This window comes from Chanodichthys erythropterus, chromosome 6 (assembly GCF_024489055.1).
Source record: "Chanodichthys erythropterus isolate Z2021 chromosome 6, ASM2448905v1, whole genome shotgun sequence".
In the NCBI taxonomy this organism is placed as follows: Eukaryota; Metazoa; Chordata; class Actinopteri; order Cypriniformes; family Xenocyprididae; genus Chanodichthys; species Chanodichthys erythropterus.
The window spans coordinates 5,288,761-5,498,525 of record NC_090226.1 but is presented as its reverse complement, the minus strand read 5'-3'; the positions used below and the strand labels follow the sequence as shown (position 1 = coordinate 5,498,525).

The window sequence follows — 209,765 nt, the reverse complement described above, 5'->3', positions numbered from 1 at the left end:
TGTTGCCATATGGCAACACTATGCGGTAGAGGGTTAAATACATAAAACTTCCATTATTATTTGAGTGAAACAAACTAATTTCATTTAATTAATTTCACCGTTTGGTTTTACAGTGCACAAATAATTGTAATTGTTACTTTTATTTTAATTTAAACTGCAAACTACCTATTTCTTCTCAGCAGCAACAGTAACAACCACAAATGATGCTGATGGCTTGGCCAGCAGAATTGAGGTCCTGGTAGCGAGTATCAAGAGACGTTCCCAGCGTCTCTATAAAGATACTGATGGGAACAAAGGTCGTGCCAGAATCCGCCGCAAGATCAGGGAGGAGAAGGGGATCCTGACATCTGTTGTGGAGAAATACAAGCACAGAAAGTCTTTGCATGGAAACCATTCTGTCTGGTGAAACAGCTTGGCCATGGCAGCTACCACACAGTGGTGTGTACACTAGTCTGTTGACTGCTTCTGACTATAAATCTGATACATATATTATGGCACATAACCCTCAATGCTTCAAATGTCATTCTGTGACTTTTTCTGTGATTCTTTAAAGATTGATGTTTGATACAAATGACTTAAGTCTTTCTCATAAATGCATTCCAGACTCCGTCGATCTAAGGACAAAAAGAAGACATCATCATGTCAGTAAGAAGACTTGAGGAAGAGCTGAAGATTCTTGTGGCAGAGATGGACCACCACTGGAAATCTCTTTCAACTCGTGCTGATAACCTCAGAGAGCTGTCCCGCATGTTTGCCAGTGAGACAATGAGAAGTATGTATTTGTAAGAAATGGCATAAACATTAGGGTTGCTCTGACCTCCATCACAACTGTTGGAATATTTTTATTATACAGTTAGTAAGAGTGATCTGTTAACTAAAATCTACTAAAGTACATATTCCCATAACTACACATAGGACATGTCCTCTCTAATCATTGAAGTAAGTAATGAAAACATTTTATTTAACGATAAGTGGCTTTTAGCTCTATAAGTCATTACACTTGGCCTGAATCTCACTCCAACTGGTAGCTGAAAGCAAAGAATGTTGCTTTCTTGTCCTTGATGCCCTCGCAATGCTGAAACTTTGAATTTCCTTCATGACATTTACTATCTAGTGAACATGAGGACCAGCCATGTAATCCATAATATCTGTTCGTGACTGTCCGATTGTTACCAAGTCCTGTGGCTTTGTTTGGTTGTGTTGTTTGCAGGAAAAAACTATGGTTATTCTGACTGACTAACATTTCGTTGACTGTTTGGGGGCAGCCCTAATAAATATACACAACAATGATGTCTGTTTATAAAGTTTCTAAGGCATGCTTAATGTTATTTTGTTCCTCTTTTAAGATTCACCATGTGGCCTAAGTGAAGAGGGTTTGAAAGGTCTGCAGAGCATCATCCTCAGAAAGCAACATAAAGTCAGAGAAATGAAGGTGCAAGCAAGAGACTGTTACCTGCAAGTTTTGTCTGGAGAAGGCAACATCAACTTTTCGTACAGTGCTTCAGCTGATGAGTACGACAGTGACTGTGAAATGTCTGATGACGGACTGTAATCCACAAGACTGTGACACCTTTCATCCTTCTGGACAATGACCTTAACTCTGGATATTAAGAATGTAATAAAATCTGCTTTTCATCACCTTTATAAATGGAACCAAAAGTGTTGCCTCTTCTTTCACATACATAGAAATGTGTGCTTGCATGCCTAGAACCAGTCTGTGGTGGAAATTAAGTGCATTAATTAAAGAGATTTGAGGTATGAGAAGTGATGCAAAGTTTCAGAGAAAATAATGGTGAATTAAACTTGTTACTTCCACCAAAGAGGACAGCGTGTTTTAGCCCTGCATTGCTAGGCTAGGGCTAATGGATACATTTGAATTGGTGGACATTTGGAGGAAAAGATACCCTAACAATTTAGAATTTACCTGGGCCAACAAAAATGGGTCAAGACAATCTCGAATTGATTATTGGCTCATATCAAAATGTATGTCCAAATTTGATCTACATTGGCATTCATTGTACTCCTTTGACTGACCACAAAACTATCTTTATTAATACCCCTTTAACGGCAGATTATGCACCAGGCCATAGCAAAGCCTCTTTGTGGAAACTTAACAGTTCACTCTTAGAATTACCAGATGTAAAGGATGAAATTAGAGAATTAATTGCTCACTACTGGAAAGTAGCCACAATTCAAAATTCTTTTTGTATCAATTGGGAGCGTCTAAAATTTGAGATTGGAGTTTATTTAAGGAAAGTTGGAGCCGTCTTAGCAAAAAAGAGAAGGGTTCTTGAGGAAATTATCTCAAACCTGTAGTTTTAGTTGTATGTCTTCGGAGGAAAAATATGAAGTTGCAGATTCACAAAGTATATTAGATGATTTTTACTTATCGAAGGCTAGGGGTGCTTATATAAGATCCAGGAAAAGATGGCTTGAAGAAGGAGAACTTAATTCTGCATATTTCTTTAAGCTTGAAAAACGTAATTTTACCCTATCAACAATTGAGCAGTTATGCATTGATGGCAAAATAGTAAAAGATCCAAAGGTATAGCTAATTTTAGTGCTAATTTTTTATAAAAATCTTTATACTTCAAAATGTTCAGAGCAGAAAACAACTTTGTTTCTGGATTCAGTTAATGTTAAAGTTATCTCTGAAAATGATAAAATGTGTTGTGATGACATTGTTACTCATGAGGAAGTACTAAGTGCAATTAAGAGTTTGAAAAACAATAAATCCCCAGGATGTGATGGGCTTACAGCCGAGCTGTACAAATTATTTGCTGATGAACTTTCACCTTTTTTAACTAATGTTCTTAAAGAAAGTATTGATAAAGAAGCTTTACCTCCTACATTAACGCAGGGTATCATCACGCTAATTCCTAAACCAAAGAAAGATCATACCAATTTGGACAATTGGAGACCCATCACACTCCTTAACAACGATTATAAAATTTTTGCCATAGTATTTGCTAAAAGACTAAAAGAATTTTTGAATAACATTATAGATGAGACTCAGTCTGGCTTTATGAAGGACCGGCATATAATGAATAACAGATTAGTTTTAGATTTATTTGATTATAGCAGTTTGGTGGAGCATAATAGTTTTATTCTTTTCCTGGATTTTTATAAAGCCTTTGATTCAGTAGAACATTTTATTTTTAAATCATTGCAAAAGTTTGGTTTTGGTGAATATTTTTGTGAGGCAGTAAGAACTCTTTATTACAACTGTGATAGTACAATCAAATTAAAATATGCTACTTCTCCTAGGTTTTACTTGTCACGTGGTATTAGACAAGGGTGTCCAATATCTCCTTATTTGTTTTTATTAGTTTCCCAGATATTTGCATCTTACATTTCTAATAGTAGTCTTCGTGGTATCTCTATTGCTAACAAACAGATACTCATCAGTCAGTTGGCTGATGATACCACACTTTTTTTGCATGATGCTAACCAAGTCCCATTAGCGCTAGAAAATATCCAGCAATTTTCCAAAGCTTCAGGCTTATCCTTGAACCTTTCTAAATGTGAATTGATGTCCATCAAAGAGTGTAGTTTGTCAGAGATTTGTAATATTCAAGTTAAAGATCAGGTATCATATTTAGGTATTATTATAACAAAGAATGAATTAGGAAGATGCTCCATACATTTTAATCCACTGATTGAGAGTACACAGAAAAAACTTTGTATATGGCTCCAAAGAGATCTGTCGTTAAAGGGCAGAATTTTACTAGCCAAAGCTGAGGACTTATCGAGATTAACATACGCTGCTCTTTCTTTGAGTGTCGATAGCGCCATTCTCAAAAAAAATTGATACAATGCTCCTCAACTTTGTTTGGAAGAATAAAACTCATTTTGTCAGGAAATCTGTACTTATGAACACCATTGAGAAGGGGGGATGAAATTTTCTTTAAATTTTACCACTTTAAACAACACCTTTAAAATAAATTGGAACTTTATTAATAAGCCTGCATCTATCTGGAATTTGATCCCTAATGTTATTTTTTCAAAACTAGGTGGTCTTAAATTACTATTAATCTGTAATTATAACATAATGAAAATCCCAATCAAATTATCCCTGTTTCATAGGCAAATGTTATTAGCTTGGTCCCTCATTTTTAAACACAATTTTACACCTCACTCATATATAATTTGGAATAATTGGTTTAAAAATTGAATTATTTTTGTATCTCAGCTTTTCAATGAGAATGGTTTAATTTGTAATTATTCTGAGTTCTTAGTAAAGCATGGAATTCCTGTTACTCCAAAAGAATTTGCGATTGTGGCAGATGCAGTGCCACAAGGAGTTCTTATGCTTTTTAAAGGGTTTTCTTTTTCATCCTTTTGTGACTCGGTGGATCTATGTAATACACTTGTAGGTAAACAGTGCCTTTCTTTATCTAAATCAAAAAGCAATAAGAAAATTAGAGTCTTGTTTCAGGAGGAATGTGTTTCTGTGCCATATATAATTTCTTACTGGAATGGACTTGTGAGCAACATTCCCTGGACATTACCTCACAAGTATCTGATAACTAACAAAATAAGAGAAATAACCTTTAAGTTAATTCATAGGTTTTACCCAGATAAGTGTTCTCTCAGAAGACTTAAGAATGATATTAATACCCTCTGTTCTTTTTGTTTGGAGAAACCTGAAACTACCTTACATTTATTTTGGAATTGCTCTTACACACTAACATTCTGGTGTGACATTTGTGACTTTATTAAATGTTATGTGAATCCAAATTTCAAATTTACCTATAGAAATGTAATTTTTGGCTTTCATGAATGTGAAAAGAAAAATTATATTTATTTTATAAACCTTATTTTTCCAAGTATCACATTCATAAATGTAAATTCTCAGTGCAAACCTCTTTTTTTAAGATTTAAACATGAGATGAAAATGTATTTTGACTCTATTGAATTTTTCTTAAAACCTGAAGGCTTTGAGAACAATGGATGTGTTTAAGGACTTGGCACTTAATCTGGACTGAAAGACTGGACTCTGGCGTATTGTTTTATTGTTATATGACGATGACAATTGTTGTTATTGTTTTTTCTTCTGTTAAACATTTAATTAAAAAAAAAAAAAAAAAAAACTTGTTACTTATCAAATTGTGTTTTATTAACACTTACCCTACCCCAACCCTAAAAATACCCTTACAATACTGCAAATACAGTTATTAAATTAAATAAATAAATATTAAATGACGCAATATTGATGTGCGCATGTCCAGTTGCCGTAGCTGTATTCCTTCTAGTCTTTCCCATTGAGTTGACTTGCGGGCATCATGGATTTAGATGTGATTGGCAGGTCTACAGGGCCCTTTTGTTTCTTTACTACGTAGTAGAATATTAAAAATAGTTTTATTTTATATTCAATTCACTGAAACATTTTTTCAAAGGCCAATTGGTTTCCATGGCATGAAGCAGAGGATAATTAATATTAAATCATTGTTGCAGCTGTGCACTGTATGTGATATAAATAATACAATATATCAAAATATTTCATTTTTTATTACAAAAAGAAAATTACTGTGATAGTTATTCTAGCATGCAGTAATTTTTAACAGAGATAAATTAATCTATTAAACATAAAATACTTATGTAACATTTGCAGGTATGTGACCCAACAGGCTTTAAATAAAAAACTTTTTAAAGCCTTTCTCTCTCTCTCTCTCTTTAAACAAACCAGGAGGTGCAAGTCTGCCATCAGGAAACATGTTATTTTCTTCCCTTTAAAGAAGCCAATTCATATCTAATATATGACTACAACATTTGAGTGACATTTTAGTAGCTTTTGGAGTATTTTTTTGGCATTTATGAGCTAATGCTCACAGACAACAAACTTATGATCCCGCAAGGTACACTGTTAACTGTTAAGCAGTTCATGACAAAAGCAAAACGTTTTTAAAAAGACAACTGCAAGAAAATAAACGCTAAAAGAGACTGGGTACTGTGCAAAAACTTTACTGAAGAACAGCAAAAACACTCAAAAATAAACTGCATTGAAGGGTGCTTGATGAGTCCAGGTGTTCATGGTGATGTTGTCATGCTGAAAGCTGGTTGGGATGTGGGGACTTTGGCACAATGTTTTGGAATTCACTCGCAGGCTCCCATGTGTCATCCCAGGTTTTGCCACTGTAAAACATCATAAGTGCTAATATAGCTGCGAGCAGCGATGGCGGGCCCAAGCCCGGTGGCACCGCCACCCCGGTGGCTGCAGGGCAACTGTGCACAGCGGGCAATAGGCACTTAAAACGGTTAAACATCAAAGGACTATGTCAAATTCACTCCACATTTACTGCACTACAAGGTGCCGCTATAGAGCCCCTCCTCCCTGCCCATTTTCAAAGGATTACATGTGCCAAGTTTTAACATTATTCTGATGAATTTTGAAGCAAATCAGGTAAAAATAAGAGGGTGATCTCAATGTATGCTGAAAGTGACACATTTTCTGCTTCCAGTTGGTGGCGCTATGACTTTGAATCACAATAGTCAAATCCATGTGATCAGCCTTGTACAACGAAGACTAAGCCAAAGTTTCATCAAAATCAATTAATGTATGCAGAAGTTATAGCACTTTGTTTCCCTTTTCTTGCCATAAATTCGTTGCCTCGCCACGGCCAAACCGTTTGAGATATCCAAAATCCGTTTGCAATTAAACAACTTCAATGTGTTAGCAACAAGTTAAAAAAAAGCTTGGTGTAAATTGGATAAACCCTGTAGGAGTAGTAGTATAAAATTCATAGCCTGTTTTTTCAAAAAATTAACATTCAAACCAAAATAGCTGACTTCCTGTTGGTCGGAGCTAATGAATGTAAATTAGAAAATTGTCCGGCTTGATGAGAATAATGTGTGTACCGAGTTTGGTGACTATAGGAAAAACTAACCCCCCCACTTTTGTCAAAAGGTGGCGCTACTGAGCCCCTCCACCACGCCCATTTCTATGGCTTTGTCCATGTCTACTGGTTGACAATATTGATGTGTGTGTCGAGTTTCATGCAATTTGAAGCATGTTAAGAGCCTCAAAAACACTCAAGAATATTATTACAGTTTGACCTGTTGCCATGGCAACAATATTTCAAATATCAAAAATCCTGTCATAGGTCTACATCTGCTGTGTATTGACATTACACTGATGAAGTTTGAAGCAAATCAGGTAAAAATAAGAGGGTGATCTCAAAGCATTTTAAAAGTGATACACGTCTTGCTGCCATTTGGTGGCGCTATAACTTTGACTCACAATAGTTACATCCATGTGATCAGACTACTACAACCAACACACTCCTGAAGTTTCATAAACATCAATCAATGTATGCAGAAGTTATAACACATTTCCTGTTTCCCTTTTCTCGCCATAAATTCGGCATTGCTCGCCACGGCCAAACCGTTTGAGATATCCAAAATCCGTTTGCAATTAAACAACTTCAATGTGTTCGCAACAAGTTAAAAAAGCTTGGTGTAAATTGGATAAACCCTGTAGGAGTAGTAGTATAAAATTCATAGCCTGTTTTTTCAAAAAATTAACATTCAAACCAAAATAGCTGACTTCCTGTTGGTCGGAGCTAATGAATGTAAATTAGAAAATTGTCCGGCTTGATGAGAATAATATGTGTACCGAGTTTGGTGACTGTAGGAAAAACTAACCCCCCCACTTTTGTCAAAAGGTGGCGCTACTGAGCCCCTCCACCACGCCCATTTCTATGGCTTTGTCCATGTCTACTGGTTGACAATATTGATGTGTGTGTCGAGTTTCATGCAATTTGAAGCATGTTAAGAGCCTCAAAAACACTCAAGAATATTATTACAGTTTGACCTGTTGCCATGGCAACAATATTTCAAATATCAAAAATCCTGTCATAGGTCTACATCTGCTGTGTATTAACATTACACTGATGAAGTTTGAAGCAAATCAGGTAAAAATAAGAGGGTGATCTCAAAACATTTCAAAAAGTGATACACTTCCTGCTGCCAGTTGGTGGCGCTATAACTTTGACTCACAATAGTCACATCCATGTGATCAGACTCCTATAACGAACACACTCGTGAAGTTTCATAAAGATCAATATATGTATTAAGACGTTATAACACATTTCCTGTTTCCTTTTTCTCGCCATAAATTCGTTGCCTCGCCACGGCCAAACCGTTCGAGATATCAAAAATCCCCTGGCAATTTTTAATCATCAGTGTCTTGACTTCATGCTGACCGAGTTTGGTGGCGATCGGATTAATCGTCTAGGAGGAGTATATCAAATTCCAGAGCATGCGTTTTTCAAACAACCCTTAATAGCTGACTTCCTGTTGGCGTGGCGATTAACTTAGAGCGCGAAAGTTGTTCGGCCCGATGAGGTCTATATGTGTACCGAGTTTCATACTAATACGTGCAAGCATGTTTAATATATGGACCAAATTTTCAGACTTTTTTCAAGGGGGCGCTGTCGAGCCCCCCTGCCACGCCCGGGTACCAGCCTCTCCGGCGTCCTAATGGCCGCGGATTCCAATGTGTGTGCCAATTTTCAAGAGTTTTTGAGCATGTTAAGGCCCCCAAAAAGCCCCGGAAGACGGAAAAAAAAAAAAAAAAAAAAAAAAAAAAAATAATCCTTAGAAGAACAAGAGGGCCCTGCGCGAATTTTCGCTTGGGCCCTAATTATTTGTTGCACGCACGCTTCAGCAGCTTTTTAGGCGAGTAATAGGATTATATAGACACCCAAAATGATGCACAAGATGTGTGTTTGTTGTATTAAGAGTTTGCATAGTTGTTATTATCACTGCATTGTTTGATCATCATCATGGAGCCAGCTAGGAAGAGAACCTGTTCTCCAATGTGGGAATATTTTTATCTGATCAGTCCTAATAAGGTGCTTTATTATATCCTACTGCACCTGGTTTATTTATTTGTGGCTGGTTTATTTACATCATTCACACAAACCCTAGTTACACTCATACAGACATTATATTGCTATCTACAATTTCACCACTAGATGTCACTGAAACGAAGCTTGAATGAATGAACACATTTTACAAAACAATTGATGAAGTGGTTCAATACTGATTCATTGCTTCATTTGGACATCACTAGTTAAAAACATAGCGCACTGATTTAATAAAGCAAGGCTTTTTGAACACAAAACAAGGTTAGCATCCGCTTAGCCTACCTGCTCATTCAGACCATCATATCTGTGACACCACTACTACGAGGCAACACGCTTCCACACAAAAAGATCAGACCCCATCTCTAGGTACCCTTCTAGGTGCCTGCTTAAAACCCCAATAATTACCTACCTGGCCACGCCTTCAATAGTTGTAATCCTCCTACCGGCTACATAAGCACAGTCCAGTACATTATAGTCAGACTCATTTTTATGTTGAAATTATGAATATTTCGGTGCCACCCTGGACTGGTTGCTGGCCCCTGTCTGGCCACCCCAATGAAAAAATCCTGGCTCCACCAGGTATGTTCACTATGGTTCACATGCAAACAATCGTAATGGATTGGGGAGGAGCGACGAACGCGAGATTGTGATATGGATGGGAGAGAGATTGGCGAGCTGTTGACGGAGTGAGATGGGTAAATCTGTAAAGTTTACTTAGTGACAGTATTTGTGTCCTATATCCGATACAGATAACCTATATGTAGGCTATATAATTTGACAACGGGAAGGTTTTCCGAGTGTTCAAAAACTAAAGCATTAGGTGTGCTCCTCTGTCCATCGAAGCAGCTGCCAAATCTATTGGAACAGACTGCTCATTGTTTCTTCTGGAATCGAGGACCGCATCGCCGTGTTTTTCTGCGGGGATATGCGAACGTGAACTGTTTGTGCCGAAGGAGATCACAGGCCTTCGTGAGTTGGACTCAGGTGTGTCACGCATCAGTTATTTCAGTGGTGCACCGTTTTCCCCGTGCATCTGGAGGAGAAGAGGATCAAAGCTTCGAGTCATCGCTTCTTGGCGCGACTTGGAGTGTTTCTCTGTAACACAACTGAGTGAGTAGCTGAGACTGCTAAGGGCGCCAACAAAATCCAAGCTCTGGGTTTACGAACAGTTGAGCACGTGTAAGTGTGAATGTGTCATTTAAGTTTCAGTTTCAGTTTTACAGCTACAATTAGGGCCGGGTTCGGGTTTCTCTTGTGCCCCTCCAACATATCCCCAGGATACTCGTTTTTTTTTTTGTGATAGCACACAAAATGTAAAAAATATATAAACACTAAATTAGTTACATACGCGAATTACTAGAAACATCGTGCGGTTGTATTTTTCTGGCGCGCCTCACGGCCCGGATCCTTTTACAGTTCTCCCTCACAGACACACCATGTTAGAATTGCTATAGTTACAAGATTAAGTTGTAAAAAGCATTCATGTCCTCATCCGCATCCTTTTTCTAAGCAGTTTTCCAGGACTTTTGCACACCTTATCTGATAACTTCTCAAGACGGCCATTGACGATCACGTGAGCAGATATGAAGCTCCTTCAAATGCGCTCTATTCTCTATTTAAACGTGCAACCACCGTTAATACATTGCTACACGATCATGGAACACTTGGGAATTTTAAAAAATCTTAAAAAAATGAATAAATTGAAAACTAAAAAAAAAAAAAAAATATATATATATATATATATATATCTATATATATATATATATATATATATATATATATATATGTAACTATTCTAGTAAAATATAAAATAGTTTTGCTCAGTTATGTTCAGGTCTAAAATATTCTATCAGCTATTTGTCGAATAGTACCCTATTATTTGATGTGATAACACCTTTCAGAATCTGCAAAATATCAATAATTTAAAAAAATAAATAAGTGAGATCAAAAAAAAAAAAAAAATTTTTGGCACTGCAACAAAAAATTATTAGATGTTTACATATAGTCCACAATATATAATATCTGCCTTTACACAAATTAAGCAGTTCAAAAGTTTACATACACTTAAATTATTCTCAGTACTGTGTGTCATTAATTTACAGCTATTTTTATGATTTTCTTTATGATAAGTCCCATGTTTGGGACTCTTCTCATACCCAACTGTTACAAATGGTGAAAACATTTACTGATACTCCAGAAGGAAACAATGCATTCAAATTCAGGGGGTATAAACATTTTCACAGGATGGTTGGGGGGTAAATTGTTTTTATTTTGTCTTCTGGAAAGTGTTTTATGATTCTTTTGTAGGACAGAACTAAAAAAAAAAGTATATCTTACTTTTTATAAAATAAAATAAGAACTTCCAGTCTTATTCCAGTCAGAATTCCCAGTCATCCTGTTCATAGGTTTACAACCCACTGGCTCTCTTATTGTGTTGTGTTGTCTTGCGAATCATTGAATGTTTGCAGCTTTTGATCATCCAGGTAACAACACACACTATTAAGAATCAAGCATATAAACTTTTGAACTGGTTCTTTTGTGTAAATTCAGTTATTATGTCTTTTGGTTTTTATTTTTGTATTGCCAAAATAACTGAGCACAACTCTATAGAAATGAACCAAAATACATTCCATAATTTTAAGGAACTTACAGTAAATTAATATAACATGAATATAACATTTTCCCAAAATGAAAATATTGTTCAGTAGAAATTGAATGTGTACATCTTCCAGTATTATACCAAAAGTTATGTAATATTTAGAAAATGAAGGAATCAAATTAATTGTAATTTTAAGCCATTCGTATGTTAGATCAAAAGTCTCTAAACAGTCCAATTAAACAGTTGTACTAACTAAACAGTCAAAAAACAAATGTACTGTTGTTTCACTTTCAGAATCACAGAAAGTACTTTTGTGATTAATATTTGATTAATTTGAAGCTGTTATTAATCTGAAAAAATCTGAAAAATGGAGGAAACTGTTTAGTAGTTAAAAGGGGGGATCATAAACCTATGAATCATAAATCACATTATGCTGCCCCACCAAGTTTTCGAAATGCCCCCCGGTCACGCTATCCTAGAACTGTGCCTGGCTGCAATGTATAACTGATCTGCAGTTTATTTTGCTCTGTCAATCCTATATAATTTAAATTATATAACGAGGGGGTTTTATTTGATTTCTTCTAAAAAAGAAAGCAAATATTTTATTTCGGTTTTAAGTTTTAGAGCGTTTGTTTGGTAAAATTAATAATTTTCTTTGTTACTACTTTGTTTCACTGTATATTTGCATTTAATAATTTGATTACAGTGTAGTTTATAAAGAAAACAGCCCATAACAAATAGAGATATTCATGTTATTTAATCAGGAGAACAGTGTAGATTTTCTTAGTGGATAGTTGACACACATTTTTGGAGGCACCGCCATCAGAGATTATAATTTCTATAAGACATAACTTTCCAGAGATAACCCAACTAATTCACCATCAATTTCTGAAACTCAGGTCTTGCTGATTTACAGTAGTGTTACATTATGTATAGGTAGCAACCCTTTGATTTGTGCCTTTCTAAGTATTGAATGCAATTATTTCTGTAAAGTATGTATTTTTTGAGGTCATGTCTGATAATAAAATAAAAACGGCAGCAAACTTCTACAGAATCTGAAGTATTTACAAGTTATATATATATATAATTTCTAAAAAAAAAAAAAAAGTATGCCTCAATATTGACTTTTGAGGGGTTCAAGAGATTCTGATTACAAATAAAGGGGGTTGTTTTTGATTCCTGAATCCGGTCAATAATAACCAATCGCATGATGTGGTCAGGAGTTTAAAGGAGTGTGAGTTTGAGGTCTGTTTTCTGAGCAGGTCATGATGGATCGAGCAGCTCTCAGACTGATTCTCTTGAGTGTCTTTCTCATCTCAGCCAGTTCACATCCTGTGAAGAAGGTGAGGGTCAAATCTCAGATTAAGATGAAGATGATGTGTCAAAATTCTAAAAACAGATTAATTATTTGTATTTGAGATGAAGATCCAGACAAACTAGATCTGTTTCATACATATTGAATATACATTGTTCAAAAGTTTGAGAAATTAATACTTTTAATCATTAAATTGATCAAACGGGACAGTCATTTATAATGTTACAAAAGATTTCTGTTTCATATAAAAGCTGTTGTTTAAAACTTTATTTATCAGTGATTCCTAAAAAAAAGTATCACGGTTTCCACTAAATTAATATTAGCGTTTTTAACACTAATAACAAATGTTTCTTAAGCAGGAAATCAGCATATTAGAATGATTTCTGAAGGATCATGTGACACTGAAGACTGGAGTAATGATGCTGAAAATTCAGCTTTGCATCACAGGAATAAATTATATTCTAAAATGTAATATCTTAGTTTAAACTGTAAAAATATTTCACAAAATTACTGATTTAAAAGGTTTATTTAGATCAAATAAAAGCAGCATTGGTGAGCCTAAGAAACTTCTTTCAGAAATTAAGATTGTACTGATTTTTGAACAGCAGAGTATCATTTAAAATGCAGTTTGAGTAAAGAGAACTATCTATTGCTCAATAGTTTACACTAAGATGTAGTCATCGACAAGTATTTGTTGTTTAGACCTTTTCTTCATGCCATTTTCATGCAGTAAATATTTGAACAATCCCACAGAAAAAGGAGTAAATGTGCACCATCCAATGTGACTGAACTGTTTGATGTCTCAACAGAAACAAGATGTGGATATTTACAGCTTCTACATTAACTCCACGGTCACCAGTCGCTACGCCACAACGGTCATCACAAGCCGCGTGGCAAACACACTGAATGAATCTCAAGAGATCCAGTTTGAGGTCAAGATACCCAAGACTGCCTTCATCAGCAAATTCAGAATGTAGGGAACATGAGTTGTGTTTATATAAGTAGAGATAAAGTGGTAAAGAAGCCATTTATATGTTGGTCTCAGGTCATGTCCATTATAATGCAGCTAAACAACAACAAAATAAAGATTTATTAATTTTATGCATGATGTTTGAGAGACACATATTACGAGGATGTCATTGTCATTTTCTCCATAGGACCATAGAGGGGAAGACATATGATGGTGTTGTGAAGGAAAAACAGGAAGCTCAGCAGCAGTACAGTGAAGCAGTATCTCGAGGACAAAGTGCTGGACTGATCAAGTACTGGACATTAAAAAAATAGGTCCATAAAATGTGTTTTTATAATATGTTTAATAATATTTTGAGATTACTTTCTATTTCAGATCTGTTGGAAGGACTTTAGAAGACTTTAAAACTTCAGTGACGGTGGCTGCTTTTAGTAAAGTGACCTTTGAGTTGACCTACGAAGAACTGCTAAAGCGTCGCCTCGGCAAATATGAGTTACTCATCAATGCCCAACCGATGCAGCCGGTGGCAGATTTCAAGGTAGAAGAAGAAACAAAGAGGGAAATAAATAATCAATTTAGATGGGTAGAAAGATCATGTTTCTTTTACTCACATTAGATGGATGTACACATTCAAGAGAAACCAGGAATTTCCTTCTTGGAGGTGAAAGGAGATTTGAGCACCGGTGATCTGGGCAATGCCATTAAAACCACCAGAGCAGACAAAGACGTAAGAGCTTAAAATGAGGGTAAAACCCTTAGCTTAGATGTTCTCATTATGCTCCTACACTTCAAACAAAGTGACCAGATGACCAAACTGATCATTTCAGGCATGGGTGACCTTCTACCCCACTCGAGATCAACAGACCAAGTGTCAGAGCTGTGGAGAAAATGGGCTGAATGGTGACCTGCTTATAACATACGATGTTGAGAGATTAAATCCTAAAGGAGAAGTCATGGTACATTTATCAATAACGTGCTTTACGAGAGTAAAATAAATATGGCATATGATTTTGAAAGACTGGCTATGTAAAAAGACATGAATGATATTCAGAATGTTCTTTTGTTTCTCTCAGGTATCAAATGGCTATTTTGTCCACTACTTTGCACCCTCTGATGTTCCACGTATTCCCAAAAATGTGGTGTTTATCATTGACCGGAGCGGTTCTATGCACGGCAGAAAAATAGTTCAGGTAAATGTCAATGTTTCAGCCAAATCAACCAAAAGGATAACAAGCTATGAAAATTTTGATGGTAAAACCACTGAAGGACATTTTTTGATGGATGTTGCAGCATTCTGCATTTATATGTTAAAGGTGCCCTAGAACCCTTTTTCACAAGATGTAATATAAGTCTAAGGTGTCCCCTGAATGTGTCTGTGAAGTTTCAGCTCAAAATACCCCATAGATTTTTTTCAGATGTCTTTTGCAAAAATCAAATTTACATAAGGAGGAAACAATGGTGTTTGAGACTCACTGTATGTCATTTCCATGTACAGAACTTTAATTATTTAACTATGCCGAGGTAAATTCAATTTTCAATTCTAGGGCACCTTTAAAAGAACATATTTCAGTATTAAAATCACTGTGGATTTGCTTAGTTTAAATTAAAAAAAAAAAAGCCCATATCTGGTAAATTAGTATACTGTCGTAATGGAGAAAGAATAACTTTCAGGTTTTCTGACAGAAGTGTTTTTCTTTAGACTCGTTTGGCACTGCTAAGGATTTTAAGTGATCTTGATGAGGATGACCACTTTGGATTGATCACCTTCAACAGTGACATTGACACATGGAAGCGTGAACTCCTGAAAGCTACCAAGCAAAACCTGGAGAATGCAAAATCCTTTGTGAAGGATATCAGAGAGAGAGGAAGTGAGTTCCCAATCAGGGCTCAACTCTAAGGATTTTTTCTACTGGCCCGGTCGGGCCAGTGGTTAAAATTTTTACTTGCCCCGCCTAAATTTTCACTTGGCCCTTAACAAAAAATTAATAAAGTAAAAAAAAAAAAAAAAAAATGGGCCTATAAAATAAGCCTAGTTGTTTTTGTTTTTGATACATGTAACCTTAATAATAAGGTTATGACACCAAAAGCTACTAGATTAACTCATTTACATTTTAAATATTGTTAGACAAATAAACAGTAAGTAATAAAATAGTAACAAATAATTAAATTATGAGTAATAGCAAAAAATAAATACAACAGAATAAACATATAGATGAAATAAATGGTGCTTTTCAAGTTTTTCCTGTAGGTTTAAACAGGAGATTTTCAGGTACAGAAATTGTAATGTAGGCTGTAGTTAACTATAACTATAGATTAAATATTAAATAAAGATTTATTAAAGTTAATCAGTCAAGAGCAGTTACAGATGCATAAATAATGTTTTGAAATGTTGAAAATATAAAACTGTTATTTGAAATTATTTAAAAAATGAAAGACACTTTAAATGTGAAACTAATCCCGCCAATAGGTGGCAGCAAGACCCTGCTAATGAGCGAGTCATTGAGATTCAACCAGAATCAACTGATTCATTCAAATGGCTGATTCATTCAGGAAGTGTTGCTCAGAGATGCAAAACAATTCTGTGTGGACTTTGGAACTGTGAAATCGTGCACTCAAAATATGCACACGCACTAGTCTAACCTACTAGACTACCTCACGTGGTGCATGCGTGCACTCCAATGGGTGTGTTTTTGTTTAGTTTTTGTAAAGTGAGGGATATACTCGATCATTTCAGATCGTTAAATCAACAATTACGATATTATAGACGATATATATATCGCACACCCTACAGCACTGGCCCGATCGGGCAAGTGACAGATCTGTCTACTGTCCCGAGCGTCATTTACACTGGCCCCGGGCCATCGGGCAGTCCTTATTGTCGAGCCCTGCTAATGCTAAATGGGAAATAAGAAAGTTGTTCCTCAAAGTGACACAACTGTGTTTGTTCTTCTTTTAGACACAAACATAAACGCTGCAGTTCTAGCAGGAGTGGACATGATCAGTCGACATCCACGAGAGGGAACCGCCTCCATCCTGATCCTGCTGACTGATGGAGATCCCACTTCAGGCACAGATTCACACTGACAAACACGAGCTAATGGTGTTTTATCGTAGCACTAGTTCACTCAGTCTCATTAGAAGACCTGTTAATAAAAGGTTTTAGACCTAATTAAAATGCCTGCAGGACCAGAAGATGATTATCATGAATTATTTGGTTCTCGTTTTTGTCAGTAAAAGAAAAGAATAAGAAATATGAAATCGTCCAATGCATCCATTGTTTTCTGATCACTCAAAAAATGTCATAATTATGATTTTCAAGCATGTACTATTGGTAGTCTAACTTATTTTTCTCTCTCTCAGGTGAAACTAACATAGAGAGAATAATGGCCAATGTGAAAAAGGCCATTGGGCTGAAGTTTCCTCTCTATTGTCTTGGTTTTGGACATGATGTTAACTTTGACTTCCTGACAAAGATGTCACTGGAAAATGGTGGAGTTGCTCGCAGGATTTATGAAGATTCGGACGCTGATCTACAGCTGCAGGTGGACTACAGAGAATCAGCTGTGAATTCATCCTCAGTTCTTATCTGTTCTGTGTTTGAATGCATTTAAACCCTTTATTTTGGTTTGTTATATTGTAGGGCTTCTATGATGAAGTTGCCGTCCCTCTCCTCACTGATATTCAACTTAAATACACAGGAGGGACAAACCTTACCAAGACCAGCTTTAACCTGTACTTCAACGGCTCTGAGATTGTGGTTTCAGGACAAATCACAGACAACAGTGTGGAGAGTTTCAGCACTGAAGTCATTGCAGTATCAGTAAGATCATCATGGAGCTTTACAAACTGTATCAAATTGATAGGGAATGAGTGGGCTGTTGTTGGTTTTTTTTTTTTTTTCTCAGCAGTCTCACCTGAGGTCATTATATTGGATATTAGCATCATTGATGGTCAATTGTTTATGAGTTTGAAATAATGGTCACTTTATTTTCAGAGAAAGGTTTTGGTGAAAGTGGTAATGACAACATTCCTGATGAAAATGTTCATTAGTATTATTATTTCTGAGCAGAAAGGCAGTAATGTGACGTATCAGGACACTGTAATGATAAAAGACCCCAGTGATGTCCCACCTGGGAATAAAGATTTCATGCAGAGACTGTGGGCCTACCTGACAGTGAAGCAACTTCTGGAAAGGCAGTAAGTTTATGGAGTGATACGACATTTTGCGTTTTAAATTGGACATTGAGGACATCTTTTTGTCTCAGGGTGCTTCTTAAAGGACAAGAGAAAGAGGATGAAGAGAAAGAAGCTCTCAAACTCTCTCTAAAATACCAGTTTGTCACCCCCCTCACCTCTATGGTCGTCACTAAGCCAAAGGGAGATGAAGTAGAAGTTGCCGACAAACCCAAAGAGGGAGAAGAGGATCCCAGACCTCCAGGTGAGAACTGGGTTATTTTAGTATCTTACAAACCTTGTAAATGAAAGTGTGCAAACATTTGACCTTTGACAAAAGAGCAAGGTCCTTTTTATGCAGTAAAATAAACACAGTGACGGTGACGGCAGCTATATGAAAAGTTGACAATGTATTAATCAAGTTTTGCATAAGCTGCATCGTAGGTAAATCAAAAGATCTAATAAAATACATGAAACAACTTTATTTGCGTGTCAGTTTAGTTTGTGTATCCTACAGTATATGTATCTGATTGTGTATCTGAACTACCATTTAGGTCAAGTTTAGGCTTACAACTTGGGTTAGGTGCTTCCACAACAGTGTTATTCAGTTATCATTTTCCTCTGATTTTAGGTACAAGTTATGGGTAGGTTTAGGGGTTGGGAAAAGGTTAGGACTAAATTTTCGGATAGGAATGTTGTTCCAGGATCAACAAAATGGGTTGATCCAGGAACATGTCTTACTTGGCAAAATCACGGTAAACGTATGCCAACGTATGTCCTGCCGGGTAGATCAGCACGTTCAAATGTGCAAATCTACTGCATCCCAATTCAGAAGCTGCATCCTTCGAAGGATGTGGACTTCAAAGGCCATGCCTTCAAAGACCAAAAAGGTCAGAACGAGCGTTGTTAAATTGATCTAGTGTACGGAGAATTTTTCTTGTCGCCTAGCAACTATGGCCCTGTTTACACCTGGTATCAAGATGCATTTGGTCGATCAGATCACGTCAGATCACATCAAGTGGACAATGCTAAATACAGGTGTAAACGGGGTCTAGGAAACTGTAGGGGGAGCTTCGCAAATCTTACTGAGTTCTGCTTTAACCCACGGACTAAAAAAATCCCCCCCATCTTAACATTTTGGTCTAATTTTTATTTGTTGATGAAAAGGTCAATAGATTTTTGTCATTTTTGTCATTCAGAACTGCTTTTTATTTATAGTTATCATCTCGTTTTCGTCAATGAAAGAATGTTAAGGAAAATTATGATAAAAATTATTTTTACGAATTTAATATGTGATGTTCACTGAGATTATGAATTCATCTATGAGAACAAAATTGTTCTTTGTTGCATGTATTAAATGTGTTCTCTGTATAATTACACAGCTGATGGACAGACCTATGGCGATCTGTTGGCATATCCCAAAGGTCAGTAAGAAATAAAGGGTTTCACTCATGATTTTTAACTGCTGCTTAACTAATTTCAGATTTTTCCATGAAATCAAAGCAAATTCTGCACAGCTGTTGAAAAGTTGTTTCTCTGTGTGTTTTGATGGAACTCCAGAGCATCATTCGTTTGTTAAATTTTATATTTTTGCTGCCTCATTATGAATGTTTGCACCATGATAAAATAAATGAGGATTTATGAATCTAAGGCCCTGTATACACCTTTTATAAAGATGCATTTTGGTACCTCTGGAAGTGGTCGAAAGTGGACAAGCATAAAAGTTTCAGACCCATTTTACCTGTATTTAGTGTTGTCCACTTGTGATCCGATCGACCAAAATGCATCTTAATACCAGTAAACGGCCTAAAATGGTTACTGGAAAATAATAGCCTATTACTCAACCGTCTCAAATGAAAAACAAAAAGAGAAAACCTGCTTTGTAAATAGAAATTTGTGCCGTCCTAGGACCGGTGTCACAACATAGTGTTCTTAGTTGTTATTTTGTTTTTATGGTCTAATTTAAAAAAATTTATGAATACACTGTATTACTGTATTTTGTGCTTCATATTAATTCATTTTTAAAGGGTTAGTTCACCCAAAAATGAAAAATAAGTCATTAATTAATCAACCTCATGTCGTTCCACACCCGTAAGACCCGCAAAGCACTGTTGAATATCAAATGTCAAGTGTCCCCAACTAAGCAAGCCAACTAAGCAACATTCAAAGTATTTATTCCAGTTCAATCCAGTTGAGGATTGTATACATCACGCCGGTATGGACGGTTTGTTGAGGAGCTGTGCCACTGGTTGTCGTGTCGATGAGGCCTTCACAATGGGTGAAATAGTTGACTCGATCTCTGCTGATACTTCAGGGCTGCGTTGTGGTCGTGTCAAGGCGCAGGTCCTTGATCTCACCTGGATACGGCCCGGATAAACAGTAAACCTTGGGTAAGCAGAAAGACTAATATTAGCGTAGATGCCATCCTTCTTCTGATGTAACAAGTACATCTGGTGTTATAGGAAGTGTTCCCGGTTCCGGCTGACCTAATTTATGCAGCCTAATAATCCTTTAACAGATTTGAAAATATAAATTATGTGTTATGTGTATGCCAGGTTAAAGAGAGAAGTTTTTAGTCTAGATTTAAACTGACAAGAGTGTGTCTGCTTCCCGAACAATGCTAGGAAGATTGCTCCAGAGTTTAGGTGCCAAACAGGAGAAGGATCAGTCGTCGTTATCACGGCGGCGGCGTTTCTACAAAATCCGCGCCACTCATGTGGACACAGATTCAGCGACTGTATTCATGCATTTATTTTTATCTATGCAGAAGGGGGTTGAAATGTCATAATCACTTATGAAATAGTTTTAATTTATTACTGTACAGTTTATTTCATTACTAAATATATTATCAACATAACAGTTTGAGTAAATTTGGATTGATGTGAATTTCAGTGTGTCTCCTTTTGTCCAAATTGAGTGCAGAATCTTAAATATTCCTTCTTCATTTTCTGTCATATCATTACTTTGTTTTAGAATGTTCAAAATTCTAAACTTTTTTTCCCAGGTTTAAATAAAAGAAATTCACAGTTTTGCTCTTGGACTTGCTGCCCACTATATACTGTGAATAACACTTATTTCTTTTTTTATCAGGAATGGGTTTCCAACCTTCATCTTCTGCATGTAGGTATAACATGTTGAACTAACAGTTAATTTACTCAAACTATTGCAGAGAATTTAAAGTTGTGATGAAATGGAAGTACTGATAGATATTTTCTTCTGTATTGTGATGCACATCTGAGTGAAACTGCTATAGTACATTCACTTTAAATTCATTCAGGTTCAATTACCAAACATACAATCTTAATTTAATTTAAGTTAAACAATGATTGGCAACACCATTCAAGACATCCTATAATCGTTCGCAATTTAGCATCTTTAGTCATGATCTTGTCATCATGTTCAGAAACTTTGATGGCAATTGCATGAATTTCCTGAGAGGAGTAGTTAAAATTTCAGAGCTTGATTTGTCAAATAAATCCACATTCAAACCAACAGGAAGTCAGATGTTTTGGTCGAAGCTAATGACTGTAAATTAGAAAGTTGTCCGGCTTATTTATATTTATCAGTTATCAGGCTTATTTATAGTCATCATCTCGTTTTCGTCAATGAAAGAATGTTAAGGAAAATTATGATAAAAATTATTTTTACGAATTTAATATGTGATGTTCTCTGAGATTATGAATTAATATATGAGAACAAAATTGTTCTTTGTTGCATGTATTAAATGTGTTTTCTGTATAATTTACACAGTTGTTGGACAGACCTATGACATTCTGTTGGCATATCCCAAAGGTCAGTAAGAAATAAAGGGTTTCACTCATGATTTTTTAACTGCTGCTTAACTAATTTCAGATTTTTCCATGAAATCAAAGCAAATTCTGCACAGCTGTTGAAAAGTTGTTTCTCTGTGTGTTTTGATGGAACTCAAGAGCATCATTCATTTGTTAAATTATATTTTTGCTGCCTCATTATGAATGTTTGCACCGTGATAAAATAAATGAGGATTTATGAATCTAAGGCCCTGTATACACCTGTTATAAAGATGCATTTTGGTACCTCTGGAAGTGGTCGAAAGTGGACAAGCACAAAAGTTTCAGACCCATTTTACCTGTATTTAGTGTTGTCCACTTGTGATCCGATCAACCAAAATGCATCTTAATACCAGTAAACGGCCTAAAATGGTTACTGGAAAATAATAGCCTATTACTCAACCGTCTCAAATGAAAAACAAAAAGAGAAAACCTGCTTTGTTAATAGAAATTTGTGCCGTCCTAGGACCGGTGTCACAACATAGTGTTCTTAGTTGTTGTTTTGTTTTTATGGTCCAATTTAAAAAATTTAGGAATACACTGTATTACTGTATTTAGTGCTTCATATTAATTCATTTTTAAAGGGTTAGTTCACCCAAAAATGAAAATTAAGTCATTAATTAATCAACCTCATGTCGTTCCACACCCCTAAGACCTTCGTTCATCTTCAGAACACAAATTAATTAATTATTGTTGAGGAAATCCGATGGCTCAGTGAGGCATGCATTGCCAGCAAGATCATTTCCAATTTCAATGCCCAGAAAGATATTACAAACATATTTAAAAGTCAAGTCACCTTTATTTATATAGCGCTTTTTACAGTGCAGATTGTCAAAGGAGCTTTACAGTGATAACTGGTAAATAATTTTGGCTTCACAGCAGCTCGTAAAGAAAATGGTGTCAATGCAGGCAGATGCAAAGCACTGTTGAATATCAAATGTCAAGGGTCCCCAACTAAGCAAGCCAAAGGCGACAGCTGCAAGGAACCCAAACTCCAACAGGTGACATCAGGTGGCAAGTAGGTGTTAAATGGAGAAAAAAAACCTTGGGAGAAACCAGGCTTGGTCGGGGGGCCAGTTCTCCTCTGGCGAACAATGCTTTTTTACAATTCAGGTAGCTATCATAAGTCCGATAGGATCGCAACATTCAAAGTATTTATTCCAGTTCAATCCAGTTGAGGATTGTATACATCACGCCGGTATGGACTGTTTGTTGAGGAGCTGTGCCACTGGTTGTCGTGTCGATGAGGCCTTCACAATGGGTGAACTAGTTGACTCGATCTCTGCTGATACTTCAGGGCTGCGTTGTGGTCGTGTCAAGGCGCAGGTCCTTGATCTCACCTGGATACGGCCCGGATAAACGGTAAACCTTGGGTAAGCAGAAAGACTAATATTAGCGTAGATGCCATCCTTCTTCTGATGTAACAAGTACGTCTGGTGTTATAGGAAGTGTTCCTGGTTCCGGCTGACCTAATTTATGCAGCCTAATAATCCTTTAACAGATTTGAAAATATAAATTGTGTTATGTGTATGCCAGGTTAAAGAGAGAAATTTTTAGTCTAGATTTAAACTGACAAGAGTGTGTCTGCTTCCCGAACAATGCTAGGAAGATTGCTCCAGAGTTTAGGTGCCAAACAGGAGAAGGATCAATCGCCGTTATCACGGCGGCGGCGTTTCTACAAATGCCGCGTCACTCATGTGGACACAGATTCAGCGACTGTATTCATGCATTTATTTTTATCTATACAGAAGGGGGTTGAAATGTCATAATCACTTATGAAATAGTTTTAATTTATTACTGTACAGTTTATTTCATTACTAAATATATTATCAACATAACAGTTTGAGTAAATTTGGATTGATGTGAATTTCAGTATGTCTCCTTTTGTCCAAATTGAGTGCAGAATCTTAAATATTCCTTCTTCATTTTCTGTCATATCATTACTTTGTTTTAGAATGTTCAAAATTCTAAACTTTTTTTCCCAGGTTTAAATAAAAGAAATTCACAGTTTTGCTCTTGGACTTGCTGCCCACTATATACTGTGAATAACACTTGTGTTTTTTTTTTTTTATCAGGAAGGAGTTTCCAACCTTCATCTTCTGCATGTAGGTATAACATGTTGAACTAACAGTAAATTCTCTCCAATAGTTTGAGTAAATGAAAAGTTGTGATGAAATGGAAGTACTGATAGATATTTTCTTCTGTATTGTGATGCACATCTGAGTAAAACTGCTGTAGTACATTCACTTTAAATTCATTCAGGTTCAATTACCAAACATACAATCTTAATTTAATTTAAGTTAAACAATGATTGGCAACACCATTCGAGACATCCTATAATCGTTCGCAATTTAGCATCTTTAGTCATGATCTTGTCATCATGTTCAGAAACTTTGATGGCAATTGCATGAATTCCCTGAGAGGAGTAGTTAAAATTTCAGAGCTTGATTTGTCAAATAAATCCACATTCAAACCAACAGGAAGTCAGATGTTTTGGTCGAAGCTAATGACTGTAAATTAGAAAGTTGTCCGGCTTAATGAGAACAATATGTGTAGTGAGTTTGGTGACCCATAACAACAATTATTTGGTGTGAATAATCACCAAAACTGACATTTTGATAGTTTTGTGTGCATTTGTCTGTTCAGGTGCTAAAAGACATGAAAGAGCGCTCAATTCAGTACTCTGGCCCTGTCTGAGAGGTGGCTTTCTGTGTGCACACAGAAAAGCGGACTGAATTAAGCTGTCTTTAGCGTTGTCACACTTTTTCAGATTTATCCATATGTCTGCTCTTCTTTTTCTCCCAGATGTTTGTATTTTTGACCATTTTATGAAACAGTGTATGCCAACGGTGAACGTGATTTCACCAAGTACAACATGTTCTTGGATCAACATCTTTGTTTATCCTGGAACAACATTCCAATCAACCAATCAGATTTGAGGGACAAGTTTACCATTTAGGTCAAGTTTAGGCTTACAACTTGGGTTAGGTGCTTCCACAACAGTGTTATTCAATTTTCATTTTCCTCTAATTTTAGGTACAAGTTATGGGTAGGTTTAGGGGTTGGGAAAAGGTTAGGACAACATTTTCGGATAGGAATGTTGTTTCAGGATCAACAAAATGTGTTGATCCAGGAACATGTCTTACTTGGCAAAATCACAGTAAACGTACGCCAATGTATGTCCTGCCGGGTAGATCAGCACGTTCAAATGTGCAAATCTACTGCATCCCAATTCAGAAGCTGCATCCTTCGAAGGATGTGGACTTCAAAGGCCATGCCTTCAAAGACCAAAAAGGTCAGAACAAGCGTTGTTAGATTGATCTAGTGTACGGAGAATTTTTCTTGTCGCCTAGCAACTATGGCCCTGTTTACACCTGGTATCAAGATGCATTTGGTCGATCAGATCACGTCAGATCACATCAAGTGGACAATGCTAAATACAGGTGTAAACGGGGTCTAGGAAACTGTAGGGGGAGCTTCGAAAATCTTACTGAGTTCTGCTTTAACCCACGGACTAAAAAAATCCCCCCATCTTAACATTTTGGTCTAATTTTTATTTGTTGATGAAAAGGTCAATAGATTTTTGTCATTCAGAACTGCTTTTTATTTATAGTTATCTCGTTTTCGTCAATGAAAGAATGTTAAGGAAAATTATGATACAATTTTTTACGAATTTAATATGTGATGTTCACTGAGATTATGAATTAATCTATGAGAACAAAATTGTTCTTTGTTGCATGTATTAAATGTGTTCTCTGTATAATTTACACAGCTGATGGACAGACCTATGGCGATCTGTTGGCATATCCCAAAGGTCAGTAAGAAATAAAGGGTTTCACTCATGATTTTTAACTGCTGCTTAACTAATTTCAGATTTTTCCATGAAATCAAAGCAAATTCTGCACAGCTGTTGAAAAGTTGTTTCTCTGTGTGTTTTGATGGAACTCAAGAGCATCATTCATTTGTTAAATTATATTTTTGCTGCCTCATTATGAATGTTTGCACCGTGATAAAATAAATGAGGATTTATGAATCTAAGGCCCTGTATACACCTGTTATAAAGATGCATTTTGGTACCTCTGGAAGTGGTCGAAAGTGGACAAGCATAAAAGTTTCAGACCCATTTTACCTGTATTTAGTGTTGTCCACTTGTGATCTGATCGACCAAAATGCATCTTAATACCAGTAAACGGCCTAAAATGGTTACTGGAAAATAATAGCCTATTACTCAACTGTCTCAAATGAAAAACAAAAAGAGAAAACCTGCTTTGTAAATAGAAATTTGTGCCGTCCTAGGACCGGTGTCACAACATAGTGTTCTTAGTAGTTATTTTGTTTTTATGGTCTAATTTAAAAAAATGTTATGAATACACTGTATTACTGTATTTTGTGCTTCGTATTAATTCATTTTTAAAGGGTTAGTTCACCCAAAAATGAAAATTAAGTCATTAATTAATCAACCTCATGTCGTTCCACACCCCTAAGACCTTCGTTCATCTTCAGAACACAAATTAATTAATTATTGTTGAGGAAATCCGATGGCTCAGTGAGGCATGCATTGCCAGCAAGATCATTTCCAATTTCAATGCCCAGAAAGATATTACAAACATATTTAAAAGTCAAGTCACCTTTATTTATATAGCGCTTTTTACAGTGCAGATTGTCAAAGGAGCTTTACAGTGATAACTGGTAAATAATTTTGGCTGCAGAGCAGCTCGTAAAGAAAATGGTGTCAATGCAGGCAGATGCAAAGCACTGTTGAATATCAAATGTCAAGTGTCCCCAACTAAGCAAGCCAAAGGCGACAGCTGCAAGGAACCCAAACTCCAACAGGTGACATCAGGTGGCAAGTAGGTGTTAAATGGAGAAAAAAAACCTTGGGAGAAACCAGGCTTGGTCGGGGGGGCCAGTTCTCCTCTGGCGAACAATGCTTTTTTACGATTCAGGTAGCTATCATAAGTCCGATAGGATCGCAAAATTCAAAGGATTTATTCCACTTCAATCCAGTTGAGGATTGTATACATCACGCCGGTATGGACGGTTTGTTGAGGAGCTGTGCCACTGGTTGTCGTGTCGATGAGGCCTTCACAATGGGTGAACTAGTTGACTCGATCTCTGCTGATACTTCAGGGCTGCGTTGTGGTCGTGTCAAGGCGCAGGTCCTTGATCTCACCTGGATACGGCCCGGATAAACAGTAAACCTTGGGTAAGCAGAAAGACTAATATTAGCGTAGATGCCATCCTTCTTCTGATGTAACAAGTACATCTGGTGTTATAGGAAGTGTTCACGGTTCCGGCTGACCTAATTTATGCAGCCTAATAATCCTTTAACAGATTTGAAAATATAAATTATGTGTTATGTGTATGCCAGGTTAAAGGCATACACATAACTTTTTAGTCTAGATTTAAACTGACAAGAGTGTGTCTGCTTCCCAAACAATGCTAGGAAGATTGCTCCAGAGTTTAGGTGCCAAACAGGAGAAGGATCAATCGCCGTTATCACGGCGGTGGCGTTTCTACAAATGCCGTGCCACTCATGTGGGCTCTGCACGACGAGGATGGACACAGCGAGTGCGTCGCTTGCCTGGGCATGTCCCACGCTGACGGCGCGCTTGCTGGAGCCTCATGCCCGCACTGCGAGAGCATGAGTCTCGGTTCCCTGCGCTCGCGGGTCGCCTTCTTCACGGAGGGCGATCTCGCCGCTCGTGCCCTCCCGTCTCCTTCCTTCCGTGAGCCGGCCAGGAAGAGAGCGAGGGTAGAGCGATTCAGCGCCCGGAGTTGAGCGAGCTCACGCCGGCTCAGCCGCAGCGTCCCTCTGCTGATGCAAGTGACCTCGTCTCGTTTGGAGGATCGGACGACGAAGTGGACGACTCCATGTCCCAAAGCGCCCCAGGGACCCCGGCCCAAGATTGTGCTGGACCCGGCGATTCCAAAGGCGTCCTGATTCATCAGGAAGGAAGAGGATAGGGGATTGTCTCGTTGCGACCGGACCACCCCAAAAGCTCCTGCGTGCAGTTTCCCCTCCGCCTCGTCTAATTCCGGGCATGGGAGACATGCTACATGTTGTAACTGGGCCCACACCTGTTGTGCCCACACAACCCACCGTTTTCACAGCGAACACTATTTTACTTCATCACAAAGAGAGCAAATTTCCTCTTCCACCTCTCTCGGTGTATGGCCCCCTCACCGGCGGCCTGTCATCCGACGTTATACAACCCCTTGTCACTCGGGCCGAGGCTTGGCAAGCCATCCCCGATGTGTCAGGCTGGATCCTGGGGATCGTAACTCAGGGCTACTCGCTCCAATTTGCACGGCGGCCCCCTCGCTTCGGCGGTGTGCTGCAAACCTCGGTGAACCCGGACGACGCTCACGTCCTCCGGGCCGAAGTTATGACGATGCTAAGAAAAGGAGCAGTGGAAATAGTTTCCCCTGCGGAGAGAGAGTCACTTTCTGGTTCCCAAGAAGGATGGCGGTCTCAGACCCATCCGAGATCTCAGACTTTTGAATCACTCCCTCATGAGACGGAAGTTCAAGATGCTGATGCTGAAGCAGATCCTCGGCAGCCTTCTTCGGATGCGGCCTCTTCAGTACTGGTTGGAGTTCCGGGTTCCTCCAAGCGCCTGGCGGCACGGCTGCCTATGTCTCAAGGTCAATCAGGCCTGTCTTCTGGCAGTGAAACCTTGGTTGAACCCTGCTTGGTTCAGTCTTGGGGTACCCCTGCAGGCGGTCTCACGACAGACTGTGCTCACAACGGACGCCTCCAACTCGGGTTGGGGCGATGTTTGCGAGGGCAGACCGGCCTTCGGCTCACGGGGAAAGCCGTCTACACATCAACTGCCTCGAGATGCTAGCAGTGATGAAAGCCCTTCAATCCTTTCAGTCTCACTTGACAGGACACCATGTCTTAGTCCAATCAGACAGCATGACAGTGGTGTCGTACATAAACCACCAGGGCGGTCTTTCGTCCAGCCGCTTATGCGCTCTGGCAAAACGCCTTCTGGAATGGGCTCTGCCGAGACTTCAGTCGCTCAGAGCGACTCATATTCCTGGCAAGACCAATCTGGGCGCGGACATGTTGTCGCGGAGCAACATCCCCCTCAGACGAGTGGATGCTCCACCCCCAGACGGTTCTCATGATTTGGGAGCTTTTCGGGAGAGCAGAGGTAGACCTCTTTGCCTCAGGAGACAACTCTCACTGCCCAACATTTTTCTCGAAGGAAGTCGATGCTCTGGCCCACACATGGCCCAGCACACTCCTTTATGCATTTCCCCCAATCGCACTGATCCCCCAGGTCATCAGGCGCATCAGGGAAGACCAACACAGAGTCCTTCTAGTGGCCCCACTCTGGCTCTCTACGAGAGCCCCGTGGCCAATTCCCCTGAGATGGAATCTCCTTTCTCAGGTGTAAGAACTGTGGACGAACCAGACAAATGAATCATTTAGATGATTCTTTCAAAACATAATTCTAATTCAGAATTGAGGTTCCGGCTCCGGACCGTCTGCAGATAAAGCCAGGCTGATTACTTTTACGACCCATGCTTCCTGATAGCAGAAGCGACATACCAAAGGGTCACCCAAGAAGACAGAGAGACAATCCAGACCCTTTTGTTTCCTTACTTCACAGGAGAGCCAAAGAGACTGTTGAACAAATAAATCTGCTTCAAAATTGTTCCAACAATTTTAACGGACTTATCAAACATCTTTTAACTACATACATTTTGCATTATGTGTCCACAAGTACTACCTGTAAACAGTTAGGCTTTAGAAACACTCACAATTCATGTAAATGTGTTAACTCTTGACTGAATGACTGAAAGTATGCCTTATTTGGACTTAATTTGATTCTTTCCCCCTTTCCTATATCCTGACTTGAATGAAATCTGTTTAAAATGTATTGTATCCCATTTAACAGCAATTATGTTAAAATGGCAATCTGCTAAAGCAGAGACAGACCGGGATGTGACACTTATGTTTTATTGGGGGCAGAGGAAGGCCCTCTTGAAAACAGGACAATGTCTGATTGGCCAAGACTCCTCAGAGGTGTGACAAACAACTAAGTTTAAATGATCATATTGCAAGATAGTGAATGGAGAGAAGTTGGTTAGTAAACGAACTGGAGTTGGTTAGTTCTGGTAAGAGAAACCATGACCAGAGTACCAAGAACAATGGAGTAACAAGAAGAACAGACCAGCCGCCCATCCAAGCCATCCAACCTTCACTCACTTTTCTTTTCTTTACTTATTTTTCCTTTACCGCTGAAAGTCTCGTGTCCTACGTTTCGCCGCAAAGTTCAACCAACGACTTTTGCCGCTTCAACTCCAGCGACAAAGAGACTTCCTTCATTGTTCCACACGGACCTGATCTGGACCAATCATCGACTTGGGAAACCCCTCTCTGCACGACGAGGGAAATTCACCTTTAAGTCAACGCAAGCAAGTACCTCCAGACCAAAACTGAACTGGTGCATAATTGAATGATTCATGGTTCGTTCTGGTCCTTGAAATGCATTGATAGGAATTCGGTTAATCAGATCACTCTCTCTCTCTCTCTCTCTCTCTCTCTCTCTCTCTCTCTCTCTCTCTCTTTCAAAACTCTTTCTCATTTCCTTCTTACTGCAACGCGTATGAATGTGTGTGTGTGTGTATGTGCGTGCCTTTGTGTTAGATTAGTTTGTGTTAGAATAAATAAAATCTCTTGTAGATTTTAAAAGGAAAGTGTATTGTATTATGTGCTTTATGATTTAATGTCTTAAACTGTGATCAAGTTACCTTGCTCTAATCAGTGTTTTCACGATTGTTGGATATTTATATCCGTTGCAAGAGCTTATTACGGCTCGAGCAAATGAACGCTGGACGAATCAGTTGCTCGGTCGTAATCTTAACAACTCTTTATAATTCCCTAAATATTTCATTTGAGCTAATTTTACTTCCTAGGGTGTTTTCCCTACAGTAATGGTGGAGAATAATTCGGGCAGTTTAATCTAAATTTGGAGCACATATCAAGTCATTTTTCTTTTTATCAACGCAAATTATTAAACCCCTCAGTGTTTGTGTGACGTATGCAGCGCGCACGGCGCGGTCCGTTTGAACGAGTGCTTGAATGAGTGAGAGCTGTAACCCCAGTCTGCTGTCTTGTCTCTAAGCTCCAGTCTGCAGTAAATTTCAGATCTGTATCACACATACTATAAGGTAAGAATTAAGCGTGTTCCTTAAATTCTAGAATGCCTTGTTTATAGCTATCCTGATGTCTGCGTGTTCCAGCGTCATTCAAATAGCTATAATAACGTTATTGTGTATCAGAGAGCTGAATTGAAACTAAACTGCATTTAGTTAAAATAGTCTGTGCAGGACGAATACTCTCCTCACAGAACGGCAAGATCGAGCGTGTTCCTCGATCTGTTTCTAAAACCATATATTTATAGCTAAAGTGTCAGTGCGTGTTCCACTGTACTAAATCTGCTATATTCTCCCTTTGTAAAACAGTAACGCTATACGCTTGCTTGTTTTATATTTATAGCTAAACTGGTTATAGTGCGTGTTCCACTGTACTCAATCTGCTATTTTCCCCTTTGTAAAACAGTAACGCTATACGCTTGCTTGTTTTATATTTATAGCTAAACTGATTATAGTGCGTGTTCCACTGTACTCAATCTGCTATATTCTCCCGTTTGCTAAACGCTACATGCTTGCTTGTTTGAGCTCCCGAGTGCAATTTAAGTGATTTGAAACTGATCAAGTGAAGCTTTTGAACCTGTTATATTTTGCACGCAAAGAGACCCGCCGAGGTCGCAATTTTTCCATCTATTACAGCAAAAAGCTATCACTTAAAGTTTAAGCCCCACGTCGTAAAACAGCTACGAGTGGTGTCTCTTATTTATAGAGTTGAAATGCGCCGACATTTCACGTAACGCTTGATTGTACGTGCATGTGTCTTTCATTTGTATAATTACATGTATTTGATGTAATTCACATGTTCGCCACTATCATTTTGTTTGGTCGCCATAGTTACAGTCGTGGCACGGAAGTCTTAACCAACGCTTCCGGAAGAACGTCATTGTAAACAAACCGCACGGTGTTGCTAAAGCTAACCTCTGCAGTTGTTTACATTGAAGTTCATATGCTAAAGCCTTTAGCCTCGAAGCTAAGCTAGTTAACATCATTGTGTGAACGCAGTGTCTGTTTTTAGCAACTAAGTGATTTAACCATTTAAAACACTTCAATTTTATGTAACGTTACACTTGTTGGTCTGTCCTTCTTATTTTCCCCTTGACTTTCTCACTGATTACTTTACCTATATTTTACTTGAAAAGAAAAATATTGGTTTACAATTATTAATCGTTTTACCTGCATTTGACTTGAAAAAGAAATACTGGCTTACAATTTTAATTGTCAAATTTGAATTTAATAAAACTAATTAAATTTAAATTGAAATCCTATTTTTCTAGAAAGTAATTTTAAATGATTTCTACATTTCCAAATTTCCATTATTTCTAATTTCATAATTTTCATAACTAAAATTATATTTTAGATCTAATTACTTCAGGTATGAATAAGCCTTGAACTTTAAAAGTTTAAGCAAACTTATTCCACCAAAGTTTTTCCTAATTTTGACTCACATTTGTTCATTATTTTATTGCGTTACATCTTTATTTTCCTTTTCTTGGTTATACACTTAGCCACTCTATTTTATTTATTCATTTACCTCTTTGTTTAATTCCCTTTTTCTTATCTCATCCCATTATTTTCATTTTTTTCCTTTCTTACCTTTTTCCTTTCCTCTTTGTATTCTAGCTTAGGAACGACACACCTGAGCCTTTTTAGGAGACACTGATAACTTATTACGAGTTTCAAACCAATCAGAGACAACAGTCTCTTACTAACATTTTTATTCTCATGGGTTAGTTGTCCATCAACTACCAATTATATCCTCGTAATTAGACAAAGGCTTCAGAGCCATTTGTGGATCTGGTCTCCTTTCTTCTCCTTTCCTTTTCCTCACGTCTTTCCTGTGCTCTCCTGCTTTCTTCCATCCTATTCTTCACTTTTGTAGGGATCAAGCTTGGACGAACCATCAATCAATTCTAAAGAAAGAGAAACACAATCTTTCCAAAGAAACAATTCATTAGGTATTTGATTTTAATCAAACCCTTTTGGGTTCTCCATACTCCCTGCATTTGTAAACGCAATTTAAATTTTGACATTTCCTCCAACAACATTTAACAGAGACAAGTGTTGAGCAACCGTTGCCTTCACAGCATCCCTGGTAAGCAGTTCAACTGAAGGTGTGTGGTGTCAATCCTGTCAAACTAAGAAAAGAGGTATCAGCATTATTATTGTCTTATTGTCCTTGCGAACATAAACAATAATATATATATATTCTTTTCTTTTAGTTTTAGAAACAGTTGTTCATTAATAGAAAATATTTATTTGAAATAAATATTTCTCTAAATTAAAAAAAAAAAACTTACTATTTGTTTTAACATTTTCTCTTTTCCCTTTCTCAGTTGAGTGACAAAGTCCTCACATCACGAGTTGAAAACAGTTTTTCATTAATAGAAAATATTTCATCTATTGAAATTTGTTTTAACTTTTTCTCTCTCTTACTCAGTTGAGTGACAAAGCCTTCTCATCACTAGCCTACCTGTCTACACTCTGAAACCAACACGTAGCCATCACACTTCACGATTGGTGTACATTCACTGAACGACACTTAGCTGTTCCACCACATATAGGCTTGCACCCCACACAGATCTGTGTCAGTCTCTTCTCCCCAGCGTGCCAACATGTCGCAGACGGAAAACCCCACTGCCCAAGATGTGGACGCCTGGCTCAGCGGCATTACAAACTGCCTCATGCCAAAGACAATTGAACTGTTATTATTTTTAATAATAATCATAATTCTGAGAAGATTCCCGACGCATGATTCAAGCCAGAACCAAGACCACACTGAACTAGGCAAGATAACCAATTCTCTAAGCATTGCCTTCACAGCCCAGCTGAAACTAAGCGACAAGCAAATCACCCACCTACAGGAGGAGCTGACACGTGCCCAGAGCCGCATAGACAAGCTGGAAGTGAAAGTCCAAGACGACTTCAAACGTCAGACCACTGAGTTCCTGAGAGAGCTGATGCACATCCAACGCTGCGCAGACCAGCACAAGGTGAAAGCTCAAGACAAACTTGTGGAGCAAGAAACAAAGGAACAAGTTGACAAGCTCCAAGAAGCCCTTGCAGTTGCGGAACGTGACAAGCAAGAATTAAAGACTATCCAATGTCACCTGGTAAACCAACTAGAAAATGCCAATTCTGACATTAAAGATAAGAACTTTAAAATCAATGCTCTGGAAGACCATTTGAAATGGTACAGCACTGAAATGGACCATCTAAACCAACAATTAGACGATGCCAACGGCAAGCTCTACATGGTTAGAAATGAACTTAAACATGTTCACACCCAGAAACCAGAGTTAAGAAGGGAGGGGCCTCCCTCAGCATCACCACAGCTGAGCACAACAGAGTCCCCCATCCAAGAACTGCCATGCAAAGGAAGAAGTGAGTGGCCACAACCCAAAACATCACCGGCCTTCACTACAGAATTCTTCCCTGTCAACCAAAGAGAGCTCATCCATGCAGACCCCAAAGTTGCACACGAGATGACCCTTAAAGACCTTAACAAGCTGGCTAAGAACATCACACAGTTCAACCCGAACTCCATGGAGAACCACAACATCCAGACTTACCTCCGAGATATTGACTTCTACCTAGAGGTGAGACCCAATGTGACTGACAGAGACCGGTTGTATCTCCTCAGGTCCACATCCAGCCCAGAGGTACGAAGCTTCTTAGATCGACAACCTGTTCACTACCAGCTATTACGTGAGTCACTGATCAAAGAATTTACAGGCCCAGAGTCTGAACATGGACTATTAGTCGCCTTGGAAACCAAACAAGGTCGACAAGAGACTCCCCAAGCTTACTACAACCGTTTCCGACAAGCCTACTTAGGTGCACATCACGAACCTGAACTTGAAGAGGATGTGAACTTCAAAACCCTCTTCCTGAGAAACCTGCACCCTGGACTAAGTCACCATCTTGGCGTCATGGCCTGCCCAAGCACAATGTCAATCCAACAGCTACGTGACTTGACACACAAGGCCTACATCAAACAGAAGATGAACTCAAAGGTTTGAAAACAGCCACAATTTCAAACTCCGGCAGCCAAGACTCAAGCCGTGCACTGCAAGACAGCCAGTGGCATGACAATGCCACAGCCTGTCATAAAGGACACGGAGAACGTGATCCCCATGCCACTGACAGCTTCCACACCAACAGCTGGAAAATGCCATGGGACCAGCCACACTTCTCAAGAAACCCACCAGAAAGAAACATCTGGGATCCAAACTGGACAGCCAAAGTCCACCAACCAACACATTCAAATGCATCCACTGTGGGTAAGCGACGGCGGAACCCACCTCTGCATCACTCAGTTAAACACAGCACTGAGAACAAGAACGCCCAAGAACAAGACAGTTCCACCTCAGAAGACATGGAACAACTGATGAGGCAAATTACAGCGTTCTTTGCAAACAAAATAAACAGCGACGATCACAAGGATCAGTCACCCTCGTTATGACTAGAGACGGAACGGAAGGTCAGTGATCACCTGATCCACCTTCCAAATGGAGATGACTGCCACCTGTTCTACAACAGCACAGAACGAAGCGGTCTCTTGCAGCCAAACACCGCTGGAAACTCAATAGTACCAGAGAACACATTTCTGGTTACTCATCACCCACCAATAAACCCAACGAGTTCCCATCTCAAGAACCATGCTTGTGCAACAGTAACAACAGTAAGCACAGAAGGTCAGACAGTCTGTCACAACCAGAAGGCATTACAAAAGGAATGCGACGTAGGAGACAAAGTTTTGCACCACAGCTCAACAGCCATGTCAAACTTCCTCCTACCTTCTGCCAAAGAACTTCCTGCCTCACTGGACTGACTGCATCTTGGACTTGGGACGAGAGATCATCCCTTATTTGATGGGAAAGAGCCAATCTTCATCTAAGCCCTTCAAGAAAAGGGGGGAGCAAGACAGACTGAACCAGATCTGACCATACCTACACTGCACTACATTACATTTTACACTACATTACATTTTACACTACACTACATTAACATACTCACCAACATGCTCTTCCTACAGACAGATATTAGTTTCAGAACCTAGCTCAACATCGACTTCGCTACATTCACCATAAGAAACATGCAACCATCTGCCCAACAAGTAGAACACCTTTCATTAAGCTGGTACATGACATCTTAGATGCACGCAGTAGTGTTAGCCATACCAGGAAACACTTAAGTGTTTTATTTTGTTTTGTTTTCCTCTTCCTCTCTTTCCCTTCTTCTTTATAAGGTAAAATACCTGTCTGCCCCATAAGGGTCAAGGTCATGACATTAGGATTGACGCACCACGCCTAAGGTCTGAAAGCCATTTGAAAATTCGAATGTGAGCCCGAGAGAGCTCCATGATGGGTCACATCATTTTTACCACAAATGATGTCACCAGACAACCTAGAAGTTAGAAGAGATGGAAACTAACAATTTAATCACACAATGTAGAATAACACTCCCAAAATTGAACTTAATCCATCAGTACTCAGATAATCTAATGCCCTGCACCAGTATAGTGGTCAATCATGGAGGTGTTGTTTTGTTGTTGCTTTGTGTGTGTCTGCTTATTGTCCATTTTTCTACAGTGTCCGCCGATGTCTTCATCTCAACACATCGCCGAACCAAGGGGGGATATGTAAGAACTGTGGACGAACCAGACAAATGAATCATTTAGATGATTCTTTCAAAACATAATTCTAATTCAGAATTGAGGTTCCGGCTCCGGACCGTCTGCAGATAAAGCCAGGCTGATTACTTTTACGACACATGCTTCCTGATAGCAGAAGCGACATACCAAAGGGTCACCCAAGAAGACAGAGAGACAATCCAGACCCTTTTGTTTCCTTACTTCACAGGAGAGCCAAAGAGACTGTTGAACAAATAAATCTGCTTCAAAATTGTTCCAACAATTTTAACGGACTTATCAAACATCTTTTAACTACATACATTTTGCATTATGTGTCCACAAGTACTACCTGTAAACAGTTAGGCTTTAGAAACACTCACAATTCATGTAAATATGTTAACTCTTGACTGAATGACTGAAAGTATGCCTTATTTGGACTTAATTTGATTCTTTCCCCCTTTCCTATATCCTGACTTGAATGAAATCTGTTTAAAATGTATTGTATCCCATTTAACAGCAATTATGTTAAAATGGCAATCTGCTAAAGCAGAGACAGACCGGGATGTGACACTTATGTTTTATTGGGGGCAGAGGAAGGCCCTCTTGAAAACAGGACAATGTCTGATTGGCCAAGACTCCTCAGAGGTGTGACAAACAACTAAGTTTAAATGATCATATTGCAAGATAGTGAATGGAGAGAAGTTGGTTAGTAAACGAACTGGAGTTGGTTAGTTCTGGTAAGAGAAACCATGACCAGAGTACCAAGAACAATGGAGTAACAAGAAGAACAGACCAGCCGCCCATCCAACCTTCACTCACTTTTCTTTTCTTTACTTAATTTTCCTTTACCGCTGAAAGTCTCGTGTCCTACGTTTCGCCGCAAAGTTCAACCAACGACTTTTGCCGCTTCAACTCCAGCGACAAAGAGACTTCCTTCATTGTTCCACACGGACCTGATCTGGACCAATCATCGACTTGGGAAACCCCTCTCTGCACGACGAGGGAAATTCACCTTTAAGTCAACGCAAGCAAGTACCTCCAGACCAAAACTGAACTGGTGCATAATTGAATGATTCATGGTTCGTTCTGGTCCTTGAAATGCATTGATAGGAATTCGGTTAATCAGATCACTCTCTCTCTCTCTCTCTCTCTCTCTCTCTCTCTCTCTCTCTCTCTCTCTCTCTCTCTCTCTCAAAACTCTTTCTCATTTCCTTCTTACTGCAACGCGTATGAATGTGTGTGTGTGTATGTGCGTGCCTTTGTGTTAGATTAGTTTGTGTTAGAATAAATAAAATCTCTTGTAGATTTTAAAAGGAAAGTGTCTTGTATTATGTGCTTTATGATTTAATGTCTTAAACTGTGATCAAGTTACCTTGCTCTAATCAGTGTTTTCACGATTGTTGGATATTTATATCCGTTGCAAGAGCTTATTACGGCTCGAGCAAATGAACGCTGGACGAATCAGTTGCTCGGTCGTAATCTTAACTCTTTATAATTCCCTAAATATTTCATTTGAGCTAATTTTACTTCCTAGGGTGTTTTCCCTACACAGGCAAACAGAATGATCTGGCACCCACAGCCAGAAATCTGGGCTCTACACCTCTGGTCCCTCAATGGGAGCCGGTTAACCTCCCCGGGGACGTTCTAAATACCATATCTCAGGCGAGAGCCCCGTCCACAAGACACCTCTACGCCCAGAAATGGTCGGTCTTTGTTGATTGGTGCTCTTCATGCAACATAAACCCTGTGGAGAGTGACGTATCTTTCATACTGTCTTTTCTCCAAGAGCGTTTAGATATGGGGCGCACCCCTTCTACGCTCAAGGTGTATGTATCAGCCATTGCAGTGTTTCATGCTCCTATTGCTGGCCTATCAGTGGGTCGAAACGGCCTTGTGGTCCGTTTTTTAAGGGGTTCTAGGCGTTCTCCACCTCGTCCCCTCACTGTTCCCACTTGGGACCTTTCCCTGGTCCTTAGGGCCCTAAAGGGTAATCCCTTTGAGCTGCTGCGTTCAGCTGACCTCAGGCCCCTGACGCTGAAAACCGCTCTGCTGCTTGCTTTAGCATCGGCCAAGCGTGTTGGCGATTTGCAGGCCCTCTCTGTGAGCCCTGCATGCCTTGAATTCGGGCCTAATGATTCTAAGGTCATTCTGAAACCCAGGCATGGCTACGTTCCCAAGGTGCTCTCAACCCCGTTTAGAGCACAGGTCATTTCGCTTTCTGCTCTTCCTCCCTCTACGGATGAACAAGAGCTAGAGTTACTCTGCCCTGTCAGGGCATTGAGGACCTATGTGGAGCGATCGCAGCCTTTCAGGCAGTCAGATCAGCTCTTTGTTTGTTTTGGTGGCCGCACCAAGGGGTCTCCGGTCTCAAAACAGCGTCTCTCATGTTGGATAGTCGACGCCATTTAATCTGGGCTCTGACTCCTATGGGGCATTCAGCACCCAGGGAGGAGTAACACATTCTACTAGAGGAATGGCTTCCTCATGGGCTTGGTCCAACTGAGTTTCCATTTAAAGACATCTGTGAGGCGGCCGGCTGGTCTTCGCTGTCCACTTTTGACAGGTTTTATCATCTTGATGTCCCGACCTTGCAAGCTCGGGTTCTTTCAGTGTGATTAGGCGGCCTCTTACGAGTTCCACCTCACGCTATTACAGGAATTAGTTCCTTGTAGTTTAACGAGGGATACGTCGGCTTTGCCTTCTTACTTGTTTTCCTGGTCCCCTTCCGGCATCCAAAACAAGTTATGTCGTTCCCTGCCGTGGCACGGCGCAGTTGAATTCGTTCCCCATACGCAGTACGAGTGAAGTATCGAAAGGGAACGTACTCTGTTACTAACGTAACCGCGGTTCCCTGAGATACGGAACGAGTACTGCGTTACTTGCCGTGCCACGAGGCTGTGGCTCAGAGTCGTCGCTTCAGTCCATTGACCTGAATCCTATGGCGAGACGCCTGCTTATATAGCCCTTTACCCCGCGCGCTTTCTCGCCATAGGCCGCACAGCTATGCTGCACCGTCATTGGTTCAACAACTTGTCTATGAGTGAACCAATGAAGGTGCAGTTACACTGCGTTATTGAAAAAGGCTTCAGTGACAGAGAAAAAGGGAGACTTTTCCCCATACGCAGTACTCGTTCCGTATCTCAGGGAAACGAGGTTACGTTATTAATTTTTGGTCCAAAAATTCGAATCTGTTTTTTTCTGAATTTAGTAGTAGAAAATTACTGGTCATCCAATTTTTTTTATATCAGCTATGCATTCCATTAATTTTGTGAATTGGTAAGTTTCGTCAGGGCGCGAAGAAATATAGAGCTGAGTATCATCAGTGGAACAGTGAAAACTAATTCCGTGCTTCCTAATGATATCTCCCAAGGGTGGCATGTACAGAGTGAAAAGCAACGCTCCTAGTACTGAGCCTTGCGGTACTCCATGTTGAACTTCTGAACGATTTGACATCTCTTTGTTTACTACTACAAACTGATAATGGTCAGATAAGTATGATTTGTGATTAGTGGACAGTGCAATTCCACTAATGCCAACATAATTTTCGAGTCTTTTTAAAAGAATATTGTAATCAATAGTGTCAAATGCAGCACTAAGATCCAGTAAAACTAATAGAGAGATACAACCACGATCTGAAGATAAGAGCAAATCATTAGTAACTCTAATGAGAGCAGTCTCAGTACTATGGTAAGGTCTAAATTGTGACTGGAAATCCTCACAGATACTTTTTCTTTCTAAAAAGTAACATAGTTGTGATGATACTGCCTTTGCTAGTATTTTTGACAGAATCAGATCAAGTGATATTTGCGATCGGCCTGTAATTGACTAATTCTCTAGGATCAAGTTGTGTTTTTTTTTAATAAGAGGTTTAATAATAGCCAGCTTAAAAGTTTGCGGTATGTATCCTAGTGATAAAGATGAATTAACAATATTAAGAAGAGGATCTATGACTTCTGGAAGCATCTCTTTAAATAGCTTAGTTGGTATAGAGTCTAACATACATGTTGTTGATTTTGATGATTTAACAAGTTTAGACAATACCTCTCCTAAAGCAGTAAATTAATTGAATTTTTCCTCAGGGACACTACAATGCACTGTCTGATGCGATACTGTAGTAGACGGTTACATGGTTATAATTTTCTCTCTAATATTGTCAATCTTGCAAGTAAAGAAGTTCATAAAGTCATTACTGCTGTGCTCTTTGGAAACATCAGAAGTTGAAGCTTGGTTTCTTGTTAATATAGCCACTGTATCAAATAAATACCTAGGTTTGCACTTATTTTCTTCTAAAAGTTTTGAAAAATAGGCAGAACTAGCAGTTTTTAAGGCCTTTCTGTACTCAATCATTCTCTCTCTATGAAATGCGAAAAACTTCTAGTTTTGTTTTCTTCCAGCTGCGCTCCATTTTTCTGGCTGCTACCTTTAGGGCCCGATGTGAGTAGTGGTTCAACCTTAATATTATAAAGCGAAAAGAATATATTTGGTGCGGCAAAAAAACAAAATAAAGACTTGTTTAGTGATTTCTAAACACTGCTTCAGGAAGCTTCGGAGCATAATGAATCAGCGTATCGAATCATGATTCAGATTGCATGTCAAACCGCCAAACTGCTGAAATCACGTGACTTTGGCGCTCCAAATAGCTGATTCGACACGCTGATTCATAATGCTATGAAGCTTCCTGAAGCAGTGTTTTGAAATCGGCATCACTAAATAAGACGTTTTTTTTTTTTTTTGGCGCACCAAAAATATTCTCGTTTCTTTACAATAATATTGAACTGTACTCGCATGAACTGATTTAAATATGTTTTTAGTACCTTTATGGATCTTGAGAGAAGAAATGGCATTGCTGGCTTTGGAGGCCTCAAGGCCCCGGTATACTTCAAACGAAATCAAAGAATGAATTGATGTGACATAATTTCGAACAAAATCAGGCCAAAACGAAGGTCGTTTTGTGATATTTTTGGAAGTTCGAAACGGCTTGCCAAAGTGAACTTTCAGGAAAAGTTCGCTTCAGCTGCAAAACACCTTTGTACTACCATTGGTCAGTGACGAACGTAATAGGAGGTGTGCACTTAGGTTCCGCCTTCACTCGCGTGGAGCGCGCCTTTGACTCATTTTGTGTGTTTGAGTTCATCGAGGTAAGAGCTCCAGGTGAAAACATGAACACACTGGATAGCCGCTTCATAGTACAAAATGAAGTTGTGCTTCTGATGAAATCAGGCACTAACACAGTTTTTCATGTTTGCTACTGTAAAGCTGCTTGATTTTAAGCAATCTATTGAATATAGTGCTATATGAAGACGTGACGTGACTGGAGTGCTACTTTGCAGAGCTCGTGTTAACATACCCATGTTGTTATGATCAGACGCTTTTCTTATGCTGTCTATAATAAATGCTTGCTGTTTTCTCATTTGTTGTTTATTTTATTACTGAGAAGAATAGTGTACAGCATATATTTACATATTCATCTAACCGTCGCTCTCAGCAGTGTGGGCGGCGTCAGATGTTCGTTTAGAGTATATCGCTGGTCATGCATTTCGAACTTCGTATTACCCCTAAACGAAGAACGAAAAAGAACTTCGTTTGAAGTATACTGGGGCCTTCACTGAGTCATCGGATTTCAACAAAAATATCTCAATTTGGATTCCAAAGTTTAACGAAGGTCAAAAGGTGTAATAAATTACAGACATTTTTGGGTGAACTAACCCTTTAAGAATGTTTTTGAACAGATGCATTTAGGAGCAGTCTTAGGCCTACATAAAATTGATTCACTGACTATTCACTGATGAAAAAAGTAAGGTTGTGTAGGCTGGAATATCTCCTATGGTGAGAATGACATTTAAATTGTTTTTCATCTTCAGCTGCTGCCTATGCGAATGTGATGTGGCAGGGGTGGGTGTTCGGCGGTGTTGGACTGGCAGCTCTCTTGATTCTCTTTGCTACTGCAGCTGCAGTGAAAGCTTACTGTTCTTACAAAGCAAAGCAAAGAGCTCACACTACAGACCACGTTCAGACATCGGAGACTGATTGCATTAACCTGAGAGAACACCAATGAAACTGATTTAAGTCTTTATTAAGAAAGCTTTTGACAAATAAATTGTTTACTTTTTGCTATGAAAAATCATCACTGTTGCTATTGTTCATACTTGGTAGTGTTAGATGTTTGATTAAACCCATAATAATATAAAACTTTTACACCATTTGTGCTATGGACATGAATGATACCTTATTATCATGCAGCTTGAGGAGAGTGTGGAACAATAAAGTTGGAAATGTGCATAAAATGGCAAAGACTTACATTAAAGGACTCATTCATCTAAAAGAAAAGATAATCATACTTTCATATGTGGGATTACTCAACTGAATGTTTCAACATATTGTGATAACATAAAATGCAGAAATGATTCTTTTTTTTAGGACTTTTTTTCTCTCCCCATTTCATGCTATATTTCACAAGACAAATCAGTGGCAAACAAGAAGCATTGCAAAAGAATATAAACAAATTCTATAAACAAGAAGTTTACACTGAGTCAATGACATTTTAGACCCTTTGTGGCATCTTCATTCTTGGTTGCTTCCTCTTGGTTACATCACTGATCTCATGACACAAAATTTTATATCAGCTCCATACTCACTGTCTTCTCCTCACAAGCTCTTTAAATGCCTGTATGAATCACATCAAAATTACCAGTATTCTCAAGGGAAACAGAACAAAAATGTATTACTAATTGATTCCAAAAATCATACTACAGTATTTCTCATTCTGATTTGTCTGTTGACATCATTGGCATTCTGATCAGACCCTTTTCTACAGTTCGTAACTGCTCTCATATCTCTAAAATGTTTGACTAGACTGTGCCAAATCCTCAAAATTAAACATGCTGAGACACTGGATGCTATTAAAAACAAAACAAAAAAACCCTTCCGATCATTAAGGTCATCTGACTCAGGTTTACTGATTGTGCACCATTAGATTGTGAAACCTAATATCACTACTATAACATTGTGAAAACTCTCACAATCTCTGTGTGACCTCACCACCACTAATTCATCTCTTTTCAAACCATGATGCTCTCATTTCTTGTCTCCTGTTGTGTTTTGGCTTCTGTTTTCTGCTCCCCCTGATGTTTGTCTCATGTTTCTGGATGTGGACAATGACCTTGAATTTGTAATATGGCATTATATTAAATAAATATATAAGTATTATTTCCTGAAATGCCACTTGTCCAGAATGAACTGTTGTGTAACTGTGCATCCAGTAAATATGATATGAATACTGAAGTGGTCGCATTTTTTAACTGGGTACTGACTGATCAGTATCAATGCAGCCTAAATAATTATATAAAAGTGTAAAAGCATTTGTACACCTAAATGAAAATGCAGATAATTTTACTATCATTTAAAAAAGCAACAACAAATTTTTAGTTCTTAGGTATATGTGGTTATCGCATGTACACTAAGTTTTTAAAACAAGATGATTGTGGAAAGTTACAAACATAATTAAAGCTGCAAGCAGCGATGAAAGAGCCCTCGCACCAGGGCTCACTGCCACCCGTTGGCTTTAGGAAATCAGTGAACAGTGGGTGACATGCAAGTAAGTGAGAAAATACAGGAGAATTATGGCAGTCATTTCAAAGCGGCACACTTCCTGCTGCCAACAGGTGGCGCTTTAACCATTGAATATTGCCATGTAGATGCGTTCAGGTCAGGACTATTATCAATAGACTTTGCTGCGGCCGCTACGGACACACCCTTGAGCGAAAACTCTGGATCTTAGCAATTTAACATCACAAAGGCCTTTACATTAGACTGACCAAATATGACCTTGATCTGATTAAAGCTGTAGAAGGAGTTTGTTTAAATACAACGTCTGAAATGGCAAAAATTGCACAAATTTTCCAAAGTTAATTCAAATTATCTGACTTCCTGTTGTTTTTCTGATTTAGCTCCAAGTGATTTTGTTGTAGGTATGGGACTGTTTGATGTGTGTACTGAATTTCATACTTGTATGCCCAACGTAGCATCAGGGGCACTTCGTTGAAATTTTGTAGGTGGTGTTATCGAGCCATTTTGCCACACCTAATTCTGAAACACATATCAGACGTAAATTTTCACCACTTCTGACGCGTTTGCAAAAGTTTCATGGGTTTTCAAGCATGTTTAGGCCCTCAAAAATGTGACTCATTTCGGAGAAGAAGGAAGAAGAATTGGCCGAGCAATTACAATAGGGTCCTCACACCATCGGTGCTCGGGCCCTAAATATAGCTGCAAGCAGCGACGATGGGCCCAAGCCCGGTGGCTTCAGGGCAACTGTGGATGGCAGGCAATAGGCATTTAAAATGGGTAAACATAAAAGGACTATGTCAAAGTTATTTGAATACACCACATTTACTGCAGCAGCTGGTGACTATATGATCACAAACCACAACAGCCACATCCATGAGATTGTTTAAATTTCGATGAATTTCATGTCATAGAATGTCACAGGTCAATTCCAAATAAGTGCAGAATATCTTCTTTATCTTCTATTTTTCTCAGACAACCTCTATAAAAATTCCAGAACAAATTATATAATATTATTTGCTCAAACTCCACAATTCTCTGAGAAATCTAATCCATTCTTAATACTAATGTCTGTGATTGCTGATGTTGTATTATTCTAACACTTCTCTTCATGTGTTTTTTTACCTTCCTGAACTATCTTTGTTCACCAATGTTATGCACCAAAAGCATGCTTTCATTTCATTTCAATGTGTGGTATATGACTGAAAAAATAAAATAAAATTAATAAATAGAGCCAAATCACAGAACCTGTGAGGACGATTTTGATATCAGTCTCAGGTAAGAGTAAGATATGTGTTTAGATTTTTCTGCTCACTTATGCAAGTTTATTTTAAACAGCCACTTCTATAAAATCAAGTGAAATTTACTTGAATAGTGATTGTTAATAAATTTGAATTATATCAATAAATAATTCATTTAAAGACACGGGTTGTACATGATGTTTGCAAACACAGCACATGATTTTCTATAACACCCATGTCTAGAAAACACACAAACTCCTCTGTAAAAACAAAACAAGACAAAGATTTAAGTCTCGTATATGAATCAGAACATGAAATCACAGGTGTTGGTAATAATAATTGTAACTCAAATGACATTTGAAAAGTAGTCCTGTCCAAATAGTGATAAAATGACGGTTCATGGTATACAATAAAAAAATTTAATTTATAAAATTAATTAATTGAGTTAAATCACAGAACCTGCAATTTTAATTTCAGTATCAGGTAATAGTAAGGCACATATCTAGATTTTCGGCTCGCTTGTGCAAGTTTATTGTAAAAAAAAAAAAAAAACTGGATATTTTAAATTTTGTAGAAAACATGCAGAAATAAAACTTTCATAACTTAAGGAACATTAGCAAAACTATCCTAGAACATATTTCTGTTAGCTGGGTGAGCAATTAAATGGTAAATTCTGATTTGTAACTTGCTTTATTAAACACTCACAGGATAAAATCTCAATATCTGTGGATAATGTTGAAGGAAAAGCTTCATATGAGGCTTCATATGAGGAGATTCAAGGATCACAAACACCAACTCTAAAGATAATGAACCAGGAAGTGAAGGCGAGCTGGTAAGTGATCAAAAGATACAAACACAGCTGATTTTTTCTTTTATTGTATATCTGTTTTAATCTATGAATGTATCTGTAGGGAGCATGTCACAGACTACACACTTCCTTCAACTCCAGTTATCAGATGTTGGCTTGTCCCGTTCCAGGCTGTGATGCAGGGAGACATTTCTGATTTCACTGTCACTCAGCTGTAGAGTTCAATAATATAAACTAGGATAGAGCATGTTTCTGTGTAAAACACTTGCTGATGTTTGTTTTAAGTGTTTTTTTTTTTTTGTTTTTTTTCAGTCATTGACAATAGACTGTCTGTGTACTGTATCTATCTATAAACTTTATGTATAGCAACCCTTTGATTGGTGTCTTTCTAAGTATTGATTGTAATTATTTCTGTAAAGTAAGTATTTTTTGAGGTCATGTCTGATAATAAAATAAAAACAGCAACAAAAAAAAAACAACAAAAAATACAGAATCTGAAGTATTTACACGTTATATAGATAAAATATTTTCTTAAAAAAAAAAAAAACAAAGCCTCAGTATTGACTTTTGAGGAGTTCAAGAGACTTTGATTACAAATAAAGGGGGTGGTTCCTGAATCTGGTCAAAAATAACCAATCGCATGATGTGGTCAGGAGTTTAAAGGAGTGTGTGTTTCGAGGTCTGTTTTCTGAGCAGGTCATGATGGATCGAGCAGCTCTTAGACTGATTCTCTTGAGCGTCTTTCTCATCTCAGCCAGTTCACAACCTTTTAAGAAGGTGAGGGTCAAATCTCAGATTAAGATGAAGCTGTGTCAAAATTATAAAATTAATTATTTGTATATGAGATGAAGATCCAGACAAACTAGATCTGTTTCATACATGTTGAATATACAGTGTTCAAAAGTTTTTTAATAGTTAAATTGATCAAACATGATAGTCTAGACATTTGTAATGTTACAAAAGATTTCTATTTCATATAAAAGCTTTATTCATCAAAGAATCCTAAAAATATATATATATCAAGGTTTCCACTAAATTAATATTAGTGTTTTTAACACTAATAACAAAGTTTCTTTAGCAGGAAATCAGCATATTACAATGATTTCCGAAGGATCATGTGACACTGAAGACTGGAGTAATGATGTGGAAAATTTAGTTTGCATCACAGGAATAAACTATATTTCAAAATGTAATATCTTATTTTAAACTGCAGAAATATTTCACAAAATTACTGATTTAAGAGGTTTATTTAGATCAAATAAAAGCAGCATTGGTGAGCCTAAGAAAATTCTTTCAGAAATTAAGATTGCACTGATTTTTGAACAGCAGTGTATCATTTAAAATGCAGTTTGAGTAAAGAGAACTATCTATTGCTCAGTAGTTTACACTGAGATGTTGTCATCAAAATGTATTTGTTTTTTAGTCCAAAGGCCTTTTCTTCATGCCATTTTCGTGCAGTAAATATTTGAACAATCCCACAGAAAAAGGAGTAAATGTGCACCATCCAATGTGACTGAACTGTTTGATGTCTCAACAGAAACAAGATGTGGATATTTACAGCTTCCACATCAACTCCACGGTCACCAGTCGCTACGCCACAACGGTCATCACAAGCCGTGTGGCGAACACACTGAATGAATCTCAAGAGATCCAGTTTGAGGTCAAGATACCCAAGACTGCCTTCATCAGCAAATTCAGAATGTAGGGAACATGAATATAAATGCACATTTGAAAAAGAAAAAAAAAAACCATTACTGGTGTGCATCTTGAGACAAAACAATGGCACTGACATATTTTAAGATCTGTCAGTACAAGTTGCTTTTAGTTAAAACAGCTCTAACATGCATTTTAGTCTAGGACTAGCTTAGGCCTTGTCTGTGAAACCGGGGGAAAGATTTATAAATTATTTTATGCATGATGTTTGAGAGACACATATTAAGAGGATGTCATTGTCATTTTCTCCATAGGACCATAGAGGGGAAGACATATGATGGTGTTGTGAAGGAAAAGCAGGAAGCTCAGCAGCAGTACAGTGAAGCAGTATCTCGAGGACAAAGTGCTGGACTGATCAAGTACTGGACATTAAAAAAATAGGTCCATAAAATGTGTTTTTATATCATGTTTAGTAATATTCTGTGATTACTTTCTATTTCAGATCTGTTGGAAGGACTTTAGAAGACTTTAAAACTTCAGTGACGGTGGCTGCTTTTAGTAAAGTGACCTTTGAGTTGACCTACGAAGAACTGCTAAAGCGTCGCCTCGGCAAATATGAGTTACTCATCAATGCCCAACCGATGCAGCCGGTGGCAGATTTCAAGGTAGAAGAAGAAACAAAGAGGGAAATAGATCATCAATTTAGATGGATAGAAAGATCATTTTTTCTTTTACTCACATTAGATGGATGTACACATCCAAGAGAAACCAGGAATTTCCTTCTTGGAGGTGAAAGGAGATTTGAGCACCGGTGATCTGGCCAATGCCATCAAAACCACCAGAGCAGACAAAGACGTAAGAGCTTAAAATGAGGGTAAAACCCTTAGCTTAGATGTTCTCATTATGCTACTACACTTCAAACAAAGTGACCAGATGACCAAACTGATCATTTCAGGCATGGGTGACCTTCTACCCCACTCGAGATCAACAGACCAAGTGTCAAAGCTGTGGAGAAAATGGGCTGAATGGTGACCTGCTTATAACATACGATGTTGAGAGACAAAATCCTAAAGGAGAAGTCATGGTACATTTATCAATAACGTGCTTTATGAGAGTAAAATAAATATGACAAAGGATTTTGAAAGACTGACTATGTAAAAAGACATGAATGATATTCAGAATGTTCTTTTGTTTCTCTCAGGTATCAAATGGCTATTTTGTCCACTACTTTGCACCCTCTGATGTTCCACGTATTCCCAAAAATGTGGTGTTTATCATTGACCGAAGCGGTTCTATGCACGGCAGAAAAATAGATCAGGTAAATGTCAACGTTTCAGCCAAATCAACCAAAAGGATAAGAAGCTATGAAAATTTTGATGGTAAAACCACTGAAGGACATTTTTTTTTGACGGATCTTGCAGCATTCTGCATTTATATGTTAAAAGAACAGGTTTTCAGGTTTTCTGACAGAAGGGTTTTTCTTTAGACTCGTTTGGCACTGCTAAGGATTTTAAGTGATCTTGATGAGGATGACCACTTTGGATTGATCACCTTCGATCATTCAGTTGACAAATGGAACCGTGAACTCCTGAAAGCTACAAAGCAAAATCTGGAGAATGCAAAATCTTTTGTGAAGGAGATCAGAGATGGAGGAGGTGAGTTCCTAACACTAAATGAGGAGTAAGAAAGTTGTTCCTCAAAGTGACACAACTGTGTTTGTTCTTCCTTCAGCCACAGACATAAACGCTGCAGTTCTAGCAGGAGTGGACATGATCAATCGACATCCACGAGAGGGAACCGCCTCCATCCTGATCCTGCTGACTGATGGAGATCCCACTTCAGGCACAGATTCACACTGACAAACACGAGCTAATGGTGTTTTATCGTAGCACTAGTTCACTCAGTCTCATTAGAAGACCTGTTAATAAAAGGTTTTAGACCTAATTAAAATTCCTGCAGGACCAGAAGATTATTATCATGAATTATTTGGTTCTTGTCTTTGTCAGTAAAAGAAAAGAATAAGAAATATGAAATCGTCCAATACATCCATGCTTTCTGATCATTTAAAAAATGTCATAATTCTGATTTTCAAGCATGTACTGTTGGTAGTCTAACTTATTTTTTCTTTCTATCAGGTGAAACTAACATAGAGAGAATAATGGCCAATGTGAAAAAGGCCATTGGGCTGAAGTTTCCCCTCTATTGTCTTGGTTTTGGACATGATGTTAACTTTGACTTCCTGACAAAGATGTCACTGGAAAATGGTGGAGTCGCTCGCAGGATTTATGAAGATTCGGACGCTGATCTACAGCTGCAGGTGGACTACAGAGAATCAGCTGTGAATTAATCCTCAGTTCTTATCTGTTCTGTGTTTGAATGCATTTAAACCGTTTATTTTGGTTTGTTATATTGTAGGGCTTCTATGATGAAGTTGCCGTCCCTCTCCTCACTGATATTCAACTTCAATACACAGGAGGGACAAACCTTACCAAGACCAGCTTTAACCTGTACTTCAACGGCTCTGAGATTGTGGTTTCAGGACAAATCACAGACAACAGTGTGGAGAGTTTCAGCACTGAAGTCATTGCAGTATCAGTAAGATCATCATGGTGCTTTATAATTTGTATCCAAGTAGTATTGAGTGGGCTGTTTTTATCTCAGCAGGTCATTATATTGGATATCATAATTATTGATGGTCAATTTAAGAGTTTGGAATAATGGTCACTTTGTTTTCAGATAAAGTTATTGGTGAAAGTGGTAATGACAATATTCCTGATGAAAATGTTCATTAGTATTTTTATTTCTGAACAGAAAGGCAGTAGTGTGACGTATCAGGACACTGTAATGATAAAAGACCCCAGTGATGTCCCACCTGAGAATGAAGATTTCATGCAGAGACTGTGGGCCTACCTGACAGTGAAGCAACTTCTGGAAAGGCAGTAAGTTTATGGAGTGATACGACATTCTGCATTTTAAGTTGGACATTGAGGACATCTTTCTGTCTCAGGGTGCTTCTTAAAGGACAAGAGAAAGAGGATGAAGAGAAAGAAGCTCTCAAACTCTCTCTGAAATACCAGTTTGTCACCCCCCTCACCTCTATGGTCGTCACTAAGCCACAGGAAGATGAAGTGGAAGTTGCCGACAAACCCAAAGAGGGAGGAGAGGATCCCAGACCTCCAGGTGAGAACTGAGTTGTTTTCCAAACCTTGTAAATGAAAGTGTGCAAATATTTGACCTTTGACAAAAGAGTAAGGTCCATTTTTTGCAGCAAAATAAACACAGTGACGGTGACGGCAGATATATGAAAAGTTATGTATGAATGTATTATTCAAGCTTTGCATCAACTACATCGTAGGTTAACCAAAAAATCTGATAAAATACATGATACTACTTTATTCGTGACCCTGTATATATCTGATTCTGTATCTGAACTTGAATAGATTCAGCGACTGTATTCACGCACTTATTTTTATTTACACAAGGGGGTTGAAATGTCAATCACTTGTAAAATAGTTTTAATTAATTACTGTACAGTTTATTTCATTATAAAATATATTATTGGTATAACAGTTTCAATTAACATGAACTTCAGTATGTCTCTTTTGTCAAAAATGAATCTCAAATATTCTTCTTCATTTTCTGTCATAACATTGCTTTGTTTTAGAATTCTAAAATTCTATCCCCCCCCCACCCACAATTTTTCTCTTTCTTTTTTAATCAGTAATGGGTTTCCGTCCTTCATCTCCTACATGTAAGTATAAAACTAACAGTTCATTTACTCAAACTATTGCAGATAATTTAAAGTTGTGATGAAATTGAAGTACAAACAGATATTTTCTTCTGTATTGTGAAGCACATCTGAGTGAAACAGGAATAGGATTCTGGGATGAAATACACCTTTTTACCATCTAGGCAACACAAACTTTATTTGAAATTGTGCATTCACCACCAGAGAGAAGTCTGTCGATTTCACAGGAAGATTCAGTTATGATATTTTGATTAAAAACTAAAGTAAAAAAACTAAGGTCAAATAAAGAAAAGAAACATATACATGAATAGATGATTCACAATAAGCATTTAGAAAATAGATGAATTTTCATTTTAAGCCAAATTCAGTACCCTGCATCTGCCTTTAAGTTTTTCCCACTTGTTTTATATCCCAGCACCAAGATTGCATTACCATTTAAGTCACCGTCAGCCCAGTCGGCCCCGTCTTTCCAGGAAGCGTGCTCGGATTGGTGGACATGTTCTGCTCGGTCACAATGTTTTGTCTGCTGCTCATCCAGGGTTGAGTGGTATGCCTTTTTTTCTTCTGAAAGTTGACAATAGTATAGTCTACTTTCTCAAGAATGTGTTGTTGCATGCTTTGTTTTTGTTTTTACAAATAATTACTGCAAATTTGCTTTATTAAAAGCAAAATCAAGAGTAAATCCACATAAAAAAATTTGTAGAGAATTAAATGCAGATAAATGAAATAATGCTTTAGGTGGGATTTAGAAATGAAGCCTCTTAAATAGTTCACCCTATCATTTTCTCACCCTAATGTTCCAGTATGCCCATCTTTCTTTTTTTGTGGACCACAAAAGGAGAATAAAAAAAAATGTCCCACTCACACTCATCAATATAATGGCAATGAATTGCATCCAGCTTCAAGCTTCATAAAAAAGATGCAAAAGCATCTTAGAACGATCCCATACAACACGTATTGTATATTTCAAGTTCCCTTTCAGTCAGTCACGTTCGACGTACGTCAGTAGTGACCGACGAATTGGGATATCGCTACAGAGCCCTATCAGCTTCGAGTGAATTAAAACAAGTCAATTGAATCGGTGTGCGATATTTGCATAATGCGCACCGCCTCCGACAGGTGTATATAAATCGGAAGCAGATGCAATCGCACTCTGTCTTTCGCTTTGGAGCCAACCAGTTGGTCTCTTCAGCTTTCAAGACTGAACAAGTCAGAGTGTTCTTCAGCCTTTGAAGTGGTGCAGCACTTTCTGTTGGCGTTACAGAACAGGAGCCTGAGCATTGAGCTCTAAACTGCTGTTTTCACAGCAACCTTTTGTCCCATTTAAAGCGCGCTGTACGGTTGCGATTTGGGCATGTTCCTGCGTTGTGTTCAGGGAGTGGTGTACCCGAACACATCGTGACACTCCCTGCGTGCTTCAGCACGAGATAGCTGTAATTTCCCCTTCTGAAAGAGCTTCAGCCTCAGCCTGCTCGTCACCGAGGGCGCCCGCCTGCACCGTCCTCCGCCTCTGCTAAGTCGGCGAAGCAGCAGCCTACACCCGCCAAACAGCAGAGTGCAGGTCGCGGTCGTGGTGCCCAGGAAGTCACGATCCTGAGACGGGCGACCTGGAGGGGAAGGATCCTGCTCTTTGGGAGAGAGTTCCATCATCTCTCCCACCCCCAGAGGAGGGCTGGGGGGAATTTGTGAATGTTGTCTGTCCACCGCCGCTGGCTCTCCGGAGACCAGCGGTACCCACTTTTTCACAAAAAGAGCAGTTTCCCCAACCTCCAGGTCACAAGAGGGCGTGCCTGTCAGTGTGCGATGCCCCACAAAGGCCTTGCCACTCGCAGCCCCCTCTTACTTAGCCAGCAGGTGGCAGTGTGATGGTGCAGGCTGCGCCCCATGCGTCATCTCCCATACGCACTGCTGCCTCCCAGAGTCCGACCACACTCCGGGCCGCTCCCATGCCGTCCGAGTCGGGTCCCCGTACTCTGCCTCGCTGCCCCACCCCCGGTCTGTGGTGCCTTTAGTCCCGCTGGCTTGGTGTCTGGAAACGTGGAAGGCGCTCCCCAGCCCGTGCAGCTGGGTCATTCGCACCATCAGACTCGGCTATGCGATTCAGTTCGCCCGGCGTCCCCCGGTTTTCAGGGGTGTCCACTACACTCAGGTGTCACTGGACAACGCACCTGTTCTCCGGGCCGAGATTGCTGTCCTCTTGGCGAAGGATACAATCAAGTCGGTCCCTCCAGCCGATATGAAGTCGGGGTTCTACAGCCCCTACTTCATTGTACCAAAGAAGGGCGGTGGGCTACGGCCAATCCTGGATCTGCGCGTCTTGAACCGGTACCTTCACAAGTTGCCGTTCAAGCTGCTCACGCAGAAGCGCATTTTCGAATGCATCCGTCCCCAGGATTGGTTTGCAGCGATCGACCTGAAGGACGCATACTTTCATGTCTCGATTCTGCCTCGCCACAGACCCTTCCTACGGTTTGCATTCAAGGGTCGAGCATATCAGTACAAAGTCCTACCTTTGGGGCTGGCCCTGTCACCCCGCGTCTTCACGAAGGTTGCGGAGGCGGCCATTTTTCCCCTCAAGGATCAAGGCGTTCGTATTCTCAACTACCTCGACGACTGGTTGATCCTGGCCAGCTCGCGAGCGCAGTTGTGCGAACACAGGGATATGGTTTTAGCTCACCTCAGCCGGTTGGGGCTTCGGGTCAACTGGGACAAGAGCAAACTCTCCCCCGGGCAGAGGATCTCTTATCTTGGTCTCGAGCTAGACTCGGTAGCCCGGACTGCGCCTCACAGAGGAACGCGTCCAGTCAGTGTTGACCTGCCTGAGCACGCTCAAGCGCAGGACAGCGGCCCCACTGAAACTATTTCAGAGGCTCCTGGGGCATATGGCATCTGCAGCCGCGGTAACGGTGCTCGGATTGCTCCATATGAGGCCGCTTAACAGTCTAGGGTCGGCGGTCACGCCGCCGTGATCACTGCGTTTTTTTTTTCTAACCAGTGTGAAAGAGACTCAAAATACTCTGTCAATTTTGCACATACAATTAAGAGTTATAAACCATTTTAATCTGTGGAATATCTTCTTTTATTTGTGTACACTCAGAGTAAAAACAAAATGTTGTGCTTTTTGTAAAATAAAGAAAACTAACATGATGCGTGATCTCTCGTCTCCCTCTGAACGAAGTCCAATCTGATATTTCTCAGAAAATGAACTGTAACTTAGTGAATACTAATGACAAAAAAATTAAACTCATGTCTAAAAAAACGATGAAATGTCAGGTTTTAAATCATGTAAGTCAAATTGAAAACAAACATTGTGTTTATGTAATCTGTATGAAAAGAGAGCCATGTCAGAAATCCGTGATTCAGCTCATTATCCGCTAATGCGGCCACGCCCACGGAGCCATCGCTATTCAGACGCAAATTCTGAGTCAATGCATGCATTCATCGTCTCAATCGTGTATTTATTGTCTTGAAAAGTGTTTTGAATAGCCATAGTTAGCGATCTCTGGCCTCTGTTAGTTCAGTTATTTCCTGGATGGCCTATTCTTCTGTAGTGCTCAGGCATTTGTGGACTAAAGGGGCAGAGCGCCCTCCGGCTGCAAGTATGAATGATGAAAACACAGTATCCAGCACTCATAGTAATGAGAATAAATCCTGAATAAATATTACTCCTCTGTATAGAAAATTGACAAACATATGAGAATCCATCAGTATTTCTCCAAATGTGCATGCTTTTAAGCTAAAAGCCTATATGAAATGCCATAGAGGTAACACAATTGTTCAGACACTTTGCATCACAGAAATACATTATATTTTAAAGAATATAATAGAATACCATTATTTTAAATTGTAATGATATTTCACAGTATTGCTGTTTTTTCTGTATGTTTGATTTACATTATGATGAGCTTGAGACATGATCAACAGAGGGTTTTTTCACAGCCTACTTGACTGAAAGAGCTCATTATTTATGCAGCTCATTAGAACTCTTTATGCAATTCTTTTGTCTTCTCAGGTGAGAATCGTCCATTATTCATGATTATTCACGCCTCCACGCATACTGTGTTTCTTGACCAAAGATGTTTCAGAAAATTTTAATCTCTCTATTGTTTTATATGAACAAGCAGGCAGCATAATTTTTACCTCATTTTGAAGCAAAAACTCTAGTCTACAACCTCAAATACCCAGAAGTCTTGTGAACAAAGATTTAATATATTTTTTTTTGGCTTTATTTCAGTGACTTTTTGTTTTTTCAATAACCATGCATAAACGTTATTCCTTCAAAAACACAAACATGTACATACATGATCCTCACATATTATTGTAGCCTAGTTTGTGCTGAATACAGTGTAATGACACTTGTGTCATTAATATGTTTATGAACAACTGAAAAAAGCACAAATGTCAGGGCATGTCAAAACTTCTCCAAGGCCCCAAAAATCCTCAGACCCCTGAGGGTTAAACACTGGCTCCGCGGCCGGGTCCCGAGATGGGCGTGGCAGTGTGGTACGCTCCGTGTCCCCGTGACACAGAGCTGCCGACGCACCCTCATCCGGTGGTCGGACCCCTCGTTCCTGCGGGCAGGAGTGCCCCTGGAACAGGTTTCCAGGCACGCTGTGGTCTCCACAGATGCCTCCGCCACCGGATGGGGGGGCCACGTACAACGGGCATGCAACATCGGGTCTGTGGACGGGGCCTCAACTGCATTGGCATATCAATTGCCTGGAGTTGCTAGCAGTACGTCTTGCACTGGGCCGCTTCAAGGAGCTGCTGTCAGACAAGCACGTACTGGTCCGCTCGGTCAGCACTGTGGCCGTTGCGTACATCAACCGTCAAGGTGGTCTACGCTCCCGTCGCATGTCGCAACTCGCCCGCCATCTCTTGCTGTGGAGTAAGAAGCATCTGAGGTCCCTTCGGGCCACTCATGTCCCAGGTGTGCTCAACCATATGTCGTGACTCCTCTACGTGAGCGGTCCCATATGTGTAATCATCCACGGTTTAAAACTCCCTACGGGCGAGTCCGTTTCTTTCCCTTAGCAGAGCCAGCTCTGCTGTCACCTGTCAGATGAGTCTCCCCCTACCCAGGTGGAGCCATCCCAGGGACTCCATATGCGTACTGCCCCTCGGGCCAGTCCATATGTGTATTCGCCATGTAAATTCCACCCCCGTGGGCAGGTAGTGGCCTCCGCAGCGCCCCCTACGGGTTCGCTTTCCCAGTGTAGTATAATTTACTTAGTGGGTATTCGGTAACAGCAGTAGACTCTCTCAGCGTAAGCTCGCCCCCTTCACCGTCCCAGCTAGTGCCATGGGCGGCCGAGCTTGCGCTGGGCACTGGAAGGGGTTTCGTAACTGTGAGTATACTGCATTAAAACAACACCAGGGTAAGTGAATGATGACTAGTTTCATTTTCACTATCCCTTCAGTATTAAAAGAAACATTTGGAAATACATTTAAATTGTGAAAGAAAATCATTTAAATGTAGCATATGTTTTGTAATTATTATGAAATGTTTTATTAGTAGTTGTTTTATTTGATAAATATTTGACAAAATTATTTGGTACAATTTAATTACTTTTATTTAATTATTTCAAAATGCATTGTTACATTAAAGGCAGGGTAGGTAAAAATGTATAAAAAAACTTTTTTTCAAAATTTGTTTAAACTTTATTTATATATCAATACATAATTAAAATGTAAGTACTCTGAAAAAGAAAGTATAAAAATCGAGTGTCTGTAGACCTCTCACGACTGTTTTAAAGACAGCTCATTATTTCCATTCACTCCACCCCCTCCCTTCTGGGCTCCTTCCAAAGCCACGCCCCCAAAATGCATGAACGCGCGACTCCGACCACTGAGCTGGAAGACGCATTATTTACCTGAGACGAGCGGAGAGGAGGGAGCACAGTGCATGTAGTGACATCATGTCAGAATCACATGTAATAAAAATAACTTTATAATTATGAGGATAAACAAACAAGATGTATTTTAGTACTCACTATCAAGCTAGCATATTGATATTGGTAAAGTTTAAAATATATATTTTTTGATTTGCTAACGAGCTAGTTATCTATAAGGCAAAGCTAAAAACAGGTTGCATGATACACGTTTTTCCATTACCATCATTTACACTGTGATGAAGATGAATTTCGTGTAAGATTCATAACATATACGTTGTTCTACAGATAAACAGAGTAACATACACTCAAATATCAACTCACAACTGCATTGCAGACACAAAATAATAACACACATACAACAAAGTGTGTACGACACACACAGATACAAGATAAAGACATCAGTAAACATAGGTAGAGAATATAAAAACAAAACAAAGGCGAAAAAAAAACGTGCAGGTAAACATGGTAAAAGAGTTATACAGAGGGTAAATATAGTTCTAAGAAAAGTTCCTAGATGCAGAGTAACGTTAGGCCTACTATCTGTTAAACATGTATTTAGTTATCTAAAGAAAAATTATGCACAATTCAACACTATAGCTATCATCTTGAGCTAGGCCTATAGATTATTTATAGTCTCTACAACGGCTCGCTGAGTAATGTTATGTTAGCTATATTATGCAGCTACGTGTGCTAATGACACATGCTTCATGAAAAAATAAACAAAAAAATATGTATGATCAAAATACAAAAATAAAGATTTACCTGTCCAGCAGAAATAAAGCCATCAAGGAGTCACTTTTCAGCCCCTTGAGTTCCCTCAGTTGAGAGGGAGTAAAATCTTTGCTTGGCAGGGGGAGCTGCCACTGGACCTGCCACGGTTATGCGCGCCTGCCTCGGGACCTTCCGTGGTTATATGCGCCTGCCTCGGGACCTACCACTGTTATATGATGCATATATGATAAATGCCGATTGATGCATGCGTGCAAACTGTGCACAATCCTGCTCTCAGTTCTCGCCATCACTGGAAAGCCACGCCGATATTAACTCGCGTTTTATTACTTTGTTTATCCAAAGACTTTTTGTTCATTGCCTTTTCGTGTACTGTTACTGTCTTCCTTTTTTTTGCCTTGTTTGCCTTTACTAACTGCATAGGCCGGTACTGTGAATTTTGCTTGCTGTTTCTCTGCCATTGTTTTGGTATTCCTAGGATCCATGCCTCTTGAATTCCCCAAATCAAACGTGCGCACGCAAGTGGGCAGGTCATGTGTGTCAAAAGGGTGGTTGCCATGGTTGCGAGAGAGTGACAGTCGCCTCAGCCAATCCTATGTTTCGTCCCGGATGGAAATAATGAGCTGTGTTTAATACAGATTAAACGGTCTAGAGTCACTCGATTTTTATACTCTTTTTATCAGAGTTCTTACATTTTAAAAAATGCATGGATATTAGGGTTGTAACGGTACACAAAACTCACGGTTCGGTACGTACCTCGGTTTTGAAGTCACGGTTCGGTACAGTTTTCGGTAAAGCAGGTGGAGAGAAAACTAAACATAAAATTGCTTTTTTTTTATTATTAAACAGAGGTTTACTGAACAAATTGTGTTTTTGTCTTTAAATATATTAAATTAAATTAAAACTAAAAGTTTCTTAAGGATAAAAAAAATGATCTCTGCTAATGCTATAAACTATGTAGGGAGCCCTAACTTGAAAGAAGCCCAAACTATTAGCCTAAATTCAATTAATCAACACTCAAATAACAAATTGTATGCAAACCTGTAAGCTGCACCTAAGGCAGTTTTTGAATTAACTTCTAAATGTTTTTACTCCAATTCGTTGTTGAAATATAATCATTTCTACACAGTGGCTGTTATTTTAACATCAGATTTATTTAAACATACATTAAATAGCCTAATCAGGATATCACTAAAAGATTAAGTAAAATAATGAATATATTGGCTAATACAGTGCATATATTAAGCGAAAGAGTTCATTTCTCTAGCGAACTAACAAGCTGTGAACACTGAATGGCTTTTCTGAGGTAAATGCATCATGACATATTGTTGAATACGGACGCTTTCATTGATGTCTTTTTTTACCGTTGAAACACTGAATGAGCGATTACATGAGATATGACCGTTTCAGTAAGTTGTACTGAATCTTGCAACATACCTTCAGATGTTCTTTCATGTTTATTCTGTAACTAGTATTAAGGAGGAAAAGATGAACACATTCACTTGCGCTCCGTGCTCGCGCTGCCGGTTGAACTGAGGCGCCTGTACAGTGATCTGTCACCCCACATCAAAGCACGTCAAAATGGCATTTTCTGTTTAAACTTCATGATTTCGTGGACAGAATTTGAAGGATGACACTTTGTTTCTTATCGAAAGTAACAAAACGCAGAGCTTATTGCGGTTATTGGTGGTGAATATTGGTTGCAATGTAATGCTTCGGTACACACGTGCACCGTACCGAAAGCCCTGTACCGAAACGGTTCGGTACAAATACATGTACCGTTACACCCCTAATGGATATATATAGAAAGTTTAAACAAATTTGGAACAAAATTTTTTGCCTACCCTGCCTTTAAATGTCATTATTTATTGATTTCATTGAGTGCTGTGGTCAGTAACTTATTGATAAACTGACTTAGCATGAAAAGATGTGTCTGCTTTTTAATGACTACCCCCTCCCCCATTTTTTTATTTTTTAGATTTAAGTGACAAGCTGTGCGCTTATGGTACATATGAATACACTAACTTTGATTTAAGGAATAAAACTTTGAAGTAAGTCTAATTTGATCAATTGCACCGTCTCTTGCCCTCAGATGAAATACCATTGATTACACAGATAAGTCAAAAACCAGTTCTCTCTACGATGTCAGGTAGATAAACATCTCTCAAACTTACAAACCTACTGTATTATGTTGGACAATTTTATATAATAATTATGATACAGCATTTGGTTGTGTTCTCTCTTAGTTCCAATAGTTCGTAGCAATCGGTTCTTGTTGTCTGCTGCTGGTCAGTCTAAGCCTCTTTGTTTTGACGTTCCTCTTCCTCACAAACTCAAACTGCTACAGGATTCTGCTTCAGGTAACTATTACACATTTTAGGCCCGTTCACACCAAGAATGATAACTTGTAAAGATAACGATAAAGATATAGTTCTAAAAAATCGTTCTAAATATAAAAGAATAGCACTGTCAACAGCACAGCTATAACGATAACAATATAGAGAAACTATATCAATTGGTTTATTTTCAGAACGATTTTTTTCCAGCTGTTGAACGATAAAACACGACAGCCAATCAGAATCCATTCTAATTTAAGGGCTTGCGCATTTAAAATGGCAGATGACATTGCGGAGAATTAAATGCCGAGATAAAAAACAAAAAAACAAACAAAAAAAAAACAACGGCCACCGCTGTTTGACAATTCAAACCCCCTTTTCAAGGCTACTTAAAAAAAAAATGGATATACAGCAGGTCAAATAAGTATTGAACATGCTACCCATGCAATCCACATATGCAAAGAAATCAAACCATATATATCCATAAATTAAATTTTGAGAAAAAAGTTGAGATAAAATGTTGAGAGTAAACTCATTAAATTACGAGAAAAAATTCATTACATTGGCTAACAGCCAATCAGAATCCATTCTAATTTAAGGGCTTGCACCCTTAATGCAATCCACACATGCAAAGAAATCAAACCATAGATATCCATAAATTAAATTATGTGTAATAATGTTAAATGACACAGGGAAAAAGAAGAAAGGTCCAAAAAGGCATGTGAGGTTTCCGGTGATAAAGGACCCAAAAGCAGAGATGTGCTCAATAAACTTTATTAATTTAGCTCAAATAACTGACAATGAGCGCAAACTCAGGGCCAGAATCAACTCAATAGAGCAGCAAATAATCACAGTCCAGGCAATCTTCGAAAACCAGATAATCAGTCTTCGAAGCATCTAATCCACGGGAAATGCAAGGAGGAGAATCAAACAGGCAAGAGGTCAAAGTTCAGGCAAACAGCAGACCAACACAGAATTAATCCTGGTCCATGATAACTGTCAAGTAGCAGTTGATTTGGTTTCAGACTGTCCAAGGACCAACAGAACAACTGTGCAGTTAACACAGAGAAACAACAAAAAACACACTGGCAAAGAAAATAAAGAAAACAGCTGAGAAATCAGAGAGAAAATAACAAACAGCTGCGATATAGCACAAGTGGCCACACAGACTGCAGAACGCGATCAGCTGAGAGCGACCGACACTTGCAGAAAGAAAACAAAAGCAAAAGTTATGCAAGAAGAGACAAGGGACAGATCCCAAATCCTGACATGGAAAGCCAAGACAATCAGTAATTAGAAAGCAATCATGCCCCTTCTCAGTGCAAACTAATATTAGCTGTTCAGTCCCAACTGATGACCTGTAAAATCTGTGTCATTATCAAGGTGTCACACAAGAAACATATCATGATGGGTAAAAGCAAAGAGCTCTCTCAAGACCTTCACAGCCTTATTGTTACAACAAATACTGATGGCATTGGTTACAGAAGGATTTCAAAACTTCTGAATGTTTCAGTGAGCAGTGTTAGAGCCATAATCCGGAAGTGGAAAGAACATCATTTCACCATAAACTAGCCATGACCAGGTGCTCCTCGCAAGATTTCTGACAGAGGAGTGAAAAGAATTATCTGAAGAGTTGTCCAAGAGCCAAGGACCAGCTTCACAAAGACCTGGAATTAGCAGGTACAATTGTTTCAAAGAACCGCCATGGCCTGTATGCATGCTCGCCACACTAGACTCCATTGCTGAAGAAAAGGCACGTTGAAACTTGTTTAAAGTTTGCTGCACAGCATTTGGACAAGCCTGTGAAATACTGGGAGAAAATTGTCTGGTCAGATGAGACCAAAACTGAATGCTTTGGATGCCATAATACACACCATGTTTGGAGGAGAAATGGCACTGCACATCACCCCAAAAACACCATACCAACAGTGAAGTTTGGAGGTGGGAACATCATGCTACATGGTGGGGCTGTTTTTCAGCATACGGTACTGGCAAACGTATGTATTGAAGGATGAATGGAAAAATGTACAGAGACATTCTTGATAAAAATCTGCTGCCATCTACCAGGATTATGAAGATGAACGAGGGTGGACATTTCAGCAAGACAATGATCCCAAACACACAGCCAAGGAAACCCTCAATTGGTTTCAGAGAAAGAAAATAAAGCTGCTAGAACCACCTGACTTGAATCCAAGTGAAAATCTATGGAAAGAACTAAAGATCAGAGTTCATAGAAGAGGCCCACGAAACCTTCAAGATTTGAAGAAGAATGGGCCAAAATCACTGCAATGCCTGCAGCTAATTTCTCCATAGAGGAGGTGTCTTGAAGCTGTCATTACCAACAAAGGCTTTTGTATGTTGTATTAAATAAATTAATACAAAGTAATGTGTCACAGACACGTCAGGTTCCACCTCACTCCCTTACCCACGCACTCAATCACCAGCTTACTGATCACCGCCACCTGAAGCTCATCAGCACTGCAATCAGCACCAGCATAAAGACACCACACTCACACACACTCACTGTCTGGTCTCGTTTGCACTACCTCAAATGTATGCTTACCTTAAGGACTCCCAACGCCATATCTACCTGCTCCAGACGTCTCCTCCAGGTCCCTTGTCTCCTGCTCCTCGTGTGTACTTACCTGCTTGTGTGTGTGAGTGTCTCCGCCTGCTCCTTCCATCATCTGCATCTACAAGACATAATCAGGACAGTATTATATTCTCTTCATCTCTCATCTTCCCATTGTCTGCTTGCCATCACCCAGTGCTCTGCTTATTGTTAATAAACTTACCTGGATTGCTATTATCTCTGCCTCCGTGTCTCTGTACCGTAACATAATGTTAAATACTTTTTCCCTGTGTCATTTAACATTGTTACACATAACTTAATTTAAATTTATGGACATCTATGGTTTGATTTCTTGAAAATTTCATGTTAATAGCCCCTTTAGAAATGTGTTTACTGAGAAAAATGGTGATGTGTTCAATACTTATTTTACCCGCTGTATAGAAAACAACCAGACATACCCTCAGGATAAATGGTAAGATGCGATCATTTTGCCAGGCTAGCAAACAGTGTAAATATCTAGCCTTAGTTTTGACAACATTGTCTTGCTTACTTTAAAGTTGCAGTGAAAAAGACGAGATTAGATCAATTACACTAGCTATTAATTCGAAACATAGCATGCTGAGGACATCTGCTGGTTAAAGCTGTGTAAATGCAACAAGAACAGCAAAAACTGGTACACAATTTGAAATCGCAGCACATGAGCTCAGAACAAACAGACTGTTATCGCTCGTTGATGTGGATGCAAAAATAGTTATCGTTATCTTTATAGTTATCGATCTTGGTGTGAACGGGCCTTTATTCTACATGCCCATCCTTTTGAATGTCTTTTTTAAATGAATGTTTTGTACATACACTTCTATGACTTTCTGTGTGTCTTAGAGTTCTCTATGAATGGAAAATCCAAGAATCGACTAAATGGATTCGGTCAAATTGCCTTTCATTACAAAACAAACCATCGCCTGACAATAAACACAAGGTCTATCATATACCACGATGGCCAGAATGATGTTGAGTTTTTGTGGGGCCAGGAACCCACTCAACACAGTACAGAGGGGTATATAGTGCTCAATCTATATGTTTTACTACATTTGTGTAAAGGAGTTATAGCCACATTCTGTGAATTAGAATTATCAGTTTCTCTGTTTCAACAGCGTGTCTCTGATTCTACGGAGCAATGAAATGGACGTTACAATGGGAAACATACGCGTTGTTGTTCTTCTTCACAAGAAAAATGGTGATGTGTTTCTGTGGCCTGCCATTCGACAAAAGCCAAAAGATGTCAGTTTGATGGGTATTTTAGGTAAGAGTGCTTCACTGATTAAACATTTAATCATGTATTAACACAACTGTCCCAGCTAACAGGGAATGTTCTCAGAGCTTTAAGTGTTTTTGCAAGGTTCTCTCAAGATATGAACAAACTTTCTTCCAGTAACATTAGCAGAATGTTCCACCTCCTCCAGCTCCACCTGCCTAGATCTGCTACTGGATTTATGTATGTCTATTAATGCAGCAGCAGCATATCTTACATGCTCTCAGCAGTGTGTCTGTTAGCAGTAGCAAGTCCATAATTGTTCTGCAGCAATCAACAGCGGCGTAGCAGAGAACATATTTCTGTTAGCTGGGTGAGCAAACAAATGGTAAATTCTGATTTGTAACTTGCTTTATTAAACCATCACGGGATAAAATCTCAATAACTGAATAATGTTGAAGGAAAAGCTGAGGCTTCATATGAGGAGATTCAAGGATCTCAAACACCAACTCTAAAGATAATGGACCAGGAAGTGAAGGCGAGCTGGTAAGTGATCAAAAGATAGAAACACAGCTGATTTTTTCTTTTATTATATATCTGTTTTAATCTATGAATGTATCTGTAGGGAGGATGTCACAGACTACACACTTCCTTCAACTCCAGTTATCAGATGTTGGCTTGTCCCGTTGCAGGCTGTGATGCAGGGAGACATTTCTGATTTCACTGTTACTCAGCTGTAGAGTTCAAAGTGGACAAATTATAAACTGGGATAGAGCATGTTTCTTTGTAAAACACTTGCTGATGTTTGTTTTAAGTGTTTTTTCAGTCATTGACAATAGACTGTCTATATTTCTATAAACTTGATGTATACATAGCAACCCTTTGATTGGTGTCTTTCTAAGTATTGATTGTAATTATTTCTGTAAAGTATGAATTTGAGGTCATGTCTGATAATAAAATAAAAACAGCAACAAACTTCTACAGAATCTGAAGTATTTACAAGTATATTTTCTAAAAAAAACTTGCCTCAATATTGACTTTTGAGGAGTTCAAGAGACTGATTACTAATAAAGGGGGTGGTTCCTGAATCCGGTCAGTAATAGCCAATCGCATGATGTGGTCAGGAGTTTAAAGGAGTGTTTCGAGGTCTGTTTTCTAAACAGGTCATGATGAATCGAGCAGCTCTCAGACTGATTCTCTTCAGCATCTTTCTCATCTCAGCCAGTTCACAAGCTGTTAAGAAGGTGAGGGTCAAATCTCAGTTTAAGATGAAGATGATGTCAAAATTCTAAAAACAGATTACTTATTTGTATTTGAGATGAAGATCCAGACAAACTAGATCTGTTGAATACATGTTGAATATACATTGTTCAAAAGTTTGAGAAATTAATACTTTTAATTATTAAATTGATCAAAAGTGACAGTCATTTATAATGTTACAAAAGATTTCTGTTTCATATAAAAGCTGTTGTTTTAAACTTTATTTATCATTGAATCCTAAAATAAAGTATCACGGTTTCCACTAAATTAATATTAGCGTTTTTAACACTAATAACAAGTGTTTTTTAAGCAGAAAATCAGCATATTACAATGATTTCTGAAGGATCATGTGACACTGAAGACTGGAGTAATGATGCTGAAAATTCAGCTTTGCATCACAGGAATAAATTATATTCTAAAATGTAATATCTTATTTTAAACTGCAAAAATATTTCACAAAATTACTGATTCAAGAGGTTTTTTCTTATTTCAGAAATTAAAGAGCGTACTGATTTTTGAACCGCAGAGTATCATTTAAAATGCAGTTTGAGTAAAGAGATATCTATTGCTCAATAGTTTACACTGAGATGTTGTCATCAAAATGTATTTGTTGTTTAGTCCAAAGGCCTTTTCTTCATGCCATTTTCGTGCAGTAAATATTTTAACAATCCCACAGAAAAAGGAGTAAATGTGCACCATCCAATTTGACTGAACTGTTTGATGTCTCAACAGAAACAAGATGTGGATATATACAGCTTCCACATCAACTCCACGGTCACCAGTCGCTACGCCACAACGGTCATCACAAGCCGTGTGGCGAACACACTGAATGAATCTCAAGAGATCCAGTTTGAGGTCAAGATACCCAAGACTGCCTTCATCAGCAAATTCAGAATGTAGGGAACATGAATTGTGTTATATAAGTAGAGATAAAGTGGTAAAGAAGCCATTTATATGTTGGTCTCAGGTCATGTCCATTCTAATGCAGATAAACAACAACAAAATAAAGGCTCGGTTTCACATACAGGTTCAATAGGATATTTAAGTAATTTTTTATAAATGTACACTTGAAAAAAAAAACATTACTGGTGTGCATCTTGAGACAAAACAATGGCACTGACATATTTTAAGATTTGTCAGTACAAGTTGCTTTTAGTTAAAACAGCTCTAACATGCATTTTAGTCTAGGACTAGCTTAAGCCTTGTCTGTGAAATGGGGGGGAAAGATTTATAAATTATTTTATGAAATGCTGTATGTATGAAATACACATATTAAGAGGGGATCATTGTCATTTTCTCCATAGGACCATAGAGGGGAAGACATATGATGGTGTTGTGAAGGAAAAACAGGAAGCTCAGCAGCAGTACAGTGAAGCAGTATCTCGAGGACAAAGTGCTGGACTGATCAAGTACAGGACATTAAAAAAATAGGTCCATAAAATGTGTTTTTATTGCATGTTTAGTAATATTCTGGGATAATTACTATTTCAGATCTGTTGGAAGGACTTTAGAAGACTTTAAAACTTCAGTGACGGTGGCTGCTTTTAGTAAAGTGACCTTTGAGTTGACCTACGAAGAACTGCTAAAGCGTCGCCTCGGCAAATATGAGTTACTCATCAATGCCCAACCGATGCAGCCGGTGGCAGATTTCAAGGTAGAAGAAGAAACAAAGTGGGAAACAGATCATCAATTTAGATGGATAGAAAGATCATGATTCTTTTACTCACATTAGATGGATGTACACATCCAAGAGAAACCAGGAATTTCCTTCTTGGAGGTGAAAGGAGATTTGAGCACCGGTGATCTGGTCAATGCCATTAAAACCACCAGAGCAGACAAAGACGTAAGAGCTTAAAATGAGGGTAAAACCCTTAGCTTAGATGTTCTCATTATGCTACTACACTTCAAACAAAGTGACCAGATGACCAAACTGATCATTTCAGGCATGGGTGACCTTCTACCCCACTCGAGATCAACAGACCAAGTGTAAAAGCTGTGGAGAAAATGGGCTGAATGGTGACCTGCTTATAACATACGATGTTGAAAGACAAAATCCCAAAGGAGAAGTCATGGTACATTTATCAATAACATGCTTTATGAGAGTAATAAATATGGCATATGATTTTGAAAGACTGACTATGTAAAAAGACATGAATGATATTCAGAATGTTCTTTTGTTTCTCTCAGGTATCAAATGGCTATTTTGTCCACTACTTTGCACCCTCTGATGTTCCACGTATTCCCAAAAATGTGGTGTTTATCATTGACCGGAGCGGTTCTATGCACGGCAGAAAAATAGATCAGGTGAATGTCAACGTTTGAGCCAAATCAACCAAAAGGATATGAAGCTATGAAAATGTTTATGGTAAAACCAATGAAGGACTTTTTTTGATGGATGTTGCATCATTCTGCATTTATATGTTAAAAGAACATGGATTTCGGTATTGAAATCACTGTGGATTTGCTTAGTTTAAATTTGTAAAAAAAATAAATAAATAAAAAATAAAAAAATCTGGTTAATTAGTATGCGGTCATAATGGAGAAAGAATAACTTTCAGGTTTTCTGACAGAAGTGTTTTTCTTTAGACTCGTTTGGCACTGCTAAGGATTTTAAGTGATCTTGATGAGGATGACCACTTTGGATTGATCACCTTTGATCATTTCGTTGACACGTGGAAGCGTGAACTCCTGAAAGCTACAAAGCAAAACCTGGAGAATGCAAAATCATTTGTGAAGGAGATCAGAGATGGAGGATGTGAGTTCCTAACACTAAATGAGGAGTAAGAAAGTTTTTCCTCAAAGTGACACAACTGTGTTTGTTCTTCTTTTAGACACAAACATAAACGCTGCAGTTCTAGCAGGAGTGGACATGATCAATCGACATCCACGAGAGGGAACCGCCTCCATCCTGATCCTGCTGACTGATGGAGATCCCACTTCAGGCACAGATTCACACTGACAAACACGAGCTAATGGTGTTTTATCGTAGCACTAGTTCACTCAGTCTCATTAGAAGACCTGTTAATAAAAGGTTTTAGACCTAATTAAAATGCCTGCAGGACCAGAAGATTATTATCATGAATTATTTGGTTCTCGTTTTTGTCAGTAGGAGAAAAGAATAAGAAATATGAAATCGTCCAATGCATCTATTGTTTTCTGATCATTCAAAAAATGTCATAATTCTGATTTTCAAGCATGTACTGTTGGTAGTCTAACTTATTTTTTCTTTCTATCAGGTGAAACTAACATAGAGAGGATAATGGCCAATGTGAAAAAGGCCATTGGGCTGAAGTTTCCCCTCTATTGTCTTGGTTTTGGACATGATGTTAACTTTGACTTCCTGACAAAGATGTCACTGGAAAATGGTGGAGTCGCTCGCAGGATTTATGAAGATTCGGACGCTGATCTACAGCTGCAGGTGGACTACAGAGAATCAGCTGTGAATTCATCCTCAGTTCTTATCTGTTCTGTGTTTGAATGCATTTAAACCCTTTATTTTGGTTTGTTATATTGTAGGGCTTCTATGATGAAGTTGCCGTCCCTCTCCTCACTGATATTCAACTTAAATACACAGGAGGGACAAACCTTACCAAGACCAGCTTTAACCTGTACTTCAACGGCTCTGAGATTGTGGTTTCAGGACAAATCACAGACAACAGTGTGGAGAGTTTCAGCACTGAAGTCATTGCAGTATCAGTAAGATCATCATGGTGCTTTACAAATTGTATCAAATTGGTACTGAGTGGGCTGTTTTTTTCTCGGCAGGTCATTATATTGGATATAAGGATGATTGATGGTCAGTTGTTTAGTTTGGGATGGGGAGTAACAGTACACAAAAACTGACGGTTCAGTACGTACCTCGGTTTGAAGTCATGGTTTGGTACAGCAGGGGGAGAAAACAAAACAAAATTGCTTTAAATTTACTGAAGTTATGTCTCTGTCTTTAAATGAATTCAGTTATAATTAAAAGTTTCTTAAGGATAAAAAAATGTATCTCTGCTAATGCTGTAAACTAAAAGGAGACCTTATTTGTACATTACTATAATATTGAAGGTTCAGAGCCCAAAAGATTAGCCTAAATTCAGCTATTTATTTTTAGATATAATAATCAACACTCAGCACATAAGGCAGTTTTTTTCATTAACTTTTAAATCTAATTATAAAATTGTTTTTATTCCAATTCTTTAAAATATAATCATTTACACAGCGGCTGCATTTTCATGACAGATTTATTTACACATACATTAAATAATCAAGACATCACTCTCAAGTTCATTAAAATATAATGAATAGGCTAATAGTTCATTTCTCTGGCGGACTAACAAGCTGTGGACTCACCTGAGGTAAATGCTGTGTGTTTACAAGCTGATTTATTGACGTCTTTCCACCGATGAAACACTGTTTGAGCGATTACACAAGATATTATACGTTTTAGTAATCTGTACTGTATATTTAAACATTGGATGTTCATTCATGTTTCTGTAACTAGTATTGAAGATGAAGAGATGATCGCGTTCACTCGTGCTCCTTGCTGTCGCTTGAAATGAGGCGCCTGTACATACGTGCCGTGCCTTGCCTTGATCTGTCACGACACATTAAAGAGCGTCAAAACGGCATTATTTGTTTTGTTTGAATTTCGTGAAAAAATTGTAAGAATTTGAAAGATGGCACTTTGTTCTTTATCGAAAGTAACAAACTTGCAGCTTATTGTGATTATTGGTGTTTAGGCTATTCACCTTATTCCGCCACGCCCATTTTTAATTCTCCGCTCTTCCGCATTTTGTCATCCGACTTCCGCTAAACTGACTCGGCACATCCGGTAGCTAGATCAGTAATTAAAAGATTGTTTATAGCGAGCTATAACTTTAGAGAAATTACAAATAACGTTAATGCAGTAAATGTTTCAAATTGGGAGCACGGAGAAAACTTTATACAACGATCAGATAGTCTCATATCGTCACTGTTAACGGCCGTAACTGGTAGACGATATGAAGAAGTGGCCAGAGTATGGGACTGTCAGGAGTTGATGGAGCAGCATGTAGAGGGTGTAGGTGAAGACGACTGGAATTATTTAAATCAGTTTTGTTAAAGATAACTTTGTGATTTGTATTTTAGAAAATGTGTAATTTAATAAGTTGTGATAAAATCAGTCGTAAGAGTGTTTGTTTGTTATCAGGAAGCTAGACACCTTTTACTGACCTTCATGTTTCACCATTTAATTTTCATATGCAATAAACCAAGATAGAATTAATTTGCAAACTTGACATGACTTATTCTATTTAAATCAGAATACTTCATCCCTTTAAATTGTAAGAGCTCACATAATATGGTTTTATTAAAAAGATACTGACAGCTAACATCTGGCCACATTGTAAAGATAAAAAGAAACCCCATCACATATGATCATATTGTAAAGGTTTATAGAAATAATTTAAAGATAGACAACATTTGGTCATATTGTAAAGGTTCATAAAAATATCTACATACACTATTTACACTGATTAGTTAAAGTAAAACCACAGCACAGACAAACATACCTAAAATCAACATTTATTCATTCATCCTCATCCATCAGAAATTATGTTGCTCAGAAGGGTAAAATGGTCAAATTCTCTAAATGATCAATTTTAGGGGTGAGGTTAATTTGAACTGTTGTAAGAAAGGATTTTGAAGATCTTCAGTCATATGACCCATGTACATTAGTGATGCGCCCGGTGTTGGTGGTGTCTTCAGAGAGTTGTGTGTGTCTCTTGGTGAATGCTGGAATGACAAGTTTCACCTTCCTTTGATATTCAACAGTGTTTTGATCTGTCTGCATTGACAACATTGTATGCAAACTGAACTTAGCTGGGTGATGACATCACTGTTTACTCCAGTGCTAATATAGATAAATTATCATCCTGATATGACCACCCTAATGATCACCCTGCAATAAATTACCACGCAGCTCCATCAGAGTCATCAGGACCTGATCCCAAGTGTGTAGCTGGAAACTGTTGGTGTATATATTGGTAAGGTGCTCGGCAGCTGAATGAATGGTGGTTGTTTCTCAGCAGAGTTGTGTACAATGGCGCCAGCTCAACTTCAGATTGAGATGTGATTTTTGAAGTGTAGTTGTGGTCAGAGACAGATGGATCCACCCAGTGTGTTTCTGCATCACAGTTCAGGGTATGTGGATGTGATCATCCTCACAGTTGATCACTGACGCTCATTGATGCATCTGTGGAAATAATATAACCATACACATTTTTTTTACATTAGTAATTATTGATCATGAGAATTAATATAAGATTGCACTCATACTTTAACAGAACAGTGTGAGAGAGAAATGCATTAAAAACGAGACAGTATATACACAATCTCTAACTCTAGTGTTAATAGTTAGGTCAATATCAATATGAGAGATGTAGCTAGCTGGCCTGCTATCACCTGCAATCTCTATGAATTACAGGAATAATGTAAGTAGCTAACTTAAGCTATTATTAAACTATAATGTACCACAATCCTATCTTAAATATGTACCATTGTACTATCTTACATATGAAATATATAGGTGGCAATTGTAATAATGCAAGATTCGTTGTATTTTGCGAACTGCTTTTCTTAACTGTATTGATAGAAGGGACTTCACAAATCTAATGTTAGGTTAACATGTACATGGCTAGCTAAGTTAGCTTACCTGAATCTGACAACCTGTTCAGCATCCGCCGTGACTTATTTACCGGAACATCGTTGCCGAGCCATTTCTCGGGGAAAGGGTGTTTGTCAGTCGGCCTCCCGTCCATGAAATGGTACGAACACACATAAGGGCGCTTGGGTGGTCACTTCAAGTTTAGCGCCTTCAGCCATTGCCTCAGGTGTTCCTCGTCTTAAGGTGGTGTAAATTGTAAAGTGCACCACAAACCTCGGACCGCTTCACATTGTATTCGTAACATCGTTGATGCCGTTTCAACTGTTCTCCTTAATCTAATTGTTATGACAGCCCCTAACTGATTATATAATACTCATCTACCGTTACAGCCTATGGTTACAGCTATAGGATTACCGCTAGCGACTACTAGCTTAGGTCCCTCAACCGGAAGTAAGATGACAAAACGAACGTAATGGCGCCACCCTTGTTGTCGAGGAAAATACAATAATAACCAACTGCAGAACCGCAGAACCATACGTCATGACAGTCTGAGGACGACAGCGCCAGACTAACAGCCTGAGGGCGGAAGTGGGCGGAGTAATAGTCTCACGTTGGATGTGGGCGGAGTTGACGACAAACAAGCAAACAATCATGGCGGAAGAAGCGAACACGGTAAAAAGTTTCTTTGTGTTGTGCTTTTAATCGATCACGTTTATGTGTTGTGTATTTATTCGATCGTTAACACTTAACATGACTCAGATATTTTGTAAATGGGCTTCAAGGTCACTTTATCACGTCTTTTGATATTTTACAAATCGTCTCACGTTGCTTGCGCCCAGGTGAATAAATACTATAGTCATTTATAGTAAATACTATAGTGTTTTTGAACCATACTATAGTACTATAAATACTTGAATTAATTTATTGTGGTAATTCTATAGTTGCTGTGATAATATGGCAGCTATAATAATATAAACAAATTACTTTACCCAATATTGTACTAAGTTTTCTACAATTTTAGGGTATATTATACTACAATATACACTACAGTTTACTGTAGTAAAAACTAAAGTATACTATTTATACTAGTTTATCAGTTCACTATAGTTAATATTATAGTATTATGTAGCATTCATTAGTGTTGTAAATACAGTATGGTTCAAAAACACTATAGTATTTACTATAGTATTTTTTCACCTGGGTGTTTACATATTCATGGTTTGTTATTTTACTTGTTGTTGGTACTGTATTTTATTTAATTGGTTACATTTTACAATACTGATCAGTGTTTTTGTGGATTTTAGAGGCATATTAGTATCGGGAGATGCTCCGCTTTACTTCATTTACAGCGATGCAAAACGTGCTGCAACAACTTCCACTGCCCAGTGCTCTTAAACCGACCAGACGGCACAGGTTGAATGCACAGCTTCAAATTCACTTAAAAAAAACTGTCGTTCATGGAGGTATGAACGTTTCTTTTGTATTCTGAATTTAAAATGTTGTTTTTGCAATGAAGTAAGTAGTAATTTTGACTTTAGAAGAATGAAACTTGTTTCTTTTATGCAATTTTTATGGTTATATATCTAAGTTTTTCTTTGATTTTGCAATGCAGTAAATTGACAAGCAGAATCACCCCAGAACAAGAGAAGCTGATCAAAAACAAGGTTAGTTTTATAAGACTTTCATAAACACATAAGCTACTTATACAGATGGTGTGTTATATCTGTCACATCTTTTCAGGAATAACTTAATAATATTCTATTGTTTTAGAAACAGTTGACCGGCTGTGTGGGATCTTCATGTTAATGGTAAGCAAAAAAAAGGAAAAGTTAAAAGTTTTTAAAAATGTATGAACTTCTCTTTTCATTAGAATGAAAAACATATATGAGGGCTTTTCATACTTTAAATAGTTAACCCTGGTGATTGTTAACCCCAGGTAAACAGAATCCTGGGTTATCTTGATTCACGTTTCACACTGATCATCATTTACCTGAGGTTAACAATTAATCCTGAGTATTCATATGCACTGTACATTACTAAACCCTGGTTAACATCCTTATTTGCAGTGTCAGTGTCACTGATTGGATGAACAAAGCACACAATATGTTTTCATAAATGCTTAGGCATTGCACATCCTCATTACATATAGTCAACTTCCTCATTACATATAGATCAAGTTTATCCTGAATGAACATTTCAGACTATAAAAGAATTAAACAGTATTTTCTGCTCTGCAATTGTTGCATTTTCTGTCAGCATTTTTTTTTTTTTCTTTCCAATGCTGAATTTTCTATTTATATACAATGCACAGTGTTTCTGTGACTGTCAAAAGCATGTAAATATACAAGCAATATGTGGAGCGTTACTTTACCCACGGTTAAAAGTGGTGTTTAGGACGACGATAACCCGGGGTTAAATGTAGCGTGAAAAGCCATGTGAATTGCTTGCCTTTAAAAAAAAAAAAAAAAAAAAAAAATTATACTGAACATAACTGATTAATTTCATTGGTGACAGAGTATGATTTAAGTCTTCAATATATAAACATGAGAAAAACAGAATGTCAAAACTTTATTATACATGCTGTGCTGCATCCTGACTACAACACAAAGTGTTGTTAAATACACTTTTAACATCTCATCCCATTTGTTTATACCCTTCTCTCATGAAGGAACCAAGGATCACAGAAGACTTCTGCGCTGCACAACAATCAAAGGTCTTTACGGGTTTAGTGGAAGAGCTGTGCTTTCTGATATTGAAAGAAAAAGACCAGGAACAAGAACTTTCACAGGCTGAAACAGATGATGACAGACAACTGGCCAAAGAGCCTTTAGTGTTTTGCTTTCAAATTAAGGATGATATGGACATTTTACAAAAAAGTTTATTTTTTTAGATTTAATTTGTCATCATGTACCTGCTGTTCAATCTACACTCAATTTAGTTTGATTTTGTATTTTTTAGAGCAAAGCACAGCTAGTGGCTATATAATGCTTTTGCTCTTACATTTTAGTACATTTTATTAAAATTAAATAAATATCTTTTGTTTTTGGGTTTGATGGATCTGAATGTGTTTAATTCATGCATTCTAGTGTACAACCGTGTAATGCGTATTATATATTATGAAAAACAATGATTCATTCTGAAATGCTTAAGTAAAATATTTTATGACAAATTAATAAATGTTTATCGATTTTAGTGTTTAAGCTTTGTTGTGTTCAATTTATATTCAGTTAATCATTTAAGACATAAAACAAATTTATGAACTTTTAAAATATTAAAAGGTTACAAGGGGATTTTAATACACACATAGGCTATATATATATATCTTAACGTGATTGTGTATATGATTAAGCTATTAACACAATGTGAATCTATATCTATAATTTCAGTTAGATCGTTTTAATACAATATTTCACATTAACATGGTTTTAAACTTTAAAATGCTCCAAATGGAGCGATGCCTACGGAGATAAATTGGCTCCGCCCACTTCCGCCCTCAGGCTGTTAGTCTGGCACTGTCGTCCTCAGACTGTCATGACGTATGGTTCTGTGGTTCTGCAGTTAGTCCTATCTCGGAAAATAAGGTGAATAACGCTGTATTCTTCAAGTAGCCTAGATCCAGTGGGCTGGGCGGGGCGCGTTCGGTACGCCATGAGAGTATCGCGGTATGTACCGTGGGTGGTGTATCGTGGTTTTTCAGTTTGAATATTACACCACTAGTTTGGAATAATGGTCACTTTGTTTTCAGATAAAGTTATTGGTGTAAGCGGTAACAATATTCCTGATGAAAATGTTCACAAATATTTTTATTTCTGAGCAGAAAGGCAGTAGTGTGACGTATCAGGACACTGTAATGATAAAAGACCCCAGTGATGTCCCACCTGAGAATGAAGATTTCATGCAGAGACTGTGGGCCTACCTGACAGTGAAGCAACTTCTGGAAAGACAGTAAGTTTTTGGAGTGATACGACATTCTGCATTTTAAATTGGACATTGAGGACATCTTTCTGTCTCAGGGTGCTTCTTAAAGGACAAGAGAAAGAGGATGAAGAGAAAGAAGCTCTCAAACTCTCTCTGAAATACCAGTTTGTCACCCCCCTCACCTCTATGGTCGTCACTAAGCCACAGAAGGATGAAGTGGAAGTTGCCGACAAACCCAAAGAGGGAAAAGAGGATCCCAGACCTCCAGGTGAGAACTGAGTTGTTTTAGTATCTTGCAAACCTTGTAAATGAAAGTGTGCAAATATTTGACCTTTAACAAAACAGCAAGATCCATTTTATGCAGCAAAATAAACACAGTGATAGCAGCAATAAGTTACGTACGAATGTATTAATCAAGCTTTGCATCAACTCCATTGTAGCTTAACCAAAACATCTAATAAAATATGTTTATTTATTTGTGCATCAATTTAGCTTGTGCATCCTATATGTATCTGATTCTGTATAAGAACTTGAATAGATTCAGATACTGAATTTATGCATTTGTTTTTATTTATACACAAGGGGTGTGAAATGTCATAATCACTTGTGAAATATTTTGAATTAATTACTATAGTTTATTTCATTATATAGCATATTTCATTTATATTAACATAACAGTTTGAGTACATTTGAATTAACATGAACTTCAGTGTGTCTCCTTTTGTCAAAAATTGAGTGCAGAATCTTAAATATTCCTTCTTCATTTTCTGTCATAACATTGATTTAATTATTTTTTTAGGTTTCCAGGTTTAAATAAAAGAAAATCACAGATTTTCACAGTTTTGGTCTTGGTCTTGTTGCCCACTGTATACTGTTAATAACACTTTTCTCTTTCTTTTTTAATCAGTAATGGGTTTCCGTCCTTCATCCTATAATCCTATTGCATGTAAGTATAAAATGTTGAACTAACAGTTCATTTACTCAAACTATTGCAGAGAATTTGAAGTTGTGATGAAATTGAAGTACAAACAGATATTTTCTTCTGTATTGTGATGCACATCTGAGTGAAACTGCTTATTGAAAAATTAAGATTTTGGGATGAAATACACCTTTTTACCATCTAGGCCACACAAACTTTATTTGAACAAAGTGTTGAAGATCCAGTTATGATATTTTGATTAAAAACTGTGAGGTCAAAAAAGGAAAAAAGAAAATGAACATACACATTAATAGATGATTCACAATAAGTTTTATAACAAGTATTTAGAAAATAGATTGGGTGAATTTTCATTTTAAGTCGAATTCAGTATACTGCATCTTTACATTTTTCCCACTTGTTTTATATCCCAGCGCCAGGATTTAGTCAGTACCATTTCAGTCCCGGTCAGCCTGGTCAGCCCGGTCTGCCTGGTCCACCTGGTCAGCCTGGTCGACACGGTCTGGGTGGTGCTTGGATTCTACCGCCTGCTTCTCATCCAGGGATCCATGGTATGTTTTTTTCCTTCTAAAAGTTGACAAATACTCCTATATTTTCTCGATAATGTGTTTATCATTGGCTACTTTGTTTTTACAAATAATTATTGCAAATTTGCTTTGTTAAAAGCAAAATTAAGAGTAAATCCACATAAAAATGTGTAGGCAATTAAATGAAAATAATGCATTTGGTGCGATTTAGAAATGAAGCCTCTTAAAGGGATAGTTCACCCTATCATTTTATCACCCTAATGTTCTAATGCAGTATGCCCGACAAAGACTGAGGGAGAACACAGGGAATATATACATGTCAGACAAAGGGGCAAACAAGGCTAATTAACAAGGGACAAACTGGGACTAATTGAACTCAATCAGGGTAACCAAAGGAACTAACAAGTGTCGGGAAAACTGAACAAAAGAACATGTGACACATGGGAAACCTACACCGAATACTGACAACTTGTTTCATTTTCCCTATCCCTTCAATATTAAATTGGAAATACATTTAAATCATAGAAAGAAAATAATTTGAATGTAGCATATGTTTTGTGAAAGTAATTATTGTGAAATGTTTTATTAGAAATTGTTTTATAGTTGTGTTATTTGATTAATATTTGAGAAAGATTATTTGGTACAATTTAAGTACTGATAAATGTAATTATTGTTCTATTGAGTTATTTCAAAATGCAGTTACATTAAACTTTTTTCATTATTTATTGATTTTACTGAGTGCTTTGGTCAGTAACTTATTGATAAAATGACTACCCCCCCCCTTTTTTTTTCGTACGTATGAATACACTGTAACATTGATTTTGCCTTGTGTCAAGTAAGCCTAATTTGATCAATTACACCTTCTCTTGCCCTTAGATCAAATGCCCATGATTCCATGGGAGAGTGAAGAAAGTGTTCTCCCTACTATGTTAGGTACATAAAGATCTTTGAAACATTGAAACCTACCATATTATGTTGGACAATTTTATATAATAATAGGTTGTTTGCACATGATGTCATGCTGTGGGACAAAATGCAGCTGGAAGGCAGGAAGTGATTTTTCTATATAGGAATCGCTGTCACATGTTTTGCATCATTTATGGTTGCTCAAATCAGTTATACTGAGAAACTACTAGGATCTTTTTTGTTTTTGACTTGGTTAAATTTTCACATTCTTCATGGAAGAGAAGCTATTTCATCCCATTGATGGTGTTTTCACTTAAATTTTGCAGAATTCCGTTCACAATGTTGATCTGGTTACTTTGAAAACAGTGACACACGCTGCTGCTTCAGCCATCATGTGGTAGTTTATGACGCTTCACAGACTTAATATGACAAAACCCTACACATGTTACAGTAGACGGACAGCAGACACAGGTATTACTTTTCACAGTCTTTATTTTGACCACAGGAGAGCAGGGAGAATGAAACAGGTGAGATAACTTGCAATAGAATAACTTTGAACGGATGATACTGGGAATAGTTACTGTCCTTATCCTTGCAGGGAGTGAACACTGGAGAACTGGAGATCGCTGGAGCACTTGGAAGCAGACGGGAAACACACTCACGAGGCAGACGAGGAACACACTGGGAATCGACACAATGGAGACAGGTAGGTATTCGAAGAGGAGTCCTTGAGGTAAGCATAGACTTGTAAGGGTATGCAAACGAGACCGGACGTGGAGTGCTGTGAGTGTGAGTGTTTTGTAGTGCTGCTGATGAGGGGAGTGATGAGGTGCAGGTGGCGGTGATTAGTATTCTGGAGATGGTGCGTTCTGTGATTGGGTGACGTTGGAACCTGACGTGTCTGTGACAGTACCCCCCCCTCAACGGCCCGCTCCAGAGGGCCGAGAACCCCCGACGCCGTGGTGGTCGTCCTCTTCCCCGCGGTGCCGGTTTCTCAGGGTGACTGTCATGGAAGGTTTGGAGTAAACTGGGGTCTAAGATGTCATCCCTTGGGAACCAAGAGCGTTCTTCGGGACCATATCCTTCCCAATCCACCAGGTATTCAAGCTGACCACCACGACGCCGGGAGTTCAAGATCTCTCGCACCTCGTACACAGCTCCGTCCTCCACGATGAGTGGAAGGGGGGGTTCGGCGGGAGCCACGTCAGGTCCTGTGGGAAGAACAGAGGGATGGTGAGCTTTGAGGAGTGACACATGGAAAGTTGGATGTAAACGGTACCCTTGTGGAAGCCGAAGTTGATAAGTGACCGGGTTGACCTGCTTGACGATGGGGAATGGGCCAATGAACCTGGGACTCAGCTTTCTGCAGGGCAGACGCAGTCTGATGTCACGGGTGGATAGCCAGACCATCTGACCAGGCTGGAATACTGGGGTGTTAGAGTGTCGGAGGTCGGCTACCATTCTGCGTCTGCGCAGGGCTCGTTGCAACTGGTGGTGTGCTGAGTCCCAGACCCTCTCGCTCTCTCGGAACCAGTAATCCACTGCAGGAACGTTGGAGGGTTCCCCATCCCAGGGGAACAGTGGGGGTTGGTAACCGAGTACGCATTGAAACGGTGTAAGCCCAGTAGTTGACTGTCGGAGAGAGTTTTGAGCGTACTCGGCCCAACCCAGGAACTGGTTCCAAGAGTCCTGGTGGTCATGACAGAAGGTACGGAGGAAGCGGCCAATCTCCTGAACCTTCCTTTCCGTCTGCCCGTTCGACTGGGGATGATATCCAGATGTGAGGCTGACGGCCACACCTAGGAGAGAGTAGAAGGACTTCCATACACGGGATATGAATTGAGGCCCACGGTCGGAGACGATATCTTCTGGAATTCCGAAGTATCTGAAGACTTGGTTGAAGAGTATTTCGGCGGTTTCCATTGCAGTAGGTAATCCAGGAAGTGGAATCAAACGACATGACTTTGAGAACCGGTCCACAACAACTAGGATGGTGGTGTATCCGTCTGAGACAGGGAGATCAGATATGAAGTCCACTCCTAGGTGTGACCAGGTGCGATCTGGAACGGGCAGCGCGGCGGAGGGTTAGTGGAGGCATTGGAGGAGGGAATGGTCTCTTCTGACCATGTTATGGGACTCACGATGAGGGAGCTAGGAATGATGGGTTCTGGTTCCTCAGTTCTTTCTTCAGGGGCATGCAGACGGGAGAGAGCATCCGCTTTCACATTTTTCGCACCAGGACAGAAGGAGATGGTGTAGTTAAAGCGGGAGAAAAACATGGCCCAGCGGGCTTGTCTAGGGTTCAATCTTTTCGCAGAGCGAAGGTACTCCAAGTTCTTGTGATCTGTTAACACTAAGAAAGCGTGCTTGGCTCCCTCCAGCCAATGCCTCCACTCTTCCAAAGCAAGCTTGATCGCTAGAAGTTCCCTGTCTCCGATGGAATAGTTTACTTCCGCCGGGCTGAGCTTGCGGGAGAAGAAGGCGCATGGATGGAGTCTACTTGGGGTCCCCTGCTGCTGCGATAATACCGCTCCCACTCCGGTGGTAGATGCGTCCACTTCAACAATGAATTGCTTCTCTGGATCAGGGTGTACGAGTAAGGGAGCGGTAGTAAAGGCTTCTTTGAACTGGTTGAAGGCGTTGGTGGCTGCCGGGGTCCAGGACAGAGACTTGGGCTGGTTGCAGAGTAAGCTGGTGAGTGGATGGGCGATAGAGCTGTAACCTTTAATGAATCTTCTGTAGAAATTGGAGAAGCCGAGGAATCGCTGGAGTTCTTTAATGGTGGTGGGTTCTGGCCAGTTGGTAATGGATTCCACCTTCCTCTCGTCCATCCATATGCCACTGTGGTCGATGTTATATCCTAGGAATGAGACGGAGGGTTGATGGAATGTGCATTTCTCAGCCTTGAGGAACAGATGGTATTGGCGAAGGCGGGTGAGGACCTCTGCAACGTGTTGGCGATGTTCGGCCTGGCTCCGGGAGTAGATGAGAATGTAGTCTATGTAGACCAGGACAAACTGATGGAGAAACTCCCGGAGCACCTCATGAATGAAGTCCTGGAATACGGAGGGGGCGTTGACCAGTCCATACGGCATGACCAAGTACTCGTAGTGGCCAGTAGGGGTCATGAAGGCGGTCTTCCACTCGTCCCCCTCACGTATCCGGATGAGGTTATACGCGCTGCGGAGGTCCAGCTTCGTGAACACAGTGGCACCACGGAGATGTTCTAGGGCAGCTGGGACGAGAGGAAGGGGATAACGGAACTTTACTGTTATCTTGTTGAGTGCACGGTAGTCAATACAGGGCCGCAAGCCTCCGTCCTTTTTAGCCACAAAGAAGAAGCTGGAAGCAGCAGGGGAAGTAGACGGCCTGATGTAACCTTGGGCGAGGGCTTCCTTGATGTAATCCTCCATGGCCTTCTCCTCCGGGATGGAAAGCGGGTAGATCTTTCCTTTGGGCACTGGTTCACCCGGAAGCAGGTCAATGGCACAGTCCCATGGCCGGTGTGGAGGCAGCTTGGAAGCCCGCTGAGGGCAACAGGACTTTCGATAGACGTAGCGCAGAGAGAGAGATCAGGTGAGGAGTTGGTTGGAACTGGTAGATCCATCAATCAGTGCTTGAAGCAAGTGTCGCCCCACTTCAGGACTTCGCCCGTTTTCCACGAGATGGTCGGATTGTGCTGCTCCAATCAGGGGCGCCCCAGAACCACATCAGCGGTGGAGTCCTCCAGAACCAGCAGATGCGCCTCTTCTTGATGTAGAAGTCCGACTTGAATATGAACGGGTCCTGCCATGGAGCGGACGCACTTACGGCTCAGGGGTTGGCCGGTTATGGAGCGGATCTTGTAGATAGTCGTAGTCGGGGAGGTCTTGATGCGGAGTTGACGACAGAGGGCATCAGAGATGAAGTTGCCGGCGGACCCCGAGTCGATGAGCACGACCACTGTAAGTGAAACATTGGCGCCAGTAAGATTGACGGCAGTAGTGAGTGGTTTCATCTTATGATTAGCAGGAATAATGGCACTCACCAGGGGTCGCGGCGGTCATGTGGGGCATGCAGCAATCACATGCCGCGGTTCACCACTATAGAGGCAGAGACGAAGGGTGAGGCGACGGCGGCGTTCTTCATAGGATAGACGAGAGTTTTCAACCTCCATGGATTCGTGAGCTGGTTCTGGGGTGCTGACGGGTTCCGATCGGCAGAGCGGCACGGTGGAGAAGAACTGGTCCTGGTGCTCTTGGAGGCACGCCTGAATGCGAGTGGTGCAGCGGATGGAGAGCTGGATGAACTTTTCTAGGCCGATGTTGTCCTCGCATGCAGCGAGTTGCAGCCGCACCCGAGGTTCCAATCCTTGCCGGTATTTCGTTATCAGGGCTTGTTCGTTCCATCCGCTGAGGGCTGCAAGCGTTCTGAACTGCAAAGCATACTCATAAACTGACAGGGAGCCTTGTCTCAAATTATAGAGTTTCTCACCAGCTGAAGAGTCTGTGATGGGTTTTCCGAACACTTCCCGGAAGTGGGAAACAAACGACGAGTAGGACTGGGTTACAGCGCCCTGCTGGGACCAGATGGAATCGGCCCATTTTAATGCTTTGCCGCTGAGCTGAGAGATAATGAATGCTATTTTGGCGGTGTCACTCGGGTACAGGTGCGGCTGCATCTCCAGGACCAGTGTGCACTGCAGCAGGAATCCGCTGCAATCCTCCGCCGATCCTGAGTAGGGCGCCGGCTTGGCCATGGGACTGGCGTACGGCGGCAGTGAAGGAGGTATGTTGACGTGCTCAGTGGGGCTAGCTGGTGCTGGTGCAGGTGAAGATGGAGGAACTGGAGATGGTGGCGACGGATGAATGGTGAGTGTGCGCCGAAGCGCGTCCACCAAATCCTGAAAGGGGTCGGGTTGTCTCATCCTGGGTCAGCGGTGTTGGTCCGGTCTTCTGTTACAGTAGACGGACAGCAGACACAGGTATTACTTTTCACAGTCTTTATTTTGACCACAGGAGAGCAGGGAGAATGAAACAGGTGAGATAACTTGCAATAGAATAACTTTGAACGGATGATACTGGGAATAGTTACTGTCCTTATCCTTGCAGGGAGTGAACACTGGAGAACTGGAGATCGCTGGAGCACTTGGAAGCAGATGAGAAACACACTCACGAGGCAGACGAGGAACACACTGGGAATCGACACAATGGAGACAGGTAGGTATTCGAAGAGGAGTCCTTGAGGTAAGCATAGACTTGTAAGGGTATGCAAATGAGACCGGACGTGGAGTGCTGTGAGTGTGAGTGTTTTGTAGTGCTGCTGATGAGGGGAGTGATGAGGTGCAGGTGGCGGTGATCAGTATTCTGGAGATGGTGCGCGCTGTGATTGGGTGACGTTGGAACCTGACGTGTCTGTGACAACACACTGTCATTTAGAAATTGACACTGAAACTGGTTTGACACTGAACATGCAGAAATGTACATTCAACCAAACGTTCCTCAAATTCCTGTGTCATGTGATCTCAAAAGAAGGAATCTTACCAGATACTGCTCATTTCGAAGCTATAGTCGATGCTCCTACTCCACAGGACTTATCTTCTCTTCATTCGTTCCTTGGTTTGATCTAAGGCTGCAACAACTATTCGATAATAATCGATAATAATCAATAATGAAAATCATCAACAACGATTCTCGATTAGTCGGGTCTGCGAACCGTGCACAGAAATCTACTGCCAGTTGCGTCAAATTACAGCACTGAATTACACATTTCTATTGACAAAAATGCATCTAAAAATAGTGGAGGAAACAGAGTGAGCTACTGTACTTCAGGAAAGATTTGTGATCCAAGCTGCTCAAAACATGAGAATTCGTTATTTTAAGATTTAAGCTTATAATCTACCAAAGAATTACAAATAAAACAAAATTACGGCTTATGTCTGCATTATTTCTGAATTATCCCCCCATCCCATGCTACGCAGCCTAGAGTGAGATCAGACATCTTCGTGTTGGATGAAGAAGTATGACCAAATACTGATATCTAGGGGTCAAAAGCAATAGCAAAAGTAATAGATCAGTATTATTAAATTGCAGACAAAGATTTTGGATAACTAAATTGTCTTGTATGTTTGGTGCAGAATGGGTGCAGTAGGGGGCCTAACCTCATATTTTTCATAGGGCCCAAAATTGCTAGCGGTGCCCCTGACAGCATTTGGTTATGTTCTCTCTTTATTTCCAACAGTTCGTAGCAATCGGTTCCTGCTGTCTGCTGCCGGTCAGTCTAAGCCACTTTGTTTTGATGTTCCTCTTCCTCACAAACTCAAACTGCTACAGGATTCTGCTTCAGGTAACTATTACACATTTACTCTACATGCCCATCCTTTGAATGTCATCTTTTGTAAATGAATGCTTTGTACATACACTTATATGAATTTCTGTGTGTCTTAGAGTTCTCTATGAATGGAGAATCCATGACTAGACGAAAGGGATTCAGTCAAATTGTCTTTCATTACAAAACAAACCATCGCCTGACAATAAACACAAGGTCTATCAGATACCACGATGGTCAGAATTATGTTGAGTTTTTGTGGCGCCAGGAACCCACTCAACACAGTACAGAGGGGTATATAGTGCTCAATCTATATGTTTTACTACATTTGTGTATGTTATAGCCACATTCTGTGAATTAGAATTCATTTATTCATTTTTCTGTTTCAACAGCGTGTCTCTGATTCTACGGAGCAATGAAATGGACGTTACAATGGGAAACATACGCGTTGTTATTCTTCTTCACAAGGAAATTCGTAATGTGTTTCTGTGGCCTGCCGTTCGGCAACAGCCAAAAGATGTCAGTTTGATGGGTATTTTAGGTAAGAGTGCTTCACTGATTAAACATTTAAACATTTATTATCACAACTGACCCAGCTAACAAGAAAAGGCAACAAAGTGACAAATTGAACATGCTATAAAAATTATCTGTGGGTGTTTTTGAGCTAAAACTTCACATACACACTTAAAAAAATGGCATCATACCACCCCTTTAACCGAATGTTTGTTTAAAATCATTTGGTCTTTATTAATGTTCTAAAAACATTAGCATGAAAATGTTATTTATATATCTAGTTCAGTCATGAAACTCTAACTATAGAGATTTGGTCCTTTACATGCAATCTGCAAGCAATCACATAATTTCCACATGGCACAAGCTGATTGGCCTCTGCTGATCCTGGATCCAATGAGATAGTAGTCTCTAGCTCCACCTGCCTAGATCTGCTACTGGATTTATCAGACTGTCCTCCAAAAAAAAAAAAAAAAAACAAAAAAAAACGACCCTATAAGTTGTTTTTCAATTACCTTATTATTACCTATATTTATGTTTTAAAGTCATGCACCCTCTAGCTGGCATAAAAATAATGTTACGTCTGTTTTCATGACATAACGTATGACTGTCGTTACAAAATGCGTGTTCATTTAAAAGCAATATGTGGACTTTTTACACCATTTCTCCTATTTCCATTTAACAAAAGTCTTTTTTTTTTATTAACGACTACACCCACCCCCATCCCTAAACCTACCCTTAGTAATTTATAGTGCAAATACACTTTATAAGCAAATGCGTTCCCTGGGATCAAATTCACGATTGCATGATCACATGATTGCATATCGTTGTATATTGCAATGCTCTGCCAAATGAGCTATGCAAAACCCAAAATATGACGCAGATAAAAGGGAACAATGCATTAAAATGAAAATGTCCTGTTGTTAATAGGGGCACAACTTTAGTAAACGCTCCTATGGGTCATATTTCAGGGAAGTGACAAATGACCTATATAGGCGTATTGGTTGGAGAACATGTTGAGATTTATGTATGTCTATTTATGCAGCAGCATATCTTACATGCTCACAGCAGCATGTCTGTGTATCTATTAGCAATAACAAATCCATAGTTGCTCTGCAGCAGTAGCATAGCAGAGAACATATTTCTGTTAGCTGGGTGAGCAATTAAATGGTAATTTCTGTTTTGTAATTTGCTTTATTAAACCCTCACGGGATAAAAATCTTAATAACTGTGGATAATGTTAAAGGAAAAGCTGAGGCTTCATATGAGGAGATTCAAGGATCTCAAACACCAACTCTAAAGATAATGGACCAGGAAGTGAAGGCGAGCTTGTAAGTGACCAAAAGATACAAACACAGCTGATTTTTTCTTTTATTATATATCTGTTTTAATCTATGAATGTATCTGTAGGGAGGATGTCACAGACTACACTCTTCCTTCAACTCCAGTTATCAGATGTTGGCTTGTCCCGTTGCAGGCTGTGATGCAGGGAGACATTTCTGATTTCACTGTCACTCAGCTGTAGAGTTCAAAGTGGACAAATTATAAACTGGGATAGAGCATGTTTCTGTGTAAAACACTTGCTGATGTTTGTTTTAAGTGTTTTTTCAGTCATTGACAATAAACTGTCTATGTATCTATACATTTTATGTATACATAGCAACCCTTTGATTGGTGCCTTTCTAAGTATTAATTGTAATTATTTCTGTAAAGTATGTATTTTTTGAGGTCATGTCTGATAATAAAATTAAAACAGCAACAAACTTCTACAGAATCTGAAGTATTTACAAGTTATATAGATAAAATATTTTCTAAAGAAGCATGTCTCAATATTGACTTTTGAGGAGTTCAAGAGACTTTGATTACAAATAAAGGGGGTGGTTCCTGAATCCGGTCAGTAATAGCCAATCGCATGATGTGGTCAGGAGTTTAAAGCAGTGTGTGTTTCGAGGTCTGTTTTCTGAGCAGGTCATGATGGATCGAGCAGCTCTCAGACTGATTCTCTTCAGCGTCTTTCTCATCTCAGCCAGTTCACATCCTGTGAAGAAAGTAAGGGTCAAATCTCAGATTAAGATGAAGATGATGTGTCAAAATTCTACAAACAGTTAATTATTTGTATTTGAGATGAAGATCCAGACAAACTAGATCTGTTGAATACATGTTGAATATACAGTGTTCAAAAGTTTGAGAAATGAATACTGTTAATCATTAAATTGATCAAACGTGACAGTCTAGACATTTATAATAATACAAAAGATTTATGTTTCATATGTTTTAAACTTTATTCATCAAAGAATCCTAAAAAAATGTATCACGGTTTCCGCTAAATTAATATTAGTGTTTTTAAAACTAATAACAAATGTTTCTTTAGCAGAAAATCAGCATATTAGAATGATTTCTGAAGGATCATGTGACACTGAAGACTGGAGTAATGATGTGGAAAATTCAGCTTTGCATCACAGGAATAAATTATATTCTAAAATGTAATATCTTATTTTAAACTGCAAAAATATTTCACAAAATTACTGATTCAAGAGGTTTCTTCTTCTTTCAGAAATTAAAGATCGTACTGATATTTGAACAGCAGTGTATCATTTAAAATGCAGTTTGAGTAAAGAGAACTATCTATTGCTCAATAGTTTACACTGAGATGTTGTCATCAAAATGTATTTGTTGTTTAGTCCAAAGGCCTTTTCTTCATACCATTTTTGTGCAGTAAATATTTGAACAATCCCACAGAAAAAGGAGGAGTAAATGTGCACCATCTGACTGAACTGTTTGATGTCTCAACAGAAACAAGATGTGGATATTTACAGCTTCTACATCAACTCCACGGTCACCAGTCGCTACGCCACGACGGTCATCACAAGCCGTGTGGCGAACACACTGAATGAATCTCAAGAGATCCAGTTTGAGGTCAAGATACCCAAGACTGCCTTCATCAGCAAATTCAGAATGTAGGGAACATGAGTTGTTATATAAGTAGAGATAAAGTGGTAAAGAAGCCATTTATATGTTGGTCTCAGGTCATGTCCATTATAATGCAGATAAACAACAACAAAATAAAGGCTTGGTTTCACAGACAGGTTCAATAGGATATTTAAGTAATTTTTATAAATGTACACTTGAAAAAAAAATACTGGTGTGCATCTTGAGACAAAACAATGGCACTGATATATTTTAAGATCTGTCAGTACAAGTTGCTTTTAGTTAAAACAGCTCTAACATGCATTTTAGTCTATGACTAACTTAAGCCTTGTCTGTGAAACCGGGGGAAAGATTTATAAATTATTTTATGAAGTACTGTATGTATGAAATACACATATTATGAGGGGATCATTGTCATTTTCTCTTAGGACCATAGAGGGGAAGACATATGATGGTGTTGTGAAGGAAAAACAGGAAGCTCAGCAGCAGTACAGTGAAGCAGTATCTCGAGGACAAAGTGCTGGACTGATCAAGTACAGGACATTAAAAAAATAGGTCCATAAAATGTGTTTTTATATCATGTTTAGTAATAATCTGGGATTAATTACTATTTCAGATCTGTTGGAAGGACTTTAGAAGACTTTAAAACTTCAGTGACGGTGGCTGCTTTTAGTAAAGTGACCTTTGAGTTGACCTACGAAGAACTGCTAAAGCGCCGCCTCGGCAAATATGAGTTACTCATCAATGCCCAACCGATGCAGCCGGTGGCAGATTTCAAGGTAGAAGAAGAAACAAAGAGGGAAATAGATAATCAATTTAGATGGATAGAAAGATCATGTTTCTTTTACTCACATTAGATGGATGTACACATCCAAGAGAAACCAGGAATTTCCTTCTTGGAGGTGAAAGGAGATTTGAGCACCGGTGATCTGGCCAAAGCCATCAAAACCACCAGAGCAGACAAAGACGTAAGAGCTTAAAATGAGGGTAAAACCCTTAGCTTAGATGTTCTCATTATGCTCCTACACTTCAAACAAAGTGACCAGATGACCAAACTGATCATTTCAGGCATGGGTGACCTTCTACCCCACTCGAGATCAACAGACCAAGTGTCAAAGCTGTGGAGAAAATGGGCTGAATGGTGACCTGCTTATAACATACGATGTTGAGAGACAAAATCCCAAAGGAGAAGTCATGGTACATTTATCAATAACGTGCTTTATGAGAGTAAAATAAATATGACAAAGGATTTTGAAAGACTGGCTATGTAAAAAGACATGAATGATATTCAGAATGTTCTTTTGTTTCTCTCAGGTATCAAATGGCTATTTTGTCCACTACTTTGCACCCTCTGATGTTCCACGTATTCCCAAAAATGTGGTGTTTATCATTGACCGGAGCGGTTCTATGCACGGCAGAAAAATAGATCAGGTAAATGTCAACGTTTCAGCCAAATCAACCAAAAGGATATGAAGCTATGAAAATGTTTATGGTAAAACCACTGAAGGACATTTTTGATGGATGTTGCAGCATTCTGCATTTATATGTTAAAAGAACATGGATTTCGGTATTGAAATCACTGTGGATTTGCTTAGTTTAAATTTGTAAAAAAAAAAAAAAAAAATCTGGTTAATTAGTATGCGGTCATAATGGAGAAAGAATAACTTTCAGGTTTTCTGACAGAAGTGTTTTTCTTTAGACTCGTTTGGCACTGCTAAGGATTTTAAGTGATCTTGATGAGGATGACCACTTTGGATTGATCACCTTCGATCATTCAGTTGACAAATGGAAGCGTGAACTCCTGAAAGCTACAAAGCAAAACCTGGAGAATGCAAAATCATTTGTGAAGGAGATCAGAGATGGAGGAGGTGAGTTCCTAACACTAAATGAGGAGTAAGAAAGTTGTTCCTCAAAGTGACACAACTGTGTTTGTTCTTCCTTCAGCCACAAACATAAACGCTGCAGTTCTAGCAGGAGTGGACATGATCAATCGACATCCACGAGAGGGAACCGCCTCCATCCTGATCCTGCTGACTGATGGAGATCCCACTTCAGGCACAGATTCACACTGACAAACACGAGCTAATGGTGTTTCATCGTAGCACTAGTTCACTCAGTCTAATTAGAAGACCTGTTAATAAAAGGTTTTAGACCTAATTAAAATGCCTGCAGGACCAGAAGATTATTATCATGAATTATTTGGTTCTCGTTTTTGTCAGTAGGAGAAAAGAATAAGAAATATGAAATCGTCCAATGCATCCATTGTTTTCTGATCATTCAAAAAATGTCATAATTCTGATTTTCAAGCATGTACTGTAGGTAGTCTAACTTATTTTCTCTTTAACAGGTGAAACTAACATAGAGAGGATAATGGCCAATGTGAAAAAGGCCATTGGGCTGAAGTTTCCCCTCTATTGTCTTGGTTTTGGACATGATGTTAACTTTGACTTCCTGACAAAGATGTCACTGGAAAATGGTGGAGTCGCTCGCAGGATTTATGAAGATTCGGACGCTGATCTACAGCTGCAGGTGGACTACAGAGAATCAGCTGTGAATTCATCCTCAGTTCTTATCTGTTCTGTGTTTGAATGCATTTAAACCCTTTATTTTGGTTTGTTATATTGTAGGGCTTCTATGATGAAGTTGCCGTCCCTCTCCTCACTGATATTCAACTTAAATACACAGGAGGGACAAACCTTACCAAGACCAGCTTTAACCTGTACTTCAACGGCTCTGAGATTGTGGTTTCAGGACAAATCACAGACAACAGTGTGGAGAGTTTCAGCACTGAAGTCATTGCAGTATCAGTAAGATCATCATGGTGCTTTACAAATTGTATCAAATTGGTACTGAGTGGGCTGTTTTTTTCTCGGCAGGTCATTATATTGGATATAAGGATGATTGATGGTCAGTTGTTTAGTTTGGGATAGGGGAGTAACAGTACACAAAAACTGACGGTTCAGTACGTACCTCGGTTTGAAGTCATGGTTTGGTACAGCAGGGGGAGAAAACAAAACAAAATTTAAATTTACTGAAGTTATGTCTCTGTCTTTAAATGAATTCAGTTATAATTAAAAGTTTCTCAAGGATAAAAAAATGTATCTCTGCTAATGCTGTAAACTAAAAGGAGACCTTATTTGTACATTACTATAATATTGAAGGTTCAGAGCCCAAAAGATTAGCCTAAATTCAGCTATTTATTTTAGATATAATAATCAACACTCAGCACATAAGGCAGTTTTTTCATTAACTTCTAAATCATAAAATTATGTTTTTATTCCAATTCTTTAAACAGCGGGTGTGTTTTCATGACAGATTTATTTACACATACATTAAATAATCAAGACATCACTCTCAAGTTCATTAAAATATAATGAATAGGCTAATAGTTCATTTCTCTGGCAGACTAACAAGCTGTGGACTCACCTGAGGTAAATGCTGTGTGTTTACAAGCTGATTTATTGACGTCTTTCCACCGATAAAACACTGTTTGATTGATTACACGAGATATTATACGTTTTAGTAAGCTGTACTGTATATTTAAACATTGGATGTTCATTCATGTTTCTGTAACTAGTATTGAAGAGGAAGATATGATCGCGTTCACTCGTGCTCCTTGCTGTCGCTTGAAATGAGGCGCCTGTACTGTACGTGCCGTGCCTTGCCTTGATCTGTCACGACACATTAAAGAGCGTCAAAACGGCATTATTTGTTTTCTTTGAATTTCGTGATAAAATGGCACTTTGTTCTTTATCGAAAGTAACAAACTTGCAGCTTATTGTGATTATTGGTGTTTAGACTATAACGCTGTATTCTTCAAGTAGCCTAGATCCAGTGGGCTGGGCGGGGCGCGTTCGGTACGCCATGAGAGTATCGCGGTATGTACCGTGGGTGGTGTATCGTGGTTTTTTGGTTTGAATATTACACCACTAGTTTGGAATAATGGTCACTTTGTTTTCAGATAAAGTTATTGGTGTAAGCGGTAACAACATTCCTGATGAAAATGTTCACACATATTGTTATTTCTGAGCAGAAAGGCAGTAGTGTGACGTATCAGGACACTGTAATGATAAAAGACCCCAGTGATGTCCCACCTGAGAATGAAGATTTCATGCAGAGACTGTGGGCCTACCTGACAGTGAAGCAACTTCTGGAAAGACAGTAAGTTTTTGGAGTGATACGACATTCTGCATTTTAAATTGGACATTGAGGACATCCTTCTGTCTCAGGGTGCTTCTTAAAGGACAAGAGAAAGAGGATGAAGAGAAAGAAGCTCTCAAACTCTCTCTGAAATACCAGTTTGTCACCCCCCTCACCTCTATGGTCGTCACTAAGCCACAGAAGGATGAAGTGGAAGTTGCCGACAAACCCAAAGAGGGAGGAGAGGATCCCAGACCTCCAGGTGAGAACTGAGTTGTTTTAGTATCTTACAAACCTTGTAAATGAAAGTGTGCAAATATTTGACCTTTAACAAGAGAGCAAGGTCCATTTTATGCAGCAAAATTAAACACAGTGATAGCAGCAATAAGTTATGTACGAATGTATTAATCAAGTTTTGCATCAACTCCATTGTAGCTTAACCAAAACATCTAATAAAACATATGTTTATTTATTTGTGCATCAATTTAGTTTGTGCATCCTATATGTATCTGATTCTGTATAAGAACTTGAATAGATTCAGATACTGAATTTATGCATTTGTTTTTATTTATACACAAGGGGTGTGAAATGTCATAATCACTTGTGAAATATTTTGAATTAATTAATTACTATAGTTTATTTCATTATATAGCATATTTCATTTACATTAACATAACAGTTTGAGTACATTTGAATTAACATGAACTTCAGTGTGTCTCATTGATTTATTTATTTTTTTAGGTTTCCAGGTTTAAATAAAAGAAAATCACAGATTTTCACAGTTTTGGTCTTGGTCTTGTTGCCCACTCTATACAGTAAATAACACTTTTCTCTTTCTTTTTTAATCAGTAATGGGTTTCCGTCCTTCATCCTATAATCCTATTGCATGTAAGTATAAAATGTTGAACTAACAGTTCATTTACTCAAACTATTGCAGAGAATTTGAAGTTGTGATGAAATTGAAGTACAAACAGATATTTTCTTCTGTATTGTGATGCACATCTGAGTGAAACTGCTTATTGAAAAATTAAGATTTTGGGATGAAAAACACCTTTTTACCATCTAGGCCACACAAACTTTATTTGAACAAAGTGTTGAAGATCCAGTTATGATTTTGATTAAAAACTATGAGGTCAAAAAAGGAAAAAAAGAAAATGAACATACACATTAATAGATGATTCACAATAAGTTTTATAACAAGTATTTAGAAAATAGATTGGGTGAATTTTCATTTTAAGTCGAATCCAGTATACTGCATCTTTACATTTTTCCCACTTGTTTTATATCCCAGCACCAGGATTTAGTAAGTACCATTTCAGTCCCGGTCAGCCTGGTCAGCCCGGTCTGCCTGGTCCACCTGGTCAGCCCGGTCTGCCTGGTCCACCTGGTCCACCTGGTCGACACGGTCTGGGTGGTGGTTTCCTTCTACAGTCTGCTCCTCATCCAGGGATCCATGGTATGTTTTTTTCCTTCTAAAAGTTGACAAATACTCCTATATTTTCTCGATAATGTTTATCATTGGCTACTTTGTTTTTACAAATAATTATTGCAAATTTGCTTTGTTAAAAGCAAAATCAAGAGTAAATCCACATAAAAATGTGTAGGCAATTAAATGAAAATAATGCATTTGGTGCGATTTAGAAATGAAGCCTCTTAAAGGGATAGTTCACCCTATCATTTTATCACCCTAATGTTCTAATGCAGTATGCCCGACAAAGACTGAGGGAGAACACAGGGAATATATACATGTCAGACAAAGGGGCAAACAAGGCTAATTAACAAGGGACAAACTGGGACTAATTGAACTCAATCAGGGTAACCAAAGGAACTAACAAGTGTCGGGAAAACTGAACAAAAGAACATGTGACACATGGGAAACCTACACCGAATACTGACAACTTGTTTCATTTTCCCTATCCCTTCAATATTAAATTGGAAATACATTTAAATCATAGAAAGAAAATAATTTGAATGTAGCATATGTTTTGTGAAAGTAATTATTGTGAAATGTTTTATTAGAAATTGTTTTATAGTTGTGTTATTTGATTAATATTTGAGAAAGATTATTTGGTACAATTTAAGTACTGATAAATGTAATTATTGTTCTATTGAGTTATTTCAAAATGCAGTTACATTAAACTTTTTTCATTATTTATTGATTTTACTGAGTGCTTTGGTCAGTAACTTATTGATAAAATGACTACCCCCCCCCCCTTTTTTTTTTTTGATTGTTTTTGTTTGTTTTTTTAGGTTTTGATGGTATGCTGATGTCCAGATTTACGTATGAATACACTGTAACGTTGATTTTGCCTTGTGTCAAGTAAGCCTAATTTGATCAATTACACCTTCTCTTGCCCTTAGATCAAATGCCCATGATTCCATGGGAGAGTGAAGAAAGTGTTCTCCCTACTATATTAGGTACATAAAGATCTTTCAAACATTGAAACCTACCATATTATGTTGGACAATTTGATATAATAATAGGTTGTTTGCACATGATGTCATGCTGTGGGGCAAAATGCAGCTGGAGGGCAGGAAGTGATTTTTCTATATGGGAATCGCTATCACAAACTCAAAATTCTAGGATCTTTTTTGTTTTTGACTTGGTTAAATTTTCACATTCTTCATGGAAGAGAAGATATTTCATCCCATTGATGGTGTTTTCACTTAAATTTTGCAGAATTCCGTTCACAATGTTGATCTGGTTACTTTGAAAACAGTGACACACGCTGCTGCTTCAGCCATCATGTGGTAGTTTATGACGCTTCACAGACTTAATATGACAAAACCCTACACACTGTCATTTAGAAATTGACACTGAAACTGGTTTGACACTGAACATGCAGAAATGTACATTCAACCAAACGTTCCTCAAATTCCTGTGTCATGTGATCTCAAAAGAAGGAATCTTACCAGATACTGCTCATTTCGAAGCTATAGTCGATGCTCCTACTCCACAGGACTTATCTTCTCTTCATTCGTTCCTCGGTTTGATCTAAGGCTGCAACAACTATTCGATAATAATCGATAATAATCAATAATGAAAATCATCGACAACGATTCTCGATTAGTCGGGTCTGCGAACCGTGCACAGAAATCTACTGCCAGTTGCGTCAAATTACAGCACTGAATTACACATTTCTATTGACAAAACTGCATCTAAAAATAGTGGAGGAAACAGAGTGAGCTACTGTACTTCAGGAAAGATACGTGATCCAAGCTGCTCAAAACATGAGAATTCGTTATTTTAAGATTTAAGCTTATAATCTAGCAAAGAATTACAAATAAAACAAAATTACGGCTTATGTCTGCATTATTTCTGAATTATCCCCCCACCCCCCATCCCATGCTACGCAGCCTAGAGTGAGATCAGACATCTTCGTGTTGGATGAAGAAGTATGACCAAATACTGATATCTAGGGGTCAAAAGCAATAGCAAAAGTAATAGATCAGTATTATTAAATTGCAGACAAAGATTTTGGATAGCTAAGTTGTCTTGTATGTTTGGTGCAGAACCTCATATTTTTCATAGGGCCCAAAATTGCTAGCGGTGCCCCTGACAGCATTTGGTTATGTTCTCTCTTAGTTCCAACAGTTCGTAGCAATCGGTTCCTGCTGTCTGCTGCCGGTCAGTCTAAGCCACTTTGTTTTGATGTTCCTCTTCCTCACAAACTCAAACTGCTACAGGATTCTGCTTCAGGTAACTATTACACATTTACTCTACATGCCCATCCTTTGAATGTCATCTTTTGTAAATGAATGCTTTGTACATACACTTATATGAATTTCTGTGTGTCTTAGAGTTCTCTATGAATGGAGAATCCATGACTAGACGAAAGGGATTCAGTCAAATTGTCTTTCATTACAAAACAAACCATCGCCTGACAATAAACACAAGGTCTATCAGATACCACGATGGTCAGAATGATGTTGAGTTTTTGTGGGGCCAGGAACCCACTCAACACAGTACAGAGGGGTATATAGTGCTCAATCTATATGTTTTATTACATTTGTGTATGTTTCACAGCCACTTTCTTTGAAGTAGAATTCATTTAAACGTTTCTCTGTTTCAACAGAGTGTCACTGATTCTACGGAGCAATGAAATGGACGTTACAATGGGAAACATACGCGTTGTTGTTCTTCTTCACAAGAAAAATCGTAATGTGTTTCTGTGGCCTGTCATTCGGCAGCAGCCAAAAGATGTCAGTTTGATGGGTATTTTAGGTAAGAGTGCTTCACTGATTAAACATTTAAACATTTATTAACATTCTACACAACTGACCCAGTTTACAGGGAATGTTCTCAGAGCTTTAGCAAGTGTTTGAACAAATATGAACAAACATTCTTCCAGTAACATTAATAGAATGTTTGTTTTAAATGATTTGGTCTTTAATATGTTCTGAAAACTTTAGCATGAAAATGTTATTTATATATCTAGTTCAGTCATGAAACTCTAGAGGGCGCAATCTGCAAGCATCATTACCAGCACAAGCTGATTGGCCTCTTCTGATCCTGTAGCCAATGAGATTGCTTGCTCAACATTTAAATAGTCTAGTTCAGTGTTCTCTGTAATCTGGTCCTGCAGTGCGCTATCAGAGTTCCTCTGAACCTCTCCACCTCCCCCAGCTCCACCTGCCTAGATCTGCTACTGGATTTATGTATGTCTATTAATGCAGCAGCAGCATATCTTACATGCTCTCAGCAGTGTGTCTGTTAGCAGTAGCAAGTCCATAGTTGTTCAGCAGCAATAAGCAACAGCGGCGTAGCAGAGAACATATTTTTGTTAGCTGGGTGAGCAATTAAATGGTAAAATCTGATTTGTAACTTGCTTTATTAAACCATCACGGGATAAAATCTAAATAACTGAATAATGTTGAAGGAAAAGCTGAGGCTTCATATGAGGAGATTCAAGGATCTCAAACACCAACTCTAAAGATAATGGACCAGGAAGTGAAGGCGAGCTGGTAAGTGATCAAAAGATGTAAACACAGCTGATTATTTTCTTTTATTATATATCTGTTTTAATCTATGAATGTATCTGTAGGGAGGATGTCACAGACTACACACTTCCTTCAACTCCAGTTATCAGATGTTGGCTTGTCCCGTTCCAGGCTGTGATGCAGGGAGACATTTCTGATTTCACTGTTACTCAGCTGTAGAAAGTCATTTGATGGAAAATATACCTTTTCATGAATTCATCAACATAAATATGTGTTAGAATATGAACCATAATATGCTTTTTTGGGATAAACATTTCTTTCCATTAAACACTGTCTCAAGTCAAGCTGCTCCTTCTTGTGAATAAACAAACATTTGACCAAATATGAGTAAATATAGTTATACCAGCATGTATTATAGCCTAAATTATAGCCTATCTATCTATCTATCTATCTATCTATCTATCTATCTATCTATCTATCTATCTATCTATCTATCTATCTATCTATCTATCTATCTATCTATCTATCTATCTATCTATCTATCTATCTATCTAGTGTCTAATCATGATACACTAGCATGTAAAGGCTGCATTCTTGTTTGCATTAGTAAATTACCTATTTAATGTCAATTATAGAATGTAATTTTAGATTTTTTTTTATTTTTTATTTGGAACTACAATAAATCCAGAAACAGAAAAATCATCTTTATGAATACACAAAATTATGGTTTATTCTGCTATATTTTCTAGTTAGAAGTCCCAAAGAAAAATAACTTGAAATGGATGTTGCATGTGCTAACTTGAAGAGGCAAATAGACACATTTTAACACAGACTGTCCAAAGTTTATGTCATTAACCAAGTCATGGCGATTCATTAGCTTAAACTAAGACAATATACTAATGAGGGTATTTATGAGTCAGCAGTTACACAGACAGATCTAAATGATGTGCGGGACACTGTATGCTTTAACCTTTGCCCTTGTGCTTTAAACTTGTCTGATCATGTAACTTGAGTTTATGACTTGCTGTAACTCTCGCACCAAAGGAACTTGAAGGAAATTCAATATAGGTAACGTCAGTATTAATTAAAGGGGCAGTTCACCCAAAAATTTAAATTCTGTCATTTACTCAACTTAATGTCATTCCAAACCATTTCAAAATCTGCAGAACACAAAAGAAGCTTTTTTGAAAAATGACAGTCAATGAGGTCCAATTGTGTTTTGAACCCATTAACCTTTTTATGGCCAAAATCATTTAAAAACATTATTTTAAATATCTTCTTTTGTGTTCCAAAGATTCTGAATAACATTGCTGGAATAGATATGCAAACTGATTGTCAGTTCCCAAGCTGAAACATAGAATGAATAACATGGGATAGAAAGAAACTACAGATAGAAGTTGAAGGTTTTATCTATTGACTAAACTTGACAATTCACAGAATGAGTAGTTAAACAAAGCTCCGTGTTTATAGGCGTTGCGTCACTGCTGTTAGGTTAAAGGCCATTTGACTTGCCTCTCTCCGGCTGTTGAAGTCTCCGTTGAAGCACGGCTTGCCACTCCAGATCTTTTGAATAATACCTTGGGAGTTCCGGAATATTGATACTCTGGACTTTTGAGCTCATACAGACAATGAATTTGTCACACTGAACTTCAAGTTAGAAGAAGAATCCAGCAATCCTTTGAATGCATCTGCAGGCAAGTACAACTGCCATCATTTTGGATCTGACATATCTTTAAAGGAATACAGGAAATATATCTGTGAAAAGACAATTAAACAATGATTTCAGCTTTTGATTTCCTTGGAGAGAACTAAACCAATAGCAGTATTTCTGCTCTTTGAGTCCTGCTGCAATCATTAACTATTGATGCATTCCAGAGCGTTTTATCAAGATTACTGTACGGTATGATCAATGCTGGACGTCACTGCGTTCTCAGGCAAAACTACAAGAATGCATTGTACGCCGTTTAACCGAAAATGGTTTTGAAATGTTTGAACACTGGTCTGAGAAAAGCTTTGAAAGGGGCAACAGTCGTAAAACGTCCAGTTGCTTTTAGGCTGAAACTTTTAAGTGAGTAAAATTTTTAAAGATGCATAAAAATAAAGATTGTATTTAAGAACCAATTACAGTCAAAATTAGATTGTTGTTAATTCTTGGACGCTCCATTATGGTTAACGGGACTACTGAGTCAAACAGTTCCAGTCTTGGACCAAGTGATGTTGAGCGAGTGTTGGTACCCATATTTGACAGCTTTATCCTGGTGACCGGGGTAGTAGGACACATCCTGGTTCTGATCATCATCTGTCGAACGATGCGGCGAGGATGTGGACAGCCCAGTGGAGGAAGGACAGGAGGACTCCAACAGACAAATGCAAACGGCACAGATGTTTTTCTTCTGTCATTAAGTGTGGCGGACCTTCTCCTACTTTCCTGTCTTCCATATCACACAGTTGCCATTGCAACCCATCACTGGCCGTTTGGAAGCTTTATGTGCAAGTCCGTCAGCTTCCTGAGTGCAATGTGTACAGCCGCCAGTGCCTTTACACTCGCCGCTTTGGCTTTTGCTCGGTACATCATCGTGGTTCATCAGTCCAAAGCGTATCGATGGCGCAGAGAGGGGCGTTTAAAGGTGACTGCAGGCGTACTGTGGATACCAGCTGTTGTGTTGGCATCGCCTCAGTTCGCTTGGAGGACGCTGATTTCAGGGCTGGACAACCATGAAGCTCGTGAGGACCTGGCATGTTTTAATTTCCTTTCTGACAAGAGCCAGTTGGCATATGGAGTGTGCCACTTCCTACTGGCTTTTGCATTTCCACTTTTGATCATTGTAATAGCCTATGCCAAGATATACCATTTCCTCAAAATCACCAGGCGGGATCGCTCAACTCAGACTGACCGTTTGGAGCACTACCATGTTCACGTCACCCAGATGTCTGCTCTGTTAGTGCTGGCGTTTGCATTGTGCTGGCTGCCTTCCTATGGCTTGATGTTTGTTCAAATAGTTGAGGGTGACAATGCGGTTGGAACTTTACCTCACTTTGGACCCTTTGCTACGTTTGCTCGCATCATGGCAACCTCTTCTACAGTGGTCAACCCCATTCTCTATGTTTTCATGTCAGAGAAATTCAGGAAGGAACTAATGGATCTGGTTCAAGGAGGCTGCGGAAACAGACCCTCCTAAAGCCATATGGGATGCTGGAATGACCTTTTAAGAGTTACCAAATAACATGATTTATTCCATAAAAAATGTTTACATACTTAAATGACTGTGTACAGATGCTAACAATTAGTGTTTTAAACAAATATGTAGAACACTTCCATGAGTGATGCCACAATGACTAATGGACACTGGAACTTTAAATTACCTCTTGAGTTTGCAATGGTGTTCTGGTATTTCAATGTTACCATTTTTTTGCATGTTCTCAGAAAATGTTGAGGAACCAAACAACAGTCTAGAATTCATTGTACATTGTTTTGTACATTTTGTATCAGTTAATGTGACTTGTCAAGGTTTTGCTCATTAAAAGATGGTGTAGTTTCACTTGAGTTTAATTGAGAATTCTTAAAAATAAAGGGTTATTTATTGGCGTCCATGAAGAACTTTTAACATCCATGGAGCCAAAAGGTTCTTTACAATGGAAAAAACGTTAGCGATTTTCGTACCAAGGCTGCATCCGAAAGCTTAGGCAGATGACTTTTTGCCTCGCTGCCCTATCAGACATTGAATTTGCAGGCAGCGTTTGCACGCGTTGGTACCTTAAAGGGTTAGTTCACCCAAAAATAGAAATTCTGTCATTTATTACTCACCCTCATGCCGTTCCACACCCGTAAGACCTTCGTTCATCTTCGGGACACAAATTAAGATATTTTAGTTGAAATCCGATGGCTCCGTGAGGCCTCCATAGGAAGCAATGACACTTCCTCTCTCAAGATCCATAAAGGTACTAAAAACATATTTCGAATCTGCTGTTCAGAGCGCCAAAGTCACGTGATTTCAGCCATTGGCAGTTTGACACGCGATCTGAATCATGATTCGATACACTGATTCATTTGTGCTCCAATGCTTTCTGAAGCAGTGTTTTGAAATCGGCCATCCCTAAATAAGTCGTTATTTTGTTATTTTTGCCGCTCCAAAAATATTCTTGTCGCTTTATAATATTAATATTGAAGCACTGTGCTCACATGAACTGATTTAAATTTTTAGTACCTTTATGGATCTTGAGAGAGGAAGTGTCATTGCTCCCTATGCAGGCCTCACGGAGCAATCGGATTTTAACTAAAATATCTTAATTTGTGTTCTGAAGATTAACGAAGGTCTTAAGGGTGTAGAACGGCATGAGGGTAAGTAATAAATGACAGAATTTTCATTTTTGGGTGAACAAACCCTTTAAAAAAACTGATTTCGAACAGACTTCTGAGGCAGTGTAACAGTTTAATGATCTATAGCAAATTAGAGGTTTGGTGATAACTAAGGGAATATTTAATTACTACAATACTAATTTATCGCTAGAATTGACACCAAAAGTGGAAAACAATGGTCAATAGCATACATTATTTACACAAAATTGACAACCCAACTTCCAGATTTGATCTTTATTTTTTAGCTCAATTGTCACAGAATGGAACGCACAAGATTGTGGGATATCAAAGGAAGTAAAGGATGCATCTATGCTCTGTCTAACATTTGGAACTGCCTTTGTGCCTTCCTAACTTGGAATGCATCCTCAGAAGGCAGCATTTTTAAACTTTCAGAAGAACTCTACACTGTACACAAAATGGCTCTTATATGCAAAACTCCCATTTGGAACCCTTATTTTTAATAGTGGACTTTGATTAAAAACTGGATTAATCCAAGGAAAGGCTGAAGTGGATGTTACAAAAGATAAAGCAAAAACATATAGAGGACACAATTATAAGCAAGTCTTAAATGGAAACCTTATGTTATTTAATTGCTTTTTTATTTGTTAACATAAAATCTTGAGAAAGCAGTGCCAAAGACAATGTCATACTCCCTTTGGTCAGATTTAACAACACAGTTTCTAGGTCAGATGGGATTGAACTATTGAAACGCTTACTGTGCTTAAAACAGACCATCAAAATATATTGGGAAACGTTGTTTGTTAACTCTACAGCTGAGTGACAGTGAAATCAGAAATCTCGCCCCCCATCACAGCCTGGAATGGTACATGCCAGCATTCTCGAAAAGGAGTTGAATGCAGTCTGTAATCGCTGACAGTCTCCCTATAGACACAAGTTTCATTAAATACATTCATAAATTAAACATATACGTTTGTATGTATTTATTAATTTAATCACTTACAAATATGTCTCCACATCCTTGTTCATTATCTTTAGAGTTGGTGTTTGCGATCCTTCAATCCCCTCATATGAAATATTGGGTTTTCCTTAAAGATTGTTCACACATATTGTGACTTGTCACCAGTGTTGGTTCAATGACAGAAATGTATTCACAATAATGCATTTAATAATAAATAGTTGTTAGCTAACCAATCTACGTAAAAGACCCATTAACATCACTGACATTCTGGTTGTATTCATATTATTCACAGATTTTTGCCCATGGATAATCACATGCTCTGTTCAGAATGGATAACTACTTACTGAACAATGTGGTGCATTAAAAAGCAAGTAAAACTGCCATTATTTCATATTTTCAAACAATAGCATACTAAATTTTTGTCACATGACCTCAAAACTTTTATACCAAGTGGTGCCCAGTTGTCAGCTGCGTCCATTTTTTTGAACCCACTTCAAAATGGTGGCGGGGATTCCCCTGGGGGGAAGCACTTAGGGAAGTTTGCGAGTGTATGTCTAAAAGTGTAGTTAAATGTAACCTCAGAAATAAGGTTGCATTAATACATTTTACAAAGCTCAGGGCTGCGTACTGATCGTAGATCCATTGCCACCAATCGAGCTATGATCAACTTAGGCTTACAGTGTGCTCACTTGTATGCTGTGCATATTATACATACTATATACTGAAGACTTTGTAAGAGTAATAAGTTAGCATGCTATTCTGAACATAGTCACATTGCTCTTCTGAAATGGTTGACAGATTAAAGGTTATTAATATGCGCCATGATCTACTGTTGCAGCCTACTTCAGTATCTCTAAGAAGCAAGTGATGAAAAATAATGTCCAAATGTTTAGACAGTGAATTGCTCTCTTACCTAAAATCCCTGTCAAATTGACATCTTTTGGATATTCCCAAATGGCAGGCCACAAAAACAGGACCTGATCTTTCTTTTGAAGAAGAATAACAACACGAATATTTCCCATGGTGACGTTCATTTGACCTTCATGTACAACCAGAGACACGCTGTTGAAACAAAGTAACTCATGAGTGAATTCTGCCTCTATTGTATTACAACAAAATCTCTAGTAAAATACTTGTATAACCCTTTACAAAAAAAAATAAGTATACTTCAAGTTCATTTTATTAAGTATACTAAACTAAAGTTTAAGTATATTTTATGTAGTAAGTATACTAATATCAATGTACTAGTAGTACACTTACTATTTCTATACTACTAAATTTGCCCTCTTTTAATGTATAAAAGTATACTTCTAAGTATACTTTAAGTGTAACAGTAGTAAACGGAGTACACACCATCTTCCACTTACTGCAACTAAGTGAACATATACTCATAGTTTACTAAATACTTAGTTTATGAAAGTACACTTTGAAGCATACTCTCAGTATACTACTAGTTATACTGCAAGAACTTAAATTTTCTTTAAGTGAACTTATCATAGTTTACTATTTATATATTATTTTTGCACCTTAAATATACTACTATGTTCCTACTTGAAATAAACCTTTAACTGTACTGTAAAACTTTCCCTGCCAGTGTTTTTTTTTTTTTTTATAACACACAACATTTTGAACAAAAAGTTGAGAAAATCATGTTTTTGTCCAAGACTACATCCAGATTGGATTCAGAATGATGATCAAAACACAGATGGAGTAGACTGAGTCCATCAACACCCCCAAAGCTTCACAGTACTATACCATATCCTGGGTCGACATTTTATTAGGCATTTTTGAATTATATGCTGTGTAATGTGATGATCGCGTTATTTTACATGTGCATAAAAGCAATGTTTTTATTGCTTATTTCTGCTTCTTATTCATCTGTGTTTTGATTTGGAGGTTCTGTACTCTTTTAGAAGATGCGTAATAGCGCCCCCTACCATATGACAGTGAAAACACGGATTGCCGTGAAATTCTGTCAATGGCTGGGAAGCATCATGTTTTTGGGAAAGAGTTATATTTCCTATGTACACTTAGAATTAGGAACATATCTGTTTTCTGTAGAAGCTTGTTTCCGCCTCAGTATAAAAAAACGGCGACTTTTTATCTCATCAATTGTGAGAAAATAAACCAGAATTGTGAGATATAGTATAAGTATAGACCAAATATACTTAGACTTTTCTGTCAGTATATAAGCCAAGCCATAAGCGTAATTTTAAGTACATTTCTGATGAGTACATAAAAAGTTGACTGAAAGTATACTTTCTTGTTTTTTAGATTAAAAGAAGTACACTATAGCACACGAGTAAACTTCTTTTTAGTAAGGGTAATTTTTGTCTTTGACAATGCATGCTAGGAACTCCAATAGTTTTTACCCCTCTGTATCACGTTGAGTTGCCGTCTGGCCCCACAAGATCTGCACATCATCCTGTCCATTTCGGTAACTGATAGACTGCTTGCTTATTATCAAGTGATGGTTGGTTTTGTAATGAAAAGCAATTTGATTGAATCCATTCTGTCCACTCAAAGACTCTCCATTCATAACAAACTCTAGGACACACAGAAAATATCACTATAAGGCCTGAAGGCCTGTTAAACAGATTCATATGCAGAACAAACAGCTCTTAATGTCTGACCTGAAGCAGAATCTTGTAGCAGTTTGAGTTTGTGAGGAACAGGAACGTCAAAACAAAGCGGCTTAGACTGACCAGCAGCAGGCAGCAAGAAACAATTGCTACAAACTTTTGGAGAGGGAAAATCATGTTTATTCTGTAAAATAGGTGCTCCCAAATCAAATAATTGACTTTGAAAAATGAAAAATGTTTATGTACCTTGCACAATAGGGTTCTCAGTTGTATGCAATTGTTCAGTTACAGAGGAATCTAAGGCCCAAAAAAGTGTAAATGATAAATCAACATTCTGAATGCATTACTGTATGTTTAGTCTTTGGCTGTGTCCAAAATCGCCCCCTCTACCATTAAATAGAGCACTATTTGAGGGGACAGCCATTTGTAGGACCAACCATAGTGAACGATGTTGAGTGTACTCATTCAATCCCATAATACACCACAATAACAAGTGTACATGCTAGTTTCCATGGCAGAGTTTAACATAAATATTCATTACTACTTGAGCTGCCAGTTTGCTATGTTTCAAATTTTTAATAAAAAGCAAGCACAAACTATGCAAAATCGGCAGCACTTCCGGCGCACTTAGTGTTCGAATTCACTCACTCGTTTAATTGACTCCTTCAAATGAACTATATTAGTGGAGTAATGTAGTAGGGAATAGTGAATGAGGATATAGGGGGTGATTTCAAACACAAAGGTGTGGTGTGTAATAGAGTACCTCAGAGATGTTGTGTTTTTGTAAGCAAAACCCGGAAGCGAATTAGCATTTTTGGACTTCTGGTTCCATCGCCCTAAAGTCAATGGGTTTTTTGAATGGGTTTTGCTAAATCGCCTGAAATAAGGTCTGTGGTTAAGAAAGCCTCTAAATATACACGTTTTGATCTATGACATAAAACACACCAGTTATAACCTGCTTGCGATTTTTTTAAACCTTATTTTTGTTTCTTAAAAACGGTGGTTGCTAACAAGTTGCTAAAAGGGACTACTTGTAAAGATTATCTTGATAGACAAAACGTGTAAGTGTCATAACGCTTTGTTAAACACAGAGCTTATTTTTTTGCAGTTTTCCAAAAGTCTATGGGAAAAATGAATTGGCTTTCCATTGAGGGAAAACCGTGCGCCGCTAACTTCCGGGTTGGCCTACAAAAAACATGTCATCTCTGAGGTAACAGAAAATATTGTAAATTGAAAAACTTACAAGTTGGCATCACAGAATGTAAATAAAAATCAGGAACAGGATCAGAATCAAAGAAACCTGAAAAGAAGGAACATTTTTACACTGTAGGCATGACTCAAAGATGTTCAACTTTTAATGCACTCCCACAATTAGTCTCCCAGAAAACCAAGAGCTGTCAAATCATCATCTGATTGGTCAATCCAGTCCTGCTAATAGCACCTGTACAATGTCAACTGCAATGCAATGCATTGTTATGCCAAGAGCTGTATCTTCTAGAAGTAATATGCCACTTAAATAAAATATTTTTAAATGAATATTTGAGTCCTTAATAATAACCTTTTTTAATAAGGTCACAGCTAAAGGGGTTTTGCTGTGCATTGTGCCTGCCAATGACCTTTAGTATTTAAAATTTATTTTTACATACTAAAACACACAAATAAATGAAATAAAAACTATTTCACTTCAGAAAAGAAGAAAATTATTTTCACGTACCATAATCAGTGTCATCTGCAACTGTTTGACATATGAAATAAAGAACATTAAATAAATGAAATAAGGATTATTAAATTTATCAACCTAAATGAGAAAATAAGCTGCCTTACATGTGGGCGACGGACCAGCTACAGCTGGAATATAAAAAACAAATTCAAGAGGCAAGATATAGTTATATTTAGGACATAGGGATATTTAGGGAAAACATATTCTGGTGTGTCGATACAGTTCTGACCACTTTACACATCATTTTAAAACTTACCCAGAAGAGAAGGATGAGACAGGATAAGTCCTAAAATAACAATGAAGAAGGTGTCACTTTTTTTATCTCCAACCATATTTTGATGGAATATCAAATGCTTAAATTAATGTTATTTAAAACATTTTAACATGTTTCTACACCAGCAGAGGAGATTGCAATATTTACTGTTGTTAGTATTCATTATTTTTAGGTTATCATTACCTAAACGATGACCGTGTTGTTTCACATAACTGAACTGGGTAACTGATGAAAAAAGGAAAGAGTTGTGGTCATGTGGTCAACTAAAACAATTGTTGGGGTGGGGGTGGGGGATTCACATTATTGTTTATCTCCCACACATATTAGCACCCCGTAGACATTCTAGAAATATCTCTGAAATACATTCCCACTCATGTTTACCACACCAGGGTGACTAGGAACATGAAATTGTTCAGCCATGACTTCCTGTTTCACAGGAGTACAAATATGAGGAAACATAAAGGCCAAATTCCCTTAATCGTTCATCACAATGAGTAAAACCAAAGAATATAGTTCTGATGTGCAGCAAAAGATTGTTGAGCTTTACAAAATAGAAAGTGGCTGTAAGAAACGTTGATTTTTAAAGATAACTCGTAAACCTGTAAAGACAGCCTTACTGTGAGTGTCGAGGTTATTATTCGATAGTATTTGCTTCTGTCGAAGGTGTAAGCATGCATTATTTCAACTTTGAAAATAACCACGTTTTAAAGCAGGATTTGTGGTAAAAAACTACATTACCCATGATGCTGCACAGAAAATTCCAGGACAATGACTCAGTAGTTACAATAACTCACAACTGTGTACATACAACAGACAGTTGGATTCATTGGTCAAAAGGTCTGAGTTAACATAGTTAATTTGTTGGTTCTTACATTCAGGTTCCTCTTTTCCCTCTTTGGGTTTGTCGGCAACTTCCACTTCATCTTCCTGTGGCTTAGTGACAACCATAGAGGTGAGGGGGGTGACAAATTGGTATTTCAGAGAGAGTTTGAGAGCTTCTTTCTCTTCATCCTCTTTCTCTTGTCCTTTAAGAAGCACCCTGAGACAGAAGGATGTCCTCAATGTCCAATTTAAAACGCAAAATGTCATATCACTCCATAAACTTACTGCCTTTCCAGAAGTTGCTTCACTGTCAGGTGGGCCCACAGTCTCTGCATGAAATCTTCATTCTCAGGTGGGACATCACTGGGGTCTTTTATCATTACAGTGTCCTGATACGTCACATTACTGCCTTTCTGCTCAGAAATAATAATACTAATGAACATTTTCATCAGGAATGTTGTCATTACCACCTTCACCAATAACTTTATCTGAAAACAAAGTGACCATTATTCCAAACTCTTAAATTGACCATCAATGATAATAATATCCAATATAATGAACTAAAGATAAAAACAGCACACTCAATCCATAGCAATTTCAATAAACAGAAGACATGGTTGTAAAGCTCCATGATGATTTTACTGATACTGCAATGACTTCAGTGCTGAAACTCTCCACACTGTTGTCTGTGATTTGTCCTGAAACCACAATCTCAGAGCCGTTGAAGTACAGGTTAAAGCTGGTCTTGGTAAGGTTTGTCCCTCCTGTGTATTTAAGTTGAATATCAGTGAGGAGAGGGACGGCAACTTCATCATAGAAGCCCTACAATATAACAAACCAAAATAAAGGGTTTAAATGCATTCAAACACAGAACAGATAAGAACTGAGGATGAATTCACAGCTGATTCTCTGTAGTCCACCTGCAGCTGTAGATCAGCGTCCGAATCTTCATAAATCCTGCGAGCAACTCCACCATTTTCCAGTGACATCTTTGTCAGGAAGTCAAAGTTAACATCATGTCCAAAACCAAGACAATAGAGGGGAAACTTCAGCCCAATGGCCTTTTTCACATTGGCCATTATCCTCTCTATGTTAGTTTCACCTGAGAGAGAGAAAAAATAAGTTAGACTACCAATAGTACATGCTTGAAAATCACAGCTGACTGAGTGAACTAGTGCTACGATAAAACACCATTAGCTCGTGTTTGTCAGTGTGAATCTGTGCCTGAAGTGGGATCTCCATCAGTCAGCAGGATCAGGATGGAGGCGGTTCCCTCTCGTGGATGTCGATTGATCATGTCCACTCCTGCTAGAACTGCAGCGTTTATGTCTGTGGCTGAAGGAAGAACAAACACAGTTGTGTCACTTTGAGGAACAACTTTCTTACTCCTCATTTTAGCATTAGGAACGCACTTCCTCCTTCTCTGATCTTCTTCACAAAAGATTTTGCAATCTCCAGGTTTTGCTTTGTAGCTTTCAGGAGTTCACGCTTCCACGTGTCAACGAAATGATCAAAGGTGATCAATCCAAAGTGGTCATCCTCATCAAGATCACTTAAAATCCTTAGCAGTGCCAAACGAGTCTAAAGAAAAACAGAAATCCCTGTTCTTTTAACATAAAATAACATAATTCTGCAAGATCATTCAAAAATGTCCTTCAAAGGTATTAACATAAAAAACTCATAGCTTCATATCCTTTTGGTTGATTTGGCTCAAACGTTGACATTCACCTGATCTATTTTTCTGCCGTGCATAGAACCGCTCCGGTCAATGATAAACACCACATTTTTGGGAATACGTGGAACATCAGAGGGTGCAAAGTAGTGGACAAAATAGCCATTTGATACCTGAGAGAAAAAAGCACATTCTGAATATCATTCATGTCTTTTTACATAGCCAGTCTTTCAAAATCATGTGCCATATTTATTTTACTCTCATAAAGCATGTTATTGATAAATGTACCATGACTTCTCCTTTGGGATTTTGTCTCTCAACATCGTATGTTATAAGCAGGTCACCATTCAGCCCATTTTCTCCACAGCTTTTACACTTGGTCTGTTGATCTCGAGTGGGGTAGAAGGTCACCCATGCCTGAAATGATCAGTTTGGTCATCTGGTCACTTTGTTTGAAGTGTAGGAGCATAATGAGAACATCTAAGCTAAGGGTTTTACCCTCATTTTAAGCTCTTACGTCTTTGTCTGCTCTGGTGGTTTTAATGGCATTGACCAGATCACCGGTGCTCAAATCTCCTTTCACCTCCAAGAAGGAAATTCCTGGTTTCTCTTGGATGTGTACATCCATCTAATGTGAGTAAAAGAAACATGATCTTTCTATCCATCTAAATTGATGATCTATTTCCCTCTTTGTTTCTTCTTCTACCTTGAAATCTGCCACCGGCTGCATCGGTTGGGCATTGATGAGTAACTCATATTTGCCGAGGCGACGCTTTAGCAGTTCTTCGTAGGTCAACTCAAAGGTCACTTTACTAAAAGCAGCCACTGTCACTGAAGTTTTAAAGTCTTCTAAAGTCCTTCCAACAGATCTGAAATAGTAATTATCCCAGAATATTACTAAACATGCTATAAATGCATATTTTATGGACCTAATTTAATAATAAAAAATGTCCAGTACTTGATCAGTCCAGCACTTTGTCCTCGAGATACTGCTTTACTGTACTGCTGCTGAGCTTCCTGTTTTTCCTTCACCACGCCATCATATGTCTTCTCCTCTATAGTCCTATGGAGACAAGAAAATGCCGACACATATTAAACATACTTGAAAATTAGCTTGTTAGGTTTGTCTTCATATAATTTCTGGATTTCAGAAATTTTTATGTATAAGGGTATTGAAATTCCCTACATTCTGAATTTGCTGATGAAGGCAGTCTTGGGTATCTTGACCTCAAACTGGATCTCTTGAGATTCATTCAGTGTGTTCGCCACACGGCTTGTGATGACCGTTGTGGCGTAGCGACTGGTGACTGTGGAGTTGATGTAGAAGCTGTATATATCCACATCTTGTTTCTGTTGAAACAGCAGAAGGTACTCTTAAAATATGATTATTTATTATGTGGTTTTCTGGAACAATTCATGGGACAGGTATTTCCTCATATTCGCTGTTGCCCACGACAATGCTGTATTATCACTCCTGCAGTAACTGAAAATGGTGCCCAAAAACTTGTGCGTGAGAGACGCAATGGTCAAAGACTTAGTATAGCGCAATATTTACGTAGAAGACGATTAAAAAGCAGCCTAGGGGAATACAAAACCGCATTATGTGTAGGCTAAACAGATGTGTGGTTAACTTTGGCACTCCTTTTCGCGTGGGATTGCTCTGCTCGTAAATTACGTGAAGAGAAGGCCTTTGGACTGAAAGACAAATATGGTTTGACTACACTACTGTTTGGCTACATCTCAGTGTATACTATTGAGCAATAGAGAGTTGAGTCAAATACCTTTCAGTTAAAAAAAAAAAAAAAAGTGGCATTACAAACATAATCAAAATTAAATGGCTTGACTTTTTTTACCTGAACAAGGAAATAGGTAGGTCAGTCACATATCTTTCCACAAACGAAACATACAAAATCAAGCTAACAAATATGAGGTTCACCTAGTCTCAAAGGTAGGTATTTAACCCTTTAAAGCCTAACATAAAAATCTATTTTTTTTTAAATAACCATTTACTGAACCTAGACAAAACAAAAAAGAAAGCATTAAAAAGCTTGAAAATGTGTTTTATGTTTTGAATCATATTAATACACCAGGGTTTTTAATGGCCCATATATAGAAATGGAATGTGGAAAAAACACACTTCTTTATTATTATTATTATTATAAACACATCTTTATTCAGAGGCCCAAACTGAGGAAAAAATATGCAATTTTGTGCAGATGTTATTATTTATATAGCCAAAAAGATAAGGTTCTGATAGCTTTTAATGTAAATCAATGAGATCTTTGTAACAGTATAGCAAACTACCAACATAAAGCATATAAATATTGCATATATCTCCCAATAATCTATCTCAGATAATATTCAAATGCTTAGCTTTATGATTTTTGGGGCAACATATATAATGAAGTGCAATGCAATGCAATGATAGAGATGTACAAATAAACATTCCTAAAAAGTCTGTTGTATTTGAATAAGTCTACGTTCATTAAAGATTTCACAGCTAAAATACATGTGTACCATGATTTTTTAATTAAATTAAAAGGTCTTTTACTTGCTAAAAATGTATAAACTATCAATCAGTGCAGAAGGCATGTCAGATTGCAGGTTTTGTTGATAATTTAGATGCCTTAGAGATTTATAGGCTTTAGGGTTAACTTTGCCTTCATCTGATTTTGTACCCTAAATGTACAGTGCCTTATCATCTTACAGTGCCTGAACATCTTGACATTTGAACCTCACCTTCTTAACAGGATGTGAACTGGCTGAGATAAGAGAGACGCTCAAGAGAATCAGTCTGAGAGCTGCTCGATCCATCATGACCTGCTCAGAAAACAGACCTCGAAACACACACAACTCCTGACCACATCATGCAATTGGCTATTATTGACCAGATGAAGAAACCTCCCCCTCTATTTGTAATCTGAGACTCTTGAACTCCTCATTAGAGCAGAACTTGGATGTTAGTGTGCACTTAAAAGTCCTACTAATATGAATTCACAAGCTTGAAATATATATATATATATATATATATATATATATATATATATATATATATATATATATCTAAAATACTTGGAAATTCTGAAACTGGGAAATACATACATATATATATATATATATATATATATATATATATATATATATATGTATGTATTTCCCAGTTTCAGAATTTCCAAGTATTTTAGATTTTCCCATAATAAATGGACCTCAATTATTGTGAATACAGAGGCTATGTTTACAGAGGAATTGGTAACCATGAAGTTATATTGCTAGCTAGTGTTTCACTCTGTACTGGTATTCTCTATTGCAGAGCATTTTCTGACATAGGCCCAGTTTCACAGACAGGGCTTAGATCAAGCCAGGATTAGGCCTTAGTTCAGTTAGGATATTTAAGTAGCTTTTATAAATGTGCCTTAGAAAAAAAAAGAAAAGAAAAAACATTACTAGTGTGCATCTTGAGACAAATCAATGACACTGACATATTTTAAGATAATATGTCAGTGAAAGTTGCTTTCAGCTCAAACATGCATTTTATTCTGGGACTATGCGTAAGCCTTGTCTGTGGAACCAGGGGATAGTTTCTCTATTTATACAAGCAGTGATATTGTGCAATCTATGCAAGATGGTTGAGTTGTACCCAAAGCAGTATTTATTGGCAGTTGGTGAGACATAAGGCATATTATTCTGAGATATAAAGTGAAACAAGTATTCTGCTGTTATAATGGTCTCAATGATTTACATTACGAGCTATTGGAATTTTAAATTACGTTTTGAGCCATATACATATCAGAATCTGCACCAAATTGCATATTTTTGCTCATTTTGGGCCTCTTATTATAATTGAGATGTTTATCCTCCTTGAGTATGAGCTCCATATTTTCATAGGTTGAATAACTGTTCCATTTATTATTTCCATATATTATTTTAAATGTCAGGCTCATATAAAAGTGCCTGAAGGGGGCGCTTTGTGACTTCACTACTGTACTGTATGCCTACTCAAGGTGAAATGACTCCTGACTGCACAAAAATTTGACTATTTCCATTCCAATCTATTTCCATTCTTATGCTCTAAATGTTAAGTTGCAGAGTTATGGTAGCCGAATAATGTTGATTTCTTTGCTTAAAAATAAAAAAGTGCCCCCTCAATACAATAACCCAATGAACCTACTGTAAATATTCACCAATATTTACTTCTTACACAAGAGGAAATGAAAAAAGCAAATTCTTTTACTCATGTACATGATTTCACACAAGAACACATAAGCTGTGTATTATAAACTCTGAGGAACCATTGTTGCGTTAAAAGGATTAAATGACCTCGTTGAAAGAGACAAAAGCATTTAATGAATGTGACGGGGGCAGGTCTGAGAAATGCCACCTTTTTTCCCAGGTAGAGCAAAAAGTAGAGAGAGAATGCTAACTAACTTGTTTATTCAGATTTTTTTGAGCTTAAAGACTCATCAATCCATAAAACAGCACACAGAACATAATGTCCACCAAATATTCAACAACTATGTTTTTATAGGTGTAACCAAATGCAGTCAGGTTGATTTATTCAAATTAAATCATATAATCTGACTTCAACAGTTAGATGTGTCGAAAGCAAAGGCAGAAGATACGAAAAAGTTTTGCTGAAGAATATACTTAATTTCTCTCTCTTAAAGTCTTGACTTTAAAAAAGCTATTGCACATTTCCAACATTATTGTCCAGGTAATAAGATAGACTCCATTTAATAGTGGGGCATGTGAACTTGCCATTAAACAGCCAATTATAGGATTTTTAACAAAATGTATACACATAAAAGATACTGCATGTGACAACTTGCCCCAACCTGTCAGTTGCTCTTGCACTCTAAAAAATGCTGGGTTAAAAACAACCCAAGTTGGGTTGAAAATGGTCAAACCCAGCGATTGGGTTGTTTTAACCCAGCGGTAGGGTTAAATGTTTGCCCAACCTGCTGGGTAGTTTTACTTAACTCAACTATTGTTTAAAAATTACAGTATTGCTTACTTAAAATGAACCCAAAATATCTTGAAAATTAACATTTATTAATATGTTTAATAAATGAACATTTTAATTTCATTTTAGATTCATTTTAAGTCAGCCATATAGTCATTTTCAAACAATAGTTGGGTTAAATAAAACTACCCAGCAGGTTGGGCAAACATTTAACCCAACTGCTGGGTTAAAACAACCCAGTCACTGGGTTTGTCCATTTTCAACCCAACTTGGGTTGTTTTTAACCCAGCATTTTTAGAGTGTATATTGAGGTATATATAAGATATAACCCATGTGACAACTAGCCGCAGTCTACCTAAAGCAATTCAGCTTCAGGTTTGGGTGTTTTGGGGGTGTTGCTTCATAAACATTGAGCCTTATTATCCCTGAATAAAGCATCTGGATGAACTCACTATGTTGCAGCCTGTTTTGGGTGTTTGCCGTCAGTTATTAACTGAGACTCTTAAATCCAGGTGCATAATTCTAACCAGTTGCCAAGATACGTGAAACAGAGCTGCTAAACAAATTCACTTGGTTACAGAGAATGCGCCAGACAGAACTTTGCACCTGGCAGTTTCCTGGTTATAGTTTTACAAACCTGCAAATAACCAAGATCATATTTCTTATCTAGTACATCAGTCCTGTTTATTATGAGCACCACAACATCTTTTTACTATGGACGTTTTCTTCCACAAAGCCAATTTGCATCTGTGTATGTGTGTGTATGTGTATGTATGTGTATGTGTGTCTCAGCTGGGAGGGGTGAGTTTCTCATGTACACTCAGAGTACACTCACACATTCTCATTTAATGAATGTGTGTCAATGGAAGCGAAGTCATATGATGAGGCTTTACACTCAAAACACCTTATTCTAATTAGGACCTCTGGGCAGTAAGTAACTTTTTGCATTGTTTTGTGTTTTGTTTGTTTGTTTTGCTTGATACATTTTTTTATCTTTTATTATCATTTGTATTACCATAAGCAACCAATATTAGCCTAGTATCAACATAGCATAACCAAAAAATCTCATGTATTTTAAAATTCAGCAATATAATTATATACTAGTGACATTAATAGTATTTAAACAATTAAAAATATTTGATAAATATGATTAAAAACTACATGAGACTCAGGTCAATGAAAAATAGGAGATGATAAAAAATGGAAATCATTTTAAAATCTAGTTTAACATTATAGATTATTTTTATACACACACAAAGAAAATAGATTTAATGTTTGATATCAAGTGATACTAAAATACTTTCCTTGCACTTTAAATACACATTAAGTTAAAAGTTCAAAAATCCATTTTAACACAACATTTTTTTTTTTTTTTTTTTTTTTTCATTTCTGCTCAATGACGTATAATCACCTGGTGTTTTGGTAACTTTGTTCCACTAAGTTGACTTGTATCTATATCAATTTATTTATTAATTTATTATTATTTTGAAACCTAACATACTCCTTTTCATAAAATGTTTTGCTTGAAAGGTGTCTCTGCTATTTTTTAAAATAAATGTCACTATTTTTTTATATATATTTTATCCAATGCAATCTAAATTTGACGCGATAGTGTCCAAATAAGTTTTGTAGCCTAACTATAACAACTTAATGGAGTTACAAAAAATGAGAACAATACGCATTTCCCTTTAAAACGTATCGGGAATCCAGACATTCCAAGCAGCAAACATGATTCATGAAACACCCACGTTATCTGCTGACCTGTCATTCAGAGACACACCTGAGCATATACAGTACTGGAAGCCAGGTGACTTCTTAGCGACTTCTAGGACCTGTGGCCGGTTGTATAAACTGCAACTGTCCCCAGAAGCTCAAATCAGATATTACAGGAGCTGAAGACTTTGAATCACAGAAAAATATGTCACTGATCGTTTTCTGTCGTCTTTCAGATAACCGGAACAGCATGCTGCGTAACTGCGCGCTCTCGCGCTCCCTGCTCGGCGTGACTCGACTACTGGACGGATGATTCGGACTGTGAACCGAACCGATCAGAACTATGGTCATCTTGGATCCCTAAAGCCTCATAGAGACGACACAACGAAATATTGATTCTATGGGATTTTGTTCTTAACCAGTTTCGGTTAATCGTCTGTTTGAGAGTGAAACTGTTGCGCAATGGAGTTGATATGGTGGAGATTTCAACTGCTCTTATTGGCCAGCGCCTGTGTGTGTTCACTGGAGCGAGTCGAGCACCATCCAGAGAACAACGTCATCTGTCCTAAGGTTGATTATTCATTTACTGAACAAGTTTGTTTTTATTGCTTCTTCATTTGTATAGTCGTTAAAATATAAAATATTATAAATATAAAATATCTACTTTATGGTGTGCCGTTCACAAAGTATTGTTCACTGTTCATTTTTACAGTGTAAAAATGTTTATATATATATATATATATATATATATATATATATATATATATATATATATATATATATATATATATACATTTTTACACTGTAAAAATGAACAGTGAACAGTGAAAAAAAACAAAATTCCCAGGACATAAAAACAAGAAGAAAAATGTATTTGTTATATGTCAGGTTATCCTGTTTTATTTAATATCATTGATAATAAATCCAGAATTCTTTTTGAATTACAGATAATAATTTTGTTTTTAAGGCACATATATGTATGGATATGCAATTTTCCCATACAATTATCAAAAGAATATTTAATAAAAAAAATATGAAAATCTTCTATTATTAAAATGTATATTGTTTTTAAATTGATTTAATCAATGTATTGAACATTTGAGCCAGTAATGCATGTCAAACAGCATTGATTCAAATGGTAATACAAAAATTAGTAGAAGATACAGGCAAGCAAGATATTGGTCTGATTATACTCTATACTTTTTTTGTTTTTAGTCTCTTTCAAGCTGCAGTTTGAGAAATATAGAGCCTCTCCGAGCACGTGATGTGGACTGTGGTCGTACGTATGTGTGTCGTCTGGAAGTGACGCCGAAATTGTGCTGTCACGGGAATGACTGTAAACCGTGCTTGTGGAGCAACATACTTTTGAGTCTTATTCCAGATCCAGAGGAAGAGGAGGACAGCGATATAGAGGGATCAGAATATGAAGATGAGAACAGTGGTAAGTCCTTATAGTCGCAGCATATTACAGTTGTTGGTCTAATGTAGTACACAAAAATATGGTTTACATAATCACTAACTTTTCTAATTTCAGGAGAACGGGATTTAAAGTGTGTTTCAATGGCAAACAACACATCAGAAGATCGAAAGGTAAGTGTTTTGTTCATTCGTAACAAAATTTACTTTTTTATTTTGAAAAAATGATGTGTCAGCACCATAATGATTCAATTTCATCTTTAATAAACAGAAGGAACACTCTCTCTGTGAAGAGCTACAGCAAGGTAGGCCAAGTGAAGCTCAAAATATCTCTTAGTAGTGTTGTCAAAAGTCGGTAGGCTACTGAAATTTTAAAAATGTGATGCTTTGAGTGCTGTTGAGAGGATTCTTAAACACCTCTGATTGGCCTTTGTCTTCATGCACTCATCACATAGGTCTGTGATTGGCTACAATGATCAACGCTTCAAAAACATGTTGTAAAGACATCAATCTTCACAGAGTGCTTACACAGATACACATGCTTTCAAATGCTCCCGTGCATTAATCATTGTAGCCAATCACAGACATATATGTTGAGTGCGTGAACACAGAGGCCAATCAGAGGTGTTTACAAATGCGCTCAACAGCACTCAAAGTGTCAAATTTTTAAAATTTCAGTACCGACCAGTGTTGCCAAGTCTGTGGTTTTCCCTTGTAATTGGGCTTTATATAACATTTTTCATGTCTGCGTGTTGAAGCGACCCAAATAAGATGATATTTGGCTCCTGGAATGCAAATTTGAAACACGATTGGGCTAGTTTTGAGTAGCAATTGGCCAGGTTTTGTTGTGAAAACCTGGCAACCTTGGTACCGACTTGGTACTGAAGTCAGTATTTTTGACAACACTATCTCTTATTTGTATATCAGTGATAATGGAATCAAAAGGGTTAGTTCACCCAAAAATGAAAATAATTTATTACTCACCCTCATATCATTCCACAACCATAAGACCTCCGTTCATCTTCAGAAAACAAATTAAGATATTTTTGATGAAATCCGATGGCTCAGTGAGGCCTCTATTGACAGCAATGTCACTGAACTTCTCAAGAGAAAGGTACTCAAAACATATTTCAAACAGTTCATGTGACTACAGTGGTTCTACCTTAATATTATAAAGCGACGAGAATATATTTTTGTGTGACAAAAAAACAAAATGATGACTTTTCAACAATATCTAGTGATAGCCGATTTCAAAACACTGCTTTGAATCTTTTGTTTCGAATGGTTCGGATCGCGTGTCAAACTGCCAAACTAGTGAAATCACGTGACTTTGGTGCTCTGAACCACTGATTCGAAACAAAATATTGATGAACAAAGGTGTTATGGGTGTAGAACATGAGGGTGAGTAATTAATGACATTATTTTCATTTTTGGGTGAACTAACATTTTAAATAAACTTAAATTTTCACATACGTCTATGCTTTTGTTGAGAGTCAGCAGTGGATTCAGAATTTTTTGCTGTGTAGTGTAGTAATAAAGCTCGCCTGTTTGTCTTCTCTTCATGTAGTTGTTACTACGATATGCTACAAATCAGAAGTAAGGCAGCAAGAGCGCTGCAGGAGATTAGACTTCACAATGACTTCTGCTGCAAGCCACAAACCTCTCAATGTGAGTGTCTCCACTGTGTCTATTTAATCTTCAGATGTTTCACTGAAGTCCTCTGTGGGCTGATCTGTGAGGCTTCATTGGTTGTACATGATACATTTCTCATAGTCTTTAAAAATATTGAAAATTCTAAGTAAATAAATAATATGAGCAACTTGACCAAATTATTTATTTGTACTAGTAATGACATTTTAATATTTGAAAGTTTAAAATTAATACTTTAATTTGTATTTTAAAAAATATTTCTAGCAGGCCTGGCAAGTTCACATTGTCAGGTGTATTGTACATTGTAAAAGTAAACAGTGAACAAATGCAGAATTTCCAGAAAATCCTGATTTAAGCATTGGTACAGAAAATCTTTGTAAGTACAGTATGCATAGAATTGGTGACTTGATTTTAATCTCAGTGTTGATTTTTGTGTCATGCAGCTGATTCTGGTGGAGTATGAAGATGTTGACTTTGGAAGAAAAATGGTGATCACAGTTGGATCGCCCTCTCAGTCACCTGAAGTTGACATCCCTACATTAAAACAAGGTAGGAATTGTTCTTACTTACTCTATATACTGATATACAGTAAACTACCAGTCAAAAGTTTGGAATAATAATTTGTTTTTTTTTTTCGTCCCCCCACGTTTACCAAGGCTGCATTTAATTGATCAAAAATACAGTAATATTGTGAATCACACAATGTAAAAAAGAAATGTTGGTTTAACTTAAAAAAAGTAAGATACCTGGTTGCCTTAAAATTTTGAGTTCATTGAGATGAAAAATTTTAGTTAATCAACAGAAACTCAAAATATTATGTTGATTTGACAAAAGAAGAAAATGAAAATATTCAAGAAAATATTTTTTTTACAATTACAATATTAAAATAAAACATTACTTGAATTTTTGATCAAACAAATTACGCCTTATTTAAACTCTGTTTCTCTTTACACCAACATTTGTGTTGGTGCCCAGCATATAAAGAATAAAAAATATATTTTTATTATGTTTATATGCATGCAAATGCAAATGTAATACATCATATTAAGTGTAAGAAAAGCAATGACTGTTTGTCATAATATCTGAATGATGTTTTCATTGACCAATCAGTAACATGTCAGCATGTTTTGTTCAAAATTTCATTTTTAAAAAACATAATATTCACATTCACAACAGGGTGACTATTATTTTTTTTCCCCCCCTTGGCAGTGTGTTCTTTACCACACCTAAAAGACATAAAGCAGTGTAAAGGTATGAATAGTAAAATAGTTCTACAACGGTTATTTGCAGTACCTAATATTTGTCTAATGCATTCAAATATTGTATGTGCAAATTTCACTTCATACTCCATGTTTGGCTGATCATGTTTAGGTCCGAGAATCTCCATTAAGAGACAGGAGGGTGTGGTTAAGATTCTGGTAGCCAATGAGGATAAAGGATCTTCTAAACCCCCATCTCTGTGTATGAAACGTGGAAGAGAAGGAAAATGCTGGGTCAGTAAACATTCACATGACTTCTGTGCGAAAACAACACTGCCTGAAGGCTCATTGCGATTACTATGCAAACCAGTTTGTTCTTTTCATCAGCTGCCTTGTTTTGATTACTTATCATAACTTTTCTTCTCTCAGGCATTGGCAAATAACAGCATTCCACTGGAGTCAATCACGGACTGCATGTGTTTCCAGGTACTTGTCAAACATGCACACACTCAAATCAATACCTGCTAAAACTAGTGTTGTAGCGAAGACCACCTAAACCAAGACCAGGTCAGGACCGAGACCAATGTGTGTTGAGACCAGGGTGAAACCGATTCAAGACTAAGATCAGACCAGCACTCCTTAAATTAATCTAAAAGATTTTTTTATTGATTTCTGACTGGGCACAACAGTAACGAAAGAAATCAAATTAGAAATAAGTTATTGATTGCATTTAAAGAATCACATTAGATTGTTAAAGTCCCCCCTGTGGTGAAAATCAAGCTTTTTATATTGTTTATGTATGTCTATATGGTGTTTTTAATATGTTTTAAGAACAAACTATGTGCAAATTCATTAGTCAACTCCATTACTGACTATTTTCTGCATTGAACCAAAGACAGTCTCAGAAACGTGGTTTGAAATCGTTGGTGTTTCCGACATCACAAACTACCTTGTAACCAATAACGTCAACATGTGATCGTCAACAAGTGGATCTCTGAGCTGGTGTGAGTGGAGGCGGGGCTAATTTGCATACTCATAGAACATCGTATAAATGAGGCAAGGGTTTAGAGTTACATTCAAGCTATTTTAAGGGGAAAAAAATTTAAATATGTCATTATGGTGATAAAAGATGAGTTTCAAGGGGTACAATTATTGATTACAGAGGGACTTTAAAAAATAAATCAGAAAATGCACCAGAAACTTAGTGATATCCCTGCAGGCTCTCTAGTCTAAGACCGATACAAGACCAAGACCTTCAGAAAGACTGATCTTGAGTACTACAACACTAGCTAAACCCATTTGTACACTCTGTTAACATGCCCTTTGTCTGTTCATACACTTTAGGCTTGGACAGAAGATTCACCTCGTTCAGAGTACTGTCCCTTTGAAAACAATAAAACAGGTAAAACCATAACAATATTCTTCAAATGGCCCCATGACTTTTCCAGTTGTTTGTGATTTACTGGATAAGGATTAAGGACAATGATTAATACAAATATGTATTTAAAAATATTAATGTATTTAAAAATACAAATATTTGTATTTATTTATATATTTATATATACTTAGAAGAATATAATATTTTATATATATATATATATATACATATATATAATATATATTTATACACTACTGTTCAAAAGTTTGGGATCGGGAAGATTTTTAATGTTTTTAAAAGAAGTTTTGTCTGCTCACCAAGGCTGCATTTATTTAATTAAAAATACAGTAAAATCAGTAATATTGTGAAATATTATTACAATTTAAAATGACTGTTTTCTATTTGAATATATTTGAAAATGTCATTTATTCTTGCGTTGGCAAAGCTGAATTTTCAGCATCATTACTCCAGTCTTCAGTGTCACATGATCCTACAGAAATCATTCTAATATGATGGTTTGCTGCTCAAGAAACATTATTGTGTACAAAATATTTGTGTACAATATTTTTTTTCAGGATTCTTTGATGAATAGAAAGTTCAAAAGAACAGTATTTATTTGAAATCTAATCTTTTGTAACATTTTAAATGTCTTTACTGTCACTTTTGATTGATTTAATGCATCCTTGCTGAAAAAAAAATATTAATTTCTTTAAATTCTTCTCAAAAAAATAAAAATTCTTACTGACCCCAAACTTTTGAACGGTAGTGTAAAATGTTACAAAAGCTTTGTATTTTCGATAAATGCTGTTCTTTTGAACTTTCTATTCATTAAGGAATCCTGAAAAAAAAAGAGTATACAACTGTTTTTAACATTGATAATAATATTGATCATGTGACACTGAAGACTGGAGAAATGATGCTGAAAATTCATCTTTTCCAACACAGAAATAAATTCCATTTTATTTTATATTCCAATAGAAAACAGTTATTTTAAATTGTAATAATATTTCACAATATTACTGTTTTTACTGTATTTTTAATTAAATAAATGCAATCTTGGTGAGCAGACGAAACTTCTTTTAAAAATATAAAAAATCTTACCGATCCCAAAATTTTGAACTGTAGTGTATATATTTATTTTTATTTCTATCCTCAATCCTTAACAAAAAGCATTAATAAAATACATTTTTAAAATCCATTTACATTTTGTAAAATATACTTATAACAATATATTTTCTAATGTTTTTTTTCTACCTGATAAAATGTTTTATAGCTTGACATAACTAGAAAAATGTAATAAGATAAATAAATAAAATAAAAAATCATCAAAATACATGACTTTTCCAGGTCTAGAGATCACAGTTTTAAATTTAGACCTCATACTGTCACAGTTATGTTCAGTTTGTTTAGTTTTCATGGACTTCTTGTTCGATTTCTTTCTTCTCGTGTGTTCCTTTGTTTATTTTCCTGCCACTCCTTGGTCGGCATGGTTTCTGTCATTATGAGTTAATTTGTATCAGCTGTGTGTCATTAATTACTTTCTTTGTGTTCCTATTTAAGTTGCATCCTTGCTTTTATTCTCTGATCTCTGTCGTGTTAAGTTGTGTTTGCTCTGCTTGTCTGCCTGAACTTTGTTGTTTTGAATATTATTCTTCTGCCTTCGTTTTCTTCTCTGCATACAACCGTGACACATACTGTACTCTATATCCAGGTTTCTCAAGACAGTGGGAACCCTGGTTCTTTGAAAAGACAAACAGTTGTTGTGGGGGTGGATTAAAATTAATTTAAAAAGTTGTTTTGGCTTATTTTAATGCTTATTTTGTCTTGTTCTAAATCATCTTGAGGCTCACTTGGAAGTTTGCTGAAGTTTACTGATTTAAGATCTATGATTTTCTTAAAAATAAAAGCTAGCATTAGTGTCTTAGATCAATGCCATATTAATTTATTTTGTCTTTTTACAATGTTTTTCTCCTGCAGAATTTAATGCCAATGTCCGGAGAAACATGTCAGTGTCTGTCGCCTACATCAAGACAAATAATGGTCAGCCGGCGATGAGCTGGAATTTAACGGTACCCTGCAGGATAAGTGCTGAATTGTGGCCATGTCAGCTTGAGGCAGATGGACAATGCAGAGAAATTAAAGGATTCAGACAGCACCGGAATGATTGGGAAGAAAACAGCACAATACTATGGGTAAATATATGGGAATATGTAAAGCTTTGTTTTCTGCCCTGTATAGACCTTTGAGTAGACGCCATATTTAATTTGACATGAGTGGAATAAAGCTTAAGGGAGTAGAAATACTGTCCGTTCAATTAATCACAAATCAAGTGTTCTTGTCTAGTAGTTTTCCAGATGTAAAAAAAACTCCATTCATTTTCTCCATAGGGAAATTGATTTTTAACAATAACTTACAAACCTTTAAAGACTGCCGTGCTGTGAGCTATGAGGTTGATGATATTTGCTTCTGCTAAAACCGTCAATCTGCATTATTTCAGATTAGTTTTAAAATAATCGTGTTGAACAATAAAATTTGTGGTGGAAAAAAAAGACAAAGATAAACAAAAATACTTCCGGAACCAACACCGCTGGAAAAGGGGGCGGGCACTGTTGCACTCTTTTGGAAATTTGTTGAAAAATAGTGTTGAAAAACAGTGGGATTTTTAAAATGTCTGAGAACACATTTTATTTTTTTTTATTTTAATCTGGAAATAAATGGATTTTGGAAAATGTGGAAATATGATGCAAAAAAAAAAATATTTAATGCAACATTAAAGATTACACATTAAAGCAAAAGAGTGACACACTAAATGCAAGACTTTATGAAATTCATGTTAATTTTTTAAATAATTTTTTTTTTAGTAATCGTTAATAATGACAAATTTTGTATTATCTAAATTTAAAAAGAATGTATAATAGAAGCATTTTCACTAGTGATCTCAGACTTTTGAAGCAGAATGATTGACGTCCAGGTACACAACAATATAATATGACAAATAGACCATACTTCTATCTTGTTTGGTTTCCTTTTAATTTATGTGAAATTAAATATTGCATCTACTCGGATTGAGGTCATAGCCAATAATTGTCTTTCCAGCTGATTAAAAAGTGGTTTGCTATAACGATATTTGCTCTGCAGGCATCCGGGAAATTTGAGAATATCACGTCTCAGGATCACCAGCAGCTCTGTGTGAAGGTCTGATACCATCTTCCTTTTTGATTTCCTTAGTTTAAAGTAATTTCTGTGCAAACAGACCATGAACATGATAAACGTTACTCATTGTTTGTCTGTTTGATTGCAGCTTAAAGTGGATGGAAAGATTGTGCTGTACTGTCAACATCCCTGTAAGTTCATAAGAAAAAACATCTCGTATATATCCTGTTTAAAGCTACCATTCATTGTAATGATCATAGTGATGCTTGTGTGTTCAATGTACTAAAACCAACATTTGCTGTACCTGAACGTATGACAGATGCTATCAGTAGTTTCATGATGTATTGTTGTTTTAGTGGAACGACAATACTGGAGCCTTCTTGTTCTTCTACCGGTCATCCTTATTTGTCTGACTATTTTTGGAGTACTTCTTCTGGTGAACAAACTGAAATGTAAGTCTTTGCAATCTACAGCATCTCTCTGTTTATATATGTAAAGAAATTAATGCTTTTATTCAGCAAGGACACATTAAATTGATCAAAAGTAACATTTATTCATGGCAAAAAATATATTTAATTAAATTTGTATTCATCACAAAATCCTGAAAAAAATGTGTATATAATATAATATAATATAATATAATATAATATAATATAATATAATATAATATAATATAATATAATATAATATATTCTTTTTTATATTAATAGATCACTATTATTTTGGCCACTTGCCTCCCTGCTTTCTAGATCTTACCATTGGCTATTAAAAAATCCAATAGCCAATATATAAACTCTGCTATGCCTACTTTATTATATATCATAGTGTCAACGATTACAAGTAAATTCAGCATTTTTCATGCTAGAGATTGATAACTACTGTGCTGTCAAAGTACAACTGATCAGACACTTTATATCACCAAGCCCAGAAGATTAAGACTTGATAATTTGAGATTTTCGAGATATTGAGCGGTCAGACTCTGTGTCCGTTTTGCATTTGTCTATCTGCTCTCAATGGCTCCATTCATGTGTCTCTGTCAACGGCACATATTTTTGTGCTGATCTGTGTAGAATGCATTTATTCCATCTTAGCATGCTCTTTGTCTGTCTCTTCTCCTCCTCCTTCATGTCTCATTTTCGGTTCTTTCATCCATCTTAGCTTTTTAGTTTCTTTCAATGCTTCCAAACTTGTTTTTGTCTGACGAGATTTTACATTCTTGTATGTCCCTCTCACAGGGTCTCGTAGCAAATGGCACAGATGTCACTCTCAAGGTACACAAGTTGTTTATTCATATATATGTCTATGTCTGTAAAAAGCCTTTTAGCGCATGTTCAGATTTTGCCAAGTTAGGCGTGTTCCAAGGTCAATATATTTTGTACAACATTCCTGTTTTTAAAAGTTTTAAAATTTAGTCTTAAAGGGGACCTATAATGCCCCTTTTCACAAGATGTAATATAAGTCTCTGGTGTCCCCAGAATGTGTCTGAAGTTTCAGCTCAAAATCCCCCACAGATCATTTATTATAGCTTGTAAAATTTGCCCCTATTTGAGCAAAAACATGCCGTTTTTGTGTGTGTCCCTTTAAATGCAAATGAGCTGCTGCTCCCAGCCCCCTTTCCAGAAGAGGGCGGAGCTTTAACAGCTTTTTGTGCAAATCCAGCATTGAATTGACCCTCGTTTGTGAAGCAGTCAATTGATGGCATGAGAACAACACTCTACTACAACAACTCTTCCTCTTCTCTAAAGCAGCCAAACATGGACTCACGCCATTTGTTGCATGTTCTCTTGGGCGGGGTTTATGTCAGTTTTGGGGTTAGTGATGTCACCAACCCAGGAAGAAGCTTGTTGGAGTCCCTACTAGCCATTTGTTGTAGTCCTTAAAAAAAACGATTTCTGTAAAAGAAAATATCTCTTTGCATTGAACTTTGAGCGTCGTAACTTTGCAGATGTTGTATATGCTCAAAAAGCAACATTACACACTAACTAAAGTTAAAAAAAAATTGAATCATAATCACTTTTTTTTTTAATGAACCTACCCCTAAACCTAAAATCAGAGGAAAATGATAGATGAATAAAACTGATGTAGAAGCACCAAACCCTGGTTTTAAGCTTAAACTGGGCATAAACCTGTCCTTCAAATCTGATTGAATAGAATGTTTTTCTAGTATCAACAAAGATGTTTATCCAGGAACATATTGTACTTGGTGAAATCAGGTGCTGCGCCTTTTAGCATAGGGAAAGTTCTCCGACTTACCTCTTCATTTCTCTCTTTAGATATGAAGGGACAGGTGTTGTTGCTCCATTCCTCAGCCACCAACCCACAGTTGGTGTGTAAGCTGGGCCTGTTGCTTTCTGAGCTGGGTTACAGAGTACTTCTCGACCTGTGGAACCAAACAGAACTCTGTTCTCTCGGCCCGGCAGCGTGGCTCCACTCCAAGCTCGATCACATCCAGAAACACGGAGGCAAAGCCCTTCTTTTGCTTTCTCCATCAACACTACAGAGAGCCGAGTGCTTCTGGAACATTGCAGTGGAAAGACAAGGCAATCCTGCCACATACTGCTCAGATACGCTGGCTTCGGCCCTGACCTGCATTTTCGCTGACCGCCAGAAGGGCGGCGCTGCTCAGCGGTTCATCCTCGTGCAGTTAGACTGTCATGAACTTCTCATTAAAGAGGAGCTGCCAGTGCTGCTCAGGGGCCTGCCGCTCTATAAACTGCCCTCGCAGTCTCAGGGATTACTTATGGAGCTGTGTTCGGAGAGCCCAAATAACGTGTGCGGGAAGTTGAAGAAGATGTGGTGGATAAAAAGGGCACGGAGGAAGCTGGCCAAAGAAGTGCAGAACATTTCTATTTCGAGGGTGAGGACTGAAACTATGCTCACTCAAAGTGATTCACTCAGCCTAGACACGGAAGACACAGAGGAAAGAGTTTTTCTTGAAAATGAACAGTACTGACATGTCATTTACTCTCTCATCACAGCAGAACTTTGTTTAAAATACACAATCTGTTACTATGGACTGACAAGTAACAGATGGTACCATGGTAATACCACGTCCATTAAAACAAGCATTGTCATGTTTTTCTGTGCATATATGGAAATACTAAATTTTTTAGACATGTGCCATAGGAGTACAATCACATCATGAAGTACCTTGCTTGGAGTACAATGTAAATATGACATGGCATAGATATTATATTTGGAATACATGGTTATAACCTCAGGGGATGCTAAAGAAGGAAGTCTGCATGTCCAAGTACAAATGAGGAAATTTCAAAGTACAGAGACTACAGGAAGTAAATGAAGAAATTAAATTGATTAAATTCGCTGCAAACTCCAAGAGATCACTGCTATATTCATACTGTACATATAGAAATATACTCGTATCATTCCAAATATGAAAATATATTGCTTCTAATTTATCCTTTTTATCTCGGCTCTAACTTGGTGTTTGTAAATAGGCCTAATTCACTGGCTTTCGCCTAATATATTTATATATATAGACTACATAAATTTCATATGTAAACAAGGCCTATTTTTTTAATTGAACGTTTGTAATGTAATGTATTTGAAATGCTCTGGTTGTACTCAAATATGCAGTTGTTGTTTTGTTTTTTTACACTTTTAGTGTTCTGTCATGGGTTGACATGAGTGGAACAGAATAAATTAAAAACTAAATAGTCTTATCTGGTCTCAGCCTGGTCTGTTTGCTGGCCAGCCACTAATTTTGATAAGACTAGCAAAACATCAGGCTCGAAGTGACAATTAGAGTCCATAATAAGAAGATAAGTAGGGGGACAGCATGAAAATATCGTACATCAGACCCGCTGCTAAAAATACACGCTGTTATTTGATAAGCGCAGTGTGTGGCGCGCGCGACGCCCTCAGCTGCTGCGCTGGTTTTGCGCGTCCTTGACTGAGGAGAAGTTTAGAAACAGAGAAAAAGACTTGGTGACCCGAAAGTCAGGTATAATGGATCTAAACAATAATTCTTTCACCTTAACTGTTACTGTGTATTTTAAAAAACAGTCTTTCTCTGTGTTGTAAGTATAAAAAAAATCCGGAATGACCCTGAAGCAACATGTATCCGGCGTAGTCATGTGTTATGTGATGTTTTTCTCCGCGCTGGGCAAACCATTTGTGATTATCCTAGGAAGCGGTTGTTTAGCAATTCAGAGACTAGGCTACTATGATGAAGACTTCTTTTAATATTCATGAGCCAACCCATCACCATGAAGGACTGTCACGATAGGCTACCTTATTTATTTTCATGAGCCAAGCTTTACAATTTTCATAATGCACAGCTTCGCCATAGTAGCGTTTGTAATGAACCGTCAAACGGCACACAGAGAGAGATCAGTTGCGTCCTAAAGCTGAAAAGCAAAAACTGGAAATAAAACTGGTTTTACGGACAGCCCAACCATCACTCTCTAGTCTTGTGAGTATTTAAAATACGAATTCCATAATGAACTTATCTAAAATTGTGCGTTTTGCCTTTTGATTTAGTTTTGACGCATTACAATATGTACTTTTCAACATGTAAAAAAAAAAAAAGATTTTACTAAACAAATATCGTGAAAAAACTTTGTAGGCTATAACTTTATACGCACACTCCAATAAACTGAATAGAGATAAACTAACTCAGTCTGAAAATGAACAAGAATGTTCAATGTACAGTAATAGAAATGTGAAATTAGAACGTTTTCCCTAATTTAATATATTTTAATAAATGTAATCCTTGAGAGAATTTAAATAAAACTTTGAATAATTATCTGAAATAACAGCTAAGGTCTAAAATCATAATTGATAAAAGCTGTAACCTGATTTATTTAACATGAAGTTCTTCAGACAAGGCTTAAAGTATTAGTTCACCCAAAACTGAAAATTATGTCATTAATGCCTCACCCTCATGTCGTTCCAAACCCGTAAGACCTTCATTCATCTTCGGAACACAGTTTAAGATATTTTAGATTTAGTCCGAGAGCTTTCTGTCCCTCCATTGAAAATGTTTGTACGGAAGACTGTCCATGTCCAGAAAGGTAATAAAAACATCATCAAAGTAGTCCATGTGACATCAGTGGGTTAGTTAGAAGTTTTTGAAGCATCGAAAGTACATTTTGGTCTAAAAATTACAAAAACTACGACTTTATTTAGCATTGTCTTCTCTTCCGGAATCCTTTCCATTGAATTGATTCCATTGAATCCTTTCATCTGTCGGCGTTGGTAATACACTTTTTATGTCGGTTTTTTTTTTGATTAGGACATCCGCTATATGCACACTTATGCACCATTTTAAAAAATATAGCAATACCAAAATACAAACAATGTAGAATAGCTTGAATACAGCGTGCGTCTCCCTCAGACTGTAAACGAAGCTCGGGCGCACCGGATAACACGTCAGCAGCGTCTTACGTCAGCAGCGTCACTGCGGAGCCGTGAACACGGATTAACAACAGACCCGGAAGAGAATACAATGCTGAATAAAGTTGTAGTTTTTGTTATTTTTGGAACAAAATGTATTTTCGATGCTTCAGAAACTTCTGACTAACCCACTGATGTCACATGGACTACATTTTTGGGTGAACTAACCCTTTAAGCCTAGTCCCAGACTAAAATGCATGTTTAAAATATGTCATAGTACAAGATGCACATCTGTATTGTTTTTTTTTTTTAAGGCATATTTATAAAAGTTCACCCAAAAATGAAATTTCTGTCATTAATTACTCGCCCTCATGTTGTTCCAAACCCGTAAGGCCTTTGTTCATCTTCAGAACACAAACTAAGAAATTTTTGATAAAATCCAAGAGTTTTTTTTTTTTAAATCCCCCATAGAGGATTTAAGTAATTAATCAATTAATCATACAAGGTCCAGAAAAGTAGTAAAGACATTGTTAAAATAGTCAACGTGACTACAGTGGTTCAACCTTAATGTTATGTTGAGAAGAAATTTTTGAATGACGTCACTATTTTTGTTTTGTTTTTGAGCACAAAAAGTATTCTCATCATATTCTCGATGGTGAATACTTAATGACAGAAATTTCATTTTCGGGTGAACGTACCCTTTAAAGTCCCCCTGTAGTCAATAATTGTATCACTTAAAGCTCATCTTTGATCACCAAAATTACATATTTAAAGTTTTTTCTTGTGGAAAAAAAAATCTTTATGCCTTAAAATAGCTTGAATGTAACTCTACACCTTTGCCTCATTCAATATACATGGATCTATGAATATGATAATTAGCCCCACCTCCACTCACTCGCACAAGGTCAGAGATCCACTCGGTCAACTTACTGAGATAAACGCTGCACAATGGTATCACTTTTTACAACGTCGGACACATAACGGTAATTAATAAGATTAGCGATTTGCTTGACTGCAATATCAAACAGCTAATAATGTGTTGCCAATGTTACACAAACCATGTTCACATTCACGAGTCTAACAATCAGTATCCTTAATAACACTTTGAACAACTCAGAACGTCAATGGAGAAAGGCATATAGTTTATCATAACATCGTAATATGGATCATACACCCGCCATATTGCTAAATCTACCCAATTTTTCACATCAACAGAAAAATATAACCATCTTTTGAGACTCCCCTGCACGGTCAGTTAATGATATGCTAAAGCCCGCCGGCACGTTGACGTGATTGTTACAAGGTAGTTTGTGACGTCAGGAATACCAGCAATTTTAAACCATGGGTTTGAGACTGTCTTTGTTTACTGCAGTTTTAAAGAGAAAATACTTAGCATAGCAAAGGTGTTGATTTATGAATGCTCATGGTTTGTCTTAAAGCATATTAAAACACATCGCCATATAAACAGCATAATAAACTTGATTTTCATTACAGGGGACTTTAAATGTCATATTTGAACTAAGGCCTAATCTAAGCCACTCTCTATGAAACCAGGCCTTGAATTTTAAATAACATAACATGCACAATAATTTAGTTGCTTCAGATAAAAGATCACACCTTAAAATTCCTGTTGGTATTTGAAAATGAAATGAACTTTTTTGTCCTCAAGCAAATTCCTATGTTTTAAATCATCAGATGTCACAAAGAGTTTTAATTTTTCCATACCAGTTAAACTTGTTAACAGCATTCAACTGGAGGGTTTACACTAATGAGTGGAGAGTGATGTCACCCTCACGGATGTTCTTCCTGTCTGCTGTGCTCTGCGTGGCCCTTTTTCATCTGGTTTTGGGTCAGAATTGCTCAGAACACTGTAAAGCCTGTGGAGGGCCAGAGAAAGACCAATGTCTTCAGTGCCACACCGGATTCATCCTGCATGACAACCTCTGCGTGGGTAAGATGATCAACAGAGTGTACACTTCATGCTCCATTACATTCTGAGGCTGACTTCTTTTACATTGACAGATATTGATGAATGTGGTACTGATCTGGATCGGTGTCCCGACAACACGTACTGCTTGAACACTCATGGCTCTTATGACTGCAAAGGTCAGTGGGATTTACCCTCAGAGGTATTTTATCATTAACACACATGGATTAATCATGTGACACAGTTTACACAGTGTTGATAACACTGTTTTCCTTTTCTGATTTGTAGTATGAAATATTGCTTTATTATTTCTCCAGAATGTGATAAGGCCTGTATTGGCTGTATGGGTGGAGGAGCTGCCCGGTGTAAGAAATGTGCTCCTGGTTTCAGATCTTCAGGCATGAGATGCCTAGGTGAGTTTTAATAATGTTGTTTTTCAATCTTTGAAGTATATAATATAACTAGGAGTATAAAACAAATTAAAGCTACACTCTAAAAAATGTTAAAAACAACCCAAGTTGGGTTGAAAATGGACAAACCCAGCGATTGGGTGGTTTTAACCCAGCAGTTGGGTTAAATGTTTGCCCAACCTGCTGGGTAGTTTTACTTAACTCAACTATTGTTTAAAAATTACAGTATTGCTTACTTAAAATGAACCCAAAATATAACATTTATTAATATGTTTAATAAATGAACATTTTAATTTCATTTTAGATTAATTTTAAGTCTGCCATATAGTCATTTTCAAACAATAGTTGGGTTAAATAAAACTACCCAGCAGGCTGGGCAAACATTTAACCCAACAGTTGGGTTAAAACAACCCAATCGCTGGGTTTGTCCATTTTCAACCCAACTTGGGTTGTTTTTAACATTTTTTTAGTGTGTACTAGTATTAGACTTCTTATACTTCAAGGAAGCATGATAATATAGTTTACATTGAGAGCTGTTTTTTACAGTTATACAAATATACTGTAAAAACTGTTTTTACAGTTATAAAAATATAACTATAAAAATGGGAAATCATGGTAAACTGCTCTGGGTGTGTGTGTTCAATACTCACTGCTGTGCGTACACTGTGATGGGTGAAATGCAGAGCGCATAATCCGAGTATGGGATACCATACTTGGCTTCACGTCACTTTCAGTCTTTCAGACTAAAGTCGCAATCGTCTTTTCTTTCCTGTATATCTGAGTGAAACGCCTTCTCAAGCAAGAACAAATGTAGGGCCTGACTTGATTTTGTCCATGGGGAATTGATTGGATGGTCGTGGTTTGCTATTGGTGGATTTCATGTGAGTGACAGGTTGTCCCGCCCTCACACCAGTAACACATCATCAGAGAAGAGAAAATGACTGCGTCCGAAATCACATCACCTATGTGCGTTATAGCTGCATATTTACACACGAGATTGCTTTGACGCGCTGCCGGCGCATGATGCCTAAGGGAACGTCTGCCACATGCCAATTCCTCCAAGTGGTTAAAATGTATCATTTTTATTAATCAAAATGACTTTTAACATTTAAAAACAGACATGTTCAAATTCCAAAGCTTGTAGAAGGTAGGACTGACTACAGGTGATGTTTTGACAATAACTCCCTTCATGTACAGTCAAACCAAAAATTATTTTGATATTTTTGATATATTTTTACTAGTGGGTGCAGGACACTATAGTTCATTTATGTAAGTGAGGATAGTAAAATAAAGAAAACTGTGACATATTGTATCCAAAAAATTCTTCATATAATGGACTACCAGTGAAATTGATAAAAATTTGGGACCAAAAATTATTCAGACACTTCGACCTAACCATGTTTTGCTTAAGTGTTATATTACATAATTAAGATTAATTCTTTTCTGACAGTTTAACTTTGAGATCTTGTCATATTTTATTACCATTTTTAAACTATAGTGAATAAACTGTAATAATGAATGAAATGTTCAAGGTGTCTGAATAAATTTTGGTTTGACTACAGGTGACATTGTGCCAGTACCTCTCTTCATGTGTTTACAGCAAACAATTATTTTTTTATAAAAGGGTTTTTGGCTACTTTCTACAGATGAATAATGCAAAATCTCATACTGTATGTAGTAAGCCTGTCTGGTCACTACAACCATGGCTGTAGCCAGCTATGAGGTCAGCGAGGACCGGACTTCAGTGTTTTTCCGAGGTGTATATAATAAAGGTTGTGAATTAATTTCCTAATATAGTATGAACTCCATTTTAGTGCTGCACGGATATTGCACAGCACCAACATTTGTTAATGGTCATAAAGTGTGAGATATGATATAAGTAGCTAAACTAAACATTTCATAATTGACAGCTGTTTTAAGAAAGAAATGACAAAAATAATAAACTTTTGACTAATTTTTTTAAAATAGGCCTATAAAATGTACCTAACATTCATCTAATTTTAGTAACTGTCAATGTGAGGAGACAAGAAATCTTAACCAAGCCATTTTTTGGCACATTGGGTTTAAGATTAATAATGAATGTGTACATATTGTAAATGAATTGACAAAGGTATTGACAGATAATCTACTGACCACTGATATGGTTTTAAAGCTGTTTCTTATCCATTTTTTGGCCTTCAGAATTCTTAAAATGCACATATGCAGATTTTCTCGGGGAGAAAATCCAAACCCCTCTGACTAGCTCAAATTTGGTACCTCTGTGTCTTCCTTGGTGTCTCTCAACCTTTGGAAAATGGGGACACTTTTGGTGAGTTACAGTAATTAAAGTAAATAAAATAAAATTAATTTGAAAATATCGTTCATTGCAATATAAATTATTGAACGTTTATATTTTGGACTGTGAGTGAAATTTGCAAACATTCCCTTTAGTTGCCTTTAGCCCTAGGCGAATATGCAGCGAATAACAAACTTTACTACGCTCCCGGAGCGGTTGCTTTCCACTGCAGATGCAAAGTCAAATGCCGTTGGCCCCCCAGAAAAATAGATGCCGTTAACCACCTAAATTTCCATAAACAAATAGAAATTGTCTATTTTGATTTCATGGTGACTTTAGAGGTGTTTGTGAACAGAAGCTTTGTGGCACAGTCAGAGAATGCATGATATTTACTTCTGGAATGAGTCTAAAATGCTGCAGGCTGTGGAGAAACGTTCAATCTATATTTTTCTGTATTTAAGTAATTTGAGAACAAACCTGAAAATGAATCCACAAGGTCCACAAAAGTTTGACATTTGAGAGTCTTGTCGGCTGTAGTTTATTGGCTGCACAAACATTGTTGTAAATGTAAGAATAAAAATAACAGAATTTTGAATAAAGTTGAACTTCTAAGTACTTTCTATCTGTTTTTTCCTTTTATAAATCCCATCTGCTTTGTTTGGCTGAATAATTGACATAGTATTTATAGCAGGAGTAAATAATTTAAAATATATTAGAGTTTGAGGATTTGCTACTGTTGTATATCAAGCTTGAAAAATGAATGACACAAATGAGTTCCTCTGCATGATGGTACCATCTTGTGGCTATAAGAAGCATTTCCAGCAAGAATAATTGTATAATTGTCTAGCAGTTCTGTGTTTCAGAAATGGCAGCTGTATTTTGTCTCTTCTGCAGATATAGACGAGTGCGGTGAGGAGGTGTTGGCCTGTCCTGGTGTCAATGTGTTCTGTGTGAATACAGAGGGCTCTTTTCACTGTCAGTGCGCAGACGGATACACACGCACGGGCAACACATGTGAGAGGATCCACACAACAGGTCAGCTGGGACATCATTTGAGGCTCATACTCAAAGATATCAAATAACAGAGATGTTATCTGTGTGATGTATTCAAGTTACTATTATTATTTTGAATGTTTTTTTTTTATATATATTTCTGTTTTTTTTTTTTTTTCAATTTAATTTTAGTAATATATTTGTCTTTTTTTTTGTCTGTGTAGTTTTTATGGTTTTAGCTTTAGTGCACTATAAAGGCCTGCTGTGTACTTCAAACACTGAACTAGATCTGTCCCAAAAGACAGAGGGTGCAGTTTCCTGTAACTCAGTGTATTGTGTTTGTTACATAATATTAGAGAATTGATTCAGGTTTGTGTTCATGAGTTGATAAACCTGTATTACACACACAACCTTATTGTCTTGGGAGCCAACATGCTACTAAATGAAAGTGAAATGTTATCATTCATTTACATTAGTTAATGCATTAGTGAACATGAGCATTAGATATATTTTTACAGCATTTATCAACCTGTGTTAAAGTTAGTTAATAAAAATACAGTTCATTGTTTGTTCGAGTTAGTTCACAGTGCAATTACTAATGTTAATGTTAAAAATAGTAAATCTTTAAGATGAAATAATGCTGTACAAGAATTATTCATTGTTAGTTCATTTTAACTAATGTAGTTAACTGATGTTTACAATTGAAACTAACTAATGTTAAAGTGTTACCAAAAATACATTTATAAAATAAAAGTCACACTTTAGACTAGGGTATAATATTAACTAACTATTAACTATGACTTTTGCCTCAATAAACACATAATTACTGCTTATTAATAGTTAGTAAGGTAGGATTGGGTAGGATTAAGGGATTAGAATAAGGTCATGCAGAATAAAGCATTGCACTCTAAAAACTGCTGGGTTAAATATGGACAAAACCAGGGATTGGGTTGTTTTTACCCAGCCATTTTTTTCAACCAATTTTGGATTTATTTTTTAAACCAGCAATATATTAATAAAGTAAAAGGCATATTTTTGCTCACCCCCAAATAGGGGCAAATTTGTGGGGTATTTTAAGATGAAACTTGTCCATACCAGAGACTTATATTACAGTACATCATGTGAAAGAGGGCATAATAGGTGCCTTTTAACCCAACCTGCTGGGTTTGTCCATATTTTACCCAGCTTGGGTTGTTTTTAACCCAGCATTTTATGTGCTTTATAAGTACTAATAAACAGCCAATATCCTATTAATATGCATGCTAAATAGCAACTAGTTAATAGTGAGAATTGGACTTAAGTGCACTAAAGTGTTACCAAATACATATATATCCATTTAAAGAAAACATGAAACTGAACTTTAGTTACTTTATTAATACATTTTCCTGTGCACTTTCCACTTACGGTGCATAATTCATAAGTGCATGTTTTTCTCAAAAAATAAATAAATATATTTAAAAAAGCAAATGTGATGTTTATTGATCTGTATTCTTTTTCATCAACTGTATTTAAACTGCATGATTGAAATGTTTTGTATGTTTCTGAATTCACTGATGTCATCTTCCGGTATCTTTTCTCAGCTTCTGCAAATAAGGGTCTTTTTGATGACATTCAGGAGGATGAAATCGAGGTTCTGCAGCAGATGTTCTTCGGTGTTGTTCTGTGCGCATTAGCCACATTGGCGGCTAAAGGGGACTTGGTGTTCACCTCCATCTTTATGGGGGCAGTGGCGGCCATGGCTGGATACTGGCTCTCTGATAAGAGCGACCGAGTGATAGATTCCATCTTGAAGGGGAGATAGATACAAAAGGGGCTTGGAAAGTTATTTGCAGTTATTGATGTTTGCTATTTTTGAGTTGGGTCATTTCTTACACAGTGAAATGACAGTATGTTGACATCTAAATGGCCCAAGGAAGTCAAAATGACTTATGAAGCTGCTATAATCAACATTTTGTGTTAAAATACAGCAATGAGCCACAAAAGGCCACCCATTACAGTAATTTTACATTGCATAAGTGGTTCTTACAGTAACACATGGCCTAAAATGGCTTATTGCTTTTATAAAATGACAGCAACAGCAAAAAAACAACAAAGAAGTTTTCATTCCTCTCACTAGTTGTCTGTATCGGGAATATGATTTGGATGAACATGGGGCCATATTAAGGGCCTCGAACCATATAATTTATAAAATGTTGCTTAGAAAACGTCCTACATTTGATCCTACCATCATTTCTCAAATGTGCGTACATGTGATTCAGAGAACAAACGAACGCTCAAAAACGCCTCTCTTACAGAAATCTATAAATAACAAATGATCTCAGTAGACCCTCACTGCAGAACACGAGATCCAGGGGGCGGAGATGGATAGGTTAAGGGATATATAAAGTGGGAGGAGTTGGATCAGGATCTTGTGTTCTGCAGTGAGGACCAATGGATCTTGAAATTGTGCACAGCTGAATGGTTTCAGATCTCCGCCTGAAAATGGTGAGCGGCAAGAATTGCTTAATTTCCAAGTACCTGCAATACTCTGACTCTCTGCCACAACAAAATGTGTGTAGGCTACGTCTGCTTAGACCCTGATGTGGCACTAAGTACTTTCCACATCAAAGAGCATTTTTATAAATATGAGCGTTGGCGTGGATTTTATCATACTGTAGGCCTACTACGCAAGTTCAAACCTGTGTGTATGCACAGTTTATAAATGAGGCCTCTGCTGTCATTTGTAATTAAATTGTTTGTGTTTTTAAGTAACCTCCAGGTAGCAAACTAACAGTTTATCTTACTAGCATAGCACTAACTGGTAAAGAAAAGTTTTGATTAGGTGTAACGTGATATAACACTGTTCTTGATCAGACTTTGAGGGCAAATGAATATAGTGAGCTGGTTTTTATTGCACATTATGGGAATTTTTGGGTGAATTGCTTATAGCAGTTGTACAAGAGACGTCTACATATGCTTATTTCTAGCATACTAAATATACGCTACAGTATGGAAGAGGATTAGGGCCAAGCAATAATAAAAAAATAAAACCATCTCGAGATTAAAGTTGTTAAATTTCGAGAAAAAAGTCGAGATAAAATGTTGGGAATAAAGTCATTAAATTACGAGAACAAATTCGTTAAATTATGAGAAAAATGACGTTACATTTGAGAAATCTAGATAAAATCTTGAGAATAAACTCGTTAAATTATGAGAAAAAACTTTATAAAACTTTAAAAAATGACGTTAAATTCTCATAATTTAACAACTTTTTTCTCGTAATTTAATGACTTTTTTCTCGTAATTTAACAAATTTGTTCTCATAATCTAACGACTTTTTTCTCGTAATTTAACAAATTTGTTCTCATAATCTAATGACTTTTTTCTCGTAATTTAATGACTTTATTCTCAACATTTTATCTCGACTTTATTGAAATTTAACGAGGTTTTTTTTTCGTAATTTAATGAGTTTATTCTCAACATTTTATTTCGACTTTTTTCTCAAAATTTAATGAGTTTCTTCTCGAAATTTAACAACTTTAATCTCAAGATGGTTTTATTTTTTCCGTGTTACTGTTCAGAGTTTGGGGTCAGTAAGTTTTTGTTTTTGTCTCATTCTCATCAACGCTGCATTTGATCATAAATATAGTAAAACAGTAATATGATAAAATATTATTACAATTTAAAAATAACATGATTTATTTGGATGTATAAAGCTGAATATTCAGCATCATTACTCCAGTCTTCAGTGTCACATGATGCTTCAGAAATCATTCTAATATGATGATTTGCTGCTGAAGGAACATTAATAGTAAGAAATGTTGAAAATAGCTGTGCTGGTTAATATTTATGTGGAAACTGTGATGTTTTTAAGAACGGAAACTTTTTTGTCACTTTTCAATTGAATGTGTCCTTCAAAAGAATAAATAATTATTAAAAAAATCCTCACTGTCCCCAAACTTTTGAACAGTGGTGTATATGATATAAAATGTACTTTTATGAGGACACTGTAAAACACTCTTTTGACTTCAACTAATAAACTTTTATTTGTTTTTTAAATGAAACAGAGCATATCAGAAAGAAAGTCACTTTTATTTAATGGATATAAACAAGCCGACTGACACTCAAGAATAGTTGGGGGCTACAACACATACAATAGCAAATATCAGGGAGGTTGAGGACTCTGAGTAAAGCCCAACAGGGTTTAAAAACATCGAACATGACACAGATTTCACACTGAATGCCCCACTCGCTAACTTTCTGCAACACGCACGCAGCCACTCGCACCCTGTAACATTCTTATTTGCATACACAGACACAATCATGCAAGCATATCCCACACTCTTTAGCGTCTCAGATCTGCACCCCGAAAACATGCGAACGCTTTTATTTTGTTGCACGGGCAATCCACTGGCAGTGGGCGGGAGGATGTGGGTGAGGACACACCATTCTCAAACACATTACACCATCATGATGCCAATGCGTCTCATCCGTGACGACTGATGCACCATGGGAAAATGAACCCCATGTTCACGCGGCATCATTCAGCATGCTGACACTCACATTGGACTTGTTTGCACTGCTGTACAGAAAAAGAAAAGTAAACTAATGTACAAATCGTACAGTCCCAAACTGACATATTCAAAAAAAGCATGAACCATAAAAAAAACATAACAAATAAATATCTTAAAAAAGTAAAAACAATGTTTCTTAGAATTACTATTTCTTTTCTGGCATTTGTCACAGTGGTTTGTATCATCCAGAGGTTTGCATTTTTTTGACATCATGAAATAAAAGAAACAATGCAACTGGCACACAACAAATATAAATATAGAGAGAAATCTTCATTTTTTTCCTTCTCTTTATTTTGGACCTTTGCTCAAACCAGAGGCCCTTTGATATAGACCCTACAGGGCTGAAACTTCTTTAATTATTTATTTCTGCGTATAGAGATCTATTAGACCTGTCTTCACCACAGCCCAGAGTTGGCACATAATGTACATAATCATGCATCATTACCACATAAGTCAACATTTCTCTTTTTTTCTTTGTTCTGTATAATATATCTCTTCCCAAGGCAGGAGATCACCCCCCTACTTCAAGTATTCAGTAGTAAAAGGTCCTGAAGGTGGAGGACTGCAATATGTCTCCAAGAAGGTAAAGTCTGACGTCTTTTTTTTTCCCTTTTTTTTTTTGTCCTCTTGCTTTGCCTAATAGTACAATTTCAGACTTGCACAACAGACAGACAGGTAGACAGACAGACATAAATATTAGAATATCAGATCAAACACTTTTCTGGTGCTTGAAACTGGACTCAGAAACATCCAAGACGGAGCAGTATTCACACGGTGGACATATTCTGGATCTGTGTTCATCAACCACAATAGTTAAACGTTCAAGAGGGCAACGTGGGAATATTCTAGAGCCGAGTGACAATGACGCGTTCACGTCATGACAGAATTACCGAAAAAAGTTTCTGACTAGTTATTTTTAAGTTCATCTTGTTCATAATGACCAAAATGTGAGCGACCTCAACAATTACCTTTAACTCACCATTAAACTACATATAGTTTTGTCATTTTTAGTTGCAGAATGCACTCTCTTTGTTCCTCAAGTTTTGAGCATTCTAATAAAAATGAATTTCTGAGTCCAAAGAAACATACATCTCAGAATAGAATCTTTTAATTGCAGTAATTCCGGCAGTATGTGAACGTATCTTAATGATGGTGTTATGGAACGTTCCAGAACAGAGACACGTGAGGTTCTGGAACTCTGAATAATGAGAACGTTAAACGCAACATGGAAGCACAAACAGGTCTTTTTAACAGTCAGATCTTGGCTATATTTTGGGCTTTGCCAAAGTCCTAATGTAAACTCAACAACTACAGACAACAGCAGTGAGATGATGACACATAAGATGATGCAAAACACCTGTTAACATATCAGCCATCTTAACGTAATCTTCAATTTGAACTATGTTGATGTTTACTTAAAGGGATAGTTCACCCCAAAATGAACATTTTGTCATCATTTACTCACCTTCACATCTTTCCAAACCTGTATGACTTTATTTGGAACACAAAAGAAGACATTTTGTATACATTTTGGTTCCCATTGATTTGCATTGATTTCCATACAGTGGAAATCAATGCAAATCGAAACGGTTTGGTTTTGTGTTCCACTGAAGAAAGTAATACAGGTTTGGAACAACATAAGGGTGAGTAAACGATAACAGAATTTTCATTTTTTGGTGAACAAACCACCTTCGCACTGACAGTGATAAAATTTGTCACAATTCGCCAAATACGAATGCCGCTTTACCCTCAAGTGCAAGTTTCGGTTCACTGCGCTGCAGGAGTTTTGCTCAGAACTCAATGCCGTTTGAATTTTTTTGTTCTTTTTGTGAGGTGCAACATATTCTATACAACACTTTTTCCAGCTGAAGATCAAGAAATTCCAAATATTCAGCAAAAGACCTTTTCGTTAGTTTTTTGCATAGACCCCAGTGCCAAGATCTTGTAACGGGAGCAGTGCGAGGGCCAAACAGACAGTGATAACACACACAACTCAAACACACCTTTGATTTCTGACACAATAGTCTGACCACAGTAGACACACTTTATTAAGCTAGTATTTCTCTATCTATATATCTACTATCTATTTATAAATAGGCACTCGCCACCATGTTGAGACGTTACGAGAAATCTGCGGTAGCTCCGCCAGTACCTGGTGGGGCGGTTCGTTAAAGGAGATAGGACATTCCCTTTATGGGACGCTCAGGTTGGACTGGCCTTGTCAACAGACATCTTGACAAAATTCATTTTGTGGGACATACAACTACAACCTGCAGCAGTTGCTTGGGAAACCATCTCAATTATCTTCCGATGATGGCGCCATGGATGTAGTAGGGAGTGTTACAGATCAGTTGATGTCCGAAATGATTGTAGCCATGGCTGTCTCCATCTCTTTTGGGCCTGAGCACCAGTTGAAGCACCATTAGAAACGTTCCCTGTTGTAAAGGGTGGAGGTGCATAGGTGCATGGGAGCTAACACGCAAACCGGGCTTGGAGTTTAGAGAGGAGCACAAGCAAAAAGAAAGGGCAAATTCTGGTGAGCATGGTGCATGTTATGTGCGTTATAATCGGCGAGACGAAATGAACTCTGCATAGAGTAGACTACCTCTGAGGTAACTCTAAAGATGTGACATATACCACCTCTATAAGGTCCAATATACACTAAAGAACCAACAATGGAGGCTAAATGTGGCACAGAAATGACATGCATATTTAAACCTAAGTGCATATATGTGTAGCACATATAATAAATCCTAAACAATTGAAGGCAGGCAACAGTTGCCCTTTTAAGATTTCAACTGCAAATGCAGATATGATTCTAAAACAAAAAAAGGTTAAAAATTAAGTTAATAGGATGGTATTATTGTACACTGGATTTTCACATAAAAAGCAGAGAAATGACTGATAGAGTCAAGGCTTAAATGAGCGCAAGCTGATTTGCTGCCTCATTGAAGAGGTGGAGCTAGATCAGAGTGGGTGGGGCAATTTGGAGACGGGGAGGAGCCAGCTGGATGCATGCACTGGTCGCATGTGGAAACCAGACAACAAGAAGCAGCTGCAGTGTCTCATTTTGATTTGAGCATTGAGAGTCTTCAAGGCAAATGTCTTTAGAAAAAAGGACTGCACCAGGAAGTGACTTTGTTCAGTCCAGACTTCCATTTATACTTTTTTTAATCATCTGAAACAAACAACAAAATGGAATAATTATATTTAAGAGAATGTCATTTAAAAGCCTTATGCTCACCAAGGCTGCATTTATTTGATCAAAAATACAATAAAAACTACTAAAAAAATTTAGAAAATATTCTTATATATTAAAATATTGTTCTATTTTATAATTTTGTTCTAATTTATTCCTCTGATGGCAAAGCTGAGTCTTTCCGAGTCTTCAGTGTCACATGATCCTTCAGAAATCATTCTAATATGCTGATTTGCTGCTCAAGAAACATTTCTTATTATCAATTTGTGCTATCATTTTTGATCAACTGAATGCGTCCTTGCTGAATTTAATCTTACGGACCGCAAACTTTGGAATTGTAGTGTATGATATGAAATTTGTAAATGAAATGATTTTGTTTCACACAGACACAATATTTACCTGCTCAGGTGGTCTTCTCCAGCTTTGGCCCTCCCACTCACACTAATGCTCCGCCTCTTTCCTTAATGCATGGAAATAAATGGCCCCATCCAAAAGAGTGAATCTGATTGTAGGTAAAGACTGGCCAAGTGAACAATGTAGAATTCATCTGAATGGCATGGCTGTGCTCCTCCATTAGTGACTGAATTATCTGAGAACATGAGGAGGAACATAATACAAAAAAAACAATCATCAACCAATTGTTTGGCAGAACACCTTCATCCACAAAATCTCACTTTAAACCAGAATACTGACATCAATCATCAAGATCTCACCCCATAAAACAACATCATAGCTTTGGTATGGTTATGCCCAAATTCCTTCTTCATCATCCTTTGAGCCCAACATATATCCAGAGGTCAGCATGAAATGAGGAAAATTAGATGAGTTAAAGGTGAAAGAACAGGTTAAACTTTATTTCTACTAACTGAGTCAACTAACTCATTAGAGTATTAGGCTATGTTCACACTGTCAGTCTTTGGGATCAGTCAAATCTTTATTAACTGACAGCAGCTTTTATATCTGGGTGGAGCATTTGATTCATGTGGAGAACACAAAACTGACAGGAGCAGCTTTGATCGGTGGAAAACAGTGACTGGATCTAAAACCCTCAGATGAAACACAGCTCATAATCTCCATTGCTGTAAATTACTGAAACACACATGACTCTCTTACACTGTATGACGTGACAGACAACTAGTTGTCCAGTCTGGTTCTGTTCACACAGCGCAGGTTTTCTGAGAACGCAGTAGTGAGTCAAACAGGTGTGAATTCGGTTGTAGAATGTGGTTCTCACTTGCGTAAATAACTGAACTGAGTGTTAATGTAAATCAAATACTGTATTCTGCTGCTGTGTGAAAGTGGCCTAACAGTAAACTGTTAGGTTACGGTTAGGGTTAGTAGAATAAGTTGACACGTACTTGCAAAGTTACTTATCGTCAATAAGTTTTAGCAGATATTAAGCAGACAGTCTACTAATACTCTAATGACTGTTAATTGACATGTAGTTGCAAAGTTACTTATAGTTTGTACAATGTCAAAAGTGAACTATCGACGTGTAACCAAACACACTATTAAAAAACATTTTCCATAATGGAAATAAATATGGTAACACTTTAGTATGGGGAACAATTCTCACTTTTAACTAGTTGCGTATTAGCTTGCATATTTGCAGTTTATTATTGCTTATAAAGCACATATTAATGCCTTATTCTGCATGGCCATATTCTACATCCCTTAATCCTACCCCATACCTAAACATAAATAGGTTGTTTGCAATCGTGTGATTCTGGTGACGCGCGAAATACCGGTGGAGGGCAAGCAGAGAAAATTAGACTGGAAGAGATGGAGAAAAGTCCATTCTGTGTTGGTTTAGAAAGGTATAAACAGAAAATCACAACATATGTTGGACGTGATCTTTATGTTATGAAGATGAGCGACTTTCCCAATGAATTGAAAGACTTTCCTTCCATTGAGGAGGCAGATATAGAGGATGTGAAGCTGCCGTCACGACGCATTCAGATCTAGTCTGGGTTTGTTTACATCGTGCTGCCTTTCTGCTAGTGACGTTAGGGCAATATTTTTGATTTTCTGTCGCGATTGTGAAAAATGTCACCATTGTAGGTCATTTATGCTGAATCGAGAATTGCAACAGGAGCTCACATCATCGTTCAAAGAAAAAAACTGGACGGTGTAATACAATTGTTGGCTTTTATACATGTAAAAACACACTAAGTAAGGGAAGCAGGTTGAGGAGGTGATGGAAAGACGCCGTATATCAAATCTAATAATGTCACTGATTTAACCCACTCCCTATCACTCAATAAAATAATCACATTTTGAAAGTGTTGTCTTTGTTGTTGAATCGACTTCTGTCAGCTTGTTAAACATTTATTTATTAGGACATTTTCTACCATATGATGGCTGAAGCAGCAGCGCGTGACACTGTTCTCATGGTAACCAGATCAACATTGTGAACGGAATATTACAAAAATGAAGTGAAAACACCAAATTATCATTCAGTGGGATAAAATAGCTTCTCTTCCCTGCAAACAATACCATGAAGAATGTGGATATTTAACCAAGTCAAAAACAAATAAGGTAAGCAGGTATCCATATTCATTTCAGTATCAGCAGATGCAAAACGCTATTAAAGGCGACGACTTTTAAAGTTAAAAAACGGTATAAGTTATAAAAAACGGTATAAGTTATGTAAACGATATAAACACCTTCTGGGTTCTTGATTTTATCGATTTGAGCAACCATAAACGATGCAAAACATACGAATTTTGAGTTTTTGATAGGATTCCTATATAGAAAATACACTCCCTGCCCTCCAGACTCATTCGCGCTGCTGCTGTGACGTCATGTGCAAACAACCTATTAAGAGTTTATTGAGGCAAAATTCGTAGTTAATAGTGAATATGTGTTCCCATACCAAAGTGTTACCATATATATTTATAATAACAAAATGACTAAAACATACACTAATATTGAAATAGAAACTGAATTATTACAATATAAAGATAGCTGAGTTACCAACCTGGTCTGGGGTGGGGCGGTGTCCGGGATGGGGCGGTCCACGGCCTGGACCCCGATGGTGTGGCGGAGGGTGTCGAGGGTGTGGGCCCTGTTGGCCGGGGTGTGGGGGGTGATGGGGGTGCTGCTGCGAGTGTGGGATGGGTTGAGGGTGGGGGCCCTGCTGAGGTGGCGGTCCGTGAGGGTGCTGGGGGTGTGGATGCTGCTGCTGCTGCTGCTGCGGAGGGACCCCAGGATGAGGGTGCTGAGGGTGTTGAGGGTGTTGAGAGTGTTGAGGGTGTGGAAGGTGGGGCGGTTGAGGTCTGGGCTGGTGTGGGCCAGGCGGTTGTGGGTGTTGAGGGTGTTGGGGATGTTGCGGGTGGGAGTATTGAGGCTGGGGGGGCTGCTGTGGGTGTTGTTGGTGGTGGGGAGGAGGCTGCGGGTGTTGGGGATGGGGCGCATGTGGGTAAGGAGGCTGGTGGGGGTGCTGGGCCTGGGGGTACGGGGGCTGGGGTTGGGGTTGAGGATGAAGGGGTTGAGGCTGCATGTGGGGAGGTGGAGCGTGAGGGTGGTAATGGTCGTCCTCGTAGTTGTCGGCAATCAGTTTCATCCTGCTCTGTGTCTAAAATGGATAGAAAGAAGTGAGTAAGACACAAGCAGCATATACCCACAGACTGATCACATCTCTAAATGGCTTGTACAAACGTAATCGTTTTGCTTTTACACAATTTCCAAGAGTCAGTGAAGTACAGACTGCCAGAAAACATGGTCGTGTTTACAAGGTATAGGGTGGCTACAATGCCTAATAAAGGAAGAATAGAAGACTTTCTAATAATATCTTTCAGTCATTCCCAAACAGCAAAGTTTGTATGGCCGCAATTTGTGTTGGCAAATCATCTCTCTGAAACTAAAAAGTTGGGATGCACAATACTGTGTATTTGCACCAAATCTGCATTTTTTCCCTGTCAATTTATTGCCTGATATTGGATATTTAAATGTTTTTGGCTATTTTAAGAGTTAGATAACTTGTGCAAGGGATAGAGATAGATTTCAGCAAATATAACCCTGTAACGTTACATCAAAATACGTAACAAATCAATGAAATCCATTGGTTATACTATATATTAAAGCTGCGTGATATTGGGGTAAAACAATCTGACATTGTGATATTTTGTTTTTCTGATATATATTCCCAGGCGTGGAACACGTAAACAGATTAACAAAACCCCTGAATTATCAGGAGAAGTAAACAAGAAAAGATCAGTGGCTTTCCTCAAACGCAGCTTGTAGCATCTCTTTATTGACATCATATCATCTTGACTTTATACTTATCAATATCACAAAATACACATTATTATCACAATGATAGTCTTTACTGTTATGTTAGTATCTTTTAAAATGAAACTGTTTTACTGTACAAATGATCACCGTCACTCTCATAACACATACACACTACTTTAAGTCTGAACAAATATACAAATATACACTTTCTGAGTCATTTTTATATGAATACATTAGCGCATACAGAAATAAAATGTATTATTTACATGTTAATTGACTACAATCACAACAATCAACCGTTTTACCCTTACTTTCACATTTAACACAAACAAGTTATTAGTTTTAAACACATAGGAAATATGAACTGACATGTCATATATTGGCAGTGGCACATATTTTTTTTTTTTTTTTTTTTTTATGAATACCTGAATTATTAGGAAAAGTAAACACAAGAACAAGATCAGTGGCTTTCCTCAAACGCAGCTGCGTCTGAAGTAAACACACAAAGGACTCCCTCTAGTGGCAACAGTTGTAATCTTTTAAAACTTCAGTCTTAAAGCTGCTGTCCGCGAATTTTGGCCCTCTAGCGGTTAATAAACAGAAATGCACGCGTCTTGCGGAGGAACATTCTAGCCGGAGCTACTTTTCTCCGTGTATGTCTATGGCGAGTCACGCAGTTACTGTGATACTCTGCGGCGGGTCCTACCAGTCTGGTCTGAAATAGTCCGAATATAAACACTTATTAAAAGTGTACCATAATGATTCAGGATAAGATAAAAACACGGTTTGGAAAATGGATTCATGTTGTATATTCTCATTATATAATTTTTGTACATTTTTGACACAAAAAAGTTGCGGACTGCAGCTGTAAGTAGTTATAATTAATGACTCAGTGTACAATAAACTCTTTGTCAAATAAATAAAGAAATAAATACATAAATAATAAAATAAATGTATACATGGGTGTATCACACACACACACACACACATATATATATATATATATATATATATATATATATATATATATATATATATATATATATATATATATATATATATATATATATATATAGTGATATAAAAAGTACAGGAATTTTTACAAACGTCAGAGCATATATTTACACTTTACCAATTATTTATTCATTTTTAATACTGCACAATTTAATGGTGTGATGCCTAAATTTACTTGTAACATACACAATATTTATTTACATTTTACTGGGATTTAACTGTTTTTTTTTTTTTGGTTTGTTTTTTTTTAAGTATTGATCTATAATATCATCCATTTAACATTTATTGGCCATAAAATGAGAACATCAACTTGTCAGCATCAGACAGAATTTCAATATTTCAATATGTGCAGCTTTATAAAAAATGGATGATATCTTCACCCTACACTGTCTTAATACTGTGTTATTAAATGGGCTTTTGAGTGCAGAAATTCACTGACCTGCTGTTTGAGCTGATGCATCAGTCTGTCCTTCTCTCTTTTCAGAGCCAACACTTCCTCTTGTGTCTTCTTCTTATTGGAGGAGGACAGCTCCAGCAAAGCAATGTTAGCATCCTTCTCACTGATAGCAGCGAGCAGAGCCTGTTGTCTGAGAGGAACAGACAGTCTGAGATATGTATGCATGTACACTGAGCAGCTTTCAAGAAAAGGAACGTACACTAAAGACATTTTAGGCATCAAATATTTAAGATCATGTTGTAAGAAGAAACAGAGTTTGATCTCAAGGATTCTTACTTCATCTCTAAGATCTCCTCGAGCTGTTTTCTGCGCTCCTGTCGGAGATTGGTCAGATGGCCGTCCCTCTCAGCCAGAGACTGTTGGGTGGAGGACAGACGCTGCTTGGTGGCATCCAACTCCTGCCTCGTCTTCTCCAAAACATTCATCAACTCCTCCATCTGTGAAATGAAGCAAGGAAAATGATGAGAAAACCTTTTGTTTTTCTAAGGAAATATAAAGACATCATCCATCATCCATTCACAGGCAGAAATAACACACACACACACACACACACACACACACACACACCTTTGGGTTGTCCATTGGATTATCCTTGCGCTGGTCTTGCAAGATGTTCCCAGGCCCTTTCTTGTCCATCTGAGGGCCAAGCTTGATGCCTGGTGCCTTTTTATTTTGCTCCTTGGTTTGCCTTAAAGAGCATACAAAGTGTCACCTGAATAGTTTAATTTATAGCAATCACAAGTCACCATTTAACCAATCAAGTTAAAATATTCCAAATGAATTATCATATTGAGAGGATGTTAACAGTTTTGTCACGCTGGCTCGAAAAAAAAAAACAAAAACATTTACTCAGTATTTTTGTTTTCCAGTAAAAATCTAGATACGTTTACTTGAGAAGCAAATGATCAAAATATCAAAGGCATAGTTCATCCAAAAATAAAAATCTGTCATTATTTACTCATGTTCCAAATCAGTATGCATTTATTTCTTCTGTAGAATACAAAAAAATAGATATTTTGAAGAATGTTGTTGGTAATCAAACAGTTTCGGTTCCCAATGACTTCCATTGCATTGCATTAAAAAAAAACAAAAAAAAAAACTGAAACAGTTTGGTTACCAACATTCTTCAAAATATCTTATTTTGTTTTCCACCAAAGAAAGTCATACAGTTTTGGAATGAGTTTATATTTTAAAACAAAGAAAAAAAAAAAATTAAAAATAAAATTAATCCTGAGGAAAAAACTGTTTACTGTTTAAAGTTGTTTTAAGCAAGTCATTTAATTTTGATACATTTTTTCAGACAAAAATCTTTATTATTTTTATGTCCTTTTGCTTAGTAATGAAGCATCTTGAAAAAAAGAAATACTGAGTAAGAAAATAATTTTTTGCAGTATAGGCCCACTTAATCCATACTTAAAGGGTTAGTGCACCCTAAAAAGGAAAATGATCCCAGGATTTACTCACCCTCAAGCCATCCTAGGTGTATATAAATTTCTTCTTTCAGACGAACACAATATTTAAAAATATACTGAAAATATTCTGGCTTCCAATATCCTTCCAAGCTTTAAAATGGTAGTGACTCACGATTTTGAATCCCAAAAAAAGTATAACCATCTATCATAAAAGTAATCCATATAATGGATTAATAAAGGCCTTCTGAAGTGAAGCGATGGTTTTTGTAAGAAAAATATCATATTTAAAATTTGAAACTGTAATAACTAGCTTCCAGCAGATGGCCGTACACATCGATTTGCGGTGGAAGAGTAATCTCTGACCCAACGCACGACGCACGACGCGTGACGCATGACGCATGACGCAATGACGAATGAGGAGGCTCAGAGGATAGAGCAAAACAAAACACCGGTCACGAATTACAAGGATAAAATGAGAAATTTTAAAGAGAAATGTTGGAGGATTTCGATATAAGAGAAGAGGAGCTTGAGTTTGTTGCCCAGCCCTATTTGTTTAAACCGCGATAGGCATCTAAGCTTATGATACTCCTACATCCTGCGTCAGACATTGATTCAGGGGTTACTCATTTGGCGCAAGTCGACTTGCGCAGTATACGTACAGTTGTCTGGCAGAAGCTAGTTAATTCATTTATAAAGCTTTAAATATGGATATTTTTCTTACAAAAACCCATCACTTCAGAAGGCCTTTATTAAAGGAATAGTTCACCCAAAAATGAAAATTTGATGTTTATCTGCTTACCCCCAGGGCATCCAAGATGTAGAGGACTTTTTTTCTTCAGTCGAACGCAAATTATGATTTTTACTGCAACCGCTGCCGTCTGTCAGTCAAATAATAGCAGTGATTGGGAACTTGAACAATAAGAGTCGAAAAAACTTCCATAGACAAATCCAAATTAAACCCTGCGGCTCATGACGGCACATTGATGTCCTAAAACACGAAACGATCGGTTTGTGCGAGAAACCAATCAGTATTTATATCATTTTTTACCTCTAATACACCACTATGTCCAACTTTGTTCAGCTTCCTGTTAGTGAGGTCTGATCGCGCTCTGACAACGGAAGTGATGTCTCGGGCTCATTGAAGTATATGGGCGAGACATCACTTCCGTCATCACAACGCGTTTTTTGACCTCACTAACAGGAAGCTGAACGAAGTTGGACATAGTGGTGTATTAGAGGTAAAAATTATATAAATAATGTTCGGTTTCTCGCACAAACCGATCGTTTCGTGTCTTAGGACATCAATGTGTCGTCATGAGCCGCAGGGTTTAATTTTGATTTGTCTAAGCAAGTTTTATTTACTGTTATAGTTGAAGTTCCCAATCACTGCTATTATTTGACTGACAGACGGCAGCGGTTGCAGTTAAAAATCATAATTTGCATTCGACTGAAGAAAAAAAGTCACCTAACGTTACATCTTGGATGCCCTGGGGGTAAGCAGATAAACATCAAATTTTCATTTTTGGGTGAACTATCCCTTTAACCCCCTGAAGCCGTATGGATTATATTTATGATGGATGGATGTATTTTTGGGGGGCTTCAAAATGGGCCCCCCCGTTCACTTTCATTATATGAGCCAAGGTATTTTTAAATATAACTCTGATTGTGTTCACCTGAAAGAAGATACTCATTTACACTTAGGATGGCTTGAGGGTGAGTAAATCATGGGATAATTTTCATTTTTGGGTAAACTATCCCTTTATAAGATTTCAATGGATCCACTTAACAGCAGGGAATGCCATTTGGTTTGATATTTCGTTATGTAACATTCAAACGTTTTAAAAGTGTGTTTTAATTGTCCAAACACATTTTGGGATATGTGTGATTAGTAAGTACAAATAACACCATAACACCATGGAATGAGACTCGTAGCCATGAAAACAACACACTATATGCAAATGTGAGAAACACGACATGAACAAAACACGCTTGGTTATTGCTCAGAAAGGAGGTGGACACCTGAGGAACACCCTACTTACCTGGGAGCGAGACTGGCAGTGGAGGAAGAGGAGGGAGGAAGGATGCAGGAAGGGCAGAAACGGGAAGGAAGAGAAGCCACAACACGGCAAAAAGGAAGGAAAGGAGAAATAAAACTTTAGAATTCTCAGAAATGACGCAGAAAACAGCTGGAAAGTGTCAAGTGAGAAAATAGGAGTGGTTTAAAATGGCTCCTAAGATCAACAAGACAGGATGCAAGACGCTATCATCTCAAATCATCACCGTCAGTGGATACGCCACTGAGTCCAGATCTGCAGGGGCCCGTGAGAGTGCCAACATGCAGCAACCCAACCAGCCGAGCCGCAGTGAGGGATTGCACGGGGTGGCAAACGGGGCAAGAGCGCTCAGGCATGAGGGTGCAAACCTACTTGAGGAACACCAGACCCTACCTAAAGTACCCAGCTCATTCACAGAGCACAACGAGGCCTGCAATGCCGCCGAAAGTCTCATGCAGGCCAGTGAGACGGCCGTTTGGGGGGAATTTCGCAGGCTGAGGTGATCATTCAGAAGAGTGAGAGGGAAGGGAGGAGAGATGGTGTTAGGAAGCAGAAAGAGGATAGGGGATGCAGATAAGCATGTGAAATGGATGTTCAAGGGTCAGGAAACGGGACTCCGCTGCTTGCCAAAGCCCTCGTATGCCAGCAACACCAAGCGGCAAGCACAGAGATCACAGAAGCGTGTGTGTGCAAAATAGAGTAACAAATGCAGAACATGTTAACATGTCACATAAGCAGGGTGGAATCAAATACACCAAGATAATAGCATTAGTTAACAAACGCATGAGGAAAAAACACAGTTTTGAAGTCTAATTTCAAGAATAGTTCACCTAAAAATAAAACTTGCTCTCATTTAGTCACTTTCATGTGCAAAATTTTTAAACATGCATGACTTGCTTTCTTCAACTGAGCACAAAAGGAGATATTATTTAATATGAGATGTACTAGCTGCAGAAGAGTGCATTATTAATTTTCAATGAAAATGACTTAAATTTAATGTATTTCTTGCACAAATCCACTTCAAAAGACTTGGAATATAATGCATGAGTCGTATGAACTACTTCTGATATTTTGTTCTTGTTTTAAGCATAAAGTCACTTAATTTTGTTCAGTTTTTCAGACAACAAGACATGTCCTTGAAATCTTATGTCATTTGGCTTCTCAAGTAAATGTATGTTGATTTTTTAGTGCAGCTTTTGTCCCCATTTATTGATTATGATTCAGTTGAATCAAACTGAATCAACACTGCACCGACACTATTGTCTTTTTTAGAGCTGCTTTACAGCAGAATTGAATTCTGTTTGTTTAACTGATAATAATTTTCCTTTTTTATCACTGTAAAGCTGCTTTGAAACAATCAGTCTTGTATAAAGCGCTATAAAAATGAAGATGATTTGACTTGATATGTGTAAACAACTTCTTTTGTATTCTATGGAAGAAAAGACAATCAGCTTGATGACATGAGGGTGAGTAAAAATTATTTTTTTTAGGTGAACTGTCCCTTTAATCTTGGTGTGCTTTCGGAATATGACTACACATTAACATGTTTCCATGCCAACATCAACACGACAGATATATCAAGTGTGCAATTATCACACATCTGACACAATGTGAAAAAAAGTATTGTGCTGAAACATTTTGATTAAAACTGAGATATTTTACATTTTCTATCCACTGCACAAAATCACATTATAGAACAGATATAGTGATAAAAGGAAAACGTGTGCTTTGGTTGATTTACACATAAGCTCTGTTCCAAAGCTGAGTGAGATGCCTACCTTGGCAACATATTTTAGGTACTATAGATGCACTCATAACATGTTCAAAACTGTAGACAGCAATATCTAAGATGTGTAGTTTCAGCCAAAATCTAAGGTAGCATTAAATTAATCCTTTACATATTTATACCGTTCAAAAGTTTGGGGTCAGTAAGATTTTTTTAATGTTTTTAAAAGAAGTCTCTTCTGCTAACCAAGGCTGCATTTATTTGATCAAAAATACAGTAAAAACAGCAACAGTATGAAATATTATTACTATTTAAAGTAACTATTTTCTATGTGAATATATTTTAAAATGTAATTTATTCCTGTGATGCAAAGCTGAATTTTTAGCATCATTACGCCAGTCTTCAGTGTCACATGATCCTTCAGAAATTATTCAAATATGCTGATTTGCAGCTCAAAAAAAAAAAAAAAACATTTCTACTTATTATTATTAATGTTGAAAACATTGTGCTGCTTAAAATTTATGCAGAAACCATGATCCGTTTTTTTTTTTTTTCAGGATTCAATGATGAATAAAGTTAAAAAGAACAGCATTTATTTGAAATCTTTTGTAAAAACTGTCATTTTTGATCCTTGCTGTATAAAAATTTTAATTTCTTTGCAAAAAAAAAAAATCTTACTGACTACAAACTGTTGAAGAGTCCCAGAATGCACTGTGACAAGATCAAGATGGCAACGTGAGCCACTTAAGAGGCTCTAACTTACTTAGGAAGCTGCTTATGTAGACGGTGAAGCATCTCACTAGAGTTTAGAAGAGAGCCCGATACATGCACAAGAAACGGCACACACAACCACAAAACACATTATACACACATCTTATTTTCTGAGCTGTCTCAATCCACTGATTTTTACATCAATGCAATCGGGCACATATTTACAACATTATAAGAAATAAAACGGTCCTTTCCTTTGTTAGAAAAACCAGTGAATGAGAGACAGCTGTGCAACGGGGACATCAAGGCATCAAACAGCCACACAGCAGTTGCAGACAGATAAATGCAGCCGAGCCGTGGTGCCAGGACAGAGCACTCACTTTCCCAGGAAGTCCCACACCATGCCCCCAATCTGCTGGGGGGCAGCGGACACAGAGGGGGGAGGGTCAGAGGGGGCTCTGCCACCAGGGCGGGGCAAGGGGCGGGCAGCGTGGGGAGGGGGGCTGGGCCACAGTGAAGGAGGTATGAGTTATGGATGGAGGTAATACGAGAGAAGATTAGATAGATAGATAGATAGATAGATAGATAGATAGATAGATAGATAGATAGATAGATAGATAGATAGATAGATAGATAGATAGATAGATAGATAGATAGATAGATAGATAGATAGATAGATAGATAGATAGATAGATAGATAGATAGATAGATAGATAGATAGATAGATAGATAGATAGATAGATAGATAGTGTTAGACAGACAGACAGATAGACAAACGAGTTGCAGGACAGGAAGATGAACAATAAATTACGAACAAGAAGTGAAGAAATGAGTGTTTTTATGTCAGAAGATGAAGGAAAAACAAGAGGAACAGAAGGAGGTTGGAAAAAGAGAAAGACCAAAAGAGAAAGAGTTGGCGAGACGGTAAAAAAAAACAGAAACACACATGATTAATCAAACCACATTAACACTGAAGCATGAGCGTGTCAACTGAGAAAAAGCAACAAGACTTTGAGCCAGAGCTGAAGAACCTATGAGGAACTGAACTTACTGTCTGATGCTCAAAACTAATATAAGGGCTGTTCACACTGACAGTGATTTTTTTTTTTTTTTTTGTATATATATTGCAGCACTGCATAATGCATGTTATAAACAAGATAATTTAAAGCATATCAATCAAAAACACTTGGAATACAGTTGGAGTATGGTTGGTTTTTCATCTATCCTTTTGTGGATATAATTTTAATTAATATTAAAACATTTATTAAATATTATAAAATATTAAATAAATTAATATTTAATAATTAATGTAATTTAATATTAAATAAATAAAACTTTTCATTTAAATTTTTATATATTTTAGATTTATAGATTTTAGATATATATATATATATATAATATATATATATATACACACTACTGTTCAAAAGTTTGGGATCTGTAAGATTTTTAATGTCTTTAAAATAAGTTTTGTCTGCTCACCAAGGCTGAATTTATTTAATTAAAAATACAGTAAAATCAGTAATATTGTGAAATATTACAGTTTAAAATAAATGTTTTCTATTTGAAAATATTTGAAAATGTAATTTATTCTTGTGATCAAAGCTGAATTTTCAGCATCGTTACTCCAGTCTTCAGTGTCACATGATCCTTCAGAAATCATTCTAATATGCTGATTTGCTGCTCAAGAAACATTTATTGTGAACAATATTTTTTTTCAGGATTCTTTGATGAATAGAAAGTTCAAAAGAACAGCATTTATTTGAAATATAATCTTTTGTTACATTATAAATGTCTTTACTGTAACTTTTGATCGATTTAATGCATCCTTGCTGAAAAAATATTAATTTCTTTAAATTCTTCTAAAAAAAATAAAAAATAAAATTTTTTACTGACCCCAAACTTTTGAACGGTAGTGTATAATGCTACAGAAGCTTTGTATTTCAGAAAAATGCTGTTCTTTTGAACTTTCTATTCATCAAGGAATCCTGAAAAAAAAGTACACAACTGTTCCCTTTCATGGGAACATCGACGCTGCGTAAGCGCTTTGGGAACGCCTCTGTGTGTTACGTCTTGAAGCACTCGTGAAATCGAACCAATAGTGTGACGGGACGTCAGAGCGGGTGACGTCACGGACCAGGAAACTATAAAGCACCCTTGAGAACAAAGAACGCCAGCTTCTGAAGTCTTCAGCAGCGCTCTGTGTTATCGTGTGTCTTATTTGGTGTTGTCTGTCCCTTTATATCTACACAGCAAACAAAATATCTCTTCGTCCGAGGACAAGAGTATTTTAGTTCACCAAGCACATATAATATATACATATATATATTGTGAGACACAAATGGCGAGTGCAAGCAAGCAACAGTTTGTTAAGTGCGTTCATCCCTGCCCTCGCTTCATCACGGGCGGGGATACACACGAGATGTGCGTTGCTTGTTTGGGAGTGGAGCATGCACAGGCAGCTCTCGAGGGAGCTGTCTGTGTACATTGTGAAAAACTGACGCTCCGTACACTCCGCTCACGCCGCGCGTTCTTTGACAAGAATAAAGAGGGCGCCGCGGCGAGTGTTCCCCAGGGTTCGGGTCCCGCTGCTGCCGAGGCACAGCGGCGGCTTCAGTCCTGGGGTTCACAGATGGATCTGGCGGAGGGGCTAGAGACGGGTCCTGCCCTATCTCAGCCTTCACCCGCCAGACCCAGTGTCTCTCCCCTGGCTGCGGAAGCACGCGCTGCGGTTTCTTCCCCCAGGGTAGAGGCACCTGCACCGGCGCTTCACTTATCCAGCTCCGAGGAGATGGATGTAGCGAGCGTCGGGGCTGGAGAGGAGGACCCGCCATCCTCATCTCCAGCTCATGAGGAGCTTTTAGATGTTGTGACTCGGGCGGTGGCAAAGTTAAAAATAGAATGGCCAGAAGAAAGATCAGAAGCGCGAACAAAAAGCAAATTGGATGAGCGCTTTCTCCCAGCCCGATCACAGCCTCAGCCCCGGGGATTGCCGTTTTTCCACGATCTCCACACCGAGGTGTCGAGATCGTGGCACAAGCCAGCACAATTTCGTGTTTACAACCCACAAACCACTCTATATAGTAATATAGTAGGAGGTAAACAGCACGGTTATGGGGCGATGCCTCAGGTTGAGGAGACGCTCGCGAGCTATCTCTCGCCTGAGACAGCATCGTCCCTAAAATCCCCGACTTTGCCCACCAGACCCCTGCGTACAACATCAGCGCTGGTGGGCAGGGCTTATGCCTCAGCAGGTCAGGCGGCCGCATGTCTCCACACTATGGCCATCCTCCAGGCATATCAAGCCGACCTGCTGGGGGAGATAGACGAGAGTGGCGAGGCGACTTTTGACGCTATCCAAGAGCTCAGGAAGGCTACCGACTTATCTCTCCGGGCCACCAAGGAGACGGCAAAATCAATAGGCCGCTCTATGGCAGCCCTGGTGGCCACGGAGAGACATTTATGGCTCAACTTATCAGATATAAAAGAGCGAGATAAGTCTGTGCTTCTAGATGCACCTGTGTCTCCCCTGGGCCTCTTCGGCGACTCGGTTACATCTGTCGTTGAGAGGTTCCAGGAGGCAAAAAGACAGTCGGCGGCCTTCCAAAAGTTCCTCCCTCGCCGCTCTGCCGAGGTTGCTGAGCGGGAGCAGCCTCGGCCGTCTACAAGCTCCTCGACTGCGCATAGAGCGCAACAGAAACAAAGTGTTGCCACCCGTGCTCCCCCGCAAAGATCTTGGGGACCGGGGAGGGCAACGCAAGCGAAGCCTTCCAAGGGTAAGACAGATCTGCGGACTGTCATTATCGCGAGGAAGGCTTCGAAGAAGTCCTGACGTCAGGGGTTCAGGACTTCTGAGGGCAGCCCCCTCCGAAGAGGGTCTTGTAAAATTAAAATCTATAATACTAACCCCTCTTCGGCGCCCTCAGGGGGCCGTTCTGCCAACCCCGCCGTCTCGTGCGTTACGGGGCGCAGCGGCCCCCACCGACCCTCTGAGGAGGGCCGGTCAGCGCTTGATTCGACTTCTTCCTGCCGGTGCGCCGCTCCAGGGCGTCGAGCCAAGTGCTCAAAAAACACCAGAGACCAGCCTCGAGAGGTTGGTTCCCTTAGTAGAATTTTTGGAAGAATGGAAACGTCTTCCCAATATTTCTCAGTGGGTACTGCAGATGATAGAAAAGGGTTACAAAATACAATTCGAGTCTCGCCCGCCCCAGTTCAACGGGGTCCTCCCTACAGTGGTGGGCCCCCAGCAGTCTCTGGTCATGGAACAAGAAGTTATGACACTTTTGCAAAAAGGAGCTATCGAGAGGGTTCCTCCTCCGGGCAAACAGTCAGGGTTTTACAGCCGCTACTTCATAGTTCCGAAGAAGGATGGAGGGTTGCGTCCTATTCTAGATTTACGCATGTTAAATCGCTCAGTACAAAAGCTCAAGTTCAAGATGCTTACACTCAGACAGATCACCACACAGATCAGGTCCGAGGACTGGTTCGTGACAATAGATCTGAAAGACGCGTACTTTCATGTGTCAATCCATCCTTCACACTGGAAGTTCCTCAGGTTCGCTTTCGGGGGCGAAGCTTACCAATACAAGGTTCTTCCGTTCGGCCTATCTCTTTCACCCCGCACCTTCACAAAGTGCGTGGATGCGGCTCTGGCTCCGCTGAGACTCCAGGGCATCCGCGTGCTGAATTATATCGACGACTGGTTGATTCTGGCTCAATCAGAGCAACAGGCAGTTCAACATCGAGATGTAGTTCTGTCACACATGAGAAGGTTAGGGTTGAGACTCAATACCAAGAAGAGTGTGCTTCTTCCAGCTCAAACTACCAGCTATCTAGGGGTAGTTTGGAATTCCACGACGATGCAGGCACATCTGTCTCCTGCCCGGGTGAATTCTATTCTCTCAACCATGAAAGGGGTGAAATTAGGCCAGTCACTCACTGTAAAACAGTTTCAGAAATTGTTAGGTCTGATGGCAGCCGCTTCCAACGTGATACCTTTTGGTCTGCTGCACATGAGACCGTTACAGTGGTGGCTCAGAACCAGGGGGTTTTCTCCGAGGGGAAATCCTTTTCGCACAATCAAGGTCACGCGGCGATGCCTTCGTGCCTTGGCAGTGTGGAAGAAACCCTGGTTTCTGTCCCAAGGTCCTGTGTTGGGGGCTCCTTGTCGTCGCAAAATGCTAACGACGGATGCGTCTCTCACAGGCTGGGGGGCGATCATGAGTGGTCGCTCAGCTCAGGGTCTTTGGGGGGACCATCATCGTTCCTGGCACATAAATCAGCTGGAGATGATGGCGGTATTTCGAGCACTCAAATACTTCCTCCCAGACCTAAGGGGCCATCACGTGTTAGTTCGTACAGACAACATGTCGGTGGTCTCCTATATCAACCATCAGGGGGGTCTGAGGTCTCGCCAGCTGTGCAAATTATCACATCAGATCCTCCTATGGTCCCAGGGGAAATTTCTCTCTCTGAGAGCAGCTTATATCCCGGGACATCAAAATGTGGGGGCAGACATCCTATCGAGGCAGGGGCCGAGGCCCGGGGAATGGAGGCTCCACCCCGAGGTGGTGGAGCTGATATGGAAGAATTTCGGTCGCGCAGAAGTCGACTTGTTTGCCTCGAAAGAGACGTCTCATTGCCCGTTGTGGTATTCTTTGACCCATCCAGCCCCTCTGGGGCTGGATGCTATGGTACAGACGTGGCCGAGGCTGCGTCTGTACGCATTTCCCCCGATCGCTCTGCTCCCCGGAGTTCTGGAGAGGGTTCGACGGGACGGGGTCCGTCTAATATTGGTAGCCCCGTTCTGGCCGACCCGGATATGGTTCACGGATCTAGTATCCCTCTTAGAAGGCTCCCCCATGGAGATTCCAATCAGGCAGGACCTTCTGTCTCAAGCGGGTGGCTCAATAGTTCACCCCCGCCCGGAGATATGGAAACTGTGGGCCTGGCCCCTGAGGGGGCCGAGCTCATAGAATCCGGTCTCTCAACCGAGGTTGTAGAGACCATTCTCCACTCCAGAGCTCCATCCACGAGAAAACTTTATGCGTATAAGTGGAAGCTGTTTGCTACTTGGTGTAGCCGACTACAGGTGGATCCGTTCCACTCCTCCATCAGTCATGTACTGCAATTTCTCCAAGAAAAATTCTCGGACGGTTTAACCCCTTCTACATTGAAGGTATATATTGCAGCGATTTCTGCTTATCACGCTAAAATAGAAGGCGTTTCTGTGGGTAGAAACCCTTTGGTCATACGTTTTCTCCGTGGTACTCAGAGGCTGAGGCCTGTGGTACGCACAAAAACTCCGTCCTGGGACCTAGCCATTGTGTTGGAAGGGTTAGCTGCGGCTCCCTTTGAACCTTTGGAAGAAGTGTCTGAGAAGTTTCTCACTTTGAAAACCATATTTCTTCTGGCCATAACATCTCTCAAAAGAATTGGAGATTTACAAGCACTATCCGTTGCTCCTTCATGTCTAGACTTTGCACCTGGAATGGTCAAAGCTTTTCTGCATCCGAGACCTGGGTATATTCCCAAGGTCCCTACAAGTGTCCCGGGGCTGATTGTGCTGCAGGCCTTTTGTCCTCCACCTTTTGCAAATGCGGATCAGGAAAAACTAAATCTGCTCTGCCCAGTGAGGGCTTTAGATGCTTACGTCCACAGAGCTGCCCTGTGGCGAAAATCTGAACAATTATTTGTATGTTACGGATCTCCTAACAAAGGAGGTCCGGCGTCCAAGCAGAGAATGAGTAAGTGGGTGGTCGAGGCCATCTCGCTTGCCTATGAGTCTTCCGGGCAGCCTTCTCCATTGGCTGTCCGGGCACATTCCACCAGGGGTATGGCTGCCTCAAAGGCTTTGATGTCAGGGGTTCCCCTCAATGACATATGTGAGGCTGCTGGGTGGTCGTCTCAGCATACCTTTATTAGGTTCTATAACCTTGATTTGGGCTCCACTCCAGGGTCCTCAGTACTGTCGTCCTGAAGAGATAACAGACATGCATTTGGTCCTATGGCCTAGTTGGGATAGCGTTCCCAAAGTGCTTACGCAGCGTCGATGTTCCCATGAAAGGGAACGTCTCGGGTTACATCTGTAACCCTGGTTCCCTGAATAAGGGAACGAGACGCTGCGTAGCTTAGCCATACTCCCAGCACGCCTGTGAGCGTCTGCTTCATCCCTATTTCAGAAGCTGGCGTTCTTTGTTCTCAAGGGTGCTTTATAGTTTCCTGGTCCGTGACGTCACCCGCTCTGACGTCCCGTCACACTATTGGTTCGATTTCACGAGTGCTTCAAGACGTAACACACAGAGGCGTTCCCAAAGCGCTTACGCAGCGTCTCGTTCCCTTATTCAGGGAACCAGGGTTACAGATGTAACCCGAGACGTTTTCAACATTGATAATAATAATACATGTTTCTTGAGCAGCAGATCATCATATTAAAATGATTTCTGAAGGATCATCTGGAGAAATTATGCTGAAAATTCAGCTTTTCCAACACAGAAATAAATTACATTTTATATTATATTCCAATAGAAAAGAGTTATTTTAAATTGTAATAATATTTCACAATATTACTATTTTTACTGTATTTTTAATTAAATAAATGCAATCTTGGTGAGCAGACGAAACTTCTTTTAAAAATATTAAAAATCTTACTGATCCAAAACTTTTGAACGGTAGTGTATATATATAAAATTAAGTATAAAATATATGATTATATGTACATATACACAGCACATTTTATTACTGCTTTTTTGCATGAAATTTACCTTTTCACAACTTTGTTGTGTCAGTGATTTATGGTCACTTTCAAATTGCTGTTAGTGTGAACAGTCATTCAGGATGATGTACAATCTGAACATACAGGACTAGCATGGACCTGATATCTTAGATGAATTACTCAACAACTAAATAGAAGAATTTAAAAGAAGAGATATGGAGGCAGTTGTACACGAACATGCCAAAACACACACAGTTTTGTCAGGAATAGCAGTCATCACAGCGCATGAAGAGAGAGGCGATTCACAACCACTAAACACGAGCTTAATATCAATATCCAGAACATGTCAGAAACACACAGAATACTGATGACCTCATGAATGCATGATTCCAGGAAACAGCATAAATATTTGCAATCATCATCATATTTAACCACTAGGAGATGCATTATTGACGGCAGCTCTGAGAGTACAGCGCGGTTTGTACCGCATCAGTAACAAAACAGCCCTTGACATCAGCATTTTGATGTTATATCCCTGCAGAATTTTATATTAAGCAGTACAGTAGAAACTGTAGATAACGGCAAAACGAGAGATCAGTCCTGATGCTGCTTTATTAAACTTGTGCAGACTTCATAAATACGTTTTAGCTTGTCAAATCTTATATTTACACTACCAGGGAAACGTTAAAACATATTTATTCATTGTTTCTTTTTACTACTTTCAACATTTTTTAAAATAGTAAAGACGTTGAAACTATAAAAAAACACAAATTGAAGTATTTGAGTTATGTGGTGACTATTAAAATCAACATGAAATCAAAATGGCAGATTCTTATTTTTCTATGGAATACTGTAGAATTTATTATAAAACAATTTATCCATGCAGATCTTTTTTTATTTAATTCATATGCCCTGATTAATCATGATTAATCAAATAACTTCCCCACCCTCTTGCAGCAACTTTTCTTCTCTGATGATGCGTTAACTGGCGGGGCAACCTGTCACTCACATGAGATCCACCAATAGAAAACAACAACCATCCAAACAATTCCTGGTGGACAAAATCAAATCCCGCCCTACATTTTTTCATTCACTCAGATATGCAATTAGGTTGCAACTTTAAACAAATCAAATATCTTATATTTTATATATATTTATATCTCAAATATCTTTGTCTGATTTCCAGCTCTTCACAGCAGGTGCATCTTGGGATGCAGTTTAAACCATATTGGAAGACACTGGCCAAACCATTAATTAAAATGTGAATTTAGTAAAAAAAAAAAAAAAAAAAAAAAGTGGGAAAAAGCATGCATATTTTACTTTCCAGCCAACTCATCTATTTTAAATACTGAAACCTCTTTTTATTAATAATTAATTTGTAAATTTCAATTAATTTGTAATGCACAACTAGATGCATACAATACAATAAATGCATAAATAGTCACACATTATATTTTATAAGTATTTAAGTCTAAGTATTTAGATCAAAAGGTTTTTAAGGTCATAATAATGCAGTCTGCACAAGAACAAAAAAACATATTCAGTCTAGTGTGTCCAAATGTTTGACTAGGGTATGACTTAAATGCTCAGCATCACACTTCCAAAAGCATTTGAAAGTAAATAAGTGTGTTTTTCCTCACCTCTCCAGTTCTGCGATCTTCTTATCCTTGTCATTTTTCTCCGTCTCCACCTCTCTCAGAATCTCCAGTAACCTCTCGACCTCGTTCTGGGCTTTGCTGGACTCCTCTTTGTAGAAGGACACCTCCTTCTCCAGAAGTTTGACCCGGTCCACATACTCAGGGTTCCCACGTGAGCTTTGCTGCACCTCCACCTCATGGGCCTTCTGTATGAGGGTCATGGGAAGGCACCGCCATAGAAACCAGTTAAAAAAACACAGCCTCTACCAATCAAAATCAATGAATGAAGAAAAATTCTGAACACCAACACATATGCCAGACTAGAGGGGTCTTTGGGCTTCACAAAGCAGATAATCAGCCAAGCTTTAAATGCAAATATTCCAAAGATTAAATGCACTTTTTTGGCTTGTTGCAGTTGAAACTGTAGTTGAATACTGTAGGACGTTGCAATTATGCATAAATCCATTTGCAATATTTAAACACAGCCTTGCTTAATTCGTAAAACACTACAAGCATTTTAAAACACAGTTTACATCGGCATGTTTAAAATGAACGCACAATGGATCACATACAGTGTTGGGTAAGTTACTCTAAAAAGTAATTAATTACTAGCTACTAATTACATCTTCAACTATGTAATTAGATGACTTTTCTAATTACTCTCTATAAAAAAGTATTGGACTACTTATTACTAATTACCAAAAACCCATATCAACCTCGACCAGTTGAAAAATACAAGGACAGACACGAATCTGCACTTTTGTTTCTTTCAAATATCATTATGCAATTTCATAAATTATTCTTGAACTGACCAAAGTGTGTAAAGGGAGAAGGTTACATTAAAAACATATCAAATTTTGATGTTAAATCCACTGTTATTTATATAGAATTGTTCTAATGTATACAGTATTTAATGCAATTACATCAGAAGTAACAGTAATTAAATTACATTAAAATTAAGAGTAATCCCTTACTTTACACTTTACAAGGTAAAAGTAATTAAATTACAGTAATTAGATTAGTAATTAATTACACCCAACACTGATCACATACAATACAAAATTAAAGAAAGCGAAAGCATATATAATCCAAGATAATATGGTCATAAAACCAAAAGTTGTTACAAAGGCAACTGATCAAAGCTGACACTCCAGATTCTCAAAATGATCACATGACATGAGAGGAATTAAACACACAAGACAAAGGGAACATGCAACGTAACATGCAAATGTGGATTTTAGCTCCAAGGTTCAGTGGTAAGATTCTTTGCAATGCGGTTATGCGTGTTCAAGTATCTGAGTATTAGATTAGTAAACATTGGAAGCATGAGGAAACAATACAGTTTTTGAACATTCTGAACATGTTTCACAGAATGCTTTTGAATCACACTAAATTCTGTTTTATCCCATTGGTTTGGTCTACATATGATAAAAAACACTAAATTAACATACATTAAATGCAAAATTCTGAAAAGACCCATACAGCATGAGAACTATAGAAGAAATAATAAAAATAAAATATAGTAAAATACAAGTATTTTACTTAGTTTTAATGAATTCTCACATTTTTGTGCTGCAAAATGTACTATATATTAAATGATTTATATTATATTTCCCCTATACGCAAGGCTAAATATAAACTAGCTGCTTCAGTCCTCTACAACAACAAAAACATATTTTATTGTTCCTGTATCACAGGATGAAACTTAAAGGGGACCTATAATGTGCCTTTCACAAGATGTAATATAAGTCTCTGGTGTTCCCAGAATGTGCTTCAGCTCAAAATCCCCCACAGATAATTTATTATAGCTTGTCAAATTTGCCCCTATTTGGGTGTGAGTAAAAACACGCCGTTTTTGTGTGTGTCCCTTTAAATGCAAATGAGCGTGCCGTCATGTTAATCTTTTGTGCAAATCCAGTGTTGAATTGACCCTCGTTTGTGAAGCAGTCCGGCGTAAAATGTCGGCATGGTAACAACACTCTACTACAACAACTCTTCCTCTTCTCTAAAGCAGCCCAACATGGCCTCACCCCCTTTGTTGCATGTTCCTGGTGGCGGGGTAAATTTTAGGGTTAGTGATGTCACCAACCCGGGAAGAAGCTTGTTGTAGTCCCTACCAGCCGTTTGTTGTAGTCCTTAAAAAGCGATTTCGGTAAAAGAAAATGTCATCCTTTGCATTAAACTTTGAGCGTCATAACTTTGCAGATGTTGTTTATGCTCAAACAGCAACATTACACACTAACTAAAGTTAAAAAAGTGAAATGATAATCAAGGACCACTTTAAAGTTCATCAGACCTTAAATTATAACTTCTGCTCTCTAAGCCAGCAGGGTTGAATTCCTTACAGACCATTACAAGTTAAAGATAAAGAAAGAAACTAAGAGTGTAGTGTCCTCATGCTTTCAACATGTGCTAGTACAGATCCAGAGAGACACTTACGGGATTGTTCATTTGACTGAACAGCTGCTCTGCTTGCTACATTGCAAAGGAGGGAATCATGGGAAATGAGGAGGAGGAGGAGTATGAAGGGACCCAGTAAAACAGCACAAGCTTTATCATTAGCTCTTCTTTCAGGTTAATGATAATGTTCTACACAGGAGAATATAAGTAACCAGAGAGCAGCATAAGAACAAAAAGAAGCCAGCTGATCTCAAATCCGAGTGAAACGCCGACCTAGACAGCGTTTTTTGATCATCGTAGTCACATTACAAACATTTTAATTGAACAACGTCCCCAAAAATGCCGCTTAGGCTTGCGGTTCACAAGGTTTTGAGACACAGCTGCTGTCAGATCAGAGAAATTAGACAAAGACAGCAACATCTTATCACTACTTCAATACAGCTCCCATGATGCCCTCTAAAATGAGTGACCATTAAGCTGATGCAGAAAACACATTCAATGAAACAACTGGCAAATTCATTGAACGTAATTCCAGTGGTAGCGATTAGTGGTTGACTGATGTGGGTCTTTAAAAAGGTAGATGCTCCTAGAGCAGGATGGGTAATATAATGCCAGAATCTATACAGAGAGACCACATTGAAAATCTGGGATTCATTTCAAATAAAACTTTGGGGATTAAAGAAATGTAAAGTATTATGTTAAATCTTGGACTTTCACTAATCAAATGTAATTTTTGACATTCGTCATGTGAACCGATGAAAAGTCACTTTTCACTAAGATTGTTGTACTGATTATTTATTCAGTACTATTCAAAAGTTTGGGATCGGTAAGAATTATAAATATTTTTGAAAGAAGTCTCTTATACCCACCAAGGCTGCATTTATTTGATAAAAAATACAGTAAAATAGTAATATTGTGAAATATTATTACAATATACTGCAACTGCTAAAGAAACTTTTATTATCAATGTTGACTTTTTTTTTTTGTGATGCATTTTTTCAGGGTTCTTTAATGAACAGAAAGTTCAAAATAACAGCATTTACAATGTATGTCTTTATAATAGTCGGTTGGACCAATTTAATGCATCCTTGCTGAATATAAGTACTTTTTTAAAAAAAAACGTATTAACCCTAAACTTTCGAAAGGTAGTGCAATATATATTGCTAAAATTAAATATCAAAAAAAATTATAATTCTCTTATTTTACATAATATTTATTCACTACAAATATCTGAAAACAAAAATGTGCGTTTTCTATCGCCAATGCTGTCAGTTGATTCTGGATTTGACACAAGAGGGAACAACCACTTTTATTAAATGCCAAAGTGGCACAGTTAACGACCGATTCTGATCATTCTAAAATGTTGCAAATATTGAATTATCAAGATGTCAGAAAGAAAATCATACCTTTTGTAACTGCGTCTCCAATTTATTGCATTCCTCTTTCTTCTGCTCGATTGCGATCTCAAGAGACTTGAGTTTGGAGTCTTTCTTGAGACCCGACGAGGCCAGCGAGGAGGCGTGTTCTTTTAAATCTATGAGACTCGACTGGAGGAAGAGGAAGACGAGACGAGAGCTGACAGTCTGACCAAAAACTCGAAGAAAACACAACTGAAACAGACATGCATGCAATCACTGACGTACCTCTTTCTCCGTTAGCTCCAGCTGTAAAGAGTTCACCTTCTCTTTCAGATCTTTATTCTCTTTTTTATATGAGTCCACCTCCTCTAGTCTCTCTCGGTCTTCCCTCTCTCTTTGCTCTTTCAGGCGCTCAATAATTCGCTCCTGTGACAAAAACACATTGCACCTGCACTCATGGCTAATTGAGCAAGCTGCAACTATTTACACTTCCCTAACACTCATGGTTTATCAATAAATGTCTGTATATGTCTTCATTCTTCACAGATTAGGGGACAACTTTTTGTGCGACGAGAATACTTTCTGTGCGTAAAACATAACAAAAATACCAACTTTATTCAATAATTTCTTCTCTTCCCTGTCAGTCTCATTCGCTGTAGACACAGTGCAGCCCTTCGAGGTTCTACGTCAGAACACCAAATTTTTCGGCATTATTTTTGTTTTGTTTTTGCGCACAAAAAGTATTCTCGTCACTTCATAACATTAAGGTTGAACCACTGTAGTCAAGTTGACTATTTACTACCTTTCTGAGCCTTGAATGTGGTACTTATGTTGCTTTCTATGGGGGATCAGAAACCTCTTGGATTTCATCAAAAATATCTTAATTTGTGTTCTGAAGATGAGAAGAGTCTTACAGGTGTGAAACGACATGAGAGCGAATGATTAATGACAGAATTTTCGTTTTTGGGTGAACTAAACCCTTTAAATACTATGAATATTTCATGCCCAGCGTGTTGTAGAAAGGCAATTTCTCAACCTTGAACTTCATTTATAATGAAAAATGTTAGGAAGAAGCTTTGCAAAAGTGCTCTCCAAAAACCTAAAATCAACATATATGAGGCAACTCTCATTTTATGTAGTCTACATTTACATTTCCAGTGATGTTTAGGACGGTTTCTGGTACCTTCTCAGACAGAGCTTCCTCTAGCGTGGCAAGGGCAGTATCAGTGTTGCTGGAGTCCGTCTGGAGAGACTTCACTCTGTCCTTTAGATTCCCAAGCTGTTTATCTTTATCCCTCAGCTGCTCCTGAAGGTTTTCAATCTAAGAGAGAGGAAGAAGTGTGTTTATCTAGAGTTTGGAGTTCTCTTTTGATTGAAAACTCATGATTGATGCTGCAGTGATGATGTATTTTTGTAAGCCAACCCAGGATTTTTCCATTGGTTTTTCGATTATTGCAGAAAATAAGCTGTGTGACCAACAAAAATGTATGATTCTTCCATGTTTTGTTCATCAAGATAATTTTCACAAACGAAGCATAAATACAATCGCCAAAAGTAAAAAGCTAAACGTAGGCTATAATTGAACCACGGTCACATGACTTCAACATCACAACCATTAAGCTCCAAAAAAAAAAAAAAAAAAATCACAAGTAGGGTATTACTGATGTATTTTATGTTGTAAATAAAATAAAACTTGAAAATATCTTGTACTTGTTTTAACCACAGACCTTATTTCAGGCATTTAACTAAGGCCATATTCTAAAAACCCATTGACTTTGGGACGATGGAAATCTTTTTCTGTGTTTTAAGATTCCATTCCTATGGAAGCTTGTTTCCGCTATGAAATAAATAATAAAAAAGGTAATTGTGACTTTGTATCTCACAATTCTGACTTTTTTTCTCAAAATTGCAAGATATAAACTCACAATTGCGAGTTATAAAGTCAGAATTGTGAGATATAAACTCACAACTGTGTGTTAAAATGTCAGAATTACAAGATATAAACTTACAATTCTGAGGAAAAAGTCAGAATTACGAATTTATATGTCGCAATTCTGACTTTATAAGACGCAATTGTGAGTTTATATCTCACAGTTCTGAGAAATAAAGTTAGAATTGTGTGATAAACACTTGCAAATGCCTTTTCAATTTTTTAATTTAGTGGCGGAAACAAGCTTCCATAAATTCCTGAAGCACTCTATTAGGAAAACTACAGAAGAGGATTAGAGCCAAGCAATAATAAAAAAATAAAACCATCTCGAGATTAAAGTTGTTAAATTTCGAGAAAAAAGTCGACATAAAATGTTGAGAATAAACACATTAAATTATGAGAAAAAAGTTGTTAAATTTCGAGAAAAAAGTCGACATAAAATGTTGAGAATAAAGTCATTAAATTACGAGAAAAAAAGTTGTTACATTATGAGAAAATATTCGTTAAATTATGAGAAAAATGTTAAATTTCAAGAAAAAAGTCAAGATAAAATGTTGAGAATAAAGTCATTAAATTACGAGAAAAAATTTGTTAAATTATGGGAAAATATTTGTTAAATTATGAGAAAAATGTTGTTAAATTTCAAGAAAAAAGTCAAGATAAAATGTTGAGAATAAAGTCATTAAATTATGAGAAAAAAGTCGTTAAATTACGAGAACAAATTCGTTAAATTACGTTATAATGACTTTATTCTCAACATTTTATTTCGACTTTTTTCTTGAAATTTAAAGAGATTTTTCTCGAAATTTAACAACTTTAATCTCGAGATGGTTTTATTTTTTTATTATTGCTTGGCTCTAATCCTCTTCCGTAGAAAACCTGTTCATTCAAACGATCAAGAATTGCACTTTAACTTAGTGCCACTAGGGGTGATAAAATCACATACTTCACCTTTAAAAAATCACATCAAAATGGTTTAAATTTGACTCAAGTTCATATTATCTTGATTGCTAATTAACAATCACCTATACAACAGCTCTGCTTGTTTGCTTATTAAAATAAATACATTAGCTGTGAAAGCACTATAATGTTACAAATAAACCTTTTTGTGCAGAAATCGTAAGTGCATTGGTCACAAAAACATTTAATATGTCAAGCGGTCAACAAACATTGTCAAAACAACAACGAAAAATAACAACAAATTGCACTGACCATGAGGATCATTCATAAGTCAGCATTTACTGACATGGATGGATGTATACTTCATATTGCTGTATGTGGCGAGTTTCACAAAGAGTCAAATAAACTGTGCTGCCATTCAGAAACCGCATGCACTCAAGGCCATTTTACAAAGATGGATAACCTGGTGTAACTGGGAAAAGTACCTGGACGTCTGAGCAAGTTATATGGTCTGTTGGTTCATCTTTCACCTTGTTTTCCATTTGAATGGGTTTGTGTTGAAGGAAGCCTGAGGATGATTCAACCCACAACGTCTATTGCTGACTGTGAAACATGGCGGTTGGTCTCTAATGGTACGGGCAGCATCTCAAGGGAATATTTATGCCTGATGATGTTCAGTATGGTCAGATAATGGGCTAGATTTCACTTCCTTTATCCTCCGCAAGAACTGGATGCTTTGCTTTTTGATGAATGGTGCAATATCCCATTACCCACAATTATGGAGCTGTATGAACGGGTTTAGATAGATAGATAAATACTTTTTTCAAGAACAAATGAAGCTGTTTTGAATGCAAATGCAGCTACTGGGTGTTTCTTTGAGTAAATATGTAAGCAACACAGTAGGTTGTTGGTGATGTGACTTAAAATATAAGATAAATGAGATCAAACCAGCACAGACAGCAAGAGATCAGAAGTTAAATACAGTCTGAAGCAGATAGCAGCCTTTCCTGAGATGTTTCCCGTGACTGAACATGAAAAAGGTTAAAGAACCCAGGAAAGCAGGTGGTGAGACGATAAAGAGAGGGCAAAGATGAAAAAGGAGTTGAAAGAAGATAGAGTAGGGGGAGAAAGGCGCCAATACTCTGTGGCTCTGTTCCTTGGAGCTTGCAAGCAATGCTAGCAATCTGTGCAAGCAATGCTAGCAATTCTGCTTCAATTTTCAGTCAAAATTCAGCTCACTAGGTTTTAGAAATGAGTGTTAAGTGCATTTCTAATGCTGACTATAATTAATGAAGTATAAACATTCTCAGAACATTCTGACAAGTTATGAACAAGCGTTCTTCCAGTAACATTAACAGAATTTTTGTTTAAAGTTATCTGGTCTATAATAATGTTCTAAAAACATTAAAACATTGATACATTGGTCATGGAAGGTTTTTTCTGAAATGCTGAAAAGCCTAAGATTTTATAAATGTTAGAATGTTTAGTGAACATTCAACAGTAATGTTCCCATAATGTTTTAAGAACGATAAAATGGAATGTTTCCTTAATGTTTGCATAACCAAGAAAAAAAAGTTTTTAAAACATTAAAAAAACTGGACATAACTTAATATGAACATCAGAAAATTGTTCTTAGAACATATAATTGTTAGCAGGGTGAAGTACATTTTTGAACAAATTTGACCAAAAACATTATATAATAGGGATGTAACCATATTGAAATCCCACGATACGATATTTATTGCGATATTTAAAAAAAAAAAAAAGACAAATGAAGACTTGGATAAAAGTGTTAAACAATGATTGAACATTACAATGATGTACAAATTAACTGTTGCTTAGAGGTATGAGGTATAGTATGAGACCTAAAACGCCCTTTTATAAAATAAAATAATTGCGCCAGCTGGACCTTGACAACATTCATGGACCTTGATTTTTTCTAACATTCTCAAGAGTTGTATTTGTTAACATTAGTTGAACAATGAACAAACTATGAACAGCTGGAATTTTATTAAGTAAGTTCATGTTAGTTAATACATTAACTAATGTTAACAAATGAACCTTATTGTAATGTGTTACCACAAATTCAACACAAATAAGATGATTGAGCACACATGTAAGATCCAGAGAGGTGAAACAGAATATTTTTGTAAGTTGGATTCATAAAGACTTCACTTGTTTCTAAAAGAATGATTCAGTGACAGAAACATTTTTAACAGCAATTTGTTGCCACCTAGTGGCATAACAATGCAATTGATACATTCGTTATTAGAAGCAAAGGTGATTTTGATCAGTAAAGTAGACATCAGCGTTTATATCTGAATAATACACTTTTGTATGGTTCTGTGATAACTGGAATCTTTGTAACAGAAATGATACTGTGTGTTTGACAAGATTGTTTGTGAAGCTGTTTCTATCTACACATGACAACTCTCTTTAGATCAATGGATTTAAAGATTTGAATGTTGTGATTTTATTTTTGCCAAAGGTTTAATATACTTGGGCGAATTGTTGTCAGTTAGGAATTAGATATGATGAAATCGAGAACACAATTTTTTAAGGATTAATCGTGCAGCTCACCTTTGTGCACCCCTCCTTCTCTCTCTCTGCATTGATATGTGATGTATATGAGTAGTGCGAGGGCTTTTTAGTGCATTCATTGCTATAATATTCATGTGGTGAGACGACTCTATTAAAGGATAATCGCACTTCACCCACCCATCACACCAGAATCATTTTCGGAAACGAAAATGTGATAATATAATATGGTTACATCAAACCCCCTTGCTTATATCACAGTCTTCCTGAGGAACTACTACTGCTTGGTAAAATCGACTCCAATCATTTCTAAATGGCCCGTGAAAACAGTCTGACCATACAACCTAACCTCTGACCTTTAATTCCTGAGTGATTTACCTTCTTCTGCAGGACGTTGATCTTGCGTTCTTTGACTTCCAGCATGTCTTTCATGTCTCTGATTTCCCCGGCCAGTGTTCCCTTCTCCTCGGTCAAGTCTTGCAATTGCTTCGTCTTCTTATTAAGGAACGATTCCTTCTCCTCCAGACGCAAGCGAAGAGCGTCCACCTAACCAACACACCATGAGCATGAGAGTGAATGCAAAGCTGAGGATATTTGCCTTCAAGTGCTTATATGGCAGTAAGTCTTACGTCAAATATTAGGTTAACAAGTGAGGACATAATTCTGTTAAAATAACATAAAAAATAAAATGACAATGGACAAAAACTAAAAAATATAATAATAAAATTAAAAAGTAAAATAATAAAAAAAATAAAAACATTTGTAACCTCTGTTTGTAGGATGGCAGCGCGTTGCTCTTTGGCAGTGAGGGACTCTTTGAGCACTTCAATATGCTGTTTGCAGTCTGAATTCTGATTATTCAAAGTTTCCAGTTTTGTTTGCAGAGCTAAAAGCTCAGACTCTTTTTTCGAGAGCTCCTGCTTGAGCTGGTCAATCTGAAAGAGATTGAGAAAGAAAAGAAGGCACAGAGAAAGAGAATTTTCTGTTATTTATGGGACAGGGAAATCATTTAGCACGTAAAATGTTACAAAACATCTGAGTATCTAGACAATTTATTTTTAACGAATACATAATGAATTATTTTTTAATATAAAAACAAAAAATGAGTAAGGGAGTTTTCTTCTCTACATCTGTACTCTCCTCACATAAAAGATAGATTTCAGAACGCAATCCCCATTTAATATACATCAGCCATATCAATTATTGATGAAATGACTTCTATAAATATCACAACAAAACCCCCAGCTGATTCACGAGCATGTTAGATACAGCAAATACATCACCTACAATAACACCCACACACGTGCACAAAAATCCACTTCCACTAACCAATGAGAGATAGAATAAATAAACTTTTCTGTCAAGATACAAGCCATAAAATTGTTAAAACCGTGGCGCAAAGGGAGGTGCAAATCAAACAAACCAATCCGAACTCTGTAGCAGAATATCATTACACTTCAGTTTAAAGGCCAATTCACACTGAACCGACAGACGGAAGTGTTTTGACAGGAAACACTGTCAGCACAGCCGTGAGAAATATTTACACAGATCCTACAGATCCTATTTTAATACTGCTGCTTCTAGCATTACTCAGCTTACCAATCATTACAATTCCACGAGACATCTGTGAGGATTTTCTCTGCCACTTCCGTGACATTTGAAACCCTTCACTGCAATTTGTGAAAAAGACACAAAAAAAGCTCAAATATATATAATAATCTGAGGATGCACTGATTTTGGCTAACAACAGTATAATAATTTAAATGATTTTTAATGTTAACAGATATTATAATTAGACATATTTACTCTGATATTGTACACCTTTACAGATTGATCTGCTTTTAGAGTAAACATAGCAAACAGTAGAGCAAAAAGTTTTCACAATCCAACTCACTTCAGTAATACAAAACATTATATTCAAAGAGAAAACAATCTAGGGCTGGACTTTTATCCATTGAGAATTGATTGGATCGTGTCTCTATGACGGGCGGTTGGAGAGGAGGAGTTGGTGATGTCAACCTGAATAGGACAGTTCTTTCAGTGACAAAGCAAGTTTTTACATTTTGATGCAAGATTACAAAAGACAAACTTTTTTTTTTAATTTGGAAGAAGAATAAAAAATCGGTAACCAATTTTAGGGACCAATTCTCACTATTAACTAGTTACTTATTATCATGCAAATTGCTAGGATATTGGCTGTTTATTAGAACTTATAATGCACATATTAATGCATATTCTACATCCCTTAATCCTACCCAATCCCACTTTACTAACTATTAATAAGCAGTAATTAGGAGTTTATTGAGGCAAAAGTCATAGTTAATATTCAGTTAATAGTGAGAATTGGACCCTAAACTAAAATATTTGGAAACATTCACTAATGAATTATGCAAAACCAGGAATGTTTATTAAGAAAGGGTCAATGCGGATTTCATGTCCACTTTTAACAAAAAACTGTTGTTTATATGATGTAATATCACATGCTTCAAGCAAACTCAGCTGCCAAAATATACATAATCCGGCTGTTACTAGTAATGAATGGACTAGTTCACCAAAAAAAGTCCTTATTTTCTCAAATCTGACCTAACTTTCAGTGTGCTTCTCATTCAAACCGCATAGCTTCCAGAAGATTGTGTGTGGAAGTTGTGTTGACTATTTTTTCCACGTAATCAGTTGTGGTCAGTATGAACTTTTCTGTCCTACGTTTGTGTTCAACAAACATACAACAACAGGAGAGTAAATAATGACAGAATTTTCATTTTTGAGTGAACTATCCCTACACATAATCAGTAACAACACAGATATATTGTGCGTTTTACTTTAACAATCACCTGCATAAACTGATTTCTTTGTGTCTATGGCTGTTTATAGTTTAAAGCTCCTTAAAGAAGTTGTTTACCTTGGTCTTCATGAACTTGGAGTGATTTTTGTAGACCTCCATCTGTTTGATCTCCTCCTCTCGATCCTCAGTGTTCAGCAATCCATTCGCCTTCAACATCTGTATCTCATCCTCCAGATCCCGAATGTTGCGCTCCAAGGATGCGATTTTGGTGTCCTGGATAAACAATTTAGTGGAAAAATTAGCGACGTTGTGCTCCATCATCTTAAGCAAGTAAGACAACTTTGGTGCGACTCAACGGATCGAAGCATGCCAAACCCAATTCCCAACAGACAGGCGGAATCACAACAAGAGGAAGACAGGGATATGCGAAACTCTAACGTCTTGCAGCATCGCCAGTGAGTAGCTGCAGTACTGCTGCAAAGCCAAAGCAGAATCTGTCTCTCTCATGCTAATGGATCAGCATGTAATCACCATTTGGTAGTACTGAGCACACATCCAGCCCGGGCGGAGAGACGCTCTGGGAAAGCGAGCAGCATGCGTGAGCCTCTTTGGACTGTGAGACCAAGAGTTGCAGCTCCTTCGGCTTTTTAAATAAATAATACAACGTCTTTGGCATTAGCTATGGTCCATCTCCCATTCAGACATAAGAGAACGTTTGGTGTTCCTTCTCGCATGCTCTCTCCGGTAACCCGCCCTTCCTTTCCACTCTCTCTCTCTCTCTCTCTCTCTCTCGCTCACTCTCTCATCATTTTGTTTTCACAGACATCAATAGGCACCATTTCCACACAGGGCCTTTGAAAACCAACATCCCATTTCACACATACTGTACACAGAGAGTCCATTTCCTAGATAAATGACAGCTAGGCTTATCGTCAATATTTTAAAGGCATAGTTAAATGTGCAATAGTGCTATTTGTTCATCTAGACCAAGGTTGTAATGCTATACCTTGTGGCTCTATGAAAGATAATATCCATCTTCAGAGCATAAGCAAACACATCACATAGCTCTCTCTTCTGTCATCTTCTCCCACGCCTGCATTTGTGCTCTCTGTGTAAACAACTCCACCTGTTCCCATGGCACCAGAATCAGCATCCCTGCTCGGCCAATAGGGCGAGAGAAAACTACCGGTGATGCTAAAGGTTAAAAGTGCAATGGAAACCAGTACAGGTGGAGCGGCTTTTGCAGTTTTTGGTTCAAGGGGTAATGCATAAATCGAATTAGGGAAATTGCACTTTGAATAGGAGTGTATTACCAGTGCTTACATGTCACATGGATGCAGTGGGGAACTCTGGGTAATATTTAGCTCCAATCAGAGTGGACCCGAGGGGTGTGTGCGTGCCTTGCATGAGGTCATGCTTTATTTTTAGAGCAGTATGTAATGCTTCTGCTGGCACAAACCCACTTACTGTTTCATTCAGCCATTAACCAGCATGCTGCAGTGGATCTGCCATCAGACGTTTCTTTTGTCTTTCTGGTTTATTCTGTTCATATTCTGTTTGCTTGTTCAGTCTATTGTTCTTCCTGAGCAGCCAGAACATGCCATATATAATGAACTTCATACTTATGACAGTACACAAGTCTTTTATACTCACCAAGGATGCATTTATTTGATCAAAAATTCATAAAAAAACAGCAATATTGTGAAATATGTATTATTATTATTATTACAATTTAAAAGAATTGTTTTATATTTTGATATATTTTAAAATGTAATTTATTTCTGTGATGACAAAGGTCCAGTGTCACATGATCCTTCAGAAATCATTCTAATATGCTGATTTGCAGCTCATTTCTTATTATCATCAATGTTGAAAACAGTTGTGCTGTTTAATTTTTTAAGCAGGAAACTGTGATACATAATTTTAAGATTTTTTTAATGAATAGAGAATTCATAAGACCAGCATTTATTTGAAATGGAAATCTTTTGTAACATTAGAAATGTCTTTACTGTCACTTTTGATCAATTTAATGCACCCTTGATGAATAAAAGTCACACCACTGTATGTATACAAACCCGATCCAAAAAAGTTGGGACACTGATTGTCAAATTGTGAATGAAAAAGAAATGCAATAATTTACAAATCTCATAAACTTATATTTTATTCACAATATAATATAGATAATATATCAAATGTTGAAAGTTAGACATTTTGAAATGTCATGCCAAATATTGGCTCATTTTGGATTTCATGAGAGCTACTTATTCCAAAAAAGTTGGGACAGGTAGCAATAAGAGGCCGGAAAAGTTAAATGTACATATAAGGAACATCTGGAGGACCAACTTGCAACTTATTAGGTCAATTGGCAACATGATTGGGTATAAAAAGAAGCCATATCTAAACATGATCCAGAAGTGCAGGCATTTTCTCTGGGCCAAGGCTCATTTAAAATGGACTGTGGCAAAGTGGAAAACTGTTCTGTGGTCAGACGAACCAAAAGTTCTTTTTGGAAAACTGGGACACCATATAATCTGGACTAAAGAGGACAAGGACAACCCAAGTTGTTATCAGCGCTCAGTTCAGAAGCCTGCATCTCTGATGGTATGGGGTTGCATGAGTGCGTGTGACATGGGCAGCTTACACATCTGGAAAGGCACCATCAATGCTGAAAGGTATATCCAAGTTCTACAACAACATATGCTCCCATCCAGACGTCGTCTCTTTCAGGCAAGACCTTGCATTTTCCAACATGACAATGCCAGACCACATACTGCATCAATTATATAATCACGGCTGCGTAGAAGAAGGATCCGGGTACTGAAATGGCCAGCCTGCAGTCCAGATCTTTCACCCATAGAAAACATTTCATGCATCATAAAGAGGAAGATGTGACAAAGAAGACCTAAGATGGTTGAGCAACTAGAAACCTGTATTAGACAAGAATGGGACAACATTCCTGTTCCTAAACTTGAGCAACTTGTCTCCTCAGTCCCCAAACGTTTGCAGACTGTTATAAAAAGAAGAGGGGATGCCACACAGTGGTAAACATGGCCTTGTCCCAACTTTTTTGAGATGTGTTGATGCCATGAAATTTAAAATCAACTTATTTTTCCCTTAAAATGATACATTTTCTCAGTTTAAACATTTCATATGTCATCTATGTTGTATTCTGAATAAAATATTGAAATTTGAAACTTCCACATCATTGCATTCTGTTTTTATTCACAATTTATACAGTGTTCCAACTTTTTTGGAATATATATATATATATATATATATATATATATATATATATATATATATATATATATATATATATATATATATATATATATAAAACAAAAATCATTCACAGATCTTTACCTTCATCTCTATGATAGTCTGAAGAGCTTTAGTTTTTCCAGGGTCTGGGTGAAGCTGGTTTCTGCGATGAAGCTCCTGAGAAAACAATCAACATAAACAACATAATGTCAAATACAAAACACAAAAATAGAAATACCAGAGCTAGCACCTTTCATAAAAATAAATATATTGTGAGGTTAAAATCCATTACTTAGCCCTAACTCTATCCCTAACCCTGAACCAACCAAAAACATCAGAGAGCAATTTTTATAGTTTCATCTTATTCATAGTTTTTAGTCACATGATTGGTGAGGAGACCTGGGGCCAATTGTATAAAGTACTAGTATGACCAACTAGCAGTTATTATTATTATTATACAAGGGGCAATCAGTCTTACTTTTTAGTATCAAATTATTCCAATCTACGTTTTTATGTAACTGATCTAAAACAGTTATGAACATTCTTAAAGAAAAAAATGTGATGACTAACTTGTAATGCTATACTTAGCAGTTTATGCAACCGGCCCCTGGAGGGCAAAGCATCCATAGACCTGCATCAAAGGCCTGTCAATTTTCCATCTCAAAAAAAGAAGAAAAAAATATGCAAACAAAATGCAAGTTTTTGGGTACTTGTGATCCATAAACCGCACCTGCTGCAGTATTTCAATCACTAAACAGCGGGATATTCTAAAACGCTTAATCTGAAAGACACTTAATCCACCTTAATGTACTAAAACAGTGATGTTAAAGAATCAAATTCAGTATACACCTTATCAATGATGCATACTGTGTATACTGGCAAGCAGATGAGCACAGAATATGACAGCAATGTGCTAAATGGTTATAATGGTTTTCTAGGCCAACAAGAAACTGTGCATTGCGTTATATTCTGGCTTCATCTGCTTGCTTGTACATAGTATGCATTATCAATAAGGTGTATACTAAAACTGGTTGTTTAACATCAATGTCTTACTATATTAGTATTTGGTAAAAATTACTGGTGTGCAACGGAGGAAAGCCTTTTTTTGCCCTCCACGTGGGGACTTCTATAAATGTGTGATATCATGTGAAAACTATGAATTCTCTCATAGTGAATAATGTGCACTATCTATGTGGTTGCAACAGTGCTGGCATGGATCTCCTCACGTCTTTCTCTTGGGTCCAGATGACTCAGAGACCATATGCTGTTATTATCTTAGTTGTATCTGACTATCTCTCTTTGACGATTACAATGGCAAACCACTTAACCTCAGATTGTTCCATAGAGAATTATCTCTGAATTATTGTATATCTCTGCTTTGAAACTGTTACATGCTCATGTTTGAAAACAATTCTTTTTGCAGTTCTTTTTGGTGATGCAGAACAGAGCAAAAATCATAGAACCCACATTGATGTATACAGTATATACATATTACACTGTGTCTTAACCAGGTTTTCTGTCCTTTTTGAAAGCTAAAAAGTGAAAATTCACAGCCAATAAGAATGTATTTGATTTTAGAGGAAAGACTGGTCTTGGTATTGTTAACCTTTAAGTTTACTTCAATTAATCAAGTCCAACTCTAGGGTGTGTTCACACTTGTAGTTCCAAAAAAGAAACTGGTATATTTAATCCTGGTTCACTTAGCATTCACACTGTCATTTTCAAGACCGAACCTGAAGATACAAAACAAAAAGATGGCTTTCATGACTTTTTTTAACAGTTGAGAACTTGTGAAGAGCTTATAAAATGTGCAAAGGAGTCAAAACAGTGCCAGGAATTCCTCTGTTACACACAAACGAAGATCCTGCTGCAAGAAGACTGTACTGAACTGTAATGGGTAAAGTAGCTCCTATGCCAAGGAAAAACAGTTATGCTTGAGCATTCTGTCCTTTTTAGGGTTGCATGTCATGTTTTTGGTTCGTTTACATGTCTTTGGCCCAAGTTGCATTCATATTTCAGTCAAACCACACCAGAGTTCATTTGGAAGCGGACTGAGACCCACCATTACAGTGGTCTCGGTCTGCTTGTTTGGTGTGCACTGAAGTTTTGATGGCAGCATTCACATTTCATCAAAAAAAAAAAAAAAAAAACGCACAAACAGAGCAATCGTTTGTTTTAATCAAACCAAACCTGCAAAGTGTGAACACACCCTGAGTGATATGCATGGTTCAAAATCCACTTTCAACCCAAAAAGTTTGAGTAGAACCTGATACCTCTCTCAGATGGATGTTTTCCTTCTCTTTCTGGTCTAATATCACCTCTAGGTGGCCCAGCTGAGCTTCGGCTTCTGCAATACGCCTGGCTCGCTCTTGCTCCTCCTCGTCTGATGCCCTTCCTGAGGCTGGGGGAAGCCCTTTACTCTGCAACATCTCCAAAAGCTTCTTTATGGACTCGTCTCTGGCTCCCAGCGTCTGTTTCTGCGTCTCGATCCTCAGCTCCATCTCCTCCAGCGTCTTCCTCAGGAGGAAGAGCTCTTTGGCCTGACGGTCGTGTTCGGCTTGGAGCCGACGGAAGTTCTCTTCGGTCAGCTCGATGGTGGTGAAGTGCTCGCCCCCACCGGCCCGTGACCCGCTCTCCTGCTGGAGAAGATGGTTGAGGTCGCGTTGAGTCCTCAGCTCGTCCTGCAGGGCCTGAATGGTCAACTGGAGGTGCTGAAGAAGGAAGGAAAAGCAGAGTTGAACTAGACAGGCTTTGGGATCTTCAGTAAGACAATAATCAGAGGGTATGCTCAACCAGACCCATTCAGAACATGTTTTGAGAATGAAAACATAAGGTCAGATTTGAGGAAAAACGTTATATAGACCCCACTGTGATGTATAAACATGTCACACTGTGTCTTAAAGGGATAGTTCACCCAAAAATGAAAATGTTGTCATAATTACTCATCCTCAGGTTGTTCCAAAATTGAATGAATTTCTTTGTTCTGTTATTAAATATCTAGATATTTTGAAGAATGTGGGAAACTGAACAGTTCTGGGGCACCATTGACTTCCATAGTATTTTTTTTTCCTACTATGGAAGTCAATGGTGCCCCAAAGCGGCCTGGTTACAATCTTTCTTCATAATATCTTCTTTTGGGTTCAGTAGAACAAATACATTTATACAGGTTTGGAACAACATGAAAGTGAGTAAATGATGACAGAATTTTCATTTTTGGGTGAACTATCCCTTTAAGGCCCATTCACACTGAGAACAATAACTATATTGGCATCCACACCAACGCACAAAATTATTTAATTTATTATAAATGCGCACTGCAGTTATATGATCTGTTGCTTTAAATGCTCAAGCTCTTTAAAGCAGGATGGATTCTGATTGGCTGTCAATTTTATTGTTCATCAATTGTGATTCCAATGATATCATTATCTTTGTCATTATCATTATAGTTATGGTGTAAACTGCTATTCTTCTCAGTTTAGAATGATTTTTAAAGAAATATTTAAATGTGTACTAAATCTTTACCGTTTTCATTAAAGTTATTGTCCTTGGTGGGAACAGACCTTTAACCAGGTGTGACGTAGCATCAAACAGCCAATCAGAACGGATTTGATGATGGAAGAAAGAAGTAAGGACTTTGGACCAGGGTTGTTGTTCTTAACTAAAGCTAAAAGTAAAACTATAAAAAATTATTTTCTATAATTCAAAATAAGCTGATATGACATATAAATGTTAGATGAAAAATTCAAACTTAAAATGAACAAATAAAACTAGGAAATGTTGCCTTGGCAAGTGAAATAAATATGTTTAAGATGAAGTACTAACAGTATTAAAACTAAAACTGAAATAAAAATAAGTTATTTAGATATATTTATAAAAAAAAACTAATAAATGACAAAATCACATGAAAAAAAAATACTAAAACTAATATAAAAACTAAAAGCTAATTAAAAACATGAATGAATACTACAATAGCATATAAATAATACTAAAATATGACCTTTGGACCAATGAGATTTCACTTTGGGCGGGGCTAGAACTGATTGCCTATAGCATTGCTGCGTCGGATCTGGTTTTGTACAGATTACAACTTATCTGGTTAAGTTTTGCATTCATAATAGCTTAATAATGAATGACAGACTGCCAAAATTAGCAATATCTGGATATATAGTATCTTAGTAAAGGAATCCAAATGAATGATATAGCGGGAAAACCACAGTGAGGTCTATTCTAGGAGAGGAAACAGGAAAAGTTTCTCCTGAGAAAACACTAACTAATAACGTGTTAAATAAGGTTAATGACAAAAAACTGTGCTAGAAATAGTCACAAGATAATGGGGTTTTCTAGTCTATGTGGCACATGTGGTGCCTTGGGCAGAATGAGAGAGTATATGGGCCCAGAACTGGATCAGATAACCCACAATCGTCTCTGGAAATTTAGATCAACACACACTCTTGCGCTATCACAAACAGAACACACAATTCTGACAGAAGAACCGGTTCAATCGAGTATCACGGGCATGCTTTTAGTCAGGATTTTAGGAAAGGATTTTAAGGCCCGAGTACCCGGACTTAGCTTATCTTGGAGGAACATGGAGGAGCAGATAAGGGAAAATGTTCCTTTTTGAGGTTGTCCTTATATAAATATCTGATCCATTTAAAGATAATAATTTAATTGCTAATTGTGGTCTCAGATCAGCAGCTAGTAGGGATGCTCCGATATCAAAAAATTTGCTGTTGTTATGCTGAATTATAAAAAGTATGCTTAACAATGTAATCCATAACGTTTTGCCAGATATTTTTGTTTAATTTTTTCAAATTCAGTCACTCTTAAATACATGTATATGATTTTATCATGTGACATCAAAAACATACCATAGAATATGGTAATTAAAATCTGGCAATAAAATAAAAATATTGTTATGAAAGCTTGTTTCTGCCTTTGAATAAAAACAATAAAAAAGGTAATTGCAACTTTTTATCTCACAATTCTGACTTTGTTTTGTGGGTTTATATGTAAGAGTCAGAACTGTGAGGTATAAACTCGCAATTGCAAGATAAAGAAAAGTCAGAATTGCGAGTTATAAAGGCAGAATTGCAATTACCTTTTTTATTCTGTGGCGGAAACAAGCTTTCATAGCTTCCAATATCGGCTTAATCAGACCAATGCAATATTTAAAAATCCTAATATTGGTTTATACTGATATTGTCACGATTATTGTGCATCCCTAGTAAGAACAACACTCAAAGAAACGTGTGAGATCTGAATCCAGGGATCAGGTTCAGGGTTTCGTTTAAAGATCAGGGACATGATCAGGTACCATGTTCTGCGCACGATAGCGGTGGCGAACATGACAACAAACCTTTGTCCTCCTGGCGTCCATCAGGTGCTGCATGATTGTGGAGTGCAACAAAACAGAAAAAAATGAAACACAGCAGAGTGAGTGCAGAAGGAGATGGACTAAGCAATGATACAAGAAAAAAAACAAACTGATAACATTATTCAAAGGATTCAATTACAAAGAATAATGAGGCATTTTACATTCAGGACACTGTATACTAACACATTGTTAATGGAAAAAAAAAAACATAACAGAATGGAAAATACAATTAAAGACCATATAGGAAGTCATAAAGTTAATGTGAATGGTCATTCTGGAAAGAGATCAGATATTAAATGAGATTAATACCCTGTGATTTGTTTATTTGTGTCATGGCATTGTAATGCCTGCCTTTGACCAGCAGAGGGAAGGGAAGTGCTGTTTCTGAGACGTACGAGTGAACTGTGAGCTGGCTTGTGCCAGCCTGTCTTAGTTCCAGATCAACGGGCACTCAGTCTTATGTAAGAAATGCCGTTTTGGGCTGGTACACTTCTGCCATTATACATTCTCCTCATACAGAGACAAACACACAGACTCTTCATACAGACTAGAAACACATCGAGGACTCATGCAAACAAAAGCACTGATAATGTATAATAACAATGCAAAATAATACGTCACATTTCAACTTAAAATCAAAAAAGAAAATGAGAATTTATATATATATATGTAATGTGTGTGTGTATATATATATATATATATATATATATATATAAACATGTATGTTCAGATATGTATGTGTATGTATATATGTACAGTATACTGTATGTATGTATGTGTGTATATATATATATATATATGTATTGCATTTTGTTTCTTAATATATATATATATAAATCAAAAGGAAAATTTGTATGAAAATTAAGCACATTTTGCTCCAAAATTTCCAAAAACATAATTTTTAATTACTCAAAGTATTTAATTACTGTAATACAATGATTTTTATTCTAATCAACGATGTGCTTTATTGTCATGAAAATAATAATAATCTCAATTATATCAAAAGTAATCCGATTGCATTTACGCCAAATATAATTTCTTATTCCTTTATTTTGATTTAAGGATGAAATATGACATGTTCTTGACAGGTTTTGTGAGAATTACTCATCCTTCTAATGTAACTACCAATATTCTGTTCTAAAAATGACTAATTGGCCTTTTTGACTCTCCGTCTGCGCTCATTACCTCTTAAAGAATCGAATGCAGCTGTAGGGAATCTTCTGTTTACCGCAGGCACATTAGCAAATTAATTCAGACTCCTTAAACAGACACACACGTTCACGCACGACTGCAAACACACACAAAATCAAACAAGTGCACTCATTTATCACAGATTAATGCTAACGAATCAGCTTAGATATGTATGACACAAAAACAGAGGAGATGAGAATCGGGCTAATTAAATTTGTTGACTGAATAAACTCTCTATTTCTACAGCTCTATTTTCACTCTTCCCAGCATAGATTGTGTTTCCTTCAGGACATCCGTCAGGACATTCATTGAGGACACAGGACCCTTCTGTCTACGTCTCCATCCCAATTCCTTATCCTATTCTCCTCCTCTTTCCGTCTCCGATCAATAATCTGTCTTGGCTGGCAAAGAATTCGAGGAAACGGTCCAATTATGCCATTTGCATAATTACAACAGTTTGCGAGGAACCACAATCCCCTGGGTTGCAAAATGCCGGCCAGAATCAACTCCATTCCTTACGGCCATATAGAAGATATATGGGGTTGTCTGTCACATGCATTTAAAGGGACCGTTCACCCAAAAAATGAAAACTCTGTGTTCATTTACTAACCCTCATGTGCCTTTGGAAAAGTAACATAAATTTCATATTTGGGCGAACTGTCCCTTTAAGAGCCTGAGGTTTGAGTAGAGGTAGCTGAGTCATTCAGAAGTGTTCAACTTTCATGTTGTGTGTGTGTGTGTGTGTGTGTGTGAGCAGCTCTCAGATGCACTGAAGCATAGGCAGGCATGAATATGTATCCCATACGGCAGTGAGTGATAAAGGGAGAGGAGGCATCACGCGGAGGAGAGCTGGCAGCCAGCAGGAATATTCCAAAGCATTCCGAGGAAGCCCGCATCACTTCCTCTCGCTCTCGTTACTCATTACCCCCCATTATTATCACAAATGTTTCAGCATCATACATCCAAGAGAGAAACAATTTTTCAGTCAATTTGTCATTCTGTGGACAATTCCTCTGTGTACTGTACATCTATGTTCTGTGTTTAAAACATTTAAGAGAGGAAAATGCTTTTTTTTTTGGTCATGAGAGTACCATGGTATTCTTTCAAGTATGAGTAACATATAAAATGCACTACCATTCAGAAGTGTTTTCTTAAAGAAATCAATTAGGGATACACCAATATGAACATTTTGTCTGATACCGATAACCAATAATTCTTTATATTTGAAAGCCGATAACCGATATTTACATTTTTTACATTTTTAAGTATTTGGCAGACGCTTTTATCCAAAGCGACTTACATTGCATTATACTATACATTTGTATCTGAGTATGTGCAATCCCTGGGATCGAACCCATGACCTTGGCATTGTTAGTGCCATGCTCTAACCACTGAGCCACAGGAAAGCTGAATATTATATCGGATATTTTGGCCGATAAATCTAAATCTAAATCCAAACTTTTGAATATTTCTTGATGGATTCATTTGATCAAAAGTGACTAAAATTGTTTACATTACTACAAAAAAAAAAAAAAAAATGTTCTTTTGAATCTTCTATTCATCAACTGTTTTCAACATTGATAATAAAAAAATATTTTTCTTGAGCAGCAAATCAGCATATTAGAATGATTCTGAAGGATCATGTGACACTGAAGACTGGAGTAATGATGCTGGAAAATCAACATTGCATCACAGGAATACATTACATTTTAAAATGTATCAAATTAAGAAAACAATTATTTTAAATTCTACTAATATTTCACAGTATGATTGTTTTTTATTATATATTTTTATTTTTATTATTTTTGACCAAATACATTTTCAAAAACAATAAAAAAATCTTACCAGCCCCAAACTTTTGAACAGCAGTGTAAATAATATATTATAAATAAAAATATATCAAAGTACCACAAGTACCACTTTATTGCCTTAGAACTTTTTAGTATACTAATATGCTATTTATATTATTTATTTATAGTATGCTATAGTGCTATATCACTAGGGTTAGTAACAAACAAGAAATATAAAGAGAAATAACCTCTAAAGAAATTAGTCTCTGGATGAGATTGGCTAAGTCTTTCTTTCATATTCTGAATCAAATACAATGGGCCTCATTCATAAAAACACAAGCAGAGCACATTTCTGTCTTAAGTTATTTAGAAAACCATTATATTGGATGAATTCGGCAATTTACATAAGAAGATTTATGTAACTGTAAACTGTATATTCTATCTCTTAAACCTACCATTCACAGAAAACTTTCTGCATTTTTACATTTTCAAAAAACATCACTTAGTGTGATTTATAATCTCATGGGGACCAAAAAATGTCTGCACAAGAACAAGGATTTCAGATATTGCCATCTTTGTGGGGACATTTTGTCCTCATAATGTAGGGGTTTAACAGGACCACACACGCGCGCGCACACACGTCCACCCCCGTGACAGACGCTTCATCTTTCTGCACAACATCCATCAGCTCAGTCCAAATGTGGAAATATTTCCCTCTGGCTGTCAACCTCTAACTGAATGATTACACAGAAAGCCCAAACAACAACCGGAACATAAAAAATAACATTAAAGTGATCAATTTTATACCATTTCATTTTTTCCCTAAAACTCCACTTATATTAATCAAGATGTCTTACGTTTTACATGACTATTTTCCAACCTTTCATAAGAAAATTATATGAGATATGTCATTAAACAAGTTGCTGAATACTGATATGTAGATGTGGGTGTTCATATGTTAATACGTTCATGGTTATCGCACCTATATTGTGACAATTAAAAACATTTTTGAAGGTTAAAATGCACGAATAAAACCAGTATTGTGTATAAAGTAATTAAAATGATCCATTTCATTCTAAAACTTAATGTAAACGATCTCAATCAGGGGTTTTCAAATTGGGGTCTGTGGAAATGTTTAGACTAGAGAACAAGAAAAATAATAATAATATTATAATGTAATATTTAGACATATTTATTATGTTAATTGTTCACAGTATAATTTGGGTCTTTATACAAGAATCTAAAAGATTCCTTTGAAATCTCATTTAATTAAGTTGACATTGTTCACTAATAATGTGATTCATTCCAATGATCAAAGTAAGGACTTAATCGCAGTAAGACGTTTACATGTCAAGAGCAAACATCTTCTCTCTTGTTTGCATGCACTTTTCATTATTCAGATTATTTTCTAAGAATTGTGGATATTTTCACTGCCTTTATTCATACAAATGTTACTGGCCAAGCGGGTCTTTGGTACCCGGCCTCAGTCATTTTTCTGGTGACGTGCCTAAAATGCCTCCATTTCAATCTTTTCGATCATCCCGATATTGCACTATATTCATGTCACGCAACATTGTCAACACAGACTCTTAAAACGTGCATTTTGGTCAGAGTTAAATAGATGTGATTAAAGTGTTTAAATACCTGCTTATTGCAATTAAAATCAGCATATGCCACGTTTTACATTTTTATGAGCTTAATCGCATCAATTTGATAAAAGTATTGTGTTTACATGAGGTAAAGTTTAATCGCAATACTGCCTAAATCTCATTATAATCACATTATGAAGGTGCATGTTTATAAGCATAGTAACTGACAAGAGAATGATAAAGAAAAAGAGAAAGAAATATTTCACATGTGGATAGCCGAAGCCACTAAACACCTCAGAGATTATCTCCACTGCATGCTAGGACACAACAAACACTCACACATGCACACACACGCACGCACCAGTGCTCAGCAGTACATGCTGAAGATCAATAACCACAATCTGTGCTGAGCAACTGTAGTTAATGTTCTTCCCCACAATCACCCACCTCACACACACGTATATTTATTTATAGTCTCGTTATTCACAAAAACAGTGACTAGAAAACAGCATTTATCCTCTCTTTCAATTCCTCACTTGTCTATCACAGAGTGTTGTTTTGCTAATCTGTCTTCTAATTCCCTCTGGCCACTATTTCCCCTTGCAAATGTTCTTTTTACCCATCCATCCATTCCTATTTAGTTTCCTCCGCCGCTCTAGACTGGTAATCACCATGAATGCATGAGAAAAAAATCACTGATTAAAGAATCAGTGTCGGTGCCTTGGATTTAGTTTTTAGCAATTCACTGGAACGGGGAAAGAATGCGATCGAAGATCATTACTTTGTTAGCCGTGATAACAGGAAATGGAGGACTCGTTACTACCCATGATTCCCTTCTTTTGGCTTAGTCATTCCAGAAACAGTGCAAGAAGATGGGACCATCATCGAAAAATGAATGGAAGAAGATAAAAGAGCTAAGTAGATAGGAGCTGTACTTGGGACACCAGAAGCACTGCCAAGATGGCCACTGTGTGAACTGACTTTTCTTCAAATGACATTTGTCATTCACAAGCAGTACTGAAGATTGTGATGATGTTCCTCTGCAAATATAGACAGAGATTGACCTATATATTCATTGTATTCTGCTTTAAAACACTCCATTATGCTTGAAGAAAAGGCTAATTTACTGTACATGCAGTCTGGAAGATAAATCTCATGACGTCTCATGACGCTATGTCATATGACGTTATGACGTAGTGTCTCGTTCCCTTATTCAGGGAACCAGGGTTACACAAGTAACCCGAGACGTTTTTCTGCATAAGTAACCCTGTACCAAGATTGATTGAAACTTTGAAATCTGAAAATTAAGCTTAAAACAGTAAAAATGTAGGATTTTTGTGATTTTAAACATAAACTACCATTCATTACTGTTTGGGATAAGTACGATTTTACGAAAATCTCTTATTCTCACCAAGACTGCATTTATTTGATCAGTAAAATTGTGAAATATTATTACAATATAAAATGACTGTGTTATAGTTTGAAATGTAATTTATTCCTGTAATGAAAATCTGAATTACTCCAGTCTTTAGTGTAGGGTTTTCAAAAGTACCAACTTCAGTACCAAATCAGTACTGAAATTTAAAAAATCTGATGATTCCTACCAGCATTTCCCCCTAGCATTTTGACCTCTGTTGAACGGATTTTTAAACACTTCTGATTGGCCATTGTGTCCACGCACTCAACAGATATGTCTGTGATTGGCTACAAAGATCAACGCTTCAAAAACATGTTGTAAATAGACATCTTTGACGCTCTTCACCGAGAGCTTACACAGATACACATGGGAGCGTTTGAAAGCAGGCTAATAATCCCTAATATATCCGATAAAAGCGTTGATCATTGTAGCCCATCTCAGACATATCTGTTGAACGTGTGAACACAATCAGAGGTGTTTAAGAATCCGTTCAACAGAGGTCAAAATGCTAGGGGGAAATGCTGGTATCGTCACATTTTTTAAATTTCAGTACCGAAGTCTGACATCCCTACTTCAGTGTCACATGATCCTTCAGAAATCATTCTAATATGCTGATTTGCTGCTCAAGAAACATTTTTGATTAGTATCAATGTTGAAAACATTGAAAACAGCTTAATATTTTTGTGGAAACATGCATTTTTTCAGGATTCTTTAAAGAATAGAAGGTTCAAAAGAACAGCATTTATTTCAAATAGAAATATTTTGTAACAATATATGTCTTTACTATCACATTTGATCAATTTAATGCATCCTTGTTAAATAAAAGTATTAATTTCTATAAAAAATATGGTTATATAATTTGAAATAATGAAATAATGAAAATAAAATGAAAACGCATATAAGGTCTTCTAAGTGACATCAGTTTCTTGATCCTTACCAGAGAAATATATTTTCAAAATCACATGTTTTGTCAGAGACTCACTCACAAGATCAAGCAGTGTGACGGTCTGAGCCACTTTGGTCTGATTTAGCTTAATACATCGTCTGGATGGTTGAATTTGGAAAGCTATTGCATGTTAAGCTGGCATAGAGACCCGCAAGCTTCCACAGACCTCTGGATCAGATGCCAAACGGGCTCTGCAAACAGTCATGTCTCAATTACAGCACATGCCCACGCTAGCACTGGATGAAATGAGCATGCTCATTTAAATGCTAATATTCTGTTTGTATGGCATTAGATTACGCCCTAGATGATTTATAATAGCACAAAATGTCAGATTAGATTCTTATTACTACAGAACAGACTAGACTGAACAAGATAGCATAATGCCAGCCAGAAATTTCACTCCTTACCATGGTACTCTAGTGGCACAGTGAAGGAAAAACATAATTATTTAAGCCACTGTTTGTGATGCTAGTAGCAACAGAAAAGCGGTGACTGAAAAGTCAAAACAGCTTATTAATTTTAAGCATTAAATGCACAATCAAAATCTGGTCTTTCCATTAGCTTTCTCAGTCATGCTGAAACATGCTGTGTGGATCATTATTCTCCTCGATACCATCGCGTTTAAACACAGACCATCAAATCTTGTTACTGTACAAATCAAAAACAAGTCAGCCCCCACTAATCCTTTTTGTATTGGCTTTCTTTCAGGCACCCGAGGGGCTGAGCAATTGAGAGAGCAGAAAAAAGGAGTCCGAGAAACGGAGGAGGCGACGAGAGAGAGAGAGAGAGTGAGGGAGGCAAAGTGAAAAAAAGCTCAAAAACAACCAACCACACTTGAGCTAAACTAGCCCACAGCGCCCGAAGACATTCTCACTCATCCGTTCACCTCAACCTCTGAGTCTTCAGCTACAAAAGAGCCATTAGCACCAAGCACAACCCACCCAACAGATGCACCCCGATCATCATTCATCAAAGCCCAACCATTAACATTAAGGGAAACCATCAATCCGAGGGGAGAGGATCGTTTTAAAAGAACTAGATTAAGATCAAGAGGTTGCACAGTCTATTTAGATCAATATCACTTTTTCTCGACCCACTGACCAAAAGGATTTACCAGACTTAACAGGAAGGTCACAGGCAACATTATTACAACCCTTTTCGGATGTATTTTATTCATGCGAAGCACAATTTATTCCTAAAGGGAATAGACTCTTTAAAAAGCATCAAGCGTCATGTGATGTGTGATAACATTTCCTGCTCTGACACTTTCTTAGCATTTTACTGCCCTGATGCATTAAAGGTGCCATCGAATTGAAAATTTTATTTACCTCGGCATAGTTGAATATCAAGAGTTCAGTACATGGAAATGACATACAGTGAATCTCAAACTCCATTGTTTCCTCCTTCTTATGTAAATCTCATTTGTTTAAAAGACCTCCGAAGAACAGGCGAATCTCAACATAACACCGACTGTTACGTAACAGTCGGGATCATTAATATGTACGCCCCCAATATTTGCATATGCCAGCTCATGTTCAAGGCATTACACAAGGGCAGAACGTCTGGATCTGTGCACAGCTGAATCATCAGACTAGGTAAGCAAGCAAGGACAATAGCGAAAAATGGCAGATGGAGCAATAATAACTGACATGATCAATGATATCATGATATTTTGAGTGATATTTGTAAATTGTCTTTCTAAATGTTTCGTTAGCATGTTGCTAATGTACTGTTAAATGTGTTACCATCGTTTCTTACTGTATTCACGGAGACAAGAGCCGTCGCTATTTTCATTATTAAACACTTGCAGTCTGTATAATTCATAAACACAATTTCATTCTTTATAAATCTCTCCAACAGTGTAGCATGAGCCGTTAGCCACGGAGTACAGCCTCAAATTCATTCAGAATCAAATGTAAATATCCAAATAAATATCATACTTACGCAATTAGACATGCTGAATGACGAACACTTTGTAAAGATCCATTTTGAGGGTTATATTAGCTGTGTGAACTTTGTTTATGCAGTGATAGAGTCGAGAGCTCGTGTGGAAGGGAGCATGCAATTTAAAGGGGCCGCAGCCTGAATCGGCGCATTTCTAATTATGCCTCAAAATAGGCAGTTAAAAAAATTAATAAAAAAAAATCTATGGGGTATTTCGAGCTGAAACTTCACAGACACATTCAGGGGACACCTTAGACTTATATTACATCTTGTAAAAAAACATTCGATCGTAGCTTTAAATGAATGAATTAAAGAGATTTATAACATTACAAATATATCCATTTAAAAACAAATATTTTCTTTTCATTAAAGAATCCTGAAAAAAATGATCACAGTTTCCACATACAATAGATATTAAGCATGACAACTGTTTTCAACACTGATAATATTAAGAAATGTTTCTTAAGCCATATTAGAATGATTTCTGAAGGATCATGTGATACTGAAGAAAATTCAGCTTTGTCATCACCGGAATGTGTTACATTTTAAAATATATATAAAACAGAAAATATCAGAAAATTCTAACTTTTATATTTTAATTATAATATTTCACAATATTACTGTTTTTACTGTATTTTTGATAAGATAAATGCAGCCATGGTGAGCATAAGAGACTTCTTTTAAAAAATCTTACCGACCCTAAACTTAAAGGGTAGTGTATATGTATCTACACAACTTTGAGTGCACTGAATCAAGGGCTATGTTTTAAATACCACACTGTCTGCTTCATATTAAATCTAGGATGTAGTCTAAGATTTGCTGATCTTATCTGGACTAAGCTGGTTTAAGTTCTGGTTTAAGATCTCTGAAGCTGAATTCACAATAGTATATTAGAATACTACTTTTAGTATTTCTGACATACTTTATATGGTACAAATACTGTAGTAAACATATTTTGGCTGGTTTAAGTTTTTTTTTTTTTTTTCTTCAGCATGGTACAGCAGATTTACTACCTAATCTTTTTTGTAAATAGCATGTGAAACAGTATATGCTGTATGCAAAATAAAATGCATGCTACATCGTTATCACATGACCTCACTTGATGCATGCTTAATTTAACAAGATGTGTCCAGCAATCATCTCTGAAACAATTAGAATTTTTATCCAATTTAGTTTAAATAATGTATTTTTTACATTGGAAATGGAAAAGTCAAGTCCTTCTGGGCATAGTATACCAAAACATATTCAAAAATAGCAGGTCATACGCCATTCTGAACATCCCAAGTGATACCCTGTGATGAAGGATCTCTGATTATCATCACTACGGCCCACCTATCACCTGCCCACCTCCAGACTCACAGCAGGAACATGTGGCCACGAGGAGGGGTGCGAAAATAGAGAACCGCTAACAGCATGTGATGACGTGCCCCTTATACTAATTGAGTATGGTCACCGCTGGCATAAACCCAGCATGACGTGTCTCCTTTGTGGAGCCTGTATCTTCAGTACATGCACAGTACATCAAGTGTCCTTGAGGTCCAGACGTGGTGGAGGATATGGATGGGTAGTGCAAGGTAGAAGGTCGGCAAATACAACTAAGGGAAGGCTTGCAATTGTTTTGCATTGATTTGCAAATAATCAAAAATATATTTCATGTATTTTGGCTTACACTTCCCATTGCCTCACTGTCTTAAGATCTTGCAATTTCATTGGCTGTTGTTTGCTGCAGCTAATGTATCTTGCTTATCAGAAAAAAGTTGGATGGAGTGGGATTCGAACCGGTGTCTCTGGCATGGGAGGCGGGCCCACTAACAAAGACTCTAAAGTGTGCTAACTAGTGTCCCTCTTGAGGTTTACCTGCACAGCTCCAGCTCCAGCTGGCCTCCATTACAAAAGCATATCTCACAAGTGCACACAATACCCATATGGCCCAAAAAAATAAAAAATAAAAATAATTAAAAAAAATGTATATATATATATATATATATATATATATATATATATATATATATATATATATATATATATATATATATATATATATATATATATATTCAAATTGAAAATATATTATGTTTAAACCTTTAAATGCCAAAATAATGTAAAAGTGTTTTGACAAATACATTTCAAATTTATGCTAAATATATGATGAAAAAACAGTGTTGGTTAATACGGAAGAGGATTAGGGCCAAGCAATAATAACATCTCAAGATTAAAGTTGTTACAATTTCGAGAAAAATTCGAGATAAAATGTTGAGAATAAACTCGTTAAATAACTTGAAAAAAAATCGTTAAATTTCAAGAAAAAAGTCTGGATAAAATGTTGAGAATAAAGTCATTAAATTACGAGAAAAAAGTCATTAAATTACGAGAACAAATTTGTTAAGTTACGAATTTGTTCTCATAGTTTAACAACTTTTTTCTCATAATTTAATGACTTTATTCTCAACATTTTATCTCAACTTTTTTCTCGAAATTTAACAAGTTTTTTCTCGTAATTTAACGAGTTTATTCTCAACATTTTATTTAGACTTTTTCCTCGACAATTAACAAGTTTTTTCTCGAAACTTAACAACTTTAATCTCGAGATGGTTTTATTTTTTTATTATTGCTTGGCCCTAATCCTCTTCCGTAGGTTAAGGATACTTTTCAAATTGAAAATATATTTTGTTTTAAACCAAATGCCAAAATATATATCAATATGTACTTCAATGACCAGGAAAATGCATTTTCATTCTTAAAATACATTTTAGGTTAATGAAAAATGTTTATAAATAATATTTAGATTGAAAATATTAAAAAAAGACCAAAACATAAAGTAAATAAAAACTTATTAAAATATATGTAAATTTTAATATAAAAATATAAAATATATCAATATAAAATCATATAAAAATATATATTTGCTGTCTGAGCAAAAAGAGTAAGATAAACACATATGTAAGTGATATCTGTCAGGCAGCAGGGACATTTTACGTTTATGGTTAAGCTGATGTGAACCAACCTCCTCTTTATGGACCCTTCCAAGCACATCTAGGACATCCCACTACCATTTTGTTTGTACCCACATTTTCATCTTTTTCTATAAATTATGCTTCTTTAAACTTTTTTGTTTGCATATTTTGTTCATAAAAACCTCTATGAAAAATGCCACCATGAGTCATTTTAAATTTAAATAGATTCTTTTTATCTAAAGCGACTTACACTGAATTTAAAATGCACATTTTATCAGTGATTTGCACTATTTCTATTCAAATGCATGGACAAACAGATACATAATAACATGCATCAAATGTCTGGTGGTGTAATCTAAACTCCAAGGGATTCATAAGAAACCTCTCGCATGTCTAATCTTGTTACTTTCTACCACAGGGCACTAACCGTGTCACAGTAACACTGTCACTGGATAAGTACCTACAGCTCTGCTAATGTCCTTTCCCATTTTCAGGGTGCCGCACGGACACGCACATACGCACACACGCGCACACACACAGGTGTTTGCTGGGAGCTGTGGTGACACCATCCTGATTTAACCTTGAGGACTCAGACGAAGGGACAGCATCACGGAAAGGAGAAATGAGACACGCACACTTTCACAGCATAAGCCTGCCTAACTTGCATATCCAATCTCATTTGTGTATTTCAGTATCCCTGTCCCAGTATCTTCTGCTGCATTCAACCATGATTGCATTCAACACCACACATCTGCTCCTCAATAGTGAGCTTGCAGTAATTTTATATTTATGCAAACTAAATGCAAATTTTTAAAGGCCTTTTATGGCCTTTTTTAAAAGTCTTGATTTTGCTTTTGGGCTCTACTAGAATAGGTTTTCATGTTAGAATGATCAAAAACACATTATTTTTTCACATATTTTACATTGTTGTAGCACCTCTCTTCTTAGGGCCCTGTCCTAAATGGCACACTTCTGCACTTCTTGTGGACTTACAAAGCCTGTTAAGTCCACAACACTTGGGTGGGGTGTTAAACTATAAATTTTTGTAAATTTATCTCCAACCCTAATATAACACACCTGAACCAGCTAATCAGGGTCTTCAGGATTACTAGAAACTTCCAGGCATGTGTTTAGGAGCTGGCTGGAGCTACACTGTGCATGACATCCTGTAGGGTGTCCCGTTTGTCTTTTTAGGTTCAGAAGGGTGCTCGCGAGTGCCCCCTTTGTGCCCTCGTTGCACACTTTTGGCGAGCCTGCACTGAGGCGAGCTCTGCAGCAAACTTCCACCTAACTGCAGCATTACATCACAAATGTGTGGGCACAGAGGAAGACCATAAAGAAGCTGATATAGGCTACTTCAAGCGAAATCAAAGAACGGACTGATGTGACGTTATTTTGAAGGAAATCAGGCTAAGTTCAATTGGAATTAGTTTTGGGAGTTCGAAACTGGAACTTTCTAAACTTTCTGGAAAATTTTGCTTTGGTTGGTAAACACCTTCGCCCTATCATTGGTTCATGGCGATTATGTAATAGGTAGGTGTGGCTCTGAGGCTCAGCCTTCTTTGATGTGGGAATCTTCTCTGGTTCATTTCTTCTGTTCAACTGCGAGTGAAAACATGAACACACTGGAAAGCAGCTTTATAGTAGAAAATGAAGTTGTAATTTTGATTAAATGAGCACTTGTTTTTACATTTAATATTGTAAAGCTGCTTGCTTATGTATCTATTGTATAAAGTGCTATATAAATAACGTAATGTGACTTTAATAGAGTGCCGAACTGCAGAGCTTGTGCAAACACATCCACATTGATATGATCAGATTCTTAAGCTTTTTTAAAAAAAAAAATGCTTGCTGTTTTCTCATTTTGTTGTGTGATTATTTTGTTATTGAGAGGAAAGCGTGCAGCACATATTTACATATTCATCTAAATGTTGCAGCGTCGATATGTTCGCTAACAGTATATCGCTGTTCACGTATTTCAAACTTCTTTTTACCCCTAAGCGAAGAATGAAAAAGAACTTTGCCATGAATATATGTGTGCCCATTATGGTTCTGGAATGCTCTGTTCTGATAGGTGCAACATGATCTGATTGGTCAACCACTTTGAGTGTGTTTTGGAAAGTCACACCTCTTACCATAACCTCAAGTTTCAACATAATGCAACTCAACCAGGACTTGGGTGGGAATTATGAATGGGAATGGGAATCACGTGTTTGTTCCTAGAAGAAAACTCAAGACTACAATCCATCCTTTTCAGGGAGTTCAGAAAAAGTACGCACTGATATAGAGAATAACTCCCTTTGGAGTGGAGTTTGTGACATGTCCTGATTTTGCCGAGTTAGACGCATTCCTGGGTCAACATATTTTGTTGATCCTGGAACAACATTCCTGTCCGAACATTTAATCATAACCATATCCATATGATAGGTGAATAACACTGATGTCCAGTAGAAGGACCTAACCCTGATTGTAAGCCTAAACTTGAGATAAAATATAAATCAAAGTCCCTCTAAGACAAGTCTTTTCTTTGAAACGCCTCTCAGGCATTCAAGTGCAGCTCCTATCACTTTGAATGGAGAAACATCAAACTCTCCAAAGCTGTTTGCCATGCTTTCGATTAAATTTCATATTTGAAATCACCAATGAAATCTGACAACAACTGTCTCATAAATTTTGTTTCTAAACACTCGAATCATGACAAAAAAACTGCACTTTCTCCCATTCATAATAATACGAGTGACACGTCTTGTGTTATTCTATAGTCTTTGTATAAACTTGTCCCTCACATCTGATTGGTTGATTCTACTTAAAAAGTTCTGTGACTTTATAACTTTGCAGACAATGCTCAAAACAGTAACATTAAAGGTGCCCTAGAATCAAAAATTGAATTTATCTTGGCATAGTTGAATAACAAGAGTTCAGTACATGGAAAAGACATACAGTGAGTCTCAAACTCCATTGCTTCCTCCTTCTTATATAAATCTCATTTGTTTAAAAGACCTCCGGAAAACACACAGATCTCAACATAACACAGACTGTTACGTAACAGTCGGGATCATTAATATGTATGACCCCAATATTTGCATATGCCAGCTCATGTTCAAGGCATTACACAAGGGCAGGCAGTATTAACGTCTGGATCTGTGCACAGACTAGGTAAGCAAGCACGAACAACAGCGAAAAATGGCAGATGGAGCAATAATAACTGACATGATCCATGATAGCATGATATTTTTAGTGATATTTGTAAATTGTCTTTCTAAATGTTTCGTTAGCATGTTGCTAATGTACTGTTAAATGTGGTTAAAGTTACCATCGTTTCTTACTGTATTCACGGAGACAAGAGAACCGTCGCTGTTTTCATTTTTAAACACTTGCAGTCTGTATAATTCATAAACACAACTTCATTCTTTATAAATCTCTCCAACAGTGTAGAATTAGCCGTTAGCCACAGAGCACAGCCTCAAACTCATACAGAATCAAACATAACATCAAAATAAATACTTTACTCACATAATTCGAAGCATGCATACAGCATGCATGACGGACATCTTGTAAAGATCCATTTGAGGGTTATATTAGCTGTGTGAACTTTGTAAATGCACTGTAATATAGTCGAGAGCTCGTGTGGAAGGGAGCACGCCATTTAAAGGGGCGGCGCTGCCAAAATCAGTGTATAGTTAATGATGCCCCAAAATAGGCAGTTAAAAAAATTAATTAAAAAAAATCTATGGGGTATTTTGAGCTGAAACTTCACAGACACATTCAGAAGACACCTTAGACTTATATTACATCTTGTGAAAAAGCATTCTTGGGCACCTTTAAAGAAAGTTAAAAAAATGTGAAAAAGCATAATAGGTCCTCTTTAATACAGAGCCATGAAATATTCAGAACCTTTAAATGTAATTACTCTTGCTTCTTTCATTTTTCTTGTGAGAAAAATACCTTAGTAATCTCACAAAAAAAGAATTTCAGAAGAGATCACAACAATGTCTCTCACACTGTGCTCAGATCTAGCAGTCTGGACTCCAGTCTAATTAGTATCTATTTTTAAGAATCTTCAATTGAACATGAGAACTCCATTAAATCTCTTGAGCAACAAGAGTGATTCTGTCTTGCACTTCCAGATATATTTGCTCCAGGTCATTCTGATTATTTGGATGGCACTTGTTCACTGCAATTTTCAAATAATCTATTTGACCGGGCTTTTATTAAACCACTCCAATATCAATTTGGCCTTGTGTGTAGGAACTGACCTGTTGATAATGAACTACCTCACAAGTTTCTAGCCACCTCCTGTAATACTGCACCGCATTTTGCATCATCCCTTCTTTCTTCAGTTTCAATAAGAACCAATTTCCTCTCCATGGCTGCTAATTTATGCATTTGTTTTACTTTAGAATTTTTGCACTTCTTTAGTCTTCATCTTCACAAACGTCCTTCACATACAACCGGAATACTTGAACTGGAGGGTTTTTATCCAGAAAATGTGATAGTAATTTAAATGATTCACAAGTCATTTGCAAGGAAATTATGTCCCCGCTAGGGTCATTGTTTTTTATTCAAATAAACTTCTGCAGCCCAGAAACTGAATATTTAAGCAAATGGCATATTTCTGCATTTCATTTTTGTTAAAAATCCCTTTTATTTTCTAACAAAACAGTCACATTGCAATGAAAAATTATGAGATTTAGGAGGGAATGCACTGTGCCCGCTTAATGCATTTTTTTTTCATTTGCATGCATTATCTGTGTTGTTTTAGCGGCCAATTCTCTAAAGGAATTATGCAAATCTGGTAATTGCGCAAAAGAATTGTGCATAATGCAATTTGCACCATCCAGACACCTGAACTAGCTCTTGAAAATGCCAAAAGCGCATTTGGTTGCACGGTAAATCAGGAAATAACATTCCTCACCGTTTGATGAATAACTGCTACCAAGATCAGTAGAAAATGTTCACAAATTACTCTAATAAATAAACAAATTTACTTTTGTGAATACAATGTAATCTATAATAAGCCATTTAAAAAACGAGACCTGTTTGATATGAATGTCAATGAATTAATTTAAATACACATTAAAACACACCTGGTTAAACTCAACTAATGATGGTTAGTGAATAAGACAAAGCCGAAAAACTGTACAACTGTGGATTTGCCTGTCAGCACTTTGTAATAAAATGTCATTAAATTCCAATGTGAAATGCAATTCAGTCAAACTAGCAAACTGGTAAAAGGCTTGAATGCTTTGCGAGACTCTTGATATGGTATTTACAATATACAGGATCCATATGTCATCCAAAATATGTGAGAAAATGCCATATGGTGCCTTAGAGGATAGAGTAACGGAGAACAAGATGGATGGAAAGGACACAGGGCAAGGAAGAGAGAGGAAGAAGCACAGAGTGAGGATGTGTGACAGGAAAGGAGCCAAAAAGAGAGCTGGCTGACAGAGAGACCGAGAATAAAGGACAGCGGTAGAGTGAAATGGTGGCAGAGAAGACAAGGAATCAGATGGAGGGAAACAAAGTCTCTCAGACAAGCATTTGTCCTTGACATTCCTTCGTCTCCTGGCCTCGTGCGGTGTGCTGACGGAGTGTGATTTAACTAGGCCACTGTTCCACTCTCACAGAAACACGGATAGACAAGAAGAGGTGAGACTGAGAGAAAACAAATGTCTCCAGTCCTCAACTGTTGAATACATGAGACTGATCTTGAACCGTCACCCTTTTTTGTAGGTTGTTAAATAATAAGGTATGAGAGGTTGTGCTGCTTTGTGTATACAGTCAAACTGAACACTAAAGAGATTATTAAGCACAACGCCAAAGTCCCTTTCAGGAAAGTCAGTTCACTTGGCGGCCATATTGGCAACAATACTCATGCAAGTACAGCGTATATGATTACTGAAAAGACAGAAATCTCCAGTTGTAAAGATTATGTTACAATAAACCAGGAATAAAATTTGATATCAGCTATATCATAATTTGTCTTTCTTTCTACATTTTAAAGCCAGTTTAGCTTATTCCAATACACATTCAAGAGCAAAAATCAGGTGATGCCACTATCAGACACATGATTTGCTCTTTTAACTGTAAGGAGAGGCTTCAGTTTCTACAGCCGCCGTATTCATGCATTAAGGGTTAGAATTATCTGGCAATGAAAATCATTTTCTCTGTTGACAGACATTCAAAATTAACCATCTATTGAGACAAAATACATTTTTTGCAGCTGTATTTTTTTTTTTTTTTACAGACCGTGGCAAACTTTATGTGTGCGCTTGAGTGCTGATTAAGGCAATTATTATTATGATTTATGGCTAATTAATATAAACACATGATTAGTCGACTAGAAAAATCTTTAGTTGAGGGCAGCCCTAGTTGTTTCTTCATTAATTTGGAGATTAACTTTTAAATGATTACATTAGAAAATATATTAAAAAAAACATATAAAAATGTATTTTAATAGTGATTAATCACAGAAAAACTTTGTAATTAATTTAGTTAATTTTTTTAATCCATTGATATATGACTATATATATATATATATATATATATATATATATATATATAGTCACACGTATCTGAATGTAAGTTATTCTACAATAGCTTTGAATGTGGGTTATCTACTTAAATTTTAGAGTCAGAACTGTCTAAAATGTGTTCCAGTATTTGTGTCTTTGGCCTGTCCATTGACAGAGTGCCACATCCGATTAAATTTTGAAATATTAATGAATATAAGAGCCTCTTTCCAGAAGTGCCACATAAAAGACAGACAACCCAAAAAAGAAATCAGCTGTGAAGAGACTTAAAGAGCAGGAGAGTGGGTGGAAAAAAAGGAGTGAGAGTGAGAGCGTGATTACACAGTTGAATGAGACATAGAATGGAGGAGAAGAAAAGAACACAGCCCACAGATGACACCAAAACTGGAGGCAGGAAGAGCAACCTTGGCAACACAAGAATTCATAGACTAGGCGTATCCCTCAAGTAAAGAACTTTTACTGACAGCAAGCTGATAAACTAGTCTTAAAGGGATAGTTCACCTAAAATGAAAATTCTGTCATCACCACGTTGTTTCAAACCTGTATGACTTTCTGTGTGCCGTGGAAAAGGAATAATTTTGCACAGTGTTCACACTGCTTGTAGATTTTAAGAATACAATTTTCAGTTCCACATTTTGAGCATTTTCCATGCATGAAAGAAAAATAATACTGATTTGACCAACATGAGGGTGAGTAAACCAATGACAGTTTTCATTTTTGGGATAACAGTTGTTGTTTTTTAAATGTAGTATTATACATAACCTTTCAAAAGTTTGTGGTCTTTGAAAAAAAAAAAAAAGAAGTCTCTTTTGCTCACCAAGGCTGTAATTATTTGATCAAAAATACAGTAAAAACAGTAATTTTAAAGTAGATTTATTTATGTAATGGAAAAGCTGAATTTTCAGAAATCATTCTAATATGCTGATTTCTTATTACTATCAATGCTAAAAACATTTGTGCTGCTTAATATATCTGTGGAAACTGTGAAACTGTACATTTTTTCAGTACTTCTTTGATCAATAGAAAGCTCAAAGGAACAGAATTTGGAATATAAATCTTTTGTAACCTCATAAAAGTCTTTCCTGTCATTTTTTATCTGAATAAGAGCATTAATAATAATAAAAAAAAATCTACTGACCCCAAACTTTTGAACGGTAGTGTACATCAAACACTACTTGCTAAGCTTCAAAAGTCTTGAGAAGACAATAAATTATCTATAAATGCCACAATTTAATATTTATACGTCTTAGCAAAAGTCATTCTTAAAAATAAAGGTTCCAAAAAGAGTTTTATAGCACAACCAGATATAATTTGAGAACCTTTTTCATTTCTATGGTTCTTTAGAAAGTTCTACATATTGGTGGCACAAAGAACAAAAAACAGAAGTGCTTTTGCTCTGTGAAAGGATGATATCTAGAACCGATGTACTGATCTGAAGAATGTATAATGTAACATCAAGAAGTTTTTCTCCAAAGAACCATATAAACATCTTAAGAACCTCAGAAAATGGGTCTTAATATGAAGAATTCCTTAAAATAACCTCTGAAGAACCTTTATTTTACAATGTACAAGGCTATTTTTTACTCAACCATAGGGTCTTATTCATGTCAAGTAAGGTAACAATCCTTACCTGATTCTCCTCATGGGTCACCCGCATCTGTTCTTTGAGGATAGACGTGCGCGCTGCCTCCTCTTTCCTCATCACGCGTTCTTTCTTCAACTCGGGGCTCCAGAAGCTCTTGATGCTGTTGGTGGAGGAGCCCAGCTTGCTGTCCTTCAGGTCCAGCTCCCTCCGAAGGAGATCGTTTTCTCTTTGCATGTCCCGTAGCTGCGCCTGGAGCTCCAAAAGTTCACCGCCACCGCCCCTGACCGCCTGCCGCAGCAGGGCAGACGGCGTCCCCTGGTGGTGGAGCATAGACAGCGAGCCCAGGTCACCGTAAGACAGCAGGTCAGCGTGCGGGATTCCTGCCGTGGCGATGTTAGGGGTGCTGCCCATGGCCGTGACCCGAGCGCCGTACATCGCTCGACTCGTGGCCCGACCGAGCGTCATGGTGCCTTTGGGGTAAGTAGCCGTGGAGCCGACGGCTTCGTGGTCGCTCAAGTACATTGGGCCGGATGTGGCGTAGGCAGCATTGAGGGACTGGATGTTCTCCATGGATAAGGTCTTGCAGCCCGAACTGCCACTGTTGGCTCGACGATGGCCCAACCGAGGAGAGCGGGGCAGCCGCGGGGAGCGAGCGGGGCTGCCCTCAATGTGGCCGACGGCGCGCGCGCTGCCATACATCTCCCAAGGTTCCCAAGAGCCTTGTGTCCGTAAGAAAAGCCCCTCACAGATTGACAACGGTTTTTAGTGCATCCTAGAAAGGAGAACAGAAATCACACACTTCAAAATGGCTGTTGTCTGGAACAGTTCTTTAACCAAGACATTTATGTTCAGTGCATGGTTTAAAGGGTTAGTTCACCCCAAAATGACATTTCTTTCATTATTTATTCACCCTCAAACCTGTAAGACCTTTGTTCGTCTTCAGTACACAAATTAAGATATTTTTTTGATGAAATCTCTCTGACTCCCCTATAGACTGCTATAAGTTATAACAACTTTCAAGGCCCAGAAAGGCAATAAAGACATTGTTAAAATAGTCAACGTGACAACAGTGGTTCAATCTTAAAGGATAAATTCACTTTCAAATAAAATTTTCCTGATAATTTACTCACTCCCATGTCACCCAAGATGTTCATGTCTTTCTTTCTTCAGTCGAAAAGAAATGAAGGTTTTTGATGAAAACATTCCAGAATTATTCTCCTTATAGTGGACTTCAATGGACTACACTGTTGAAGGTCAAAATTAGTTTTAGCGCAGCTTCAAATGGCTTTAAACGATACCAGATGAGGAACGCAGGGGTCTTATCTAGAGAAACGATCGGTCATTTTCGGAAAAAAAAAAGTGTAAATGTATATGCTTTATATAAACAAATGATCGCCTTCCAAGTGGTTCCGCCAAAACCACACTTTCGTATTCTTCAAAAAACTTACGCTGTATGTCCTACACCTTCCCTATTCTACTTACAGAAAAAACAGAACTAGGGCTGTGTTCGTTCCGTAAGTAGAATAGGGAAGGCGTAGAACATACAGCATAAGCTTTTTGAAGAATATGAAAGTGTGATTTTCCCGGAACCACATGGAAGGCGATCATTCGTCTGGTATCATTTAAAGCCTTTTGAAGCTGCACTGAAACTGTCATTTTGACCTTCAACCGTTTGGAGACCACTGAAGTCCACTATAAGGAGAATAATCCTGGATTGTTTTCATTAAAAACCTTAATTTCTTTTCGACTGAAGAAAGAAAGACACGTACATCTTGGATGACATGGGGGTGAGTAAATTGTACTTTTTGTGCGCAAAAACAAAACAAAAATAACAACAATTATTCAACAATTTCATCTCTTTCCTGTCATTCTCCTACACTGTTGATGTTGTCAACACAGTGCAGCACTTCCGGGTTCTACGTCAGAATGCCAGCTCATTATTGGCTCACGTGAACTGCGTCGGCCAATACTGAGTCGGCGTTCTGACACAGAACCTGGAAGCACTGCACTAAACTACATAAGAGAATGACACAAAAGAGAGGAAATTGGTGAATAAAGTCGTTTGTTTTGTTTCTGCGTACAAAAAAGTATTCTTGTCACTTCATAACATTAAGGTTGAACCACTGTAGTCACATGGACTATTTAACGATGACTTTACTACCTTTCTGGGCCTTGAAAGTGGTTAGGATGATGGTCTCTATGGGGGAATCAGAAATCTCTTGGATTTCATCACAAATATCTTAATTTGTGTTCTGAAGATGAACGAAGGTCTTACAGGTGTGGAACGACATGAGGGTGAGTAATTAAACAGAATTTTTCATTTTTGAGAAATCAGTTCAACACAAGTCAATAATTTCTACATGGATACAACATACTTTTTTCTCACAGAACTTAAGCTTTTATTTTATGCACTAGAAGTCTATCTCCACAAATTGAAACAGATCACTTATTGGCATACGTCATGAATTGAATCAACACGGAACTGACTTGAACTGAATAATGACACTGTTGTCTTTTTTGGAGCTATTTTACAGCAGAATTTGAATTTGTCTCATATTTGAAGTTGTTTTTTCTGTTATTTTCCTGTTTATTACTGTGAAGTAATACTGTTATTACTTCTATATCATTGTGCGCTATATAAATAAAGGTGACTTGACAAATGCTGAAAGTACTGTTCTTCAAAAGTGAATTCATTTAACCTTAAAACCTTTTTTTCAATCCTTTTCTAGTCAGTAGTAACTACTGGATAAAAATATTGCACAGACAAAGATAGATTTCCAGCCCATTAATATTTTAGAGCTGTGCATATCTTTTTCATTCACAACAGCCTAGAGTTAATCAAAATGCAAAGATGTATTACGTTCCTGAGAGACATTTTGTTCTTTTTCATTTCGGCAAAAACATAACTTCCTTCAAATTTTGTTCAAGATAACGTCTATTCTTCAGAAAGATGAGTCGAAATGAAAAGTGCCCTGCAGTTTTTCTCAGAGGTGGGGACCACTTGCTGCTCGCGGGGATGACGCTGATGCTGTGGAGAGGGTTGCTATGGCAACAGTGACTGAGATGATGAAGGAGAGCGCACCTGTTTTCACGCGTATGAAAAGTGAGGATGTGTGGGCATTCATGGGCGTGTGAAGGAGAGAAAGAGTGAGAAATGTACATTTATGCTGAAGTGAAACAAAGCCGGTATGCAGATGGCCTGGTCATCTGTGCATTTCCGTGCCAGAGAAAGGACATGTCCGGCCCTCATCTTTCCGGCCAAAGACCATATATAGCACGCCATACTGGACAAACGAACAAAAAAGAAAAGAACTGTACCCAAATGTCAAGATATTTACATTTTCTGGTGCCTGCCTGCACTAAAAAACCACATCACTCCAAAAATATCCTGTTAAATTTATAGTAAAAAAAAAAAAAAGTGACTGCGTTTGCTAGAAAATCACTGTAAAAATATGATGACAATATTATGGGATTAAATATTGATGCCTGCATATTTTACAGTTTATAACCATATTTCATCATCTGAGATCATGTTAAATTACCAATCTTAAACTACCAAAATTGGCTTTTTACCTTAAAATGAACTGATAACCATAATACAGGTGGTGAAATAGAAAGCCACATGAAAAAACACTAACTAAACAGAAAATGAAACACAAAACACCCCAATGTTTATTACTGATAACAAATATTAGAAGAAACAACTATTTATACTGTATAAAATATAATAATATGTGATGTGTGATGTCTTTTACTGTTGCTGTAAATGGTCCAGTTTTCAATTGTTTTTACTTGTGAAACCCATACATTTGACAGTGTTTTAATGTAAAATTACTTGTTAACATCTAGCGTTAGCGTCAGTTCTGGCGGGTCACGTCAGTCAAGCTTGCATCAGCTGACTCCCAGGTGACTTATGTCTACCTATAGGAATACGACGCCTATTACGGCATCTATATATAAGCTCAGTATTATCAGCAGCTAGATAATAGATGCGCAGGGAGTTCTTGGTCCTGACAGAACTAGGGTGTGTTCACACTTGTAGTTCGGTTCTCTTAGTTCTTTTGGTCTGGATCAAAAAATAAAATTATACATTTAGTCCTGGTTCTCTTAGGTGTTCACACTGCCATTTCCAAGACTGAACATAAAAATACACAAAAAAATAAATAAATAAAATAAAATTATGATGTATACTTTTGACAGAACTTATCAAACATCCAAAACAATGCTGTGTGATGAGCTAAACGCACTCGTTGTAGGTCTGTACATATGATTGAGTTATAAATTGTGTACAGAAATTCCCGTTACACACAAAGAAAGATCTGCTGCAAAGAGACAGGGTTTCCGAGGCCTGTACTTAACTGTAATGGGCAAGGTAGCTCCTATGACGAGAAAAAAAAGGTACACTTGAGTATTCTGTTCTTTTTAGGGTCACATCTTGTG

The 209,765-nt window shown here is 37.6% G+C and overlaps 9 protein-coding genes across 18 annotated transcripts; 7 read left to right on the top strand and 2 right to left on the bottom strand.

Moving 5' to 3' along the window:
- The first annotated feature begins 9,505 nt into the window (after positions 1-9,505).
- LOC137021421 (inter-alpha-trypsin inhibitor heavy chain H3-like) lies at positions 9,506-43,805 on the top strand. 7 transcript variants are annotated; one of them, XR_010895318.1, is made up of 20 exons: positions 9,506-10,049; positions 12,732-12,812; positions 13,594-13,757; positions 13,942-14,046; positions 14,130-14,292; positions 14,371-14,481; positions 14,582-14,710; positions 14,828-14,944; positions 15,454-15,622; positions 16,711-16,821; positions 17,115-17,296; positions 17,395-17,574; positions 17,824-17,951; positions 18,020-18,192; positions 19,310-19,351; positions 20,109-20,317; positions 21,018-21,047; positions 21,678-23,841; positions 25,509-25,550; positions 42,401-42,474. XR_010895318.1 is itself a non-coding variant. In XM_067387816.1 (20 exons), exons 2-20 carry the CDS (start codon positions 12,735-12,737, stop codon positions 42,592-42,594), a joined length of 2,190 nt encoding a protein of 729 aa, XP_067243917.1. In that variant the 5' UTR covers positions 9,506-9,980; positions 12,732-12,734; the 3' UTR covers positions 42,595-43,805. The 7 variants fall into 7 exon arrangements, 3 of the variants coding, with proteins under 3 accessions (XP_067243917.1, XP_067243916.1, XP_067243918.1); XR_010895316.1 differs by lacking the exon at positions 20,109-20,317 and having other exon boundaries at positions 21,678-23,109; positions 23,812-23,841; positions 42,401-42,458; XR_010895319.1 differs by lacking the exon at positions 42,401-42,474 and having other exon boundaries at positions 21,678-21,719; positions 23,812-23,841; positions 25,509-25,533.
- Positions 43,806-46,809: 3,004 nt separating this feature from the next.
- LOC137021419 (inter-alpha-trypsin inhibitor heavy chain H3-like) lies at positions 46,810-65,319 on the top strand. 2 transcript variants are annotated; one of them, XM_067387810.1, is made up of 22 exons: positions 46,810-46,928; positions 47,689-47,852; positions 48,119-48,223; positions 48,307-48,469; positions 48,549-48,659; positions 48,760-48,888; positions 49,006-49,122; positions 49,291-49,459; positions 49,536-49,646; positions 49,940-50,121; positions 50,220-50,399; positions 50,616-50,743; positions 50,812-50,984; positions 51,526-51,555; positions 51,968-52,099; positions 60,154-60,180; positions 60,268-60,324; positions 60,422-60,535; positions 63,963-64,137; positions 64,235-64,383; positions 64,794-64,878; positions 64,958-65,319. In XM_067387810.1, exons 1-22 carry the CDS (start codon positions 46,851-46,853, stop codon positions 65,070-65,072), a joined length of 2,694 nt encoding a protein of 897 aa, XP_067243911.1. In that variant the 5' UTR covers positions 46,810-46,850; the 3' UTR covers positions 65,073-65,319. The 2 variants fall into 2 exon arrangements, with proteins under 2 accessions (XP_067243911.1, XP_067243912.1); XM_067387811.1 differs by lacking the exon at positions 60,154-60,180.
- Positions 65,320-65,417: 98 nt separating this feature from the next.
- On the top strand, positions 65,418-87,376 carry LOC137021420 (inter-alpha-trypsin inhibitor heavy chain H3-like). 3 transcript variants are annotated; one of them, XM_067387812.1, is made up of 21 exons: positions 65,418-65,576; positions 66,325-66,488; positions 66,897-67,001; positions 67,084-67,246; positions 67,325-67,435; positions 67,536-67,664; positions 67,780-67,896; positions 68,179-68,347; positions 68,424-68,534; positions 68,829-69,010; positions 69,109-69,288; positions 76,041-76,168; positions 76,237-76,409; positions 77,049-77,087; positions 77,492-77,629; positions 78,482-78,538; positions 84,731-84,835; positions 84,937-85,111; positions 85,210-85,358; positions 86,574-86,658; positions 86,738-87,376. In XM_067387812.1, exons 1-21 carry the CDS (start codon positions 65,499-65,501, stop codon positions 86,850-86,852), a joined length of 2,673 nt encoding a protein of 890 aa, XP_067243913.1. In that variant the 5' UTR covers positions 65,418-65,498; the 3' UTR covers positions 86,853-87,376. The 3 variants fall into 3 exon arrangements, with proteins under 3 accessions (XP_067243913.1, XP_067243914.1, XP_067243915.1); XM_067387813.1 differs by lacking the exon at positions 78,482-78,538; XM_067387814.1 differs by lacking the exons at positions 84,731-84,835; positions 84,937-85,111; positions 85,210-85,358; positions 86,574-86,658; positions 86,738-87,376 and adding an exon at positions 78,838-78,872.
- LOC137021418 (inter-alpha-trypsin inhibitor heavy chain H3-like) lies at positions 87,158-97,680 on the top strand. The gene is made up of 21 exons (XM_067387809.1): positions 87,158-87,376; positions 88,121-88,284; positions 88,684-88,788; positions 88,872-89,034; positions 89,113-89,223; positions 89,324-89,452; positions 89,570-89,686; positions 89,955-90,123; positions 90,200-90,310; positions 90,603-90,784; positions 90,883-91,062; positions 92,289-92,416; positions 92,485-92,657; positions 93,245-93,283; positions 93,687-93,851; positions 94,757-94,813; positions 95,982-96,095; positions 96,197-96,371; positions 96,472-96,620; positions 97,276-97,360; positions 97,441-97,680. The coding sequence occupies exons 1-21, from the start codon at positions 87,299-87,301 to the stop codon at positions 97,553-97,555; spliced, it is 2,709 nt and encodes a 902-aa protein (XP_067243910.1). The 5' UTR covers positions 87,158-87,298; the 3' UTR covers positions 97,556-97,680.
- A 140-nt stretch (positions 97,681-97,820) lies between these two features.
- Positions 97,821-100,859, top strand: LOC137021423 (galanin receptor type 2). Its single transcript, XM_067387818.1, has one exon. The coding sequence runs from the start codon at positions 99,502-99,504 to the stop codon at positions 100,513-100,515; it is 1,014 nt and encodes a 337-aa protein (XP_067243919.1). The 5' UTR covers positions 97,821-99,501; the 3' UTR covers positions 100,516-100,859.
- Positions 100,860-101,708: 849 nt separating this feature from the next.
- LOC137020988 (inter-alpha-trypsin inhibitor heavy chain H3-like) lies at positions 101,709-112,537 on the bottom strand. The gene is made up of 24 exons (XM_067387153.1): positions 112,422-112,537; positions 110,869-111,032; positions 110,641-110,745; positions 110,389-110,551; positions 110,200-110,310; positions 109,971-110,099; positions 109,739-109,855; positions 109,423-109,591; positions 109,235-109,345; positions 108,931-109,112; positions 108,653-108,832; positions 108,296-108,423; positions 108,061-108,227; positions 107,372-107,413; positions 107,171-107,200; positions 107,019-107,042; positions 106,909-106,929; positions 106,438-106,494; positions 105,441-105,491; positions 105,246-105,350; positions 104,985-105,159; positions 103,526-103,674; positions 102,655-102,739; positions 101,709-102,575 (listed from the first exon to the last, which is right to left on the bottom strand). Exons 1-24 carry the CDS (start codon positions 112,497-112,499, stop codon positions 102,461-102,463), a joined length of 2,658 nt encoding a protein of 885 aa, XP_067243254.1. The 5' UTR covers positions 112,500-112,537; the 3' UTR covers positions 101,709-102,460.
- Positions 112,538-115,472: 2,935 nt separating this feature from the next.
- Positions 115,473-128,828, top strand: il17rc (interleukin 17 receptor C). Its single transcript, XM_067387807.1, has 17 exons — positions 115,473-115,572; positions 116,592-116,925; positions 117,571-117,796; positions 117,890-117,945; positions 118,043-118,076; positions 119,339-119,439; positions 119,865-119,970; positions 120,631-120,672; positions 120,793-120,914; positions 121,050-121,106; positions 121,965-122,022; positions 123,976-124,190; positions 125,137-125,193; positions 125,300-125,342; positions 125,508-125,603; positions 126,387-126,422; positions 127,425-128,828. The coding sequence occupies exons 2-17, from the start codon at positions 116,818-116,820 to the stop codon at positions 128,102-128,104; spliced, it is 2,037 nt and encodes a 678-aa protein (XP_067243908.1). The 5' UTR covers positions 115,473-115,572; positions 116,592-116,817; the 3' UTR covers positions 128,105-128,828.
- Positions 128,829-129,026: 198 nt separating this feature from the next.
- On the top strand, positions 129,027-140,837 carry LOC137020987 (protein disulfide isomerase CRELD1). The gene is made up of 6 exons (XM_067387152.1): positions 129,027-129,115; positions 132,254-132,460; positions 132,532-132,615; positions 132,754-132,849; positions 136,016-136,156; positions 137,695-140,837. Exons 2-6 carry the CDS (start codon positions 132,292-132,294, stop codon positions 137,913-137,915), a joined length of 711 nt encoding a protein of 236 aa, XP_067243253.1. The 5' UTR covers positions 129,027-129,115; positions 132,254-132,291; the 3' UTR covers positions 137,916-140,837.
- Positions 140,838-144,610: 3,773 nt separating this feature from the next.
- On the bottom strand, positions 144,611-206,024 carry erc2 (ELKS/RAB6-interacting/CAST family member 2). The gene is made up of 15 exons (XM_067387151.1): positions 205,371-206,024; positions 182,270-182,707; positions 180,099-180,173; positions 176,853-177,008; positions 174,721-174,888; positions 174,332-174,499; positions 169,769-169,906; positions 168,871-169,011; positions 168,634-168,774; positions 164,831-165,030; positions 150,141-150,261; positions 149,850-150,055; positions 149,556-149,703; positions 146,847-147,443; positions 144,611-144,637 (listed from the first exon to the last, which is right to left on the bottom strand). Exons 1-15 carry the CDS (start codon positions 206,022-206,024, stop codon positions 144,611-144,613), a joined length of 3,378 nt encoding a protein of 1,125 aa, XP_067243252.1.
- Between the last annotated feature and the right edge of the window lie 3,741 nt (positions 206,025-209,765).

What these genes read in the sequence shown, in the direction of transcription:
- LOC137020987 (XM_067387152.1), top strand. Translation starts at nt 132,292, where the DNA reads ATGTCACCCTCACGGATGTTCTTCCTGTCTGCTGTGCTCTGCGTGGCC. An exon ending in TTCAGGCATGAGATGCCTAG is followed by an intron (nt 132,850 to 136,015) that starts GTGAGTTTTAAT and finishes TCTCTTCTGCAG; the next exon opens with ATATAGACGAGTGCGGTGAG. An exon ending in TGAGAGGATCCACACAACAG is followed by an intron (nt 136,157 to 137,694) that starts GTCAGCTGGGAC and finishes ATCTTTTCTCAG; the next exon opens with CTTCTGCAAATAAGGGTCTT.
- LOC137021423 (XM_067387818.1), top strand. Translation starts at nt 99,502, where the DNA reads ATGGTTAACGGGACTACTGAGTCAAACAGTTCCAGTCTTGGACCAAGT.
- LOC137021419 (XM_067387810.1), top strand. Translation starts at nt 46,851, where the DNA reads ATGATGGATCGAGCAGCTCTTAGACTGATTCTCTTGAGCGTCTTTCTC. An exon ending in AAGCAACTTCTGGAAAGGCA is followed by an intron (nt 50,744 to 50,811) that starts GTAAGTTTATGG and finishes TTTCTGTCTCAG; the next exon opens with GGTGCTTCTTAAAGGACAAG. An exon ending in AGAGGATCCCAGACCTCCAG is followed by an intron (nt 50,985 to 51,525) that starts GTGAGAACTGAG and finishes TTTTTTAATCAG; the next exon opens with TAATGGGTTTCCGTCCTTCA.
- erc2 (XM_067387151.1), bottom strand. Translation starts at nt 206,024, where the DNA reads ATGTATGGCAGCGCGCGCGCCGTCGGCCACATTGAGGGCAGCCCCGCT. An exon ending in TGGAGCTAACGGAGAAAGAG is followed by an intron (nt 168,775 to 168,870) that starts GTACGTCAGTGA and finishes CTCTTCCTCCAG; the next exon opens with TCGAGTCTCATAGATTTAAA. An exon ending in ACCGCCCCACCCCAGACCAG is followed by an intron (nt 144,638 to 146,846) that starts GTTGGTAACTCA and finishes TTGGGCTCAAAG; the next exon opens with GATGATGAAGAAGGAATTTG.
- il17rc (XM_067387807.1), top strand. Translation starts at nt 116,818, where the DNA reads ATGGAGTTGATATGGTGGAGATTTCAACTGCTCTTATTGGCCAGCGCC. An exon ending in ACAACGTCATCTGTCCTAAG is followed by an intron (nt 116,926 to 117,570) that starts GTTGATTATTCA and finishes TTTTGTTTTTAG; the next exon opens with TCTCTTTCAAGCTGCAGTTT. An exon ending in ACACATCAGAAGATCGAAAG is followed by an intron (nt 117,946 to 118,042) that starts GTAAGTGTTTTG and finishes TTTAATAAACAG; the next exon opens with AAGGAACACTCTCTCTGTGA.
- LOC137020988 (XM_067387153.1), bottom strand. Translation starts at nt 112,499, where the DNA reads ATGATGGATCGAGCAGCTCTCAGACTGATTCTCTTGAGCGTCTCTCTT. An exon ending in CAAAGTGCTGGACTGATCAA is followed by an intron (nt 110,552 to 110,640) that starts GTACTGGACATT and finishes TTACTATTTCAG; the next exon opens with ATCTGTTGGAAGGACTTTAG. An exon ending in AGCCGGTGGCAGATTTCAAG is followed by an intron (nt 110,311 to 110,388) that starts GTAGAAGAAGAA and finishes TACTCACATTAG; the next exon opens with ATGGATGTACACATCCAAGA.
- LOC137021420 (XM_067387812.1), top strand. Translation starts at nt 65,499, where the DNA reads ATGATGAATCGAGCAGCTCTCAGACTGATTCTCTTCAGCATCTTTCTC. An exon ending in ATCCTATAATCCTATTGCAT is followed by an intron (nt 77,088 to 77,491) that starts GTAAGTATAAAA and finishes TTTATATCCCAG; the next exon opens with CGCCAGGATTTAGTCAGTAC. An exon ending in CAGGAAGTGAAGGCGAGCTT is followed by an intron (nt 86,659 to 86,737) that starts GTAAGTGACCAA and finishes ATGTATCTGTAG; the next exon opens with GGAGGATGTCACAGACTACA.
- LOC137021421 (XM_067387816.1), top strand. Translation starts at nt 12,735, where the DNA reads ATGATGGATCGAGCAGCTCTCAGACTGATTCTCTTGAGTGTCTTTCTC. An exon ending in TGATGGAGATCCCACTTCAG is followed by an intron (nt 16,822 to 17,114) that starts GCACAGATTCAC and finishes TCTCTCTCTCAG; the next exon opens with GTGAAACTAACATAGAGAGA. An exon ending in AAGCAACTTCTGGAAAGGCA is followed by an intron (nt 17,952 to 18,019) that starts GTAAGTTTATGG and finishes TTTTTGTCTCAG; the next exon opens with GGTGCTTCTTAAAGGACAAG.
- LOC137021418 (XM_067387809.1), top strand. Translation starts at nt 87,299, where the DNA reads ATGATGGATCGAGCAGCTCTCAGACTGATTCTCTTCAGCGTCTTTCTC. An exon ending in GTTCACATCCTGTGAAGAAA is followed by an intron (nt 87,377 to 88,120) that starts GTAAGGGTCAAA and finishes ATGTCTCAACAG; the next exon opens with AAACAAGATGTGGATATTTA. An exon ending in ACGCTGATCTACAGCTGCAG is followed by an intron (nt 90,785 to 90,882) that starts GTGGACTACAGA and finishes GTTATATTGTAG; the next exon opens with GGCTTCTATGATGAAGTTGC.